We start from the raw sequence: 286602 nt of genomic DNA, 5'->3' as shown, positions 1-286602 counted from the left end.
TCCTGAATTCAAACTCTGGCTTTATTACTCAATCCTACCAGGTATACAACTTTTCTAAACTTCTCTCACCTCAACTGCAAAATGGGGGGACGCTAATGCCAAGCTTGCAGGGAAGTAAGTGAAGAAATACTTCCCTAACCATCCTATAGCCAAAGACCCACCTGGATCAGTCCCAGAACCAAAGTCCTTTGTAAATGCACAGCGGGAAGAAAAAGACTCAATAATGGTTTCATTCAGAAAGCCTTTAGCCCTCCATAGGGACTCATTACCTTGTAGCTATTGCAATATTTGTATATACTTTTAAGCTATATCTTTAAATAACTAATCCAAGTCATATCTAATTGAAATGCTACTGAAATCAACCTACTTCTATACACACACACACACACCACTTTAAAATCCCTTAGAGGTGCTCGCTTCGGCAGCACATACACTAAAATTGGAACGATACAGAGAAGATTAGCATGGCCCCTGCGCAAGGATGACACGCAAATTCGTGAAGCGTTCCATATTTTAAATAAATAAATAAATAAATAAATAAATAAATAAATAAAAATAAAAATCCCTAAGAGCCCTTGCTGGTTTGGCTCAGTGGATAGAGCATTGGCCTGCGGACTGAAGGGTTCCAGGTTCGGCTCCGGTCAAGGGCACATGCCCAGGTTGCGTTGTAGGCTCGATCCCCAGTAGGGGGCATGCAGGAGGTAGCCTACCAATGATTCTCTCTCATCATTGATGTTTCTCTCTCCCTCTCCCTTCCTCTCTGAAATCAACCAAAAAAATAAAAAGCTCTAAGGTCTGTTTTCTCCTCATCTGGACATAAACAGAAGGAGATATAACGGAAGCCCCATCTTAGCAACCTCAAGCTGCTACATTTCCTTAAAATTTCAGATTGATACGTTCATATTTGTAAATCTGAGTAAACAAGCCCCAGGACCCAGGCGCTCCCGGCAATGAAGTTTAAGAGGCCTGCCTCCTGGCCTGATTTCAGTAGAAGTACAGCCTCAGGGCTGGGAAGGAGGGCTAGGAATTTGACACCTAGCTTTTCCACGGGTCCCACTCATGGGAATTTGTGTCCAATCTGACCCAGACTTCCTGCTTCTTCCTTGATCCAAGACTTTTCCTGTACCATCATCATTCACGCCCCACCCGGCAGCAGAGTGGTCTTCCTAAAGCTAACAGACCATGCCAACTTTCCTGTTCCAGTTCAAACTTCCAACCATTCCCAGTGCATTGATGAGGTCCAAACTCTCAGGATGGCCACCACGAGATCCTGCGGGACACTGCCCCGCCTACCCCTCTCAGCTCACCTCCTCCCGCCTCACATCTCTCCCTATGCTCCCACTACACGGCTTCTCTGTCATTCCGGCCTCAGGGCACCTGCCCCTGCTGTTCCTCCTGCCTAGAGCGCCTCCTTAGCTAAAAGAGCCTCCCCCGGAACTCTCTTACACTGCCCTGTGCTCTCTGTCTTTATCGCACTGACTGGCATGGGAAATGAGCTCGTTGGCACCTACGCTCCCAGGATCAGGAAGAGCAGCTGGTGAACAGTGGGTCCTCCCTGCTCTCTGCATGCCCTCCCCCCCCCCCCCCCCCCCCGCCCCGGTTTCCAGCCCTGCTCTACCCCGCGGATTCCAGCACAGCATCTGTCCCCCTTGTCTTGGCAACCCATTTGGATTCCATCGTCTTGCTTTCTGACCTCAGCTCTTGGGACTCTTGACTCCATTTGACTCTCGGTTCGGCAGATTCCTTGGATTGCTCGAGAAACACTTCCCCTACCATCCCGGCCCCCGCCCGCTTCTCAGTGGAGAGAGCTTTCAGTCTGCTGTCCCAGTCTACACTGGCTCTCGGGACCACGGATGGCTTCCCGTGGAGAGGACCGTTTTGACCACTGGACCTCGAAGCAGCCAAAGCAAAAACAGAAAGCAGGCCGCTCCCAGGGAGGCGAGAGCCTTCGGAGGGATTTTCACGTGCCGGGCAGCCAAACCCACCGGCTTCTCCAGGGAACCGGCCTTCCCCGTGGCTGCCGCCGCCTGACCAGAGACGTTGTCTGGCCGGGGAAGAGCAGAGCGCTTGCATCTCACCCCGCAGCTGGCCAGCCGAGGCACGGGGAGCGCCAGTGACAAAAACCACGGCCGGACTGTCGTTCACTGAGCTCCACAATCAGTGCGAGGTGTCGGGTGCTGCATGACCCCACTTCATTGTCACAAGAAAATTAAGGAAGATGACTATCCCCACTTGACAGATGAGAAAACCAAGGCTCGGAGACAGGTGGAATAATTTACTCATGGTCATATAACAAAGGGGTGGGAGAGCTTGAGTTTCTGGCTCCAACGCTCGTGATCACAATCCTTACCCTCTTCAAGCATCCTCAAACTACGGCCCGCGGGCCACATGCGGCCCGCCGAGGACATTTATCCAGCCCGCCGGGTGCCGCTACCTGTCCTGCTTAGCAGCCGACTCGTCCCGGGCCCGCAGTGCGCATAGGAATTTGTTCATAGTTGTTTTTTTTTTTTAACTATAGTCCGGCCCGCCAACGGTCTGAGGGACAGTGAACTGGCCCCCTGTTTAAAAAGTTTGAGGACCCCTGCATCTACATACTCAAGCATGGGTCTCTACACACACACACACACACACACACACACACACACACACACACACTGCACCGCCCCACACCAAAGTATATACTCGTCAAGAGCTAGGATTTCTTTCCCATTCAACATCCACAAGGACTGCTCATGTGGACGGTCAGCACATTTTTGTGCATGCATTCCTAACCCCACTGCATTAGTGTTATGCTTTATATCTACCATAACGAATCGATTACTATAAACATCCATTGCCCTAACACAGGACTGTGGCTTTCCTATTCCCTACTACGGGCCATTTGGACTATTTCCAATGTTTATTTTAATTTGCAGCACCGTGATTTGCTCTTGCTAGAACATGGAATGGGAGTGAGAAGTAGAAGATGAACCCAAAGAAGGAAAAATAACATTTCGCCTCTTTCAGGAGACTCTTCAGGATGACCCCAGTTAAGTAATATGCGAACTACACACAAGAGAGACACAGCTCAGAGGCTATGATAATAGAATTTCCAGGCCTATTTTCGTAAACTTAAATACCATCATTTCACCAGGAAAGCCCGGGTGTTTAGCATATTGTAAAATACAGAGCACCCTCCTATCTAGGCAAGATCCAATTTTTTTTCAAGAGTATCCGTCTATAAGCAGAAGTGTCAAAACTCTATCATTTAGAAGACAAAATATGTGGCTATTTTTTGTCAAACTGAGTTGGGTTAATAATGTATCAGAAGCATTTATAATAATAAAAGCATAATATGCAAATTGGCCAAACGGCCAAAGAGCGAAACGACCGTCCGGATGACCACACTATGACACCCACAGGCACCAGCCCAGCCAAGGCGGGTGCGATGCGATTGGTGAGGGGTCCCACCATCGCCGCATGATCACCCCACAGAGGGAGGACCAGGCCACCAGCTGGCAGGGTGATCAATCGGGGGGCTCCACGATCGTGGCAAGGAGGGAGGCCCAGGCCACCGGTTGGTGGGGAGATCAATTGGGGGGCTCCACGATCGTGGCAAGGAGGGAGGCCCAGGCCACCGGCTGGTGGGGAGATCAATTGGGGGGGCTCCACGATCGCCCCAAAGAGCGTGGCCCAGGCCACACACCGTCAGGCTGCAGCAGGTGGGTGGGCTTCCAGGCTGCAAGAGGGCACAGGCCGGGCTGAGGGAACCCCCCCCCCAAGTGCACGAATTTCATGCACCGGGCCTCTAGTATATATACACTGAGTGGCCAGATTATTATGATCTCTGAACGCATAATAATCTGGCCACTCAGTATATATTAGAGGCCTGGTGCATGAATTCGTGCATGGGTGGGGTCCGGCCAGCCTGGCCAGGGGGACGGGACATGGGCAGTTGGCCAGCCTGCCTGCTGGTCGAACTCCTGGTCAAAGGGACAATTTGCATATTAGCCTTTTATTATATAGGATATACACTGAGTGGCCAGATTATTATGCATTCAGAGATCATAATAATCTGGCCACTCAGTGTATAATAGTATTACATGTAGTGCTTTAGGTCTGGGGTTTCTAGCTCAGGTTTTTAAGTCTCGTTTCCTGAGTACCCAAGTGCCTCTGTTGAACAGCCCTCAGGTACCCTCTAGTGGATGAGATGAAGAACAGTTGGTGCCAGAGGTACCATTTGTCGTCTGTTTATGTCTCACATGTCTTAAAAGTAATTGTAACTCGCACTTCTAGGTTTACGTGAAGAATGTAACATATTTGCAATTATTCCTCATGCAGTCATTCCTTATTGATGTATTAATGGCAGATTTTAGATGTATTCATATCAATAGGTTTTGAGTCTGACAGTGTATTTTAAATAACTGCTACTGGAAATTTCCCTTTTCTCAGTCTCTTTTGAAACATGAATTTAAAAAATGAATATAATGGTTTTAATCATCTTAAATAGGTCATTAAATATCTTGTTAAAGGACCCAGAGGTAGGTGAAAGAAAATGTTTAATTTTCAACCAAATGCAAAGAGTTAAAAAATATGTACGTATTTAATCTGGTAATAATTTCTGCCTTAAAAACTACAATCCTTCGTTTGCCCACCCCCTATTATCATGTTCAATTATAGACTCTGAGAAATAAAAACCATTTTCCTAGCAATGTCCTCAAACACACCTCATGAGCTCCCACATGCCCACACTTATCCAATCTCTCCTAAACACAGCCCACCCACCTACCCACCAGGTTCTCTCCAAAACCCCCTGGTGTTTGCTTATATCCAAAAGGCAAGACCTGGTTAGATAGGTTCTTGCCTAGCTTTCATTTTGCACTGAGCCCTGCAAATTATCTAGTTCCCAGAGCTGAAGCTTAGAGCGCCCCCTGGGGGTTTGAGCTCCAGATTCTCAGAAGATGAAACCCACAAAGGTGAGCAGTGTCTGTCAGAGCTTAAACCTGGTCAGCCCCTTGAGACCGTCCTGTCACTACTGGTGTTACTGTTCCTCCAAAAAAACCTTCAAGCTCTTTGTAGAATTAGTTTCTCTCGCTGAAAAGTATAAAGGTCATTCTCACCAGACTCTAAACTTCTACTTGCCGAGTCTGTCTAATCCCTCTCCTCTCTCTCCTTTTCCTTTCCTTCCCACTCTCTTTTCCTTTCTACACACACACCACCACCACCACCACCACCACCACCACCACCACCACCAGTGTCCAGTATTGTAAGTACACCCCCAATTATAGCTGCATTCTTGGGGAGCTGACAAAATCAGGTTTCTAAATCAGGAGAATGAAGACCAGACCCCGGTCTAGATGAACTCATTAAAATAAAGACTATCCCCTGGGGCTCTGTCTGGGAGCTGGGCAAACTCCCCTGGTGACACCCTCTCTGTCTCACTTTCGCCTTCTTCAAAGTGAAACAAGAACCTAATCTCCAGGATGTAATAATAAGCTAACATTTATTGAACACTTTACACCAGGGAATGCTCTCTGTGCTTTCTTTTTATGTATTATCTCACTGAAACTTCACAACAATGCTCTAAAGTAGGTGCTATTCTTCTCCCCATTTTACAGATGAAAAGAATGAGGTTTAGAGAGCTTAAATAAATGGTCCAGAGTGATACTAGATGAATGCTCAGCTTCTTGCAAGAAAGGGGCATGAAACTGGTATGAAGTGATTCTATTGATACATCCTATCTAATAAAAGAGTAATATGCAAATTAACCATCACTCCATCACACCCACAAGCCACACCCACCAGCCAATCAGGAGTGAATATGCAAATAAACCCAACCAAGATGGCTACGGCCACAGAGAGCAGGAGGGAGGCTTGGGTTTCCCCGGCAATGGAGGAAGCCAAGCTTTCCGCCTGCCCTTGCTGGCCTAGGCCTCCACTCAAGGCTACAAAGTTTCAATGATAGAAGATACATAAACCCAAACAGAAATGGTGGCAGCCATGGAGCTGGAAAGAGCAGGAGGCTAGGGTTGCCCCCGGTGATGGAAGAAGCCAAGCTTTCCGCACACCCTGGCCAGCCCAGGCCTCCGCTTAAGGCTACAAAGTTTCAATTATAGAAGATACATAAATCCCCCAAAAAATGGCTGCCACCACATAGCAAGCAGAAGGCTTGGCTCCACTCCAGGCTACAAAGTTTCAATTGTATAAGATAAGTAAACCCCAGATACCAGGGCCTCCGCTTGGGTCGCCGGGGGGTGTGGCCGGCCTGCAAACCACCACAGGCCCCTCGCCCAGGCCACCCCACGCCCCAAGGGAACCCCCACCCTGATTCGGGACACCCTTCAGGGCAAACCAGCTGGCTCCCACCCATGCACCAGGCCTCTATCCTATCTAATAAAAGAGTAATATGCAAACTGACCATCAATCCAACACACAAGGTGGCTGCCCCCATGTGGTCAAAGATGCTGCCCCCATGTGGACACAAGATGGCCACCACAAGATGGCCAGCAGGGGAGGGCATTTGGGAAAAACCAGGCCTGCAAGGGAGGGCAGTTGTGGGCAATCAGGCCAGCAGGGGAGAGCAGTTGGGAGGAACCAGGCTTGCAAGGGAGGGCAGTTGTAGGCGATCAAGCCTGCAGGGGAGGGCAGTTAGGGGTGACCCGGCCGGCAGAGGAGGGAAGTTGGGGGTGACTGGGTCTGCAGGGAAGGGCAGTTGGGGGGAACTCAGGCCTGTGGGGAGAGCAGTTAGGGGGTATGAGGCCTGCAAGGAGAGGGCAGTTAGGGGTGACCAGGCCTGCAGGGGAGGGCAGTTAGGGGCAAACAGGCTGGCAGGGGAGCAGTTAGGCATCAATCAGGCTGGCAGGGGAGTGGTTAGGGGGTGATCAGGCTGGCAGGCAGAAGCAGTTAGGGGCAATCAGGAAGGCAGGCAGGTGAGCAGTTGGGAGCCAGCAGTCCTGGATTGTGAGAGGGATGTCCGACTGCCCATTTAGGCCCGATCCCACCAGGATCGGGCCTAAATGGGCAGTCGGACATCCCTCGAGGGGTCCCAGATTGGAGAGGGTGCAGGCTGGGCTGAGGGACACACCCCCCCGTGCACGAATTTCATACACCGGACCTCTAGTCTATATATATAAAAGCCTAAGCAACCGGACGACTGGATGACCGGACAACTGGTCGGTAGCTATGACGCGCACTGACCACCAGGGGGCAGACACTCAACACAGGAGCTGCCCCCGGGTGGTGAGTGCACTCCCACGGCGGGAGCACCACTCAGCGGACAGACGGGCTCCAGATGCCGGGCTGACGGCTGGCGAGCCCAGCTGCAGCAGCACGAGCCTCTCCTGCGAACACTTCCCCTGTGTGTCAGAGTAGCTGGAGTGGCGGGTGCAGAGGGGCGGGATAAGTGGGAGTGGCGCAATGCCTAGCCTGGGCTCAGACTCCTCCCTGGCCACCTGCCGCTTCACGCACTATTTTGTGCTGTGTGGGATTGACACGGACAGCAGGCTGGAGCCCGATGAGCTGGCGGGTAAGGCCAGGCTGCAGTGGCGCTGAGGCCCACTGATCCCGGTAGGTCAGGCTGAGGGACCCCCACGGTGCACGAATCTGTGCACCAGGCCTCTAGTTTAATAATAACGGGCTGTGTAGCCTGCACCTAAAGATGGGCTCACCCCAGGCTTTTGAGCTGGGATGCATGTACTTCCTGGAGTGATCAGAATGCCACTGGCTATCGACGCTGTCGGTAAACATGGTGCATCGTCCAAGAGTATCAGTTTTCCCTGCTAGTGTTTGGGGGGAAATGTTATTTTATGGTCAGACCAACGGAAATATTAAGGAGCGTGATGCAAATGTTTTGTGTGCTTCAGATAAAATTCAAAAAGAGAAAATAAAACTAAAAGCACCCCCCTGGAGAAAGGTTGCATCTCTGAATCCTCTAGGGCAGTGGTCGGCAAACTCATTAGTCAACAGAGCGGCAAACCGCGGCTCTAGGGTGATGCTTCTCACACGTTAGAGTTCCTGTGCATCAGGAACTCTAACCCAAGGGTGTGAGTCCTGTGTAGTCCCACTCACACTCAGTTTAATGCTCTGCTGCCACTGTCTTGAAGCTCTTACTAATTTTTAAACTAGATTCGGTGTATCAGGAGTGAGTCTGAGGTTCTGCTGGTCCAAAGACCACATTTTGAGTGGCAAGACCCAGACTTTCTGTGTATTCCACAGCTTGTAATACTTAACAGGGAAAGTTTGAGAAGCAATGGGGAGGGGGGGACAGTGAATCAGAGTTATCAAAATCATAGTAGATAAAAGCATGGATCTTTACTGCCACTTGCTCTGTAAAGCCCCATCAATTACCTATCCTCCTCATGGCTCAGTTTTCCCATCTGCAAAATGGAAATGATAACAGTCACCTCAGAGGTTAGTTGTGAGGATGAAACATTTCTGAAGCACCTTACACTCAGAGGGTTCAATAAGGATTACTGTCTTGCCCTAGCCGGCTTGGCTCAGTGTGGATAGAGCGTCAGCCTGTGGACTGAAGGGTCCCAGGTTCGATTCCGACCAAGGGCACATGCCTGGGTTGCGGGCTCCATCCCCAGTAGGGGGTGTGCAGGAGGCAGCCGATCCATGATTCTCTCTCATCATGGATGTTTCTATCTCTCCTTCTCCCTTCCTCTCTGAAATCAATAAAGAAATAAATATTTAAAAAAAAAAAAGATTACTGTCTTAATGCTTTGCATGGAGCTAAGCTTAAGACCACGATGGAGAAGAAAGCATGTAACACAGAAAAGAGGGGTCTCACTCATTTATGGATAATAAAGAACATTATAAACTGATGAACAAAAATAGATACAGGGGCAGAGAAGCATCAAACAGACTGTCAAACGACAGCGAGGAAGCTGGGGAGGGTTGGGGGGCTGAGGGGAGATAAGAGATCAAGTGAAGGATTTGTATGCATGCATATAAGCATAACCAATGGACGCAAGACACTGGGAGGGGGGTGAGGGCATGAGCCAGGGGGTAGGAGAGGCTGGGGGAAGGTCAATTGGAAAAAAAAAAAAAAAAAAAAAAAGGAGACATATGTACTACTATTTGTAATACTTTAAACAGAAAAGAAAAATAAAATTTTTTAAAAATCAAAAAAAAAGAAAAGAGGGGTGGTGAAGGCCTGGGCTGGGGGGCGAGATGGGCTAAGCGAGGTCAATGGGGGGAAAGGGGACATATGTAATATTTTCAACAATAAAGAATTCTTTAAAAAAAGAAAGAAAGAAAGAAAGAAACCATGCAGGATGTCTTTCTTCGTAGCAACAACCTCTCTCCCACTTTCCAGTCTCCTTGCACCCAGGAGAAGGCAATTCTGGTAAAGAAATATTGCAGGACCTGCTTATTTGGAAACCTACTTTGTTGACAACATGAGAAATACTATCAGTAACAAGAGCTATAAATACTGTATGCGTTTGCGAGGGCTGCCATGAAGTTCCGCAGAGCGGGCGGCTTAAACAACAGATTTGTTTCCTCACGGTTCTGGAAGCAAGAAGCTCAAGCTTAAGGTGTTGTCACAGTTGCTTTCTTCCCAGGCCTCTCTCCTTGCCTTGTAGGCGGTCCATGATCTCCCCGTGTCCTCACGTGGTCTCTCCGTGACTGTCTGCATTCCAATGTTCTCTTCTTATAAAGACAGCAGTCATATGGGATTTGGACCCGCCCACATGACCTTATTTTACCTTAATCATCTTTTTCAAGGGTCTGTCCCCAAATACAGTCACATTCTGAGGGGTTGGGACTTCAACATATGAATTGCAGGGGGACACAGTTCAGCCCATAACGAATACGGAGGGCAAAAGCAAACAGAAATAACATGTGTACGGGGGTCCGTATGCAACCCATTCTTGATTTCAGCATTTGATGCAATGTATCCTTTGTTCTCAGGGGAATGTTATCCATTGAGGAGGAGGAATTCCTCCATGGCAGGAAGGCAGCCTGTGTCAGGGGCTTTGAATCTCTGCTCTGCTACTGACCGCTGAGAACTGGGGCAAGGAACTTCATGTTGCTGGGCCTTAGCAATCTTACATATAAAATAAGGGCAGTGCCCTGGCTGGTTTGGCTTAGAGGATAGAACGTCCGCCTGTGAACCAAAGGGTCCCGGTTCCATTCCCGTCAAGCACACGGACCTTGATTGCAGGCTCCTCCCAGGCCCAGGAGGCAACCGATTGATGTGTTTCTCTCACATGGATGTCTCTCTCTGTCTTTCCCCCTCTCTTCCACTCTCCCTAAAAAACCAATGGAAAATGTCCTCGGGTGAGGATTTAAAAAACCAGACTGCTGGTGAGGAGCTGGCTGGTGAGCTGAGGCTCGGTCCATCTCAAGCGAAGGCTGGGCCACCCTGCAGCCTTCACAGTTATTGAGAAGCCGTGTCCCTCCCCCACCCCCCATCCTGGAGCAGCCTGGCGGATGTGGCTCCATGGGGGCCAAAATGAGAACTGCGGGTGGTCTGACTGTGAGCCCCCTTAAGAGTGCAGCCCTGGGGGACATACAGTCCATCCCCAAAGGACCCCCACTTCTGCCTTCAGGAGATTCCACTCTCACCACCGGGTTACTCCGGGAGCAGAGAACTGGGGGACGGCCGCCACCCACAGGACCAGCTCCCGCCGCACTCGGTGACTCTCACGCAGCCAGACCACAGCAATAGGACCAAGTGCCCCTGAACTTCTTGCCGGAAGACACATGTCGGGGCTCCTGGGTTCCAGGACGCCGCCTGGAGGAAAGGAAGAGGAAGCCCTGGGCACAGGTCGATGGGCCTGGTGAACTCCCGGCTCTCACCAGCAGGGGGCGCCTCGAACTGTGCGGTCTGGAGCTGAGACCACGGTGCCCCGTAAGAGGGCCACTTAGCACACTCACTGACACACTGTAACCAACTTTTAAAAAACGGTCATTACCCCAGGAAAGGTAATTACATAATCTGCCACCAGCACTATTTTGTTTTCACAAAAGGGAAAGAAGCGAAGGAGTTTCTCCCTGCTAACGAAAGAATGGGACTCTAGTGGAGAATATAATGCTTCTTTAACCTTCAAGGAGGGAGTAGAAGACAGGAAAGGTCCTGGGGGAACCTCCCTCTACTTGCTCACCTACTCTCCCACCCTTGCGCCTTACATGTCAGTCGCCTACTGTACCTATAACCATAGCAACCCAGCCGGTGAGAAAATGTGGGAACGCCTACTCATTCCCCTAGATTCAGGTAAGCGTTCACCTTGTCTGTGAAGCCAGCCCAGTCCTCCCTGCGGCCTCAGTGGAGACCTCCTCACAACTGCCCCCGTGCACGCCCGGTGCACGCCCTGTGCACGCCCGGTGCACGCCCGGTGCACGCCCTGTGCACGCCTGCATCAGAACACTCGTTGCGCGGCCGAAGGACTCGGTTTACTCGTTTGTCTCTATCACAACCCCATGACCCCCTGGGGCCCATTTACACCCCCGCAGCGTGGATTCGTGCTTGGCACATAGGAGCTGCTCCGCGCCTTTCTGCTCATGAAGGATGGAAATGGAAGGGCTGAGGGCAGGAGACTGCACTGACCTGGCGTGGGCGGGGGTGGGAGGCAGGGCGGCCCAGGAATGGAGTTGAGCCAGAGTGGCCTAAGGCACGCTGGCAGCACAGCCGGGAGGAGATGAAAATCCTATCCTTGGCCAGGAAAGCTATGCCCGGCATGCAGGCTCTCAGAGCGCGTCAGGGGGGTCAGAAATGGAGACAAGTCCTGAGGAGAGACACAGAGATCAGAGGTGGAGGGACGGATGGGGGGAGGCGGAGCTGAAATCCAGATGCGTGTGCAGGCCTGGAAACAGGTCGGGACAAGAGGTGAGACTTGGTGAGAGGGGGCTCAAGTCCTATTTTTAAATGGTGACGATCGTGTAGTGGAGGGGAAGGGGGGTTGCAGGCCTGCACCGCTTAGACAGGGAAAGACATCTGTGCAGAATTCCTCTTCCTTGGCTCAGGGAGGTGGGAGAGGGATCAGTCCAGAATGGATGCCTCGTAATCACACGTTTAACCTTTCAAATGCTAAATTACAGACGTCATCTCATTTAAAGGCAATACGGAGTGAGAGCCAAGCAGACTGAGGTTCAGATCCCAGGTCTTCCACTTATTAGCTCTGTGAATTTAGATGAATCGCCTCAGGTCTCCAAGCTTCAATATGTCCTGTAAATGAAGGCTATGAAAACCTTCCTCAAAGGAGTCATCAATAAAATGTAAAATAATGTATGCAAATTGCTTAGTGCAAGGCCTGACACAAGTGGACATTGAATATTAATTCCATCCTTGGTCTGGTCCTCGCTTTGCAGTGTCAGCCAAGGGAATGTTCTCCTATGTTTCTTTCTGAGTCCATCTAAACTGCACCCAATCTTAATGATGACCTATTTATTTTTAATGGGTGTGAGTACTCAAGACATCGCATAGCCCTAACCGGTTTGGCTCAGTGGATAGAGCGTCGGCCTATGGACTGAAAGGCCCGGGGTTCGATTCCGGTCAAGGGCATGTACCTTGGTTGCAGGCACATCCCCAGTAGGAGGTGTGCAGGAGGCAGCTGATCAACGTTTCTCTCTCATCGATGTTTCTACCTCTCTATCCCTCTCCCTTCCTCTCTGTAAAAAATCAATAAAATATATATTTTTTAAAAAAGACATCGCACAATCCAAAATCAGTACAGATGTCCTCTTTGGGGGGGGGGGGGGGCGGTGTCTAAGAAGACCATGTGAGTACTTCCTAGCTTTCAAGCTCCAGTCTTCTTCTTCTTCTTCTTCTTTTTTTTTTTTTTTTCTTTTTCTCATCTGTTACCTGGTGGATGCAATCTGTACCATTTTATTTTCTTGTTCTTTCACCGTTGAGTGATGAGGCCATAATCGCTGCTGCAGGAGCATTTACTCAGCCGCGCGATTTCACCAGCCTTTCACCCTCAAATATACTCTTTGTTCCCCACCTGAAAATTGGGCTGTCTTTCATGAACAGAGATGACACGGTGACACCCTTCACCGTCAATGGGCTGTGTTCGTTTCCTTACAATAACAATAGGTTGTGAGCTAGCCACAAACTGTTTCACTCGGGATCTCAGCCTCATTAATAAGAAGCATGATTGGAGGATTGAAGCAGTAGGTTGGAAGTTTGTGCAATTACAATTCCAACCGTAGCCATAAAACCGTCACATTTCAAAGGATGGATGGGTGGGCACAGAGACTGAAATTTCAAATAAGAAGCCTCAAGGATGGCTCTGTTGATAGGATAACCATCTTACAAAGAGGATGGAGGAAGCGAGCGGTCTCCTCTATGTTCTGTCGTTAATCTACCTCTCAGCACGTCACCTGTAATGTGTCACTTCTCTATAGTAATAATGAGATTCTGTGCACACCCTGGAGAGTGCAAGGTGCAGAAGTCAGTTTTCTATTTAGCATCAAACGTAAGGGCAAAACACCCATTTTACCTGTTTTACTGTAGAGAGAGAGTTTTAGATACCCAATAGCTTTCTTTGTGCCTTACAGCTGGCCCCGGAAAATTTACTCAGACAGTGAAACGGTCAGCAGAACCAAAGGAATTCTAGTCTACAGATGCTTCGTTCCCAAACGAAGGTGGGGCTACATGAATGTTGCCACTTGTTAGACAAGTCACTTAACCTCTATGAACCCCAGTTTTCTCAATAATTCAATATTATACATTCTTTCCATGCACACGTAGAACAGTTACAAAGACTAACCCCAACCTAGATCACAGAAAAGGCTCAACAAACATAAAATAGTTTATAACACTCATACTGCGTTAACTATCTAAAATACAATAACATTAAAAAGGCTTTAGCCCTAGTTGGTTTGGCTCAGTGGATAGAGCATCAGCCTGAAGACTGAAGAGTCCTGGGTTTGATTCTAGTCAAGGGCACATGCCCAGGTTGTGGGCTCCCAGTAGGAGGCATACAGAAGGCAGCCAATCAATGATTCTCTCTCATCGTTGATGTTTCTATCTCCCTCTCCCTTTCCCTGCCTCTCTGAAATCAATAAAAATATGTTTAATAAATAAACAAAAAGTCTTTAGCAAAAACATAACCAAATACCCCATCATACTGTATTCTAATATAACTAGAAAATGTAAAATACTTTTATAAATAAATGCTTGATCAATTAAGAAATATGATAAACATTAAATATTTAGGACAAAATTACAACAAAAAATTATATATAAAAAAAACTAATGCAGTTTTTTAAGGGAAATTTATAACCTTAAGTGCATATATTAGAAAATAAGAAAGATTAGCTGAAACCGGTTTGGCTCAGTGGATAGAGCGTCGGTCTGCGGACTGAAAGGTCCCAGGTTCGATTCCGGTCAAGGGCATGTACCTTGGTTGCGGGCACATCCCCAGTAGGAGGTGTGCAGAAGGCAGCTGATCGATGTTTCTCTCTCATCGATGTTTCTGGCTCTCTATCCCTCTCCCTCTCTGTAAAATATCAATAAAATATATTTAAAAAAAAAAAAAAAGAAAAGAAGAAAGATTAAAAATTAATTTATCAAGCAACTTAAGCAGTTAGGAAAAGAACCATGGTGGGGGGGGGGGGGGGAGAGGTGGAGAGGTGAAGACTAAAGACAGGCACAGATATTAAAAAAAGAAAAAGAAAAAAGCGAACAAGAAAGAATATCCACAACACCAAAAACTTAATAGAGGATTCTTTAGTGAGAGCTATTGAAATAAAAAGAGGGAAGAAATAAATAGACAATATTAAGAAAGAGGAGTGCAGAATTACAGTAAATTTAAAAATAACAAGAAAACATTATAATCAACTTTATGCCAAGATATTTGAAATGCAGGTGAAATAAGCAGGGTTTTTTAAAAAAAAAAAAAAAAAAAAAAAACAACTATAAATTACCAAAATTAAGTCAAGAAGAAACAGAAAACTTGAGTGGACATTATAATAAAGAAATTAATATTTTTAAAATATGTTTTATTGATTTTTTACAGAGAGGAAGGGAGAGGGATAGAGAGTTAGAAACATCGATGAGAGAGAAACATCGATCAGCTGCCTCCTGCACACTCCCTACTGGAGATGTGCCCGCAACCAAGGTACATGCCCTTGACCGGAATCGAACCTGGGACCCCTTAGTCCGCAGGCCGACGCTCTATCCACTGAGCCAAACTGGTCAGGGCAAAGAAATTAATTTAAAAATCTACCCATGATAAAACAATAAATTATTTTAAGTGGACAGATTGCTAAAAAATCAAAACATCTGACAATGCCAAGTTGTCAAGGATAAAGGGAAATGGAAATTTTTCAGAGTCAGATGATGGAAATGTAAAATTGGTACAACCACTGGGAGAGGAATTGGCAGTGTCTTCTCAATTGTGGATCTGTACATACCCTATGACACAGCAATTCTACTTCCAGGAATTTGCTCTAGAAAATTCTGGCACATGTCTACAAGAACAGATGTACAACACTGGTCGCTGCAGTAGCTTTTGAAATGGTGCAAAACAGAAAGTTATGTAAATTTCTATCCATAGGAGGCCAGATAAGTAATATATGTGCATGTATATGTATAGTGTACACAGAGAGGGAGACTCTAGTAGCTGAAATGAATGAACTTAGATACATGTTTCAACAAAGATAACTCTTAAAAACAAATCTTTGGCCCTAACTGGTTTGGCTCAGTGGATAGAGCATCGGCCTACGGACTGAAAGGTCCCAGGTTCGATTCCAGTCAAGGGCATGTACCTTGGTTGCAGGCACATCCCCAGTAGGAGGTGTGCAGGAGGCAGCTGATCGATGTTTCTCTCCCATCGATGTTTCTCACTCTCTATCCCTCTCCCTTCCTCTCTGTAAAAAAATCAATAAAATATATTTTAAAAAAAAAACAAAACAAATCTTTGAAAAAGCAAGTTGCAAAAGGATATTTTGTATGATATTTTGTAAAAGTTTTAACAACACAAAAAATAATATTATCCACAGTGGATTCAGAGAGCTAGATAACTATTGATACAGTAATTTTAAGACCTGTATGGGATGATTCAACCCAATTTAAAGACAGTGTGTTCTCTGGGGAAGGAGGAAAGGAAATGGCAAGGGAAAGTATTCAATTATGTCTGTAACATTTTATTTCTTTAAGGAAAAGTACATGTAAATGTGTCAAATCTGGGCAGTGTTCACAGATGTCTCTGTTAGTCTCTGTATTTCTTTTGGGTACTTAAGATGTTTGTGATGTTTAAAAATAGAGAGAAAATAGTACCTGCTCTGTCTTCTTCCATAAGCACTAAAGGATGTTATTTCCAATGTTCTGTAAACAACACAGCTTCATATGAATGGGGGCTGGTGTCCTCCTCTGCTGCCCTGGCAGTGATGTTTCCTGTGTGGTAGAGCCTGAGGCACAGGTAGGGAGCCACGCCCGAGCCCCTCGCACCTGCAGTTCAACAGGTCAATGTTAAGATCATTGTCAAGGTGGATGCTGGCTAGAGCCCAAGTGGCATGTCGAAATGGATCTAGCCAGGGGTGGGCAAACTTTTTGACTTGAGGGCCACAATGGGTTCTTAAACTGGACCGGAGGGCCGGAACAAAAGCATGGATGGAGTGTTTGTGTGAACTAATATAAATTCAAAGTAAAGGAGCGGAGGGGAGAGCAAGAGAACCCTCCGCTCTTTCGGCCGAACGGGCCGAATCCGGCCCGCGGGCCGTAGTTTGCCCACGGCTGATTCTAGCCAGAAGTGTGGAGAACCAGAATGGAGGGCGAAGAAAGGGAAGCAAAGGGAGAAAAAAATTTCCTGGGAAGATAAAAATGAGGGTCCAAGGATCACACCGGGCAAGAGGAAATGGTGTGAACAAATTCTGGAGGTAAAGGTTGAGGTCCACAGCAGGTTTTCACATGGGTTGGTAAGTCAGCTTTGGTGAAAAATGGAACAGACGGGGTAGGGTCGTTATTATTTCTGTGAGCGATGTTACCTGGCGGTTTTGTAGAATTGGTTCCACTCGTTCAGCTTCTTTGATGATGCTTCTTGCTCTTGAGCCTCGGGCCGGTTTTGCCCACAAGCCTGGTTTGCCTCTGCTCTTGTGTTGTGGAGTGAAAATGGCCATATTCACTGTTAGTGAAGAGCATGCTCTAGGGTTAAACAGACCAGAGTTTGAATCCTGTCTCTACAACTTAATTAGATGTGTGCTCTTGCAAGTTGTTTAACTTCTCTGAGCCTTTATACAGTTTTTAAATTTTCTTCTTCAATTACAGTTTACATTCAGTACAATTTTGTACTAGTTTCAGGTGTACAGCGTAGCGGTTAGACCGAGACTCCATATTCTCGTCTGTAAGGTGGGGCTAATGAAAATGGGCCTCCATCTTAGCTGATTAAGGAATCAATTAAACACTTAAAGTGTTGACCATTTTCTGTAAAATAAAAAATAAGGAAATAAGAATTAAGTCATGGTTCTACAAATATTGTCGGTCATCTAAAAGCAACAGTGTAGACCCAGCTGTTTTGGCTCAGTGGATATAGAGTGTTGGCCTGCGGACTTAAGGGTCCCTGGTTCGATTCTGGTCAAGGCACATGCCTGGGTTTTGGGCTCGGTCCCCAGTAGGGGGCGTGCAGGAGGCAGCTGATCTATGATTCTCTCTCATCATTGGTGTTTCTATCTTTCTCCCTCTCCCTTCCTCTCTGAAATCAATAAAAATATTTTTAAAAAATAAAAAAATAAAAGCAACAGTGTATTTCAGCAAATGCAGGCTTTTTTATTCCAGAATCTTAGGAGAGATCGTACTGATTACCCAATTATCAAAAGGCAGTCGATCCTTTCCAGGGCCAGTCCCTTTGTAAACATGCGGGGTTTCCAGGTAGCGGGGGCCCAAGTCCTCGCAGACAGTCGCACAGATTCCTCAGCCCTGTCAAACCAGTCTGATCAGGCCACAAGGCTCCAAGCAACCTCCTTGAGCCCTGATACAATAAGGGAACCAGGAAAGTTAGTTCTAACATTTGATTAAAAAAAAAAAAAAAAGACAAAGGGGAATTAAGAGAAAATGTATTCTGGATCTAGATATGATGGTTACAAAACATTAAGAATGTACTAAATGTCAGTATTGGTAAACTTATGTGTATTGGACAACAATAAAGACAGAGAAAGAGAGAGGATGATACACAGCTAACCCCAGAGGTCCACAGACAAAGCCACCAGGCACACAATTAGACTATGATTCCAGGAAAGAAACAGGAGAGAAGTGGTCACTGTATGAATGGACAGAGATGCATAAAAGATGTAAACATGCCATTTTTCATAACAGATAAACGTATTCCATTTCATACAGGTGACCTTTAGTTTATCAAGGTGAACTGAAACCCCAATCTGTCTGACCTCTAAGAAACAGCTGTTGTTTATTGGGTCATCGTAAATCTGAATCCAGCTGTTTATGGGAGTAAATAAAACGTGACAGGTTCCATTGGTGCTACTCTTGGTGTGGTCATGGCAGTTCAGTTCCTCATCTATCAAAGGTGTCTGGTATAGGATTTTGCATTTCTTAAGAATGGCATAAAACTTTCCACCTGTTCTTTTCTTTTCCCAAAATTAAAGTGAGGCGTTGGTTACTGGGGGCTTCCTCTGTTTAAAGAGGAGATAAGAATCTGCTCATTGGCCGAAACCGGTTTGGCTCAGTGGATAGAGCGTCAGCCTGCAGACTGAAGGGTCCCAGGTTCGATTCTGGTCAAGGACATGTACCTTGGTTGCGGGCACATCCCCAGTAGGGGGTGTGCAGGAGGCAGCTGATCAATGTTTCTAACTCTCTATCTCTCTCCCTTCCTCTCTGTAAAAAAATCAATAAAACATATTAAAAAAAAAAAAAAAAGAAGAAGCTGCTCATTGGAAGGCTTCTGACGTGAGGTCTTTTGCTGGCACGTGCAGGATGACCACCAATAAGTCTCTCCTTGCCTGTGTGAGCATGCTACTGCTCCAACGCTAACTGGAGTCTATTTCTTTCCCTGTTGAATCGGAGCTGGTTTTCTTTGGCCAAGGCAAGTGACAGAAGTGACATTCCAGGGCTTCTGAGCCCAGGCCTTTGGAACACCCACAGCCTCTGCTTTCCCTGTCAGACCATAAAGACGACCAGGACACACTCCCGGAGACAGGACACCTGGGGAGGCCCTGCGGATGAGCTGCACGCGGAAGGAGGAAAACAGAGGCACCTCCGCTGAAGGTCATCCGTCACCGCGCCCCAGGCCTCCCAGCTCAGCCCACGCGCCCGCGGGAGGCAGCTGTGTGAGCGAACCCAGCCAACACCGCAGGAGGCAGCAGGCGCGCCCGTCAAACCAGGGAAGGTGAGAAGTAATAAATCCTTGTTGCTTAACGTTGCCACCCACGGTTGGGGATGGATGGTTAGGCAGCAACTGGCTTGGCGTGCCCAGGAATACAGGGGCCTCTGCCTGGAAAAGACCTGCTTTACCTTGTGTCCTGCCCTGGAACCTCCGTGGCTGCTCAGAGAAGTGCTGGGCAGATGGAAAAAGCCTGTGTCCTCTTGCTTCGTGGGGTTTACATGAATGCTGTAGAAAAAGCAAGGCCTTGAACAGAAAAGAAAAAGCAAGGCCTTTGGGATCCACGTTCCTGGATTTGAATACGTAGCTTTCCTTTCTAACGAATAGGACATAGTGCCTCTCTAAGCCTTTCTAACAACTAGAAATAATCTTAAATTTTTTACACAAGTTTCTTTTGTGGGGATGAAGTGAGACGTATTCCACAAACACTCATGGAGCTCTTCCGAGAGACTTGGCTCCACCCATTACGTTGTAAGCTCTTTGGGAACAAGCTCCGTGTCCTCTCACTTTTTCTCAAGACCCCAAACTGTATTTACTGACTGAATGAACGGTGACAGATCCTGGTGACGCAAAGAGGGACTTAGAAGAACTGATTTCTGAAAAGTTCAAAGTTAATGGTAAAGCCCTGACGGGTTTGGCTCAGTGGATAGAGCGTCGGCCTGCGGACTCAAGGGTCCCAGGTTCAATTCCGGTCAAGGGCATGTACCTTGGTTGCAGGCACATCTGCAGTAGGAGGTGTGCAGGAGGCAGCTGATCGATGTTTCTCTCTCATCGATGTTTCTGACTCTCTATCCCTCTCCCTTCCTCTCTGTAAAAAATCAATAAAAATAAAAAAGTTAATGGTAAAGAACATGTACAAAACTACAAAGTGGCATGTATACCAAATTTCCCCTTTTTAAATACAGTGGTTCGCTGATTCGTTCATTGGATTTGCTAACTCTTTCCACCTCGTTCACAAGAAGATTTACAGAAGCTTTTAAACAAAACAAATCTTCAAATATAAAAGGACAAAGTGTAGATGGGGAAGTTAAGGCAAGGGGAAAATAAAGGTCAGAACAATGATTTATTAACCTATAAAGTAGTTGCAACATTGATTGTTTTTAAGCTGGTACCTTCACTTCAGATCATTAATTGTCACTAGTGCCAAGATTTCTAGAAGCAATAAGATCTGTTGGATTCGCCACCTGTAGTTTTGCCATAAACCAATCCACTCAGATTTCACTGTGCATTTCAATCGGTAGGAAAGGACTCGGAAAAACCGCCCCTCCCCCCTTTGGGCTAAATTGGTTAGTTCATTCCAGGAATGTAACCACTGCGTTTACGGTGACCAGATGGGAAGCAGTGGGGACTAGTCGGTAAAAACCAAGCTTCACACTCCTGACTCTATTGCTTATATTGGGTCCTCAAACTTTTTAAACGGGGGGCCAGTTCACTGTCCCTCAGACCGTTGGAGGGCCGGACTATAGTTTAAAAAAAAAACTATGAACAAATTCCTATGCGCACTGTGGGCCCGGGACAAGTCGGCTGCTAAGCAGGACAGGCAGCGGCACCCGGCGGGCCGGATGAATGTCCTCGGCGGGCCGCATGTGGCCCACGGGCCGTAGTTTGAGGATGCCTGGCTTATAAGATGTGTGACCTTGAGCAGGTCTTTTTTCTAAGCCTCGTTTCCTTGTCGGTAAAACAGGTTTAAGTAATAGATAGTACTGGCAGCCTAGGGTTGGTGTGAGAATGCAATGAGATAATCTTCATAGCACAGAGGCACGTTTCAAAAAGGTTAGCTATTATCACCCCTGCAACGGGGAGAGGACAGGTTGTGGAAAGGAGTGGGTCTCTGGTTCCTGGGCAGCTGTAATTTTATTGTGAGTCTGAGTAGGTGGATATTACTTAGGACACCTGTATAGCAAGTGGAATGAAGGTAGCACGGTATTTTGAAAATTATTAATTTGCTTTTATCTTTAGCTTGTCAGAGCACATGAGCCTCACCCTAGACTTCCTGATGCATCCTTCTGCCTAGGCCCTAGGGAGATTAAAAGTGTTACAGCGGAGCCCAGACAGCGTGGCTCAGTGGTCGAGCATCAACCAATGAACCAGGAGGTCACGGTTTGATTCCTGGTAGGGCATGTGCCCAGGTTGCAGGCTCCGTCCCCCGTGTGGGGGCGTGCAGGAGGCAGCCGATCAGATTCTCTCTTACCATGGATGTTTCTATCTCTCTCTCCCTCTCCCTTCCTCTCTGAAATTAATAATAAAATATTTTAAAGAAGAAGAAGAAGCACTGAACTCAGAGAGAGAACATGAGCCAAGTGTATCCGAGTCTCCCAAACAACAGTCCCTTGTTCCAGAGAAATCTGTGGATTTGAAAAGATTAGCAGGAGACCAGCTCAATGCATGTAATGGCATACACATTCCTGCTAAAAATGCAAAATGCTTTCTGGTTTCAGAGTGCAACAGGATTAAGGCCATATCCATTAGACTTTGCTTGTGGGAAGTCTAAAGCTGGCTTTAGGTTCTCAAGCTAACTTTTCTTCTTCATTAGGCGGTGAGATTTTCACAGCTGAGTTTCAGGGCACACACGCTGACCAGCTTTTGTGGGGATGGGCTGACCATTCCTGCTGTATTTCAAATTCACTGAAGGACCCCTTCATTCTGGAGCAGTCAAAAACGTCAACTTGAGCCCTAACCGGTTTGGCTCAGTGGATAGAGCGTCGGCCTGCGGACTGAAAGGTCCCAGGTTCAATTCCGGTCAAGGGCATGTACCTTGGTTGCGGGCACATCCCCAGTAGGGGGTGTGCAGGAGGCAGCTGATCAATGTTTCTCTCTCATCGATGTTTCTAACTCTCTATCCCTCTCCCTTACTCTCTGTAAAAATCAATAAAATATATTAAAAACAAAACAAACAAAAAAAAACACGTCAACTTGTGACTATTTATCCATGACCCATTATCCTGTCATCCATCGTATGAATGGAGAATGAGGTCTGAATACCAGCAAGGCAGCAGAGTCTTCTGGGATATGGATGAGGGAGAGAAAACTCGTGAAATCGGTCTGTTTGTTATGGTGGGTGGAAACCCCTGGAGTTGGGGGGCAGGTCAAGGTGATTGTGACAGACCTTTTCTCTCCTGCTAATAGCCCCAGGTTTTACTTGGAGAGGAGCACCCCTCCCCCACTATCAGCCACGTGGTTTGGGTGGGAATGAGCTCAGCCCCAATTGTAGGGTGGAGTGAAATTGGCTTAAGCCGCCCTAAGGCCCCTTGCTCTCCATGGGCTTTCCAGAATGGGCACACAATGCATCGAAGCTAACTAGGCACAAGGAGATGCTGGGACATCTGGGGAACGACATTTCCTTCCCTTCAATGCATCATCACAAGAGACTCTTCCCCTGAAGGGTGGTATAAGGACTAGAGAGGCCTGATGGGCTTGGTGGTCCTTTCAGTACTGAGACTGGAGGGCCCAGAGCTGCCAGAAACCTACCTTGTTGAGGATCAAGCCCACCCAGCAGAGGGCGGAGAAAAAATAGGGAGAGAAACAAGTCCTTAGCGAAGTCACTGGAGCTACGAGGTCCAAACACACCTGAAGTCAGATACCACTGTCCTTCCAGTTAAGCCAGTCAACTCCCTTTGTTGCTTAAATGAATGTTATGTGACTTGAAACATAAGGAGTTCTAACTAATCACTGACCATTTTACAAGGGTTGTGAACAGTCCTGAAAAATGCCCAAGATAGAAATGGCTAAAATGGTATGTTATGTATGTTATGTATACTTTGCCATGATTCTCTTAAATGCAACAACATCTGTAAATAAAAAAAGATGGCGAAACTTATGAATCTGTAGCCTCTGGGTGTCCCTAAGTTTCCTGGCGAGGTCACCTAATTGTGCAGGACCTACCTTTGCCATAGTCCACCTTGATGGTAGCAGCTTTTATTGTTTTATTATTTACTGGAGGCCCGATGCACGAACCTCATGCAAGGGGCTCGGCCCTCGCAGCCCCCGCTTCGTTGGGAAGGTTGTTCGGCTGTCCGGTCTCATTAGCATATTACACTTCTATTATTACAGATGGACCATCTTGAGCCATGGTAAAAAAAAATGAGAGCTGACTCTCAATTGGGTGCTTATTCCGTACTGGCCCTGAGCCAGTAATTTATGTGTGTCATCTGATTTTCTTTTAGTAGTTACTACTGCTATCATTGTGCCTATTTTATAGATGGAAGAACTGAGGGTTAGAAGAGTTAAGAATTTGCCCATGTTACTGGAGAGACAAAGAGACTTCGGTTCTTGTCTTCTTTTTTTTTTTTTTTTAATATATTTTTTTATCGATATTTTTACAGAGAGGAAGGGAGAGGGATAGAGAGCTAGAAACATCGATGAGAGTGAAACATCGATCAGCTGCCTCCTGCACACCCCCCACTGGGGATGTGCCCGCAACCAAGGTACATGCCCTTGACCGGATTCGAACCCGGGACCCTTCAGTCCGCAGGCCGACGCTCTATCCACCGAGCCAAACCGGTTTCGGCGGTTCTTGTCTTCTTGAACGAAAGATTTCAATCAAAAGACAAAAGTGCAGAAAAGCAAGCACAATTTACTGACCGCAGCAAAAATGTCCTTAGGAGAGTGAAACAAGGACAGGCAGAGAAGCAACGGGAGAGCCCAGATGGGGCTGCCTTCGCTCACTGGGAAGTCAGAGACTAGGGGGCCTTGGAGCAGGTTCGTGGGGTTAGCCCAGGAGGAGCTGCTGCTGCCCCATTTCTCCCCTGGTTGTAAGTCTCATGGGGTCCCTTAGAGGTTAGGGCAGTGGTCGGCAAACTTATTAGTCAACAGAGCCAAATATCAGCAGTACAACAATTGAAATTTCTTTGGAGAGTCACATTTTTTAAATTTAAACTTCTTCTAACGCCACTTCTTCAAAATAGACTCGCCCAGGCTGTGGTATTTTGTGGAAGAGCCACACTCAAGGGGCCAAAGAGCTGCATGTGGCTCTCGAGCCGCAGTTTGCCGACCACTGGGTTAGGGGATATGTACCTGTGGCGGGGAGGGGAGAGGGAAGGGAATGGCATGGGCATACTCCCTGGAGGGACAGCCCACTGGGACCTTCATTTTCAGGGGTTTTTAAGGCTGGGCGTTTAGGGGAGGGTTCAGGGGCAGATCAGCAGAAATTATATCAGCTTTATGCTAATGTGCCAAAATGAGATTTATCCTCTTAATTTGTCTGTCCTTGGGTGTGGTTGGCAAATGGCACTAATTGGATTTCTGTTATCTGTCTCCCTGAGTAGGGTGATTTAAGCTATTCACCCTCTGGTTGAGGAGGGAAGTACAAAACATTTTCTTTTAAGTGTCCTTGGTTTAGGGAAGATAGGATTTACTAGGTGGCTGCAAACTGCTGTTGAACTGTCTTAGTTTCCCTATTTCTGGGATTTTCTTAGCTTCTTATTATCCTACCAGAGGCCCGATGCACGAAAATTCATGCAAGAGTAGGCCTTCTTTCCCCCAGCTGCTGGCACCGGCTTCCCTCTGGCATCTGGGACCCAGGCTTCCCTCCTCCAGCTGCCAGCAGGCACCCGGGACCTGGCTGGCTTCCCTCCGGCCCTGGCTTTGTCAGGAAGGACATCCGGAAGACATCAGGTCTAATTAGCATATTACCCTTTTATTATTATGGCTAATACCCATGCTCACACAGGGAGTATCATTAACAGGGCTAGGACTTGAACTCTTTCAGGGCCACGTTAAAGGTAAGGCTCCTCCTAATAGTGTTAGTTATCAGTGGAAGAAAGCAGAGAGGCTGGTTCAAAGTCTCCGAGGCACTGAGAGCTCTAGCCAGCATTTCCTCCTCTCCAGGCAACAGAAGCAGAAAAGCAAACATTGGTTAGCAGCGCACATACTTCCGCATCCATTATAGGAAACTCCAGGATCATTTATTTTTAATTAGATATTTTCCAACAAGCTGTGCGTTGGGCAGGAAAAGAACTGAAACTTCTTATGCTTTTGTTACTTTTGGACTGTCCGTGTACATGCTCGATTGTGGTCAGTAGAGAAGATAGGGGTGGGGCAGGACAAGAGGGACAGGAACGGCTGAAGAGAAGCTTGAAGGATCCCCAGTGACTTGCTACGAGAATGGGTTCTGAGCAAGGTAGTGATTTGGACAGTTGCCCTGAGGACAAAGGTGACTGTGAGATGTAGCATGAATTGGGCTCTGAGGAAATACACTGGGAATGCCTCACATTCTAAATTGTAGCAGAGAATGGACAGAGCTTGCTCACCAGATCTCCAAGTCTGATAATGCATCATCAAAATGTCCAAGCTGGGATTGCTGCCCAAATGTCCAGCTCAGACAAAAGGGCAAGGAGGAACGGTTGGAATTGTGGCAAAAGCTGGGCTCAAGGGAATGTTAATAGCACCTAATGTTTGAGTGGTCATTGGTGTCCAGCATCATGCAAACTTTACTTACGTTATCTCATTTAATTTCCCTCTAAGGGGGTGGTGTAGATGAAGAAAGTGAAGCTTAGAAAGTCAGTTAACTCACCATGACCCCTGGTCTTTGATGTAGTCTCCCCAGGTAAGGAACTGAGCTCAGACTTTGGGACCCAGAAGAGCATCTTGGCTGTTGGTCTAGGGTTCAAAGCTTGAAACTCTATTCTGGTTTTCAGCTGATCAGGGTAAGTCAGACTCTGGAGGTCCTGATAATTGCAAAAGGAGAGTTGATTGTCTGAGTAGACATAGCTTTCATAATCTGTTCGGAAAGGCATTGCTGAGCATTTCCTGTTGTGGACGAAAGGGGCCACATGCTGACCTGACAAGCGCAGGGGAGGCCTGCATGGCGGTCTTGCAAACTCAGAGACCTACAGTAACCACAAGGGATGGTCTGAAATGAAACTTTCACTAAGAGCAGTTATGGTGGGTAGTCACCTCCTAGGCCGGTATCTTCACTGACAAGGTCAACCTTTACTTTACCTGAGCCTATCTGTCTTTTTGCATCTATAATAACATACCCTTTGAAATGTCTGGGTAACTTGTAATTTCCCTTTTTCTGGACCCCTTGGGGCACAACCTAATGTGCCTGGGTGCCAGGACAGATACCACAAATTCCTTCATTATCATGTTAATTGTTCCTGCACCCACCTAAGTATGTGTCTATCATTTTACTTTTTTTTTTTTAAATATATATTTTATTGATTTTTTTACAGAAAGGAAAGGGAGAGAGACAGAGAGCTAGAAACATCGATGAGAGAGAAACATTGGCCCTAACCGGTTTGGCTCAGTGGATAGAGCGTCGGCCTGTGGACTGAAGGGTCCCAGGTTCGATTCTGGTCAAGAACATGTACCTTGGTTGCGGGCACATCCCCAGTGGGGGGTGTGCAGGAGGCAGCTGAATCGATGTTTCTCTCTCATCGATGTTTCTAACTCTCTATCCCTCTCCCTTCCTCTCTGTAAAAAAATCAATAAAATATATATTAAAAAAAAAAAGAGAGAGAGAAACATCGACCAGCTGCCTCCTGCACACCTCCCACTGGGGATGTGCCCGCAACCAAGGTACATGCCCTTGACTGGAATCGAACCTGAAACCTTTCAGTTCGCAGGCCAACACTCTATCCACTAAGCCAAACCAGTCAGGGCTATCATTTTACTTTTTATCCAATCCCAGGGGTTTCCCCACTTTGCTTTATCCCACCTCCTTAATCTATCACCAATGGATTTCATGTAACCCACCTACATCCCTTTCCTTTGATTGCAATGTGTAAATACAGATGTAACCCGCCATTCTCCTGAACATTATCTCAATTCATTGAGGTTCTGCTTCCTGGCATATGTGGACAGTTTGGCTCAAATAAACTCACAAAAATTCTTTATAGGTTTCAGTGGTTTTTTTACATTAACACTATCATCACCAATGATCAGAAATGATCATGGCTTTGAAATTTTCCATCTCTTGCATCATATGTAGATAAATTGATTAATTCAACAAACATTTACTGATGTCCTACTATGTGCCAGGCATTGACCTAATTGAGAACAAAAGGATAAACAAAACACTTTCAATAACTGGAAAAAGATTTTTCTAATTACAACATATTATAGAAAATTTATGAAATACATATATAGTCATGTATGATGATACCATGAAGCCAACTGAGTGAAGGTACATGAAACCTCTCTGTACTCTTTTTGCAACTTCCTGTGAACCTTTATTTCAAAATAAAAAGTTTTGGGAAGAGAAGGGTCAAGGGGAGGGGATGGGAGATATCTGTATTACTACCAACAATAAAAAATATAGTTAAGCCCGGCTCAGTGGTTGAGCATTGACCTATGAACTAGGAGGTCTCAGTTAGATTCCTGGTCAGGGCACATGCTCGGTTTGTGGGCTCGATTCCCAGTGTGGGGCGTGCAGGAGGCAACTGACCAATGATTCTCTGTCATCATTGATGTTTCTATCTCTCTTTCCCTCTCCCTTCCTCTCTGAAATCAATACTGTTAACATAAAAACATTCAAACCTGTAAAAAATGTTTGTGACTTTATTTTGTGAGCCAAACTGTCTCATTAGGTTGTGTTCCAAAGGGGTTCAGAAGAAGGGAAGTTACAAGTTACCCAGACATTTCAAGGGTATGTTATTATAGATGCAAAAAGACAAATAGGTTCAGTTACGGTAAAGGTTGACCTTGTCAGTGAAGATACCGGCCTAGGAGGTGACCACCCACCATAGCTGCTCTTAGTGAAAGTTTCATTTCAGACCATCCCTTGTGGTTACTGTAGGTCTCTGAGTTTACAAGACTGCCATGCAGGCCTCCCCTGCGCTTGTCAGGTTAGCATGTGGCCCCTTTCGTCCACAATACAAACATATTTTTAAAAAATTAAATATATGTATAAACTTAAAAAGAAAAAAAAGAGAAAAAGTTGTGTTTTTTTTTTTTTTTTTAATGTGAAGGAAGCCTATTTATCTAGGTTGGTATTGTTACTTATAAAGATATTCAATATGTCATTACAAATGGAATTCTGCTGATGCTTAATTAAAATACAAAAAAAATTAATGGAAAAAAGATTAAGTCTAAAATAGACCTGAAATATTCCACTTTACCAGTTTGGAGTACAATGTAGGTCATATCTCTTAACAGTCAACTTATAAAGGACTTGGACATACAGGAAGACCCTTCTCTGAGGCTCACCCTCCCAGATGCCCATTCTCTGTGATGTCATGGGGCCTGCTCCATGTTGTTGCCGTGGAAACTCACGCTGCCTGGGCAGTCCCAGGAAATGCTGATTCAGTGCTGCCCTCACCACTTCCCTGGTAATTACTTGGAAAGCTTGACCAGGAAAAGGTTGTAGAACCCACCACTTGCTCAACCTAAAGTATTTGCTCCACACAAGGACTCAGCTTTCACCCGCAAGCTCTCCCATGCTAAAGGCAGACCCCACCACGCAGATGAGGCAGTCACGATAGTCCACAGCACTTCCCCCTACTCTCTCAACAGTCCTAAGGAAATCACTAAAATTTTAAAAAGCCATTTCTCCTCCTTCAAAGTCACAGGCTGGCCAAAGGCAAGCTCAGTGTGCATTACTGAGCAGAACACACAATCTCAATCTGGCATCAGCGTGCAGATTTAAGGTGAGCTGCATGGCTTTCTGGGGGACAAGTGGGTGAACATCTGCCTCACATATAAATAAATGAAGAGCTGATTGTGGCGAGTTTCCCAAAAGTCAGGGGTCAGCTCCTTAGGCAACTCTAGAAACTAAAACTTAATATTTCTTATAACTAATAGCTAGTCCCCAATATTCTATCTCCATCCGTAACATAAATGTACACAAATGTTCATATACTGGGTGTCCCCAAAAATGTATACATGCTTTAACAGCTCCATTTAATAGCTCCATTTTGAAAATGAAAATAGATTTTAATAAACACTGTCTTTATAAATATTCAAAGTTTATGTATACATTTTTGGGGGGACACCCTATATATTTCACTCTAATGCAACCACTAAATAAGATGTGAAATTCTACGTTAGATAACATATGTGAAAGGCCCATCTGCCAGAGTGAGGGAGTGTTGGGGCAGAAATATTGACCATGCTGTTAACTGTGACTGTTCTGTTCTGATTAGAGAAAGCGCATTCTGCCCCACTGAGAGTTTATGCCCCGGGACATGGGAGTTAACCTGGAATTCAGTTCATTCTCCTCCTCTGAGAACTGCCTATTATGGAGAACTGCCTATTATCATGGAAAGATTGACAACAATAGAGTCCCACCCTTTGCAACCTCCCAGCCCACATTGCCTATAACTTGTAACCATTATACTCATTCACATTCCTTTTGCCTACTTTCCCCCTGTAATCTTTGTCCTTCTGCCCAATATAAGCAGCTGGTTTTGGGGGAGTTGGTGAGGTGGAGAGCAGATTTTCAAGGATGACCTGCTGCTCTCCCGCACTGCTGGCATTATTGGAATGAACACTCATCTGTGATTCCACCACACCGTCTCTGCTTAATTGGCTCAAGTAGTGACAGGCAGCCCCGACCCGTTGGTTGGCCGGTTCCAGAAGGAGTACAGACTGGAGGAGAGGCTGGATGGAAAGATACGTCATAGACTGTGAGCATTAGAAGGCCTGGTAGCTGATCTCGGAAATGGCCCAAAGGAACCACTGCTCCCGGGAGCCACACCCTGTGGAGTCCCCTCCCACAGTGAATCTGGGCTGACCCTGCTGTTTGCTTCAATCAATGGAACGCAGCAGAAGTAAGCAACAGGGAGCCAGTGCAGAGCCTAAACCTTGAGAAAGTCTGACAGCTTCCGCATTGCTCCTGGAGGAGCCCTGAACCGTGAAGGGAAGTCTGGCTATTCTCTGGGAGAGACCAGGTGGGAGCAGAGAAGCCCTGAGACTGCGTGGAGAGGGAAAAAGGACCAGCCCCGCTGGCATGCCCGCTGAGCGCAGCCTCCCGCCATCCTCTCTAGGCCTGGCTTGTGCGTGAGCCATCTTGGACCTGCTGGATGAGTTGAGCCCCAGACGACCACAGTCACAGTCACAGGAGAATCACCAGCCGAACCTGGCCAATGGACCTGCTGGCTGAGTTGAGCCCCAGATGACCACAGTCACAGTCACAGGAGAATCACCAGCCGAACCTGGCCAACCCACTGATCAGGAGAGATTTAAACATTTTTGTTGGTGGTCGAAGCCCTTGGATTTTGTGATTGTTTAGAGAAGGCATCATAAAAATGGTCTAAGAGAGGTCACCCAGCCAAACAGCCTCGTTTGGCTTCTTCAGAGGCCGTTATCATCTTGTGATGGGGCCAGAAATACAATGCTGGTCGCTAGTTTTAGTTGAATATTCTTTATACTGAATGCTAAAGCAGGAAGAATGACTATTAACGGAGTTTTTAAAAATGAGCAAGGAGGGCAGTTCTGCTTAAAAAGAACCATTCACAGTTCCTTGGGTGCCTGGGATAGGAAATAAAAAATATACACCACTGTGCTAGACTCCCCACGGGGCTGGAAAGAAGGTGGGCCGGTGGGCTTGCTGCTGCGTCAAAGCCCTGGTCTGTGGAAAGGCGCTGGCTCGGCCTCCTTGAAGGCACGCGTGGACAGATGACAGTGCGGGGGATGGATGCGGAGTTGCCGTGCCACGCAGAATCCAGGGAGATCTCGCTTAGAGCCCCGTAGGGTCCAGACCATCAGCTCCAGTGCCCAGTCTGGCCTGCCAGAGTCTCCGTGGGCAGTGTGTCTGAGCCCCCTAGGTCAGTGGTCGGCAAACTGCGGCTCGTGAGCCATGGTTTGCCGCTCTGTTGACTAATGAGTTTGCCAACCACTGGGATAGGGACTTAATCACAAGTAACAACAGCCTGTAATTATTGGAATCGAGAGTCTAGGTCAGTGGTCGGCAAACTCATTAGTCAACAGAGCAGCAAACCGCGGCTTGCGAGCCGCATGTAGCTTGCGAGCTGCAGTTTGCCGACCACTGCCCTAGGTCCATGGTCGGCAAACTGCGGCTCGTGAGCCACATGCAGCTCTTTGGCCCCTTGAGTGTGGCTCTTCCACAAAATACCACGGCCTGGGTGAGTCTATTTTGAAGAAGTGGTGTTAGAAGAAGTTTAAGTTTAAAAAATTTGGCTCTCAAAAGAAATTTCAATCGTTGTACTGTTGATATTTGGCTCTGTTGACTATGAGTTTGCCGACCACTGCCCTAGGTGACAGTGTTGAACAGAAACTTCTGTGCACAACGCAGGTTTCGGCGGGGCCAGCAGGCAGCATCCAGGCGCAGGTGTAGCCAACTTCGGGCTCACGCAGTTCAGTCTGACTTTCAGCTCCAAAGTCTTGGAAGCCAAGCGGTAGTCAAGTTTAGTGTCAGATGAGAATTGTTTTTTTAGAGAAACAGCAGAAGCTTCATTTTAGAAAGGAAGAGGCAGGGTGGGGAAGAGGCGAAGAAAAAAAAAAAAGACCGTTTTCCTGGTCTTTAACGACCACTGTTGAGTTGGGTTCGAATCCAGCAGCACCATGGCAAGGGGCATGCTTTCATCCTTACACAGGAGTGGAAGGAGAGTGAGGGTTCTCACAGACAAAGGGGAATGCCCTACCATACAGGAGAGCTTGCCACCCAAGCCAGAGCTAGGGAGAGAAAGGAAAAGAATATTTCCCAGAGGAGGAAGGGGCTTTAAAATGTCTTTTAAAACTGTTTTTCTTGCCCTCTGAATTTTAAGCCCCGCATCAAGCAAAGCCTCAGTTACTCTGACCAAAACTGTAGGTCTGGATCGTAACTAAGTCATGTAAACGCTGAGTCTCCATCCTCTCCTAGTGACAACACCCATCTCACGGGATTATTGTGCAGATTAAATGAGAACACGTGCGAAGTGCTGGGCACGTAGTGAATGGCCAATCAATGGCGGCCGTACTTATTTCTACTTAGGCCTTTCCATTAGAATTAGACCAGCAGTACTTTTTTTTTTTTTTAAATATATTTTATTGATTTTTTACAGAGAGGAAGGGAGAGGGATAGAGAGTTAGAAACTTCGATGAGAGAGAAACATCGATCAGCTGCCTCCTGCACACCCCCCACTGGGGATGTGCCCACAACCAAGGTACATGCCCTTGACCGGAATCGAACCCGGGACCCTTCAGTCCGCAGGCCGATGCTCTATCCGCTGAGCCAAACCAATCAGGGCTAGACCAGCAGTACTTCATACTAGATTTTTCTTTAAGAAAGTATTCAACTTTACTTAGGGTTTATTTCTTTAATATTCTCTAAATTAGTAATTGCTTCATTAATGATGTCTGCGGAAAAGTTATTGAGGATGTGTGATTGGAGTTGGTTACCTGGGACTGGAAAAACAATCACGTTTGCCATGGTAGTCCTATACAAGTGCCATCATTCACCCTTTCTTCTGTTGCCTATATTTCAGGCGTAGCGTGCGGAAAGAAAGAGATCGCTTCCAAAGGACTGTGCAAAGCAAACGTTTAAAGATGTGTGTTGCCCTAGCCGATTTGGTTCAGTGGATAAGGCGTCAGCCTGCGGACGGAAGGGTCCCGGGTTCGATTCCAGTCAAGGGCACATGCCTGGGTTGAGGGCTTGATCCACAATAGGGGGTGTGCAGAAGGCAGCCAATCAATGACTCTCTCTCATCATTGATGTTTCTCTCTCTCCCTTCCTCTCTGAAATCAATAAAAATATGTTTAAAAAATAAAGATGTGTGTCTTTGGGTAGGGGTGGGGTGGGGGGAGTGCCCCTGGTGATTCTACTCTGGTGTCATAAATATTTACTTGAATGAATGGACTTTTAATCCACTAAATTCCACAGTGGAGAAACTCCAGGAGTTTTTGTTGCCAAGCTGTGCTTACTTGCCCTAGTTCCTAGTTAACTTTAGCATGCCCAGAGGGTACATGGCATAACACCTTTAGAGCTTCTAAGGACTCACCAGACTTCCTTTATGTCCTCATAGGTCCCTGGCTCTGTATGCGTTTGCCCTGCCCTTGCCCTGAGCCAGGGTACACACAGGTGTTTATGGGTAGCCACACTCTGTTCCCACAGCCAATTAAAGGGAAAGACCCCAAACCAATCCAGTCTCATCTTGAGAAGTAACAGAAACGAGGTTAGTTTTTGCTTGATTCATGGAGACTCATAGGCGAAGTTAGCCTAACTTTGAGTGGTTAGCCTCCTCTGAAGACCCTATAGAGCTCTTCGTACCCCTTTATCACAGGGGCAGTTCCACCTGCAATCTCCAGAGAATTGGCTGGACTCCAAACTAAAAATGCCACTTCCTTTTCTATGCATTTCTGCATTCTTTTCACACTGAACTTCCAGCTTTATTCTGACTCACAAGCCAGGATTTCTGCCTGAAAGGGTACACGTGACTCCTCCCTCTATTAGCAGGCTTGCAGCAAACGATGGCCAGCGGTGATTCACGGACGTGTGTACTTTCCCTGGGAACTTCACCAATGTTAGGAGCGGGAGAAACCTGAGAGAGACTGGATCATCTTCACATCAACTAAGTGAGGGCTGGGAGCTTCGAAATTGTGGAGTTAAGGTTCAAAAACATTCCTGGAATTCAAGCCAACTTTCAGTGAAGTTACTCTTAATGAGTATCCTAAATTTCAGTTCCCCAGCCCTTCCCAAATATTTTCAGGGAAAGTGCTGGAAACTATTTGAATTCCAGCTAGTCAACTAGGTAAGGTTTTGGAGAAGCAAGATCAGGGGTCTGGGTCTATTAGGCGTGTTCACATTGGGGTGTTGTGGCTTCGTTTACATCATCCAGCTGCTGAAATCTGAGACCCAAGGTTTATTGGCAGCTCCACGTCACCTTGTTCTGATCAAGTTGTCTATGCCTGGCAGTCCTTGGTTGTTTCAGGCACTATCAGTACTTTCTAGTGGAGCCAGACGCCTGATTGTATCACTGCTGAGACTTCACAATCCCACCCCCAACAATTCCACTGGGATGCGGTTTTAGGCCAGCCTCTAATTTCACTGGACTTAATATAAATATCCTTCAGTTCACGAGGTAGCACTGCTCAGCGCTAGGTCCCATAATAAAGGTTTCTGGACTCCCTGGTATATACTCTGGGATTAAGCTGACACCGTTTAAATTAAGACCAGATCCTCACACTGCCCCTGAGCTGAAGGTACTAAGGCCACAGGTGTCAAGCTGATAGCACTTAGAGTGAATGGAGCCAAGCCCTCTGTCCATTGGCCCAGAACTCGACGTCCTGGGTTCTGGGAGATGGCTGGGATGGATTCACTCTGCACTCTCATCCCTGTTGTCATTGCCACACCAGTCGCAGGTCTTCCATTACACCCATGGTCTCAGAGTGTGGTCCTTGGATCAGAGCATCCACATCACTTGGGAACTTGTCATGGAAATTCTCAGGTCCCACTCCAGATCTACTCAATCAGAAACTCTGGGCCCTAACTGCTCTGGCTCAGTGGATAGAGCGTCAGCCTGTGGACTTAAGGGTCCCCAGTTCAATTCTGGTCAAAGGCACATGCCTGGGTTTTGGGCTTGATCCCCAGTAGGGGGCGAGCAGGAGGCAGCCAATCGGTGATTCTCATCATTGATGTTTCTATCTCTCTCCCTCTCCCTTCCTCTTCAAAATCAATAATATATATATATATATATTTTTTAAACTGCTTTTTTTAAAAATATATTTTATTGATATTTTACAGAGAGGAAGGGAGAGGGATAGAGAGCTAGAAACATCGATGAGAGAGAAACATCGATCAGCTGCCTCCTGCACACCTCCCGCTGGGGATGTGCCCGCAACCAATGTACGTGCCCTTGACCGGAATCGAACCCAGGACCCCTCAGTCCGCAGGCCGACGCTCTATCCACTGAGCCAAACCGGTCTCGGCTATATTATTATTTTTTTAAACAAGCAAACAACAAAAAAATCTGGGAGTAGGGCCTAGCAATCTGCGTTTTTTTTAAATTATTTTTTTAAATATTTTTATTGATTTCAGAGAGGAAGGGAGATGGAGATAGAGATAGAAACATCAATGATGAGAGAGATTCACTGATCGGCTGCCTCCTGCACGGCCCCTACTGAAGATAGAGCCTGTAACCTGAGCATGTGCCCTTGACTGGAATCGAACCCAGGACCCTCCAGTCCGCAGGCCGGCGCTCTATCCACTGAGCCAAACCAGCTAGGGCGCAATCTGTGTTTTAACAAGCTCGTCCCATGACTCTGATGCACATTAAAGCTTGAGAATGACTGTGCTAGAGCATCATCTGCACAATGCTCCATCCTCCTTGCTCCTGCATCACTTCCCCACTGTTCTAATGCACCATTCCCAAATGCACCCCCTGCTCCCCAATGTGCCCTATGGAGCAGCTGCTCTGCGGTAAGCAAATATTTCCCTTTGTCCTCCACATCTTCCAGGAATGTTATCTGTACCTCGTGCATTAATTGAAACCTCTTCTAAAGCAGCCTTCAGGGGTGGCAGATCTGTATTCACATCTATTTACTTTTTTCTTTTTTTGTTAATCCTCACCCGAGGATATTTTTCCATTGATCTTTTAGAGAGAGAGGAAGAGAGAGGGAAAGACAGAGAGAAACATCAATGTGAGAGAAACATATTGATTGGTTGCACGTGCCCCAACCAGGGCCAGGGCCAGGGAGGAGCCTGCAACCAAGGTACATGCCCTTGACCGGAATCAAACCCGGGACCCTTTGGTGCTCGGGCCGACGCTCTATCCACTGAGCCAAACCAGCTAGGGCTATTTACTATTCACTCCTTGTCCTCACTTCTCTCCATCAGTATTTCTAGACCATTACTTCTTTCCCACCATCTTGTAAAAACTCCTTCTCCTTTGAGGCTCAACGCCTTGTGGTTAAACCACTCTTCCCCCTTCTCATTATTCAAATCTTTTGTACCAGCTCATCCAGAGTCACTTCAAAGTCCACAGTGATGGCTAGCACCTGAGCCTCTCAATTTCTTGACCACCTTATATCCAATGACCTCCTTTGTCCTCTACCATTGACTCCCACAGTCACATATAGAACCTGTGCACCCTGAGACTGCTTTACCTCCAAAATCATAAATACAAGCATCCCATTCCCGACTACAGATTCTTGCATTAGAGTTTTCTTGACTAGCTGTTCCCATATGATCCTTCTCCAACCTCTTTGAGATACCTAGTTCCAAAATGTACCCTTTCATTCTCTTCCTATAATCATCTCCTTGGTTCCTTGCCAGCTTTGATTGGATGGTCTATCATTTTAATTAGTTTTACAAATATCTTTCATTTACTTTGTTTTCTGACCTCTGGTTACTACTCTGGCAAAACCCAATCATGGTTGACATCAACCTTCAATAAATCAGGTATTGCATCAACTTTGTGACAGGTGCTTTTATAGGCACTGAAGATGCAAAATGGACAAGTCAGATCATGGCCACGGCTTTGTGGAGTTTAGATCCTGCTGGGGGATTGGTGGGGTTGGCAGAAAATAGGCACAGGTTATTTAAGACATGTCAGGTCATAGGATCTTTGAGGAAAAATAAGTGCTAGGAAAGGGGACCGAAAGTGATGGTGATAAGAGGGCAGGGAGAGGAGGGGGAGCTATTTTAGATGCAACGACCTAGGAAGGCATCACTGACTTTTGAGCAGAGACCTAAATGAGCTGAGAACCAAGACGTGAGAAGACACTCCAGAGAACAGCAGGTGCAAAGATCCTGGGGGGGGGGGGGGGGAGGGTGTGCTTTGAGGAGGAGAAAGGTGACAATCTGACTAGAATGCACAGATAGAAGATGAGGTTGGGAAGATATCCAGAGGCCACGTCATGAAGGTCTTATAGCCCCAAATGAGAAGTTGGGATTTTTTTTTAAATATATTTTATTGATATTTTACAGAGAGGAAGGGAGAGGGATAGAGGGTTAGAAACATCGATGAGAGAGAAACATCGATCAGCTGCCTCCTGCACACCTCCTACTGGATACACACCTCCTACTGGGGATGTGCCCGCAACCAAGGTACATGCCCTTGACCAGAATCGAACCTGGGACCTTTCAGTCCACAGGCTGACGCTCTATCCACTGAGCCAAACCGGTTTCAGCATTGGGATTTTGTTTATTCCAAAGAAGCCATTGAAGAATTTTAAGCACCTGATTGAAATGGTCTGATTTTCTTTAAAAGAAATAAAAAAACCCTCACTGGGTACTGCATAGAAATTAAACTGTGGGGAATATATAGAGGGAGCTGGGACACAGTGAGGAGAATTCTGCTGTGATGCAACTGGGAGATGAAGGTGTTCCTCTAGGGCAGTGGTCTCCCTAGAGCAGTGGTCGGCAAACTGCGGCTCGCGAGCCGCGGTTTGCCGCTCTGTTGACTAATGAGTTTGCCGACCACTGGACTAGACTAAATGTTACCGTGTAGTTGGAAGCTGTGAGGATTAGGCAATTGTGGCATATTGTGTGCAAAGAGGTAAAGGGTAGTATATGACAGTGGTCGGCAAACTCATTAGTCAACAGAGCGGCAGTTTGCCGACCACTGGTCTAGGGAGTAACCATACACTTTCTCTGTACTTTTCTCTGAAAGTGTGGTCCCTGAACCAGCATCATCCACATTACCTAGAAATTTCTAATGCAAATTTCCAGGCCCCACTCCACTCATCTACCTACATTTATTAAACTTCTGACTTCTTACATCTCCCTTCATTCTCAGAAAATAACTCTCACCTCCTACTTCACAGGAAAAAAAAAAATCTGCCATGCAGGAATTCCTTCAGTTTCTGGCTGCCATATCTATAAAAGTCTTTCCTTCCATCTGCTCATGCCATCTCCCTCTATCTGCGCTTGCCATTCATGCATGCTTGAGTCTCTGCCAGCATGTTAAAAAATTAGTAACTTCCCTCGCCTCTACCTCCAGCCATCACTCTGTCTGTCCCAAAGGCAAACATCTTGGAAGAGCTGTCTACATCTACTCTCTCTCACCCAACTCCCATATTAGGCTCACACCCATTCTGATTGTTTGTGACCAACCCATACTACAGTAGTTGTTAAATGTTTTTAGTATAACCCATCTCAACTGAAATCAACAGATTTCCCAGACTCCATCTTGACGGTTCAGAATCATTGAACACCGTCGGCTATTTGAAACCACCTCCTCTTTTGATTTTTGTGATGACACACTTTCCTGGTTGTGTTCCTGCACGTCTCAGTTTCCTATACTGACTTTCCCCATTGACATAACCTTTAAATGTTGCTGTTGTCCCGGGTCATCTTCCCCTTACTTTCATCCTGTATAATAAAAGCCTAATATGCAAATTGTCTCCTAGGTCGGTCGTTCAACCGGGAGTTCAACCGCTCGCTATGTTGTGTGCTGACCACCAGGGGGTGGCGCGGAACATGGCGGATGTCAGCGATGCAGCACTGGCAGCGGGTGGTAGTGGAGGTGCTGCCGGTCCTGATGGGCCCCGACAAGAGGAGGACTGCAGCAGGATGGTGGAGCAGGTGAGCGGGTGGTACCAGGACAAGGCAGGTGCGAGCGGGGGACCCAATTGCCCTGCTGATCACCCCACAGATGGCAACCAACAGTGGCGGTGGAGAGTGGGGCTGCCGCCTGGCTCCCAAGCACTGAGGGAGCCGGGCAGAGGAGCCGGTCCCGACCGATCGCCCCGCAGGCAAGATGGTGGAGCAGGTGAGGGGGTGGCACCAGGCCAAGGTGGGGTGCCAGGCGGGGCGGTGGGGCTGCAAGGCTGGGGGCATGAGCTGGGGCCTGATCTCCACAGGTTACCCTAAGGGACCCCACCAGTGCACAAATTTGTGCACCGGGACTCTAGTATCTCAATAAAATCTCACTTATTCTCCCCTCATGACTTCAATTGCTATATATATGGGAACGAATCCCATATTAAATGTTTAACCAAGATCTCTCCTTTGAACTCCAGACCTAACTCTGATATCTCCTTAGTACATCACTGGGAAGTCTCATAAAGTCTACAAATGTAACATGTATAAAATTGAACTTTCCATCTGCTAGCTCCCCACCTTCAGAGACAGTTCTACCATCACTGAGATGTACAAATCAGAAACCTAGGAGTCATAGCGACTCCTCCTCCTCCCTCACTACCCCCTCATCTTCCATCAGTTACCACATTCTATTTATTGTCCCTCTAACATATATGGTTTATGAAATCCATTCAATTCCCTCCATATCTTTGCAAGTCTCTGGTTCAAGCCACCATCACTGGTAACAGTGGCCTCTTGTATTCCTGCATCCATATTTGCCTCCTTCCAATCTATTTTCTATAAAGCAGCCAAAATGATCTTTTAAAAATGCAAATCTGATTAAACTGATATATCCTGTTTCACTCCCATGGGGTTCAAAATGAGGTCACATTCCTCTTAATGTTCAAATCAGATGACTTGGAGCCTTCTACTTGTCTCCCTCGTGTGATAACTTCAAATTCCAAAGGTTCAGATTGTCTTAATAAATGAAACTGGAAACTCTCCTCATTCTGGTTTTGACTGCTGTGACTATCTGTAAAACATCAGACTCCACTGGTCCTCTGTTTTTTGAGTAGTCCTTATCTTTTATTTTTTTTAAATATATTTTTATTGATTTCAGAGAGGAAGGGAGAGGGAGAGATAGAAACATCAATGAAGAGAATCGTTGATTGGCTGCCTCATGCACATCCCCCACTGGGGATCAAGCCTACAACATGGGCATGTGCCCTTGATTGGAATTGAACTCGGGACTCTTCAGTCTACAGGCTGATGCTCTATCCACTGAGCCAAACCAGGTAGGACAGAGCTGTGATAATTCTAACTGTAAAATTGAGACCTTGAAATATAATTATGTTTCCCCTACTTTCTGGTAAAATCACATCTAAGCCACCCAAAGCAGGTAAGAAGCTGACCCTTGTTTAAAGATACTCAGAGGTGCAAATCAAACCCACAATGAGATACCAGATACAAAGGCCATATATTTTTTAAAAATATTTTTTTATTGATTTCAGAGAGGAAGGGAGAGAGAGATAGAAATATCAATGATGAGAATCATTGATTGGCTGCTTCCTGCACACCCCACACTGGGAATCAAGCCCTCAACCCAGGCATCTGCCCTGACCGGAATCAAACTGTTATCTCCTGGTTCATAGGTTGACACTCAACCACTGAGCCATGCCGGCCGGACTGAAGGCCACATATTATATGATCCCATCTACATAAAGTATAGGCAAGTCCATAGAGACAGAAATTAGATTAGTGGTAGCCAGGGGTTGAGAAAAGTGATAAATGGCGAGTGACTATTAATGGGTACATATTAATTTTGGGGGTGATAAAAATGTGCTAAAATTGACAATAGTAATTGATGATTGCATTATTTTGTGAATATACTAAAACCACTGAATTGTCCACTTTAAAAGGGTGAATTTTATAGTATGTAAATTATATTTCAATGAAGTTATTATACAACAAATTGAACTGTTAAATTTTACTTTTTAAAATAATTTACTTTTTATTGAATTAGCTATATATATAAAAGCCTAAGCAACCGTTAGGACTGGTATATTTAATGACCGGTCAACTGGTCGCTATGATGCTCACTGACCACCAGGGGGCAGACGCTCAATGCAGGAGCTTCCCCCAGGTGGTCGGTGCACTCCCACAGCCAACCTCCCACGGCTGGCCAACCTCCTGCGGTCCCTCCCCCCAGCCCGCTGCCTCCCCCCCCAAATTGGCCCCAATTGCCGGCCAGGCTGAGGGACCCCACCCGTGCATGAATTCATGCACCGGGCCTCTAGTTTTACAATAAGCTTATATCACTCTTGCAATTTCAAAAAACAAAGGTGTTAAAACTATATTTATGATTTGTAATTTTTTCCCTATGGAAAAAGTGGCACAAATGTATTTCTTGCTACATTATCACCTCTACTTGGTCTCTGCCCGCACTGTCCTAAAGAACTGGCCTCTATCTACTTGCAGTGGATGTTTGCACGGCGTTCACGACAGAAGTGTGTGTTACCCGGTCGAACTCCAAAGAATGCCAAGGAACATAATCTTGCAGGATGACAGGGCTGCCAGAGGCATGTGGTTTAGGTAAGCAGAGTCTAGAGAAAAGGTTGCTCGTTCCTTCCCTCACTGTCCTCTGGAAGCAATGGTCTTCCTGGAGTGTATATGACCAGCGTGTCCAATAGCCTCCTCTCTTTTTTCTCTTCTGGCCTCCTGAAGAGGAAAATACAAAATAAAAAGTAGTAGCATAAAACATGATTACTATACTACTGTCACTTTTGATTACTTAAAATTTTTTTCTACCTAGTTTTTTTTCTTTTCTTTTCTTGCTCCAATAGTTTCCAAATATATATATTAGTATATATGTTTAAGTCCTTTTATCCTGGGCTTCTGAGAATGTGGTCCCCAGACTGGCAGCATCAAGGTTACTAGATGACTTGTAAGGAATGTAAATTATTTGCCTGCCTAGGTCCATACAATCCCATGCGCTGGGGTTAAGGCCCAGGCAGCAGTACCTTAAGAAGCCTTCCAGGTCCTTCTGAAGTGCACTCAAGTTTCAGCCCCGGGCTCTGATTCCTGCTCCCTTCTCTTAGCCATCAGCTTATTAAGTATAATGTACATTAGTAGGAGCTGCAGATTTGCTGAGTCACTTTCCCTTCCCCTAACCTTCCATTCGCCACTCTGCTTGGCTTCTTCCCTCAGCACATTTCTCTCAAAAGTTTGGAATCCGATTGCTCCTTCCTGAATCGCCAACTCCAGTCTGCTGTCCTTTTCCACCTACTTGGCGACTGTCAACATGTTCTCCTTCAGAGATCCCCACAGCATGTCCTCGGCTGAAAGAGGGTACTATGAAAAGAGGAATTTACAAAAAATATATATTTTATTGATTTTTTACAGAGAGGAAGGAAGAGGGATAGTCAGAAACATCTATCAGCTGCCTCCTGCACACCCCCCACTGGGGATGTGCCCACAACCAAGGTACATGCCCTTGACCGGAATCGAACCTGGGACCCCTCAGTCTGCAGGCCGAGGCTCTATCCACTGAGCCAAACCAGTTAGGGCAAGAGGAGTTTTTGTTTGAACACTTATGGTACTTATTTTGGTGAAAATAAGTGCACTACTTCTATGGAGCCTCAGAGAATCAAACACAAACTTGAATGGGCAAAGGGGAGTTTGCTTTTTAAAACGTGTGTGGTGGAATCCAGGAATCTTCATTCTCCCAAGTGCCCCAAGTGATTTTGAAGGTGGTGAGCCTTGCCCCTGAAATCTATCCTACAAGAGAAAATAAGTAACACAGGACATACATCTTTCTGTAACCTTTTTCGTGTCTTTAACATAGCGGTTTAGTGCTTTGGAGACCTTTAAATCAAGTTCTTAGAGTCTAGAGATGTTGGAGAAACCAAGATGGCGGCACAGGTGAACACCTAAACTGCTGCCTCGCACAACAATTTCAAAACTACAACTAAAAGACAAAACGGACATCATCCAGAACCACAGGAAGGCTGGCTGAGTGGAAATTCTATAACTAGAAGGAAAGAGAAAAGCACACTGAGACTCAGAGGAGCTGCAGGAGGCAGAGGTACCGAGATGCGTGCACGCGGAGAGGACTGGCAACTGAGTGCGCGGCTGGCTTTCTCAAGGGGGAGGGAGGCAAAAGCTCCCGACTGCGCTGAACTCCAGTTCCGGGCGAGACTCTGGGGACCCAGACTCATACGGGGTGAAACTGGACTGTCAGGAAAGAGAAAAGCACACTGAGACTCAGAGGAACTGCGGAAGGCAGGGGTACCGAGGTGCGTGCATGGAGAGGGTGGGCAACTGAGTATGCAGCTGGCTTTCTCAAGGGGGAGGGAGACAAAAGCTCCCGACTGCACTGAACTCCAGTTCCAGGCGAGACTCTGGGGGCCCAGACTCATTTGGGGAGAAACTGGACTGTCTGGCAGTGGGCGGAACTCGAGGGTGGCTTTCTCTCAGAGGTGCTTGCAGCGATTACCATGGGACACTGAGACACAGGGGCCTATTAGGGCAGGGCTGACGGGAAACCAATGCTGTCTGCTCCACCCTGAGACTCCGCCCCATCCAAGCTGAGCACAGAGGCTTTTGCAGGTCTTGTCTCATAAGGGTGTCTCCAGCACAGAAGTTCTCCCAGCGTAGACACAACTGATCCTCACAGCCAATTGGCCTGGAGGTCAATTCCTCCCAGTGATATCAACAACAATCAAGGCTTAACTACAACAAGACTGTGCACACAGCCCACAAAGGGGTGCACCAAGAGTGTCCACCTCAGGTAACTGGGGGAGGCTGAGCCATTGGGCCCTATAGGACACCTAGCACACAAAGCCACTCTATCAACTCAGGGAAGCAGCCAAAATGTGGAGACAAAGAAACAGATCACAAATGAAAGAAATGGAGGAAAGCAAACGACTGGATATAGAGTTCAAAACCATGGTTATAAGGTTTTTCAAATAAATTTAGCGAGATCCTTGAGGATATGAAAAAGGACCAACTAGAAATTAAGCATACACTGACTGAAATAAAAAATATTATACAGAGATCTAACAGCAGACTACAGGATCGCAAGAATCAAGACAAAGATTTGAATTACAAAGAAGCAAAAAACACTCAACCAGAAAAGCAAAAAGCAAAAAGAATCCAAAAATATGAAGATAGGGTAAGGAGCCTCTGGGACAACTTCAAGCATACCAACATCAGAATTATGGGGGTGCCAGAAGAAGAGAGAGAGCAAGATATTGAAAATCTATTTGAAGAAATAATGACTGAAAACTTCCCCCACCTGGTGAAAGAAATAGCCTTACAAGTCCAGGAAGCGCACAGAACCCCAAACAAAAGGAATCCAAAGAGGACCACACCAAGACACATCATAATTAAAATGCCAAGAGCAAAAGAAAAAGAGAGAATATTAAAAGCAGCAAGAGAGTCCTAACCGGTTTGGCTCAGTGGATAGAGCGTCGGCCTGCAGACTGAAGGGTCCCAGGTTCGATTCCAGTCAAGGGCATGTACCTTGGTTGCGGGCACATCCCCAGTAGGGGGTGTGCAGGAGGCAGCTGATTGATGTTTTTCTCTCATCGATGTTTCTAACTCTCTATCCCTCTCCCTTCCTCTCTGTAAAAAATTAATAAAATATATTAAAAAAAATAAAATAAAAGCAGCAAGAGAAAAACAGTTATCTACAAGGGAGCACCCATACGACTGTCAGCTGATTTCTCAACAGAAACTATACAGGCCAGATGGGAGTGGCAAGAAATATTCAAAGTAGCCCTAACCGGTTTGGCTCAGTGGATAGAGCGTTGGCCTTTGGACTGAAGGGTCCCAGGTTCGATTCTAGTCAAGGGCATGTACCTTGGTTGCGGGCACATCCCCAGTAGGGGGTGTGCAGGAGGCAGCTGATCAATGTTTCTCTCTCATCGATGTTTCTACCTCTCTATCCCTCTCCCTTCCTCTCAGTCAAAAAATCAATAAAATATATTAAAAAAAAAGAAATATGCAAAGTGATGAATAGCAAGAACCTACAACCAAGATTACTCTACCCAGCAAAGCTATCATTCAGAATTGAAGGGCAGATAAAGAGATTCACAGGTAATAAAATGCTAAAGGAGTTCATCACCACCAAACCAGTATTATATGAAATACTGAAAGGTATTCTTTAAGAAGAGGAAGAAGAAAAAGGTAAAGATAAAAATTATGAACAACAAATACATATCTATCAACAAGTGAACCTAAAAATCAAGTGAATAAAAAAATCTGATGAACAGAATAAACTGGTGAATATAATAGAATCAGGGGCATAGGAAAGGAGTGGACTGACAATTCTTGGGGGGAAAGGGGTGTGGGGGGTGTGGGAAGAGACTGGACAAAAATCGTACACCTATGGATGAGGACAGTGGGGGGGCGGGTAAGGGCAGAGGGTGGGGTGGGAACCGGGTGGAGGGGAGCTATGGGGGAAAAAAGAGGAACAATTGTAATAATCTGAACAATAAAGATTTATTAAATTAAAAAAAAAAAGATGTTAACACCTGAAGCATTAATCAGTAATGTAGGGAGAGTTGCTGTTAGGTGTGCAGGTTACTCTTGAAATAATACACATCTTGACTAGGTGTAGAAACAATCCTGAATAAGCTAATTGCTTTTATACTTACACTAGTGGCCCAGTGCACGAAATTCGTGCATGGAGGAAGGATTCCCTCAGCTCAGCCTGCACCCTCTCCAATCAGGGACCCCTTCAGGGATGTCCAACTGCCGGTTTAGGCCCAATCCTTGTGCTGGTGCCCAGGACTGTGGGGTGGGTGGCTTGTCCCTCTCCTGGGCCAGAGGCGCAGGCGCAGCTGCTGGCACCTGGGACCCTAGAGCGGATGGCTTGTCCCTCTCCCAGGCTGCAGCCTGGCTGGCCCCCATTCCTCTATCCCCAGTGTTGAGCGTGTGAGCCATTATGGCGTGATGGCATGAAAGCGTGATGACTATTTGCATATTAGCTCTTTATTATATAGGATTCTCCTAGTATGTAACTTTGAGATACATATAGTTTTATTTCTTCTAAAATTTGTGGAGCAGTTGTCACTTTGAAAGAAATTCTTTTTCTCAGAAGATTATTGTTCACAGTGGGTTGTATGTGTTATTGGGAGAAGGAAATGTATATACTACATATTGCCTGGAAAAGACCATGATTATGCATCAGTTGCCAAGACGCAAGATGCTTTTCTGTTTATAGTTGTGTTGAGTTCTTTCTCTTAAAAACTTTCTAAAAACTTTTTTTGCCAGTGTCATATCAATAATTTTACTGGTAAAGTGCTGAAACAAATGACTACATTTTTGGTCTCCTAAAATAGAGTTGCCCAACCTTATCATTATGGCATTTTTATTTGGACTATTCTGTGTTTCCCTGTGCATTGCAAGATGTTTAGAAGCATCCTTCACTTCTACCCGCTAGATGTCACAGCAACCTCCCTCCCCAAGTTGTGATAACTTAAAAATACCTCCAGACATTGCCAGATGTCTTTGGGGAGGGGGGTGGGCAAAATAGCCATAGACTGAGAACCACTGAAATAGAAGCATCAAGTTAGGAGAACATACAATTCACATAAGTAAGCATATGGAATATTTTAATGCCTCTGGTCAAACTATTTTTGCTTTTATGTTGAAAATAGTGCATAGCTTCCAAGAGTGTTCAATAAGAAACAACAGTATTTTGTGAAATATGAAAAAACTGTTTTGGACGTATTGTACTTCTACAAAATATGAAAAGTATTTCTAAGCATAATATTAAAATTAAGAAAAATTAGACATAAAAAATGCAAACGGAGTCCTGGCCAGATTGCTCAATTGGTTAGAGCATCGTCTTGATATACCAAGGTTGTGGGTTTGATTCCCAGTCAAGGAACATAGTACAAGGATCAAACAATGAATGCATAAATAAGTGGAACAACAAATTGATGTCTCCTCTCTCAAATCAATCAATAAAAAAATTTAAAAAAAGAAAATGCAAGTGGAAAAGAATGCTACCTCAGCTGATAAGCACAATGTAACAGGGGAAAGAGGCAGTATGGACCAATAGTAATAATACCACACCAATATGTTAATATAGGCAATATTTATTACTTTTATAGGCAATACTTATTGACAAAACATTTGTGCCAACCAAAGCATATTATTGCTTCTGATGATACAGAGGTGAAAACAATTGCTTTCTTCCCTTGAAAAGATCAGAGTCTAATGGTGGCTTATGAACACATAAATAATTAAGACATTTATCATTTAAAAAAAATGTACTGGAAAAATTAGGATCGAAATGTCTACTGCTGAGTTGTAAAACAACTGAAAAATAAGAGCCTTAGCTATTTAAACAGCATAGTTCACACCTAGGCTAGGTTTCTATCAATCTGATGCACTAAGGCAGTTACTGTAACTCAGAGAAAGGTTCCCTTCTTTTGCTACAATAAACTCAGTATTGGCTTATTGGGTGATTCAAGTTGAAGCAGCTCAACTATTTTGCCAAAATGATCAGGATAAGTTGTTCAGTTACTCACTTCACTTGACTGTGGAGACTTCAGATTGCTGTTGTCTAATGAATTAAACAAGTGAATGCCAGCTTGAGAGATTTGTGGTATTAAATATATTAATAATGGATATAACTTTAATACCAAGGGTTTTGGAGAAGTGTTTTCTGTTTATAGACATATTCTGTGCTTCCACTGGGCTTCTGGGAAAACTGTAATTTTTCCATTTCTTCAGTGATATAATGACCCTAAGAACTACATGGCTTTAGATTAGAAAAAGGTAAAAAAAACACAAAAAACACCCCAACACCCTGGCTGATGTGGTTTAAAATGGTTAGAGCATTGGCCCATGCACCAAAGGCTCTCGGGTTTGGTTTCAGGTCAAGGGCATCTTCCATTCATGGCCTGGTCAGGGACGAGTGCGAGAGGCAACCAATTGATCTGCCTCTCTCACATCTATGTTTCTCTCTCTTTCTCCCCCAGACCCTTCCACTCTCTCTCTAAAAAAAAAAAAATCAATGGAAAATATCCTCAGGTGAGGATTAACATCAACAATAAAGGTAAAAAAAAAAGTAAGTACTAGAAATTTACACAAACATAGCTTTAGTCCTATTTTTGTCCTGTAGGAAATAGACAAATTTGGTTTGCTGGGACCATGGCATTGAGCTGGGCAGGACACTGCTTTACCTTAAGTTTATTGGTCTTCCTGGACTTGCTGATCTGAACAAACAACTACAACAATGTCAGAAAAACCAAAGAAATGGGATCAGGATGCCATATTGTAGGAAGTGAAAGCAGGACAGATATGTAGATTCATCAAATATTTCTGGTTCAGTTGACTTCCTACTGGGTATCTGATTAGGATAGCATCTCTCAGTTTGATGGTATCGTGTGACTCTTCCTGGCCATTGAGGTGTGAGCACACAGGAGGCAAGTCTATCTGTCTGGAGTAGTATATGACATTCCAGATATTCCTGAGTTCTTTTTCCTTATGACATAGTAATCAGCAACACTTGCGATATGGTATCTCCATCATTCTGAATGTACTAAGTGACCACTATGAGCAGAATCCTCTGCTGAACCAGGATGGATATGTAGCACTTGTTTTAAGCCATTGGTAAACCTTTGTAAACAATGAGACAGTAGCCTAGTCTGATGTGGCTCAGTGGTTGAGCATTGACCCAGGAACCAGGAGGTTACCGGTTCGACTCCTGGTCAAGGGCACATGCCTAGATTGTGGGCTAGATTCTTAGTAGAGGCTGTACAGTAAGCAGCCTATCAATGATTCTCTCTCCCTCTCCAAAATCAATAGTAATAAAAAATATATAATATATACAGACAGTATTTTAGGTATTGCACATCATAGTGTCTCTGTCACAATTACTCAACTCTGCTCTCCTGTGGCACGAAAACAGTGGTAATCCTATATAATAAAAGCCTAATATGCTAAGTGTCCAGTCCTCTGTTCAACCAATCAAAGTGTAATATGCTAATGATATGCTGAGGCCGCTCAACCGCTCGCTATGATGTGCACTGACTACTAGGGGGCAGACAGTCGTTTGGTTGACCAGTTGCTATGATGTGCACTGACCACCAGGGAGTAGATGCTCCGACCGGTAGGTTAGCTTGCTGCTGGGGTCCAGCTGATTGGAATCGAGCGAGATGGGCTGGACACACCCTGGAGCCCTCCTGCGGTCCCTCCCCTCCCCGGTTGGCCAACCTCCCGCATCCCTCCCTGGCCCCGATCCTGCACTGGTGGGGTCCCTCGGCCTGGCCTGTGCCTTCTAGCAATCTGGGACCCCTTGGGGGATGTTGGAGAGCTGGTTTTGGCCCGATCCTGCAGGCCAGGCCAAGGGACCCCACTGGTGCACGAATTCGTGCACCGGACCTCTAGTATGTACATAAATTCATAAGGCTGTGTCCCCAAAAAACATTATTTACACAAACTGATGGTCACTTGGCCCAGGGACTATAGTTTGCAAATTCCTGTTTTAAGTCACAGAGTTTTCAAGATTGTTACTGCAGTACAACTTAATCTATCTTGATATACTGGGCTGTGAGATGGACCCCCCAAATGAGATTCTTGGTTATGTGTGTTAGCTATCCTGCTCCCTCTCAACAATCTACTTTCCCTTTTTTTTGAAAAGCCCAATCTAGCTGACCATGAAACTTTATGCTTTATAACTGCTACTGCATCGTAATGTGCCACGTAAAGGCAGGTCTTTCTTAACTTGAATCAATAGAGGTCTCCAAGTCCATGGTTCTCATATATTAGCATGCATCAGAGGCAACTGGCGGGCTTATTAACAAAGATTGCTGGGTTCCACCCCCAAGATTTTAATTCTGTAGGTTGTAGGTCTGGGGGAAAATCTGCCTAGAGTATTTCATGTCTGATCTGAAAGATACTGGTCAAGTTCTAAGGAATAAAGAAGTGGTTCTCCCCGCCCCCTCCAAAACAAAAATCAAAAATCAACCACACACCGAACTTTAGTGTGCATATAAATCAGCTGGGGATCTTGTTAAAATGCAGATTCTGTAAGTCTGGGGTGGGGCCTGAGATTGTGATAGTGATAGTGGTCAGCATGAGTACACTAAACGCTGCAAGGAGCTAAACAATTCTGATCTTTCCTAGCCTCTAGGCTTGCAGACAGTTCAGGTGCTTAAATCTTGAATAATCTTAGGTCAACTTTGACTTCTCTCACACTTAACATACAACTTGTTAGCAAACCCTATCCTTTCTACAGTCACAGTGTATAAAGCATCCAACAACCTGTCAGCACCTTTTCTGTTACATAATGACATGGACCACCACTATCTCTGGGCTATATTGTTTCAACAGCCTCCAAATTGGGCTCCCAGCTCTGGCTCTACCCTGCCTCTCACCTCTAATATACACTCTAAATTCGTTATATTGCAGCAAGAGGTTTTCTTTAAAACACGGGTTGATCATATTACTCCTCTCTTAAAACTATGCATGCAGTGACCCCCCATTTCACTCTGCAAAAGCTGAAGTCCTTACAGTGGCCTATCGGGCTTTCCAAGACTGGCCTTCTTTTATGTCTTTGACCTCATCTCCTACTCTTGTTGTAGTCACTGTTGCCTCCTTGCTGCTCCTTCAACCCACCACACACACACTGGTATCAGACCTGGCACTTGGTGTTCCCTCTGCCCGGAAAATTCTTCCTTCAAGATAACTGCTTGGCCTTCCTCACTTCCTTCAGTGTTAGCTCATGTGTCACTCTACTGTAAGGCTATTCCTAACCACCCTGTTTATTTTTTCTACCACTTCACTATCTCACATGTATTTACTTATCTTCTCCCCACATGGAATGTAAGCTCCATGAAGATATTTTTGTTTTGTTCCCAATCCCTAGCAGTGAAGCCTTCTTAACACATAGTTGTGTGAAAACACAGATTTGAATGAATGGATAACAGACTTTGCAGCTAACTGAAATGTCTTTTTTAAAAAAATTTATTGATTAAGGTATCACATATTTGTCCTCATCCCCCCATTCCCATCCCAAACCCCGCCCCACTCATGCCCCCACCCCCCTGTTGTCCGTGACCACTGGTTAGGCTTATATGCATAACTGAGATATCTTGAGGCTACAGGCTTGCCATGGTTTCTCTAGCTCCCTCAGCGTATGCTGTTGCCAGCCAGGTATTACTCATTTCAGTCTCCAAAGAACAATGATTTTGGTAGAATCCTGTTTAAATCTTTTTTTCTTTTTCATTTACTGTTGTCACACATTATGTTGCTTAATTTCCCACTGTTTATATTCCTTTTAATACATTTCCTTCCAGCACTAGGCTTAGTTTCTGTTCACTGTCCTCAACCACACCCACCCTGCTCCCGGGTTAATTACAAGACTGTAGTAATTCTCTTGGAGGGAAAAAAATTATTTCATTAAACATGCTCTTAAAAAGTTTCTGGTTCATAAAACAAGGGAAAAGGTCTACATCGTAATACTCAGACCTACTGGATAAATGTCATCTTAAGGCAGCTGAAAATTATTTTTAATGAGTCTGGAGTTTTAAGACTTTTAAAAAGCCACCCATGTTGCTCATTTCCAACGTGTTCTAGAAAATTCCTAGGTTACTGGGTGACTGTTTAGTAGGGAAAGTTGTGTTTTCTCAAGACCTTTATGGATGTCGGAGTTTGCTTGTTCTGCATACATAAGGAATTCTAGGAGCTGGTATTGCACCACCCACCCCACGCACCCCTTAGTCGCAGAAACCTTTGCCACCCCACCCCACCCCCACCAAATAAGGGATTTACACTCGACAGTAGCCGGCCGCAGATCCAGCTGCTTGACACCTATTGTCCCCGTTTGGACGTCCAGCGATTTCGCCTGAAGGACCCCAGCTTCGATTTCGTTCAAAACTCAGGGCACCGCTCCAGTAGCCTCCCGGGGCCGTCCGGACCGGCCGCTTTCCTGAGCCGGCACTTGGGCAAGGCTGGTAGGCGGCCCGGGAGGGCGGAGGGGAGGGAGCTTCTCCACAGGCGTTCGCGCTGGGCAGCCGGAGCAGCCGCGAAGGACCCCGCCCGCTGCCTCTCCCGCCCCCTCAGCCCCAGAGGGCTGGCTGGCTAAGTCCCGCCCGCTCCCGGCTCTCCGCCTCACTAGCAGCGGCACTTGGTGGAGCGGGGACGGGGCGAAGCGGCCTGCGTCCTCGGAGCGCACGACACAGCCCGGAACGCACCGCAACCCTTGCCCCCTCGGGATCTCCAGCGGCCTCCGCGCGCGCACGGTGAGCGCCACCCCGGACCGAGGCGCAGAAGGGGAAGAGGGCTGTTGCCCCGAGTGCTCTATACCTCCGGACCCGCTAGACCTTCGCCAGGAGCTTGATCCTCAAGTCTCCTCCCCATCCCTTCCCCCCGGTCATTGCCAGTGCCCTTCTCCACCCTTCTCAGCCTCTTAGCCCCGAGCTCTCTCCCCTCCCTTCCTCGGAAGGCGACAGTGCCTGCAGCCCTCCTCCGGGGAGACCGTTGCACCGGCCGTTGGCCCCGCCCCCAGCGCGAGCCCGGGTGCCCCGGGGCGGGTAAGGCCGAGCCGGCGGCCCGCGCGGGGCGGGGCGGGGGCGGCGCGAGGCCGGGCCGGGCGCCCCGCTGGCGGGTCGCGCGCGCGCCTGCCGTCCCTTCTGCCCTCGCGGCGCGCGCCGCCGCCCCGCCCCCACCGCTCGCGCAGGCTCCCGCCCGCTGCGCGTTTTGTCCCGCGTCTCGCCCCGTCCGCCGCCTGACTCGCCGCTCTGTCCTTCCTCCCGCTTTTTCTTCTCTCCCCTTACGGTCTAAAGATGCCCTCGGCCACCAGCCACAGCGGAAGCGGCAGCAAGTCGTCCGGACCGCCACCCCCATCGGGGTCCTCCGGGAGTGAGGCTGCAGCGGGGGCCGGGGCCGCCGCACCGGCTTCTCAGCACCCCGCAACCGGCACCGGCGCCGTCCAGACCGAGGCCATGAAACAGATTCTCGGGGTGATCGACAAGAAACTTCGGAACCTGGAGAAGAAAAAGGTGCTAAGAGTTGGCGGGGGAGGGAGGATTTGATGCTCCGACCCTGACTGCTATATCCTTCCCTCTTTCCGTCTCCGGCGTTTCCCCTCCACTCCCCCCCCCCCCCCCCCGCTCCCAGTTCACAGTCAATGGGAGCTTCGTGCCCAGAAAACGGGCTGGTAGGGGAGGTGCTTGTCACCTGACCCGTGGACTCTGGGTTACTGCCCCCCTGCTGCGGGCCAGGCCTTGGGGCCTTGGAGCCTTTGGGAGTGGAAAGTGTCAGGGTGGGGACCTGCCCTGTCGGCAGATTTAACTATGTGATGCCCTTTTCCCGGTTACGGAGGCCCGAATTCTTTGAGTAGGGCCAGCGGGGAGAAGCGAGATCCCGGTTTGGGGGCTCAGGACTCAGCAGACTGCCTCGTGGAGTCGGGGCGGCCTGCGTCCTCTAGTCGGGGGTTGTCCGCTCCGTTACTGTGTACCTGAGGCCTGTTGAGTGCCTCTTCCCCCGTGGGAGAGAGTGTATTTAGGATCTTAAACTAGAATTGCTTTTCATCAAACCCCTTGTGAGTGGGTCTTCCATCTGCTCCCCCGCCCCCATCTGATGGGCTCCCCTACGCTTCCTTCTTTGTTTCAATTGTGTAGGTGCCCCCTGAGCCTCCCGCTCAACTGGGTCCCAAGGACGTGGTCTGGAGCGGCGTTTTGACCCTCGGGGACCCTGATTAGGGGCGGGAGGGAGACTGCACCGCTTGGGATTCGTTGGGGGGTGGGTCTGGGTATCGAGGGGATCGTTAGGTCTCTGGGCACATGGAGAGCGCGGCTAACATGGCGGCGGCTGCGGGGAGAGGGAAGCGCTTTGCTGGAGCTGCATTGTGAGCACAAAGCGAAAGCAGAGGGGGAGGGAGAGACCGGGCAGCCGCCCGGCTGGCCTCGGTCGACCCCCTCCAAAAACAACAACAAAAACCAGAGCCACTCCTACAATATTTTGGATTCAATGTTTAGTCATTCTAGATCACACCATGAGGTTCATCTTCAAGTCAGCCTTTTGTTTTATGCTTTCAGCCCAGGACAGTGTATCAACTGTTTTAGAGGGACACACGTGTGTGTATGTGTGTATAGAGAGGGAAGGTTTAGGCAGAGGGAATGTAATTCAACCTTCGTACTATTGGAGGTGAGAAGGGAGAAACAAATACAGTACAAAAAATGGGGTAATTACGCCAGTGACTATTTTGCAAACTTTTGTCTTTTACCTTAAAAAGAAAAATAATAACTTTTATTTGATAACTTCTGCTTGTCTGTCTCTAGTAAAACACTGATTATAACGTTGAATTTTGAGGAAGTCATTTAAAAATGTTTATTTTGCTAGCCACCTAATAGTGTTACTTAAGATGACGAGGGTAGTAACTCTGGCTAAAATTTGGGCTGTGGGAAATAACTTGGAAGAAAACTGGTGATATGTAGGTCTTATTTTAATGGCTCATTTAATAATTCATTTTACTTTTAAAACTATTTTTAGATTTGATACTTCTGTTTCATCTGTATTGAGAATTTGGATTTCTTGGACGTTATTTTCAATTGAGAGATGCTCTCTAATTATGGATTTCTATCTTTTTTTCTGACCCTTTGTTTTGTTAAACAAGTGTGGTTTATTATAAATGATTGAAATAATTTATGAATAGCAACAAGATAACAAAAGTATTTTAATTGTAAACTAGCTACATTCAAATATGTAATAGAATAACCATAGCCAAGGCCAGTATTGGTCTGAGTCTGCCATCTGATTTAGTTTTTGGTATTCTATTTGAAATTGAGACTTAGGTATCTTTTAAAAACCCTTTAAAGCAATAAATAATTTTATTAATCTGGTTGATGTTTGAATATTTCATTTTCAGAATTCTAGGAAATCTTGTTTCCTTTTAGGAATCAAAAGATAAATATTGATGTAATATTTTAAGTATAGATGTTTATATTTTAATGACAAAAATAATTCTTCCAAGGTATTAATATAAAAATATAAAGGTGCAGATAAACAGCTAGCTTAGTTGTGAAGTGACTGTTAGAGACTAGTGTTCAAGTGTATTGGAAAAAAATAGAAATCTAGTTTATAAGCCTTAGGAGTGCCTGAACCATGACAGGCCACTCCTGCATAGGTTGATATTACTCTATGCTGTACATTGCCCACCTCTCTGCCTCTCCTCCCTAATTACAGAGGAAAAAGTAATGTAAATATTAGAGATATAGACTAGGCTAGTAAGTACTGAAAAATTCCCTTGAATGGGGATTTAACAAAGTATACAAAGTAACAAATGTATTTCATATCTTTTTTTTTCGGTCTTAAGTGTTTTGGGTGCTAGATTGCTGAAAGGTCAAATTACAGTTAAGTGAGGCTTTTTGATAACTCAGACTTTGAGCTACCTATTTGTTAAATTGGCAGTATTGATGTGACTTAATTACTATTAAAACTTGAAGTTTTACTTTTGAGAAACTCAAGACTTTTTATATCTAGATGATTTGGTGTATGAAAGGACTGAAAGTGATTCACTTTTGTAATAGGGAGTGAGCATTCCTGATACACCTAAAGTAGGATTTACTTTACAAATTGGTTTTGAACTTGTTTAGAAACTCTTAGGGGATAAAGTAAGATACTATGTTTAACTAGATTTCTTTTTACTTCAGTCTACTTAGCAACTGATACTTGAGCTGTATTTGTCTTCTGGACAAAAGGACTTTTTCCATGGGTTCTAAAATCAAATATCCTGACAGAAATGACTACCAGATATGTAGTATCACATTAAGACATAATTGCAATTTTTATTTCACTTTACTTAAAAAAAGAAAGTTATTTGTTAATTTTCTAGTAAGCCCAGTCATTAGAGGAAATGCAAGTATCTGTTTAGTGAGAACGCAGACTTAACATTGATGAAGTACCATCCTATTAATTGTAATGCAACTAAATGGCCTGGTAGTTTTTGAAATTTGGGCGTATAATAAAAATATGAGTGTTTAGCAGAGAGAAGAAATGCAGCTATAAATTAATCTAGTGTAAAACTCCATTTACAAATCATTTATCTGATTAAAGTATAAATAATAATGAATTTTGAGTGATTTCCTAGTTTTCATCAATTTATTGGTATAAAATTGGGCCGTAGACTGTGCAAATTGATTTTTTAATATAACTTTAATTTTTATTTTTTAAATATATTTTTATTGATTTCAGAGAGTAAGGGAGAAGGGAGATAGAAACATCGATGATGAGAGAGAATCATTGATCGGCTGCCTCCTGCACGCCCCCTACTGGGAATCGAGCCTGCAACCGGGGCATGTGCCCTTGACTGGAATGGAACCTGGGACTCTTCAGTCCTCAGGCCGAGACTATCCACTGAGTCAAACCAGCTAAAGTTGCAAGATGATACTTTGAAATCAAGTCTTAATTTTAACTGAAAAGAGACCTCATTTATATGGTGAGATGTAATCAGATTTGATGCAGAATAAAGGGTGTTTTAATAGATAATATTTACAATTATTATACACTTTGTAAACATAATAGGATTAATATACATTAGTGACTTTAGTAGATGAAAGATTAACCAGTGTTCTCTTGCAAAACAGCCTGACATCTTTGTGACCAATATGTGACCAGATGTGTTAGCTAAAGTGTGCTGATTTTCATACCACTCCCTGAAGTCTCCTTGATCTGTATATCTTTGCAGTTAAATAATAATCAGAAAAAGGATGCTTTTGTTGTTAGGATAACATTTCTTACCAGAGCATTGCAGTGTACCTCTACTTAGAATTTTCAGTGCAGCTGTTGCATAGAGTTTTTTTTTAAGTATTTGAAATAAAAACATTAAACATTTTGTAGGTAAAATCTTTTTTTGGGCTAACATCTGAAGTTTTTCTTGACAGTTAAAGTCTCTGATGTGTTCTTCATTGATTGCATAAACTATTCCTCTGCAATGGAGAGGACAAGATTACTTGGTTTTGCATTTATTTTGTCACAGAAAGAAAGCATTTATAATGCTTAATTTGTTCCTCTCTGCCTGCCTGTGTGTGCTGTTTGTGTGCCATAGGGAAGTATTCAAATTTGAATTTGAAAAGATGTGAATTCCCTCATGTGATAATAGGGGTACCTTTTTCTGGCATCAGGGTAGAATCCTAAATACTACAATGAGAATGGATTGTTTTAACCTAGCCACATTATTTTACTGTAGAATAATTCCTATGTGGCAAATATTTGTATAAAAATACATTTTGTGTCACTTAGATTAAGCAATTTGTCATAATTTTATGTAGCTTAAATTATAGTTAGAATTCGATAAAGATTAATGTTTCATCTTTTAAAAAATTAGTTAATACTTGAGAAAGGTTAAACTAAAACAAATGGCCATTATTTTATTACTATACTGTTAAAGAATTTAAGACTTTTTTAAGAAGTTAAAGCCATCTTACAATTTAATCCAATTCATTTACAGGAGAGGAAATTGAGATACTCATGTGAAATGACCTGGCTTGGAATGGGTGAATCTTAAGGTGTTTTTTTTTTTTTTTTAAATGTCTTTTTATTGATTTCAGAGAGGAAGGGAGAGAGATAGAAACATAATTGATGAGAGAGAACCATGGATCAGCCGCCTCCTGCACGCCCCCTAGTGGGGATCGAACCTGCCACCCAGGCATGTGCCCTTGACTGGAATCGAACCCGGGACCCTTCTTCAGTCCGCAGGCCGATGCTCTATCCACTGAGCCACACCGGCCAGGGCTTAAGGTGTCTTGTAATGTTTTATGGGGGTAATTAGAATTTGTAATGCTCTGCACTATAAGTGTAATTTCTTGTAAGTTTAAGTTGATCTTGTAGAACCAAGTAAAGTAAAGCCTTTTACTTCAAATCCTTCAATTTTATAATTCTTTGGTTTTAAAAGCTGAAAGTAAAAGAAAAAGCTTCTCATTTCTTCATTTTTAGACCTTTATTAACATCTCATTGTTAAATTAGTGTTTGTAGGCTGTCTAGATAATGGGGTCCTCAGACTAGCAGTAAAGGTTAACGTCCTGTATTGTTGGGACATTGTGTAATGAAATGAACTTTTAAGTTGAACTCTGAAGTTTCTCTTTATGCATAGGTAAGCCCCAAATGTACATTTGCCCGTCTCTACTCAAGCTTGGTATGTTGTAGAGCAGAAAATTTGGGAAAAGCCTTACCAGTAAAAAGAAGTAGGAGGTATGTCAACTTTCCTATCTTAATTCTTATATCCCAAGCTTCTGGATAATTTTTAGTAAATGGTTCCTTTTTTTGGAGTAAATGAGTAGTATGTATGTTGTAGAGAAGAATGCGAGGAGTAGCTGAAGAGTTTAGCTCAAGTTGGAATTGTGAATTGCTTGGCTTCTACATATTTCTTTATTTTTAACACTGGCTATACCAGTGTTTTTGGTGGATAGAATATAAGTGTAATAACATAGATGAGCCCGGCCCACAGGGCTCAGTGGTTGAGCCTTGACCTATGAACCAGGGCATATTCTTGGGTTGCAGGCTTGTTCCCCAGTAGGGGGCAAGTAGGAGGCAGCTATCAGTGATTCTCTCTCATCATTGATGTTTCTATCTCTCCCTCTCCCTCTCTGAAATCAATAAAAATATATTTCAAAAGAAACATAGATGAAAGAGACTTTATTGGGCAGAATTCAGAATTTCATATTTCCCGAGGAAAGGGGCAGGTGTGCTTCTTGACCATGCTCAGCTACATTAGTCTGTTTCCTTTAACTTCCTGTGCTACCTATTGTCTGTATACTTATTTGACATTTTTATGTTGCATTATGTTCTTCAAAATAGGTAAAAGCAGAGACTATTATAGCATAGTGTACCACATGGCATATGCTAAATATTTGCTAGTTTGATGAAATCATCATGTAGAAATATTTGTAGCTTCACCAGCAAAACCCTGTTAAAATGTATTAATTCATGAGGGGGAAATGCTTTTTGTATAGAGCTATTTATTGTGGTTTCTCTATCTCCCCTTCCCCATGCCCCCCATCTTCACTCTTAAGTCTTTATTGTTGAACTTGTGTGTGTGTGTTTTTTAATATATTTTATTGATTTCAGAGAGGAAGGGAGAAGGAAAGAGATAGAAACATCAATGATGAGAGAATCATTGATCAGCTGCTTCCTGCAAGCCCCCTACTGGGGTTTAAGCCCCCAACTTGGGCATATGCCCTTGACCGGAATTGAACCCGGGACCCTTCAGTTCGCAGGCCAATGCTCTTATCCACTGAGCCAAACCAGCTAGGGCAACGTGGGATTTTTTTTTTTTTTTTTTTTAAAGTGAGTAGAGTTAATGAGTAGGCAAGCAGAGTACACTAATTTTAAAATTTAGGTAGTGTGCCTGGCCTGTGTGGCTGAGCATTGACCAGAAGGTCATGGTTCCATTCCTAGTCAGGGTACAAGCACGGATTATGAGTTCATTCCCCCAGTGGGGTCATGCAGGAGGCAGCCAGCCGATCAATGATTCTCTCTCATCATCGATGTTTACATCTCTCTCCCTTCCTTTCTGAAATCTATATATATATATATATATATGTATATATATATATATATATATTTTAAATCTAGGTAGTGTAAGCAAGATTTGTGAATAATCTTAGAAAGGAGGAAATTGCCAATTATTGGTATCGAACAATTAGAAATTATTAGAAATTTTTGCTTGCCCCATAATGCTGTTATCCAAACAGAAATAACTGAAATATACTTTATTCATTGGGAAAAAACCTTTTGGTATTAATTTTAAATAAATTGCAATTCACACATTTTTACATTGAGAGTAAATCATTTGGTTGTTAGACTTATTCTAATGAGTAGTTGGATTAAAGCAACTAATTGAAAAGATTACATAACCCTAAAGATTGTATAACCCTTGAGATTATAAACGATTATTTGTTTTTCAAATGCACAAGCTTTAGACTTTACACACACACACACACACACACACACACACAATTCTAGTGGCCCGGTGCACGGATTCGTCACTTAGAAAGGAAATTAATTAGAAGAAATATTTTAATATCGCTGTTCACCCTTTCTCTATAATAGAAGTGTCAGAGGTGAAAGAAAATTAGTAAAAAGTATATGAAAATAATATATAAATTGATTAATAAATAATATACAACAACAAAGACAAGATATTAAAAACAAAAACATGATATAAAAACTGATAAAAACAATGACTGATAAATTGATTAAACTTATTCTAATATCTTCTTATATACCACATTAAGAGTAAACACTTTCAGAGTGCTTGACTAATTTCCCTTGTGATGAAATATTTACAACTTTAATGTCACACACTCTTTGAATTTGAGAGAAAGCAACATATAACTGACCATGTCCGAAAACGGATTCAGGTAAGAATATTCTTACTCTTTCTAGAGTTTGTCCTTGTGATCTACTAATAGTCATCGCAAATGCTGGCATCATGGGAAACTCTTCGGATTTCAATGGGAGGCCAGAGTGAGATGCCAATAGTTGGTCTTCAGACATGTTCTGTTGATGATGCTTTCTTTCAGCTTCAGAATGTCAACAAAAACAACCAAATTCACAATCGACAATGACAGATCACGACAATGACAGATGTGTGGTTGGCGCCAGCAAAAGCTTTATATGTATTGTGCATGCACAAGTCAACATTTATTTTTAAGTTGCTAGTGTGCGTTATATGTTGCCAGCCCGTCAGTCACTTAGCCTTTTATGTATATGCTAGAGGCCCCATGCTCAACATTCAGGGAAGGGGGGAGTGGGCCTAAGCTAGCAGTTGGACATCCCCCGAGCGGTCCTTAGTGCTGCTGCAGAGGCAGGAGAAGCTCTCGCCACCGCTGCTCTGCTCCCAGCTGTGAGCCTGGCTTCTGGCTGAGCGACGCTCCCCCTGTGGGAGCACACTGACCACCAGGGGGCAGCTCCTGCATTGAGCGTCTGCTCCTGGTGATCAGTGCGCGTCATAGCGACCAGTCTTTCTGCTGTTCGGTTGATTTGCATATTAGCCTTTATTATATAGGATAGGTATTCTCACCTGAGGATATTTTTCCCATTGATTTTTTTTTCTTTTTTAAGAGAGAGTGGAGGGGAAGTGGGGAGAGAGCAGTGTGAGAGAGACATAGTGACCCTTTTAGTCTATGGCCCCGATGCTCTAAACTACTGAGCCAAACCAGCCAGGGTATGCTTTAGACTTTTTAAATATAATTCAGAGTAGATGATGCTGAGACTCTTTAACATTGTTTTTCTGCTAGGGTCAGCTGCTTCCATTCATTCACACTTAACTGCATAATTACAGCCATGGACAAGGAATAAGGGTTTTTACAGGATTATTTTATATCATTTTTTCCTTTTTAGTAGGGCAAAAAAGTCTTGTCAGATTAAACTCCTTGTTACTTACCAGCTTGAAAAATTACCTTACTGTTGGACCTTAGGTAGCTTCTAACTTAGCATCCTTTTACTCTTTTTAGTGTTCAGAAATCCTGCTGTCTGGATTCAGCTTCTGCATTTTATCAGTTTTCTAGGGCCTGTGGAATGCTCATTTCTCAATGAAAGTCTTTCAGTTTTGGACACATTCTTTTTTTTTTTTTTAAGTTCAAAGAGAGGAAGGGAGAGGGCGGGGGAGAGAGAAAGAGAGAGAGAGAGAGAGAGAGAGAAAGAAAGAAAGAAAGGGAAACATTAATGATGAGAATCATCCATTGGCTGCCTCCTGCACAACCCCTGATGAGGTTAGAGCCCGAAACCCAGGCATTTGCCTTGCCCGGGAATCCAACCATGACCTTCTGGTTCATGGGTTGACCTGCTGAGCTGTACAAGTTCTTAATGTTTGAGGTACACCACCACTGTTTAATATATATACTTTGTTTGCTGGAACAACTTAGAATTCTGCTACATGATAAGACTTCAGCATTTAAAGATAGCTGGTATGGATCTCCTACGGATTGTATTATATGCTCTCTCTATGGTTCTTTTAAAAATTGAGGAAACATTTGTTTCCTGACTTCTAATGAATTTTACTAGCAACTAATTTAAAAATATATTTTATTGATTTTTTTAGACAGGAAGGGAGAGGAGAGGGACAGGGATAGAGAGTTAAAAACATTGATGAGAGAGAAATATTGATTCAGCTGCCTCCTGCACACTCCCTGCTGGGGATGTGCCCGCAACCAAGGTACATGCCCTTGTCTGGAATCAAACCTGGGGCCCTTCAGTCAACAGGCCGACGCTCTATCCACTGAGCCAAACCAGTTAGGGCAGCAACTAATTTTTAAGTGAATTGGTGGAGAGTGGACAGGAGGCAGAGCCAGCTGCCTACCAATATGTGGACAAAGTAAAAACTAATGTTTCTAAGTGAAGAACAGGGAGTATAAGAAGTGGGGACTTGAAACAGTCTGCAGAAAGGCCATTGAATGTTACAGAAAGTTGAAAGGAAAAGAAATATTTATCTTTTGTGTTTGTATTTCTTCCTACAGGTTCTTTCAGTACTGTAGAAGTGATTTATTTGACTGAAGACAAAATTTAAAGTGTAGCTAGGTGCACCTGCTACTTTTGTTATTTTAGACTTCATTTTTAAGTATCTTTTGTATCCCAATTTGGAGATTTTCTCCTTAATTGAGAATAGGATTTACATATTTTCATGGATAGCCAAATTTTCAGAGTTGTCTCTTCCTAATCTTTCTTATTATGATGATTTACAGTTGTCTAGTTGAGTTTTTTTTTGGTCTCTCATCTCTGCTATTTCTTTTTATTTGTCAACTATTAAAAGTAATGAAGAAATGATAGATTGGGTCTGGGCATCACTTGTTGGGGTAATTATTTCTTAGTACCACATGATTAGATAGTGTTTTGACGTTTACCGGGTATAGTCACATCTCTATCAGATGGTTCCCTGCTTCACAGTCTCTGGGTAATCTGGGAAATGACCTGATCTTTGTCTTGCTCACATGTGATGGTATAAATGAATTTTTAATACACTCTGGATACTCAGTAGTTGAAAAAGGAACCCTAAGTTGAATTTTAAGATAGACTCTAAGAGGGCAGGTTTTGCTTATCAGTATTATGGTAGGCTTTCTGATGAAGTTATCTTTTTATGCTAGGAAAACAGCCCTTCTCCAGAAAAACATACTTAATATATATTTTATGTGGATGTTATGAGTAGTTAACCAATTGGTCTAACGCCAACTACTGGGATTCGAGTCCACAACCCAGGCATGTGCCCCAACTGGGAATTGAACTGTGACTTCCTGGTTCATGGGTTGACACTCAACCACAGAGCCACACCGGGTTTTAAATTATGCAATGCCCTGGCCGATTTGACTCGGTGTTTAGAGCATTGGCCCATGCACTGGCTTCATTCCTAGTCAGGGGCACGTACCTGGGTTGCAGTTTCGATCCCGGGCCCCAGTCGGGGTGCATGTGGGAGGCGACCAATCTCTCACATCATGTATCTCTCTCACATCGATGTTCCTTCCTCCCTCCCTTTCTAAGAAAATCAATGGAAAAAGTATCCTTGGGTGAGGATTGACAAAATAAAATAAATAAAAAAGTAAATTATGAAAAACTAAAAACATGTTACAGTAACATAAAATCACAATAAGTTGATGTATGAGCTTTAATAAAATCATAGATCTTTATTGGCTGCACAGAGGTCTTCTTACATACTTTTCTAACTGATGGTATTCCATGAAGATTTACATCGAACCTTGAGTTTCACATAGTAACTGCTTTTCATTTCCTTTTTAACCTTGTTTCCAGTTACTGCTGTGTGAGAGATTGCTTTAAAACTTATCATTATATCATGCATCTGGATTCTGCCTTTCAGGGATTCAGACACAGTGGGGTTGGTATCTTCTCCATGATGGCTGGGTTCTCAACTGGGTAACTAAGTCTTGTTTACTCACACGTCTGATGCCTGGTCTAGGATGACTCTTAACACTAGCATTGTTGACCAGATTCTTATACAAGACCTCTCTTCACTTGGCTTCTTCATAGCATGGCAACCTCAGGGTTATTGAACTTAAATAATGGCTTGGGCTCCAAACATGAGTGTTTTAGTGACCAGCAAAGAGACACTGCTTTTATGACTCAGTCTTGGAAGTCATACGGGATCACTTTTATTGTACTGTGTTGTTTGAAGCCCACTCAATACAATGGCAGGAGAATTGGACTAGTTCTTAATGGGGAGGTGACAAAGTCACATTGTAGAAAAGTACAGACAGTCCTCGTGGTTACGTCGCCATCTCCCATTCATTTATATAAAAAAAAAAAGTTCTGTCATTTCGACATGTACATATGTGCTTTATGTTTTTTATTCTTTATTTACCATAAGTAAAGGTCAGGAATTGTTATCTTTCTTTTAAATTTTTTTTTACTGTTTCACTTCATTACTGCTGTGTATATGCTCCATGTGAGTGACTTAGGTGCCTATGTTAGGTGGGTTCCGACTTACGGCGAAAATCGCATTACGTCGCGCCGTAGGAACCTATCTCAGACGTAACCCGAGGACCTACTGTATGTGGGGCTGCAGACATGGTAGCCATCTTTGGAAAATGTAATCTGCCATAGACTTCTGGTTTCGATGAATATTAATGTTATTGTGTAGAAAATTGGAGCTTTTCTATCACAGGTTAGCCCAGGGGTGGGCAAACTTTTTGACTCGAGGGCCACAATGGGTTCTTAAACTGGACCGGAGGGCCGGAACAAAAGCATGGATGGAGTGTTTGTGTGAACTAATATAAATTCAAAGTAAAGGAGCGGAGGGGAGAGCAAGAGAACCCTCCGCTCTTTCGGCTCCGCGGGCCGGATAGAACAGCCGAACGGGCTGGATTCCGCCCGCGGGCTGTAGTTTGCCCACGGCTGGGTTAGCCTGTCCTACTATAGGTTAGTATAGATTCATATTTAAGGATTTTTATAGGTGAAAGTCCTCACACTATCCTGAAATGTATCAACCTTAACATATTTTATGTAGCATGAAATTAAACTTTTATAATACAAATTATATTCATTGCAGAATATCTTAAGTGTACAAAACAAAGGAAAAGGAAAGTAGTTCTACTTAAAATTCTATCATTCAGGTATCATTCTTAACATTTAAAGAAACTTCATATTTGTTTTTATATGTATACTAGAGGCCCGGTGCACAAATTCATGCATGGGTGGGGTCCCTTAGGGTGGCCCCAGCTTGTGCCCCCAGCCTTGCAGCCCCACAGCCCTGCCTGGCACCCCGCCTTAGCCTGGCATCGCTCCCTCACCTGCTCCACCATTCCGCCTGTGGGGCGATTGATCGGGGCCGGGTCCCCTGCCCAGCTTCCTCAGAGCTTGGGCACCGGGTGGCAACCCTGCCTCCTCCTGCTGCCACTGGTTGCTGTCTGTGGGGCGATTGGTGGGGTGATTGGGCCCCCGCTTGCACCTGCCTTGGCCTGGCGCCGCCTGCTCACTTGCTCCACCATCCCGCCGCAGTCCTCAGGGCCGGCAGTGCCTCCACTGCCTCCTCCTGCCAGCGCTGCATCGCCGATGCCTGCCATGTTCCGTGCCGCCCCCTGGTGGTCAGTGCACGTCATAGCAAGCGGTCGAACTCCCGGTTGTACAATTTGCATATTAGGCTTTTATTATATAGGATAAGTATTTTTTTTTTTTAGGAGTTTGATTTGACATCTATTTTGATTGGCATGTATGTTTTAAGTTCTTAAGACATCTGTATATATACTACAGGCCTGATGCACGAAATTCGTGCAAGGGGCATGGCCCTCGCAGTCTCGGCTTTGTCTGGAAGGTTGTCTGTAAGGTCGTTTGGCCGTCCAGTCTAATTAGCATATTACACTTTTATCATTATAGAAAAGGCTAAGTGATTGACCGACCCACCCACCTACCGACCAGCTGGTACATATGAGGTGCCCTGGCAATTTAAACATTGACTTGTGCCCTGACCAGTTTGGCTCAGTGGATAGAGCGTCGGCCTGTGGACTCAAGGGTCCCGGGTTCGATTCCGGTCAAGGGCATGTACCTTGGTTGCGGGCACATACCTGGTGGGGAGTGTGCAGGAGGCAGCTGATTGATGTTTCTCTCTCATCCATGTTTCTAACTCTCTATCCCTCTCCCCTCCTCTCTGTAAAATATCAATAAAATATATTAAAAAAGAGGCAGCCAATCAATGATTCTCATCATTACTGTTTCTATCTCTCTCTTCCTCTCTGAATTCAATAAAAAAAAATATATAATTAAAAATATTGACTTGCACATTCATGATGCATATAAAGCTCTTGCTGGCACCAATGACACACGTGTGTTTTTGATCTGTCAATCTGTCATTGTCGTTTCTGAATTTGGTTGTTTTTGTTGACATTCAACTTGAACCACATCGCAATTTATTCATTGACCCACTGCCCGACCAGCCAACCGGTACATATGATGTGCACTGGCAATTTAAAAATAAATGTTGGCCGAAACCGGTTTGGCTCAGTGGATAGAGCGTCGGCCTGCGGAATGAGAGGTCCCGGGTTCGATTCCGGTCAAGGGCATGTACCTTGGTTGCGGGCACATCCTCAGTGGGAGGTGTGCAGGAGGCAGCTGATCGATGTTTCTCTCACATCGATGTTTCTAGCTCTCTATCCCTCTCCCTTCCTCTCTGTGAAATATCAATAAAATATATATAAAAAAAAAATAAAAATAAATGTTGACTTGCGCATGCGCAATACATAGAAAACTCTTGCTGGTACTAATCGCACGTGTGTTTTAATTTTATAATACTATATTATATATACTATTTTGACATGTAATTTTTTGCAGTAACGTAATTACCACATGAATCTTCTAATTAATTTTTTAAAATGTGCAAGAATCTGTGCACTGGGCCACGAGTTCATGATAAAGTTAAACTTAGGTATATAAAACTCTACTTTATGAGGGATATGGAGTACACTCAGTGTGTATTCTAGATTCAGCAACCATTTCCATGAAAAATGCATAATACCATAAAAAGGGAAGATAATAAATGCCAGGTAACAGTAGTTTTCCTTTTCCCTAGTATTTTAGCTGTGTACTTATACTAAATTTCAGGGACTCGTCTGTGGGCATAGCTTATATTATCCATATACTTTTAAATAGAAGAATTCTGATTATAATACTGTTACATCATAAGTTGAAATTAAAAGCAAATCTTAACTCGTTTAGTTTTTTATTTCTGTAGACTACCCTTTTAAAAAAGAAAAAATATGATTCAGGGTCAGAGGAGAGGGAATAAGTAGAAATCTAGATGAAGGGGGAGAACTTTAAAAATGTTATTTAAATTATTTTGAATTGTTTTTAAAGTATTTTGAGGAAGCTGAGCATATATCTTTTGCACCTGGGGTTAGGCCTGTCAGATCAGTGTAAAAAAACTTGATTTTTCACCTAATAAACTTGATATTATACCTGTTTATCTGGAGGCTTATCGATTACGTGAAATAAAATAGTTCACAAAAGAATAAAATTGGAGACTTTCATCATCCTTTAATGTTTTGATGATCATCTTGGTTTTATTTACCTCCAGTAAAACTAACAAATTGTGGTAGGCTTTTTAATTTGGGGTAGAATGGTTATAGAAGTTGATTAATGTTTCTGGTACAAAGAAAATGGATCATTAGACATAAAACCCCATATTAGCATTGTTTTTAAACTTGTTTCTGTGCCTCTAAATGCATTTTATCAGAACCTTTCTTTGTATTTTGTTTCTTGGTTAATTTTATTATTGCTAAGAGTAAGAAACTACATGTTCATCATTTATTGTGATTATTTAAAAATTTAGATTTTTAAATAATCACAATAATTTAGATTTAATTATTAATTTAGATTTCTTATTTTCTCTTTTCACCAATAAAACAATAACTGAATTCTTGACTAGGCTGCATTACTTGAATATCTTTCCCTTGGGATTTTTTTCTAATGGTAGTAGCCTGGGAAACCTCCAGAGTTTTCATCTTAGCAAAAAAAAAAAAAAAAAAAAATATGACCAGAGGTTAATTTTCTGCTCCCACTCTCGCACATTTAATTCCATTTTTTTGAGAAAATGACTAAGGAAAGCTGCTAACTAGTGTACTGCCCACAGATGATATAACTTGAAGTATCTCATGTTTTCAAGGAAAATGGATGAGGCACATCAACAATAATATGTACATGGGTTTATTCAGGAAAACACCACTTTTATATTACTCATGTGAATTTTTTTATATCACTTATGTAAATTCTTTGGCAGGGGACGGAGGGACAAAAATTTTTAGCACTTTATAAAATATCTGATAGGCTCACTTGGGTATAAGTGGATCCTAACTGAATTGTGGCCCTCACCCATGTGGGTTGGAGGAACCGTGTGCCTGGGTCGTCTGATCTATATTTCTTTTTTTAGAAACCTAAAGAATAAACAATGTTGTATCATTGCCTTATGGTATAATATTTGATATCATTTAGCAGTGGCTGGAGTATTTCTATTCATTTTTAACTCACTAACTTATTTTATGTACTAATTCAAATGAATACATCAATAAAGTATATTTAGGGCAAGATTGGAAACAGGATTGTGTGGGTTTTGTTATTTTAAGCTAGTATATACTTCCAATATGGAATATAATTTTTTTTTTTAAATATAGGGCAAGCTTGATGATTACCAGGAGCGAATGAACAAAGGGGAACGGCTTAATCAAGATCAGCTGGTAAAAGATGCTACATTTTATTTAAGATTATAAGTCCAATATTTTTAACAAGAAAATTAATTTTGTGTTTGTGTTTCCATTAAAGTTGTGCTTTGTCTTTGTTATTTTAGGATGCCGTATCTAAGTACCAGGAAGTCACAAATAACTTGGAGTTTGCAAAAGAATTACAGAGGAGTTTCATGGCATTAAGTCAAGATGTAAGTAAAAGGTGGTATATGTGTATGAAATACTGAAAATATGGAAGGCAGAAAATTTTGTTGTTCTCTGTTTTTAGTCCTTGTCATTACCATTGATAAGCTCTGCAAGGTGCAAAGATTGGATCCAATTATATCTAAGATGCTTTCCAGTTCTGTAAAGTTAAACAGTGAAAGGTAGATGCCTTTTAAAAGGACTGACTTTCAGATATGACGAACGTGTAATAGTTACCCTAAGGTTTTCATTGGTTTAAAAAATATATAAGCATGGTAGGCATTTATTTTATGTATTCATTAATGTTTAATGACCATCTTACAAGTCCATTAAGTATCAGAAAATGAGCTTGTTTATATAGTTGGTAACTATTCTTCCCATTAAGGATCTTAAGGAATGTGGCAGACTGATATATTGCTCTTGATCCAACAAAATGGAGTGTTTCCCCCAAACATCTTTTGATATGATAAAAGCCTTTAGGAACAGGACAAAAATGAAATACAAAGTCAAATAATGTGTACAGAGTTGAGTCCAGAAAATTAATATCTTTCTGAGTTAGTGTTTACTTATTTGGACAAAGGCTAACAGTGTTAAAATATAAAGTCCTGAATTTGATGAAATGAATAAACAATTTATTATGTGACTAGAGGCCCAGTGCATGAAATTTGGGCACTTGGGTGGGGCTGGGGGGGTGTCCCTCAGCCCTCAGCCCGCCTGCACCCTCTCACAGTCCGGGAGCCCTCAGGAGAGGTCCAACTGCCGTCGCTGTGCTGTGAGCCTGGCTTCTGGCTGAGCGGTGCTCCCCCTGTGGGATCACACTGATGGCTAGGGGGCAGCTCCTGTGTTAAGCGTCTGCCCCAGTGGTCAGTGTGTGTCATAGCGACCGGTTGTTTTGCCGTTCAGTCGATTTGCATATTACCCTTTTATTATATAGGATAGGATGAGAGGCAGTTCGGTACAAAGATTATAAGTTCTGATTCTGGAACCAGACTGTCTGGTTTGAATACTGATCCTTCCATTTTTATTTAACAACTAGTAGCCTGGTACACGAAATTAGTGCACATTAAAAGGGGATTAATTAGAGGACATATTTTAATATTGCTATCTGTCCTTTATAATAGAAGTGTTAGAGATGAAAGAAAATAAGTAAAATGTATATGAAAATCTTCCTCCTGTCAGAGTCTGGGGCACACCACGGGACCCAGAGTCAAGTCCCTGCCCACTCACGTGTGCCTCAAAATTGTGTGAGACCCAGACCCAGCTGCGCGGCACCCCCCCCCCCCCCCTCCGCAATTGGGCTAGATCCAGACCTGGCTGGTCCCACCCTTGTCAAGCCCCACCGGGCGGGGGGCGCGGCCTGAGGTCCCCCAGCCTGGAGCCAGGGCAGGGGGCATGGCCTGAGGTCCCCCGTCAAGCCCTGCCGGGTGGGGGGCGCAGCCTGAGGTCCCCCGTCAAGCCCCAAGGGGGTGGGGGCGGCCACAGCCTCAGATTCCTGCTTATTGCTTGTTAAGGCTCGTTATGGGAACTCAGCCTCTGCTGTGGGTGCAGCCATCTTGTGTTACGGAAACCCCTCTTCCGCTGTGGGTGCCACCATCTTTGTGGCGGAGTAATGGCCAATTTGCATATTCCCGCTTTATTTTATAGGATAGGATTATTATATAGGATTGTATGACTTGGAATAGGTTACTTAATTTCTCTAATTCCTTGATTAGTCTGGATTTTTTAGAGAAACAGAACCAGTAGGATAAAGAGAGAAGGATGAGACAAGGGGGAGGAGAGGGGAAAGACTATCACTCTGCTTCTGTTTTCTAATCTATAAAATGGCAATAATAATACTACCTACCTCATCAGAAGGTTGTGTTTAGAATAGTATTTGACGCATAACTAATAAATTTCTTGCAAAACTAATATATTTCATGTACTTAATGTTACTTATTAAATTTGATTAAAGTTTGATGATAACTTTCAGAACTAAAGGAAATTTAATTTACATTCAAGTAGGGGTTTGTTCCCCTTAGCTGAGGTCAGAGCCTCAATCTTGACGAACCATGAACCCTGCCCAATTTCTTTTTCTGATATTATACAATTTAATAAATCTATTTCTGAAGCTACTATCACTGTGTAAATGAAAATACTTGTGTCTTCCTTTGCTTTTAATACTGGTGTTTTTAGCAACTTTTCACTAGGCCTTTAACTTTACTGGCCATCTTTAGGTTGTATTTGCCACAATTATTGAACACTTTTCTTGTTTGGCATTCAAGAGCTTTTTTAAACCTAGTCTAGCCTACTTGTTCTAATTTTCATATTCTTCCCTACTTGAACTTCTCATTTCATCTAATGTAACTTTCTTATGTTATTTATTTTTTTTGCTTCTTTGACTTCATTTCGTATTCCTCCCTGTCTTCCTATAATGTTTCCTGCCTCTGACTAGCTATAAAAACCTCTTTACCATAAAATACTCCCCAATACGATTGAAAGCTCATCCATCTTCAGAGTAGATACTTTTTCTCCTTGAAAGCTATCTTGTTCACCCTAGCTTAAGAGATCTCATTTTACCGTTCATATGTACTATTTTTCACCAATATTGCTAAGATACCATTTAATCTACTATCCTCTCTGCTGCCATTATAAATTTGACTTATTGCAACCTTCATTATTCCTTCCAGGTCTCCCCTATTTCTCCCTTTATTATATGTTTTCTATGTCCTTATTTTGGTTTTCTCTGTTTCAAGTTATCCAAGTGAGTCTCAAGAAAGGGGAGAGTGTGGGAAGGAAAACAATGTTGTGGCTCTTGGAAAGACGATTTTTCTTTGATCCCACACTGATGCTATACATGAGAAAAGAGAAATACTAGTATTTGAGTTTGATTGATGCTCTCCCTTCATCCTCGCCAGGAAAGAAAAAGAGTGTAGTGGAGAGAAAACAGTGGAAAAAAATACATATTTAGCTTTTATCGGTCTTTTTCTGCCATTTTCTTTCTCTCTGCTAGTATCTGATTACTCATAAAAACAAGTCAGTTTTAGTTACTATTTTCAAGTGTTGGAATGCCTTTACTAGCAGGGGATTGTTTGGGCTGAGGTAACAGTGGTGACTTTTTTTTTTTTTTTTTTTTTTTTTTTTTAAATATATTTTATTGATATTTTACAGAGAGGAAGGAAGAGGGATAGATAGTCAGAAACATCGATGAGAGAAACATCGATCAGCTGCCTCCTGCACACCTCCCACTGGGGATGTGCCCGCAACCAAGTTACATGCCCTTGACCGGAATCGAACCCGGGACCCTTCAGTCCGCAGGCTGACGCTCTATCCACTGAGCCAAACCGGTTTTGGCAACAGTGGTGACTTTTGACGTTTGTTTACGAATCAGTAATAGGTGCTTAGAACTTTGTTCATTTTTCCATAGAGAAGATATATATAGTTCAGATGTTTTAATGTGGTGGTTAGGGTTCTCTTTTAATTGGACTCAGGGCCTTAATTAAAAACTTTAATAATTCCTTTTGTTATGGGAAATTTCAAAACTAAAGAATATAATGAAACCCCATGTACCCATATCTATCTTATACACTTACCATTTCATGGGCAATCGTATTTGATAAAGTATACGCACACCTACTTCCCTACTCCCTGTTTGCTGGATTATTATGAAGCAAATTCCAAATATATAATTTTATTGGTAACATTTCAGTAGTGTAATACTTTTAGTAATATAAAAGATGTATTTTGAATTTCTAACAACTTCTTAAAGTAGATCATGTGTTAAACTCTCTTTGTAAGACGGGGTTACATTTAACTCGTTGACTGAAATATGTCTTATTTACATTGGACCTGAAATTGATTGAACTAAAAGGGTCTTTAAAACTTATTTTGATGTCATCTGTTTATATTCCTATGCAGATTCAGAAAACAATAAAGAAAACAGCACGACGGGAGCAGCTTATGAGAGAAGAAGCTGAACAAAAACGTTTAAAAACTGTACTTGAGCTGCAGTATGTTTTGGACAAATTGGGAGATGAAGAAGTGAGAACTGACCTGAAACAGGGTTTGAATGGCGTGCCAATACTGTCTGAAGAGGAATTGTCATTGTTGGATGAATTCTACAAGTTAGCAGACCCTGAACGGGACATGAGCTTGAGGTATAGCGGTATTTGATAAAAGCTTCTAAATGTTACTTTAAATTGACAATTGAAAGGTAATTAATTAGCTATTTATTATTATAAGGTTGAATGAGCAGTATGAACATGCCTCCATTCACCTGTGGGACTTGCTGGAAGGCAAAGAAAAATCTGTGTGTGGAACAACCTGTGAGTATCGCTGACACTTTATCTTCTATAATAATAAAAGTGTAATATGCTAATTAGACTGGACAGCCGAAGACCTTCCGGACGAGGCCAGGGCTGTGAGGGTCGAGCCCCTTGCACGAATTTCGTGCATCGGGCCTCTAGGGATTTTATAACCAAGAATCCTTTAAAATTAGTTTCCTACTTAAGAGTAGTGTTAATGTGTTAATTGAAGAAATTTTAGAACTATATAAATATATCCACTGTTTACTTTTTTCATTTTGTGTACTTGTGTGTGTGTGTGCGCGCGCACGCGCCTGTAAGTCAAAACACCAACAACCAACCAAAAATCTATAAAGATGGGAACCCTAACTTAACAAGGTTTTGTTTATAACTTACTCTGCTTGAGGTGGACAGATGAACACCAAATTGACTTTCCAGTTTTTGGTTATTAGTTGGGGACTGGTTTTTCCTTGTAGCTGAAATTTTGTGAAAAACATTTACTGCACCTCAGATGGTCATTGTCTTAGTCTGTCTTTAATTTTTCTTAGACTTTTGCTTATTTGGGGACATTCATTTTTTTTGTTTGTTTTAAAGAAGGTATTGATATCTAGTCCAGTTTTCTATATGTGAGCTCCTTAACTTGAAATATGCAATTATATTTTGATTTTTTTTTAAAGGACATTTAAGTTTCACTAAGCCAATTAGGAATTTTAGGTTTTTAACTACTTAGTAAATCAGGGTATAGCTCCTTATGTTGACTGTTTATGAAGTTGTTTAGCCATATAGATATTTGAACATATCAAGGTAAAACTATCCGTGTTTATACCTTGTTTTTAGCTATTGGATTGAAAAAAAATTAAATTGGATTGTAAGTTTTAATTGGCAAAACAGTATGATACAATTTGATGTGTATAGGAAATGTGTAAAATCATATATGAGGAGTCAAGGATTCTTTTATATCTTTTCATGTAAGAAAAAATGTTTTGGTTTGTTAACTTGTGTTATCTGTATTTCTTTGTAAAACATATTCTTGGCTTTTTTTTATTTCTGCTATAAGTATGTACTGAATTTACCACTTGAAGTTTGGAAACTGATGATATGTGCATAAGCTTGTTAGCTTAAAGTAGTTTTAGGTAAAGGTTGATCAAATTTTCATGAACATTATTGAGGAATGAAAAGGGTTAAGCACCTAACCTTGTAGATAGTTTTGGTGTTATTTTCTGCCCAGTCATGCTCCTGCATCTTAAGAATGTCACATCTTTATAGCTGAAAGAAAGCTACTAATGTATTCAATATTAGGGTGTTTTTTCTTTGTTTTATTTATTTTTTTGGTTAATCCTCACCCGAGGATATTTTTCCCTTGATTATTTTATTTTATTTTTTTCCATTGATTCTTTTAGAGAGAGTGGAAAAGGTGGGGGAGAGACAGAGAGAGAAACATTGAGTTGAAAGAGACACAACGTTTGCCTCCCGAACTTGCCCTGACCATGACTGGGGATTAAGCCTGCAACTGAAGTATATGCCCTTGACTGGAATCGAACCCAGGACTCTTCAGTCAGTGGGTTGATGCTCTATCCACTGAGCCAAACCAGCTAGGGCTGTTTTTTTGAGGAAATGCTTTTTTATTGAATTTCTTTTTTCTTTCTTTTTTTTTAAGAGAGAGTAAGGGAGAGAGGGGAAAAAAAAAATCAATGTAAGCCAGGGTTGAACCTGCAGCCTAGGTATGTGCCCTGACCAGGAATCAAACCTACAACCTTTGGTGTACAGGATGACACTCCAACCAACCGAATTGTCCAGTCAGGGCATTAGTGTTTTTATAAGCATTCAGTTTTCATGCATTTTTTTTTTTTTTAATAAATAGTTCTGAGTCATGAATCTTTGAAATGTAGAGAACGGAAAACATGAAGTGTTCATGTTGTTAATAATTTAATTGTTAATAGGATTAATTTTATTATAAAATTTGAGATAATATGGTCCCTGAAGCTTTATTTCTGTAGAGTGTGACCTATGAAGGAATAGCCTTACTCTACATTTGCTTTATAAGGCCAGGAAATTGAGATTTTAATTCTTGACACATACCTATGCCTGCTGTCCTGTCCTCCTTATATCCTAGTGTACCAAATTCTGACAATTTAGCCTTTTAAATATCTTGACTCTTCCTTCTTTCTCTTCTACTTTTCTGCCTCTTACCTAATGCAGTGTTCTAACTGAATCCACTCCTTATCCCTCATTAAAATCTTTTACTGGCTTTATTTTAATTCCATTTTATATACATCTATTTCAAGACCTTGCATCATAGGGCCCTTACCAGTCTCTCTAGACTCAAATTTTCTTATGCTTTTTCTTACTCCCTGTGCTTCAGCCACAGTGCATACTTGCTTTTTTTTTTTGTATTTGGCACGCTTCTTCTTTGTGTAGGGCTTTGTAAATGCTGTTGCTTCTGCCTTGAAACACTTCGCTACTACTCATCTTCCAGATCTCAGCTCTTGCAGCATCTATACCAGCAAAGCCTCTCGTGGTCTCTCTGAGTAGGTCCAGTCCATTCGACTTCTGTGTAGTACTTTTCACAGATGTAATTTGACTGTTTTTGTGAGTATTTGATAACTCCTCTCTATTGGACTGTAAAATTAGGGAGGGCAGATACGGCATCTTTTACATATCTTTTTCTAGCCCCAGTGCCTAGCATGTTGACTAAAATTAATTAGATGCTATATTTAATGAATAAATGACAATTATCAGCTCTTTAAAAAACTAACACATAAAATCCACGAAGTTTAATGCAAATAGGAGCTTTTGTTCCCTATCCTATAATAAATTTCTGTTCTTGATGGAATTTAATGTTTTTATATGTTTTAATAACAGTTGATGAGGTTTTTTTTTCTTACAATATTTTGTAGGATGTTGAATCTTCAAGTCAGGCAACCTCAAATAGTCTAACATTATAATATTCTAATTTTAGATAAAGCTCTAAAGGAAATTGTTGAGCGTGTTTTCCAGTCAAACTACTTTGATAGCACCCACAACCACCAGAACGGGCTATGTGAGGAAGAAGAGGCAGCCTCAGCACCCGCTGTTGAAGACCAGGTAGCTGAAGCTGGTGAGTACTGAGGTGGAATGAGATTTAGTTTACAGTCCTGGTTTTACTTTCCTTTGCCACCACCATAATCTGTATGCTGCTTTATAACATGAATTTTAAGAATAAAGGGAAGTTTTAACATAGTATCTCTTAGTTGGCATTATATCTGACCCAAAATTGAAACTGAGACTGAAGTAATTTAGAGACTGCAATAATTTATTCTGGAATAAATAGTAAAGAAAATTCTTTCTAAATATATTATTGTAAGAATGATAAAGTATAGAAACTTATTGTTAACTATAAGTTTATAAATAAATTTGGATTATGTGATGGTAAACTGTTAAAGATTCCTTATACTCTTTTGTATCTTAGAACCTGAGCCAGCCGAGGAATACACTGAGCCAAGTGAAGTTGAATCCACAGAGGTATGATTGTTATTTAATGCTGGTTTTCCCTTTCTGCCTTTCAAACAGAGGTCTCAAACATTTACTTTGCTTTGCAGTATGTAAATAGACAATTTATGGCCGAAACACAGTTCAGCAGTGGTGAAAAGGAGCAGGTAGATGATTGGGCAGTTGAAACAGTCGAGGTAAGAATTCTGTTACAAGATTGATTTTTTTTGTCTTTAATTAGTAATTTTTATGTCTCCTAAGAGCAAATTAAGATTGTTAGTCTTAGTACATTTATTGTAATAAACTCTTTACACACGACTGTTCAGTTTAACAGGTGATTTGTTTATCCCTGTGGAAGTTTAATAGAATCACTGATGCTATCCAGTTGCAAAAAATTATAACCATGTATAAGTTAAGGTTAATGTATTAAAGTATAGGATTTGTTATTAGGCTGCTCTATAAAAACCTGGGTTCCCACAGTGTTAACCTTTAGAAAAATCCTCCTCACAGGGGCTGTATTGGAATGTCATCTTAGACTCCTCCTCTCCTTCACCTTAAGACTGTTTGGTTACCAGGCTCTATGACCTCAATATTCCTTATAAAGGAAGGTTATGACTTGCCCAGGCTTAAAAAGTCAAACAGAAGAATATAAAAACATTTGTAATCCTCACCTGAGGATACGTTAATTGATTTTGTTTTTTAAGAGAGGGAGAGAGAGAAAGAAAAAGATAAAGACGTGAGAGAGAAATGTTAATCAGTTGCTTCTCATAAGTTCCCTGACGGGGAATCAAACCTGCAACCCTTTGGTACCCAAGCCACCTGGCCAGGGCAGAAAATACATTTGATGTAATAAAGTTTAGTGATTTTTCCCAGCAGAGCAGGGAATTATTAAAAATGATAGCCAGGAGAAATTATTAGAACTAGGAAAAGGACACAGAGGGAGAGTGAGCTTTGGCTTTTGTAGCAGTTTAAATGAAGTGATGGACCTTGACCTATAGTATTGGTTGAGAGGATGGAACGGTGGGAACTCAAAGCTTGATGATAATAATAGCTAACATTTCTTGAGTGCGGATTACACATTGAATACTGTGATAGGTATCTATGATAATAAAAGCGTAATATGCTAATTAGACCGGCTGTCATTCCGGAGGAAGCCCGGGCCAGAGAGAAGCCCGGGTCCCGGCTGCCAGAGGGAAGCTGGTGCCAGCAGCCAGGGGAAGGAAGGCCTCCTCTTTCCCGAATTTCGTGCACTGAGCCTCTAGTGTATTTAATATAGATACATAGATTTAGTTAATAGAGAAGGTTTAGCAGTTTAAGCAAAATACATTCTTATGGGAAATAAATAACTGGTAGTCTTTCTTTGAAAGCCATCTGTAAAGTAATTGTGAAATGCTACATGGTAATCCTGTGGAATGACAGCACTTTAGAATTCTAACATTGATCAGAATGTTAAATTTGACATAAATTGTGATCAGTTTGAATAACTACATTTAAAATCTATTCTGTTTACAGTATAGATAGCATATGTAGTTTGGGGATCTGCCATGATGGTAATGAATGGAGCGCTTTCATTCTACCAATCCACTCCTCTCCCCTTCTCCCACTTTAGGTGGTAAATTCACTCCAGCAGCAACCTCAGGCTGCGTCTCCTTCAGTACCAGAGCCCCACTCTTTGACACCCGTGGCTCAGGCAGATCCCCTTGTGAGAAGACAGCGAGTACAGGACCTTATGGCACAAATGCAGGGGCCTTATAATTTCATACAGGTATGTGCAATTTAATGAAACACTTAACAGAATGTCTAAGTGCTTACATTATTTGATTGACTTCCATTGTATTCTACCTTGTAGGATTCAATGCTGGATTTTGAAAATCAGACACTTGATCCTGCCATTGTATCTGCACAGCCTATGAATCCAACACAAAATATGGACATGCCCCAGCTGGTTTGTCCTCCAGGTTAGTAATGATATATTTTTATGTGAGAAATAAATATAGGGCCAATGCTTTCAGGTTTTGTAAAGTTAGTAAAATTATTTTTTTCCTTTTAATGCTTGCTTAACTTTTAGAACTACCTTTTAATTTGATAAGAAACATTTTTTCCTATAATGCAATGATAACTGTAGTTCTATAATTTTTATATTTTTAAAATCTATATATATATATATTATTGATTTCAGAGATGTAGGGGATGTGGGGGGGGTGAGAAAGAGAGAAACATCAATGATGAGAATCACTGATCAGCTGCCTCCTGCACATCCCCTACTGGGGATCAAGTGTACAACTCTGGCATGTGCCCTGACCAGGAATAGAATGGTGACCTGGTTCATAGGTTGATGCTCAACCACTGAGCCATGCGGGCTGGGTTTTTTTTTTAATTACATTTTATTGGTATATAAAAAGAGAAAAGCACATGCAAATGTACATTTTGACGAGTTTTCACCAACTGAACACACCAGCACTCAAAAATGGAACATTATCAGTACCCAGAAGCCTATTTTTGTCACCTTTCAGTCACTGGCTACCCTCTCCCCTGGCCCCATGGTAATTACTTCCTGACTTACAAACTATAGACCAGTTTTTCCTGTTTCTCTAATTTATGTAAATCAAATTTTGCTTGGGCTTTTTAAATGTCAAGATGAATCTAGGAATAAAAAATAATAGAGGTGTTTTTTTCTGAAGAATGTTTGTAGTTTTTTGGAGACTTTCTGAACATTTTATTACCTAAAAATGAGATTTAACAGTCAAGTGGGTAAGAGAATGCTTAAGAGGAAAGGTGAAGATCTAAAAAGACAGTTGAAGTTTCAGACTCACACTAATCTTACACCATTATTTGAAATAGCAGCACTAAGTAGAGTTGGTACCTTTATTGGGTTAAGTGGATCATTAGTGATTTTAAGTCTTGTTTTCTTCCCAGAAAATGTCAGCATTAAGGGCCCAAAAGTGCAACTATGCAAGTAACACATTTAATGTATAATTTTAAATGTTATATAAAAAGCATTGCTGAGTAAAAGCATGTTTAATGACAGTTAATCTGGTAAGGTAGTTGGGATTTTTCCCAAGGAAAGGGAGCTCATCTTGGTCACATCTCTACCAAGAGTTAGAAAAACGATCAAGGTTAGGCGGTTGGCTGCTAGAAATGAATCAGAGTTATTGGCATTCATTTTCTGAGCTCCACTGGAGGAAGAAAATAGTTTTCTAAGCTGGTAAGTTGTGCTAAAGCATTCATGTAACTCAGGTAAGGAAATGCTGAGTCCATTAGATCAGCGGTCGCCAACTGTTCGGACCCTACTGCTGCATTAGATTCTCCATGGGAACAGGCAATCTTAAGTGACTAACCAAAGATCCTGTATTTTTTATTTAATTAATGTATTTGAAGATGCTTCATTGATTTTTTTTTTTTTTTTTTTTTTTTAAGAGAGGAAGGGAGGGAGGGAGAAACATCAATAGGCTGCCTCCTGCACGTCCCCTACCGGGGATGGAGCCCACAACCCGGGCATGTGCCCTTGATCGGAATCCAACCCGGGACCCTTCAGTCCACAGGCCGACACTCTATCCACTGAGCCAAATCAGCTAGGGTTGCTCTCTACCTCTTTGTTAATACTTTATCACTAACATCTTTACCTTTGTAAAACAGAATGAAAGCCTTGTGAGAGTTGATTAATAATGATTACCAGTAAACACAATACTCACTTGAAAGCTAAAATTCAAAGTATCTTCATGATTGTCAACAGTTTATTTAGAATTTGGCTATAGAATTTTGCCTTTTGCTACAAAGTAAAAGGTATTTAGACATCTTTGAAAAAATTTAATTTTGTATAACGATATTTTTTTGGTCAATTTTTCAGTTCATTCTGAATCTAGACTTGCTCAACCTAATCAAGTTCCCGTACAACCAGAAGCTACACAGGTAAGAGTGATACAAATATTTTTGCAGGTTTGTTTTTAGCCAGTTCTTCAGTCACTTTCTTAGTTAGCTTATGAAAATCAGGTATGAATTTGATGGGTGTCCAAATCTGGCATGTGTAGCTTTATTTCTGTGTCTACATTTATTTTTCTTGGTGATGTTTAAAATGTTTTTCTAATTCTTTTTTTTTTAATAATAGTTTATTATAATGAAAGAAGCAGCTTTTAGACATAATTCTAAAATTTAGTGCAGATATTACCATTTTAGAAGTATTTGTGGGGACCTTATAACTGGACTGGTGTTTAACTTTGAGCTTCAATAATGTATGTATTTTTTGTAGTTGTTAGGTTTTATAGTCTACCTAACAGGTACATCTATTTTTTTAGCTTTGCATGTATTAGAGTTGGCTTGTAACAGAAAGAAGCTTTGATTACTTTATTTCCGTGTAGGTTCCTTTGGTTTCATCCACAAGTGAAGGGTATACAGCATCTCAACCCTTGTACCAGCCTTCTCATGCTACAGAGCAACGACCACAAAAGGAACCAATTGATCAGATTCAGGCAAGTTCTGTTACCAGGTCATATAAACTTGATGAGGTGCTTATTCATGAATTGGGCTGAGGTAAATTACTGTTAATATAGTGACTCTTCATTTTGGACCTAATGCATGTACCTACAGTATATTTATTTCATGAAATAGTTAAGTTTGTTAATACACATATGGGCAGTAGCCTTGGCTAAGTCTAGTTTATCACTAAAGTGCATATATTCACTTTGTGTTTAGGCAACAATCTCTTTAAATGCAGACCAGACTTCAGCATCCTCATCCCTTCCTGCTGCCTCTCAGCCACAAGTGTTCCAGGCTGGGACAAGCAAACCTTTACATAGCAGTGGAATCAATGTAAATGCAGCTCCATTCCAATCCATGCAAACGGTAGGCAAATTAATTCAACCAACATTGAGTACCTAGTGTGTACTATTATCATGCTAGAGTTTCAACAAAAAGTCTTCATTTAACTTTGTGCTTGAGTCTGCATCTACCCTAACTGGAGGGTATATTTAATTGAACCTAAACTCTGATTTTCCTGCTTCCAGAGGTAGATTTGAGTCTTAGAGGAGTTATGTGATCATATCTTCTTGTTTTACAGTTGCACCCTTTTGATTTGATTAACAAAATTTTAAACATGCAGAAAAGTAGACCAAAATAACATCCATATATAAACATTGTCACCTAGATTTAGCAGTTGTCTACATTTTGCTGTATTTGCTTAATTGTTTACTGAAGTATATCAAAGTAAATTCAGGCAGTATGGTACTGCACCCTGGTTCTTCAGTAAACACCTCTAAATTGCAGTTTGTAGAAAATAATGATAATGGAAAATAATCAGTGGCATAGAGTTAAATCAGTGCTCATAGGAAAATTCATAGTGTTAAATACTTAAAATATTAACTTGTGATTGAAAATATCATAAAAATAAAATAACTGAAGTACATATTCAACTCATTTCAAGTTTATAGAATTAAATTGTGTAACTGATATTGTATCAGGGGTTTATGCCTTTTATACAGATTTGTCATTTATAATAGCATTTCCAAGGCTATTGATTATATGTCTTTAGATTTTTAAAATCCACACTCATAATGCTCTGCTTTAAGTGCTGTATGGCATATATTTTTTCCCACATTGAAGTGCATTAATTGAAGGGTGTGTGTGTGTGATGTTTGAGCCTTTTTTACATTTGAGGTAAAACCAGCATTGGAGTCTGCCATGTTAAAAGTGAGGAAATTAACATAACTGGATGAACTAATCATTTATTTACTTACAGGTGTTCAATATGAATGCCCCAGTTCCTCCTGTTAATGAACCAGAAACTTTAAAACAGCAGAATCAGTACCAGGCCAGTTATAACCAGAGCTTTTCCAGTCAGCCTCACCAAGTAGAGCAAACAGAACTTCAGCAAGAACAGCTTCAAACAGGTAGGAAACCCAGGGTCACTTCCTTGGCTGCTTGCTTTCCAATGCAGTTGTTGACAGTGTAGGACAGTTTAGACTTTAGAGTGGCCGCATCCAGGAATTTGTGTTTTAGCATTAGACCTTACCAATTTTGCATTTTTGATCCTGAGTTAAATTGAGTATGTATTTGCTATATATGAATAACGTGCAGTCTTATACCCATTTTCCTTTGGTAGGTGAGCTTTCATAGTATCCTTTTTATTATATGATTTTAGTGGAATTAAACTTGTTATTCAAATTATGATTAATTTTGCTTTTAATTGCTAATTTATTAAAGCCTGCTGGCATGATACTCAGCACTCAGTTATACAAAGTCAGGAAGCAGTAAGGAGTTGGTGGTGGCTGCATTTGGTTGATTGGTTGAAACAAAAGTCCTTGTTGGAAAGTATGTTTGTAATTTGGCCTGTTAGCATACCTGTCAGTAATAAAGTAGATAAAGATATTTTAGATTGTTAAATTTGTAACACATGAAATACCTTTTTAGGTCTTTGGTTATTTAATTCCTAGGAGTTTAATTGGGATCCCACAACAAACTATGGCAAACCCTGCAAAAACCATAGTAGTTGTTATTACTTTGAATTTATCAGACTGATTTAAGTAACTATGAACTTTTCTGATTAGATCTGGATTAACATGGTAGATTTTTCAGTAATAAATTCTTACATAGCCCTATAGTACTCAGCACTTACTAATCAGTAGGGAGGTTAAGTTAGTCATAATCTGATAGAAATTTGTCAGTTATGCTGTGTGTGCTCAGCTTCTAAATAACTGGGCTTCTTGCTCTCAGGCTCCTTTAATTATTTCATTGCCATGTACTAGTATTCATAAGTTGGTTTGGAGCAGGTAAATTTAGGACCTTTTGACATTGTGCTGACATGCTTGCTATTTTGCCATTTTTTCAAGATGGTGTGATGAAATTAAAAGTAATTACTACATATTGGTTAATTTTACCCCTTGTGCCAGTTGATTTCAAACTGTCTTGCTCTTACATTCTACTTGAGTTCACTACTAATTGATGGAAGCACTTGAGCTAGATAGATAACCTTTTGTTATTTTATTTTATTTATTTATTTTTTAAAATATATTTTATTGACTTTTTACAGAGAGGAAGGGAGAGGAATAGAGAGTTAGAAACATCGATGAGAGAGAAACATTCATCAGCTGCCTCTTGCACGCCCCCCCACTGGGGATGTGCCCGCAACCAAGGTACATGCCCCTGACCGGAATTGAACCTGGGACCCTTGAGTCCGCAGGCCGACGCTCTATCCACTGAGCCAAACCGGTTTTGGCTAACCTTTTGTTATTTTAAATGATATTATTTATAAAGATTAACTGCATACATTCACAGACATTTTCAATAAAAAAGCAAAATCACCCCATATATTTTGCTTATTTAAACTTAAACCTCTAGCCCAGTCTCCACACAGTAGCCCCGAGTGATGATTTTAAAATGTAAATCAGATGTCTTGCTCTTGTTCAAAACCTTTCAGTGACTTCCCATTTTATTTAGAAAAGCAATCCAAAGTCTTTGGTTTTTAAGGTCCTTTATGATCTGGTCCCTGCCTTGATCCTGTGTATATCCTATTTCCTTCCATAGCAGCCATAAGCACAGCAGGTTCTCTGCTCTCTCATGGCCTTTACACTCCTCCTTACTGTCTGAAACTTTCTTCCACTAATGTTTGCGTGGCTTTGTTTATTGGCTTTTTTTAGGTTTTTGCTCAGATAGCACCTTACAGAGACCTCCCTTCATTGCCCTGTCTAAATATATCACACTCACTTTGGTCACTCATTTATCCTGCTATGGTTTAGTCTTCATCACTTATTTCCTGATACTATATAGATGTTTTCACTTGTATGTGTATTTTATTCACTTATCTCCCATTATTAAAATGTCCATCTGGGCAAAGATTGTGCGTTAGTAACTGATACATCCCTGATGTCTAGGACATGCTTGGCATGTTGAGGGCACTCGGATAGTTGTTGAACAAATCAGTGTGTCCCATCATTCCAGAAGTTTTGTTTAATTTGAATTAAAGGAGAAAAGGAATTCTGGTATTTTTAAATAAAGATCACTCTTTAATTGTTTTGCTTTGAGTTTCTTACAGTGAGATTTGACCAACATTAATTCTTAGTGATAAAAAGTGAGTCGAAACGGTTCTTTTACCTACTTTCTACCCGCGTACAAATGAATCTTTTTAGATAGAAAATGTTACTTGTACTGGTGATATTTGCTTGTAATTTTAAATTTTGGGAATGCAGTAAAAGGTAATTAATCTAAAGATGATAATAATAGTGTATTTGTTCCATTACATAGTTGAAAAAGGAGTCATGATCCCTTCCTTCCTAGACATTTTCTAGCCTTTTAATCGAAAAATAGCATTCTAAGAGCTAAAATGTACTTGGGGTTTCTTTCTTTCTTTGTTTTTATTTTTTATTAATTTCTTTATTGATTAAGGTATCACATATTTGTCCTCATCCCCCCATTCCCATCCCAAACCCCTCCCCACACATGCCCCCACCCCCCTGTTGTCCGTGACCACTGGTTAGGCTTATATGCATGCATACAAGTCCTTTGGTTGATCTCTCCCCCTTACCCCCTTACCCCTCCTCTCCCCTACCTTCCCTCTGAGGTTTGACAGTCTGATTGATGCTTCCCTGTCTCCGGGTCTGTTTTTGTTCATCAGTTTATGTTGTTCATTATTTTCCCTAGATGAGTAAGATCATGTGATATTAGAAATACACTTAAAAGAACCGAAAATGAGACAAGCAATAATAATGGTTATGCTGAGAGGCAAATGAATCAGTCTTTAGTGAGTTTCTTTCTGGGCCAACAGTTCTTTTGAGTCCCAATTTCAATGTCAAACAGTTCCTTATGTGTACATGTCAGCAATGATATTTCAGTTCTGGATGGTGGACAAATGGTGGTAATGCAGGTCCGACCCTGTCTGGTTTGGTCCTGGGCAACCTGCAGCGACGCACAGCTGCTGACTGCTAGTATGGCAAGGCGTCGTCAGCGTCTTCCATCTCTGGACTGTTTCTCTTCTGTCTTCATGGCTGGAGCAGTCCTGTCAATTGGGGTTTCTTGAGTATATAAAATAGGTCAGGTAAAGATTTTCGAGAGTCACGCCACCTTTTCTTTCTGCCCAAGCATGGGAGATCTGGGCTGGCTAGAGGCTGCTGTTTTTGTTCCTGGGGTATAGGCAGGCCTTCCTGTGGTCTCTACTTTCCTCACCTCCCAAAGGTATAAGAAGCACCCCATTTTTTGCCTCCCCCACCCCATGAATTATGAAAACTTTCCTCACCTCCCAAAGGTATAAGAAGTACCCCATTTTTTGCCTCCCCCACCCCATGAATTATGAAAATTACGAACATTGGCATAATAGCAGAGATGTGCCTTGGTATTTAACATTTGAAGGTTTCTAGATCCCCCCCACTGAGGAGGACGGGTGCAGAGTAGTGGGCCTTCTAAGACCTTCCTTTCATTCTAGCTGGCTGCATGCCAGTGTATCATTTAACTGTCTTCAAAATTGGCTGCACTCAAAAGTGCTTGAAATGAATCAAGAAGTAAGGGGGGTTACAAGTTGAAGGCCTCTGCTGATTTATCTTTGTAATTGACTGAATATTGTAGCTTAGCTATGGAAACATTTTTTGTGTTTTCACTAAATTTGAGGGAGATTTAAAAGAATAAGAAAGCTTCAACTACTAAGGAACCTTATAATGAAAATAAGTGATTAAATGGTATAAAATGGTAATTTTACTGTTTCTGTATGTGAGATCTTTTGAATTTTTGGTCTTGTGCTAATAGGTGTTGCCTCTCAGAAGATGTTTAATATAGCTTTTCAAATCATTTGGAAGGATAGAATTGTGTGTTCTCACACAATGGTGTGCTTTCAGGGATAGAGAATTGTTGGAGATTTGTATTCTGTTGTAGGAGCAAGGCAGGGACTTATTAATGTGTAGTTTTCCCTATTAATATGAAAATTTATGTAAAGCCAGAATTAAACTTTGAGGAGGCTGTATAAGATTCTTCTTAAGCCAGAAAGCATGTGGGAGAACAAATTGTAATGAGCTGTGTATAGCGTGTGTGTGTATTTACATGTTTTTTCCCTCTCTTTTATTATAGTGGTTGGCACTTACCATGGTTCCCAGGACCAGCCCCATCAAGTGACTGGTAACCACCAGCAGCCTCCTCAGCAGAACACTGGATTTCCTCGTAGCAGTCAGCCCTATTACAATAGTCGTGGTGTGTCTCGTGGAGGCTCTCGTGGTGCTAGAGGCTTGATGAATGGATACAGGGGCCCTGCAAATGGATTCAGAGGTAAAAATTAACAACACCAAATTCATGCCCTTTCCTGATTTGTAAAATATATAGAAATAGTCATGTTTTTGGGAAAGATATGTATCTCTCTGCATTAGTCTCCTATATAATTTAAAAACTTTTACATATTTTGAGTCATTTAAATTGACATTGAGTTTTTTGTAAGTGTTAGGTCCATGCCAACTATTGTCCTATAAGGGATAATTGCTTTCTATATATTATCAGACCTTAGCGATATTTTTTTGGTTGCTTTTTTTTGCCTTTTCTTGTGTGTATGTGCATGGATGGGAGAAAATTTCATTTTCTAATTAATGCTCATAGAAATATGTAAACAAATTGGGTCAGGAGAGTAATTAGAAATTAATATGAATAACTATCATGGCTTATAATTTTTTAGTTCTTCCCTTGGTCAGTAGTAAGAAAGTAAACATTCCTTGTGAAGATAAGAAAATTATTCTCTTGTCCTAAATTTTAGGAGGATATGATGGTTACCGCCCTTCATTCTCTAACACTCCAAACAGTGGTTACACACAGTCTCAGTTCAGTGCTCCCCGGGACTACTCTGGCTATCAGCGGGTAGGTAAAGTTGTTTTAAAATACAAAATGACTGAAATATACCAATGAAAGTGATTGTAGTTTCTTTTTAAAATATATTTTTATTGCTTTCAGAGTGGAGAAGGGAGAGAGAAGCATTGATCGGCTGCCTCTTGCACATCCCCCACTGGGAATGTAGTCCACAACCTGGGCATGTGCCTTGACCGGGCACCGAAACCTCAATCTCTTGGTTCATAGGTTGATGCTTAACCACTGAACCATACTGTCTGGGCTGTAGTTTCTTAATGAACTTGATTAACTAATTTGGGCTGATTTTATACCTGTGTTGTTTTTTTAAAAATTATTTTTATTGAAATCCGAGAGGAAGGAGAGTGAGAGAGAGAAACATCAATGATGAGAGAGAATCATTGATTGGCTGCCTCCTGCACACCCCCTACTTGGGATTGAACCCACAACTCAGGCATGTGCCCTTGACCAGAATTGAACCCAGGACTCGTCAGTCCCTGGGCCGATGCTCTATCCACTGAGCCGAACCAGCTAGGGCTGATTTTATACCTTTTTACAAGATACTTCATTTTGGAGAAGGATGACTTTTGCTTTTCTTAGCACTCAGTGTAGGTACTCATGTAAGAACATCTGTTAAAAACAATGATTTTTAAGAGCAGGGAGAAAGAAAATATTTCATTGAACATTCTTAAGAATAGGAGTATAACAATTACAGAATAATAGTTACATTGAAATGTCTAAAAGAATAAGGAAGAGTTCTGTATTTTGCAAGTATTTGACTAAGAATCTAGAAGGCTAAGGCTTTAAAAATTACCTTCTCTTCACTACTAACTAGCATGTCTTTTAGGATGGATATCAGCAGAATTTCAAGCGAGGCTCTGGGCAGAATGGACCACGGGGAGCCCCACGAGGTAATATTTTGTGGTGGTGATCCTAGTTCCTAAGTGGAGCTTCTGTTCTGGCCTTGGAAGAGCTGTTCATAATCTGCATGTAGGTTACTTGTTAGGAATACATTTATCATTTCCAGACTTGTTGCAAGGGATTAAATGAAATGCTCTGTTTCTAAAATTTATCTTGAACCCAAATTTAATTTTTTGAATGACTTTCCCTGTTACTATACTGTCTCAAAAACAAGAACATTTTTCCTCCTCAGAAAAAAAAATGTTTTTCCAACTGCAAATTATTTTTCAGGTCCTAAAACCTGCTAAATGTTTTTAGGAAGTACTTACTGAAACATTTTGTAAGACATTTTTGGAATGAGATTGAACATTTATATAAATTTATTATTCCTCTTTTATTTTTGAAACATGCATATTATATTTTAGGGCCAGAGACCCTTTAATGGCCAGATAAGCCATAGTTACATTTAGAGAACCATTTAGAAGTCATAGAACTTAATTGAAATTTCAATGCCTTTTGGACCACTATTATATAAATACCCATTTATTTCTGACTTTTAAACAAAACCTCCAAATTCTTAACTAATTAAATATTTAAATATACAGCTTTTAAGAGTTTTTGGTTTTGTCTATTACTGTAGGAAAACTACTTCGTACTATTTGGGCAGGAAGTCAACCTATGTAACAGAAGTAGCATTTCATATGATCTGAAGTTCTAAATGGTTCTCTTATTTGAAGGATGTAAATTGAATAGGTTTCCTCTAGATATTGGCCATCACATGTATAAAATGTATATTTAGGAGGAATTATAAAGTACTTTGATTTTAATGCTAATAGAAACTGGCCAGCAAAAGGTGCATTTTTAAAAAATTAATGGATCACTGGGAAATTATTGACTTGAAATATCAAAGGATATTTGCATGTGAATGTGAGTTATGTTCATTTTCACCTTGTAGCATATTCTATGAAAGTTGAATTGACTGGTAGCTAAAAATTGTTTTAACAGCATGTAAAAAGTTATTTTATCTGTTACAAGTCATTATACAATTTTCAATGTTATGTAGTTTATTTTTAAAAGTTTAGGTAATAAGGTCTGTTTTTCATTCTGGTGCTTTTATTAATTTTGATAGTATGATGTTACTTACTACTGAAATGTAATAAGCTAGAGTGTACACTAGAATGTAAGCTCCATGAGAGCAGGTACCTTGTCTGTTTTCACTGCTGTATCTATTTCCAACGCCTGATGACAGTGCCTGGCACATAGTAGGCACTCAATAAATACTTGTTGAATGAATGAATGAATGAGTACTGGTGGAATACTCCATTAGCTCTACTCTTCTTTTAGCTAGAGAACATGAGCAAATTTGGGCATGACAACTTCCAGGACAGGTGAAACTTGAACACTGAAGAATTGACCTCTTAAACCTAATAATGTGGTCACAAGCTACCCACATGCTTCTTGACTTCAGATGAAAATCTGCTTGAAGGCAAAACAAATAGTATTTGAAAGAAAAACCAAATGCCATTTTTGTCTTCTAGGTCGTGGAGGGCCCCCAAGACCCAACAGAGGGATGCCGCAAATGAACACTCAGCAAGTGAATTAATCTGATTCACAGGATTATGTTTAATCGCCAAAAACACACTGGCCAGTGTACCATAATATGTTACCAGAAGAGTTATTATCTATTTGTTCTCCCTTTCAGAAAACTTATTGTAAAGGGACTGTTTTCATCCCATAAAGACAGGACTACAATTGTCAGCTTTATATTACCTGGATATGGAAGGAAACTATTTTTACTCTGCATGTTCTGTCCTAAGCGTCATCTTGAACCTTGCACTTGATACTCAGATTCCTCACCCTTGCTTAGGAGTAAAACATAATATACTTTACAGGGTGATAATATCTCCATAGTTAACCGAAGTGGCTTGGAAAAAGCAAGATTGACTTGTGACATTGGATAACGTCTACAAATCAACCCTAGCATTATTCAGTGGTAATTGACAAAAACATTTCCCTTGAAAGGAAGATGGAAGGAGTTTGGTTTGGCAGAAAAACTGCATTTCACAACTTTTCCAGTTAAATTGGAGCACTGAACGTTTAGATGCACATCAAATTACGCATGGGCCCTTAATCACACATATAAGGTTGGCTACCAGCTTTGACACAGTACTATTCATCCTTGGCCAAATGACTGTGGTTAAAAACACATGTAAATTGCTTCCTAACAGCTGACACTATAAGACAAAGCCAAAATGCAAAATTAGGCTTTGATTGGCACTTTTTGAAAAATATGCAACAAATATGGGATGTAATCTGGATCACCGCTTCTGTACTTAATGTGAAGTATTTAGATACCTTTTGAACACATAACATTTTCTTTGACAATGATTTTTGTAAGGATTGGTAATACCTATCATTCCTTATGATGCTCATTGTCTGTCACTAATCCTTGGATCTTGCTGTTGTGTCACCTGAAGTGGTACAGGTACTGATGAACATCTATAATGGATGATCCTAACACTCTTGGCCACATGTTTTCCTGCAGTCTGAAGGTTTTTAAAAGAGATCAAATGCCTGCTGCTACCACCCTTTTAAATTGCTATCTTTTGAAAAGCACCAGTATATGTTAGATTGATTTCCCTATTTTAGGGAAATGACAGTCAGTAGTTTCAGTTCTGATGGTATAAGCAAAACAAATAAAACATGTTTATAAAAGTTGCATCTTGAAACACTGGTGTTCAACAGCTAGCAGCTGTTCAATCATGCATTGTTAGTGTTTCAAATTTTGTGGTCATCTCCAGCAGCTATTTCTATAGTACTTAAATTTGTCTAACCCTAATTATCCTTTTCTCCTGGAGGGATTTATATTCAAAGTGGTGATTCCTTCCCTTAGATGCATAGGGAGAGTCACAGATTTTGATGGAGATTGACAGTTTAGTAATTTATGTACTATGCTGGAATATGTGCTAGCAGTTTGAGCACTTAGTTCTGTGTGCCTATGAACTCAATGCTGCTGGTCGTATCCCACTTTGACTTCAAGGAGAACTAAGCCCACCTATTAAGCAAAGGTTACTAAGTTAATGATATTTTCTGTGCAGAAGTTACATTTTTTAAGCCTTTAGCTAAGGAATTTTTTTTAGTAGGTGCTCAGCACAAAACTATTCTCAAACATTCATCATTAGACAACTGGAGTTTTTGCTGGTTTTAACCTAAAATGGATAGGCTGTTGAACATTCCACATGCAAAAGTTTTGTAGGGTGGTGGGAAGTGGGGGGGAATCTTCAATGTTTATTTTAAAATAAAGTAAGTTCTTGACTTTCCTCATGTGTGGTTGTGGTACATCATATTGGAGGGTTATCTGTTTACATTTGCAAATGAGTATTTATTTTGTTGGCACCTCCCCTTGTGTGCTTTAAATGACATCTGCCTGGGATGTACCACAACCATATGTTATGTGTATTTTAGAGGGATTATATAGAATATTCGTGGTTTATTGGGTAATCCCTAGATGTATGCTTACAGTCCTCTATAAAACTAAATTTGCTATCGGTGTAGAAAATAATTTCATGACATTTACAATCAAAATTGAAGTAAATAAGTTCTTTATACAGTGATCTCAATCAGTTCAGAGATGGGATGGGGAGAAACACTTTCTAGATTTCAAAATTCTATGCATTAGTGTAGATGTTGTGAATGTGTAAAGGTGTTTGTTTGATTATATGTTTTTTAAAGAATTGCTTTTTTGAAGTACTATGTATTTTTTTTTTTTTTGGCATTCTACCATTACAGTGTAAATGTAAAGCGTTTATGCTTCAATTCAGACTATATTTTTAAATATTTTTTTTATTGATTTTTTTTGGGGGGGGGAGGGGGAGAGAGGGAGAGGGATAGAAACATGGATGAGAGAGGAACATCATCGATTAGCTGCCTCTTGCACTGCCCACTGCCCCTATTGGGGATGGAGCCCGCAACCTCTTGGTTCCTGGGTTGATGCTCAACAGGTGAGCCACACCGGCTGGGGCCAGGCTATATTTTTTAAAGGAATACCTCAGTCTGAGGCAGAGAACTTTGTAAAAGGTTCCTTTAAGATCTAAGTCTTGGTTCTAAGTATTCTGTCTAATATATTAATATATTTGTCCTATCCGCAGAAAGGCTTTTGTTTGGTCAAAAGCATATATTAGCAGAGTTGCAAGGAAATGATTGTCACGTGTCACTGTAGCTTCTTGGTATAGCAAGACTCCATACATACAAATAATTTTTGTAAATGCACAAATACCAGTCATCTCACATGGATAATGTGGCTTTTGTTTTAAAGCTTTAAGGTAGAATGTCATGGATTGCCTTGGTTAGGGCAATTTAATTTTCAGATCCTAATATCCCTAAAGAATAGGGAAGAGTTTTTCCTGATCATTGTTATCTTGATACTAAAGTAAGTATCCTTTACATATTTTTAATCAGTTAGCTTGCATAGTTGTTTTGCCTCATATATGCAACATGGGAGACTTTCCTGCTTATAGGAGAAATGAGAATGTGTTTATTATCATCAGAAGGCTCATGAACGGAGGTGCTTTGTTGACAACCAATTCATAAAATGTAGAAGGTAGTTGAGTAGTCAGTCTTATAAATGTCTTAGGAAATTTGTATTATTTTATTTTCAATGATATATCTAATTAGGGGGAAATGATATACAGATAAGCACTGAGTTCAAACCCTTCATTTCATCTTTAAGCTCCTGAATTCCTAACTCACTGAGTTCTTGTTAAGCCTCTTAAGTTTTGTTGACTATATTTAAAAGAGTTGGTATTGCCCTTTGAACTTACCCCTTCTAAAGAGGTAATGGGGAAGGAAAATCCTCAGGAAACTGAAAGTAAATTGTTAAGGCTTATCACACCTTTTCCAATTTTGAATTCTACAAAAATACTGGAGAAGACTAGTGAATGTTTTAATTACATTAGATTAAATCATTAAAGTCTTATTCCTTATTGTCCTTGAGTGAAGTCTGCCTTAGTTGCATATACTATTCAGCAAACTTTAAGTAAAGATGTATTCCTTAACTTAGGAGGAGAGAAAAAAGCTTAAAGACATCTCTGGTAGCCTTGATTTCTAAGAGGACAGGACTACAGTATTTTAGTAGGTGCTCAGCACAAAACTATTCTCAAACATTCATCATTAGACAACTGGAGTTTTTGCTGGTTTTAACGTAAAATGGATAGGCTGTCAATACCTTTAACAGCTGCTCTGAAGCCTAATCCAGTCCCATGCAGAAGACTGGCTCTTTGAGTTTACATAGTGAAGGTTCACGTAATCCAGTGGTCGGGCGAGCCACATGCGGCTCTTTGGCCCCTTGAGTGTGGCTCTTCCACAAAATACCACGGCCTGGGCAAGTCTATTTTGAGGAAGTGGCGTTAGAAGAAGTTTAAGTTTAAAAAATTTGGCGCTCGCCGAAACTGGTTTGGCTCAGTGTATAGAGCGTCGGCCTGCGGACTGAAAGGTCCCCGGTTCGATTCCGGTCAAGGGCATGTACCTTGGTTGCGGGCACATCCCCAGTGGGAGGTGTGCAGGAGGCAGCTGATCGATATTTCTCTCATCGATGTTTCTAACTCTATTCCTCTCCCTTCCTCTCTGTGAAATATCAGTAAAATATAGTTTAAAAAAAAAAATTTGGCGCTCAAGAGAAATTTCAATCGTTGCACTGTTGATATTTGGCTCTGTTGACTAACGAGTTTGCCGACCACCGACCTAATCTATTAATAAGCCAATTTTTAGTATTGTGTTACTTGTAAGTACTAGTTTTCTTTGAGTCCTGTGTTTATATTAGGGAGCCAATGAACTAAATCTTCATTGAGAAAATTTGGGTAGCCTTTGCCAGGCATGCCAAGCACTGAGCATTCAGTGGTGACAAAAATCACTGGTTCCTTCTTTCACTGAACCGTCTAAAGATACTGATGTGGCATTAAAGTGTAGCAAACGCCACGATGGAGTAACAGCTTTTAAGGCCATGTCTGATAGGATGTGACCCAGTCAAAACGATCAGGAAAGACTTCATTGAAAGGGATGTTGAACTAAGACTTGAAGAATGAGGCAAAGAAGGTAAGAGGAAAGCATGTACAAAGGTCCAATCTCCAGTGACTGAGAATGCTCTCTGGCTCAAGTGAATACAGACTTAGTAGAGTGAGAGGCGGAAGAAGCACACACAAACCACTGGAGATGTCTTTATAGTTACATGCCATGTTTTATTTTGTAAGAGTAGATGGGGACTATTGAAGATTTTTGAGCTGTGTGTACAGGGGGAAGGATGGTGGGCCTCCTAATAAATGCCATTTTAAAGAACATTCAGTGCAGTGTTGAGAAGAAAATGTCAAGAGATGCCTGTTAAAGTAACGTATGAAATACGAAGTGTGGAGGGTGGTGAATGGATTCTATGTATTTCCTATCTGTATACTTTGCTGAGTTCTCCGGGCCTTGGTTATCAGACTTATCTATATCTAATATTTTTTCCTTAGATGACCTCATTTAATCTCATGATTTTGACACAATTAGCATTTTAGTGTGAAATATTTCTAGGTCCCAAACTCTTGAGGCAATTCATACTGTCTTCATTTGAATGTGGTGAGTATGCCAACTTGATCTCTTGATTAGCCCACATTCTTCCAGTTACTCAGAACAGACACATCTGGGACATCGTCTTGAATTTCCTTTCATACCCTATACCTAGCCCTTACGCAAATCCACATGGTTCTACCTTGAAAATATATCCTGAGTCATATAGCACTTGTGACTATCACCAATACCAATTTAGAAGTTAACTACAGTAGCTTATAATGGTTCTCCCTGCTTCTATTGCTATAATTTTTGCATAGTGGGCCAGAGTGAGCCTTTTAAGAGAATAGATTTTATCACTTGCCTGTATCCCAAACTGCAGTCCTTTCCCATCACACCTGGAGTTAAGTCTAAATCAGTGGCCCACATGCCCTTCATTACCTGGCCTGATCTATCATTTTTTTTTTGCTCATTACTCTGGCCACACTGCCTGCTTTGCCAAGATTGTCACTAAGTTTGGGTCTTTGCTTCATGTCCACCTCTAAAGCAGTTCCCTTAATCACTGGATATTTTAGCTTTACTACCATTTAAAACCTACCTGAAGCTTAACGAAGGACAGGAACGTGGTGGTTACTATCCCTTGTGCCTGGATGGTGACTGTTGAGTAAAGAAACTATCAGCTTTACAAGTGTCTTACTTTGGGGAAAGTTTCAGGGAGCTAGGGAAATGAGCCCGATTTCAGACTTGAGGTGTCCGAAAAGAAGTGTCAAGCAGTTGAATTTGTTAAGTTCAACGACCTAGCGAGCCCAAAGAATGTATGGGTGACCTTGTGACCATGTGCTTAGGCGAGTTACCCGGGGACAGTAAAAGCTGAACCCGGGAGCTGGTTTTCAGAAGAGCGCCAGCATTGGGTGGCCGTGGGCCTAGGGAACCTGCGAAGTACGGCGGCCGAAATGGGTGTAAAACAATTCCATACTACGAGGTCATAGACTGGGTGTGTTGCTTAGGTGAGATGAATGAAATAGGTCTGCTGATCGAGTTTCCTCATCTTGTCACAGTAAAACAGTAAGGTTCTTAAATAAGAGGGTCGGTAAAATTACGCAGATTCCTGAAACCAGGAACGTCTCGCATAATCGGGCTAATATTGAAAACCCTGGACTACTTACCAAGTGGTGTCCCGGACCTATCCGGCACCCGAGCTACCCGGCACAGGGAAGGGCCGAGGGTGCAGGCATCTGCGTGCTTATTTTGTCCTTGGCAGCTAGATATCTTCATTTCTATATGAAGAGGGGCAAATTACATGCTGCACCATAGCAGCCACCCGCAGAAGTAAAAGCCGCGGTCGCGACAAAGATGGTAGCTCCGCCTCCCGGGTCTTGACGTCATCACGCAGAGACAGGGCTGAGAAAGGCCCCCTCGGGCACGCGCCGCCTCCCAGCGCGGGCGAGGCGGGGCGGGGCGGGGCGCGTAGCGGAGCCGGGCGAACGCAGGAGGCGGCGTCCGGCGTCCGCTGGGGGCAGTTCCTGCGCCATCCTAGGAAGCTGCTCAGAAGCACGTCCTACTCCACGTGCTTCCGCTTCGCTGCTATTTGGAATTCGCCTAACTCGGGACTCAGGTACTTCTCCCGGGGTGGCGGGCTTGGGTGCCGAGGTCGGTGTCCTGGGGCCGGAGGAGACCGGCTCGAAGACGAAGGCTCTGCACCCATGCTTGTGCCCGGCCCACGCCGGCTGCCGCCCCGCCGGGCGCTCCTGGATGACAGGAGCCTCTTCCCCAATAGGCAGCCACTCGAGCGCTCTCGGGGGGTGCCTGGCTCGATTTCCACCCTCTGGGGACCTCTAGCTGGAGGAGTCGAGGTGGTGGGGTGGGTGACAGCACTTTGGCCTTCCGCGGACTTGCCCGCAGTACCTGAAGCCCGGACAGGCGGACCTGGTTGCCGCGCTGGGCGTTGAACTGAGGCAATCTGAGTCCAGATCCTCCCACACTCTTAGCTGCTTGACGGCGCTCATTCCTTTTATACTCCGTATTCAGCAGTCACATTCAGGACTTCGTTTTGTTTACTAGTACACCTTGAAGGGTGCCTGGCATATGGATGCTATGTGTATTTGTTAGACGACAGATGAGTGAATGAAAAATAATCACCCTTTTTCCTCCTACGAGGCCTTCCTCATCCATTAAGCCTTTCATGGCAACAGTAATCTAGGACTTGAATCAGAAGTCAAGACTTTGGTACTATTCTGGGCCTGCCAGGTAACTAGAGCAAAAAGCAGTCCCAATAACTATTATTGATGGATTATAATGGGTCTTTCTGTGGCCCGCAACACAGCCGTCAAGATGGGCAGGTTAGAAAAAACTGGAGTGACCAGGCTTCCCAGTCAGGCAGACTTGAGTGAGTCCTGTCTCCATAGCTTTTCTTCCTTGGGATACTTGCTCCTTTCCTTATAAAATGGCAACCACTGACTGTGACGTAGTGTTTATAGTAAAATAGAAATACTAAATTCTATATTTGGATTGGGGAATTACAAGAACAGTAAAGGCATGGTTAAGGTTCAGTTAATGAGCTTTACATTTAGAATGTAGCAGACACTGGAGTTTCTAAGTAACTAATTTAAAATTTCATGTTATAAATGTAATTAACATATCCGATGTTTCTTTGGTGTATTTATTATGGTAATGATGTGATATTTTATTATATGTAATTACAATAACTTTTGAGGTCTGCCTGGCGTGTGAATTTTAAAAAGCAAAATTCCCCCCCCCCCAAAAAAAAAAGAACAAAATAAGAATCAGCAATCTCAAATCTAGAAATAACTACTTTATATTTTGGTGTTTTCTTCCAGTCTTTTTTTCCCCCCTCTCTTTTTAAAAAATAATACTTTTATTTGTTGATTTCAGAGAGGAAAGGAGAGGGGGAGAGAGACAGAAACATGAATGATGAGAATCATTGATCGGTTGCCTCCTGCATGCCTCCCACTGGTCAAACCTTCAGCAGCAACCCTGGACCTGTGCCCTGACTGGGAGTCCAACCGTGACCTCCTGGTTCAACCACTGAACTATGCTGGCCAGGCATTTTCCCCCCTCTATGTATTAGTATATGCATAAAAAACCTGGTATTATACTTAATCCTGCCATGTTATTCTCTCATGAGCATCTATATCCATATTTGTAGATAATTTTAATGATTTTGAAAAAGTTTTATTGAAAACTGCTTTATTATATCCCATAGATATACCATTATATAGTACTAGAGGCCTGATGCACGAAATTTGTGCACTGGAGTGGGGGATCCCTCAGCCCGGCCTGCGCCCTCTCACAGTCTGGGACCCCTCGCTCCTTACTGCCCACCTGCTCGCTGCTCCTTACCGCTCGGCTCGCTGCTCCTTACCGCTCGGCTCGCTGCTCCTTACCGCTCGGCTCGCTGCTCCTTACCGCTCGGCTCGCTGCTCCTTACCGCTCGGCTCGCTGTGGAGGCAGCGGGAGAGGCTCCTGCCACCACCGCTGTGCTCACCATCCGTGAGCCCGGCTGAGCGGCGTTCCCCCTGTGGGAGTGTACTGCCCACCAAAAGGCAGCTCCTGTGTTGGTCAGTGCACATCATAGCGACTGGTCGTTCTGGTCGTTCTGCCGTAATGGTCGCTTAGGCTTTTATTATATAGTATAGTCGCTATTTTTTTGAACATTCTTTCTGATTTTTTAAAATGCTCCTCCATATACTTGTGAATTACAGCTTTCCTGTTGACTTCTCATGTTGAGGGAACATTTTCTTCACCCCCCAAGCCTCAGTTTCCTAATTTTAAAAATGAGGGTGATGTCTTCCCTGGAGAGCTGTGTGAGGGTTAAGGTGTTACCTGTAAATGTGCCTAGTACAGTCCCTGGCCTCGCAGCAGCTAATGTTCCTCACCCAGAACCTGGTGCTCATGTCTGTGCTTCCTTCCTTTCTGTTTTAGCGATAGTATTCACCATGCATCGGAAGAAAGTAGATAACCGAATCCGGATTCTCATAGAGAATGGGGTAGCCGAGCGGCAGAGGTCTCTCTTTGTTGTGGTTGGAGATCGAGGAAAAGATCAGGTAAGGCCTGGGACAGGCTTCTGACTTACTGTGTGCAGTCCCAAAGAGTCAGCATGTTACAGGCCCTCCTGGGTTTTAGCACACAATGACATTAAGGTCCCTTGACTGGTTTTCTTTTTTAATGCTTTCTTTAAAAAATTATTTTTACTGATTTCAGAGAGGAAGGTGGAGGGATAGAGATAGAAACATCAATGATGAAAGACAATCATTGATTGGCTGCTTCCTGCACACCTCCTACTGGGGATTGAGCCCGCAACCCGGGCTTGTGACCTGACCGAAAATCGAACCGTGACCTCCTGGTTCATAGGTTGATGCTCAACCACTGAGCCAGACCGGTCCAGCTTGATTGGTTTTCTTTTTTAGTATATTTTTTTATTGATTTTAGAGAGCAAGGGAGAGGGAGAGAGAGAGAAACATCAATGATAGGGAATCATTGATCGGCTGCCTCCTGCACGCCCCCAACTGGGGATCGAGCCTGCAACCCAGGCATGTGCCTTTAACCGCAATCGAACCCAGGACCCTTCCATCCGCAGGCCAGTGCTCTGTCCACTGAGCCAAACCGGCTAGGGGCTTGACTGGTTTTAAGTAAAATGCCAACTGGGAAATCTTCCTTTATTTATTTGTAAGTGATAAATACTCTGTAGTTAGAATTTTTAGCAGACAGGTTAACAACTTTAGATGCCTTGAGTGTTGGGCTGAGCACAAGGTTAAGGGTGTGTGGCTTCTAGTCCCATCTGGAGCCCTACTTGCCTTGTGACTTTGGGCACTTCCCTGGCCCTCAGTTTAGTTTCCACATCTGTCAAATGAGGTCTTGGGCCTGGCAGCCTCTAAGGTCTCTTTTGGTTCTGAGATTCTGTGACTTTTTCCTTTGGCAGGTGGTCATACTCCATCACATGTTGTCCAAAGCAACCGTGAAGGCTCGGCCTTCGGTGCTGTGGTGTTACAAGAAAGAGCTGGGGTTTAGCAGGTAAGCTCGGCCCTTTGAGTGCCCCATGCTACTTACATTTCCTGCTCCTTAGTTAAGTGCCAGGAAATTCTTTCTTTTCTTTTTGAGCCTTTTAATTGTTTTTATTACTCAAAAAAGCTTCATTTTTAAAATTTATTTAGCTTTCTGACTCTGTGCTTGTGCCTTCAACACTTTCACAGCGATTTTCTGCTCCTCAATAAGGAAGGCTTGAACCTGTCACGGCCACATTTAGCACACGTGGATCTGCCGTAGGCCCTGCTGACGTGTTTTTTTCGTTTTAGACAACCTCATTAGAACCTTAGGTCTCACAGCATGAACTCCGTGAAGTTGGCCTGGCACACACCATATGCAGATGTTGGTGCTTTCCCAACCTTCTTGGTGTAAAGTAAACAATTGTGTTACCAGGGGTTCAGGACAGCCTAGTTTTGTTAGAGGCTGTATTGTAGGACAGCCTCCAACAGTACGTCAAATTCTGGACCATGGTGAATACCAGAATTCACCGTCCTTGGAGAGCAGGAAGTGATTTCTTGAGTTTCTCTGGGATTGTTAGTGGGGGTGCTGTCTCTGAGGACATTTCCAACTAGAGAAAATACTAGTGCTGGTGTCTTCCTTCGTTGCTGACAATAAGTTTCAAATCATTTTCATGCTCTTTAAGTCCCCAGCGCAGATCCTTGCTTTCTGCACGTGATTTTTCTTCCTACTTTCCTAAGCCCATTTAATGCAAGCTCCCTTAATTGCCTTTCCTTACCTCAAATTTTCGCTCTCCCTCTTCCTTCCCTTTTGTCTCTGAGGCTGTCCCTCATCCCATGTTTAAAGCAAACCCTTTGGTCTACTCTGGATCTCTTCTCAAACTGCTCTCAGGACCTGCACTTTATTTCCTCTCCCGATACTCTATACCCCTTTGAAACTTTCTCCTTTTTCCTGTTAAACATGCTCAGCTTTCTCCATTATTTAAAAAAAAAAAAAAGGCTACATACCCAGCCTTATCCCTCAGTTTAGCATTTTTTCTCATTCTTATTGCCAAATATCTTGAAACAGAAGCCTTTTGCACTTCCTGGCCACCCTCATGATCAAATTGTGCTCTTGGATATCATTGATGACTTGATGCCCAATGCGATAACGTTTCTTCCTCTTTTTCCTTCTTTTCAGAGCTCTTCCTTCACTAGTTTACTGCTGTATTTGACATTGTGCTGGCTAATCTTATTTCTTTGAACCTGTGAACTTAAGACTTGGGGCTGTAAGTAGCAGACCTTCAGCACAAACACACTTAGGCACAAAGGGAGTGTATTGGAGAATAGGGGACAGCTCAGGTCCCTCAGGGGATGAGACGTCAGCTCTGCTTTGGGCTGTAGAGCCACGATGCTCCCAGTCTTTGCTCATCCTCTCATCTCTGCATGTCTGCTCTGTTTTTTCCCACTTTAGCTCAGCTTTCTGTTTCCTTTCTTTTAAAAAAAAATGTTTTTATTGATTTCAGAGAGAGAGAGGAAGGGAGAGGGAGAGAGAGAAACATTGATGGGCTGCCTCCTGCATGCCCCCTACTAGGAATCAAGCCTGAAACCTGGGCCTGTGCCCTGACTGGGAATTGAACCTGCAAACCTCTTGGTGCATGGGACAGTGCTCAACCAACTGAGCCACACTGTCCAGGGCAGCTTTCTGTTTTCTGTTGTCCCTATTGCAGACACAGACTTGAGTTTTATATGTAGAAATCAGTCTTTCTCCCTAATTCTTGTGGAAAGACCCCTCTCCCCCCAGCCACTGAGCCGGGGAGGTGGGTCGGTTACCCAGCAGAAACGACAGCTCTGTGTGTGGAGGAGTCCGGGGTGCAGAATGCTGTCACTTGGCAGATAACCTCAGAAATGCCCTCCTTTTCTTCCTCAGACCACCTTCCTGCGCTCTTCTCTTCCCTTTGATCGGATTTTCTCCTCTGCTGAGCCCAGCTGGCATGTGTGGTTCTGTCCTTGGGCCTCTTCCTTTATTCCCAAATGCGTTTGGCTCTGATGCTGACTCTGAAGTCGTATCTCCAGCTCTGGCTGCTCTCTGCTGTGGTGGGACTTCCTGCCTTCGCACCTGCTCCTCCTCTGCTCCGGGGCCACTGCTGCCTCTGTCATCACCTAGCGAGTGCTCCCACCTCTCAGGGCTGCTCCTTCCTGGAGCTTTTCCCCGGTCCCGCAGCCCCGCCTCTTCAGCACTTGTCTCCTCTTGCAGTGCCTGTCACCCTGGCAGTGTTGTCTTAGGTTAGAACTGCTTGGGGACTCAATCCCCCAGTGTGGGAAGGAAGTGATGGATTCCTTTAGGAAAGCTGAGTGAACGAGCCTGCCGTCACCACGCCTTTCCCAGGTGTTCTGGGGAGGGCGCCCTCTAGCTGAAGCAGTGGCTTGAGACTGAGGTAACGAGGCCACTGAGGTTGGATTCAAGCTCTGGCTCTGGCCAGAAGAGGTTTAGGTCCTCTCATCACCCTTCTTTTAAAGTGACAGAGCAGGACGGCAGAGTTCACACAGGCTTGCCTCTGTCTCCCTCCGAAGCCCAGCTTCTAAACCACTCTGCCAGTGCCGCTCTGGTTTTCTTCACCTTTCAGGGGAGGGGATCAGCCCCACAATTTCCAGGTTCCCTCCCGGCTCTGAGGGTCTAAGCAGGTGATCATTCGCTCCCAATTCTCTAGCCCCTCTGGTTAACTGGCTCTCGTGGGATGGGGGGGTGATTGCAGTCACCGGAAGAAAAGAATGCGTCAGCTACAGAAGAAAATAAAGAATGGGACACTGAACATAAAGCAAGATGACCCCTTTGAACTCTTTGTCGCCGCCACAAACATTCGCTACTGCTACTACAATGAGACCCACAAGATCCTGGGCAATACCTTCGGCATGTGTGTTCTCCAGGTGGGTGACATCCTCCGGCCTGGCCTGGAGTCAGCATGGGGGGGTGCTGGGCTGCCTGGTTCCCCAGGAGAGCAGTGGGCAGCAAGAGAAGATTCACACGAACCCTCCTCTCCCAAGTATTATCAGCGGAACACTTGGCCACTTTCAGACAAACGATAATTCATCCCGTATTAAGAGAACAGTTTCTACTTAAAGTGGCACTTGTCTAGTGATACCAACGCTGGCAGTGATGTTCTGTCACAACGGAGTCTAACAGGCTAGAGCTGATAAAGAAAGCACTGTGACCTTCAAGTGACCCCAGGACCCCAGGTCTTGATTGGAAATAACTGAAAACTTTGGTGACAAGGTGGCCTTGTTTTAACCAAATGTGTACAGACCTGTGCGCTCATGTCCTGTCCAGAGTGCCTGACTGGCATAACCCCCACCAACACTCTCCTGCCCCTTCAAGTCCTTAAACTCCCCTCACTATCCCCTCACTCCCCCCCCCAGCCCCCCCCCCCCCCCCCCCCCCACACACACAGAACTACCCGGTGAATTTCTTCACTGGTATGTATTATTTTGTCTGGCAAGTTAATAGACTGTTTTACATTTGTCTTTGTTTTGAGCTCTCATGGTCTTTGTTTTATTCTTTGATTCACGCACAAAAAAAGACATTTAAGCACAAATCCCCACACTTTGGTATGTATTTATTTACATGTACTATTATGATTACATACATTGTAAAGCAAACCTTACAAAATATAAATTAAGAAAATCATGACTAGAAGTTCTAATCCCCCCCCTCTGCCTTCCAGTGGGTTGTGCCACCCACTGCTGGCTTGCATCCCACCGTGGAGGCAGGAAAAAGCATTCTGCCTCATACTCTCTTGATTACTGACCCATAGTGAGTGTTGTTAAGCTTACCACTGTTACACTGTTACTAGTGGCTCCTTTAAGCAATGGCTCCCCCATGTGGTGCAGTTGAGTTTTGTCAGTTACAGTTTCCATCTATAAACATATCAGAAAATGAATGTGAGATGTTTTTGAAATTCAAGTTTGAATCAGTGAAGACTGGAGGATGGCTGTCCAAAATGTATGTTATCAGAGATTATTAGAAACACTTTTGACATGTAAAACCAGGTACCCCTATTCTCCAGGGCTGGGCTTTCTGTGGTAGCCCTCAGTAAGGGTAAGGGTGTTTGTGTGTGTGTGACCGGTGAGTTGGGTGAGGGGTGTGGTCTTGAGCTTGTACTCTGAAGCCCTCCTTTTACTTCAGCACCTGGCCCTTGGGTAAGCTTCCATGTAGGTACTCTGCATGGCCAGCCCTTTCTAAAATCTCTTCCAGGATTTTGAAGCTTTAACTCCAAACCTGCTGGCCAGGACTGTAGAAACAGTGGAAGGTGGTGGGCTGGTGGTTATCCTCCTACGGACCATGAATTCACTCAAGCAGTTATACACGATGACCATGGTAAGTGTCTGTTTTGTAACTTAATTGTGGAGGGCTCAAATCAATTGTTTTTACTGTAGACCACTTTGAAAGATTCCTATTGAGCAACTCCAGTGAGTGGTCAGCACTGGGCTGGGAGCTCTCGGACTGCAGCTAATGAGAAAGTCACTGCAGCAAAATCTCAGCGGCCCTGAGTGTGCCTAGGAATCTCTGAATTTTGCATTTGCTGCTGGGCATTTGCAAATTCTATTCCAGTGAGATTCAGAGGCAATGCAGCCGTCATAGAGTTAAATTTCTAAAATAGTAATCGCAGAGACTTGTGCCAGGGCCTAAATCTGTGTATTGCAAAAAAGGGGCCTGTGCACAGAGTTCTTCACTGGCCCTTATCCTAACGGAGAATGAAGGACCATTTTCTCTCCCACGCTAACAAGAACTTTGACTCTGGGAGGGGTACTTTACTCCCAAAGCACAGGACATGGTCAGGAGGGGGGATACGTCTCATCGGATGCCACGTGGTGTTCCGAGCAGCAGGTTTGGAGTCCTGTCCACTGCCCAGCTGTTCGGAAATGGTGTAGGATTGGCCTCAGGGTTTTGTGAGCTGCATCCATCCGGTGAAATGGCCTTTGCTCAAATCTTAGTACCTGCTTCCTGTCACCACTCCTCCTCCCTTACTTGTCACTATCGCCCCTCTGGCCTCCTTGGAAGTCCTCAGACATGCCCAGCACACTCTCACTCCTGGCCTTCGCACTTGCTGTTCCCAGGCGAGTGTCTGCATGGCCCACTTCCTCACTTCCTTCAGCTCCCTGCTCGAGTATCACCTCCTCAGTGTGGTCTCTTCTCACAGCCTGTTGAGAATAGGGGGTTTTGTCAGTCACTCCTTTAACCTGCATTCTTTCTCTTTAAAGCAGTGGTTGGCAAACTCAGTCAACAGAGTGACAAACCGCGGCTCGCGAGCCGAAGTTTGCCGACCACTGCTTTAAAGCATTTTACAGCTCCTGTGCTAGTCTTTAAACTGCATAAGAGCAGGGCCTTCGTTTTCTCCCTGGAAGAGGGCCTGGTCTTTAGTAAGCACTCATTAAATATTTGTGCATGAACAAGTGACTCTGTGCCCATAGCAGTTGGTTTGTTCTTCCTCCCTCTCTCACTTGGCTGCCTGCTTATCACCTCAGAGGCCCTTCCCTTACTACCCCATTAAGTAGTCTCCCCCGCCCCCTTCTGCTATCATTGCACCCTGCTTGCTCATTTGCAGCGTTTGCCAAATCTTGTATCTGTTTGCTCACTTGTCTCCCTCTAATCACGGGGCTGTAAGCTCCAGGAGAACAGAGGTCATGCTTTCTAAACACCAGCGTGTGCCCAGCATGTCTGCCATGGCTGGCGTTGTTGGTATGTATATTTTTTTAGTGAACGAATGGATACATTTTTTGATGCTGGATAAAATGTGGACAAAGTCGGAGATGAGGTGAGGGGCATTTTGTTGGAATAAGGAGCATGGCGCTTGGTGTCTGATCCCAGTTCCAGCAGAGAGCGTTTGGCCAGTTCAGCGCAGCGGGTTATGGAGAAGTGGGTTTGGTTTCCAGCAGCATCGCTGGCGCCTCCTTTCTCCCAGGGCTGCTCCATGGAACTTCTTCCCCTGTGGACCCTGCGCCTCGGCCCTCTGTGGATGCCTTTGTTAAAGATCTTCTCTTCTAGGACGTGCATTCCAGATACAGGACTGAGGCTCATCAGGACGTGGTGGGAAGATTTAATGAGAGGTAGGTCAGTGGCATATTTCTCAGGCCTTTATTGTGGGGAGCCAGCGTGGGAGGGATGTTTTATCTTGGACCCAACTGAGAGTTGGGCTTCTGTCTTAGGGGTGGTAGTACCGGAGCCCATATGGTGAGACCTTGGACAGCAGCAGCTGTGAAACTAACAGAAAGCAGTGCAAGCGAGTGGGAAGCTGGGCCAGGAGGCCTGGATTCTGTCTCGCTCCCGGCCCTCACCCAGTCCCTCTCCCGCTCCCTCTCCGGCTCTCAGCTAACTCATCTGTCAAAGGGGTGATTTGTCTGGGTCACTGTTTCCTGAAATGCGTTTTGCAGAACACTAGTGTTTTCATTTTTTTAAAAAATTTTTATTGATTTCAGAGAGGAAGGGAGAGGGAGAGAGTGTTAGAAACATCAATGATGAAAGAGAATCATTGATTGGCTGCCTTCTGCACGCCCCCAACTGGGGATCGAGCCCGCAACCGGGGCATGTGCCCTTGACCAGAATCGAGTCCGGGACAGGCTGAGGCTCTATCCACTGAGCCAAACCGGCCAGGTGAACACTAGTGTTTTAAGGGGGACCTTCTGACAAAAGGGTTTTGTGGCCCAGTATGTCTGGGGAATGCTGGCACTGCTTCTCCTTTACGAAGAGTCACGTTAGCCTGTTGTAGCCTCGGGAAGTCCTGCAGCAGCAGGGGCCTGTGGAACGGATGCTTCCCCACGTTTATTTGGCCACAGGGCCCTTTTTCGGGGAACACCAGTTAGCAGCCCGTGAAGCACCTTGAGAAGCGGTGGCCCCGAGCAGTAGTTCTCAGCCGCAGCCGTTTGGGCCGGGGATTTGGCAATGCCTGGAGCCATTTCGATTATCACGTCTTGCGGGAGGGGTGTAGTAGAGGGTGCTACTGGTATCTAGTGGGTAGAGGCCAGGGATCTGCTAAACAGCTTAAAAGCCACAGGGCAACGAAGAACGATCTGGTCTAAAATGTCAGTGGTGCTGAGGGTGCGCAATCCTGGCCTTGAGCCCTGGGGCCTCTCTGAGACTAACTCCCAGGAGCAGGACAGGAAGTCACGCTGTGCTCCCCGAAGCCTGTGAACGCAGCGCGTGAGGCCTTCTTGCATCTGTGGGAGAGTTTCAAGTTCATAGCCAAACACATGTTTTCCTACATGCAAGAATGTTTTTTTTTTTTTTTTTAAATATATTTTATTGATTTTTTACAGAGAAGAAAGGAGAGGGATAGAGAGTTAGAAACATCGATGAGAGAGAAACATCGATCAGCTGCCTCCTGCACACCCCCTACTGGGGATGTGCCCGCAACCAAGTTACGTGCCCTTGACCGGAATCGAACCCGGGACCTTTCAGTCCGCAGGCCGACGCTCTATCCACTGAGCCAAACCGGTTTCGGCAAGAATGTTTATGTTCTGTTTCTTAAGGGAGCTTTCCTATCTTCCCTTTCCTTTATTTTTTCTTCCTGTGGCAGCAGGTAAATCCATTTGTGCATGTTTCTCTGTGTGAGTGGTGAGCACATAGGGGGTGGGTTTGGAGGTCCCCATTTTTTTTTTTTTTTTTTTGCCCCCGCCACCCGCCCCTGGAGGTCCCCATTTAAGGGAGCCCTGAGACACCATAGTGCTAAAGGGTAAGGGGGATGTGGGAAGGGCCAAATGGCACAGGGAACAGTGGCAGCTGTGCACAGAGGAATGCTTGTAAGCAGTCTCTCGAGAGTTCTCGGCTTTCTCTGCTGCATGAAGCCTGTTCAGGCCCTGGCTGGTGTTGCTCAGTGGGTTGGGCCGAAGGGTTGTCAGTTGATCCCAGCCGGGTACATGGCCAGGTTGCAGGCTCAATCCCCGGGGGCATGCAGGGGCAGCTGATGGATGTTTATCTCTCTCCCTCTCCAAAAACCAATTAGGAAAAAAAAAAGAAGTCTGTTCAGGTGCCCTGGAGTGGAGCTGTCCTCCCATTGCTCTCCGACTGGGCTTTGACTTTCTCTGGCTTCCCAGAGACGTGGGGCCAACGATGAGCCACACTTTGCTGTGCAGACGTTGTCCTCACCCCCACACCTCACGGTGGCGGTTCTGCTCCTCAGGTTTATTCTTTCTCTGGCCTCCTGTAAGAAGTGTCTCGTCATTGATGACCAGCTCAACATCCTGCCCATCTCCTCCCACGCGGCCAGCATTGAGGCCCTCCCGCCCCAGGCCCCGGTGAGTAGGCCTGGGTCCAAGGATCTGGGGAGGCTGCCTTGCCTGTGGACCTCTCCCGTGGCAGTGGCAAACCTTCTCTCCTCTGCTAGGATGAGAGTCTCGGTCCTTCTGATCTGGAGCTGAAGGAGCTGAAGGAGAGCTTGCAGGACACGCAGCCTGTGGGCGTGTTGGTGGACTGCTGCAGGACCCTAGACCAGGTGAGTGGCATTCAGACGTCCCCTGTCCCAGAATACATAGCACAGAGGGGTAACTGTAACGTGCAGAAAGCAACACGCCACGTCAAAGCTTGGATCCTCCCCGGGGAAGGCGTTTTCTCTTGCTCAGACTCAGCAGGGCTGTTCTGTCTTGTTTGGGTTCACAACAGAAGTCCAGGATTACTTTGCCCCCGTACCCCAAGAACAGTTCAGGCCTGTGAGAACTGCCCCCTTTTATTTGGCCTTGGCATCAGCCTGATTCTCCAGGGGATGGGGGTAGATGGCTGGAACTCAGCCTTTCTCAGAGCTCACCTAATGCATGTCTTTCCACAGGCCAAAGCTGTCCTGAAATTCATCGAGGGGATCTCTGAAAAGACCCTGAGGAGTACCGTTGCACTCACGGCTGCCCGAGGAAGGGGAAAATCTGCAGCCCTGGGTTTGGCTATTGCTGGGGCAGTGGCTTTTGGGTAAGGGGGCCCGAGTCCCCATCGTTAGGAACTCTGGGCTCCGGGGGAGCAGTGTGTGGATTAGGTAGGGCTCAGCGGGCTGGGAGGCTGTTCTGGGGCTGAGCAGGCTCCTGGTGATTTCTCTGGGGGTTGGGTTGCTGTCTAGAAACAGCAGCACATTCCCCGACTCTTAGAGGTGCGAACACACATGTGCAGGCAGACACAGACACACTCCAGGGCCTCTGTGGTCACTTCAAAGTTGAGCAAATACAAAAGCAAAGTAATGCTGGTGAGAAACTAAAATTCCCAGGATATGAGAATGTGTATGATCAGCTTTGCTGACTGAGAAAAGTACAAGTTTGACGTTTTAATAATTTTGATCAATAGAAGATCTTGTTTGCTTCTGAGGAGCTGCCTTGCATGTGATGTTACTTCTGTCTTTTGCCCTGAGTGGGAGATTCATGCAGCGGCCAGCAGAGTACCTGCTTCCGACTTCACAGACATAAGCAGTGGACCTAGGAGACGGTGTTCTCCGATATGCACCATCTTCCGTGGTGCTCCCAGTAGCTCTGAGCATTGTATAGATGGAGGAACGTCCCAGTGACTGCTCAGATCCTGAGCAAGTCAGAGCCAGCAGCCCTGGGCTGAACTCAGCTCCGAGTCCTTTGTTCCTCTTGCTGCTCCCAGGGTACCAGCCGGCCCCTTAGTTGTGAGCACCTGTACAGCCACAGGACACCCTTAGGTGTGCTGCGGCCTCGGCCTGAGTGCCGGTGCAGCTCTCTGGCCTCACAGTTTGCAACGCTCTCAGCACAGCTAGTGGTCAATGTGGTGGCACAGGACCGGGAGCAGAGTGCCGGCTCTGCACTCTGAGGGGTGGTCCCCACAGCGCCCCTTAGTGCGTTTTCACATGTCGGTAGCTAATTGCAGGACATGCTGCCTTCAAGATGTTAGTGCTTTCCTTCATTTGGGAGGAAAAAATACCTGTCTGGAGTTGCTTTACTTATCCTCCTGATTCTCACCGCCACCCCCCCCCACCACTCCCCAACCCAAATAATCATTGTTTGGTTATTACCTGTGTGACTTGGGCAAACAAAAATGTGTTCTTTTTTTCTTAAGTTCCCTAAACAGTTCTTAGATTTCTTAATTATTTAAATGTCTTCTTCTTTTGTTCAATAGGTACTCCAATATCTTTGTTACCTCCCCAAGCCCTGATAACCTCCACACTCTGTTTGAGTTTGTATTTAAAGGATTTGATGCACTACAATATCAGGTAGGAAGTCAGGATAAGAGTTACTTTTGGTTGAGTGCTGAGTTTAAATCCAGGGGAAGTCTTTAGAATGCTTGCTTGCTTTCTTACTATTCCATTTCTAAAGCTTGTTTCTGACGCTTGTCACTGGTTTCCCTGTTCCCCATCAGGAGCATCTGGATTATGAGATTATTCAATCTTTAAATCCCGAATTCAACAAAGCAGTGATCAGAGTGAATGTATTCCGAGAACACAGGCAGACCGTTCAGGTGAGGCTCGCTCCCCAACTCTTCTGTGTGGGGGAGTGTCCTGCTGGTGTTCAGTGGCTCCAAGGTGTTTTCTGGCATAGTCACTTTATGTCCTGTGTAATCGCATGTCTTCTAGACGGTTGTTGTTTTAGGGTAAACCTGTTCCAGATTTTCAGCCTCTTCTAAAGAAAAACATTCAAACAAACTAACATATGTATGTAGCCAGATTGGAAAGTTGCAGTTTTGACCCATGAAAATTGAGTAAGTGGGATTGAGAGTATGCTAATCTGCTAAAAGAAGTACAGTTGTTCTGACAACAGTTCTAATTGTGCTTAGTTACAGCAGTTTTTGAAATGGTGCATCAGTAATGAATACTAACCTCACCATTTCAAAGAAAAAGAACTGCAAAAATGGACTCTGAGTCTTAGTGAGTGGCCTGTTTTCCCTTTTAAACTGTTTCACTGAAAGCTGTATAAATCTCCAGGGCTTTGCAAGCCTGAATGGTCGGCACTTGTCTGAAGGCCGCAGTTTTGTTAAATTGTAGAGAAGCATCAGTGTGACTGGCTTGCAGAAGGGATGGAGGCCCACAGGCCCCTGGTGGAGGAGGTTCTTTGGTTATCGCTGGGGCTGGGTGGGTGGGAAGCGGGCAGGCAAACTTGGCAGTGTATGCCCTTGACCTTTCTGCCTGTTAGGGAGCTATGCCTGTGAAGGAGGCATGCATTTTTTTTTAAAAAATATATTTTACTGATTTTAGAGAGGAAGGGAGAGGGAGATAGAAACATCAATGATGAGAGAGAATCATTGATTGGCTGCCTCTTGCACACCCCCTACTGGGAATCAAGCCCGCAACCCAGGCATGTGCCCTTGGCCGGAATTGAACCTGGGACCCTTCAGTCCGCAGGCCAACGCTCTATCCACTGAGCCAAACCAGCTAGGCTGGCATGCCTTTTTATCAGAGTCCAGATTATAAATGATGTTAAGTGTTTCTGCCTTTTACCTAAGGACCTTAATTTTTTCTTAGAAGGTCTCTTTCTAGAATCCTCATTCTGTACATTTCTTCCCATTTTGCCTGATTCAGCTGAGAGGAGGAAAGACTGATGTTGGGGTGGAGAACAGGCTGCAGGCAATGAAAATGCAGAGACCTGTTAAAACTGAAGAAAAATACACAAACCAAAGAAGGAAAACCTTTCCCTGAAATGCCCTGGCTCAGCCCTTGCTGGTCCTTGGATTTTTAATCAAAGACCCTCTTGCGTTACCAGAGACCTTTGTCTCCAGACTGGAGTTTAAACACAGAATTGGTGACTTGATTTTATGAGGCTCCATTTCCATCCCTTTGAGGCCTTCTCCTTTGTGCTAGAAATTGGAAAAACAAACAAACAAAACAAAACCAAAAAACAAAAAACCAACCCACGGAGAATATTAGATTAAAGTCTGCTATGCCTCCTCTGGGGGACTGCTTTCTGCCTTTAAGAATCCAAGACATGGGGCCCTGTTGGGGATGTGTATCCTGCTATTAGAAATGAGTGGGGTCACTGCCTCCCTGACCCATCAACTTCGAGCAAAGCAGTTACGGAATGTTACTTGTAATGAAATACCTCAGACGTACAGAAAAACAGAGACCAACGTAACACTCAGATGCCTGGCAATCAGGCTTAAGAAATGTTGACGTTTTCCTGTTTGCTGAGTTTGTTTCATGTTTTAAAAGCCATTTATATTTTTGTTTTAAGATCTAAAACATCACAGACATAGTTGACATCCCTCTTGTACCCCTCCCCCTCCCATTCCCTTCTGTCTCGCCCCATAGTAACTCTATTCTGAGATTGGTGTGTTTCCTTTCAATTCATGTGTTTATACTTTACTACATAATTATGTATCCATAAATGGTAACATGCTATACTTGTCCTTTTTCAGCTTGCCTTTTTTTACTCAACATTTGTTTTTAAGATTTGTCTAGATCGAAGCTTGTAGATCTGGTTGATGTTAAGCACTGTGTGTATACACTGCAGTTTATTTATGTTTCTACAAGTGGAATTGTTGGGTTTTAAGGGATATGTAGCTTTCCAGCTTTCTTGGGTTTTGCCAAATTCTTCTTTACCAGGCTTGTTAAGAAAATATTTTTTTTATTGATTTCAGAGAGGAAGGGAAGGCAGAGAGAGAAACATCAATGATGAGAGAGAATCATTGATCGGTTGCCTCCTGCACACCCCCCACCGGGGATCGAGCCTGCAACCTGGGCATGTGCCCTTGATGGGAATTGAACCTGGGACCCTTTAGTCCGCAGGCCTCTCTATCCACTGAGCCAAACCAGCTAGGGCCGTGGTCGGCAAACTGTCACATGAGGCTCTTTGGCCCCTTGAGTGTGGCTCTTCCACAAAATACGGCCTGGGCGAGTCTATTTTGAAGAAGTGGCGTTAGAAGAAGTTTAAAAAATTTGGCTCTCAAAAGAAATTTCAATCGTTGTACTGTTGATATTTGGCTTTGTTGACTAATGAGTTTGCCGACCACTGGGCTAGGGCACCAAGATTTTTTTTTTAGTTTTTGTTTCCCCAAGTCCTCACAAACACTGGGTGTTTACAGCTGCTTAAGTTTACCTGTGCGTGTGGAATGGGATCTCCTGTTGTCTTCAGCATTGCCCTGATCACCAGTGCTGCTGAGTGCCTTTGTTTATGCTAATTGGTTATGCAGGTTTCTCTCCTTATGCCATTTTGTAAACTAAAAATAGCAGGAAACCCTGATGAGACTGAAGGAAGGAGTTGAAGCTTATGGCAAGTTTGTGGCATTAGGTGGCCAAGCTAATAATATAAATAAACGTGTGAAGGTGTGTGTGTGTGTGAAGACGGGATAAGTCTTAGAAGTATCCTGCTAGTGCAAGGAGACAGGGCCTTTATGATGATGATATCAGCCTGGTGCACGGTACCCAGCACACAGTGGGCGCTCGAGAAATCAACATCCTTCCATTGGCCACTGCTAGGGCCAAGCTGTGCCTCTAGCTCACTGACCAGAGAGAGGCTTTGGGGAAGCATGAGAAGACAGAAGAGACAGGAAAGGGAGGCGCCACCTACCACACGAGGCCAGGCACCGTGCAAGGACTTGTACAGATTTACCTGATTTTCCTCTCAAGCAGCCATCAGATAGGTATCTCCTCCATTTTGCAGGGGAGAATCGGGCTGTCTGTGAGTAAGTGGCCCGTCTAGGGCCACACAATTGGGCGTTGAACTGTTTGAACCCAGGTGTCTGATTCCAAGCCCAGTACATTTTTGCCTGGCCAAGGAAACGTGGGAAGGAGGAATGAAAGAAAGGAGTGGGAGGGGGAGGGAGGAAAGAGAGGTCTTCATGATGCCTCACCAGTGACCACCGCTGGGACACCAGGTGGCCAAGCTAATGACATAAATGTGTCTTTCCCCCAGTATATACATCCTGCAGACGCCGTGAAACTGGGCCAGGCTGAACTTGTTGTGATTGATGAAGCTGCTGCCATCCCTCTCCCACTAGTGAAAAGCCTCCTGGGCCCCTACCTTGTGTTCATGGCATCCACCATCAACGGGTAAGGCACCTTGGGGTGTAGCCATCGCTCTTGTTGTAGGTTCTTGCGTATTAGTGGCCTGTAACGAATGTGGCCGGGGTGGGTAAGTCTGTTCCCAAGGTCAGAGTCTTTGGGGCGGCCTCAGTCTCCTAGGACTCTTACAAATGGGAGCTGACCTCTCAGTAATCAGCAGTAGCTCACCTCTGGCCCGACATGAAAGGGGCCGCACAAGTCTGAAGAACTCGGGTGCGAGTGTCTCCTCCTGTCTGTAGGCCTGATCAAGTTTTTAGGAGTACATGGATGGCAATACCAATGCCTTATACCTTAGAGTTATATCAAAACGTGCTATTAAAGTCACCACAATTAGCATAAGCCAGTGGGCTTCTCATGGCTCAGGAGATTTTTTTAAAATGTTGAAATACTTAGTTCATGTTTGCTATAGAAAATTTAGGGAAAACAGGTAGGCAAAAAGAAAAATACCAGTGATGCGGTCATCTGGCGTCTGTTAGAATTTTGGTGTACATTTTCTGTGCATTTATTTTACCTTTTCATTTGAACAAGAACATAAACATAGTTTACGTGTTGTTTTTAATTTGCTTTTTTCCATAACTATGGAATTTTCCAGGTCAGTAAATACATAACTTTAACATTGGAAATATTTTGATATGTTAGTCACATCTTGCAAAGATAATTCTATTATAGATTATTGTGACTGCTTTACTTACACTGAAAATATTTAAGTAAAGTGGACTTTACTTTTTTTGATAACAGCTTTGTTGAGATATAATTTATATACCACACAATTTACCCATTTAAAGTGTGTAATTCAGTTGTTTTTTAGTGTATTCACAGAGTTGTGCAATCATTATCAGTCAGTATTAGAATATTTTCATTAGCCCAAAAAGAAACCCCATGCCCTATAGCTGTCAACCTCCAACCCTCCCTCCCCCTTCCCCAGCCCTAGGGAACCACGAATCTACCTTTTGTCTCTGTAGATTTGCCTGTTCTGGACATGGCTTATAAATGGCACCATACAATCTGTGGTCTTTGTGACTGGCTTCTTTCACTTAGCGTAATGCTTTAAGGTTCATCCGTGTGGTTTGTATCAGTATTTCATTCCTTTTTATGGCCAAATCATATTCCATTGTGTGTTTATAAACATTTTGTTTTTCCATTCATCTGTTGATGGACACTTGGGCTGTTTCTGTCTTTTGGCTGTGAGGAATAATGCTGCTCTGAACGTCGGTGTGCAGGTTTTTGTGTGGACATGTTTTCAGTTTTCCTGAGCACCTACCTCAGGGGTGGAGTTACTGAGTAAAATGGTAACTTTCTGTTTAACCATTTGAGGAACTGCCAGACTGTTTTCCAAAGCAGCTGTACCATTTTACACTCTCACCAGCAGTGTATGAAGGTTCCAATTTTTCCATATCCTCGCCAGCATCTGTTATACGTCTTTTTTATTATAGCCATCTTAGTGAGTGCGAAGAGGCGTCTCATAGGGTCTTCAGCGCATTTCCTGTGGCTGGTGATGTGGGGCATCTTAGGCGCTTATTAGCCATTTGGATCTCTTTGAAGAAATAGCTATTCAGGTCCTCTTCTCACTTCTAATTGGACTGTGTTTTTTAGTTGAGTTGTAAGCGTTTCTTATACTAGTATATTCTAGACCAGGGGTGGGCAAACTTTTTGACTCGAGGGCCACAATGGGTTCTTAAACTGGACTGGAGGGCCGGAACAAAAGCATGGATGGAGTGTTTGTGTGAACTAATATAAATTCAAAGTAAAGGAGCGGAGGGGAGAGCAAGAGAACCCTCCGCTCTTTCGGCTCCACGGGCCTGATAGAACAGCCGAACGGGCCAGATCTGGCCCGCAGGCTGTAGTTTGCCCATGGCTGTTCTAGACACAAGATAAATGATTTACAGAATTTTTCTCTCATTCTGTGGTTGTTTTTTTGGTCACTTTCTTTATAATGTCCTTTGAAGCACAAAAGTTTTTAGTTGTGTTTATTCTTGTTTTTGTTTTTAAACAAGTAAATGGAATTCTTGTAAGGAAGTTTTGCTGTGTGGAGTGGAGAGTGTGAATAAAATACTTCACAATTCCAATTTTTTATCATTCTTTAAAAGTGGTATTTGAGTAAGAGGAAGTAGGTGTATATACACAGTACTAAGCATTATAATAATGAGTACTACAGAATGTAATAATAAGAAAGAAAGCCTGCTGAGCAGTCTGTCCTCTGGTCACTTGTGCTTGAGACCAAAGACAAGGAGGAAATAGGACTGAAAAGTGCTGGTCACGTGATCAGATTATAGATGATTTCCCTCCCCACCCCCAATTTTTTCCAAGTTGTTTTATGTCACCTTTTCAGTAAAAGTAGTAATTAGAAGAATTACTTGGGTGGTGGGTTTAATCTTGATTTTTCCAAACTGGATGTTCTCTGTTCGTTCCTTCAAGCTGTTGCTTCTAACAGCAGCTCTGAGTAATTGACCATTTAACGGTCCTTTGGTTTCATTATGCTGAAGGCTTTACTCCATAGCTTTTCAGTCCTTATTTAGTCCATAGCGCTGTCCTGTGTGGTGTGTGGAATAGTCCCCTTGTGAGGACGAGGCTATCAGAGGTTGAGTTCTCTGCCCAGAGTACTAAGTAGACGTGCTAGGACTGGAGCCCAGGTGGCTCCGGGCGAGCCACTGTGCCCCTGTCTCCTTGGGTGCTCTGTGCTGTCCAGGAAGTTCAGAGGTGAGCAGGGCCGTCCTTGGGGAGCAGGAGTCTGCTGTTTCCGCAGGATGAGGAAAGGGGTTCTTGTTCCCCCCTAGAGAAGGGATTTGGGACTTGTGCCTGATGGCCTTTGCTTTTGCTCCTAGCTACGAGGGCACTGGTCGGTCACTGTCCCTCAAGCTAATCCAGCAGCTCCGTCAGCAGAGTGCCCAGAGCCAGATCAGCACCACGGCTGAGAACAAGACCACGACCACGGCCAGGCTGGCCTCAGGTACCTGCAGCTCGAATGCCCTGCAGCGCACAGCAGGTCCTTTTCACTCTCGCTGGGCCCTTCCCCTCATGATGTCATGGGTGGTCCCAAACCCTCCCACCATCAGGCTCACTCTCCAAGGCTGGAGTCGCTTTTCTCCATGGCATGGCCAGCCAGTGACCGATGGGAGCCTGACGGGCCTTCTGGTGGCTGGGCCCTTGTTTGTCCCCATCTCGGGGCGTGGCTGCATTGACTTAGGGAGAGCCTTTGGGACTGTGTATGGCAAGCTGCACACCCGCCAGAAAAGCATAAAACCACTCAGTTCACATTCTCCAGCCATATTTACGTGGGCACGCTGTGACAAAGATAAAGTAGAACATTTGCCCGCTCTTTTAGACAAAGCGTATGTAATAATTGTTTCTCACTGTGTGTGTGTTTCTCGGGGAGCAGCGCGAACGCTGCATGAGGTTTCCCTGCAGGAGTCGATCCGATACGCCCCTGGGGATGCGGTGGAGAAGTGGCTGAACGACCTGCTGTGCCTGGACTGCCTCAACATCACTCGGATCGTGTCTGGCTGCCCCTTGCCAGAGGCCTGCGAGCTGTATCCTCCCGGGGCCCTTTGCCCTGCGAAGGGGCGGGGGCGGTGAGAGAACTACACAGGTTTCGGCCCTTTGTTTCATGGCTGCTGCTCTAGGGAACACTCAGTTTCCCGCTTTCCTTCCCAAATGTGTTTCTGCTCAGGACACGGGGTTCCTCTTCCCAGGTGACCCTTGGAAGTGGGCTGTCCGGTTTGGGGCTCTCTCTGCTTTGTTTTGATTGCTTAACTCCAGTCCCAGCTACTATGTTAACAGAGACACCCTCTTCTGCTACCACAAGGCCTCCGAAGTTTTCCTGCAGCGGCTGATGGCCCTCTACGTGGCTTCTCACTACAAGGTAGCTGCAGCCAGCCCTTGGGTGAACTTCCGTCCCGACCGTCCCCTCTTACCTGACTTTTCACATCTTCTCTTACCCAGTGGAGTGGCTTAGGTGACCATTCCACCGGACTTAACTGTCCGGAGCTTGGCAAGGGCCAGTGACCTTGCTGGAGGGTTGCATCGCCCACTGTTGTTGAACTGGAGACGTGGAAAGCATTGCCCATTTTAAGAAGGGGTATTTCTGTTTCTTGACTGTCTGCTAAGCTGACAGGCTCAGATGACATAGCACTTGGAACCTGCTGGTGCTGTTAGACCTGAGATCCGTCTTGTATAACTCTGGGCTATTTTTAAGGAGCAGTGAGTGGGAAGTTGGGATATTTGAATGTCATATAAACTAAAGGGCACATTGGAAAGGATGTTTTTTGAGTGTGTAGGTAGCATTTCTATGAACCCCCTTTAATGGAAGGCTGAAGAGGTGGTGTTAGAAGTGGTGACAGGCTCTCTCAGGAGGAAGTTCCCTTCCCAGCTGAGAAACTGACAGTGCCAACGAAGCCGTTCTTCGCCCCCCTGCAGCCTCCGCACTCGTGGGAGGTGACAGCAAACACTGGAGACTGAGTCCCACTCGGGTCATTTCCAAGGGTCTCGGGCTGGCTGCCCAAGACACTCGGAGGGCACTGTGCCGGGTTTGGCCGGTCACTGGCTCGGGGAAGGTCGTTGATCCCGAGTAAAGGACACGCAGAGGAGCGGTTCTCCCTGACCTGTGTTTTGCCCACAGAACTCCCCCAACGATCTCCAGATGCTCTCTGATGCGCCTGCTCACCATCTCTTCTGCCTCTTGCCTCCCGTGCCCCCCACCCAGAACGCCCTTCCCGAGGTGCTTGCCGTCATCCAGGTACAGAAACGGAGGTGTCCTGGGAGCAGTGAATCTGGGAACCACTTAGGTGTCGAGGGTTAGTGGCTCAGTAACCGCGGTGGAAGCTGTTGATTGGTGGGTGTATCGAGGCAGGCGATGAGGGTGCATCGAGGCAGGCGATGAGGGTGCATCGAAAGCAAGCACCACGGACAGAACCCAAGGCCCTGCGGTTCCTGGGCGGGTGAAAGTCAGCATTGGCTCCTCCTAGGACAGAACTTGTTTGTTTTCCTCCTTCGTTACGAAAGCAGTACGTGGCACTTACAAAATTAGAAGACTGATCGGGGAAAATGGTGTTTTTAATGCCTGGCATGTGTTTATGCGTTTCCATATTGTTTTTCCTGTTCATAAACATGGGATCATAGTGCTTGGTAATCTGCCTTTTTTTTTTCTTGCAGCGTGTCAGATATTTATAATTGGTATACTTGTTAAAGGCTGCATTGTATTTCATTATATGCACGTACCATGTCGTGTTTGACCATCCTCCTGCCGGTACTTGAGTCCCGGTGAATTTGCACTCTCCTGTGCAGAGCTGCGTGAGCTGTGTTTTAGTGGGTGTGTGCACACGCACACCAGGGAGAACTCTGTCTAGTTAGTGACAGTGTCAGGCACCCACGGGTATAGTGATGGAGCTTCCATTGGAAATGGATGAGTCAGTTACAGGGTCAAGCCTGACCTGGAGTGGAAACAGCTGGCCTCGTTAGAGACTGGTGGACGTTGATGCTGTTCTGAGCGTGGGCTGTGGACCGGGGCCGGCCTTCCTGTCTGCACTGCCCTGCTTTCCCCGCAGGTGTGCCTGGAGGGAGAGATTTCTCGCCAGTCCATCTTGAATAGCCTGTCTCGAGGCAAGAAGGCTTCGGGAGACCTGATTCCGTGGACAGTGTCAGAACAGGTGAGGCGCTCCCCCTGGCCTGTCAGTGTGAGCGAAGCCGGCCCTGTCGGAGGGTGTGTTGTGTCGCTAAGTTGCTGGCTTGTGTCTCCCACACAGTTCCAAGATCCAGACTTCGGTGGCCTTTCTGGTGGAAGGGTGGTTCGCATTGCTGTTCACCCGGATTATCAAGGGGTAACCATCCTCCATCCTCAGCAGCTGTGCTGCGGGCTTGGTAGGGCAGGCGTACATGGCTGTGTGAATGGGAACTTGGTTGAGGAGCACGCAGTTCAGGCTCTCCTCTGCTGTGGAGTGTGTCGGCCGGGGGCCAGGGGCCAGGGGCCAGGGGCCAGGGGCCAGGGGCCAGGGGCCAGGGACCAGGGGCCAGGGGCCAGGGGCCAGGGGCCAGGGGCGGACAGACAGGATGATTGTATGTGCTCGCTCTTAAATCCCCATTGAGGCGTTAGCTGGAGAGACATAAGGTTTGGGCTTGCTGATCTGTGGACCAGAAATCCCAGCCAGCCTTCCTCACACTCAGATGGCTAATGGGCTGTTCTTGATGGGCTAGACCCGTGGTCGGCAAACTGCGGCTCGCGAGCCACATGCAGCTCTTTGGCCCCTTGAGTGTGGCTCTTCCACAAAATACCACGGCCTGGGCGAGTCTATTTTGAAGAAGTGGCGTTAGAAGAAGTTTAAGTTTAAAAAATTTGGCTCTCAAAAGAAATTTCAATCGATGAGTTTGCTGACCACTGGGCTAGACCAGCGGTCGCCAACTGGTGGTCTGTAGACCACCGGTGGTCCGTGAGGTCCAAAAGGTTGGCGAGCGCTGGACTAGAACGTCTCTTCCTTGGCCGTTTCCCCCGTGCTTGCTCACAGATGGGCTACGGCAGCCGAGCTCTGCAGCTGCTGCAGATGTACTACGAAGGCAGATTCCCTTGTCTGGAGGAGAAGGTCATTGAGACGGCGCAAGAAATTCACACCGTCAGCAGCGAGGTAAGCAGCTCTGGGCTGAACTGGTTCCTGGAGGACCTTCCCTGGGTCTGCAGGGGCATCACCGAGGCTGGTGGCCTGGGCCCTGTGCGTAGTGGCAGGTACAGAGAGCTTTGGAGAAGTCGCTGCTTGCTTGAGACAAACAGTTGAGATCTTCAGATCAGCATCATTAGCATCAGCTGGAAACTTGTTAAAAATGCAAATTCTAGAGTCAGACGCTAGGGCGAGGCCCAGTAACGTGGTCTTAACAAGCTCCCAGGTGATGCTGATCAGGTTCAGCTTCAAACCATCCCTCCCCAGTCTCAGTCCTAGGCCCGGCCTCGGAGTCTGTCCTTCTTGGGGAGCGTGTTTAACACGGAACTGGGAGGCTTTCTGCACACGCGTTTGAATGTCACAGTGTGCCCCTTGGGGGTGTGGGGAAGGGGTTATATTTATGGTCAGGCTCAGAGGTTTGTCACTTCCCAGTGACAGGCCTGGACCTTCAGCCCCCACCTCCGGGACCTTTCCCTGTCTGTCTGGGAACCTGCTGGCGTGACTAGACCGTGTGGTTCTTCTGCCTGCTGAGCAGTTCATGCTTACAGGGGTCGGTGTGCTCAGGAATGAGCCCTGGACTCACTGGTGCTCCTGTATTTTGAGAACCTTGGGAATGAACCAGGCAGCCTGTCCTGCTGTTCCTGCTCAGTAGGCCCGGAGTGCAGTGCTCAGGGAGGTCACTGACCTTGCTTCCCCTGCCGGTGGGCTGTTCCCCTGCTTCCAGGCCGTCAGCTTGTTGGAAGAGGTCGTCACTCCCCGGAAGGACCTGCCTCCCTTGCTGCTCAAACTGAATGAGAGGCCTGTTGAGCGCCTGGATTACCTGGGTGTGTCCTATGGCTTGACCCCCAGGCTCCTCAAGTAAGGGTTTGCCTGTGTCATTCCCGCCCCCCCCCACCCCCCCCCCGCCCCCCCCCCCCCCGCCCCCGTCCTTGGTATCTGAGAATGAGAGTTCTGTGGGCTGTGCGCCTGGGTGTTTGTCTGACGTGCGTCGACTCCCTGCCCTCCTGGCCCTTCCCAGCTTCGTCTGTCAGCTGCTCCCAGCTTGGTCTGTCAGCAGTGACTGCTCTCTTGGCATCTTTGCAGGTTCTGGAAGCGAGCGGGGTTCGTTCCGGTGTATCTGAGACAGACCCCGGTGAGTGGGCGCCTAGCAGAGTGGGGTGTGGGTTTGTGGTTACAGTGGGGACAGGTCTGTCCTTGCAGAGCCCTGTGCCCCGCTGTGTGCCGAGCAGGTGCCCCGCCTTGAGGGCCAGAGCAGCCGTCCTCCCTGACGGGCACTGCGCTGCTCCCTCCGGTGATGGGGCTCTGCTTGACAGTGACATTGCCGAGGCCCTCGTGCACTTGCTCAGCGAGCTCTGGAAGCCTGTAACCTGGGGCCTTCCTGGAATTTCTTTAAAAAGACAAAAGTAGTTTTAGGGGGGAAGGGTTCAGAAGGCAGAGCCATAGAGGGTTATATGGAAGCGGGGAGTGTGTGACTCTACCCAGCCAGGGCCCTGACAAGGTAACTTTTTCTTTGAATATTTCTGATGGGTGGTTGGTTGAATCTGAAGGTGATATGGAGGGCCGTCGGTGCTTTTTTCAGTGAGTAAGGAATGACAGCTGTGAAGGTAGGGGCTGAGGTGGAGAGAAGAGGGTGAGTGCTTGGAGTCCTCAGTGTTTAGAGGCATGAGGAGCAGCCGGGGAGACTGAAGGAGCCATCTTGGTCCTGGGGAGAAAGTCGGGGTTTGGTGTCACAGGCCCAGGGTAACCAGTGCCTCAAGAAGGGGAGTCATTTGCTCGTCAGAGAACAATTAAGATGAAAATCACTTGGCTGTTGGACCTCCCAGCTTCAGTGATCCGACAGAGCAGCTTCACTGGAGTGAGGGCTCCGTGTGACTGGAGAGAATGGGAGGTGAGGGGGCAGACTGAGCAGATGCGTCACACGCACAGCAAAAGGGAGCAGAGAGGGAAACGGGTAGGCGGGTCCGTCAGATGGGAGCTTCTGGAACATGTTGGTGTGCTGCAGGGGACGATCCTGCAGGAATCACGCAAATAATTATAATGGACAGGGGAGGGTCTGGTTGCAGGAATGCAGGCCTTGAGGTGGGGTAGGACCGGGAGGGAGGGGGGAGCGGTGGCCACCTCATCCTTCCCAAGGGGGAAGGCAGGAAGTGTCGGTGCAGAAGGTGTTGGCTGCTGGTTGATGTGGGGCGGGAAGGAGGAAGTTCTTTTCTGATTGCCTCAGTTTTCCCAGTGAGAGGAGGTCATCGGCAAAGAGGAAGGGGTGCTGGGGGCTTGATTTTGTAGAGTGCAAAGCCAGTATGCCAGCGTAGTGCCCATTTGAGAGGTTGAGCTGGGATATACGCTTGGAGTCGACTGCAGGGATCATTGAGCTCAGTGTGGCCTCAGTGTGGTCTTGAGCTGTGTGCTGCCATTTGCGACGGGATGCTGGTGTTTTGTTACACGAATGTTGAGATCCGTTAGACATTTTTATGGTCTGGGCTTTGTTGTTCTGTAGTAAATGGAACAATCTGTGGTCACCGTTTTAGCGCCTAACGAAGCCTGCTCTTGCAAACTGGTTGCCAGCGTGGAAACTCAGGGTCTCACATACAAAGTTTTTGCTGTAAGGCACTGAAACACGGTTATTGGGTCATGTGGAGTTTAAGCTGTGATAGCTGCGTTCATAATCTACCTGATGTGAGCAGGTGGCTCACTTCCGTGGTCCAGGGCAGAGGTCGTGCTCTGGAGACCTGAGCAGCTCTGCTCCGTTGCCAGGGCGTCTGCTGGGTAGTGTGGGAAATGATGCCACGTGAGAATGGAAGCGAGGGCACTTCTCCTGGCTGGGGAAGAGGAAAAAGGCCCGTGGGAGCACCATGCCTTTCCCTCCGAGTTCTTACCCCATAACAGTGACGACTGTTCAGAGGGGTTCTTGGTGCCAGTTAGGAATTTGTATTTTCCAAAGAATGACCTGACGGGAGAACACTCGTGCGTCATGCTGAAGACGCTGGCTGAGGAGAGCGAGGCTGAGCAGGGGGCCTGGCTGGCAGCCTTTTGGAAAGGTGCGTCCGAGTGGAAGGGAGACGGCGGGGTGATGGGGGGCTTCTGGACCTCTCACTGTGTGGTTGCACCCCACAGATTTCCGCAGGCGCTTCCTAGCTCTGCTGTCCTACCAGTTCAGCACCTTCGCTCCTCCCCTGGCTCTGAACATCATTCAGAACAGGAACATCGGCAAGCCCTCGCCGCCAGGTGAGCTGGGCAGGACGGCGCAGGGCTAGTCGTGGGCTGTGTGGAAGGAGGTGGCTGTGGTGGTCCCAGGGAGGGAGGGCCTGGGAATGGAGGCAGCGGCTCTAGCCTGCATCTGCTGCCCACTCCTGCTCAGCAGCCCTCTTCTGCCTTGGGCACCGTCACCCATGATAGCTGTCTACATAACAGGACTTGGGGGTGTGATCTGACTTCAGAGATGTCAGATAAGGCTATTCAGCTAGAGAGTCATGGAACCTGACTTAAATCCTGTGCACCAGGGAACTCGCTCGGTGCTGAGGCTGTGTCCTCACTTGTGGAGCTGTGAAGGATAAGCTGCCGGCCTTCTGTGGCCTGCACAGGGAGGTGTGCTAGGGCTGACAAATTCTGCTGGAATATGTAAAATACCAGGAAATAGGAGGATCACATTAACGCTGTGGGCTTTTTGGTCTGTTGCTAACTCTGTGTGTGCACGTTGTTTTGCCAATTCTGTTTTTGAAAAACCTGCTTCTCGAGCTGGGCACACTCTGTGAGGCGGGGTCCTGGGAAGTGACAAGTGGGAATGGGTGTTAGAGCCTCTCACCCTGGGGCCCCGAGCTTCCCTTGACCTGCTGTGTTGGCGTGGAGCTCTGCGTAAAGGCCCACGTCAGTGGTCCCCTCCCTGCGTGGCCCAGGGAAGGGTCAGGCTGCCTGGGGCGGTCGGTATGGTACATCGGGGGGCAGGCGCTCCCAGGAGGCTGGCCTTCCGATCTGCTCTGGCTGAAGGCCAGTGGAGAAGCAGCGTTAGGGTGCCCCGGGGACTGCCCTGACCCACCTGGCTCTCGCACCTGCAGCCCTGCGCCGGGAGGAGCTGGAGGCGCTCTTCCTGCCCTATGACCTGAAGAGGCTGGAGATGTATTCACGGAACATGGTGGACTATCACCTCATCATGGACATGATCCCGGCCATCTCCCGGATGTATTTCCTGAACCAGCTGGGGGACCTGGCCCTGTCCGCTGCCCAGTCGGTAGGTTACCTGCTGCTGTGTGCTGGTCTGGAGCAGTTTACGTGCGGGGTGTCCAGTTGAATGGTTTGACGTAATTTTGTGCATTTAACTCCTGGAGGTTCTGATAGGGGCTGGGTGGTGGTCTCATGTCCCTGTGGTACAGGCGGGGACACTGGGGCTCTGAGGTTGAGTCCTGAGCCCGGCCATGCAGTTAGCAAGGAGGAGCTGCATTCGAGCCCACATCCTCTGCCCTGTTGCCTTCGCTCGCTTTCTACCTCAACAGAGGCCGGGAGCACCCACACTTCTCAGCGTGGCTGTGAAGCAGCTGTTTTCAGGATAAGTCAGTTTGGGGATTTTAGGAAGAGGGAGCACTTCTAAGCAGTTTCAGTAACAGAATGAAAGAGAAGATTCCAGAATCACCGTGGCGGTTGATCACTGTGGTCAAGAGAGAGCAGCCCTGTCTCAGTGCTTTGATGGGCCAGGGCCTGCCCCGCGACCACTCCAGGACTCTCCATCCTCCAGGCTCTCCTCCTGGGGCTCGGCCTGCAGCACAAGTCCGTGGACCAGCTGGAAAAGGAGATCGAGCTGCCCGCCGGCCAGTTGATGGGACTTTTCAACCGGATCATCCGCAAAGTTGTGAAGGTACCCTTGACCGAGGGCGGGGTTTTGGTCCATTTGGAATAATGTAACTACCCGCTCCCTGCCCCAAGATGAATAGGTTTTAACATTTGGCCATATTTGCTGCAGACCATCTCTCACAGGCGCGTGCGCACATGCACACACATACCCACCCACCCACACACCCTGGAGAACCGGGGCTGCAGCCCTATCTGCAGTGCTCTCTCCAGAGGGACCACTGCTAGGAACTGGGATCTGCAGCCTGTGTTTTTATACGCTTACCATGAACGCACGCACTCCTCAGCTATGTCGAGCTTGTGCTCAGGACGGGGTTCCTGCTGTTGCTGCTTCATCTCTGCTTTCTGGCCGTTGTCTTTGCAGCTATTTAACGAGGTGCAGGAGAAGGCCATTGAGGAGCAGATGGTGGCCGTGAAGGACGTGGTCATGGAGCCCACGATGAAGACCCTGAGCGATGACCTGGTATGCCGCCGCCGAAGGCCTCGCGAGTGCTGAGGGGGAGCCCCGTCCCCTTTAGGGAGAGTCCGCGGTGCTGACCGCGCCTGGTGGTGTTGATCTTAGGTGTGGGCGACTTTCCCACCCCGCGTGTCCCTGCCCTGGATGTGCCGAGCACACAGGCCTGCTCTGCCTCCCACTGAGGGATGTGTGTGTGCACGCAGTCCAGCTGCTGCTGTGAGCTCGTTGGCCCTTGTAGGCTTTCCAGATGCACCCTGTGCATTCATGTACATTTAGTAGGGGCTGCCTCCTGCGTGGAAGAGTAGGAGGTGTCTGCTCATAGGGGTGATATTCTGCGATTTGTCCCCTGCTTGACTCTGACCTGCTCTGTCTCTGGGCCCTTGCCCGCAGGATGAAGCAGCAAAGGAATTCCAGGAGAAACACAAGAAGGAAGTGGGGAAGCTGAAGGACATGGACCTCTCTCAGTAAGGCCCCTCTGCTGCCCGGGGGCAGTGAGGGCTACGCTTTGGCTTCTGGCGCCTGGAGAACCTGCCTGCAGGTCTCCTGTTCCTCATCCGGGCCCCGGAGCCCTGGAAGCTGTGTTTCATGGGGTCACCTTTAGCAGCACTAAGCTAAAACCTCCTCCTCCACCGTTTGCTGTGCCTCTCTGGCCTCAGTCCTGTAGTTGCTGGGTCATTGCTGATGGTGGCTGTTGGACATGGGAGATGGGGAGGTCCCTGGGCAGGGTTCAGGCTCTGCTGTCAGCTGTGCAATATCAAAACCTCAAGTTGCTGGACTGCTAGATTGCCCAGAGGTGGGCGAGGCGGGGCGAGGCGGGGAGAGGCACAGTCCCAGGGTTGGCGGCACGTTTGGAGGTGGGAGTGCGCAAGAAGGTAGTGGGGTGACAGGAGGCTTCTTTGGTGGGCAGTTAATCGGAGTCGGGGAGAGGTTGGGTGCTGCCTCCGGTGCAGGACTGTCCTGTCGCGGCCCCGACGGTGGGCCGCTGACCTCTGCCCCTGCAGTGCCTGTCCTGTGGGCCTGGCTCAGGTCTCGGGCCTCCCGCGTGCTGGCCTCCCTGCTGCTCAGTGCTGATGCAGTTTGGCCTGGCTTAGGGGCAGGATGTGTCTGATAGGAATGTTGTCACTATCCTGTTTTAAGCATTCCCCCTTCCTTTTGAGCCGGCTCTGATATTTTTTTCTATTTTTTAGATACATAATCCGTGGGGATGATGAGGAGTGGAATGAGGTCTTAAACAAGGCTGGGCAGAATGCTTCGATCGTCAGCCTGAAAAGGTGGGGCCTCCCGTTGGCAGACACGTTCTGGCTTCTGTGCGTCTCTAGTAACGTTCATTAGGAGAGAGGCTGGAACACACTGAGAGAAACGTCACGGTTCTTTCCTCTGCGGTGGCGGCTTTGGTAGCACCTGCTACAGGCCAGGCAGCGCCGTCTCCTGGCCTGGGCCTCAGCATCCCTCGTGTTCCCGACGGCAGGGGAGCTGGAGGGGACAGTCGCAGAGCTGCCAGGGACTGAGCACTTCCCGTGGGCTTCGTGCAGCGTCCCGTCCCCCGCAGAACAACACGGGTGGATGTTTATTACCACCGCTGCTGTGAAGATGAAGCAGCCAAGGCCGGGAGGTGTCACGTAACTTCCCAGGAGGCCCACAGTAAGGGGCGGGGCCAGGCTTGGCCACTGCGGAGCCTGTGGTTACACCTGCTGCGCTCTCCTCTCAGCCAGCAGGCCTCAAGGTTTGGGGTCTTAAAGTCCCTTTATAACAAGTTATTGAGGGATCCCAAAGGGCTTGTGGGTTATCTATTCGTATTTCCGATATTAGAAATTTTAATTACTGAGACATCTAAAAAAATCAGTTCATCTAGAATTAATGGTCCAATACTGGACTCATGTTTTTTGGTGGTTTTAAGGTGGCATGACTTTCCATTCGCATTTATCTGGCGATCCTGCAGTCGTTTGTGCTATCATGTAGCCTCTGGAAAGCGGAACAGCTGTGAGAGCATGGGAGTGAAAAGGGCACGTAATGAATTAGCATTATATGAACATGGTTTGGACCTGGGCACCCCCTGGCGGGGTCTTGGGCACCTAGATGTCCCTGGACCATTCTTGGGAAACCTCTGTTCCACGTGGCGTCTTGGCCAGGGTTATGTTTGTGGATGACCACGGTTTCTGGCTGGAACCTTCGTTGGAGTTTCCCGTGGGAGAGAACGCGTCCTCCCTGCCCGGGGCCTCTAGAGATGAGGCTCCCACCGCTGTTTGGGGTGGGTGTGGGGTGAGTTCGTGCCATTGCCACAGTTACCGGCAGGGTCCCCTGAAGTTTATTTGGAAACGTGGAAGGGGGAAATCCTGTGGCTCTGGGAGCCGTGGATCCCAGGAGTTAGATGCTTTCTCTGCGTCTGTGTGCATCGCGGGCCTCGAGGGAGCCGGTCGGTGAGGGCTCAGTCCCACGTGCTCGGAGGTGGCACAGAAGCCCGCACAGCGCGTCCTGGCCTCCGGTTTGGACAGCGTGGCGGATGCAGCAGGGCCCACAATGGCTGTGGCCTCAGTGTGGCCTTGACTGGCACCGATGGCCAGGCGTGTGCGTGGCCCGGGGAAGGCTGGTTCACGCTTACGGAGCGTGGCCGCTCCTGCTGTTGGCAGGGCTGTCCCTGCCGCTGAGGAGCCCGGGCGGCAGCTCCGTGCTTGAGGGCTCTGAGTCCATGCAGACTGGTGCTTTTGGAGGTAACAGCTCTGACCTCCACCACTGCATGTTCTTAGAGGCCTTGCTTTTCTCCCCTTCCCTCCTGAGTGGTCACTTTATTCAGGTGATGTCATTGGCCCTGGGGGGAACTGTTCGTCCTTCCCGCAGAGGGAGGTACTTGCACCCAGAGCAGAATGCCCGGGAGAGCCTCTAACCTAAGGGGCAGGGAGGGGCGACTCTGGGCTGATCTGTCTATGCGGAACCCACTCGCCGCCGGAATGTGTACCCCGAGTCAGTGCTCCTCCAGCTTTCTTCCCGTTTAGGAAAAATAAAATAATAGCGCCCCAGCAGCACATGGTGTAGGGTTTGCCTGGAGTCTCACGCTGTGTTAGGCTCGCTGGGACAACGAGTCTGGTTTCCAGGGCGATCCTGAGTGGTGAGGGGTGGCAGGGAACCTTCCTGGCGATGCCTTGGATTTTTCTTGGGGTCTTGGGAGAGGGGAGCGTACAAGACTCTGAAGAGAACTCAGACTTCTGATACTAAGATGTGGATTTCTGCCCTGGCCGGGTGCTCAGTTAGTTGGAGCGTCATCCATACACCTAATGCAGTTCGATTCCCAATCAGGGCACATACCTAGCTTGTGGGTTCAATCCCTGGTCAGGGAATGTACCAAGAGGCAACTGATTGATGTTTCTCTCTCACATTGATGTTTCTCTCCCTAAAATTTAAAAAAAAAAAAAAAAGGTGGATTTGTTTGTTCCCCGACAAGAACTCAGTGGGGCGGGAGCTGGGTTGCTGTGCTGTCCCCGGGCCTGGCACGCTGCCGGGCGTGCGGACAGGCCTGCAGAGGACGCCTGTGTCTGACTGGGTGTCTCACGCTGTTTCAGGTGATGGGACCCTTTTCGGACCCAGCAAAGCCGTCTGACAGATGTGAGGTCTGTGCACCTTTCGATCTTTCCCTTACTGCTGTTCTTTTCCCTCCAGTGACAAGAAACGGAAGTTGGAAGGGAAACAAGAACCCAAGCAGAACAAAAAGTTGAAGAACAGAGATACGAAGCACAAAAGAGACATGAAACTGAAGCGGAAGAAATAGGGGAGAGAAGCGTGGCCTCAGCAGCTGACTCGGAAGGAGACACCCTGACTTTCTGAACCGACTCTGGCTGGACCGGGCCGCGGCCCCCGTGAAAGGCAGTGCGAGCCCGTCAGCCCCGGAAGCCGGCCTGGAACTCCCGTACGCGTGAGCGTGGCTGAAAGAACTCACTGCTGAGCCGTCTGCTCGGACCTCGCGGGGGCCACCCTCTGGCCCTGCCGGCTCTGTCTCCTCCCCAGCCTGGCCTTCCTTTCCCATAAGCTCATGTTTTGTGTTGGGTCCAGCTTTCCCCCTTCCCACGGGTGTGGAATCCACGCTGGCTCTTGTCCCTCCTCGGGTGCTGAGTGCGCTGTGGGTGATGCCCGGGAGGCTGCCGCACAGCGCGGGGCCTCGTCGTGGACTTGTCCCGGCCCCTGGCCTGGGCAGCGGCAGCCCTGCAGGTGGACGTGGGGTGTCCTCCACCCTTCACTCCTGGCTCTCGCAGGCGGCCGCCCAGTGCCCAAAGCAGCCCGCCCTCCTGACTCAGGAAGGATATGGCTTTCGAGTCCCCAACCTTACTGCTTCATCCATTTGGGGGGAAACGTTGGGAAAGACCCCTTCCCCAGCAAGGGTGGGAGGGACAGAGGGTCTATTTTTAATAAATAACATCTAGAAAGACGGCCTGCCGCCCGTGGGTACTCACTGGCTCCACGCAGGGGGAAGGTGCGTCTTGCCCTGTTGGTTCTGGTGGGTCTTGGCTGCCAGGGAGGCTGTGGAGGGTGTTGGAACTGAGGCCGAGGTTGGGCAGGGCGGCCAGGGCTCACATCCCAGGAGCCCGTGGACAGGTGGCTGCCCTGGCCACGCTCGTGGGGTCACTCTGAGGGCCTTGGTGTGTGCCTGGGGCCCAGCTGGCTGTGCCCTTCCTCCCAGCTCCTGTCAGGTGGTTTGGTCCCTTCCCTTGGTCGGGACAAATTATGTGGTGGCTTCACACATACTTTGGTATGTTCGATGGTGTCTACTTTCCGGTCCCAAGTCTGGTACTGTGTTACTGAAATGACCCCGAGGGGCCTCTGTAGTGTTGGTCCTTATCCATGTCGCCCAGGCAGTCAGCTCAGTGGTGCTGTGGTCTGATCCCCTTCCTCCCGCCATGCGCGCCAGGCGATGGCAGCCTGTGGTCTGATCCCCTTTCTCCCACCACGCGTGCCAGGCCACGGCAGCCTGTGGTCTGATCCCCTTCCTCCCGCCATGCGCGCCAGGCGATGGCAGCCTGTGGTCTGATCCCCTTCCTCCCGCCATGCGCGCCAGGCGATGGCAGCCTGTGGTCTGATCCCCTTTCTCCCACCACGCGTGCCAGGCCACGGCAGCCTGTGGTCTGATCCCCTTCCTCCCGCCACGCGCGCCAGGCGATGGCAGCCTGTGGTCTGATCCCCTTCCTCCCGCCATGCGCGCCAGGCGATGGCAGCCTGTGGTCTGATCCCCTTCCTCCCGCCACGCGTGCCAGGCGATGGCAGCCTGTGGTCTGATCCCCTTGGTCCCGCCACGCGCGCCAGGCCACGGCAGCCTGTGGTCTGATCCCCTTCCTCCCGCCACGCGTGCCAGGCGATGGCAGCCTGTGGTCTGATCCCCTTGGTCCCGCCACGCGCGCCAGGCCACGGCAGCCTGTGGTCTGATCCCCTTCGTCCCGCCACGCGCGCCAGGCCACGGCAGCCTGTGTGGTTCCCTGGCCGCATCTGTTCTTATTTTTACCTGAGAAATGCATGTGCCTTGGTTACTAATGTTCCTTGTTTTTTCGTAAATTTAGGACTGGCTTTTGTGAGTCAAAATAGATTCTTTCCTCAGCCCTGACACGTAACCGGGTCCTAGATGGCTAACGCACGGACGGGGAAGTGAAGGGGAGCCTCTGGATCCCAGAGGATTAGACACACACCCCGGGACTCCCGGCCACAGGGGAAGAGCATGCTGTCCCCTGGCCTGTCTCCATAGGTGAGGGGCCTTTTGTCTCCTGGCTCTGCAGCTTCCTGCCTGAAGACCCCCGTGAAGTCTGCAGGAGAGTTTGCTGAGAGAGGAGAGATGAAAAGAATTTCTGATCCATTTTTCTCAGAGTGCCTGAGCCTGCCTTTCAGAGAGGATCTTGGGAGAGCGGCCAAAAGCACAGTCAGAATCCCAGATGGGCTGAGCAGGGCGTGTCCTCAGACTCCCCAGCCACGTGACCCACGTCCCCAGGTGTGCTCTGCTGGCCCAGGTGCAGGGAGGCGCTCTGAAGCCGACCTCCTGCCTTTGACACTGTCACTGCCCTGACCCTTTCTGTGACCTCTCCCTGCTGTCTCGTCCACATCTGTAAAACGGGAGTGGCCATGACAGCACTCGCTCGGGGCCGTGGTGAGGGAAGAGCCGAGAACAGTGCCTGGCAGACAGCAGGTGCTCGCCACGTCTGAGTTCTGTGGCCCGGAGCATGGGGAGCTGAAGTTACCACCAGTGCTGGCGACTGAGTAGGACCGACTTTGTCCTACACCCACCACCTGAGCTAGAAGAGGAGCCCCTGGGGAGCAAGGAGTGTGCATTCAGTCAGACCGTCCGGCTGCGCGTCCTCTAGCAGCGTCGCTTCTCAGATGGCCTTCCCTTTTGCACACAGAAAGCAAGCGGACGTTTCGCCTGCTGTGCACAGTCCTGGTCCTTTTATTTGCAAAGTGAGTGTTCCTAAACAGGTCTCTGCACTTCATGGCTGTGATCTTGGGTTCTCCTCCAAAACCTGAGAGCACGCCTCCCCCAGGTCTCGCCATCTGGCCCCCAGACAGTGACATCTGTAAGGCTTGCTGTCTCAGGAACTCTCACTGGTGAAATGAGTTCGGCGAGGCCGGCTATGAATGCTGTCACCAGGACGGGAAGGGGCTGAAGATGCCCCAACAAAGGAGATTCCTAAATGGTCTCCATCCCCGAGCCGAGCCGGGAGGGGCCGGTGCTGGCCTGCTTCAGTGTCTCCACTGCTCATCTGGCCCTGCAGTCCCCAGCGACCAGGAAACGACACAAAGGGGGCTGTGAGGCTGGGGGAGGGGAGGAAATAAGTGACTGTCACCTTGGAAAAATGTGGACTCATTATCTGAGGCCATTACACCAGCCGCCAGCCCTGGGCCAGCCTCGGGCCTGGAGGCGGGGGTGGGGCTGGCATCCCCTCGGGCCCTCAGACCAGAGAGAAGGGGGTATGCTTATTCTATAAACAATTGGTTAGAGTTACAATGTATGGATTCTGCAGGAAACAGGGAGGCTTGAGGCTTTCTGGTGCCCGAGGGGGCTCTGAGAGGAGAATGCTCAGACAGAAAGGAAAAGGGAGGCATGGGGGCAGGAAAGCAGGGCGGGCCCAGGTGGAGGAAGGCGGTCTCAGTGTTGGCCTTGGGGGCCCTGGTTGGACTGGGGCCCCTGTCTTGGGAGAGGAGGCCCAGGCTCCGGCGGCGTAAGTGCAAGCTTATTGCCTGTGGGACGGCTGCAGTAGGACGAATCCCTCCGTAGAGAGACATTCAGCCTCTGGTTTCCCAGAGCTCCTGTGGGGGAGAATCCACTTTGCCGAGCCTGCTTGGCCGAGAGCCTGCAGCTGCTGGAGGGGACCTGGCCCCACGCTCCGGAGCAGTGGCCCCGGGATAAGGGGAGGTGACCACCTCCATTTCCATTAGAGCCTCCTAGTCCCTTGGGAGAAGGTCTGATTTTTCCCTAATTGCTGTTTTAAGTGCTCTCATAAGTGTGTGTTCCTGCTACATGAAGGCTCAAAGGGGTCCTACCCCTCATAACATCACCTTTGCTTTAACCTGCCCTTCCGTCCAAAAGAGAAAAGGAACTGCTGAGCCCATCCAGGCCCAGCCTCCTGGGTCTTGGCCGAGGCTGGGTAACTGCCTGAGGGCGTCCTGTAGGGTGGGGGGACCCCTGAAGGACAGCCCCTGCAGACGGGGAGGGCTGGGCCAGGGGCAACCTCCCTCACAGGGCCTCTGCCAGGAGGGTGGTGTCGTGAGCGCACCTCCTCCCTCTGTCCCCCAGAGGGCGCCATGTGTCCATGCAGATCCCTCTCCCCACCACTGCCAGGACCCAGGCTGGGCCTCTAGCTGTCCCACCTGGGCCCCTCCCAGCAAAGCTGGGAAAGGGGCCTTTCCTGGTAGAGACCCCAGGAGGTCTTCATGTTGTCCCCCCATTCCCACAGCCACTGGGTCAGTATTCCCAGTGACCTGAGCCATTTACTTTCCTCTATAGGCAGGAACCCCTGGACTTGGCACCTAAAACAAACTGGGTCCAGAAAACCCTTGGGCCCGAGTCACCGACTCACTGTCCTCCCTCCATTACCAGGTGGCTCAGCGAGCTCGGGCTTAGCAGGTTCTGGAGGCAGTGGCCACCAAGGGACAGGTGCCTACATCCGACCAGACCAGGATGGAGAAGGCCTGCCCCCGCCTCACTGGGCCCACAGGTTTGGACTATGCAAGAGTTTACAAACTATTAGGATGACCCCAACAACAGCTCCCGCACTGGGGTAGGGGAGGGGGTCTGGGCTCGGGAGATCAGAAAAACCCCTAAACCCTAGTAGGTGTCTTATTCCTGTCCTCAGGCCCTGGTCCCTCCAGGCAGACACCTTTTCTGTCCAGTCAGTGGCACGTAAGTGCTTAACAAATGGGAACCATTTTATATCAGCTACCTCATTTGACAAAAGAGGAAAACTAAGGCCTAGCAAAGGAAGTACAGTAAAACCTCGATATAACGGACAGATTCAGGTGAGGGGGTGTCCCTTAAAGCTGAAAGTCCGTTACATAATAGCGTAGGTTTTCTGATCAGGTATGTTAAAAACTGACACATTAGTTTATCTGTTTTTACTACGTAGACATGTTTGTATAATTATAATCATGTATGAAAAGTAGTTTCACAGAAGAGTTTCCTATATGTATTCCTGTAATTTTAAATTCATACTGACTAGGTCTAGTCAGTGTGTGCTTTCACCACGAGTAAACAAGTGCACCGGCTGGGGCGTGGCTTAGTGCACGTGGGCACGTTGGCCGGCTCGCGTTAAAACTGCCAGAAGTCAGCCACGGACGACAGAACCAGGTACTGTAAGCGCTGAGGTGTAATCACATGCTAGTCATTTGCTGGACATTGTTTATACGCGGTGACTCTTGGATTTAAATATGTAGACTCTAGCTGTAGATACGTAATATTTGTGTCCGTGAGATCACTAGTGTTTTTTTGTTTTTTCCAGCATATGGCTTATTCGCTAAAATTTGTTAAAAGTAACAGTGGATAACAAAAAAGTAACCCTGTTAATTTAATTGTAAGCAAATCTTGGTTAAAAGCATTTTAAAATTAACAGGAAGTTCCTTTTCACATATGACACACGGATGAGAAATTTCCTCCTTTAAATGGAGGTCCATAAAATCGAGGGTTTACTGTACTTGCTTCATGCCGTGGAGTGGGCAAGGGTGGGACCCAGCCTCAGGTCCTGGGTGAGGCTAGTGGGGGGCCACCGCATAGCTTTCGGTGGGTTTTTCTTCCTGAGAGACAAGAACCCGAGTGACCAGGGAACCGGCTCTGGGCTCTTGTCCTGCTCCTACGGGGCTTCTCCCAGTTCTGAACTCGGAGCAGCTCTACCAGGAGCGACGAGGCCAAGGTCATTGTTCACGGGAGTTTATTGTTAATAAAACCATAGTACATTTACAATAAGTGACATTAATGTACACAGTATCATACAATATTATAGCAATAAAATACGCCTCTTCCTTTGTACATCCAGCTGAAGCAGCTAGTCGAAAATATTTCCCAGGATTGCAAGCCCCGGCGGCTTCCAAGGCGACTGTAGCGACACCGCCTGAAGTACCCAGGACTTTTGGTGAATAAATAGTTTCTAAGGTGCGGCCGGACAGCTCAGGAAGGCTACACCCAAGTAGGCTGTCCAGAGCGCCCCCAGTGTCTGGTCCATAAATATGACGAGTGTCCAGGCCTGATGCTGCCCTCCGCCCAGCAGAGCCCGGAGCCTGCAGTGTCGGCAGGTAGGAGAGGGGAAGCCCTTTCCCCCAGCCCTCCCCTTCTCCCTGGTCCTGCAGTGCCCCGTCCCTTAGCTTCCCGAGACCTGGGGCTCCCAGTGAGAAGTGTGTGCCCTGCTCCCCGTCCAAATTAAAGGACGGTTCACTTGAGAGGTCTGACCCGAGGGCACCCTTAGGGCTCTGCTTCCTGAGCCCACAGAGGCAGCCCGACCCTAGGCCTGGGGTATCAGGCCCTAAACCCAGCAGCAGCAACGGCTCCGTCGGAAAGCTTGGAAGGCATCAGCTGGGGAACTGCCTTCTACCACTAACTGAGGAGGTTGGCGGTCCCCAAAAGAGGCCCTCTGTAGGCCCAGAAACCAAAGAAAACGGAACTCAAAGTGACCCTCTGTGCAGGCCCCCCAGGCCTCCGGGAGGCCCATAGCCAGCCTTTCAAAGGCACGACCTTGAGGAAGAAGTTCAGAGACTGGACATCGAGGAAAAGTATTGGCTTTGGAATGAGATGGCCTGGGGCCCAGAGTGTATATTCTATACATTCATAGGAGGCCAGGAGCCCGGGGCCAGTCTGAGCTCACTGAGGTCCGGGGAGCATCCTGGACGCTGCTCAGAGCAGCGGTGAATCAGGATCAGCCACCCACCGCGTGGGGAGAAGGGGTGCACAAGGAAGGGGCTCTCCAGGTGCAAAATGGCCACCTTCTGGCCACAGCTGCCCTTTGCCCATTACTGGTTGAGCGAACAGCTCTGGGACCAAGGGGTTAAGGGTGCGGCTGCCTGGTGACAGGTGGCTCAGGGCACATCTAACTACCCAAGGGCAGACAGACACCAGAGGAAGTCTGGGGAAGGAGAAACTGAGCCCTATGTGCCTGGCTCCAAGAGGTCCTAGAACCAGCCCCGCCCAGTGGGGCCCTGGGGCCGGTACATCTAGGCTCTGGCTACACTGTGGTCCAGATGCTCCAGGAGCACTCGCTCCCAGCCTTGCCCGCCCCAGCTGGGTGTGCGGACCGCACCCGCCTCACACCCGGGAGGTGATGTAGACGGAGTGCACGCGCTCGGCCAGGGTGCTCTGCAGGTCCTGCAGCGGGTCCAGGCCCTGCACCTTGCTGCTGCGGCCGTAGATGAGCTGCCGGAAGGAGTCCTGCTCGAGCAGGGCCTTCATGTGCTTCAGGAAGAAGCCCTCACAGAACAGGGCCAGTTCCGGGGCGTTGTGGATCTGTGGGGACAGGGAGGAGGGGTGAGACCCACAGCCTAGCACACCCCTCCCGCCAGATGTTACCTACGGGCCAAGGCCTGGGGGAGGCATGCCCTGTCTCTGCAGCTTGAGGTGACCCCCCTTATCGGAATTCCTTCCCTAAGCACCTCCTTCAGGTTGGACTGGCTGGGTTCCAATCCCAGCTGCACCACCAGGAACGTCTCTGGTCTACTGCTTGTGTCCCATGGGGATGGTGTGTTGAATGGCCTCATCCCCCTTGGATTGGAAGCTCCTACTAAGGCCAGGGACTGTCCACTGCCGGGTGGACATGAGGGGTCACGAGGTAGATGCTCAGTAACTTTTAACTCGGCAGATACCGAGGGACTGCTCTGGGCGCCAGGTTCCGAGGTCACATCCCTGCAACCCGCTCTCAGAGCTGATGCTCTAGTCTGGGGGATCGGAGAAGCCGGGGTAACGGCACAGGGTCAGCGCCGGGAGGAAACGGATGGGTACAGCTGCCTCGTGAGGAGCGTGGGAAGGACCTCGCAGAGGAGAGCGCTGGAGTAGGAACAAGCTGAGGAGAGACAGGTGGCGTGGGGTGAGGGGGCATCGGAAGAGATGTGGGCAGGGCCCCAGGGGCCTCGTAAAGCTTGGTGAGGGGTAGGATTTTATTTAGCCTGGAGGCAGAGTTTAAGGAGAGGAGTGACAGGCTTGTGCACTGTGGGTGAGCGCCAGGAAGTGCGGAGGGGAGGCCAGCACAGCAGTCAGAGGTGATGGTGGAAACAGTGGAGGGAGAGGCTGCTGATGTTTTGCAGGGAGAGGGCCTAGCTGTGGGAGTTTTTCTTTAAAAAATCAGGTGTAATTCCTGCGTCTGAGCAGGTGGTCATGCCATTTGCTGAGATGGGGAAGATTACAGAGACAAGAAAACCAAGGCCCTGTGGACTGGGTCTGCCTCGGGCCCCACACCTGGGAGCCATGTTGGTCTCCCACGCTGCACGTGGCCCCACCGGACAGCAGTGACCTCAGGTTAGAGGGAGTCGCCCTCCCTCAGCTCCTTGCACTGCCCAGGCGCCTGGGTGGAGCGGAGGACGTGCCGGAGGTCCTCACCTTGGCGTACTTGTAGGTGTTGACGGCGCTCTCCACGCTGAGGGTCTGGGAGCACAGGATCTCGCAGTGCCTCTGCAGGGCATCCAGCTGGAACAGGCTGGCAGCCGACAGCAGCTGTGGGGGGCAGAGCACCTTGGGCACGTGGGGCCAGGCCTGTGGCCCAGGCATCACAGAACAGAAAGGCGCTGCGTCCTCCCAACCTCCGGGGCCCGCCCACACCAGCAGGACACGTCCCAGCGCCTTGGTTAATGTCTGTTCTAAGCCAACTGAGTATTTGCTGGGACACCCGGTGGCACAGGATGGACAGATGCTGGCTGGGATTTCTGACCTCAGGAGGTCTGCAACACGAAGCTAACGCTTTGTCCACATGGCCTTCTAGCCCGGTGCCCCGGCAGCAGCAGGCCCGTTTTCTGAGGGGGAGGCCCAGCCATCTTCTAATCCTCCAGGGCCTACCACCCCCACTGGGAGTCCCTTCCTAACCCCCAGGTGTGGCCAGGAGGTCAGGCTCCCTGGGTGCACAATTCCCCAGCCTCTCAGAAGGGCCCTTCCTGTCACACAAAGAAAAAGGACCAGCAGAGAAGCAGGAGGGCCTCAGAGGCCACCTCCCTCCCCTCCTCTCTCCAAAGGCTGGCGGTGTGCTTGAGACCTGGCAGGTATCCTGACAGGTGGGCACTGGGCCCCGTGCCCGACCGAGTCGGCCAGAGCCTCACCTCCAGGATGTCGGCGGTGGGGATGTGCATGGATTCCGTCCCTCCATGGTACAGATACTGCATCATCATCTGCAGCGAGAAAGGCTGTGTGAACGCCGAGTGGATCCGAGAGCCAGTCCAGCTGCTCCCTGAGGACCCCAGCCAGGCCCCGTCCGCAGATCCTCCAAATCCAAATAAGCTGAGACTCACAGAGTCCTCCCAGTGCACCAGGTACCATGCTGATCACTCTCCTTTTTTTTTTTTTTTTTAAATTCTATTTTTTTAAATATATTTTATTGATATTTTACAGAGAGGAAGGGAGAGGGATAGAGAGCTAGAAACATCGATGAGAGAGAAACATCGATCAGCTGCCTCCTGCACACACCCCACTGGGGATGTGCCCGCAACCAAGGTACATGCCCTTGACCGGAATCGAACCCGGGACCCTTCAGTCCACAGGCCGACGCTCTATCCACTGAGCCAAACCGGTTTCGGCGGATCACCCTCCTTTTACTGAAATTCTAAACACGGGGCTGGGAGGGAGGGAGGTGGGCTCTGAGGGGACGGCAGTCCAGCCAGCTACCCTCAGAAGCCGCCTCGGCTCCCCTGTCTGTGCCGTCTCCCCGTGGAGGTAGAGCCAGATCTGCGCCCCCCTGCAGTTGCTCCCTTGGAAAGAACGCACAGAGCCTCCGGAGTCGGGCCCGAGGGCACCTGGCTGGTGGGACTCAGGGGACACCAAAGGCAGTGGGCCAGGAGGGGGGCTCCATTCAGTTCTGCTGAGGCCTGAGTGACAGCTCTGTCCTCACGCTGCAGCCTGGGGAGGTTCCCAGTTGGAAGGAGGGCAGTGTCCCTGGCTGGCTGGAGGAACAGCTCCAGCAGGGAACTGGCAAGTGTGTGCGTAAACAGCTCCAGCGGCACAGTCGGGCTCTGTTCTGACGGGCCCCAGGCTGGGAGAGGCACCACAGGGTCTAGGGAAGGAGCCCAGCCTCTGGGGCGAGGAGCAGGGAGGGGGCCTGGCCAGCCTCGTGTCAGCCCAGGGCAGGCCCGGGAGGCACGAGTCCCTCCCCACTGAGGAGTGGGGCTCCCAAGTATGGAGTGCCTGCCCCTCACCATCTGGGCACCAGCCAGACAGGTTGACTATCAGGGCAAAACCAAAGGCCCAGGGCTGGGGATGGAGCAGGTGGGCAGGAGAGATCTCCCAGGATTCTTTGCTAAAAGACGGCCTCAGGGCAGCCCCTCAGCAAGAGGGGCCCTGGGGTGTGGGCTGGAAGCTGCAGGCTGCAGCGGCTAGCTCCTGGCCTGGAAGGCGGCCGCCTGCTGCATGTGGAGAGATGGTGTTGGCAAGGCCCAGCCATCTGTGGTGCCTGGAGGGCACGAGAATGCAAAATCCACAGAAGCCAGATCAGAGTTGCTCCCTCGGTGCCTTGCTAAGGGCTGGTGGCCGCAGGCAGAGGTGGATGAATTTTGCACAGCCTGGCACTCCCCAGGGAGGAGTGGGTCACCTCCTCCCAAAGCAGGCAGTCTTCGGGGTGCTCTGGGAAGGGCCCCGCAGGATCCGCTGCTCCCCCACCCCACCTGTCCCACTACTTCACGCCCTGCCTCTTGGAGCCCAGGGGTCCTGTTTCCTGCCGTCTCCCCAGCACCCGAATGACTAGTGAGAGCACGAGGGAGATGAGCCATTTCAGACGGGGCTTCTGGGAGACTGGCCTCTCCCTTTAGGTCGCGAGCCTGTGCTGTGCAGGGCCAGGACCCCCCACACTCACTGCTTCTGGGCCCCAGTCTAGAGACCTGCAGTCGCCACTTTCCAGAAAGGAGCTCTCAGCTGGGGTTCGGCTGAGGTCTCAGCCTGTCTCCTGACCTCGCCTGGCAGCCAGCTGTGCAGCTTCCATTATGCAACCTCTGCTGTTCTCCACCACAGGATGGACTCCCGATGCCCTTCTCTGCTCGGCCGGCACGGCTTGGGGGACCGACGCAGCTGACACTGTGAGTCCCCACGTGTGTGACCACCACCCACCTGGAGGGCGGGGTGCCACCCGTGGTTCTGCGTTGCCAGCAGGCGGTTGGGCCCTCTCCCTGCTGGGGGAGCTCGCCGAGGCCCCAGGGCTCGCACACGAGGCGCGCCTGTTCTCACACGTGTCAGTGTGCCCAGACCCCTCGCCCAGGGGCTCAAGCTACAACCCCACCATGGAACAGCTGCCGTGGCCTGGACGCTCCGGCCTGGCCCCTGGCGCAGCAGGACACGGGCTGCGGTGGAAGGCTGTGACTGACTCGTGGCTGTCCCCAAAGCGTGCAGCATCGAGACCCACCCACCTGGAAGATGTGGTACTTCATGTCGCTGATCTCGATGGTTTTGCTGCTGTCGCCATCTTGTTCTGATTTATTGGTCATCAGCGTCTTGAACCTGGAGCAAGGGGACGAAACAGGCGGACGTGACTTCCTCTGTCACTATGGGCGATGGCACCATCCATCACCTGCCCGGTCCCCGGGAGACAGAGCGATTTAACAATTGCTGCCGTGCTCCCGGAATAATTCTCAGTGAGTGACACTTTACATCACCCGGCTGACAGCTGGGCCCAGCCCTGTTCTGTCCCCATAGGAGTGACCATGACACCTGTGGCCAGGAAACGGACTTTTCGATACAGAATATTTGTTTTCTAATAAAGACGATGACCTCGGTGCTCTCGGCCCCATGTCCCCTGTGGGCGGGCGGAGGGGGCTCTGGGATGCACGTGGGTCACCCGGGGGCCGGACCCACCTGTTGGAAGCTGTCACCAGCAGGACTTTATGTGCATAGAACAGCTTGCCCTCCACGAGGAAGGTCACATCCGACATCTCCTTGTTGTTCAGAAAGTGAGGATCTGTGCCGAGAGGGAAGAGAGAAGGGAAATGACCGAGGAGCCCACCTCCGGGGTGCGAGGGGGGTTCAAAGGGAAGAACAGAAACAGGCCAGGCCCTGGCAGCTGGGAAAGGAGAACAAAGGTGAGAGGGAGGGAGGTGAGGCAGGTCCGTGAGGCAGGGGCTGGCAGGTGGCGGCGGCCTCACCTAGCCGGGCCGGCAGGGTCTTCCGGATCTCTGGGATGCTGGGGATGGGGCTGCTGCCGTAGCAGTGCGTGAAGATGGCGGCCAGCTGCTGGATGACGGAGTCGTTCTGTGGGGAGGCAGAGAGCCCGTTAGCCCGCCTGTCGTGGCGTGTACGTCAGGCTGATTTCAAAAGCTCGGGATTCGAGCACCGCTGTCTTTTGTTCCTTCTGGGTCTGCCTTGGCACAATGATGCCTGTTCCTTCACCACTGCTTCCCCAAATGGCTTTTCTGGCCCGGCTCCAGCCCAAACACGTGGCCCCTGCCCTCTGCAGCCAGGCAGCACGAGTGCGTGTGGGGCAGGTGTGCACCTGTGTGCGTGGGGGTGACCCCGTGTCTGCCTGCCTGTGGTCAGTATGCGTGTCTGTGTGTTTGCCCTGTGGTCGGGCTCAGGGCTGCGGGCTCTGGAATGCAGGCCTCCCGAGCTTGGGGTGGGCCCTGCCCGGCGACGCTCACCTTGCTGGTCTTGAGGATGTTGAACATGAGCTGCAAGCCCTCGGTGACCAGCTCCTCGTTGTACTCCTCCTCCCTGAGGGAGCCGAAGTCCCGCAGGAGGCTCTGCACCACGGAGTACCGCGACTGGGAGAAGGAGGTCCTCAGGGACTCGATCCAGACATGCAGCTTCCAGGGGACGCCTGGGCCGGGCGAGGGGCCGGCAGTCATTCCCTGCGAGCACTCCCGCACAGACCCCCGAGCCCGCCCCACACTGGCCCCCTTTCCTGACAGGCTGTCGGGATGAGCGAGAGCACCCCACCCGCGCCCGCACCCCATCCTGCATGCTGAGCACCCTCTCAGCGCAGCCGTGGAAGGAAAGCGCCTGTTCTCCCTGACAGGCGCCCTGAGGGGTCAGAGGGGATCCAGGTCCTCGTCGGACGAGGGGGAGGAATGGCTGCGGCCCAAAGGCAGGGCGCCCGGCTCTGAACGTCTACAGCTCAGCCTCGCGCCACATTGGCCCCACTGCCCGTGGGCCCCGGAGGTCCTGGGGAGGACACATTCATGAAAGCAAGACATACTGCCCCACGCCTGCCTAGAGCCTGAGGTGACCCTGCCCCATCACATGGCTTCACCAGCGCCCAGGGCACGGCTGTGAGTGCGCATCCCATCAGGCGTGTCGGTGGGACCGCAGCAGGTGAAGCTGCTTTGTGAAGGTCCTGACCAAACTAGTACTGTTCCCGGTAACTAGAGAGAACTGCGGGTCAGAAAGGGACTGATGGCATTTCTGGACCCGCTGTCAGTGGCATGAGCATCCTCGGTTGACTGACTGCAGGGGGAGTGATACACCCATTTTACAGTGAAGAACCCTGGCGAGTAGCTGGGAGAAGGCAGCGTGGCCTCCTGCTCTCCGTCCTGCACTGGGGTGTGTGTGTGTGTGTGTGTGTGTGTGTGTGTGTCTCTCTCTCTCTCTCTCTCTCGCTCTCTCTCTCTCCGTGACAGGAACAACACGCCATCTTGTGCCAGGTGCTCACGGTGAGCGGCACCAGGCTGTGCTTCCTGCACGGGGTCACCTGAGATGAGCATCTTCAGCGATGGCCAGGGTGGCACGGCTGTGGCCTGCCCAGGTGTGTGTGACCAGCCTCCCCGGAGGAGCAGCCCATAGCCTGGCAAACCCGGGAATGGAGGAGGCTGGCGAGGTGCAGGAGCGCGTCTAGTTGGCCAGAAATGTTGACCCCTGGCCCTATGACGCTCACAGGGCTGCACCTCCCAGGGCCATGACCAGCGCCATGGAGGGCCGAGGGCTTGAGCCAAGACGAGTCCCTGCAGAGGAACCGCCTGGGGCCCAGGGCTTCTCCCGTCCTGGCCGCCCACACCGGGCCTGGCCCGCAGGCCTGCTGAAGAGCAGAACGTGTGTGTATGCACGCACGCCCCGGGCCTCACCCAGTGCCCTCAGCTCCATGGTGATGTCCACGTAGCCGTGCTCTGCGCTGTAGTACATGGCCTCCTGCAGGGCCTTCGTGCGGGTCCGGCTCAGCCGCACAGGCCCCTCGCCGCCGCTGCCCTGGCTGGACGCGTCGCTTTCCTCCACGCCCTCGGCCAGGATCTCCTCCAGGGACAGCACGTCCGCTTTGGCCTGCTGCGGCTGTGTCAGGAGCTTCCGCAGGACGTTCCTGTGGGCAAGGGACCAAGGGGATGATGCCTGAGGTCCCGCCACGGACTGTCCACTGAGTGCCCCACGGCCTGGAGGGCCTTCTCTGGGACACCCGCGGCACAAAGCACTCATGATTTGCCCACCCAAGCAGGTGGGGCCGGGGGGCGGGGTGGAGAGGGGTCCCAGTGCCTCTCGGCCCCAGCAACCGAGCGAGGCAGGGAGGCCGCGGGGACCCCTCCCTCCTGCCATCCTGGCACTGCTGAGGAGTCCTGGGCTCTGGGGCCCGGCAGGCCTGCTGTCCTGGCTGTGTGGCCTCAACCAGGTTGTTCCACCTCTCTGAGCCCTGACTGCTTGTCTGCAGAACAAGGCGTCGAGCACCTTTTCCAGGAGTTCACCTGGGGCCAGTGACAGCCTCAAGGCAGAGCCTGACCCACAGCAGCCTGAGACAGCGTCCAGCCTTACACAGTGTCCGCAGCACAGCCGCGCACATGGACTCCCTCCCATGAACAAGAACGTGAAGACGAATGTCATACAGAATTCGTTCACGTACGAACGTGTAGAACGTCACACTTGACGGAGCACGTCCCCCTACACTTGGCCCTGCAGCCTGTGAGGTCCCGTGAACACTCATTTGGGGGAGATGCACACATGGGAGGCCACAGTGGGCGGAAGTGGAGACCCTGACCCCTGGCTCCAGCCCCCGGGCTCGTCCTGTCACATCCTGTCACATCCTGCGGCTCAGGCCTGGGGCGGCTGGGGCAGGGCAAAGGTCCCTGGGGGCTCACTTCCTCCTCACACCCTTCCCCACTCTGTGATGGAGGCCAGGCTGTGCCAGGCAGCCCAGCTCACGGCCCAGAGACCTCTTGCAGGACCAGGGTCACTCCAGAGAGTGAGGCAGGTGAGGAGGCTGCGATGGGGAAGTACAGGCGCCGGGTGGGTAGAGAGGCCATGGTGTGCAAGCTGGTAGCTGAGGGCGAGGTTGGTTTAGGGGGTGAGTGTGGGGGCAGGGCCAGCAGGTGCAGAGGGAAAGCCTTCTGGGCGGGGGGGGGGGGGGGGCGGGGGGAGCGGGGGGTGGACCGCAGTGAAGGCACAGTCTGGCTTTGAGAACAGTGTTTGGAACGGGAAGCAGGTGTCCACCTGCCCTCTGCCTTCTAACAATCTCCTTCCTGTCTCCCTCTGCTCCCCAGGAGCTGCCTAATGGCTCTGCTCTCAGCCTGCCACCGCCCGTCACACCCCTGGGCAGGCGCGGCCCCCACGAGCCCGGCCACCATCTGCCCTGGGCAGGACGTGACTTCCCAGAGCCCCGGAGCCTCTGCGTGGCTGAGCCATCTGCTGGGTGGAAGCGTCGGGAGCTGCTCGGCTCCAAACCTCCACCGAGCATGGAAGGGCCGAGGCCCAGAGGCGGGCCTGCCCTGGGCGTCCGGAGCCTCAGGCTCCAGTCCCAGGTCTGCCAGGGACCCTCCAGCTTCTGGGCCCCTGTGCCGGGTCCTCTTTCTGGTCTGGAGAGATCTCCAGCCAAGCCCTGCTGCTCCCCACTGGGGAATCCTGGCTCCGGAGACCTGGTTTGTGCCCTCACATCACGGGTACCTGTGGCCGTGGGCCGCCGAGTGGCTGAAGCAGTTCATGTCCTCGTGGAGGGAGGAGGCCATGCCGTTGGCCTCGAGCATGCTGAGGAGGGGGTCAGCGCCGCGGCTCAGCAACAGGCTGACCAGCTCGTAGTTCCCTAAGAGACAAGGCGGACTGAGCACGTGCCCACCACGCACTGCACTGCACTGCGCCGGGCCTGCCGGGCACCGAGCGTGGCCATGCAGCCAGAGGGCCCAGAGGAGGGGTTTCGAGGCTCACCCCAGGGGTCCACGTGCGTGGGTGACAGTGGGGAGGGGCAGCGGGGACCCTGCTGGGCAGGGCAGGGCAGCATGTACCTACCAGCCGCAGAGGCGAGCTGCAGTGGCGTCTCCGCGTAGCTGTCCTCGCCGCTGTTCACCGCCGAGCCCTCCACGTGGGCGCCGGCATCCAGCAGCAACTGTCGGGGCACAGGGAGGACACGTAAGTGTGGGGGGCTGGAGGGAAGGTGCCTCAGGAGGCTGTGGGGTCGGACTCCACCCAGCTCACCCAGCAGCCAAGGAACCAGAATGGCAGGACTCCAGGTTCCGCTCAGGGCTACGAGTTTCTAGAATCTTCGCCTTCACCCTGTGGCCTTGGACCACGCCCCTGAGCTGTGGGGACCTCGGAGCTGTGCCTGCAGTGACCCTCCAAGAACTCATGCAGATGAGCAGCATAGAAAGCATTGCCTCCCCTCCCCAGTCTACTGAGGGAAACGGAGGCTCTGGGAGGCAGCAGAGATGGTGGGAAGGCCTGGGTGTTAGAGTCCGAAAGAGCCGAGTGCTAGTGCAGGCAACTCAACTCTGGGCCTCAGTCTTCCTCATCTGGAAAATGGGAGGGGGCCGCTCGCAGCACTGCTGGGGATTAAGTGAAATGGGGCGCCCCTCTCTGCAGAGGCTCAGTAACCGGTGGATCTCAGAGTTCTCATCAGAGGTTCGGTGAGCTACCAGAGGCAGGGAATTGGTGGGGCTCGGCACCGCCTTGCTGTCGAGGACACCAGGAGGCCTGCCCAGGGGCCGGGGGCAGGGTTAACAGATACCAGGCAGTTCCAGCTGAGCTGGGCCAGCTTTGCCTTGGGCAGGGGTGGCGTCTGCACGACTCCACCAGGTGACTCTGAGCTCCGTCTCACCTTTCCTGACTGGCTGGCTGCTCTGGAGGGAGCTACCTCCCCCTTCCCTGCCCCCCCCCCCCCCCCCCCCCCCCCCCCCGCCGCCAGGTTTCTTGAGACCAAACCCTCCTCAGAGCCTGTGCTCGGCAGTCTGGGGAAACCCAGCCTGCTTCTCACCTGGAGACCAGGTGGGGGTCCGGGCTGACCTCAGCCTCCACTGCAGTGTGTACAGAGCAGGGGTGCCGTCAGCAGGGACCACTGTCAGCGAGAAACCGGTCAGCACCAGTGCCAGAGCCCGTGCACCAAGGTGGCGGAAGTGGGGCACTGCCCATTGGGGCGAAACTGGGCACCAGACCAGGCAGCCTGGGCTAGGCTGGAACTGTGCTCAGGTGCTTAGGAGGCAGCAACCGAAAAGCAGGCAGGATGTGGCAGCCAGCCTGGTACCCACCAGCTCCTGAGTCCCCCCCTACAGGCCAGGCTGTGAGGGCGATGGCGAACAGGCTGGACGTGGCCCCTGCCCTCAGAGGACTCACACTCTAGTGGACAGCGAGGTGTTACATGAACTCCCGGGAAGGAGTTGAATCCTGGAGGCCCCAGGGCCTGAGGAACAAAGGAGTCTGGGACTTGAGTGGCAATGTGGCTGGTGCCCCGGCTGGGTTCGACGCTGCTCTGCCCACAGCTTCCCCTTCTAGGCCTGAATCCACACCTGTCACAGCTGCTGGGCCAAGGTGGCCAACAACGTGGCTCGGCTCGACAGGTGAGCCGTGCCAGTCGGAGTCTTGCCTCAGGAAAGTGGCACTCTGGGCTGTTAATGGGCAGAGGCAGACCTGGGAGGGCGCTGTGACACAGAGGCAGCTCTGTGGCGGTTCGTGAGGGAGGAGAAAAAGCGAGGGGTTGGAACGATGGTGGAGAGAGAACAGCACGTGTGCACAGATTCCAACACGCCCTGAGACTCACCCGGAGACACGAGATGCCAGGCAGGCCCGGACTACCTGGACCTGGGCCTTGTTGCTGCCCCCCACACGAAGCCCCCCTCCTCAAGACAAACCAGGTGGGGCTCTGCCTGCTGACCAGGTACTTAAGCAGCACCCCTGGTACCCCCAGCTCCGAGGCAACGGCTCACTGCTTGAGGCTGCGGCTATGCTTGGGCCCAGCCTGCGGCACTGCACACCTGGCAGGAGCTCACCTGGACCACAGAGATGTGTCCGTGCAGCACAGCGAACGTCAGCGCGGTCCAGTGCCGGCTGTCGGGGTGGATGGAGGGGTGCCTGGGAGAGTTGCTAGGAACCTGGGAAAAGACCACGATCCGTCAGTGTTTCCTGGGTGAGTGACATCCCGGGCAGGTCACACAGGCACCCGAGTGAGCGAAGGGGGTACCCTGCGGGGATGGTAACTAGGAATTAACTCGGGTGCTCTCCACATTCCATTGGTAATGCCTGCCTGGAGCACCCTGTGGACAAGGCTCCAAAGGATGCTCAATTAGTGATGTCTGCCCTGGGCAGAGGGAGCACTTGATGCCTCAGAGGAAGGCAGAGCCAGAGCTCTTGGGGATGGGGATGAGGTTGCTAAAAGGTAAAAGGTGCTAGCAGGATCGTGGCCATTCTCTCCACTCAGCTCCCCCACTTAGCACCCTCCTCTCAGAAAGCCCAATTCTTTGCTAACTGTGATCTCCATGCACCTTGGATTTCCATCCTGGGACACCTCTACCCAGTTGTTCAAAACTCTGCACCAGCATGCAGCATGGCTGATGGAGACCCTGCGGTGCTCTCTTGCTGGGTTAGGGGCCTGGGTGCAGCTCTGGGGCTTACGCACCTGGATGTCCAAGTTTGCTCCAGCATCGATCAACATCTGGACCATTGCTTCGTCCCCAGCAGCACAGGCGTACATCAGCGGCGTCATACCCTACGGGAACCAAAGGCAGAAGCGAAACTATCAGGAAGGAAGCAGAAGAGGGGGACATAGTCCACAGGCCTCTGCCCCAGAACCACAGATCCAAGGGTCCTGCTTCCCCCGCTACTCATCCGAGTGATCCTGTGCCCGGTGCCGGCCTCCCGGGGGCCTGCGGGCACATGGCACCTGGAGCGCGAGGAGGGGCATTTCCATGAGCACTGAGGACCCCAGATGCTGACGAGCACAGGCCGTGGGGCCGGACGCAGGTGCGAGGCCACCTCTGCCATGGGGAGCTGTAAACTTTGTCTGCAAGTTACCCGTACCCCTCTGTGCCTCAGTTTATCTTCTTTAAAATTTAATTTTTTAAAATACGTTTTTATTGGTTTTTAGAGAGAAAGGAAAGGAGAGGGGGAGAGAGAAACATCGGTTGCCTCCTGCACTCCTCCCACTGGCATGGAGCCAGCAACCCGAGCATGTGCCCTGACTGGGAATCGAACCGTGACCTCTTGGTGCATGGTCCAGTGCTCAACCAGCTGAGCCACACCGGCTGGCAGTTTCTGCATCTTGAGAATGGGAAGAGCATTCCTCACAGGGTTGTTGCAGAGCGTGTGAATTGCTCTGTACAGATTGCTTACTGCAGGCTGGGGCTGCCTTGCCTGAGCTAAGTCATTAACAGCACTGTCACTGCTGCTGCATTCAACTGCCACCGCCCCGCCCACCCAGGCCCTGTGCACGCCAATCACCGTGTGAGTGGTTTACATGCATTTTCTCATTTAATCGCCGTGACACCCCAACTAGGGGGCTCTGTTATTATCCCCATTTTACAGGTGAGGGGCAGAGAGGGGGGTTAACGTGCCCACAGCCTCCCACGAGGGACACAGAGCGGAGACGAAAGCCAGGCCCCTGGGCCGTGAAGCTCACCCTCGGCAGCGTCTCCTGGAAGGTGGAGATGCTTTCCTGTAGCACCCCGCGCACCTGAGACGTTCAGAGGTCTCCCGAAAGCTGAGGCCCAGGCCCTCCTGGCCGGGAACCCTTCTCCGGGGCCAGTAACAGCAGAGGCCGCGGTGGAAAGAGTTATTCCTCAGCTGGATCCTGGCAAGCACTTGCCTGGAGCCCGCACTGTTATTTATTAGGTTATTTGTGTGTAGACAACATCTCCTTGCCTCATAAATCCTTGCCTCGTGCCCAGAGATACAGAAATGGCCTGAGATTAATCACGGGCAAGAGGGCTGTTTACCCACAGATCACTGTATAAATACCAAGGCCGAGGGACACACCGGACCGGGCCTTCGGAGAAAGCCAACTCAGAAATTTGGCTTTTATTCCCGTCCCCCCCCCCGCCCCGCCCCGGACACACACACACGCCTGGCTTTTCTCCTCCACACATCTGTACACGATTTGGAGTTTAAAGCAGGCTCGGAGCCCTGTGAGGAGAAACTCCCTTTTCTACTTCAGGAACGTAAAGCGGCTAAACCGAAAGAGGCTGATTAATAGACCCCACGGGTCATCATCGTCGCCCCCATGTGGACAACAAAACCCAGAACGACTGCTTACTGAGCACGGACCATGTCCAGAGGCCAAGGCGCACCGTAACCCCTAACCCATGGGGCAGGCGCCGTTATCCCCGTGGCGGAGGGGCGGGAATGGAGGCTCCGAGGGGAGCTTGTCCCAAGGCCACGCTGTGACGTGGCGCCCAAGCCCAGGTGTGTCTGAAGCCACAGGCTGGGCCTCGAGAGGAAGCCCCCCCCCTCCCCCCGTCCCCCCAAGCTGCCTGCACAGAGGAGCTCTCCGAACGCACCTGGTCGTCCATGGTGTTGACCCCGTCCGGGCCCAGGGCCGCGATCGCCTGGTGGATGAGGTCCGTCCTCCCGCAGTTGAGCATGCGGAAGCCCAGGTCCTGGCTGAACTTTTCGGTAGCCGCTCGGGCATCCAGCCTCCGGAAGGAACTGAAGCAGCACTCGGGTCTGCGCAGGAGAGACGGACGTGTGTGAGCGTGACCGTGTGTGGACGCTCTGCTGGGACACCGCCTCGCAAGGAGCTGCGACACAGCTGTGCCCGGCGGATGTGCGGCAGGCGGACGGGATGGGTGGGAAGGACCGGGACTTGCCGGCGGAGCAGCAGTGACTGGCCTGGGGGTGCTCAGTGACACGAGCACACACACTTCTGCTGGTCTACGGCCGTGTCACAGACGTGCTCGGAGCTCCGGGGAGCGGTCCATGGCCAGGAAACAGTGCCCTTTAGAAGGATCTACCGGGGCTGCCCGAGGAGCCTGGCTGGGCCGGGGCCACGGAGAGGCCTCACTGGGCCCCTAGTGTGGTGTGGTGGCCAAGTCCCGATTCTTAGCATTACACTTCCCCTCGAGGCTTCTTGGTGAGGCCAGAAGGACTGAAATGGGAGCGAGCTGCCAGAGCCCCACTACAATCGAGCCCCCCAACCACGGGAACTCCCAGGAAACCCAGCGTCTCCCCAGGGCCCCGTGGGCTCCCAGGGGCGGCTCGGCCTGCAGCCGTGTGAGGCCACAGTGCCGAGACTTTAACTTCCAGAAGGAGATCGGGCATTCGCCAGGAAGACAGAGGCCATAACTAGGGTCTGGGCCGGTCAAAAACAGCAACAAAAGCTGCAAGGCTCTCCCGGGCCAAGCGTGGCCACACGGACCTCCCCGGGCCCTGGAGACCCACCCAAGAGAGGCACAGCGGGAAGGGGATGAGGAGCCCGCGCTGGGGCCACCTGGACCTGCGTTCAAATCGGGGCACAGCCAGCTGGCTGACTGGGTGTTTCGGGGCAAATCATCTCAGTTTCCCTCCCGGTAGTGTGAGCGTTACAATGGCCCTTTCTTCTCTACAGCTGTCCTCAGACCCAGTAATGCACACAGAAAGGAAGGCTCCGCGCAGTGCCTGCACTAGGAAGTGCTCAAGAAAATGGCCATTGCGGAAGAGAGGAGAGGACCCGCTTCCGCCACCCCCGAACATCCCAGAGAGCCAGATGGCGGGAGCTCGCCTGCCCGAACCCCAGGTGCGCGGGGCACCAGGCCCACGGCTGCAGGAGAGGCACCAGGGAGCAGCCAAGGCCAGAGCGACAGCTGACAGGCCCAGTGTCTGCGCTGCCCCTCCCACCTCCAGGGGACAAGGGAGGGGGTGGCCGGGGTTGGTGGCCAGGGAGCGGGGGCCCCCTGCCCGCTCCCCCCGAGCCCATACTTGAGCTGCCGCGGCTCGCAGTCCAGGCCGGGCAGCAGCAGCCGGGCCGCCTGCCGGATGTCGCTGCTGTCCACGGTGAGGCTGCGCCGGTGCTCTGCGTAGGTGATGGCCACGCGCATCCACTCCATCAGAGGCGGCAGCAGCATGAAGGGCCTGCGAGGCAGCAGAGAGAGAGAGTCAGGCCCAGGCTCCTGCCTTTCACTAGGGCACACCAGACCATGGGCACTCAGAGTTCCGAAGCCCACCGACCCGTCCCTACCTCCTCCTGAGCACGAACCAGCTCACCTCTGCCCGTCCAGGTACCACTGATCCTCCCAGGCTCAGCTCCAGAAACCTCCCCAGATCCCTGTCTCCAAAGAAAGCAGTCCCCTCCTGCTCCAAGATCCCTCAGAACTCTCCTCCGACAGCCAGTGTGCCGCTTCCTGACTGGACGCTCCCGCTCGGGGAAGAGCCTCCCTCATCTCTGCTTCCTCCAAGCCATGCCAAGCACGGGGCCTGCACACACAGGTCCTCAGGAAACATGTGCTGAAGGACCAGCGTATGGCTGAGCACCAGGATCTCAGTCTAATGCACCCAGGTTCTCAGTTGGGGGCCCAGCCCCGTTTCTGCCCAGAAAAGAATGGCATGTAATTTCCAAGAGCGCGGTGCTCACGCATCGGAGAGGGAAGCCAGGGATCCCCGGGGAACGTGTAGATTCTAAAAGGACCAACAATCCATTTGTGAATTACCTGTTGGATTACAAGTGCCCATTTGAATCCCCCCCAAATAGTTCTTCCGTGATAATGCTGCCAGGCAAGCTCACCGGCACCCTTGTATGTATCGGTCCTTTTTATCCACGGGGATGGTTTCACGGAAACCACCAGCACCGGGGAATGAAGTGTAAGTAAGAGGAGAGTTGGTGGATCTGCCACCCACCCTTCCCTATGGTGGCCATCAGCCAAGACAAAGCCCCAGGTGCAGCCGCTCAGGTGGCATCTCCCAGCCGCACTCGGGGAAATCCAAGAGGGAACTTGGGAAGTCATGAAGTCTCGTCAGATGGCGCCGCGATTCCTTCTGTTTCGGGCCCCTCAGAGCTTGGCACATGAAAAGAACTCAGCATCGATAGCCTCGGTGGCAGACACTGGGGACGGGCTCATGTGGCCTCTAGTTCCCCACCCGCGGACAAGCTCTGTGTCCTCCTCGGAGTCACTCCTGGAGGCTCAGCCTCGAGCCTGCTCCTTGAGCCATTCCAGTAATTCTGTTGGTGCCCAATTCCCTGCGTTAAATCTCTTCCTGCTCAAAACACCTAGGGTGGTTTCTGCTTCCTGAACTGAACATGGATGAATATTCCCAACGTGCCGAACCCCCCGGGTCAAGGTGGTTCCTCTGCCTCAGGGTGGGGGCTGGTGGCCGCCTGCCCACAAACAAAGCCACCAGCCCCGAAACTGACCTCTTCAGGCCTTTCTCCTTGGCCTCCCCGCCCCCGGGCCTGTGGTCCATGGGAAAGTAAAATGACAAGCAATTCATGGACTTTCTCGGTAATGTGCTACCTTTGGCCTGTGGGTTCCTGGTCACTACTTCCTTTCCAGTAATTTTAAGCCCACTGGGCACGCTGAGAAGCGCTGGCCTGCTTTACTGGACATTCTGGAAAATCCCCATAAAAACTCCCTGGGCCGCAGCTGCGCCCTAACTCCAGGGTGAAAGGGCCCCGGAGGAGCAAGGCTGGGAAGGGCTGATGTTTGCATCGTCCCCAGCGTCTCTCCGCTGTGCTCCCTCCCAAAGAAAAAGGCTGTGTCCCTGTCTGCCTTCCCCTCGGCTGTGCCAGAGTGCAGGTGTCTGCAGAGCCAGGGCCCGAGAGCAGTCTGGCACCTCGGAGCAGCCGCTCCCGGAGCTTCCGTCTCAGGGTCCCCCTCTCTCTCACAAACGATTGGGGCCCCTCAAGAGCTTTTGTTTGTGCATGTTAGTCTATTGATAACTACTGTACCAGAAATTAAAACTGAGAAAATGTTACAACATCTGAATACACAAGCTCAGATCCCAGCAGACGTCAGTGAGAAGTAACTGTAACAGCGTGTCACACGCCTCCAGGAAACTCTCCTGGGCCCTCGTAAGACATTGGGCGTAAAAGGCAAGTAACAAGTTATAATGCAAATAATCTTGGCCCTGTGAGCTCCCAGAAAGTCTCTGACACCCCAGGGCTCCCCGGCCCCATTGGGGACTGCTGCCAGATCCCTGAGACAGGCTGCCCTGGCCTGGCAGGAGCAGTGGGTGTGGGGCTGGACTCAGGCCTTGTGGGCATGCGGTCTGGCCAGTCCTGGAATGGCGCACGAGCATGGCACACACACTCCTGGCCGGGATCTGAGAGTCCTACACGCCTTCTCTGCCGCATCCTCACTGGGAAAAAGTTCCAGTGCCCAGCGAACTGGCTCGGCAGATCATCACTCTCCTTGGCCTCTTTTTCTATTAAAGAAGGGTGTTTTTCACCCACGGATATGTTCATTGATTTTTAGAGAGGAAGAAAGGGATGGGGGGAGAAACCGATGTGAGAGAGAAGCTTCGATCAGTTGCCGCCTGTATACGCCCCAACCGGGGATCGAACCTGTAACCTAGGTGTGTGCCCTGATCAGGAATGGAACCCACACCTTTTGGTTTTCAGGAGGACAGTGTTTCTATTTTCCGTTGTAGAACGCTTCTGCTGTTACTTCACAGACTGTCCAGTGACCAAGAGCATGGGATCTGCAGGGAGACTCCTGGGGGAATCCAGTGCACGGCCACTGAATTAAACTGACCCTGTGCAGGTTCCCTCACCCTCTCAGCCTCAGTTCCCCATCTGCAAAACGGGTACAGCTCCTAGGACCGCCTCACAAGAAACACGTCTATGAGGTGTTCAGTAGAGCGTTTGGCACACGCTCAGTTCTCGGTAAAGATTAACTATTATTGCTATTTTAGAGTCTAGTGATAGACAAAGTACATAACAGTAACAACAAAAAAAGGTTATGGGAATCTGGTCCTACTGAGTGCCTCAGCTCCAGCCTCTTCAGGCCCAGCCAATTCTGTCCCTGCAGGCCCCCAGCAAGTATAAACAGCGAAAGCCTGCAAGCGAGCTGCCCACCACCCACACCATCCACCTCAGAACGGGGAGAAAACAAACGTGACCGCGATGTGGACTGTGATCTGGAAACCACTGCTGGTGGTGCAGGCGCGTGGCCTTGGCCACCAAGAACCCCGTACCGGGGAAGGACCCACCTCGGGCTGAGGGTCCTGAGCTTGTGAGGTGCTGGTGGGGTGGGCGTGGCAGGACTGCGTGGGGCCTGCACCTCCTGTGTGCACCAAGAGCTGCTGTCGACCTAACCTACAAGCCCCACGCGTTCATGCAAACACATCTGCTCAGTCCCGGCTATGACAAACAGAGCCACTTAAAAGGGGATCGACTGGGAGCGTTTGTGTTTGTGCATAAAAAGGCAGCTATTGCCATGGGGGTGGGAATCCAGGAAGTACTCAGATGAAGAAGAATCTTCGACATGCAGAGGGTGAGAGGAGGAAACAGAGACCCAGCCTTGAAGGTCACAAGCCAGTTCGCCCAAGGTCACAGAGCAGGCTCAGCAGCAACAGGGAGACCAGACCCTCATGTCACGACTTGGTTTCTCTTCATCTCTCTTTAAATTAATCGTTTCGATGAGCCTGAGTCTCTCAAGCCAATGGCCTCGTAAGGCCCTTCAACAGGCCCAGGTCTGCAAAAGCCATTTTCCCTCTTAAAAAAATGGAAAGAGAATAAACTTCTTAAGGCCTTGGTTTTAAGAGGTCCCTGCAGCCTGGAAAAAAAAAATAAACCCTGCCCCACTCAGCAAGCATATGATTTATTGGGATTACAGTCCTATAAGCGGTGTCTTAACAACACAGAACAGGAAACGCCTCCGATTTCCAGCTCAAAGGAGGCTCTGTTCTTTGGGGAGGTGGGCAGGGGCCTGGGGGAAAGAGTCAGGTTGGCAGATGGGCCACGCAAGCCCCAGGCATAAGGCCCCGTGCCTCTATCCCCCACCCACAGGCTGAGTCTGGGCCAGCAGCTATGTGCCCTCTGTGCCCGCCCACCAGGACGTGCGTAGGATACTCGGGCAGGCCCTGGATGTGCCCACTGGCTGGGCAGGGCCTCGAGACCTGGCGGAGCTCAGCCCTGAGAAAACTGGGCTGTGGTTTCTTAACTCCCACCTTTGGCTGGGAGCACAGAGGGCTCTGGGGTGCGGGCGGGCCTGGCTCCCAGGCCAGGAGGGTTTGGGGAGGTCCAGGATGCCTAAGGCTGGCTCCCTGACAAGGTTTCCCCATCACCATCTAAGCCCAGCCCGAGCTATGAGCACACTTAGAATCGCACAGGGACCAGCAAGGCGGCTGCAGATGAAGATCAAGGGAGGGGGTGGCCAGGATGTCTCCTGAAATTCTTCCGATGACTTGGCCCCACCTTCAGTGGGAGCCACTGCAAGCCCTGGGGGTGACTGCCCACTGCAATCACCTTCTCACGGATCTAGCTGCTCCCACGCCCCTCCCTGCCGTGCTCTCTGGGCCGGGGCTGGGTGGCGGAGCCTGCAACGATGCCACACTGTCCCCAATCAAATGATGGCACAGGCAGAGGCTTCTCTGGGAAGATCAGGGTCCAGAGAGCCACCGCGGCCTAACACCGAGCCGAAACATGGGCAGAGAACGAAACCAACGTTGTCCCACTGAAGTCAGGCTGTACGCCCAGAACAAAGGAAGTGATTCTAGTCCAGTTCACATCTTGGACTGATTATTTTTCTAGAGTTGGTCAAACCAGAATGGTTTGGCTCAGCTGGCGTCAGAGCTGGGCAGGCATCTTCCTACTGACCCCCAGGCCTATCTCCTCCAGCAGCCGCTGCCTCAGAGCCTGGAGCTACCCCCCCCCCCCCCGCCCCCGGCACAATCCCCGTTTGGGGACAGGTGACTTCTCTTAGAGCCGGAGCTTAGGGCTTTCTGTGGGGAGAATACACTTTTCTTATTAAAGCTCATCTGGTACAGATTAGAGGCAGTAGATAAACCTCACTTGTCCACATACGCACATGGATATAAATTTAGAATACAGCCAAGCCGGGACCAGCTGCCTGCGACTTCCCTGCCTGTTCCCAGGGACTGCCCTTCAGGCCCCAGTGGAGCCTCGAAGTGAGCACTGGAACGGGAGGCCGCGTGTGTGACCATCGGGACATCCTGGACGGGCCCCTGGGCACCCAGGAATAACAGACCAACACTAACCACTGCTGTTCACAGAGCATTTGCTGAGTCCCTAGCTCCGTTTTCAGCCTTGTATACCTCTGGGCTCATTTACTCCTCCTGTCCACTGTGTGGAGCAGGTGCTGTTACTGTCCCGGTCTGACACATGGGGAAACTGAGGCCGGAGAGGCATAGCCAGCGGCCCGAGGTCATGCCGAGCTGGGATGTGATCCCAGGCGGAGCGCCCGGCCCTCAACAGTACACTCCACTGCTGCTCAGCCGCGCTGATCGGCCTGCCCTCCACGCCTGGACCTGCCCCTTCGCCTTCCACTTAGGCAGTGGTCCTCAATCTTCCTAATGCCGCAACCCTTTAATACAGTTCCTCCTGTTGTGGGGACCCCCAACCATAAAATTATTTTTGTTGTAATTTTGCTACTGTTATGAATCGTAATGGAATTTTGCTACTGTTATGAATCGTAAAGTAAATATCTGTGTTTTCCGATGGTCTTAGGCGACCCCTGTGAAAGGGGTCGCGACCCACAGGTTGAGAACCGCTGCTGTAGAGCCTAAGACCATCGGAAAACACGGATATTTACACGAACATAATTTTATGGCTGGGGGCCACCACAACAGGAGGAACTGTAGTAAAGGGTCGCGGCATTAGGAAGGTTGAGGACCACTGCCTTAGGGGTGAGGAGCATCAGGCACAGTGATTATATAATTTGTCATCCAAATGGGCCCCTTTGCAAGGGGAAAGGAGGCTATTACCAACACCACCAGGACAGCAGTCGTAATGAGAGCCGTCTCAGGCAAACGGGACATCTGGTCACCCTGGTGTGAGGGCACCGGAGTGTCAGGCAGTGGGAGGCCGGCCCTGCCCACCCACCCTGGAGTAGGTCTCCACTCTCCCTCCAGCTAAGGGCATGCTTCCCAGCCCTCAGCACAGCAGCCCACGTTCGAAATCCTTGCCCTAACCGGTTTGGCTCAGTGGATGGAGCGTCCGCCTGTGGACTGAAGGGTCCCAGGTTCGATTCCAGTCAAGGGCATGTACCTTGGTTGCAGGCACATGCCCAGTAGGAGGTGTGCAGGAGGCAGCTGATCGATGTTTCTCTCTCATCGATGTTTCTGACTCTCTATCCCTCTCCCTTCCTCTCTGTAAAAAATCAATAAAATATATTAAATAAAAAATCCAATCTCCGAGTGTATAAAGGTGCAGCACAGGTCTCCCTCCCGGGGCAGTGCCCACGGCTGCCCCCCTTTCCCGGTGGGGGGGTCTGCTCTTACTCCAGATGCTCTGCAGGGCTCCAGAGTTCTGAGTCAGGCCCCTGAGCTCGTGAAATGGGGAACCGCTCTGTCTTCCGTTCTTGGAGGCTTGAGTTGGCCTGGGTGCTGGCAAGTGGTTCTCTTTAGGAAAAACCAGACAAAAAGACGAGCATTTCCTGGGAGAACTTCCTGCCGGGGCACGGCCTCCTGGGGCAGCGTGGCTGGCTGTGGCGAGGCCGTCTCTGGGAGGCACGGCAGCGGGGATGCTGCGATCGAGCCTCGCAGGGAGGGAAAGGGCAGATGTGGTTCTGCACCTGTCCCTGTGCCCTTGGGCCCCGGTGGAGGGGACACAGCCATGGTTTGGTAACTGGGCCTGACTCCAGGGTGGCATCTCATGTGGGCGGGATGGTAGAGATTCCAGTGGAGACGGCACACAGGCCGCTGCCCCTCCCCCCTTTCTCAAGCTCCCCCATCCTTTCTCACACGGCGGGGAGGGCCCTGGGAGCTGTGAGGTCCGGGGCCCCTGACCCACTTCTCAGGCCAAAGTTCCCAGCACAGCAGCTGGGCGGGCGAGCAGCTGGTCCAGCAGGCTGGGTATCGCTGCTGCCCACACACCTGGAATGCCGTGGTGTGAAAGCAGGCCTCTCTCCTCTCTGCTGGGGTGCGGCTCCCCCCGCCTGCCGGCCACACCTCACCTACGGGGTCACCGCTGCCATGTGCAGGAGACCGGCCTCCTGCCGCCTGCCCAGCGTCTGTGGTGGCTGGCAGAGACCACACACTCTCGCACCATATGGAAGCCAGACAGAAGAAGGCCTCCGACTGTTCAAACGCACGCCCTCCCAAGGGCGCTGTCCCCAGCACCCGCCTCTGCCAACAAGGCAGGCGTGCAAGGCCCGACCCTCTGGCTTAGCTGCTTCATTTACCCCCAGACACCTGCTGTGCCACAGGCTGAGCGTTTTGTTTAGGGTTTCCGGATCGCAATTCCTGTTTGGATTCACTGAGTGCAATCACACAGCACCCACCTTCCCCCCGTCCCACAGTCCAAGGCAGAAAGATGACCTAGTCACACTGTCAGGTAAAGAGTCTTCAGAAACTTCTAGAAGGAGGCAGGGGCATGGGGCTCCGGAGGCCTATCAGAAATGCACAGTGAAAAGGGGAAATTCCTGATGGCAACGAGTGGCTTTGACCCAACCAACCAGAGAAGGAGGAGAAGACGGTGCAGGCTCCCAGGCCCCGACCCTGCTTTCTGCACCCACATCCCGGCCGCGGCCTCAGGCAGGACCCCGGCAGGGGCTTCTGGGCAGCAGCGCCCCCTGCTGGGACGTGTGGAGGGCCTGGATGTGCCAAGTAAGCATGAGGCCATTGCGCACACAGGACCCTCTCACGCATCCACCCCGCGAGGCGGGAATTGTCATTAGTCTGCATTTTACAAACGTGGAAACTGAGGCTGCGAGAGGCTTGGAGACATGTCCGAGGTCACAGAGCTCGCCCATGGTGATCTGTCTGACTCTTTAAAAAAAAAAGATTCTTGGGTCTTTCATGAGACCACACTGCCCCGCCCAAAATGCTGAGCCTGCGCGGTGGACAGAAGGCTCACCTCAGTGGGTCCACTCCGCCCAAACTCCAGCTTCTGCACCCACAGCCACATCAGCCCCGATGTCAGCAGGAACGGGAGGCTGGGCTGGGCCCCGAAGTCAGAGGGTGCACCTGGACCCCTGAAGAGCCTTCTTCCCCCAAATCTCAAATATTCAAGTAGCAAGCGGGGCACGGACGGCTGTCAGAGGCGGCTGGTCTAGTGGGAGGAGGAACAGCTAAGAGCTGCCCGTCAGGCAAGCAGGAGCGGGCCAGAGGCAGCCCAGCCTGACCCGGTGCCGCCGGAGCTCTCCTGCCCCAGCCTCATGTCCGGAAAGCCAACGGCTCAGCCTCCGAAGGGCCCTTCCTTAAGAAAGGAAGTTCAGTTCTCTGCAGTGGGATTTTCCAGCAATACTGCAGACAAAGGGCATTGTTGCTGCCGGGTTATAAAAACACTCCAAACGAATGAGGCCCTGGGGCCTGGCAGTTCCCCCTGTGAGGACCGGTGGGCCCCACAATGGGACAGGAAGTCATATGCAGAGGGCAGCTTCCCAGGGCACTTGTCAGTGGCTGGGCCAGGATCCTGTCCCGTCTCCAGCCCGATGCCTGGCATGGCCACTTCCTTTGTCTGCCCCAATCCCTGGCCTGTTCCTTTTTGGATGCTGGACAGATAGAGACCCACCCTCAGGCTGGCCTCCCAGGACCAGTGGACTCAAGTCTGTTGGAGAAGAGGCTCGGAGTAGCTGAGATCGAGCTGCACCAGCCATGCCGGGTAGAGGAGGTGCTGACCGAGAGACCCGGCTTCCAGCATCTTGCCTCTTGCTCCTGGGAGGTGTGCGGGTATGTCACCTTGGATCGTGTGAATTCACTGTGCTGTTATAATCGGGCCTCCCTGCCTGCACTCAGATCTGCCTCTTCCTTGCTGTGCCCTTGGGTTCCCTGCTGACCCTTCCTCAAGGCCTCGGTCTGCTCACCTGTGAGTGACAGCAATGGCTCCCTCCAAGAGCTAATGTGAGGATCTGCTAGACAGCTGTGCATCTGAAGTGCTTTATAAACTGCAAAGCTTTGTCTGGATGCTTCTATCCCAGGCAAAAATAAACCAGAGCACATCACTCCCAAGCTTAACACTGAGCAAGGACTGCCCACCACATGAAGGTCTATGGACAAACCAACTAGCGAGGGGCCTGGGGCCCAGGACACCAGTCACTTCAGAAAGTGCTCCACTCACTCCTTGGTCTCTGAACCAATAGGTGGATGAAATCCAGTTTTCAGTTCTTTGAAATCCTTGGGTGGTGCATTATGATAAATCTAAAGTCTGTACATGTGTTTGTCCAAAATAGTCCTCATTGCATTCGTCCTCTGTGACATCTGGTCTACCTCGTCTTCTGGCTGGGCTACTGCCAGGGCTGAGTTAAGAGGGAATTAAGGCAGGGACTGAAGAAGGCATATATGAGAGGGAGGGAAAACCTGCCTTTGAGGGGTTGTGATATTTAAAGTCACCACTGCTTTTGCATTACTTATGCATTAAACAAAATTTAGTTATTCTAGTGCTTCCATAGGTTTGTGGAAACTAATTACACCAACAATCGCAGCTGCCATGTGTGAAGAGTTTACTCTGTGTGCTACGTCCTTTAAATACATGACCTCATTTGATCCCACAAAAACCTTTGGAAGTAGGTCAAGCCACTTTCCATTTAAAAAGCTGGGGAAACCGAGGCCTCAGAAGTTAAAGAACTTCCCCAAAGTACATAACCCCATAGAGACCCTGTATTATGGTCATTGACTCCAAAGCGTCCAATATTTAGGCTCTACAGCCTATCTCACTAACTGAACAAAATATTTTACTGCCCTACTATGTGCTAGGGACTGTTCTACGTGCTGAGGACACAGCGGGAACAAGGCCAACCCATGATACTGACATTCTAGAGCAGGGGTGGGCAAACTTTTTGACTCGAGGGCCACAATGGGTTCTTAAACTGGACCGGAGGGCCGGAACAAAAGCATGGATGGAGTGTTTGTGTGAACTAATATAAATTCAAAGTAAAGGAGCGGAGGGGAGAGCAAGAGAACCGGATAGAACAGCCGGATCCGGGCCGCGGGCCGTAGTTTGCCCACGGCTGTTCTAGAGACAAGTAAGTAAAGCAAATACATAAGCAAGGTGATTTCAGGAGGAGGAAGGTGCTCTGAGGGTGATGGAGAATGACTGGCAGCGGGAGGGACAGCTTCCTGGGTGCACTGCAGACCACAAACAAGTCACTCCAGGGTTTACTGGGTGGGCCTGTCTGGGGACCACATGCAAACAAGTCCTTAATTCACCCAACAGCTATTCTTCTTTCTTTTACTGCCATTTTGGGCAAACAGATGGAAATTTAATGCAAAAAAGGAGACGAGGAAAAGAGCTTAACGTAGCAAATCTTCTTGAAATGGCATTTAAGGGAGCCACAGGCAGTAGAATAAAGCCACCAGTGCCATCATGTCTATTATCTGTAAGAAAACACTTTCGCAAGCTGAGCAAAAGCTTAACAAGCCCCCTTCTTCAGACTGAGCACATGGCCTATCGGGGCGCCTCCTAGTTATGTGAAGTGCTCATGGGGGACCCCCCTCCCCTGCATCTAGAAAGAAACAAAGGGGCGCCTCTCTCCACGCTGTGTACCTCACTTGTGTCGGGGGCATTTCCCCAGGACGGGGGACTCCCCCAGGGAAGGAGGCACTGCTCAGATCTCCACCTCACACAGGAGGAAACAGGCTCAGAGGTAAGGAGTCTTGCTCCGATCACAGCCAGGGCGCCTCTGAGGATGCTCGAAGCCCCCCAAGAAGCATTTACCTAGATAAACAATTATTAGTGATGACTTTAAAAAACAACAACCCACACCTAATTTTTGTGTTTTTAAAATGTAGATCCATTTGTCATGAAATATGCACTTTGAAACAAGCAAAGTCCTTCTGGGACTTTCACTGCTCATGCCAGCCTGCCTGTGGCTGTCTCCTAGGCCCAGTTACAGTCCCAGCCGGTCCCGATGCCACCCCCTGCTCCAGCCTTCCCGAACATCCTCCTGAATACGATGACGGCGAAGATGATGACAGCTGACATACTGTGCGCCGGGCGCTTACGAGTCTAAGTGCTTCACGTGCATTAACTCAATGAACCCCACAATGCCCCGGAGGCGGCACTATTATTCTCATGCTACGAGGAATAGGCCGAGGCACGGAAGCCAGACGACACGCCCATCTACTATTCAGCAGCGGAGCCGGACTGGATCGGGCCGGCGGCAGGGTCTGAGGGCCGACCTGGGATATTACCGTGCAACCAGCCTCCTCTGCCAGCGTCTGCTGGTCTGTGCTCATTTGTTCCCTTCTCTCTTGTCTTTTGCCTCCCTCGTTAGGCTGCAGACCCCATCACATAAGCCACTGTTCATGACCCTTACACCCCTTCCCCGCGGATCCACAGACGTGTGGGAGAAACGCGAGTTAGTAAGTGAAGCGCTTAAGATGCTGTCTGTCTCTATTTGTGCTCTGTGATGCTAGCCCTAATTAGCAGCGGCGTTTGTAAGTCATTGCATTATTAATTATTATTGTTAGTAGCAGTGGTTAAATAAGTAATATCGATAGCGGTATTAGCAATTGTATTAGTAGCAGTATTCCCAGCCCAGAGAACACTTGAGACCACATTTTAAGAAATGTCATACTACATCAGAGAAGAAAGACTACTGGGGACATCAATGAGAGAGGTGTCCTGTCTTCAGGCTGACATGGCCCCACGTGCGTCCGCACTCACGCCCCTCACTGGGCCCCCTGTGCAGCACACAACCTGTGTATCTGTTCAGAGCGGCACTGCCCAGGCCTCCCTGCCCAGGCCTCCCTGCCCTAGGCCTCCCTGCCCAGGCCTCCTTACCCAGGCCTCCATGCCCAGGCCTCCCTGCACCAGGCCTCCCTGCCCAGGCCTCCCTGCTCTAGGTCTCCCTGCCCAGGCCTCCCTATCCTAGGCCTCCTTACCCAGGCCTCCTTACCCAGGCCTCCCTGCCCAGGCCTCCCTGCCCTAGGCCTCCCTGCCCAGGCCTCCTTACCCAGGCCTCCCTGCCCAGGCCTCCCTGCCCCAGGCCTCCCTGCCCCAGGCCTCCCTGCCCTAGGCCTCCCTGCCCAGGCCTCCTTACCCAGGCCTCCTTACCCAGGCCTCCCTGCCCAGGCCTCCTTACCCAGGCCTCCTTACCCAGGCCTCCCTGCCCAGGCCTCCTTACCCAGGCCTCCCTGCCCAGGCCTCCTTGCCCAGGCCTCCCTGCCCAGGCCTCCCTGCCCTAGGCCTCCCTGCCCAGGCCTCCTTACCCAGGCCTCCCTGCCCAGGCCTCCCTGCCCAGGCCTCCTTACCCAGGCCTCCCTGCCCTAGGCCTCCCTGCCCAGGCCTCCTTACCCAGGCCTCCCTGCCCAGGCCTCCCTGCCCTAGGCCTCCCTGCCCAGGCCTCCTTACCCAGGCCTCCCTGCCCAGGCCTCCCTGCCCTAGGCCTCCCTGCCCAGGCCTCCTTACCCAGGCCTCCTTACCCAGGCCTCCCTGCCCAGGCCTCCTTACCCAGGCCTCCCTGCCCAGGCCTCCCTGCCCAGGCCTCCCTGCCCTAGGCCTCCCTGCCCAGGCCTCCCTGCCCAGGCATCCCTGCCCAGGCCTCCTTACCCAGGCCTCCCTGCCCAGGCCTCCTTACCCAGGCCTCCATGCCCTAGGCCTCCCTGCCCAGGCCTCCTTACCCAGGCCTCCCTGCCCAGGCCTCCCTGCCCAGGCCTCCTTACCCAGGCCTCCCTGCCCAGGCCTCCTTACCCAGGCCTCCCTGCCCAGGCCTCCCTGCCCAGGCCTCCTTACCCAGGCCTCCCTGCCCAGGCCTCCCTGCCCTAGGCCTCCCTGCCCAGGCCTCCTTACCCAGGCCTCCCTGCCCAGGCCTCCCTGCCCAGGCCTCCTTACCCAGGCCTCCCTGCCCAGGCCTCCTTACCCAGGCCTCCCTGCCCAGGCCTCCCTGCCCAGGCCTCCTTACCCAGGCCTCCCTGCCCAGGCCTCCCTGCCCTAGGCCTCCCTGCCCAGGCCTCCTTACCCAGGCCTCCCTGCCCAGGCCTCCCTGCCCAGGCCTCCCTGCCCTAGGCCTCCCTGCCCAGGCCTCCTTACCCAGGCCTCCTTACCCAGGCCTCCCTGCCCAGGCCTCCCTGCCCAGGCCTCCTTACCCAGGCCTCCCTGCCCAGGCCTCCCTGCTCTACGTCTCCCTGCCCCAGGGCTCCCTGCCTCAGGCCAGGAAAGGGCTGGAATGCCATAGAGAAAACACTAGACTGGCAGCTAGCAGGCCTGGATCCTGGGGCTCTTCAACTACTAGGCTCCTGGAGATCGGGTCACCTGCCAGAGCCGTAAGGTCTTGTCTGTAAAATGAGTGGATGGAGCAAAAAACATGCCTAAAACCCCTAACAGTGACATCACTTTTGTCAAAAGAGGTGGCAGCTACCGCTGATGAGAGCCAGTTACCACCCACTGTCCTCAGTGCTTTTCCTCAGAGCACCGGCTCACGTGCTTCTCACCACCACCTTTCCCGGGAGGTGTGAACACCCCATTTTGGAAAAGAGGCAACTGAATTTCTCAAGAGTCCGGGAAGTGGGCGCTAGAGCCGGCAGACCTGAGACCAAGGCCAAAGCCCACATTCACTGACCCCGGTACATCAGCCCAGGGCAAACCATCCCCCTGCCTCCTGGGCCAGGCATTCCCATCTGCATCCCAGCCCACCCGGTGCCACCCGGCCCACCATGGGTGCAGCCCAAGGAAGATCCTACCGCTCATTGTTCAGGGCCATTCTCGGGGGGTCCAGGTTGGGGTTCTCCATGGACTCCATCTGTGGGCACCGCAGGAAGTAGTAGAGCGTGTGGAGGGCGTCAGGGGACCAGGTGATGGGCTGGGGTGGCTGGCGGGCCTGCCGAGCGGGGCTGGAGCCAGGACACAGGGGGCGGCGGCCCTGCATGTGGTGCATGGCTCGGGATACCAGGTCACCTGCGGGGGGGCGGGCAGGAGGGAGCAGAGGAAAGAGAAAACAAAGTCTGAGTTCCCAGCCCACATTCTCCCAAGCATGCTTGCAGCTAAAGCCTTCTAATTACCGTCTGCGCTGGGCGGAGGTGGAAGCTGTCACCTAGACACGCCATGGCTTGGTTTCCCTTTCACTTTCGGTCTTGCCTACACAGCTGAACGAAACACCTGGCGGGCCCGCCCTCCAGAGTGCAGGCGAATGTGGTTTCTTTTTCCACATCCCCACTCTCTCCACCACCCCACGGGCCTCGCCCCAGCTCTTTGACCACGGGAATCCCTCTGGGCCTCCTCTCCCAGCCGCCCACAACCAGTGCCAGACGCAGGGGATGCCCCTGTGCGGTCTTGTGCAAAGGCCCAGGTACTTCAGTAAGGACGCTGCCTCAATCCCCATCGCATCAAGCAGAAGCACCACCACCATCACCCGCCGAGCACTCGCTATGTGCTAAGCATTCACTTCCCTAGAAATAGGATTTGATGTGATGCTTAACATGCTGGGGGCCACATTATCCCCATTTTACAGATGAAAAAATGGAGGCTCGTCCGGTAAACAAACACTCACTGACCCCACACATCTGCCTGCTCACAGGGAGGCCGCGGTCCACCCAGCGGTTGTTCACTAGCCAAGGTCAGGTGGCTGGGCAATGGTCTGCATTTGAAACCAGGCTGTTTGACTCCACAGTCTGTGAGCTGAGCCAGGGCCTGGGCTGTGGGGTCTCAGGGCCCCACGTCCTGTGCTGTGTTTCTGCCCGAGTCAAGTCTTTTCAATATCCCCCCAGCCCGGGCAGGAAGCTCCCATCATTGTGTGCGGCCACAATGCTGAGAAAGGATGGGTGAAGCAGCCCCAGGCACCTGCGGGCCCCTCGGTTCTGGGACAAGTGGCGCCCGTCCATCCTCCTCAGGCCTGGGAACGCAAGGGCCTCTCCTGGGGGCCAGCTTCCTCCCATCTGGACACGGCTGACCCCGAGGGGGGAGAAATATGCAGGTTTTAATTTGGCAGGTAAAGGGTCATTCAATGTATGGCAGAACCAAGTCATTCATTTATCCAATTTATCTTCACTCTACAGCTTCTGAGAGTTTGGTACTTCGTTCCACGGTGTCCCCGACATCCTGCCCAGGATCTACTGCATAACAGGTGCTCGGCCAACACTTAGAGAATGAAGAAATAGCCTTGCATCTTTGTTTCATTTTAACATACAATGTCGGGGGGCTTGATTTGAGCTCATTAGCTGCCCAGTTCTCCCATGACAGCCACAGCGATGGTGTGTGGCTTCTATCTGAGCAGGGACAGTGGCACCCCTGGAATTGGAGATCTCCACTGGGAAAGAGCATGTCCCCGACCCCAAGGTCCTCACTCCTCTCCACACGCCTGACTGTTCGTCCCTGCAGCTGTGGCTCGGCTCCCTGGGTGCCTCCTGGCAAACCCCATCCTCTGGCCAAGAGGGTGGAGGGCAGCAAGTTACTGACAAAAGGCTCCCATCCTCAAGACTCTGATTTAATGGGTCTAGGGCAAGATCTGGGCATCTGGACTTTGTAAAAGTCCCCCTGGCGAATCTACTGCCCAGAGGGTCTGAGAATCACCAGGTAAGTAAGTGGGTGAGAGCATAGATCGCAGCATCAGCTCAGGGCTCTGCTACTTCCCATCTTATACACGTTACTGATCAGAGCTTTGGTTTCCTCATCTGTAAAATGGGAATCATCACAGCTAACCTCTAAATTGTGCGGATCCCAATAAATAAATAGGTGGAAAGCACGCCACATCCTGCTCGGCACAGAGTAAGTACTTGACAAAGGTTTAATACAACACCATTGTGATTACTGGCCTATTCCTCTCATCCCTCGATTCTGCAGGCCGTTCCTGTGGTTTTCTTCCTTCCAGGACCTCTGTCTGCAGTCAAGCGCTGCCCCACATTTCCCAGGACAGGCGGCCGGGTCCTGAAATGCCAGCTCCCAGCCCTGCCCTCGGGCTCCTGGGTGGCAGAAACCGGCACCGACACCCCCCACCCCGCAGCCGCCTCAGCACAGCTCGTTGTACCAGCTGAGTCGGCTGCAGTGAGCTGAAACCTGGCTCCCGCCTCCCCGGGCCCAAATGCCCGCACTTCTGGCAGGACCACAGGGCCCAGAGGAGGGGAAGGCACGGAGCCTGTGGTCTGCCTCCAAGAGAAATCTTGTGGAGATATCATTTCCAAGGCAGACAAGGTGGAAGTCGTCATCATTAATTACATTTCTGATTGTTCTCTTGTAACTGGTGGAGAACCCTCTGGCAACACAATTCCAGCCAGAATGCAGGCCAAAAAAAAAAAAAAAATCCAGAAAGAAATGGGAGCGCCTCAGAAGGGCTCCCTAACTCCGGGGTCGGCAAACTGCGGCTCGCGAGCCACATGCGGCTCTTTGGCCCCTTGAGTGTGGCTCTTCCACAAAATACCATGGCCTGGGCAAGTCTATTTTGAAGAAGTGGCGTTAGAAGAAGTTTAAGTTTAAAAAATTTGGCTCTCCAAAGAAATTTCAACCGTTGTACTGTTGATATTTGGCTCTGTTGACGAATGAGTTTGCCGACCACTGCCCTAACTGGAACAGGGAGGCCCTCGGGAGGTTCGGGAAGGCCATGGAGACAGCAGAATGGCAACAGGAGGTGGGTCCCTGGACTTCTTGGCTCCAAGCCCAGCGACATGCCATCAGTCTCTCTCAACCACCAGACAATCCCGATCAGGCATCTAAAGACGCACACTGCTCTGCACCCCTCATTATGGCCAACGAAAGCCGCTCGCTTTGGCTGTACTCCCAGAGGGTTCCTACCGGCCACCTTAGATTTTCTCGGCTTCGCGATAGACACGAAAAGAGAGAAAATCTCCTTCAGTCTTTACAACCACCCTTAAGGGAGGTATTTCTGTTTTACAGACGAGGAAACAGGCTCACAGAAGTGCAATGATTTGTCCCAGTTGCACAGCGAGCCAGTGAACCAGCCAGGCCTTGAACCGGGGGCCTTGTGCTCCAACCACTTGCCCTTGGCTGCTGTGCCATTGCCGTCTGACGTGCGGTCTGCAAACGGCCACAGGTCTGCAAACTGTTACTGGGTCACGACAAGTTAATTTCAGAAATTTCAGACATTTCAAAACAACAACAACTCCATAGCAATGTCTATCTAATCTAACAATAAATAAAAAAATTGGCTTGCGTTTTGCATGTCTTTTAGTTTACTTTTCTGGACATTTATTTTTATTGTGTTTTATTACAGTTTCAGTCTGCCGCGTGGGGGCAGGGTGGATAAAACCCCCGGCTAGTATGAGAAGCCTTGGCCCAGATTGGATACTGGGAGCTGCTTCTGGAAAATTCTTGTACTTGAGAATCACTTGCTCCTAAGCCTGATGAAACCTCGGTCTGAAGCCCAGAAACACCCACCGGGCATGAAAAGCCCACTCTCGCTGCTCACCAGAGAGCCTCGATCGGGGGTGCCACAGGTTTCACTCCGGTCTGCCCACCCTCATTATGTGCCATCCCATAAAACCAATAAAGCCAGCAGAGTCTGGATCAGCAGACTCCTCCATCTGGCTGCCTTTAAAAAGAGGGGTTTTGTTTTGTTTCTGTCTTATTCCCCCGCATGGACATTTTCATGGGTAGAGAGGGACAGAGGAACACACAGGTGCCCAAGTTCCCGTGCATCTGGACCTGATGCAAGAAAGAAGCCTTGACCTACCTGGCAGGCTGGGCTTGGCAAAGGGCAGGGAGCTGATGCCTGTTAAACCTGGGGTAAGGTTTTAGGTACAAGGTGCTCGGTGCCAAGTATCACTAACCTCATTAAGTCCTTTAGTCTCGGAGAGAAAAATTGCAGTATCTGCCTCCACCTTGTCTCCTCCCTCCTTCACAGTGGGATGAGCAAAAACCCTGGTTTCAGAGCAAGGGGGTGCGGGCAACGGGGTGCACGACACACACTGTTCGGGTGTCGGTGAAAAGAGGCTACGGGGCTGCTTCTTCCCTTTGCCCTGAGGAGTGGCTGGGCCAGGATGTGGACCGCTCCTAATGCATGTGCACGTGCGCACACACGCACACACACACACACACACACACACACACACACACACACCCCTGGCATCTGGTACTGCTCCAATCACGGGGCTGCAGGACAGCAGGGGATAAAGCAGAGTCTCTATTCTCATGAAGCTGACAGGTCAGATGAAGCTGACAGGTCGTGGCCTCAGGACACAGGGAGGGAGAAGTATTTACATGGGAATAGATGATAAACGTCAAGGGGCGATCAAGGCTTTGAAAAAACCAAAGCCGTAAGAGGAAAGACAGAGGAATGAGAGTGGGTGCTCACCCATGCGGGGTGCTCAGGGAAGGCCTAATAAGGTGCCATTTGGGCAGAGACTTGCAGGGTATTTAGGGGGAAAGGTCACAGGCACAGGGAACAGCGAGTGCAAAGGCCCTGGGGTGCGATGTACGTGGCCACGAGGCTGGGGTGGCTGGAGCCCGGTCATCTAGATAAAGCCAGATCAAATATTCCATCGTGGGCTGCAGCGAGGATATTAGATTTCACTGAGTGAGCCGGAAGCCATAGTGGGCACGGAGGGGATGCTGAGCAGATGGGTAACATAATCCAATCTGTGTTTTCAACGGCCCCGGTTGGGGCTGAGTTGGTAGCGGCGGAGGGGGTGAAAGGGGAAAACTACGATCTGAGAGAGTTTTAGAAGGCAGGACCAATAGGACTCTGTCTCCCTTCTCCTGAGGGAAATTTCTGAGTGCCCCCCTGGCCTGGCTGTGGACGGCAATGGACAGAGGCCGCATGGGGAAGGACAAAGGCTCAGGGCCCAGCCTCGACGTCAGCTGCCCGAATGCCGGTGGCAGGGCCGCGAGCCACGTCCAGGGAGCCCACCGTCCCACGTGAAAGAGCTCTGCTAACAGCAGGCGCATCAGGAGTCGAGCCCACACCCTGATTCCTTTGGCTGCCTGACTTGGGGAATCACTTTTCTCCTCTGAGCCTCAGTTTCCTCACCGGGACACACCTTGCTGAGCCGCTCTGAGGAGTCCATGAGATCATGTGGTGCCTTGCACACAGTAGGTACTCAGTATTCAAGATGCAAAATAAAACCAAGATGCCTTCCGATGGTCTGAAGGCTGAGTGCATCCCTCACTGCTCTCGGGGCAGGAGAGTTTACCAAACACACCGAGCCCGCTCCCTGCACGTCCCTCGGGGTGGGGGGGCAGGGGACCCAGGTGGCCATCCTGCCGTCCCCCAGGAGACAGAGAGCGGACGTCTGGCTTTCCCTCCCAGTCCCAAGTACTGATCTGCTCTGTGACCTGGAACCAGGCACCTTTGTTTCCTGTCCTGGGAAGGGGAGGAAGAAAGAAGGGAGGAAGCTGCGTCCTCAAGCAATAGAAAGGTTTGTCGTTCCCTGTTCAGGGGCCAGAAAACTCCAAGAAATTATAAATAGAAAAGGCTGAGTGAAGCGCCATCTGTTCCAGCCTGCGTGCTCGGGCCCCTGGGTGTGTGGCTGCCGCCGGGTGGTCGTGGCCTCAGGACACAGCGAGGGAGAAGGAAGGACGAAGAATGTGCTGTTTGATTTCTCACATAACTGGGCAGTGACCTTGACTGCAGAGCCCTGAGGTCCTGGCGGGGCCAGGGCTGCTGCAGGGCTGGGGTGCCCTCCTTCTCCCAGAGCGGCTCTGTTTTTATTTTCCCTTTTCCACGTTGAGGTTTAAGGGGCGCTTTCCTTTAAAAACAATACTGGTGGTAAACTCACTACTTTGGGGGCAGGCAGGTAAAATAAATGAGTGAAACAGGCCAACTCTGGAGTAACGAGGTACGTGACCACATAGGGGACACATGTCCGCTTCGCTGCCCACAGCCCCTCCCCCGTCGCTGCCACGCAGGAGTGGAGCCCGGTGTTCCCAGATCATCTGTGTGCGACGAAGGCCACATGCCGCCAAGCCACACGGGACTGTGGGCCACCTGTGTGCGACCTCTGGCCCGGGAGGATCGAGCTTCCAGGGAAGACAGAGGAGGCCAGAACCCAGAAGCCAGCCTCATCCTCGCCTTCTCCCCAACAGCCAGCTAGAGGGGGTGCCACACGTACTCAGCTCGGAGATGCTCCCCACGCAGGTGGCCAGGAGGGACTGCTCCAGGGTCCGGAGCTCCAGCTGCGCGTAGGCATCGGCGCGCTCGTCCTGGCCCAGGGACCCGCCGTTGTAGGGGCTGAAGTACGCCGGGAGGGAGAGGACACCTGTGGGGGAAACAAGACAGACAGGTCACCTCGGGGAAGCGAAGCTCTTGGCAGAGCGGCGTCAGTGGCAAATGTCAAGGCTCCACTTGGGGACGGCCGACTCTCACCGTGGACAGCGCTGCAGGGCCAGGGCGAGGAGTGGCCGGCTCGCAGGTGGCGCTGAGCCAAGTGGAGACGGGGAGCTGCACAAGGAATGGCCTACGGAGGCGGGTGGGCCACGCAAGAACCCATTCACTCCTTCACTTCCGCACTCACTGAACATTTACAGGGTGCCTCGCCCGGCCCCGCTGCGGTGCGACTTTCAGGGTGCTGGGGTGACCAGGAGGCCTGGCTCTGTCTTCCCGGAGCTCAGGGGATGGCTGTGTCAGGGTCAGCCTCCACCTGGCGGCCTAACGGGCAGCACGGCCCAGCCTCTCACCTCCTGGGCTGCCCCCCTTCCTTCTTCAAGCCACGAGAGGCCCTGGGAGAAACCACGGAGAAAGATGCTGCCGGCTCCCCTCCCAAAGTGTGGCTTCTTAGAAAGCACCAGACAAGCGAAATCAGCCTGGCTTAAAACTACATGTGGGTTCCTAAGAGCACGCGGTCACACACATTCCCAACGTTTAGTGACGGCTGTTCCTTTGATCAATGCCTCTTTGTCCACCCACCCTGATTTTTTTTTTTTTTAAGGAAAATACCCACAGGAATTTAATCAGTCAGTTTTGAGAAAATGTCTTCAAATTCCTTGAGATAATTGGAGGCCCCCGGGATGTGGCCAGATGTGCGTTAGAATTCCCTATCCTAAACCCACAGAAACGCATGACGACGGCCGCGGGGCGTGCAGGAGAGCAGTGGAGACAGGGCCGCGGAGCTGGGCTCTGTCACTAAACCCGGCGGCGTGATCGCCGGCAAGTTACCTCATTTCTCTGCGCCTCCGACCCCTCCTGTGTTAACTAGGGACGAGGAACGTGCGCAGCTGGCAGGGTGGCCCTGAAGGGGAACTGAGTTGCTGCGTGTGGACACTGGGACAGCGTGTGGCTCAGAGATGCAGGCTTTGCTCACTCTCTCATTTTCCTTTCAACCGGGTAGGCACTGCTGTCTCCATGTTACACACCGGGAGACTGACGTCCAGAGAATTGAATAACTTGTCAACTAAGTAGCAGAGCTGGGATTCGAACCTGGGTCTGACCGACTCTAGGTCATGCACACTCAGCCCCAGATCCAAGGAGCACACCTCCCAGCTCTCCTACGGCCGCCCCGACTCGGTGGCCTGTGCATGTGGCAACACCGCTGTGTTATTACTGCCCGTTTCACCCGCAGAAACCCCCGTGCTGAGCCCCGTGTGTTTCTTTCCTGGGTCAAACGCAACATGGCAGGCCTCCCCCTCACCCAGATCCTGGCCACTCTTCGGTTCAGCCGCCGGTCAGCCCTGCCCTCCCAGCCTGCCCTTCCCTTGACCCGGCTCCCTGCCCTCCTTGCTGCCTCACTGCAGCTAGGCACTGCCCATCTCCCTTTGCCCCTTTGGATGGCAGCGGTCCCTCCCATCACATCCGGCTCACTGACTTGGCAAAGCACCTCCTCAGAGCTGTTTCCCGTGGGCGGTGGAGGGGGGCATGACTGGGTTCCCCCTGCCCTACTCCAAAGCAGAAACTCTCCCGGGCAGCTGAGTGCCCGTTAGGAAAAGCTGGGAGCATTCAAACAAGCGAACCAGGGAGAACATCACGCACACGCACACCCTGAGCTAACCCCACGGACAGCCCGGACACAGGAGGGCTCCCACACAGCTCTGTCCCGGGCGGGCGGGCGGGCTCCTCCGCTCCTCTCTGTTATTAATCTCCAGAAACCACACAGGGGACATGTGGATCACATTTGCAGGGTTTACAGCAAAGGGATAGGAAATTCAGCTGATTTGTCAAAGGATTCCCAGAGAGAAATGTTATGTCAATGGATCTAGTAACAGGAGCTGGCAGCTCCATTAATAATAGTTCCCATGTTCCCAGTCATCACCCACCCACGGGGATTCTCACTTAATACTGTGGCAACAGTAATTATGAACCGATTATTAATAATAATAATTGATAACATCACCACTTAGGCATAGTACCTTTTGCTCTTAAGAGGCTTCAAAGCACTTCCTCAAAGTGCTTTATTCCTCGAGTAACTTATTCCTCCAGCGAGGTTGGTAGGGCAGTCATCATGGTTGACAGTCTTGTCCTCAATAATGTTAACTGCTATTGAGGGCTGACTCTATGCCAGGCACTGTGATAAATTACTTGCATGATCACATAGAATCCCCCAAGACTTTGTGAGGTACCCATCCTACCCATCTTACAGAGGAGAAATCCAAGGTCCCCCAAAGTTAAGTGACTTGCCCGAAGTTATTGAGAGTCAGAAACTGACCTGGGGCTAAAATGTCAATCTCTTGATTTCTGAAATAAAACGACATGCTACTCTTTGGCCTCCATGTCCTTTAGTTAAACTGCACTAGAATATTTGCAAAGAGAGGGGTTCTGGCCCTAACCGGTTTGGCTCAGTGGATAGAGCGTCGCCCTGTGGACTCAAGGGTCCCAGGTTTGATTCCGGTCAGGGGCATGTACCTTGGTTGTGGGCACATACCCAGTAGCGAGTGTGCAGGAGGCAGCTGATGGATGTCTCTCTCTTATCGATGTTTCTAACTCTCTATCCCTCTCCCTTCCTCTCTGTAAAAAATCAATAAAATATATTTAAAAAAAAAAAACCGAGGGGTTCTGTTTGGGCCTTGGTTTGATAAATTTGAAGACCCAGAAATATGACTTTCCTTCTAATGGGTCCCCAGGCATCTCCGGCCAAGGTCCCTGGAGATCTCCCCTGAAACTTGAGAGAGAGAAGGCTGTCTTCCTACTGCCTCTGTTCTTTCTACAAGCAGTTCCACAGCTTGTCTTCAAACCCGCTCCGTAAGAAAGCGTGTTTTTTTGTTTTGTTTTGTTTTTTACGTCAATTGGAATTCTTTTCTCTCCCATATAAGCCTGCTCCTCAGAAGTTCTCACTGGAGATGGAAGATATTTGCTTTAAATTTTCTTAACACCTTGAGGCCTTCTTTGCCCCCCACAAATTTCCAGCTGTGTGATACGGACCCAGGGCAAAGTCATTGTAAAAAGAGATTGCAAGAAAAAAGAAAAGGAAAAGAAAGAAAGGAAGGGCCTTTTTTTTCTATTTAGTAAAACCCCTAGGAAAAAAAAAACAACTGCTTATTTTAGTCATGATGAAAAAGAAAGCATGCTGGAATGTTTCCCTCGACCCCTTTATTAGTCAAAACGGACACCCCCAACCAAGCCCCGCTGGGCTGTGTAAGTTACAGAGAACCCCACACGCATCCCAGGTCAGGACAGTGAGATGGAGTCCCAAGTGTGGGCAGCGAGCACGCCCAGCCACCCTCTGCCTCCTCCCCAAACCCAGCCTTTCCGTGGAAACAGCGTGCCGCCCCAGTGTGCCCCGACTGCGCCCAACGCCTCTCCATTTCCCACTGTGGACACAGAACCATCCTCTTCTGTCACTCCGTTTTCTTCAGCCTGGCTGCCCAACCCTTGAATCTGGGAACCTATTATCTCATTCCCCAAAGCGCTGCCTCCTCCACGGCCCATGCCTCTCCGAGCGCAGCCAGCGAGTGCAGCGCCACATCCGCCCAGCTGTCCAATGACAGACCCGTGAGTCATCACCCGTATCAACTCCCTCCCTGCTCCCACGCACCCAATCAACCAAGTCTTGCTCTTTACTCCCTTACAGTTCCACCAAGTACCTGTCCCTGCTGTGCCCCAGCCCCGTCTGCCCCCCTGGCTGCTGTGGCGGCCTCCCCGCCTGACTCCTGCCTCGCCCGCCCCTGCCATCCTTTCCTCCCTCCGGTCACCTGCCCCTGGAGCTCGCCCTCTTCCAGGCCTTCCCCACTGCTCAGAGGAAGAAGCTCAAACTCCTTTCCACAGTTAAGCATAGATGCCACTCTCATTTCTTTCTCTGAAATTTAGAAATGAAAATAATTCTGCCAGTAAACGGGGAAATCCCCAGCACCGCCCAGGTAGCCAGTAAGCGGGGAAACCTGTGCACACCTGACGGCGTTTCTCGGAGCTGCTTTCCCAGCCTTGGCCCCTGGGCTCGGCTCCAGCTCTGGGCTTGGAAAATCAACAATCCGGGCGATTCTCCACCAGCGCCCAGAGGGGGCGCCAGTGAGTTAGATGGGGACCCGCTGTGCAGAACCCTGGGAACCCCGCCTTCTTGCTGGTGGTTGCCAACCAGGAATTCAACCTGGGTTTCAGCTTGTAGAGGCGCTGGCTTCTCCAAGCCAGCACCCAGCCAGAGGCAGATGGACTGCACACGGGGCTGACAAACCGGACTTCGAGTGCAAAGGTTTTCCGAAGCAGGGCTTAGCCCGAAAGCCCTAGCAACGGACAGGCGTGCTTCCTTCTCTCCTCTGTTCAGCATGGGGGCTGCCTCGATGGCTTCTCAAGCCTTCTGCCGCATGGGGACCCCACTCTCCCCCTGGCTCCTCTGTGTGCTCTAGCTCTAACGTCTACCCCTCCACCCCGCCCCCCCTTCATCCCATCATTTTCCTTCTGAGGTGTCAACAACAGGAACCAATAGGCCAGATCTCGTTATTACCTTTTCCTATGGTTTAATTTCCCCCCAGCTATAACACGCCCCGCCCCCCCCCCCCCCCCCCGCCACTCGCACACAATTTTAAATGTAAAGAAAATATTTTTTTTTGTGAAAACTGGATCGATTTATAGTTCAGCTTTCCTGAGCAGCCATCAAAAGCCATCAAGACTGTAACATAACTGTCCCTTCAACTCAACATACCATCACCGGCTCTGTTCTCTTTGGGCCACTGTGACTACTGTGGGCCCAGCTACCTGTGCAAACCTGCACGGCTAGCAACCTCTCCCACCTCTGTCCCCCCCCCCCCCCCGGCGCCCCGCAACCCCCACCGGACACCCCCCTCCCCCCAGCTCAGGGAACCTCATTTGTGAGGACAGCAAAGGCCACCGCCAGCCTCCTGCTTCCTTAGGATGCAACCGGGATGCAGAGGATTACCCCTTTATGGCCCTGGTGAGGAAACTTGGGGGCGTCTCCTGCCAGTTTTCTTAGGAGCTGGAAGCCTGGGCGGGGTTCAACCCATAAGCTTCGGAAAATAAAAATTATACTGCCCCACTGAACGGCTTTCAAGTAGCCCACACAATCCAACTCTTAATTTTTTTTTAAAAAAAAGCGTTTCCAGTCTCTGATCTGGAATTTTATATATAGTACGTTTAATGCTCAGCTGTACGTTAGTCATACAAAGTGCTGAAAACTTAAAGCACAGATATTATTCAGAGAGACCCAAGTGAAAGAGAAGGGCTGTTGATTCTCAAACAACCTCACTGAATGGAATTTCTCCTGAGATTCTAAATCCAGAGAAGTTGGGGTGTGTGTGTGTTGCGGGGAGGGTGTTGAGACAAGGGGGAGATGAAGGAAATAAGAAAAGCCTGGAAGTGGAATGAAATATGCCTGACTGGTGAGCTGTCAATCATCCACGTAAAAATGATTCATCAAGAATCATCGAGCACAGCCGGCGTGGCTCAGTGGTTGAGCGTCGACCTATGAACCAGGAGGTCAGGGTTCAATTTCCGGTCAGGGCACTTGCCCGGGTTGTGGGCTCGATGCCCAGTGTGGGGCGTGCAGGAGGAGCCCATCAATGATTCTCTGTTCTCATTGGTGTTTTTATCTCTCTCTCCCTCTCCATTCCTCTCTGAAATCAATAAAAATACATTAAAAATTATAATAATAGAGCATGGGACCACCCTACTGTGAGACCCAAGAGTTCAAGTGAGGAGAAAATGTTGGGAGGAAGGGAGAAGGGTGGGGTGGGATCTAAATTGAGATTGGGAAGCAGGTTTTAAGTGCGGGTTCATAATGAATGGAGAGGGGTTAGCACACACTCAGTAGTATTCTATGCCAGGAATGAAGGAACTGGCATTTGAGTGGCCACAAAGACCACAGCAGTGGTTTTATTACTATTACTATTAGCTGGTAGCTGGTATATTGCTGCCCTATTTACCAACGAGGGACGCTGAGGTTTAGATGGGCTAAGGCACAAAGCTAGCAAAGGACACACCCTGTCCGACACTGGGGTCCACAATGGTAATCTCTGCACCACACTGCCCCTCCCATGGGGCTTCCCCTATTTGAGCCCAGGGACAGAACACTTCCTTCACCCCTACCCCCACCCCCACCCCGAGTCCAATGAGCGCTGCACTTCCCCCTTCTTGAAGGCCAGGAAGTGGGAAGCAAACACAATCGAGCTCTGGGTGACACCTCACCCTGGCGGCGATCAGAAAGACCGTGCGCCAAAGGTGGTCTTCAGTTAAGTCAGGCCCCGGGGCCGAGCGCTCACCAGGAAACAGGAAGTAGCAATGCACATCTATGACGGCCAGGGAGCCCAGGGCGGTTGCAAAGGCAACATGCTCACAGCCAGCACCCCAGTTCTCTTTAAAAAGGCGGGAGAAGGCAAGCCTCACCACGTACCCTGGGCTGGGCTTCACCTCCCTTTGAGTCCTTGGCCATCTCGGGCCTGATGGGGGTGGACCTGCTTGGGGAGCTGGTCTCGGGGCTGCCTCTTTCCCCTCCACTGGCAGCCCCTCTGACCTCTGACCTCAAGGCTGGCTCTCCTAATTCTCAAGGGGCTCCAAGCAAGGTAAGGATTTAGAGGGCGGATGGAGGCCATGAAACACTGTATAGCAGCCCAACAAAGTGTGTGTGTGCGTGGGGGGGTGGGGGGGGTGACTCCTGAATCCCCACTACAAATGCTGGGTCCGTGGCATTTGGTGATTTGTTTAACGAAAGTACATGTCAGTCAAGGGTGAGTACGGGGCCTGCAGAAGAACAAACTAGTAGGGATCACAGATTGCCGCTTATTTTTCTGAAGAAAGAAATATGAATAAAACACAGTGTGCTCACTGCCATTTCTCCCTGCGAGAGAGTAAAATGAAGCCAGAGTAACCAAGCAGGTCAATGTCAGGAAATTACACCTGCAGGTGAACACTGGAAAAGCCAGCCACGGTCACAACACTGGGCAGCGAGGAGCAGGAGGCACACGGCACACTACTGAGCGCTTTCCCGCGGGAAAAGATCTCCAAGGGGCTTAGAACAGATTCTGGTGGCCTCTTTCCAAAGTACTGCTGTAACACATCGGGAATATGAGCGACCCAGGAAGCGAGCGTCGTTGAACTGCTGCCTCTTAAAAGAAGAAAAATCCACCATGTGACTATGGTCCTTTGTCAAATGTCATCCTCAACTTGCAGGGGGTGTGTGTGTGCGCGCGCACACAGTGATTCCTGTGAGCCAAGGGCAACCTTGAACCACTATGGTACAAAGGCAACACATTCCAAACACACACACACACACACACACACACACACACACACACTCACACACACACACTCTCACACACTTACACACACAGAGTAAATGGAAGATGTAAGCATGGAGATAGATGGGGAGTTAAAGTCATCATCCTAAAATATTGGGCTTTTCCCCACCAATGCACAGCCACAAGGTAAGAGTGCTTCCCTCGGTGCCAGCATTAGAAAAAGGTTTTGAACTACTATGCTTCCTAACCTTTGTAAGTGAGTGAGCTATATTGGTGTAGTAAAAGTGATTATGGTAAGGGAAATGGGGGGATAGGAATGATGTATTTAGAGGAAGAAGAGAGTGATAGGATGTTTCTTCAGAGCAAAGGAATGTCCACAATTTCTAGTAAGGCAGGTAATTAGTTACTGGAAATTAAATTTTTATATATATAAAAAAGGGAATGTTAAAAAAACCCACACAACAACCCACTATAATCTACTTACTTGTAAAGAGCCCAGAATGGGAATTCATGGAACATAAAAGATAGCTATTTCTCATGGGAGAATTTTAGATGAGCTTTCCCCTCCATTATTCTTCATCCTGTTTTCTACTGATTAAATAATGATTTATGAAAGTCAAGTTCTTATGCTGTCCACCTTAAACTTCTACAGTGCTATATGTCAACTATGTCTCAATACAAATGAAAAATGTGTTTTAATAAAAGTAAAAGCATTGTTACAACTACTGCAGGCTCATGGAAGCAAATAAAAAGCAAATAAGGAAAATCTGATTGTTTTATAGAAATACTACTAAAAAATAAGATAAGGGACAAGGGTAATTCTTTGGCAGAAACCCGGGCAGAAACCATTCTACCTTGCTAACCAGGAGGTGAGATTTTTGTCCCATGCCTCATGCGAAGAACTGGCCCTTCTGAGAGGCAGCCCTTCACCTGGCAGGTGGGGCTGACTCAGGGTGGCTCGGGGCTGCATCAGCAGTGGGACTTCCCGTGGCACCTTGCCAACTCTGGGCCCAGCTGTGTGCTCACTGCACCGAGACCGTGTGATCATGACGCAGCCACGCGGCCACCTGCACCTCCGACCCCTGCAGTGGCCGCTGCGTCTGCCACGTGCTGGGATCCGAGAACAGGTAGGGCGGGGGAAATTCTCACGCCGCACGGCCGGAATCACCATCCACAGAAAAGGAGCCTCCCACAGCCAACACTGGAGCGGGAGCACAGGGGGGCCAGGAGGTGGGAGAGGAAGCCGAGCTCGTGCTGGGCGTGACTCCTGAGCTGCACCCCAGGCTTGGGAGCAGGGCTGCTGGCAAGAAAAAACTAAGTAGTGGGCAAACTGCCAGCCCAGAGGGCAGGAGGGGGGTCCATGAGCCCAGGCACCCACAAGGAGCACAAGGAACTCCTTGGGGTTTTTTATTTAAAAAAGATACGAGTGTCACACGGTCTAGGGCAGATGGCCTAGGTGTCTATTAACAGAACATGAACGCATTAGCCGGAACGGCACAGTGCTGGGGCCCTTCTAGCAAAGAGAACCTGTGCCTGACGCCTTCGGTTTCCACCTCAAAGGGCTCTGACCATCAGATTCTCCAGATGATTTAACAGCATCAGTCAGAGGGGTGAGGGTTCAACATGAAGCTTTGCCTCTTACAAGTTGTGAGACCTTGGATGAGTTTCTTACCCTCGCTGAGCCAAAATTTGCTCATCTGTGTCTTTGTGCCTAATAATAGCTCCTGATTGAGAGGACTGAGGATTAAAAGTAAGCATTTGGCAAAATATCCGACACACAGAAAGCATGGAGTAAGTGGAACTGTCCTTTAAATGGCCGTGCTGAGTCCTGGGGCCAGTGGCTGTGGGATAAAGCCATTGGTACCCTATAAAGTTACTTATCAGCATCAGGAGGGACAGATGGACCCAAGGCCAAGCTACCCTCTTGTTTTCCTAAAGGCCACTGTGGTCTATGCTGGTAAAGAATCATGCTGGCCCTGGCTGGTTTGGCTCAGTGGACAGAGTGTCAGCCTGTAGACTGAAGGGTCCTGGGATCGATTCCAGTCAGGGGCGCATGCCCAGGGTTGCAGGCTTGGTCCCCAGTTGGGGGCATGCAGGAGGTGGTCGATGGGTGGTTCTCTCTCATCATTGAAGTTTCTCTCTCTCTCTCCCTCTCCGTTCCTCTCTGAAATCAGTTAAAAACAACAACAACAGCCATGCTTTACTCAGCACAGATGGGTCATTCATCCATTTACTCACTCATTTACTCAATGGCTGTTAATTTGGATGACCTAATAATGTACCAGAAGTGGCTGTGCTCTGGGGGCATGAACGTGATGTCTGCAATCTCGTGACAGACAGCACACCAGCCAACTCAACATTGCACGGACTACGAGAGGGTCAGTACAAAGGGAAGGGTCTCTGAGCCAGACCACCTGGGCTCAGTGGCCAAGGAAGGTTCCTGCAGGGACTGAGAGGAGAAGCTCTGAGTGATGGGTGGAGCCTGACAGGCTTCCCGGGAGGGACCAGGATGGACGGTGCCAGTCACAGCATCTAAGGGGCTGGGACTCTGTTCTGGGGGCAATGAGGACCCACCGCAGGGGCTTAAGCAGCTGAGAGACAGGGTCGTGCATACATTTAGACAGAGGAGCCAGGCAGCCGTGTGGGAAGGGAGTGGGGGGTAGGCTACAGAGCCCACTGAGGCGGTCACACCTCCCTCTTTGCTGTGGATCTCACAGTCCCAAACCCACCCAGGCCGCCGCGTGGCTCTCATTTCAATAACGCTGCTCATTCCTTTTCGCTTAGCACGAAGCACTTACACATCAAAGACAGACGTAGCAGATTATGTGTTTTGGAACGAAAACTCATTAAGAGATCATTCTTAAGCCTAAATAAGTGGAAGCCATGTTTGACCACCTTTAAAATTGGGTCAACTTGCCCTAACTGGTTTGGCTCAGTGGATAGAGCGTCGGCCTGCGGACTCAAGGGTCCCAGGTTCGATTCCGGTCAAGGGCATGCATGTACCTTGGTTGCGGGCACATCCCCAGTAGGGGCTGTGCAGGAGGCAGCTGATCGATGTTTCTCTCCCATTGATGTTTCTAGCTCTCTATCCCTCTTCCTTCCTCTCTGTAAAAAATCAATAAAATATTAAAAAAAAATAAAATAAAATAAAAAATAAAATTGGGTCAACTTGAAGCAGTCAGCAGATTTCCATCTATCGGGCTCCAAGAGGGAACTCACCCGGAAGAGGGGGACGGGGGGCGGGTGTACAACTTGTGCCTCGAGTTCTGGGCCAGAATACACACCCCAGCACTGAGTGCACTGAGGACACCGGGGCCCAGAGGTGGTATCACCCCCTTCGTAACTCACACGGCACACACTGACGCGTACCCGCCTGCCACACAGAGGGGGGCAGTTAGCAAACCCGATACACAGAGAACACATCCTCCAAGGCCTGGGACCCTCTGTGTCAAGGTTGACTGATGGCGTCAAACTCGCAACACGTCTCTGAGTAGGCTACGGGAATTTTCTCACTGCAGTTCCCATCATTCATTCCCTTCGCCAAGGGTTCGTCGCACGTTCATTAGTTACCTGGAGCGCGGAGCCAGGGATGTAGAGGTAAGGCCCAGGAGCCTGCTCCAGAGGGGAGGAGAACATGCACAGAATTAAAACGCAACCTTGACCAACGCTGGAGGAGGAGCCTGCAGAAGGTGCTAGGAGTTTGGAAGGAGTCTGAAGAGAGGGCGTGCTTCATGGGCAAGGGAGGGAAAATAACAGGATGTGTCAGAACGCCCCGCTTCCTCTGAGAACCCCGATGGGACCTTACAGATTACGAGATGCCAGCGGTCCCCCGGTCATCTCATGGCTGAGCGACATCACCCAGCACGGGGGGGAGTTGAAGGGGAGAAGGAGGCTCACTGACAGAAAGGAGGTGCCCGCAGTACACTCGTTCCCAGGATGGGGACAGTCCGAACCTCGCTGCGTCACTCCCAGGATCTTGAAGGACGCCATGACCTTTCTCTGCTAAGATCCAGGAAACGTCACTGGAGGCTTGAAACGGTGCTGACGCACTCAGTGGCCTACCCAGGGCCATCGCCTCTCCTACCTGCCTGACAGCTCGCATCCTGCCCGGAAAGCTTATGTGACGTGAACCGCCTTCCCCAGGCTCCCTCACCGTGGTGCAGCCCCGTTATGGGCAATGGGATGAGAGGGTAGGTTACAGAGCCCACCCTCTCATCCCACCCCTCAAAGCAAGCCCTAAGCATCACGTGGGAGGTGAGGAACCCCATCTTCCACCTGGGGCCTGTTAGAGAGGTGACCTTGACAAGGAAGGCCCTGTAACAGCAGTGTCCTGTCTCATCCTTAACTTGAAAACCAGGTCTCCCCAGAATGGAATTAGAGCTACAGGAAGATGTGGGGGTTTCCTCACAGGTGTCTGGATTACAGCCTCTCCATCACAGGCCTCGGGGAGCGGGGCTGGCTGTGGGCCAGGCAACTCCCATTACTGCCGCCTTGCCCTGGCCTTGCCCACAGGCCAGGCCCAGAGAAGTCCTTCCCGCCCAGGCAAAAGCCAGGCCCCTCCAGGCTTCCCACAACCAAACCGGGAAGGTCTCTGGCTCAGTCTCCACGGGCCCCGGGGGAGGCTTCTCCTTTGCCTCCGTCTGCCTGCAGAGCTGGATGTGACCCTGTGTGCTTACACGGCAACTCCGGGCTTTGGCCGGATCCCCTCGCTGTTTGTTTTACAAACTCCTACTTATAGTCTCAAATTAGGCTCATTAAAGAGCCAGCTCCCCATAGGGCTGTAAATGTCACACGGACAAGCAGAGAGTGAGTTTACGAGGCTGGCGTGTGATCTGCCCACCGAGACCGCGTTGCGACCCAGTGGAAACACTGAATCAGCCTGTTGGGGCAGAGCCCCTGCCCGGGCCCCCTCCCCGATCGAAGGCCGCGGGCAGCAGGCCAGACGAGAGCAGACAGGGGATGTCCTTCCAAGACAGCTGGGCTGCATCTTCCTTGGATCTGAGCTGCACATGACAGAGGGGAAGGCTCGCTGCCACCGCGAAATCCTCCGCTCCCTCATCCTTTTCTCACTTCTTTATTTGAAGCACCCAGTTCTATTTACATTCACCCCTCAATCATCACTGTATGCAGAGGCTGCTGCCAGTGCAACCTCCCCCTACACACACACACACACTCACACGCACACTCACACACACACTCACATGCATACACTCACACACGCACACACACACACACACTCACACACACACAAACACACACATACTCACGCACACTCATACACACTCACACACTCACGCACACTCACACACACAAACACACACACACTCATGCACACACACACACTCACACACACTCTCACACACACACACTCACACACACACTCATACACACACACACGCACACTCACACACACAACACACACACACACACTCACACAAACACACACTCACACACACTCTCATGCCTTGGGCAGATTAACCTTATTTTCCAGGGGGTGTTTCTGCCTGGGTGGCCTCTGTCTGGGTCTAGCTCTCAGAACCGTCACTTCTGCTGTGCAGGGATGCCCCTGTGGGGGGTCGTGCCTGGCAGGTGGAGGCTGGGTGAGCGCGGTGCACAAAAAAGTGGTCTCTCACTCCCCAGCATGTCTCATTACCCGAATCACTGACCAGTCAGCATGCCCCAAATTACACCCAGGCGGAAGCAATATGTCACCTCGGAGATCTGACCGTCCACCCCTCGAGTTGCCTGGCAGATGGTGAAGGTGAGAAAGAATCAAAACCTTTTAACCTTCTTGGCTAAGGTTCAGAAGCTAACGTCTCCATCCTAGGGCTTTATTCAAATGCACACAGATAACCTCCCCTACCCTGCCCCCAAGGACACGAGCAGAACACACCACACCGTGTATTAATGCAGCCAAGGCTGGAAGGACTGCAGAACCCACACAGCCTCCAATCGCACTCTGCACCCACGGCCCATCTTTAATCCGCTGCCCTGTGTTATCTATATTAACCCCTTCCCCCCCCCCTCCCCGGTACACACGGCACCTCTGATCGGGGCTCCGACCCTCCGCACACCACCTGACGTGGCTATCTGAGGGCACAGTCCCATTGAGCATGCACTCACTTCCCCGTAAGAGGGCCCATGTGTGGCTCCGACTGCTAGAAAGTTCTTATTTAATTCAATGCCGTCATGTTGCAGCTTCTACCCCCCATCCTGTGTCCATACCAGTAAGCCTACCCCACCGTCCCTCCGTGGGGGCCCCACCTCCGTCACAGGTTCCTCACTGGTCCTGGCTCCACCCCTTAAACCTGGAGCCTGGGCCTCACGCACAGCCCTGGACTGTGTGGTGTATATGTCTATCCCGACTGCTTTGGAAGTAAAGAGGATGGTCCCCCCGCCCCCAGCTTTCTGAATTCTGAAAGGCTCATGATTGCAGCTGCAACCCTGGTGTCTCCCCCATCTTTGTCCCTCCTCTTTCTGCCCAGTGACGGGTCCCCACCTTCTCCCCAGTGGCTCCTCTGACCGCAGTGCAGCGATGGTGAGCATCAGCGGGCTCCTCCATTACTTGCTGTGTGGCCTCGGCCACGGGACACCTTCTCTCAGCCTCAGTCTATAGGCGGAGCTCTATAAATGGGGATAACACCTACTCCAGAGAGCAAGAGTGACGCTCAACGGAGACAACACAGATGTGAGCTCAGGGCAGCGCCGGGCACAGAGGGTGCTCCTGTCTGTGCCATGTCCCCATAGGCTCACTGTGGTCAAACACCTGGCCTCCGCTCCTCTCCCGGGTACCCGGGCTCCAAGAGGGAACGGTCAGTGCTACCGACAACCTCTCCCTAGATCAGGGGTGGGCAAACTTTTTGACTCGAGGGCCACAATGGGTTCTTAAACTGGACCGGAGGGCCGGAACAAAAGCATGGATGGAGTGTTTGTGTGAACTAATATAAATTCAAAGTAAAGGAGCGGAGGGGAGAGCAAGAGAACCGGATAGAACAGCCGGATCCGGCCCGCGGGCCGTAGTTTGCCCAAGGCTGCCCTAGATGATCAGCTTATGAAGAGCAGAAGCTCTAACTGTCATCTTATCTCTCCAGTTCCGTGAACTCGGTAGATGCTTAGTAAGTAGGAAAAACCATGTTCAGAAAACACACGTCTTTGAGCTTTAAGCCTTTGTAAAAACTGGACACTCTCAATATTAAAGCAAACCAAAATCATGGCTTTGGCTTCAGATGGCATTACAAGAAAAAAAAAAACACACAACAAAAAACAAACGTATGTGGGACACAGTCTCCTTCAACCGCACGGGGAATTAGGAGACGGCGGCTGGGAGGGCAGACGTCCCAGGGCCGAGGCCAGCCGGGCGCTGGCTGCTCTGACGCAGACATTAGAGCAGAACAGAGAGAGGGAAGGCGTGTCCGTCTGGCCGCCCAGCCCAGCCCAGCCCAGCCCTCCCCGGCGCGGTCCTGGTCCTGGTCCTGGTCCTGGTCCTGGTCCAGAGGATAGAGCGCGGAAGTGTGGCCTGCAGGGTCCCAGGAAGACTGTAAACAACAGCTCGGACTCCATCCTGGGTTTGCAGACCGCAGAGCCCACCCTGCTGGCCCCCAGTGCTCCTCCTCCCTTGCCTTGAAAAGAAAGAGAGGGCGACAGAGAAGAGGAGGCGAGTGGGAGAAGGAAACGGAGAAGAAAGTGTCCGTCTGAAAAATAAACACATGTGCTACACGAGTGCTTTGAGCTCAGAAGCCCCGTGACATTTCCATTAACCACAAGATTTAGAAGAAGCCACCGCCGATTTGATTTTTATTTCAAGTAAACACTGGAAATGGCTTGGCAGGTCCCTGGGTCCTCCACCCGGGAGCCCAGTCTCTGGAAGGGGCGGTTTTAATGGAGGGGCTGCCCCATGGTAATGGTAAGCGAAACCAACCGCCTCCTTAGTGAGCAGGCGAGAGGAGGACTCGGAGAAGGAGCCTGGGGTCAGAGCAAAGTGTCCCCAGGACTCTGGGAGGTGATGGTGTCCTATTTTACCGGAAGAACGCTGGCACCGCGGAGGTGAGCAGCTTGCCCGAGATCACACAGCTGGTAAGCAGCGGAGCCACACCCTTCCCTGCTCCGCGGTAGGGAACCCGGGCCCAGCATGTATAGGTCAATGTTGGTGTGCTTTTACATTGAGATGTATGTAAGTCACATGTCATAAAGCTCACCCTTTGAAAATGTACGGTTCAGAGGTGTTTAGTGTATTCACAGAATTGTGAAACCATAACCACTATTTAATTCCAGAATATTTTCTTCACCCCCCCCCCAAAGAAACCCTGTACCCAATAGTCACACCCCATTCTCCATATTTACCCCCCAGCCCTGACACATACACACACACACACACACACACACACACACACACACACACAGCTTTTACATTTCCCTGTGACGACCATTCTGATCAGAGAAAGGAGAAGGTGGGCCTGTGAACCTGGGGACACCATAGTCCACTCCTGCATTCGGAGCTCACAAGGTCTCAGACCACACCAAGGGCAGCACAGATCAGTGAAGGAGAGTCCGAGGGCCACACTGAGGTTTCAATGCCGGGCCAGCCACTCACCAGGGCTGCCAGACAAGTCCTGGGCCTTTCTGCAGTAAAATGGGCCACCAATACCTATAGTGCCTTAGAGGGTGCTGTGAGGGCCCAGTGAGAGCCTAGGACAGTGCCTGGAACACAGGACAGGCTAAGAATGGTCCCTGGAGCCGCAGGGTGGACAGGGAAGGTCTAGTGCATGGATGATGGGGAAGCCTGTCCCCTCAGGACCCCTGGATGATAACTCCCTCCCTAAAGCATCTGTGGCCATTTATTGGACTGTTTACACCACCACCCCCGCTGCGTGGTGTCCACCTAAAGCTGTTGATTTGACTGCCTCTTCTAGCCCCTTCCCTCCTATTTTTATCACAGAACTTTAGTATATATTTGGCTCTTCTTTCCCTAGTTTCTGAAAATTTTCTTGCAAAAGGAATGTCCTGGATACCCTAGCAGCAATGAGCATGTCTCAGGCCCAGGTCTGGTTTCCAACATCATTCTCCCATAAATGGACCCAGAGCCCCTTGGAGAAATGGCAGATTCCAGAGATGGGGCAGGAATATACAAGATGAGCATGCTGTGGTGCCCAAAAGTGAGAGAGTGTTAAAAAAAAAACAACAACCAAAAACAACAACAACACACACAAAAAAACAACCCCAAACGATGGGGCATGGCAAAGGATGCAGAGGTCAACTTAAAGAGCTCTCAACGGCCCAAGCTGGAGCAATTTGAGCCATAAAATAAATAGCAAGTACTGGATTATAACCCAAAGTATAAAATAAATGTCCCTGTGTCCATGTGATGAATGATGATGAACTGATTGAATAACCAATCAAATCTTTCATACAAAATAATCCCAACTAATTTACGTAGATGCATCCCCCTTCAGGGAGGTGAGCATAACTTCCTTTCCCTGACGTTTGGGATGTGCAAAGTGACTTCATCCATAGGAGTTCAGTAAGGAAGGGAAGGGCCAGAAGGGGGTGGGAGGTGGGGGAGAGTTATCTTTCCGGTAAAGAAGCCGGGCAAACGTGACCTTGGCCAGGTGAGAAGGGCACCTGACCTCTGTGGATTTCCTCTCCGAAACCCATAATCCCAACATAAGCTCGAGAAACTCCCCAGACAAACCCAAACTGAAGTCGATCCTACCACACACTCAGCAAGTACTCTGCCAACACATCAAGCTCACCAAGAACAATGGAGGCGTGAGAAGCTGTCACAGCCAAGAGAAACCTAAGGAGATACGACAGCTAAACGTTCCATAGGATCCTGGGCAGACAGACAGACATAGGTGAGAACTAAGGAAATCCTAACGAAGTGTGAATGCTAGTTCAATATCAGTTAAAGAGTTGTGACAAATGTAAGATGATGATAGGGAAATCTGGGCATGGGGTCTTTGGGAACTTGCTGTCAAATTCTTGCCACTTTTCTGTAGATCCAAAACTATTCTAAAATAAAAAGGCTGATTAAGTATTATTACATATGGATAAGTAAGTCCTTAAAAGAAAAAAGAATGTCCCAGCAATATCACGTGGACTTCCCTAATTCCCTTCATCCCCCATGGAAATCTGCAGACACTTCCCTGACACAGCACTTGTAACACTTGATGGCGTCGTATCTACTCATTTACACAGCCACTCAAAATAGAAAACTTCTGTTGAGCCCTTCCTGGGGGGTCAGGCACTGTGCCGGGTCTAAAAGACGCAATGGCCAAGAAAACAGGTGAGCTGGGGCCCACGAGGAGGGGAGACCCTGTGGAGCTGACTTCCTCCTTCCTCGGCTAGGGAGGCAGCTGATACCTGCTGGGGGAAGAGTAATCCACCCCATTTGCTTCACGCATTTAAAGGCCACCTCTGAGTAGCCGTTAGGCATTTAACAAGGCTGACAGCCTTTAGGACACTGGCCTTGGTTCATTAGAATTTTTTCCCAAAATCTTTCTTTTTCCTTTCTCCAGATTACAAAGGTAAATTATAATCCACCCCCCGCCTAGCTCATTTAAAAAATTGTTTTTCAATTACAGTTGACATTCCATATATTAGTTTCAGGTGTACGGCACAGACATTTCATATAACTTACAGAGTGGTTCCCGTCCCCCCCCCCCCCCGCCCCAGCTAAGTCTAGTACCCACCTGGTACCATACAGTTATTACAATATTATTGACTGTATTCCCCGCGCTGCACTTCACAACCCCAGGACTGTTTTTATAACTGGCAATTTGTACTTCCTAACCCCCTCCCCCTTTTCGCTCAGCCCCCAGCCCTCTTCCCATCTGGCAACCATCAGTCTGTTCTCCATATGATTATTATTCTAAAACCAGAAAGGGAAAATGAATAAAAAAACATTTCCTACAATCTCACCTCCAAAGATAACTATTATTAATACAGTATATATTTTCTTCAATAGTCTTTTTTTGTGTGCATATATTTAACATGTCGGGTTTTTTTTTTTTTTTACAGATAGGATCATAATAACATTATTTTCCACCTAACCACTGGATCCTACATTTTGTGGATGTTTTTTCAGGTCAGTATGTTTGGCTAACCATGTATTGGAAGATGTGTGGAGTATTCTACTTCCCAAATTGGAACTGTGCCCGATTTGAAGCCAGCCCTGCCTTTCAGATGTCCAGTGATGTGGCAGGCCCAGGGCACCTGAGGCAGAGCCAGGCGGGGCTGCAGGTTCTTCCTCAGCTTTCTATTCGCCCCAGTAAGGGATTTCCCCTTCCCCAAGCCCCTCCCCCCTGCGGTGGCGGGGCGGGGGCAGGTGAGAGCCTCCCCTGGGGGAGGTGCCCAGAGCGGCCCTGAGTCAGGCGGTGGAGAGCTTCCGGAGTGAAATCACGCCGAGGAGCTATTTGTGGAGCTCTGACTCAGGGAGGCAGGCGGGAAGAGACGGGGGCTCCATCTCAGGGGGAAACCAGTAATAGCTGCTAACGAGAACCTCTGGGTTGTCCCCTCCCTGGCCTACCTAGAGCAGACGCTGTCACCAGAAGGTCAGAACCACTGTAAATTACCCAGGGCTTCCCCATCAGGTTCCTTTCACTGATAACAAGACTAAGTACTAACTCCGGAGTGAGGCCTGTGAACACCCAGGGAGGCACTGGGCTGGTTCCCCCACGGGGAGGGGAGATGCAATTTCCTCCGGCCGAGTGCCAGCGCCATGGGAACACTTGCAGGGCCAGCTCTGGCTCTGCCTCCCAGAAAACAAGGCCAAGGTGCTTTGCACATAATCGTTTCCTAACGCAGTGCTAAGTGCAGTGCTAAGCGCTGGGGCCCTTCAGGTGACGGACTGCCTGAGGAGGCCCCAGGTTACAGGGTAATGTTACCTGCTCCTGCCAGCCTCAGAGAGCTCTGGGAATCCTCGCTGTGCCCTGGGAGTGCCCGTTTAGTCCTCCTGAAGCTCTTATCCAGAGCTTGCTGTTTATTTATTTGCCTCGATGTTCCCTGCCCAGCACTCTCCTCCATGGCAAACTCCTTCTGGCAGGGGTGTTACCTAAGCAATGGCAGGCACATAGCAGATGCTCAATCAATGTCTTCTGGGGAAAGAAATGATTGCTATCACCTAGCTGTTGGACTGTGATCCTGGGTAGGTTATGCAACCTCTAGACCTCAGTTTCTCCATCTGTAAAATGGAGATGGTTTCTTCTCTCTAGTGGTTATGGCAACAGCTGAAAGGTCAAATGCACATAAAGCCCTGAGCGCAATGCCTGACACATGGCAAGAGTTCAATAAACCAATTAACGGACTCTCTGTTGTCATCATCAGAGGTGAGAAAGATGCTGGGCCCTTCCGTAGTTAATGAATTAGCCTTTATTCAACCAGCCCCACAGGAAGGAGATGACAGAGCGGAAGATGAAAAGGACCTGGGGCCTGTGAGCCCACCTGCCTAGAAGGATTTGCCTATCAGAGTCATCCAGGACCCGGTCTGAGAGGGGATGGACCGGTTTGCGGTTTTGCCTATAAGCCACAAACCACGGGTCCTGCTGTCAGCACTCCTAGGGAGCAGCGACAAGCAATCCATCACTAATTGCCATTTTGCAAAGCTTTTCCTGATCCAGGCTATTCAGTCCAGCACGAATTAGCTGCAGGAGGTCAGCTGTTAGGTAAGGGAACAGTCTTTGCACCCCAGGTAACAGACAAAGCCAGGAGGGCAGAGGGAAGCCTGTCCCTCCGCATCGCAAACCCTCCCGGAGCAGAGCCCTGAACGGAGAGCTGTGTGGCCAGAGCAAAAAGAGCACCTGGTTTCTGCCGCCCAGGCCTATGGGCAGGCCAGCCTCCAGAGGGGAAAGAAGTGACCACGGTGCAATGAAGAGAAGCGAGGAGGTCCCCAGTGGGGAGTCCCTGGAGATGCTCATTGTTGGCAGAGGGAGATTAAAAATGGGAAAAGAGACAGAGGGCAGAGAAAAGGGGGAGGGGGGAAGGGATATAAAGAATCAAAATAGAGTTATTTCCCTTGAAAGAACAGGTCATTTGGAACAGTCTCTTCACCTGAAATGGAAAAAAACTCATTTTGAAATTACCGAGAACATATGGAAATTTTCTCCTTGCTCTGCTCTTGATCTAGAAGTCTGGCGAATGCACGCTTGTCTTCTACCTCTGGCCTGTGCGAAGGGCAGAAAGAGCAGGACTTGGCGAAATGGACTTTTTTATGAAAAAACATTCTTCCTGATAAACATTCTTCCTGATTTGGGCTGGTTCGTCCCTCCGCTGGGTTTCACAGAGCTCATTTCTGGGGCTGGAGAGGGGCCTTGTCCGCCTACATTTCCCTGAGGGCAGCGTCCTTCAAGGATCCTTTTCTGTCTTCGGGATGGAGTAAGCAGCAGATTATAGGTATCGGGCAGCAGGGAGGACCCCATTCTCTTTTGATCTTTCCCCTGCACCCGTCCCCTTAATTTACTGATTTATTCCGGGAGGCCTCAGGGCCCAAGGCCAGGCCTTGGTCTCCAGGGGAAGAGGCAGTGATTGAGATGCGGATACATCAGGCCTGTTGGCAGGGCTGGGAGGCAGCAGGGAGGGTAAAGAGACAAAGAGCCGAGGAGGGGGAGAGGAACGAATTCCCCTGGGCTGCAAGCGCCTCTCCGTGATGGATTAGCACCTTCCTCTGCCTTAATCACTCTGGACAGCCTCTGCCTCTCGGGCTGTCAGAGACGGCCGGGAAGCCCTCCCCCTCGGGGATGCGGACTCTCCCTGCCGTGGAAATGTTTTGGCAGCGATTATCTGTGATCCTCAAGTTTATGAGAAAGTTGAATGTAAACACCAAGACTTAAATCATTTAAATTGTAGGAGGGAAGCAAGCTGTTTAGTGTTAACTTATGGAGTCATGGCCAAGAGCAGGGGGCTTTGGGGACAGATCAGCTACCTCTGAATCATTCTGGGCCAGTTACTGAATCTGCGTGTGTGTGTGTGTGTGTGTGGGGGGGGGGGGGCGGGGAGCGGTGGGGGGGGGGCAGGGGTTCCCATCTGTAAACTAGAGTCCACATCACCCCCTCTACAGGGCTGCTAACGAAGATTACATGGGCTGACGAATATGGAGTAACCACTCAGTATTGGCTGTTTTATACTGATTACCATGACGACACCCTCCTGATATCGCTGGGCATTCTGATTTTCTGTTTTCTTGTTATCTCTATAAATTCCTTTGCCGAATTATTTATGAGTGTTCTCATGATCATAACATGCCCTTTGAATGATCATTTATGTAAATCTGTACTTGCCCCGTTCAGGCTGGCTTAAATGGGGACATTTCTCCCCACCCCCCGTTCCCGCTCTCACCCCCCAAGAAGACCCAGCCTGCACAGTGGAGAAGCCAGGGCGTCCTCTTAGAGGCTGTTCGGGATCTCTGGTTCCTGCCCTAAGCTGCAGCTGTCCACGGGGAAAGGATGTGACAACTGCAAAAGCCGAAGAAGACCCAGTGAAACCAGGTCCCAGCCAAAGGGATAAAATCCTGGAAACACCGCCGTCCCCAGCCAGGCCAGCTCCAGCTCCCCTGCATGTCTGTCGCTCTCATCTTATGTGGAGAGAGAGTCTGCCTTTGACCTTCTGAGCCCTCCTGGCTTTCTCAAGGCGACTGGCAGGGAGCCGGGGCATCCCCGGGGTCAGGGCACCTGAGAAGCAGGGTCAGGATGGGACAGAGCAGGCCACTCCTCCCAGAAATGCCCGGTCCTCCCCCAGGAAGTCGATTTCCATCTTCCTATCTTCCTATCCATCTCCTGTGGTCCCTGATACTACCTGGTGCAAGAGACCATTACTGCTCATGGGCTTCCTGCAATAGCCTAGCTCAGCGGTTGGCAAACTGCGGCTCGTGAGCCACATGTGGCTCGCGAGCCGCGGTTTGCCGCTCTGTTGACTAATGAGTTTGCCGACCACTGGCCTAGCGGGTCCCCCGGCTCCTTTCTTTGTGCTCTATTCCCAACAGAACAAAGAGAAGGATCCTGTAAAACCTGGAGGCCAATCCTGATTATGCCACTTCCCTATGCAAAGCCCTCCTCTGCCCACACCCTGTGTAAACCCCCCCGCCCCCCCCCACGGCACTACACTCTGAGAAGGTCTTTAAATGGGCCTCAAAGCCCCATGCCACTCCCCACAGCCCCACATCTCTGGCCACACCCCCTGGAGCCTTGCAGTTCTCAAACATGCTAGGCACGATGTGGCCACAGGACCTTGCCACTTCTTCCTTTTCCTGAAGTGCTCCTTCCTGGGTCCCTGCACACCTAGCTCCCTCCTTCAGGGCTTTTCACAAATGTCACTTTCCAGTGAGGTCTTCCCTGACCGGTATCTGCCCACTCCCAAGCTCTCCCCCGTCACATCCCTTGCATTATTTTTCTCCCATGGCATCAACTCACCATCAACACCACTACGCATTCTACTACATTATTTTATTTTCTTCCTTCCCTCAATATTTTGTAGTCTCCAGGAGGCAGGCTTTTGCTTGCTTTATTCATCGCTATAGCCTTAGCATCTGGAACAATGCCTGGGATGTAGTAGTTGCTCAATAAGTATTTGTTGAATGGTTCAAGAATTACCATATGACCCTATTCATATTCATCCGTGCAATCGTATACATAGTAATCCAGTACCTGCCATATGCCAAGCACTTAACAGATACAATCCCCTTCAGCCTACAACAGCCTGGGAGGGGAAGTCCGAGCCCCACTTTATCAATGAGCAGAGGCAGGGAAGCCACACGGCTGGACGACTGCTGTGTCTGGTCTCATTACTCATCACATCCTATTGTGATCCTTGGCGTCTGTTTTCCCTGCTGGACTGGAAGCTCCAGGGCTGTGTCTGGCCCCTTTATCACCATGTCCCTGGAGCTCAGGACAGTGCTGGTCCCCAGGAGGCGCTCCCAGAGCAGCTACGGAATAAAGGCATCTGATGAGGAGTTGGGGGGACTGGCTACCTCACCCTGTACCCAGCTCCTGGTTGCTTTCCCACCCACAGAGCTTTTTAGAAGCGTGTCTAGCAGTTTAACCTGAGGCGGAGCCGACCAGGAATTCACTCTCAGGTCTCTACCTCTGTCCTATCTCACCCACTCTCACCCTGGGCTTCCTGCCAGCAAAGAACAGCCACCCAAACAGATTGCAAGACAGGCCTTTTCCTGTAGCGCTGACCTGTGCAGGGTACAAGGTAAGTGACTCTGTCAAGGGGCAGGGGCGGGGGGGAGGGCGCGCCGGGGAGCAACGGCCTCTGTGGCTCTCCTCTCTAACCCCTCCCCACCTCACCCCACCTCTGGGCAAGGATCACTGCTGGCCAAAGGGCAGGAAGGCATTCTAGTCTGAACTGACCATTTCCCCAGAGAAACACGTCCATCTCCATGGAGGCAGAGAGAGACCATCCTGGATAAAGAGGCAAGAGCCTGGTGGACGAGTTAGCACTTAGGCAGTTTCTGATCTCAGTTGCACCATTTCCTCACCACAAAAGACAGTTAATGGAAGCGGAAGACTTGCTAATTCATAAGAAAATCCTCAGAATCTCAATTGCTACTCATTACAGACTTCCCCCCCCCCCCGCCCCCTCTGGCTTCTGAGAACAGCGGAGAAGGAGAAGGTTGTCTGTGTGGCTCCCACCCCCTCACTTAAAGCTTAGAGCCAAGTGAGCTCTCAAAAAACGCCCTCCCCCCAGTTTCCGACGCACTTCCATCTGATGAACCCACTTCATCTGCTGGCCTCGGAGCCAAGCTGCTGACAGGAACTGCTCCAAGCGGGACGCCAGGACTCAGGGAACCCGCACATCCACCTGGCCGAGGCACAGGGGGTGACCTCACCACCGGGAGGGGCCCCAAGCGCGGGCTGCACTCCCTTCACTGCCCCATCCCCAGAGGGGCCCCCTGTCAGCACCAGGTAATCAGAGACCGGGAAGGGTTCATAACGGTACAGTAACAGAGCACGGAGAGAGGCGTTTTCGGTTGCTCATCTCCTGCGCCCAGGCCTGCTCATCAACGCTGGGGTGACACCTTCAGAGAGGCCAAGGTCACAGGGCTGGGGGCCGAGAGGGAGGGAGCTGCTGAGAAGAAAAGGCTTTGCAGCCAGAGTTGCCTTTTCTCTGCAGGAGTTCCAGGTAAAAGGACTCCAGAGCCAGACGGTGTGAGTTCTAGTCTCTGCTCCGCCAGGAACTGTGGGCCTTTGGGTGAATTACTTCACCTCTCTTTGCCTCAGTTTCCTCGTCTTTATAATGGGAATAATGGTTAGAAGCCTCCTTCCCGGGGGGGGGGGGGCGGAGAGAGGGGTGTTGTGAGGAGCGAATTAATTTCTCTGTTGTGAATCTAACAGGGGAGTCCTGGCCAAGTAGCTCAGTTGGTTAGAGCGTCATCCCGATGTGCCAGGGTTGCGGGTTCAATCCCCTCCAGGGCACATACAAGAAGCAACAGTGAATGCATGAATGGGTAGAGTAACAAATCAATGTCTCCCGTCTCCCTGCACCCACCCTCTTCCTCTCTAAAATAAAAACGAAAGAAAGCCTAACGGGAGAAACAGAGAGTGTTATCAAACATTCCATGTGCATTCCCAGGGCAGGAGGGTGGGGAGAGGCGGCGGCCGTTACCAGGGACAGTCCAAGGGAGTCTCCATCATCCTCTGAATTCCACCCAGAGGACACCCCTGCTGTCCAAGTACCAGGGAAGGCCTGAAGAAACGGGGTTCGGGGGTGGGATGGGGGGCGGGGGATGGGGGGTTCTGGAAGGACATAACGAAGCACAGAGGTGTCTTTCTGGGAGGCCAGTCTTGAGACGGGAAAAAAGCCAGCAGGCTTGTCTTGTATCCCCACGACCAGAGCACGAATGTGGATCCTTATTATTATTTTTAAAAGATCCCGCCAATCTTGTATTCTTCCTTAGAGAGACTGTAACTCTGGCTATCTTTATTCTAATATGTAAACATTCTAAGAGCCAAGGCCGAGTTTGAGTCAGAAACCAGCCATGCCCCCCTGTCAAAGGCCACAGTGAGAAGCTAAACCCTTCTTTGGTGTCCTGTGAAGAATCCACAGGTGAAAAAAAAACAATCCCTGGTGGATCTCGCCTCCCAGCGCTTTGTTTGCTTGGACAAACGAGAGCATCACTGTGTACCTTAGCCCGGCTCTGGAATCCCCGGCTACATACAACTTTGCACGGCCTTTTAGAAACGAAACCAGGACTCACTCAGGCGTGTGACGCTGCCTTCTCCTTAGGACTGCACGTCTGTGAGGTGTCTCTGTGTCATGGTGAGTCAGAGCTTGCCACGCCCTCCTGACCTCAGGCATTTACGGAGCCAAGGGGACACCATTTCCCATCCCCAGGAATTCCCAGGCTGCTGTGACCCTGGGAACCGTGTTGTCTGGTCTTTACACGAGACGCTGACTTCCGGGGCTCAGTGCACAGTATCTGACACACGGTAGTGATGGTGGCGATGACGATGGGGAGGACTCGGCAAACACCTGCTTGCCACGCGCCACTCCGCCCAGAGTTCAGTGGTGGGAGCCGTCGCTGGGCCACAGCGGCTCTTTTTGGGAAGAGCAGTGGCAGGAGGGGTGGGAACACTGGGACAGCTCTACTGTGCTGGTGACCGCATTAACTCTGAGGGGTGAGAGGGGCTGTGTCCTGGGGGAGCAGAGGGCTATGGACACGTGGGGAAATGACCCGCTGGGGTCAGAGGCTGGGGAGGCTGCCATCTCAGCACCAAACGAATGGGAATAGCGGGTGAGGTACAACCCCCTTCAAGTCCTGCCTGCCAAGGACTTGCCTCACGACCTCAGGCACATCACCTAACACTGCTCAACCCCATTCCGCTCATCCATAACCCCCCTCCTCCCCTCCCGGTCCCCCCTTCTCCCCTCCCCTCTAACAACACAAATCACTAACATCTACGAGCACCGACTACATCTGTCACCCTTGCGCAATGCTTCCCATTCACAGTACCTCATTTAATTCCCAAGAATAACCCCAGGAGACAGATCCCAGCCTTATCTCCACGGCACGGATTATTATCTGTGAAATGGGAACAGAGACATCTGCTCCTATCAGGCTCCTATGGAGATCCAATCGGATCACTGATGGAATGTGCTTGGCACAGACTCGGCCTTTGACAGGTGGAAACGTGAGCCCTCCGACAGCCCCGAGGTCAAGCATCAAGTCCGGCCCCCAGGAAGCCCCAAGCTGCCCTGAGCAGGGCTCTCTCAGCCAGGACACACCCAGCCCCAGGTACAGGTGCAGTGACTCAGCAGAGCACATCCGCTGTTTTATACAAACCCTGGAAAACCCCTCGGGAATGTGCCCGAGATCCTTCTGTACCCTAGGAGGGGAGTGGACGTGTCTGGAGGAAGGATGGAATCAGACCTTTGGCTCTGAGGGTAGCACTGCAAATGGCTCCCCTACCTGTTTCTTCCCTTGCCTGCCCTCCACCAGGCCCTGCCCAGCCCTGGAGACACCAAGGGAAGCCAGACTGACTTCCGGTTTAGCCGCCGGCCGGGGTACCTGAGGCCAGGCCAGGCCTGCCCGGGGAACCAGTTGCTGACCTCCGGAGATGTCACTGTTGACCAAAAGAGGTGTTTTCTCTCTCTCTCTCTCTTTTTTAAAAAATCCCTTGTGGTTGTTAAATGAATAAATAGCTCTAAAACACCCAGGAGATAAGAGGACCACCTGTCAGGACCCCCCTGACCTCTGAAAGCTCAGCGTGAGACAGGGAAGCTGGCCTTGGCTGGCTGGTGGTGGGAAGAGCGGATAAACAGTGGTTTTACCAGCAATACAAAGAGACGGACAACCCTGCACATTGTTAGCATGTGACCAGAAGCATATACAGCTGGGCCCCCAGCACAAAGTGCAGGATAATAAAGCATTCAGGAAACAGAGGCATCCGTGGCCTTCATTATAACCGAATGAGCACTTACTTTGTGCCTCTATTAAGCCTTTCATTCAGATCATCTCATTTAATTGCATCCACTCCCCAGCATCGTGGGCTAAGAGCTGGTTTAGAGTCCAGCTGGGTTTGTCTCAATAGTCACCCCCCCTCAGCCTCCCCACCTCCACCTGCCTGGCCGGATGACCTTGGGCATGCTGTTTAACCTCGTTAGGGTTCAATGTCCTCAGCTGTAAGACTGGGATCCTAGGACCTGCCTTATCAGAATGCTGTGAATACTAGATAAATCCACACATCAGTCAATGTTATCTACTGTTGTTATCACTGTCAACAGCCTTCATCCGAGATAAAAACGGAAACTTCCCAAAGTCAGACCCGACTCAGACTCATCCAGTTTCCTCTCTGCACGGGTGCCCGGGCCACCGGTTCCAGAGCTGATGCGCTTTCCCATACACCGTTCCATTCCCAAAAGTCACTCTCCTCGCAGAACGCTTCCAAGGGACAGAGAGGCTCCTCGAGCAGATTTCTTTCTGAAAGTTAAACTGTGCTTGGCTTTATTTGTAGGAAACTGGTTAAAGCAGTGGCTGGCAAACTGCGGCTCGCGAGCCACATGCGGCTCTTTGGCCCCTTGAGTTTTTAGCAAAGGCCAGCTTAGGAGTACCCTTATTAAGTTAATAACAATGTACCTACCTATATAGTGTAAGTTTAAAAAACTTGGCTCTGCTGACTAATGAGTTTGCCGACCCCTGGGTTAAAGGATCCGGGAGCCAGGTATGGCCGAGGAGCGCAGGACCCCCCAGCTCCCCTGCAAGGCTGTCCCCAAAAGAGTCTGCCGGCCACTGTGCCGCTCTGGGCTGTAACGCAAGCCGGGAGGAATCTCACCCTGCGGTGCCGCAGGCACAGAACACACGGCCTCCCACAGAGGAGACGGGCCTTCCTCGTGCCAGAACCACACACCTCTGTGGTGTGTGGACTGGTCTCCGCTGTCAGTTCCTGGCCACGTGCATCCCTCAGCAGGCCTCCTGCACAAGTGCCAGGGAAGGACAGACCCGAGACTTCTTGCCCCCCCTGCCCCAACACCCCGAGGTGGTGTCCTCAATGCTCCCAGAGTACCTCCTGCCTGAGGCTGCCTCTGTCCCACCCACACCCTCAGGATCCAGCCTTGGGGTGGCAGATTCCCCGCCAGACACAGTGGAAGCCGGAGCAGTCAGTCTTAGGGCCCGCAGCCCAGCACCGTCTCAGGGACTGGCACAAGCTCCAGGAGGATTTGAGGGGTGTGGGCGGGAGGCCCTGGACCAGTCAGGAGTCCGAGAACCTTAGCAGCAGGCACCACCTGGTTCTCTACCCCGTCTCCCTTCCTCAAAGAAGAGAGTTCTGTTCAAACGGAGACTCTCCAGCCAAACAAAAGAGCGAGAAACCAGTCGGGCAATTATGTGGGTTTCTTAAACAAGTTCAACAGGAGTGGCCAAGGTTGGGCAGGCTCCTGTCCAACTTGGGACAAAAGGGCTTCTTGTTTGTTTTGGAAAAGGCGAATCTCGTCTCCCGAAACCTTGTTCCCCGTATTTGCGCGCCCAGCCATCCCCCGCCCCGCTTTGCGCCCTACTGCCCCAGAAGGCCACACGTGTTTTGTTAGGAGGTTTTACGAAGCCCACATCTGTGTTACACGAATGAGTTTCTTTGTACTGAGCCTCGGAGTGCTCAACAAATGACTTTTTGCCAGAAGCTCGGTTTCTTAAAAAGCCGGGCCAAGGTCTCCTGTGTGACTCAGCCCGGCCTGCTGGCTGGTGGAGCTGTGGCAGCCACTGTCTCGGGCCGCCCCACAGGCTTCTCCCAGCATCACAACCTCCGCCCCCTCGCCAGTTCTGCGGGAGATGAACCCTAGAGACCCATCCACAGAGGACTCCAGGTCCATCCGGCCAGAGAGCAGGCTGAGAAATCGCAGCCAATGCCTCTCCCCAGCACTCGGAGCAACGCCGAGACGCCTCTGCTCAGCACTGTACACGCCTCATTTCGTCAGGCCTCCCCACAAGTCCACGGGAAAAGCTCTTCTTGGCACTGTTTTGTACTTGAAGAAATAGGTTCAGAGGCGTAGGGGAGGAAGAGAAACTTAAATGTGAGCAAGGTGAAAGGCATGTAGTATGTGCTGGGTGCTCGCACGAGCACAGGGAGACAGAAGAGATGCACGGCGAGGGGGGGACTTTAGGGGTGGGGGCGGGGTCCTGGCTCAGCTTAGGATCCCACTGTGGGGAAACCCAAATCCACATACAAGGGACACTGAGGAGGAATGGACCATTTTCTCAAAGGGTTAACTGCAAGCTTCCTGCGAAAAAACAAACTTCCTCACTACCTTTAATTATGACTGCATTTCCTTTCCACATCCCTAGAAACCAGGACAGCTGTGACCCAAAGGAGGAATTGTTAAAAAGAATGTGGCAATTCGGAGGTGGTTCCACCTCCGGAGGGACCTGCAGGCACGCTCAGGCCTCTGTGTGCTCACAACACCCCCCTCAGCTCGCTTAGGACGCAAAACAAGTGAATCCGTTCACAGGCATGGTTTTGATCAACGGATGCAATGCACATCTTTTTAAAGAGAGACACAGTGAATCTGGGGCTATTACAACAGCAAAATCCATGGATGTACTCATGGTCTGATATCTATGTAAAAGATGTTAAAAAATGATGATGCTTTCCATAAATATAAAGATAGGTGCAGGTGGCCAGGACTCGTACGCCTGCGGATGTGGGCCATGGACAGGAGTCGGGACCAGCGGGACCACTGAGGAGTCAGGGACGGAAGCTCAGCCTCAGACCTGCAAGGGCCGTGCCTGCAGGGACACGTCTCGGAGTCCGGCCCCCGAACTGCAGCCGTGGGCACTGTAGGCTAACACAGGTGCCCAGGAGCGACTGGGAGAGTTGGCAAGAAGTGGTGAGATACCAGCTTTACACCAAAATCTCCCTAGTTGGGTGAAAACTTAATATCCTGTGATATACAACAGGGCCGTGCGGCTGAGGCCCACACACTGGCTCGAGGGCAGGCCCCCTGGGCAGGCCACACCATGACCTTCTGAAAAGGGAAGGCCATTTGCGCTTGAACACCTAACTCAGAGTCTGTCCCCGTTGGGGAAATACTTTGTAAGTGCCGGTCACGGCACACCATCTGCAGAAAGCCATTCACAGCCCTACTAGCAGGAGCTGGCGGGGGCTGGTAAGGTGAGACCTCGCTGGGGTCAGAGCCAGAGCGCTCTCAGTGGCCGGATGACTTCCCAGAGGACTCAGGGATAATCTGAGCTGGCCCTGGGAGAGGACCCGGGAAGCTCAGGCAGAGAGAGGCAGGAGTAAGGGCTCCGGGCCGGAGCAAAGGCAGGAAGGAGCAAACTGCCCTGGAACAGAGAGAGGAGGGATTGTGGGGACTGGGGAGCCGGGCGAGGTCCATGGAGGCAGCGGGTGCCAGGAGCCCACATTTCATCTACTGGCAATAAGGGGACACTGACCGTTTCAGTGCGAAGACCACCCGCCTGGTCTCCATCAGGAGCCTTAAGAGTCCGTTAGCACCACCAGGCTGTGGGGTCCACAGGGGTCAGGGGGTTGCTCCCAGACCCCAGGAAAATGCCCAGCACGTGGTGCACGTGCAGTCAATACCTCCTCAGTAAAGCAATGGTAAATGTGAATCCAGAATCCCCTTCTTCCTGGCCCAAAGAGGCAAGGGTTTCCTGTAAGAAAGGGGGCTTGATAGACTCAAATGACAGGGTCGTGGCCAACTGAAACGATTTCTCAAATGACGCCCAGGGTCAGCTCTCTGCTCCAGCGGGAGGACACTTAGCTCTGGGAGAGGAGGAGCAATGTGGAAAGCGAGCAGTCGGGGGCAAAGACACTTCACCCTTCCAGTCTCCACACCGGTGCTTCCTGAACCCCAGAAACCTTGACTGAGATTCCCCCTCTAAGAGGGACAGCACCAACCCCAGCGTCTTCCTGGAACCCAAAGAGCAGGGGCCTCCCTGAATAAAACGCCAGCTGCCACGATTGCGTTCTGACCATGTGCCCATCACCCTCCACTCATTTAACCCTCGGGATAATGGGGAGAGGTAGCAGCCACCATCCCCATATCGCAGATGAGAAAAGAGGTTCAGAGAGGTTAGGTAACTGGCTCAAAGTCACACAGCTGATTAGGGGCAGAAGAGGACTCATGCCTGACATCAAAGGGCATGCTCTTAATCTCTATGCTTCCGCCCTTCCGAACCTCGGACGATACACCAAGGAGGAAGGTGCCCACGGCGTGGGCAAGTGGAAGCTGGTGGGTTAAGAGATGAACGTTCCACCCTGGCTTAGGAGCAGGGGCGGGCCTGGCTGTGGCAGAGAAGGTAGAGCAGCCTCTCGGAGACCAGGAGAATGGCTCCACCCTTCTTCTATGACAACCAAAACCAAAATAGAGGCGGTGTTGGTGGGCGTGGGCTCCGTGCTCTGACTTCAGAGGGCTTCACTCCCGAGTGAATCATGCCTGCTGGGTGAAGGGCGAGGTGTCTGCTCAGACAGCTGAGTGTTCTGCTGTGCCTGTGAGAACCCCCGGGGGAGATGCACAGAGAAGTACAGCCGGAAACACACACACCTCATGCCGCATCCTCCCAAGCACCAAGGGCCTGCTGGGGGGACGGGCTCTGATCAGGGACCCTGTCCTCCTTCCCCTCACGCTCACAGTGGACCAGGTGTCCACACCCCCACCCAGCGGGATGTCAGGTGATCTGTGGGCAGCCACATTCCCTCTCTGAGCTGGAAGAGACGCATGATCATTCTAACCGAAAGGGGAAAAGGAGAATTCTTTACTTACTTTAACTCGTATTATATGCATCTTTGTACGACTTCCCCCCCCACCCCCCTGGGACCCAGTGCAATGCAAATAGGTAAATAGGTTCTTCCAATCGGAGCACCACACAGATGTAAGGTATACGCCAGCGGAACTTTAACACTCCCGTTTGGTTTATTCCTGGAGGTGGCCACACCTCTCCGCTTGCTGGGGCTGACTTCCCTTCAGGTCACAGGGGTCCTCAAACTTTTTAAACAGGGCGCCAGTTCACTGTCCCTCAGACCGTTGGAGGGCCGGACTATAGTTTAAAAAAAAACTATGAACAAATTCCTATGCGCACTGTGGGCCCGGGACGAGTCGGCTGCTAAGCAGGACAGGCAGCGGCACCCGGCGGGCCGGATAAATGTCCTCAGTGGGCCGCATGTGGCCCGCGGGCCGTAGTTTGAGGACCCCTGCTTCAGGAGTAGGCACTTCATGGGGTCTGGGAAGCTCCTAATGACCACGCCTCAGTCACAGCGGGAGAGCACCCTTGGGATGGCATGGCCCCAGCCCTGCTGGACCACTGACCCTTCCTGAAGGACGTGGACCCAGGACCCAGGGGTGACTGGATTCCTAACCTCTGCACTTAGGGCATCCCCTGCCTCCAACCACAATATACCCCTGCTCACAAAGAAGCGCATGGACGAGAAGAAAGCAGAGGAGAGAGGAGGAGGCAGGGAGAGAGGCTGTGTGTGTGTGTGTTTATCCTTCCGGTCCTTCATCCCAGCACCAGCCCAAGGCTTAGCTCTCCTGCCCTTGGGCTCCATCTGTTTCTAATAATCCTCCTTTTTTATTCCCACCTTATCCTCAGATATACTTTTACAATTTGCAACCAGAAGAGTCCTCCTTAACCTAGTGCCTGGGCCAGAGGAGGCTTGGGGGGGCCTCCTGGGGACCATAGGGCCCCGGACCCCTGGACCCCTCCTGCCTCACTCCAGGCAGCTGTTACCTGCCCATGCCCAGCTCAGGACCTGGATCCACCCTCCATCCACAAGAAGAGCTCCTTCCACAGCTGCCACCAGGGCAAAAACCTCCCCCCAGTGCTGGCCCTGAGCTCCCTCCTCCACAGCCAATGGCCATCCCCACCCTAGGGAGGCCCCAGCCCCAGTTATCTCTTCAGCATTCTTCCCAGATGACAACAAGCCTCCCGGCTGCTAAACCAAATGCCCGCCCGGCCTTCCAGGCCTGGGAGCACCAGGCCCGGTCTCCCATTTCATCACCTGCACCTGGTGGCCCTGGGCCAGGTGGCGTCAGAGGCCTCACTTCACCGCCTTCTTCAGGGGATCTGGGAGCAGCGCTCGTGATCCGCCACGTCCCTGGCCCTGCCCCTCGCAGAGAAGCTGCCCCCACTGATTCCAGGGGAGCTGCCGAGGAAGCAAAACGCCCTGGGTTATCTTGCTCCTTCCTGCCTGGGAACACTGCCCCTCCCCTGGAAGGGATCAGCCGCTTCCACCACTCCCCCAGGGAAGGCTCCTGCTTTGGTTTTAGGGCACTTGAGACAAAACTGCTTTGTCTCGCCATCGCCCCCTCGGCCTTCAAACTACCGCACTACCTCCTCCCATCCTCCCCTGGAGAAGCTCGCCCGTTCTTGCTCAAGTGTTTTATTAAATTCGCGTTCTTAAGGGCAGATCTTAAGGGCACTGGCGGGTGGACTTGGATTTTCCCACGCGGTACAGTGACAGCAGCACCCGCAGCTTAACAAGCTGCACCTTAAATGACTGGAGAATCATCTGGACACTTCAGAAGTGCCGGGTACCCAGCTGACGGTTTCATGAACCCCCACAACCACCCACAGAGAAGGTACTATTCTGTTTTTCACCTTTCAGAGGAGTGCGCTGAGGCTCAGAAAGTGAGGCAACCTGCCCAAGTCCCATGGCTGGTGACTGCCAGAGCCTGGAATCGGACCCCCACCCCCCAAGCTGAACCCTCCTCATGACCACAAGCGCCCAGGCCCCCATTCCTTCTGCTCCCAGAATGAGGGGCGGCATCTACTAAACCACCTACTTTCCCACGTTCATCTACAGTGGTTACTATGAGAGCCACTAGCCACACGTGGCATCAAGCACCTGAAATAAGGCCAGCGATTATCAGAAGCTAAATTTGTACTTTAATTTTAATTAAATTTCATTTAAATAGCCACAAGCGGCCAGGGGCTACCCTACTAGACCACACAGGTATCAAATCATATTTTGTATAATGTACTTCTATACATAACATCCTGTTCAACTTTCAGGCAAGCAGGGCAAGTAAAATTAACCCCATTTACAGACAAGAAAACTGAAGCTCAGAGATTTACTCAAGTCGAAGGGGATTAAACACTCCCACACTATTCCCATTACATGACTTTTATCCCAACTTGACCTCTGACCTAGGGGCCAGGAGAGATGTTCCTGACTGAGCCCCATTCTGGCTCCATGGTTACCTTGACACATCACTGTCCCACCACTCCCTCCCTATCCTGGGAAGAGGGACAGATGCATGTGGTGGAGGGTTCCAGGAAGTTTGGGGCATAGTCTCCTCAGACCAAAAGGACAGGACAATCAGGGTTCAAGATCCTCTAAGCTGCTGTGTGGTTCCATGTTGCTTTTCTTTCTTTTTTTTTTTTTAAGCTTTTTTTTTAAAAAAATATATTTTTTATTGATTTCAGAGAAAAAGTGAGAGGGCAAGAGAGATAGAAACATCAATGATGAGATAGAATCACTGATTGCCTGCCTCCTGCACAACCCCCACTGGGGATCGAGCCCACAACCCTGGCACGTGTCCTTGACTGGAATCAAACCCGGGACCCTTCAGTCTGCAGGCTGACACTCTAGACACTGAGCCAAACCAGCGAGGGCCCAAGTTGCTTTTCTAAAAATGAGGAAAGTGAGACAGAAATTAGACACATTCTTTTTCTGAGACAAGCCATAATGGGGGAGGGGGGAAGATTGTCCTTGAGGACAATCCAATGCCTCCTTAAATGAATCCCAACTCCTGGTCATTTCCTACAGGATCAGCCTAATCCTCAGGACGTCACTATTCAGCCAAAAATGGTATAATCCACTGGGTGGGCATTAAGTCCCTGCCAACCACCCTGGCGATAACCCAACACTCATTCCAATTCCCATCCCTTCGTGAAATCCAATCGACGTGATTCCACTAGCTGGGATGCCCACACTGCAGTCAGTTTAAAATCTCGGGGTGAGGGTGGGGTGGGTACGGGGACATCTACAGCAGAAATAAATCACCCGGGGAACAGTCCAATGGAAAACGCGAATTTAATAAAACACAGACAGAAAATAAACCACTTGCCCAGCCACTGGTGGTCAGTGCACTGTTATTTTTCCCCCCCTCTGGTCCCCGGTGAATGCCCCCCCAGTTCTGGGAAAGGCTCCCTTTCGCCTTCCGAGTGAGGCATGAAGGAATACTGCAGTATTTCAGCCTTGGGTTGCTCGTGGAGAAACAAGCCCGTTTTTGTCATATAATTTTCTGCACCTCCGCTGTAATAACACATCATTTGTGGATCTATGCTAAAGCAAACACCATATGGTGGCTGTGTAAAAAGCTGTCCGGGGTTCTGACCTTCGAGATGTGAGGGGTTTGTTTGGGAAAAGGAGGCTGGGTGGGGAGGGAGTCGAGTCGGTAATGGGACACGGTGTCGGCAACCTGTACGGGGTGACATTTGGGGGCTCATTGGAGGAAAACTGAACCCGGTGTCAGGTTCCAAGCACTCATGGCAAAGTCGCCAACGATTCCTTCTTCTCTCTCCCAAGTGAAAAATGTTTCTCGAGGTCTGTTTTCCCAGTCTTACCACCATCACACACACTCAGAGGGGATGACACGGGGGAGCCACGGGCTAGCCAAAAGGGAAATCACATCCTGGTGAGCTCTCCGTTCCTCAAACTGTCACAGCTGTGGGCCTGCAAGAACGACACAGAACTTGCTCTGCCTGCCACCCAAGATCTCTTGGATTGCTTTGAATCGCTCCCACACCACGGCTCCCCCAAATACAGGGGCGACTCATAGTAACCAAATGCCTTCTCAGTAGCTTGGCTGCCTACCCACAAACTTATTGAAGAAATTTAAAAAGTCTAAATACCAAACAAGACGTCATTATTCCTCACTCATGAAATGATCCCCGAGAGTGAGTACGAAGAGCAGCAGGGCCTGGTCCCGTAAGCTGGTCTGGGTTTTTGGGGAGGAAGGGGGTCTTAAGACTGACCCCTCAATTCTGACTGGTCCATTCGGACCTGAGTAAGCCGAGTCCATTCCGAACACACTCGGGGGATGGCTATTCAGAACAGAACCCCCCAAAAAACAAATCTGAGAGCCACGAGTGGCCCAGGAGGACCTGGCTCTTTGGCCTCGGAGGAGAAGCACATGATGGGAGCACTCAGAACGGGTGCTTGTGAAAAGCATCAGAGCACCCGAGTGTCCAGAGGCCCCTGGGACCCAGGAGAAGAAGAACAGCTCCGAGACTAGGAGGGGCCACAGGCCACAGCCCAGGAAGGAGCAGGCTTGTGGTCCACACGCCCAGAAGGATCAGGGAACCCCCGGAACTTTCTGTAAGCGTCTGTGCTAACACAGCGGTCACCAGTCATGTTTGGCTACGGGCACTTGAAATATGGTTCATGTTCCTGAGGAACTGAAATTTTAATTTTATGTAATATCAATTAAGATGCAAATTTAAATGGCCACCGGAGGCCTGTAGCTACTGTGTCAGCACAGTCGTAAGATCAATCCTCACTCAAACCACTGTTTAGGAAAAGCCCCCGAACTGTCTCCAGCAAAACTATCTGCTAGTTACTTTTTTCCTTTCCATCCACAGCCACGGGACCCTGGGTCAAGCTCACATCTAACACCAGGACACCCGGCCTCAGAACCCAGGAGGCTGGCAAGCAGCTGCCTTCTAGCCTAGACGGACCTTGTCCCCAGAGGGGACACCCTCTATCTGAGGGTTGTTAGCAACCCTGTGAAGCCAAGTCCCTCCGAAGCGCATCCCGACCAATCGTGGGCCCCGCTGCCTCCCTCGTCCTAGTGAGCCCCAGTACCCCTGGGAGGTGAGGCGGGAACGGAGGCAGCATCCAGGCTCCTTTGGGGGCCTTCAGGCGACTGCTCCAATGACCGCAGGAGCTCTACTGTCAGGGCTCCCCTTACAAACCCAACCTGCCCGGCCGGTGTGGCTCAGTCGTTGAGCATCAACCAGGAGGTCACGGTTCAGTTCCTGGTCAAGGCACATGCCAGGGTTGTGGGCTTGATCCCCAGTAGGGGGCATGCAGGAGGCAGCCAATCACTGATATTTCTATCTCTCTCTCCCTCTCCCTTCCTCTCTGAAATCGATAAAAATATATTTAAAAACAACAAGCAAACAAAACCCCCCAACCTGCTCTGTCCCATAAAAATCTTAATTCTTCATCTAAAGATGAAGTCCCACGGCATACTATACGGATGGCCATGCCGTTCTGTAAGCTTTACGGCACTCGTTCCAGCATCTACTGATCACTGCTGTAACCACCGCCACCCCCCCCCCCCGTCCCCCCGCCCCCTTCCTTCCCAGAAACAAGCAGACTTCTCTCTGGGCACGTACAAATTCAGCCTTTTGTTTGGACATTCAAGGATCTGTAGGGTATCTCTGTCTGTCTGCCTGTCTGCCTGTCTGTCTCCCACTCTCTTTTAGCAGGTGGGCTCTAGCCTGGAGCCTTACAAAATGGTGACATTCAAATGCTCAGCAATATAACCATTGGGTGGCTTTTCAGAACTGGCTGGGTCACAGGGTCGTGTTCACCGCTGACCTCCGAAGCGCAGCACCCCAGAGAATGAGCATGGGTCCATGATTCCCAGAGGGCTTCCCCAAAGTGAACTTAGAGAGAGAGAGAGAGAGAGAGAGAGAGAGAGAGAGAGAGAGAGATCTCTGCTAAAGATAAGGCTGGGGAGCTACTGCTTGCTCGGTGCCCCTGCCCAGGTGCAGAGTGGACAGAATTACACCCACCATCGGGCGCTTTGAGGCGTCCCCATGAAACCCCCAGAGGCCCCCCCATGAAGCCCCCAGGGAGCCCATGAGGATTGTGGTCAGGTGGAACGGGGAGAAGCGAGCCCAATACAAAATGAGGGTTTTCTGAATTCAATAATCAGAAAACGATACAGGTCCTAGACGATACAGTGCCTGGACCTGCAGGGCGGTGTACTGCCTGCTGAATAATACATTCGCCAGGTCTCCCCTGCTGATCACGGTGTAATTCAATGCGGGGTCGCCGAACAGGACACCCCATGCACACCACAGTTCTAGGGCCCTGAGGAGGCAGCAGGATCCCCAGATCAGATTCCCCCCCAGAACGCCATCCAGAAACACCCCTTCGCATGTCCGGGGATAAATCTGGACAGATAACAAGGCAGTAAGTGTTTCTAAAGGGACATCTGGCCCAGCATGGTCTCCTGGGAAGAGTTCCATCCTAGTGACTTATTCCATGGGTTTTCTTAAACGTTCTCACCCCTCATCTTACGGATTTAAAAACAGATGCCCGCAGAGACCGAGTGGCCTGCTCAAGGCCACACGAAAGCTGAGGGGAGACCGAGGCTCCCGCTGTCTGCTCCAGGAGTCCGTCCACCCTACCGAGCCCACAGTCACATTTCCTCCAAATGCCTTTTCCGGCTGAGCTTACAGTGCGCTTACGTTCAAATGATGCTTCATAAGGCAGCGCACTTCTTCTGTCTCAATCACTCTCACCTAGGCTCCATGACCTAAGAGATTTTCTAGAGAAAAGATGTAATTTAATGTGGGAGATGATATACTGCTGGAATGGCCGACACACCAGCTGCGTACACAGAATAATCACTGTGGACACTGAAAATCCGGGGTTGCCTGAGAGATACAGATACAGATACTTCTTGGCTGCACAAAACTATTTACCTGAGGATGCTAGTGAGTGGCCCGTTTTTCTCATGCATTTGAAAAAAGAATTTGACTTAAAGAAAAATCCTCCCCACTCCCTGGTATTTTGGGGTTTACATCAGTTGCATTATGTAAAAAAATGTCCTTTTTTTTTTCTTTCTTTCTGGGAAACCAGGTTGATGATAAAAAAGACCACAAAGGAAGGTAAGGATTGCTGACAAACAATGATTAGATTCCGTCTTACAGATTAATAGAGAGGGTGGGAGGGTCAGATACAGAATCAAAACCCCGGGAGAGAAGAGGCCTCAAGAAAACCTGATGCCTACTTAGCTGTAATGAGTTAATCCACTCAGACCTCATGCCTAATGGGCATTATGATAAATTTATAGCTGTCATCGCTGTCACTCTTTTCAAATGCCATCACACAGGCGCCTCTGCGCCTCCCCCCCCCCCCGCCCCCCCGCACAGCCGTTTTCACAGATCGGTGAATAAGCTGCATTCTTCGGGCTTTTAACAAACACCTCACAGTGCTGTCTGTACCACCCCCCGAATTAAATCGGACTTGTTGCAACACAGCTGCAGTTCCTGGCTGCCAGCATTTCTGGAGGACAGCAGGGCTTCCGACGTGGCAGGGTGGGCTGCTGGCTTTCACAGGGCCCTTCCAGCCCCCAAAGGCCAGCACACCACCCCTGGTACGGTGAGCCCGACACCCAACGAGGAAACAAGACAGACTCCCATCTTCCCTGAAAAAGCGTGAAGGCGATCGTTCTCGTGACCATTCTCTCACTGAGAAGTAAACAGGTCCGCTGCATGGCACTCAGTAGGCCTTCAATAAACGGCGGCATTACTGAGGGCCAAGCGCTGTGCGTGGACTCTCCCTCTCGGGGGTGCAAAGGCACTTCTAGCAAGTCCTCTTTCATCACCACTCGTGCAATCTGGTGTGGTTGTATGTGTGTGTGTGTGTGGGGGGGTATGTGTTTTTAATGTATTTTCATTGATTTCAGAGAGGAAGGGAGAAGGCGAGAGAGATAGAAACATAAATGATGAGAGAGAATCACTGATCAGCTGCCTCCTGCCATACCCCCTACTGGGGATGGAGCCTGCAACTGGTCATGTGCCCTTGACCGGAATCAAACTCGGGACCTTTCAGTCCGCAGGCTGATGCTCTAGCCACTGAGCCAAACCAGCTAGGGCACGGTTTTGGAAGCTATTATGCTGTGAGTGATGTAAAGGGCTTGTACTCCCAGGATCTCCGATCTGGGTGCTTCCCTGCAGTGGAGGAACCCGAGGCTCGGAAATAAAGGAACCTGCCCAAGGTCACAGGTCACACACTGCTGTGTGGGAGGCACGATGCAGACCTCAGCTGGCCTAACTTTGTTCCCTCTTCTCTTTGTTTTCATGGGGCTCCGACCCAGTGACACAGACAAGAAAGCAGGGCCTGAGACACGGTGCTCTTGCAACAAAGCAAACAGAGACGCACAGTGAGGCTGTGGGCACCTTCCACTTTTACCTCCAGCGGCTAGGAAACCCAGCCCAGCCCCTCCCCACAGCCTCTCCCCCGTGCATTTTTCTTCTCCGCCAGCCTTGATGAGATACAAGGCCCCCGGCAGGGACTGCTTCTTCCTCTCAGCTTTGTTTGGTGTATTGTCCCAGCAAGGCTCACAGAAAGGGCTCTTATTAATGGTGACAATAACGCAACAGTGTTTTCTCAAGAGCCTCTGAGAGGTCTTGCCAGACCAATGCCATGCTACTTCCTGCCGCCTCTCGCTGGCGGTGTTCACCTGTGAGCCCTCAGCGGCCCGGGGCACTGGTACCAAGCACTGCCCTCCACATCGTGTTGCCCAAACTCCATCTCACGGGGTTTGCAAAGGCCCTGAGAACTGGACAGAGCAGGGCCCAAATGCAGCACGTCAGAACGTCAGCAGAGAACTCACAAGGGAGCCACGGGAGGCAAAACCAGGCCCCGGGGATGACGGGCCCAGGTGGGTTTGGACGGAGCTCAGCAGCAGCCCAGGGTGAGAGCTAAGCGCCAGCCTTCAGCGGAGTGTGTTGGTCACTTTCTCCACCTCTTTCAGTTTGTGTCCTGAATCTGATCAAAGACATCAAATAGAAACTCACAGCCTCTCCCTGAAGAGGCCCAGTGGTGGGTGTCGTGCACTGGCCCCTCTTCCGTGCCCCCTGGGACACTGATCTGCTTGAGGTGTGCCCAGGGCTATTGTCCTGGGCGGATGGGGCACCTCCGCTGGCCTGGCACTGCAGGACGAGACCTGAAGGCCCCCGACCAGAGCCCTCCCGCCTCATCCTCAGAATGCGGGGCTTGCCTTGGCTCTCCTCTAAATACTCAGCCTAAAGATGTCACAACAACCGAAACCAGTTTGGCTCAGTGGATAGAGCGTCGGCCTGCGGACTGAAGGGTCCCGGGTTCGATTCCGGTCAAGGGCACATACCTTGGTTGTGGGCACATCCCCAGTAGGGGGTGTGCAGGAGGCAGCTGATCGATGTTTCTCACTCATCGATGTTTCTAACTCTCTGTCCCTCTCCCTTCCTCTCTGTAAAAAAATCCATAAAATATATTAAAAAAAAAAAAAAAGATGTCACAACCCCTCTGCCCTTCGTCGTCCGTGGCCACCGAAAGCAGGGATTTTATCCAGCCAGAAGGGCCGGGAACGAGGAGATGCAGAGCCAGTTTTTCCACGGATCAACGCGGGACCTCACCAACTCCCCTTAAATCCTTTGACTCGGTTGCTTGACCTAAGAACAAAGGCAAGGGCGAGCTGGCCTGTTCTTCCTGAGGGAGGCTCGGGGATAGAAGCAGAACAGGAGCAAGGCAACAGGTTTCAGAGGCAGGCCTTCCACAGCCGTGGAACCTGAGCGGCGCAAATCGGCCCCACGCTCGCTCCACTCCCCACTGTGGCTGCGAGGGAAGACGGGTGGGGGAGGGCTGTGCCAGCATTGCTACAGTCTGAAGTCACCAGTGGGTCCCCTGGTGTCTCGGGGACACCATGGCAGCTCTCAGTCCAAGCAGTGTCGCTCTTAAACCCCAGAAGGGTCCCTTTTGCCAGGAACTCCAAGCTGACCTACCAGCAAAAGGGAGATGCCCTCTGAGCGAGGAGGAGAAAATACTGATTGAGAAGCGCCAAGGGGCCGGGATCTAGCCCCACCTCTACCACCCATTCCTCATGGGACTGTGAAGAAGCGATGGCTCCTGCCCGGGCCTCAGTTTCCTCCTGTGGGAGCTGAGTAGCTGGTCAGGGTCCCTTCTGGCTGACACTGTGTGCCTCTATGGAGCAGGAAAACAGCAGTGTGTCTTGTTATTTCTGAGCAAAAGCCCCAATTGTTCTCTCTGGCATGAACTCCTCTCTCTAAAAACCACCGCCTCTCCCCTCCCTCCCTGCCACCCCCTTCCTCTGAGGTCCACAAGACTGTTACAGAACATTCATTTATTTTTCTTCCGTGCTTGGGCTGAAAACTCTGATGACTAAGCCATTGAATTTTAATATGCTACTGTGCTCTTTGGAGGAGCTCTTCATTTCCCAGCCCCCCCTCCCCCTGCGCCCCCACCCCCGAGTCCTCTGTGGACATGTGGTAGTCGTTAGGAACAGTTTGATGGAGTTTAGGTTTGCAGAGTACAGGAGAGGCGGGGAGGGCTGGAAGCGAGGCATGATAAATGGACACAACAGTGCAGAGAGCTACTCAAAAAATAAACATAAAGCTCCTTTTGAGTGAGCCCACTAAAATCAAATTCCAAAAAGCGTTTCCCTCCCCCTTTTTTGGGAGGGGGGGGGGTCGGGTGGAGGTAGGAAAGGGAAGTTCTCTCCATGTAAATGAACACTGTTCTGAGAAAGAAACAATTCTCTTTATTGGCAGCGAGCAGACGCACACCCCGGGCGCTGCCAGCACATGTCATGAATGCTAAGTCCTCCAACGCTGGGGGGCGGGGGGCAGCGGCCCTTGGCAGAGCCAGCTAGCCCGGCAGAATTCCACGGAGAAACCTGGCTCACCGCAGCCGAAGGGGACAGACTCAGCTGGCCAGGGACACCCCATTTGGGCTCAGTCTTGCTGACTTGCCGTCCAAGGGGACTTCCACAAATTCTCTTTCCTGGACCACAAGCTCAGGCTCTTGCCCACCCCTCATGGCATTACTTCCTGTCCCCCAGCCCACATTCCCATCCGTATCAACTTGGAAAGCCTGGACCTGAACTCTGAACACGAACTGGGTAGCCCTGACACCAGAGGTCCCTGTGAATGTGCGTAGGCAACAGTAATGATGTTGTGGTTATTGAAACAACCACACCACCTTTATTTAGAGAGGCATACCACAGCAGGAAGGGGTAAAATGACATGAGATACGGGTTATGCTTTCCCATACTTCAGCCACAACCAGGGCAAAGCCATCGGTGAGGGGCAAAAATCACGCTGTTGACTCGGGCGATGGGGAGCTGGAGTCCTTCACACAACTCCTTATACTTGTCTGTGCGTTTGGAAATATTCGTAAGAAAGAGAAAGACAACCTTAAACACGATCCCAGACTCCAGCGGTAAGATTTCCCTTGAGTTCTTCCCCAGTGTGGGAGCTGTTTAGGGGAACTAAACAGGAGTGTTCGGGGCTGTTTGCATGGGCCTGTTACACAAGCGCTTGGCCAACCAGTTGCTACCAAAGAAGGAAGCATCAGTTCTTATGCTTTCCAGGAGGCCACGGAGACTTCCCTTTCAACTCGCCTTCCACGCTGGGGTTTTATGGGGGGTATCTCCTCAAGGATCTCGTAGGCACAATCTTCCAATGACGCAGCGTAAGGCAGCTAAGGAAGTGATAGTCACTTCTTGCCCAATGTACAATTGTAGACCCAGATCAATGCCCAACACATCCACCCATTCTTTTTTTCTTTTTTTTTTTTAGTTAGCTGACTTTTCTTCCTGCTCAAGTAAACACCTTCAGGTGACCACAGCCAAGAAACACGCTCCCCAGAACTCCTAGAATGAGAATCCCGAGGGCCATCACTTTGAGAACCGGCCCTTTCCTCCTCGAGGGTGCTATGGGCAGCCAGAGAGAGGAACGCGTTCCCCGGGAATCCACTGTAGCATCTTGGAATCAGGAGGCTTGGGTTTGAATCCTGCTGGGCCACGAGCCAACACCTCAGGCAGCTCACTGAAACTTGTGGCCCCTCTACTGCCTCATTTGTAGGACGGGGGCAGGGTCGAGAGTCTTGAAAGGCATCAGAAGGCTGAGCCAAGGGTGGGCGAGTAGCCTGCATGCGTTTCCTAGAATTGCTGTGACAAAATACCACAAACTGGGTGGCTTTAGGCAACAGTAATGGATTATCTTCCACTTTGGAGCCTAGAAGTCTGAGATCAGGTGTCAGCAGGGCCATACTTCCTCTGTGGTGCCGGGTGGAATCCCTCCTGGCTTCGTCCTCCCTTCTGGTGGTGGCCCCCAATCCTTGGCGCACCCCCCTCCCCCGGGCTTATAGATGAGCATTGCTCCCTCTCTGCCCCCCTTGTCACATGGCGTTCTCCCTGTGTGTCTCTGACTCTGTGTTCAAATTTCCGTCTGTTTATAAGGATGCCAGTCATGTTGCATGAGGGGCCCACCCTATCTACGAGGACCTAAGCCATACTTAACTAACCACATCTGCAAGGACCCTCTTTCCAAATAAGGTCACATGCGGAGGTACTCGGGCTTGGAATTTCATTATGTCTTTTTGGGGACTCATTTCAGGCCCGACGCTGGCCTCGCAGGCTTATCGGAGCAGTAGCTGTCCTCCGTGTCACCTGTCAGTCCACGGCTGAGGGGAGGAAGCTCTGCGACCAGGCACGTTCAGTGGTTCATGTGCCGGAGAATCGCCCATTGTGTTAGGAGCAGCCTCTTCTCTTTCTGTGGTTGTTGCTAAAAGGGGGTTTGGTTTTATGAAACATGCTGTGGTTTTCATCAGGAAGTGCCCCTAGCTGCAGCCCAGAGGATGGGAGGGTTGCTGCATGCCAGTTAAAGGGAGAGAGATTCTTGGCTTTGTCATGAAGGGCAGATGCGCTGAGGGCCATAGCGGATTTGATCTGTCCCCATGGTTTTATGTCTGTAAATGTTCCCTGGGTCACCTCTCTGCAACAGGCCCTGAGTCTGGGTGGTGGGAGAAATGAGGAGGAAGTAGGGGAACTGAGTCACTGTTGCCCTGTGATCTATCCCAGAGGTTGGCCAACTTTTTTGGTAAAGGGTCAGAGAGCAAACATTTTATGCTTTGGGGGCCATCACAACAGTGGGGGTCTCTGTCACAATGACCCAACTCTGCTACGGCATCGTGAAAGGGTAAACCAATGGGCGAGGTGGTACTCCAAGGACACTTCATGGATGGACACTGAAATTTGAACTTCACAGAAATTCTATGCGCCCTAAAACACCATCTGTCTTTTGCTTGTTCTTAAACCATTTCAAACTGTACAGACCAGGGGTCCTCAAACTTTTTAAACAGGGGGCCAGTTCACTGTCCCTCAGACCGTTGGAGGGCCGGACTATAGTTTAAAAAAAAAAACTATGAACAAATTCCTATGCGCACTGAGGGCCCAGGACGAGTCGGCTGCTAAGCAGGACAGGCAGCGGCACCCGGCGGGCCGGATAAATGTCCTCGGCGGGCCGCTTGTGGCCCGCGGGCTGTAGTTTGAGGACGCCTGGTACAGACCGTTCTCAGAGGGCAGGTTTAGTCCCGTGGGCTCCAGCTTGATCTACACACTGTCAAACAGCACAGAGACTGTGTTCTTCCCAGCACGCCGTGGCCGTCCCATCACCAAGACAACTTTACACTCCCCAGCACATCTTCATAGGCTCAAGGGACCTGATCCTGTTAATAGGCACCCTTGACATTATCCCCATTTTACAGATGAGAAAACCAAGACTCCTGGAAGTCAAATGCCTGGTTTGCAAGTGTCAAAGTCAGACCAAAACTTACATCTTCTGACTCCTTGTCTAGTACCCCAGCGAATACTCCACATCAGCCGAACATGCTCTGAGACAGCTCCTTCCCCATGGATGTCCGTGGGGGCCCACGACTCCCGGAGTCAGCTTGTCATCCTCCGGAACACTTTTCCAGGAATTCTGCCACAACTGGGGTGTTGGTGCAGAGCTGAGCTCTCTCTGGAACCCCAGTTTCCTAACTAAGACTCGGTGCAACGCCGACCTAAGAGGAGGATGGACAGCGAGCAGCTTCCCGCGGCTTCTGCTGCATCCACACCCAGCGAGGAGCACTGTGGCCTAATGACCCCCTGAAGCATCTCATCGGCGGCTCCTTTGGAAGAAAAGAGTTTTCCTTGTCTGTGTATGCCGGGAGTTGACAACCAGATGCTGGGGGCCAGGCACACAAGTAAATGAGTGAAGTTGGGGGATGCGGGCCTACAGCAAAGTGGAGAAGATATTTGCTTATCTGAAGGGGACAGATGCTACTTGGCTTCCTCCAACTGTTGCCAGATTTGGAAATCTCCGGGTTTTTGAGTGACAGCATAAGAATTCTCCCCTCCAAAGAATGTTGGGTCAAAAGATACCCACAGGCCACCAGGTGCAGCCCTTGCCCCGAGGACTGTCCCTCGACTACAGGCAGCTTGTGCTACTTTGTAGTACAAACACAGAGTTGATTCTCTTTCCTCAATCAATGTCATTACTGGAACCAGAGGTAGGTGGGTTTTCAGGGAGGACACAGGAAGAAACAAGCAACCGCATGACCTGAGCAAAGCAATACAGGAAGAAAGAAAAAGAAAAAAAAAACACAAACGCTCCGTGTTTGAGAGTAGATGAACACTGAATTATTCAAGACAGGTTCAGCCCAGGGCAGAAATAAAAAAGAAGTCCTTGCCAGTGTCCTGATTCAGACTAAATTGAACTTGACGATACCCTGTCACAAGACACCTTTGATGGAAATGAAGATGGTAATCGGCGATGCCATCCTGATGGTGATTGATAGTGCTCCCTCTTCCAATCGCACCCGTGCCCTTGACGTCCAGAAAGGCGCCCGGCTCGGGTCCAACTTCTGGCCTCCGGATCCAGAGGAAGGAGGTCCAGGCTTGGTGGGTACCCTCCGCCCGGCCCACCCTCCGGAAATGCTTGTAACTGGCCTTTTGCACCATGACCCAGGACCTGCCCTTGGTGGTAGAACCATGTCGTCGTCCTCGTCCTCATCTCTCTGAGAGCCGATGTGCGAAACCTCAGCAGAGGCTCCGACTGGCTGAAGCGGCACGGGGTGCAGCGCCCAGCAGGGCTCCGTCTGCTGAGTGAGCACATGGAAATCAAGACCGATGGGGCATCTATGAGCCAGGTGCTTTATCTCCTTTGCTATGTGTAATAAAGCATGGAGCTAGCGAGTGTTATTACTCCTGTTGTACCGATTCAAAACACACACACAATAGCTCTAGGAGTTTAAGTAACTGTCTCAAGGTGACAAGTCAGTGAGAAGTCAAGCTAGTATTTAAACCCAGGCCTGCCCTAGCCGGTTTGGCTCAGTGGATAGAACATTGGCCTGTGGACTGAAGGGTCTTGGGTTCGATTCCAGTCAAGGGCACATGCTCAGGTTGCGGGGCTATATTCCCAGTAGGGGGAGTGCAGGAGGCAGCCAATCAATGATTCTCTCTCATCATTGATGTTTCTCTCTCTCTCCCTTTCTCTCTGAAATCAATAAAAAATATATATATTTCAAAAAATAATAATAAACCCAGGCCTGACCCCAAGTCTGTTCTCTCACTGGGCTGTGAGGAACACCTGCCACCCAGCCCCAAAGACACACCTCCACGGGTCCCTGATCCTGCACGGCAAGCGCATCCTTCATGGAAAGGAAGGGCACCGCTAGCAGGGCCAGTGCGGAAACAGAAAAGATGATGGGAATGGATTGATTCAACTTCTCCTCGGGTCTGTCACAGACTGAACAAGGTCCCAGGGCTGCCTCGGGAGCTTCCTGTCACCTGGGGAGCTTGACCTGCTCGCTCTGTGGCTGGCTGAGCCGGACCCGGAGCTGGGAAGTAGTCTTACTTCCGAAGAAGCATTAGGAGTTCATGCTCTGGAGTGATTAAGACCCAGGGGCCTCACACTTCCTGCGGACTTGATACACTTTATTTAACCTTGCCAAGCCTCAGTTTCCTCATCTGTAACTGAAGATAATAAAGCACCCACACTTTACTGGGCTGCTGGGAGGATTAAATAAGATAATGAATGTAAGGCGCTTAGCACAGTGCTTGGCACACGATCAGAATTCGGTATGGAACTGGCAGTAGTTTATTTGCTTGTTGGAACCTTTTATTTTAAAATAACTCCATTTACTGGAAGCTATAAAAATTATACAGAAGGGTCCTGTGTACCCTTCACCCAATTTCCCTAGATGATTATATCTTAGAGAATTATAGTACAAGATCAACACTAGGAAACTGACATTGGAATAAGGTGTACGTATCGTTCTATGCCATTTTATCACTAGTGGATAGGGTTTATTTTTATAATCACAACATTTTATAACTTACAACAATCATGAGAGGCACAGGCCTGCGGTTAGTTCCAGACTGTCTGGGTTCTAAAGCTGGTTTGGACATCTGCTAGCTGTGTGACCTTCCGCAAGTTACCTAACTGCTCTGTGCCCTAGTCCCCTTATCTGTAAAAGGGGAACAACAATAATAGCATTTCTTTGACAGGGTTCTTAGGAGGATTAAATAAGTTAATATATGTAAAATGCCAGTACCAGGCAGGTACTTATGTAAACACCCCAAGATTTTCAGCAATTATGACTGCTCACTATTTTTACTGTCCCTGGGCCCTGGGCAGGGAGGGGGCGAGTACTTTCGGCCTGGCTTCTGTCTGTCACAGGGCTCAGACCTCTCTTTCCCTGATGAACGGTCATGATGCTTTGCAGAAGTGAGCCAAGGACACGCCAGGGGTCTGCTTTTGTTGTTTTGTTCTGGAATGAAGCCATGTTGCAGTTCGGAAGGAACACTCAGGCAGTCTAGGCCTGAGCGTGTGTTTGGAGGCCTGAGGTCTCTGTTGGGGACCTCGGCTGACTCTGGATTCACTGCTTTGGGAAGTCAACAGGCGAGGGACATGGGAGGGGCAGAGCTGGCCGGCTCTGCTGGCCTCTCCACCCCATCAAGGCCAGCACTTGCTCCCAGATAACGCTATCCCCGAGAGCTCACACCTTCTCGGAAAGACTCCGTCCATCTGAACGGTGGTCCCCGAGGTGGGCTTCAGAGCTGAGTGACACTAGCAGATCTTGGAGGAGATGGAGGAAACAAGACCCACTCCTGACAACAAGCTGGCGGGAGGAGAGAACTGAGGGTGGCCACACGGTCCGGCTTCAAGGTCCAAGTTCCTAAGAACATACACCCCCTTATGCACCAGTATTGGCACAAGGATGTAGAAAAGAGGAAGGAAATCACACACATTCAGCTGCATGGAGGGCATCACCCCCAAACAGGCCGTTGCTACGGGAGAAGGGATGACTCTCATCAGCTCCCAGCTCCCATTGATTAAGCTCCTACTGTGTGCCGGGAGCACGCTGTGCTCAAACCAACTGATAATGCGGCACCTTCCCCCCTCCTTACAGTAAGAGAACAGAAGGTCAGCGAGGCCAAGGTCACAGCTAGTCAGCCAGAGCCAGGATTCCAACGGGGCTCGTGCACTTCCACGTGGGAGTTCTGAGCCCCCTCCCCATGACCACAGCTCCTCCTAGCCTGGCTGTCACGGTGCCCTTTACCAGTGCTCTGACCCTCGTGGCGGGTCTGGTCCTTGTTACTGCCCTTTTAGTACGCTCTTCTGCATCCCTGCACCAGGCAGTGGGTTTACATTGAACAAGCAAGCACAGCACACTGCACCTCAGCTAGGTAACATCAGAAAAGAAAAAGGTGTTATTTATTTTTTTGGCCAAGTAGTTCTCGTTGAGGTCCAAGGGCAGAACCCCACTGCAGTCCCGGGACCCTGGTGGACTTGCGGGCCAGCCGCGCTGGCTCCGCCTGGCACAACACCATGCACGCGTGCCTGGGCCATCCCCGTGTGCTCCTGCTCTGGAAGCACTTCCTGCCTTTCCGCGTCCAGCCTGCTTTCGAGCTCAGCACAGGCTGCCCGTCATTCCAGACTGGTGGGCGATGATGTCAGTGCGGAGGACTGGACCAGCAGCCCCTACTGTCTGATCCTGCCTGGGGCCCCAGGCCCAGCACTGCTGAGCCTCGTGGAGGGGACAGAGCAGTGACTCACCTGCGCTCCACGCTGGCCAAGCCCCATCAAGATCCCTCATTCCACTCCCTGGGCCTGAGCGTCCATCCGTGAGGCAAACAAACCATGCGGGCCTACCCACACCCGACCCTGACTCCCTTAGCTCAAAACCCAACAGGAAAAGTCAGATTCCATCATTTGGAATCTTTCTGGCCTGGATCCAGGGCAGCATTCCTGACTCAAGGCCTGAGTCGGAGCAGGGCTGCGGCTCACAGGCTGAGGCTCTGCTGGGGGTGGGGGGTGGGGTGGGGAGGAGTCTGAGATGCAGGCATCGTCCTTCTCACCTTCTTGGAATTAGGGCTATAGATTCTGACAAAAGAAAAGTTGGTAAACACCCCTCCCATCCCTGCTTCAAAAACTACACCTTAGACTTTCTCGGTCAAGGGGCAACTGTGGGGATGACGGCATGCCAGAAGCTTCCCCTGAACACTGGGCAACTTTTCCTTTTATTCTGCCCTGACAGAGGCTAAAGGAGCACCCGGACCTTTCATTTCCTGCCTAGCAATAGTCACAGATGACACAGGCACCAACTGTGGCCATGTGTTTTTATTATTTTTATTTTTATTGATTTTAGAGAGAGGGAAGGGGGAAGGGGGAGGAAGGGGGAGGGGGAGAGAGAGAGAGATCGACTGTCTCCCATACATGCCCCAACTGTGATTGAACACACAACCTGAGTATGTGCCCTGACTGGGAATGGAACCCATAACCCTTGGTGCATGGACAATGCTCCAACCAACTGAGCCACACCGGCTAGTGCAACAGCCCAGTCCACCAGAAGTCACTTCCTCTTACGTGGATTCCAACTCTGGGTTTCCCTTTCTGTCTCATTTTCTGTCGGCTTTTACTAGCCTGTATGACCAGTTTTCCCTGGGCTAGTGGGTCTGCTTAAAGGTAGTTGTTAAGTATGCACCACATGAAGCTCAGGAATAATAATACATCCTGCCATGCTTTCATGTCACGAACACCAAAACTTTCGACTCAGAACTGCCTGTGAGATCGGCTACATAAACTACTCCTATCGGGTCACCTGGACATAGCCTCAGCATCTTCACAGGTGGGCAAGGCCATGGCCAGAGAAGATGACTGAATGTCCTGCTGGAGGTGACACAGGGGACCCCTGCTGAGTGGTGGAGAGAGGAGACACTCAACCTTCCAAGTAAGGCCGCTGTCAATCACTGAACAGAGACCTTTCCACATTCAGTGTAGCTCCTCATTGGGATTCCAGGAAATACAAATGGCATTTGCGCACGACCAACGTGGGAGGGCTTTGAACTGACCACTCAGGGTCAAAGCCTTTGTTTCTTAGGGAGGGAGCTTCTGAATGATGCCAAAGGCCCTCAAATAAGAAAAATGACATGTTCAACTAGAAAATATTTGACATTAATGAGAGCCATGTCAAAATTCCTGACTCAGCCTGACTAATAATTCCCAAGACCACATTGTTGAAGGGTCCCGACCAATTGGAAAGTTTTAAAAAGCATTTAAAGTAGACCGCCTTCCTGCTCCCCAAAACTTAATTAGTTATTCTTGGCTGCAAATAAAACTGATGCTGGTACTTACTTAAAGCTATACTTTATAATCCAGTTACTATTCTTAAGGGAAAATATTAATGTCCAAAATCCGTCTTGGTTGTATAGACCATGTGGAAAAAATATAGGGCAACAAGAAAGATTCTTCCACACACACACTCTCTCCCACCCACCCCCATGTCCCTCCCCCACACAAGCCTGTCATTTCATCTCTCCACTTTATTGGCATGCACATCTGGATTATATAAATTTCAAGTATGGCTTTCAATATTAGTACTGCTTAGGGTTACAAACTTGACAGATCTCGAATGCCAGGATGTCAAATCAAATTAGCCTGATCGGCCGCAGGAGGGAAGGGGCAAGAAGGATGTACAATTGGAGGCCTGCAATAATAAACAACAGCCTGCAGCGGGGCCATCGTTCCTTGTTTGGTTGACACAGAGGTTTCAGAAGTGACCTAATGAACTCTCAGATCCAGGATAGTGCTGACCTGCAGATCTACATTTCCACCCTTTACCAGAACAGTCAGAGGAAGTGAGCAGAGAGGCTCATGGGGGTGTGATAATTCACCCTGATTTTCACGGGATCCTGAGATTCTCAAATGATTCTTGTCAAAGCGATGCCACTGCAAGGCAGTTTTGTGAGTGCTGTCCCCAGTGACACAAACTAGATGAAAAACAGGTTTCAGGATAAATCTATCACCCTGGATCTTTTAGACTGCTCTAACTTTAGCCCGAGAGCTGTAACCACTGGGTGAGGGCTGGCTCAGGAGATGTCCAGTTGGCTGAGGATGTGTTTAAAGTCTCAAATGAAACTACCTGGGTGCACAACCCTTATTGATCCAGGGTCTCATAAAGAGCATCTCTGAAATACTAAATTTGACCTTGGTTACTCAAACGCAAGTCTGACCCCCATGGAGGCACCTTCTAGCATGGCATGGCCCTGGTATTTCAAGAGAACAGTGAGTTGGTGGGACATGGAGTATTTTATGATTGAATCTAAAAGTGATTGTTACCTAGCTCCTAGGGATTGGTTGATAGTTAAGCCCTCTATTTAATAATCATCGCCCCAACTCACAGATAAGGAAACGAAGGCAGGCCAACATGCTGGCTTCCGTCTGATGCACCGAGGGAATGGCTGAGTGTCACCAGCCCCTGTGGACAGACAATGGACCAAATCTTGTCCTCTCTATGACTTCTCGCAGTACCCTTAGCAGCTGAGCTTGTTGGGAACACAGCTTACCGCCTGCCAGGTCTCCCACATGTCCAGTACCCTGGTGGGAGTGGACACTTCACAGGCGCCTTCATGAGCACTCAATCACTGTGCACGCCCAGCCGTGTGCTGGCATTTCCAAGCAGGAGAAATCAATGCCAACTTGGAAACACATTGGAGACGTGCTCGAAGTCAGGCCACCACCACAAGCAGGCTGGGAAGATGCACAATGATCCCGGCTGCTAGGGACATGCAGTGGACTCCAAAGACCACAGTTAACCTCCGGGGTGGTCTAATGCCTGACAAGGACTTGTGAAAAGTACGTACAAAACTGCAGCTCTATGGGTACGGCCGTGGGAGGTGGGAGAAGATGTGCCTGTGTTTTCTCCCTCGTGTTCTGACAGTCAGTAGGGAAGACTAAACAGAAACCAGGCATCATCCTGCTGCTTCAACACGCAACTTGACAAATGCACCAGCCACCTCCTTACAGTGGTAGAATGAGCATGACGGGGCACTGTTTCACCCATCAGCATTGCCTTTGCCAAAAGCTCACTGCCACTATATTCTCCACATATGTTAAGAATCTGCCAAAACCGGTTTGGCTCAGTGGATAGAGCGTCGGCCTGCGGACTGAAGGGTCCCGGGTTCGATTCCGGTCAAGGGCATGTACCTTGGTTGTGGGCACATCTCCAGTAGGAGGTGTGCAGGAGGCAGCTGATCGATGTTTCTCTCTCGTCGATGTTTCTAACTCTCTATCCCTCTCCCTTCCTCTCTGTAAAATATCAATAAAATATATTTAAAAAAAAAAAAGAATCTAATATATATACACACACACACACACACACACACACACACACACACACACATATATATATATATATATACATATATATACACACATATACATATATATATATATATATTGAGGTGTCCCCCTCAGCCAGGCCTGCACCCTCTTGCAGTCTGGAAGCCCTCAGGGGATGTCCGACTGATGGCTTGGGCCTAAGCCATCAGTCGGACATCCTTAGCACTGCCGTGAGCACAGCTCAGGGCTTCTGGCTGAGCGGCGCTCCCCATGTAGGAGCGTACTGACCACCAGGGGGCAGCTCCTGTATTGAGCATCTGCCCCCCTGGTGGTCAGTGCACATCATAGCGACCAGTCATTCCGCCGTTTGGTCAATTTGCATATTAGCTTTATATTATATAGGATATATATATATATATATATATATATATATATAATCCTCACCGGAGATTATTTTTCCATTGATTTTTAGAGAGAGTGGAAAAGAGAAGGAAAGACAGAGAGAAATATTAATGTGAGAGAAACACATGGATTGGTTGCCTCCTGCATGCGCCCAGACCAGGGCAGGGGAGGAGCCTGCAACCGAGGTACGTGCCCTTGACCAGAACTGGACCTGGAACCCTTTGGTCCACAATCTGATGCTCTACCCACTGAACCAAACCGGCTAGGGCAGGAATCTAATATTTTATTCCATTTTACAGGTGGGGCAATGAGGCCAGAGAAGTCAGTGGTCCAGAGACAGAGGCAAAGCCAGGATTTGAACTCAGGTCTATTTTGTGCCGCAGCCTCAGCCTCCCCCACCTATCAATCCAACAAGGACTTAGGAATCCGTACTTAGTACTGTGGAGGTGACACGGGTCAGGTGGAGATTCTGCTCTCAAGAAGAAAGAAGAAAGGCCTAAGACATAGGGATCCAAACCACAGATGGCACTGGCAAACACTTATAAAGAAAATGCCATCTATATCCAGTCGCTATTTTATTTTTTTAATGTTTTTATAGATTTTTAGAGAGAGAGGAAGGGAGAGAGATAGAAACATTGATGAGAGAGAAACATCATTGGTGGGCTGCCTCCTGCACGCCCCCTAATGGGGTTCAAGCCCACAACCCAAGCATGTGCCCTGACCGGGAATTGAACCAGTGACCTCTTTTTTTTTTTTTTTTTAAATATATTTTATTGATTTTTTACAGAGAGGAAGGAAGAAGGATAGATAGTCAGAAACATCGATGAGAGAGAAACATCGATCAGCTGCCTCCTACACACCTCCTACTGGGGATGTGCCCGCAACTAAGTTACATGCCCTTGACCGGAATCGAACCCAGGACCCTTCAGTCCGCAGGCCGACGCTCTATCCACTGAGCCAAACCGGTTTTGGCCCAGTGACCTCTTGTTTCATGGGTTGAAGCTCAACCACTGAGTCACATTGGAGATCGCTATTTTTAAATGTTTTCCTAAATAAAGTCATTTAGCCCTCAAGAGGACCCGATGGGGCAGGTACTCTTGTGCCCATTGTACAGATGACAATGCTGAGTGACAAACTGGTTAGGACCTTACTTGAGGTCACACAAGCAGGAAGTGTGGAGCTGGGGTGAGTCCCAGGCATGTGAAGGCTTGACCACTATACTACACAGTACCACAAAGGAAGGAGAGGGGTGCGTCTGGGACCAAGATAAGGAGGACAGGCCAAGTCCTTGGGCTGTGGCTCTGCTGCCTGCCTGCTGGGCCAGGGTGCTGCCACCATACACGATGGAGAGGACAGCACCCCACAGTTGTCACTGTGCCTGTTCACAATGGCCTTCTCAGAATCGGCAGCTACCCAACGTGTCCACCAGCTCTTCACTTGGCCTTCTGTCTCCTGCAATTCCTGGTCACTCTCGGGTAGGTTGCTTAAAGTCTCTGAGCCTGGCTGTCCTCATTTATACAACAGGGTGGTTGTGAGGATTAGAGTAATGACATCAAGTACCCCCCCTTAGTATCTGGCCGGGTAGAAGGTGCTTACATTGTCCATTGTATTGGAGGGCTTAATGTAGTCTTGTCTGTAGGGTTGAGGGATCATGGTCTGTGGGCAGTCCCATTAGACATGCCTATTAGGTTAGTAATAGGGCCCTGAGGTAAAAAGGCTTAGGCTAGCTATCCTGCCCCTCCCCACAGACCTGAGTGGGGAAAACATCTCTGCCACAGATTCTCTATCCGGGCTCTGACACCCATTGGGAGCACACCTAGCAAGCGTTCCTTAAACCTTCTCACTCAGTGGACCCTAGTTCCACCCAGCTGGCTCTCAAATCCCATCTGTCCCTTGGGGTGGAGGCCACTCCACTCTTGGAAGATGGCACCCAGCTCTGCTCTGGCTTGAAACCACCTCAAGTTCCCCTTTTTAGCATAGCTGCCCACACCCAGGCCTTGGATCTGCTCTTGGATCCAGGGTGTGGCTCGAATACGTACATACATCATGCTTTCCAACCACGTAGAAAAGCCTCTATACTTCCCCGGCCCTCTGTCCAGACAATCCTGTGGCGATCACCAATGCTTTGCCAACCAGGCTTTCAAATTCTAGCCCAGCCTTCCGTGACTGCCTGCCAGGCAAGACACTGAGCTCCCAAACCCAAGGAATGTGCTTCCTTAAGAAAAACAGATGATTCCCAAGAGCCATTTGCCACAATGAAGGTGCACAGCCTAATTCCAACAGATCAGCAGCTTATTCACCTGAAGTTGCTATTCAAAGGCACCAAGTTACATGGCAGGGTTGGGACAAATTGCACAGTCAGCCTTCTAGTTCTCCAGAACTGTGTGTTTCTATTCCAGTCTAAACGTAACACTGTTATATAGGTACTCAAAAAGTTATCCTAAATCAATTATCCGGACAATGTACAAATATTTTGCTATCGTTGAAGCTTGTGGCAGTATTGATATAACAGAAAGTTGTAACCAAAATTCCCAGCAACAGGTGATGAATTACATCAATCCGTTTGTTATACAGAACATCCAACATAATGGAATATATTATAAGGCATTAAAAACAAATATGGAGAAAAGCTATATGTATTAACTTGGAAAGCTATTTATAATATATTAAGAGAAAAGCAGGTTATGAAACAGTATGAAAGATCATGTTTTTGTAAAGCAAGTATCTATTAGGCACATTAACATCTTAAAAATACCATCGCCCAAAGATGAGAAATTATAGTTGACTTCAGTATGCTTCTATTTGATGATCCATATTTTATTATTATTATTATTATTGTTAATCCTCACCCGAGGATATTTTTTCCACTGATTTTTAGAGAGTGGAAGGAGGGAGGGGGGAGAGAGAGAAACTTCGATGTGAGAGAGATACAGAGACACCTGGATTGGTTGCCTCCTGCATGTGCCCCAACCAGGGCCAGTTTCGAACCTGCAACCCAGATATGAACCTCCTAACCTTTGGTGTGTGGGCTGACACTCTAACCACTGAGCCACTGGCTAGAGCAATTGTCTACATTGGAGAAATTTGTGGTATAATAAAAGTTATTTTAAGAGTTTTATTTTGATTTAAAAAGTAGCTTATGTCCATTCAGCAAGCATAAAAATATATACTAAGAAAAAAAAATACCATCCCATAAATTCAAGGTTCAAAGTTTCAGATTAACCAAAGGCAACCAGTGGGAACTTAGGGCCTGGGTCAAGATGGGAAATCATCTTTAAATGCCCACCAGCCTAGAGGGTATCATCCAAGGTGGCCCTGGAGGACACTATTTTTTAAACGTGGTCTTTCAACACCAAAACATTTCCCCGAGAATAAGGAGAAGCTACTAATAGGAAACTTAGTCCCAGGGGCCCAACACGCACGTTTGGTTCCTTACTCTGAGCAACATGCTTCAAGCTGGGTTTCTTGTCTCCTAGCAAGGACCCCTCCAGAGCCAAAGAAAGGGGGAACTCTTCACCAGCCGGTTTTATGGGAGTTGCTGAGTTCTCTTCCTTCCTGGCAAATCTAAAGGAGGGCTTCCCTACCTGGATTGTAATGTCTTGGTACAGAGCTTCTCAAACTGTGCTGTGCACGCAGTCCCTGGGGTCCTTTCACAACGCAGACGCCGATTCAGGCGGTCTGGGGTGGGGCCTGAGAACCTGCATTTCTACCAAGCTCCCAGCTGATGCTGCAGCTGGTCTAGAGGCCACATGCGGAGCAGAAGGGCCCTGTCCACGATTCTGGGATAGAAGCACTGAACTGAGCCCAGGGATGCTGACCTTCAATGAGACAATGGGCCAAGGCCATGATGCAGGAGGACAGGAGGGCAGCCATGGCCTGGCTTCTGGAAAACGCTTACCTCCTCAGGCCACTCGTGACCGATGAGCTAATGATCCAAATGGAACCCTAAAGGACCTAGATGACTTAACAGTCCTATCAGGATGAGCCATTTACTGCACTTTCCAGAGGGATCAGCCCCCAGGTTCAGGCTGCCTTATGGGAACTCTTTGTATAACCAGACACACCCTTGGGTGCCTGAAAAAGGAAGGCAGCAGCAAAGATTTCGTCCAGAAGCGGAACATTTATAATGCCAGTAAATCCACCTACAAACAGGGATCCGGGATGGCTTCTAGGAAGCTGACACTAGAAGGAAGGTGTGAGTGTGAACGACAAAGGTGAGAGGCCACGCGTAGGGTGGATTAGAGAAGGATGAGCTGGAATCGGGGAATGGGCGGCCGGAACAGGAAAGGTGGGGGAGCAGAGAACAATAAAACTGGTGCGAGGTGGACCGGAGAAGCACTGCTGTGCAGCCAGAAACCTGTCCCTGAGGGCCCTGAACAATGGCAGCAGGCGTGGTGCCTGCACACAGGCCTCTTGATACTGTCTGGCCCGGGAGGGGCGTTAATGAGGCTGGGTGGCGAGGCCACTCCATTTTTCATCACTGACACTCCGACCGGCAGTCCTCAGCCCAGGACTCCGGCCAGTTAATCAGACTCCAGCTCTGCTGTGTATAAACACCTTCCATTCTCAATCAGCAAGGGAGGCAGGTGCTGCCGATCTGGTCACGGTCAGTCGGACAATCTGATAAAGCCTTCCTGGGGTTGAGGTGGCCCGAGAACAGAACCGGCATAATGAGACCAGGCGGAGGGGCTGTCAGGCAGCCCAGGCGGAAATAACAGGGCCTCTGCCAATCAAAGGGAAACCCAGCGGAGGTGCCGGCTGGGGAGGGGGCAGCTGCTGCAGGAGTGGGCGGCGGGGGTGGGGGGAGAGGGGCGGCTTCCCCGAGGCTGGCTGGTGACTCCGGCAGGGCTGCGCAGCTCATTATTCCGGCCCCAGAGCTAGGCGGGCGTATCGATCACTCTCGGGGTCCCCCGGGGGTTCCTCATTATGCAGCAGGACCCGGCATGTGCTCTGCTCCGGCGGTGACCAAGGAACATGGCAACGCATCCTTGCCAATAGACACACGTCGGCCTTCCCTCCTCCCCCCTCCTCTAATTATCTTGCAGGCCTCTTAACCAGGAAGGCACAGAAACGGACACAAATAATAAAAAGGCCACAAAGGTTTGTACTGTATAAAGCCATCTAGGAGGCCGGAGCAGGATGGATGCCTGAGACAGCGGAGGGGGGGAGGCGGCGCTCCTCTCTCTGCCTTTTGGTCCTGCTACACTCACGCCATCCCACATGGGCACAGACCGCTAGATTTTCTCAGGGGTTCCAGGCTTTTCAGGAGCTGGGCAGAGTTGACCAGCCCCCGCCCAGCCCTAGACGCCAGCAGCCGGCCAGCTGGCCTCTCACTGCTTTTCAGGAACATAGACCCAGGACACAGTGAGTCAGTGACTCTTCCGATCCTTTTATTCCACTGTTTCCTCCTTAAGCCTCACATTGTCCCCATGCCCTCCACCCCCACTGCAGCTTCTATTTGGGATGACTCAAGGGCCTCTGTCCTTGGCCCCCGTGTACCTGGGGGAGGGGAGGGGCTCAGCCTTTTGGCACATCCTCCCAAATAAAGTCAACTCCATAGCCAATAGTAGTGAAGGTTTCTTGGGGGTAAATCACAGGCATTTCCATTGCACCTTCATAGAAGACAATACTCTCCCTTTGCATCCCTATGTCCGCCCCCCACGATCCTTTCCCAGGGCCACTGGGTCTCCCACTCCAGTGTTTGGTTCTCACCATCCAGCACCATTTTCAGACTGCCTCTTCCCTTCCCTCACTCCCAGTAAAGCAACAGCCATTTAACTACTGTCCTCAACATGTCCCCTTAGAGGCTTAAAAACATCTTCCCAGGCATCACGCTACATGAAAGAAGGAAGTCCCAAATACTGCAGGATTCCATGCAATGATAGTCTCAGTGACGGAGAGCAGATCAGTGGTTGCCGGGAGGTAGTGGGGGAGACGCGGGGGGAGGCTGTGACTGAATATGAAGCATTGCAGGAGGGAGCTTTGGGGGGGATTTTGTTCTACATGTTGATTGTGGCGGTGATTACACAAGTGTATACATGTGTTACACCTCACGGAACTGTATATCCCCCAGAGCCATCTGTACCATATGATAATTTAAAAAATATATGCACCAACAGAACTGGTCTCCTCCTGGGATGGAGGTGGGGAAATTCTGCAATTATGAATGATCGACTGATCCTAGTCACCAAAGAGAAATACTTCTTCAAAGCTTTACCACAACACACACAGCCTTTCTGCCCAAACAAGGGCCTCTCCGTGCCTTATTCGCCTTTCGGGACCCCCATCCATCATATGCACTGTGACTGGTACCCAGAGATCCTCCCAGCAGGCTGTGCCCCCTCCCCCCACTGTCTCCCGCAATCAGAGTAACATTCTGGCCAGGCCTTTCTCTCTCATGCACTGGCCTTCTTCCTCTCTTCAAATACACCAGCTTGTGCCCGTCTCTAGGCCTCTCCACCGGCTCTTCCCCACCTGCCTTCCGTTCCCTCAGGTCGTAGCTCAGACGTCTCCTCCTCGGAGAGGTCTTTCCTGAGCCCTCAATACACAGCTGCTCAAACCCCTCCTCACTCTGTGTTTCCATGATTGTTGTGTTTTTCCTTTTAGTTTTTCTTTTTCTAAACCGTCTCACTAGCACTCGTCTGTCCTCCCTGTGAAAGAGTGACAGCATGCATGTTCCACACTCAGAGGACCATCTTGCTCACTGTCTTGTCCACGTCACCTAGAATATGCCCTAAAGTGCCCCACACGGAGCCAACAGGCCACGAAGAAGGCAGAGCTGGAACAAAACGGGGAAACGAGGGTGGGGGCAAGGGCAGAGGTAGACTCACAAATCTGTGAATTCTCTTTTGCCATTTTCCAAAAGCTTTGCAAATATTTCAACTAATTTCCCCCAACGTTTGATGATTAAATTTTTCAAACATACAGCAAGGTTGAAAGCATTTGAAGTCAACAGTTGTGAACACATCTAGATTAGAGTCTATCATTTTGCTATACTTACTTGTATTATCACTGATCTATCCTTCTGTCTGTCCCTCTATCCATCCTTCAACCCACTGACGTTTTCGGCACCAATTTCTACTCAACCATCTAAAAACACTCCATTGCATCAACAAAGGAAATGAACAAGAGATGAGGGCACTCTTCGGAGCTGCCCCAAGTGCAAGAATAATCAAAGATCTCCAATAGCTGGGTCCCTGGAAGCCACGCGCCTCTTCCAAGTTCTGATCGCTCGGTCGGGTCTGAAAGAAGCAAACAGAAGGGCAGAGCACCCGGCGTGCCATTTTCTCACTGCGCCATTCATCTTCTCAGTCATGTGTTCAGCCCAGGGGGAGGGTGAGGTGGGAGGCTGATTAGGGCTCACAGGTCCGCAGGGGGATGACAATGAAGGATGACCTTCAGCCACATTTCCAAGGCCACTGCCCTAGAAGCCAGGCTTCCGTGTTGCTGCGAAATCACTCCCCAGGTGCACGAGGAAGGTGGAGGGAGGGCTGGAGCAGCACATACTTGGAAATGCTCCCTTTATCGCCCTGACATGAAGCACGGTTTTCCTCTGGACACTCCTGCATCTGGTCATAACATCAGCAGTGACCTTCACCGTCCCTCTGGGGTTATTCATCACATACCCCATCCCTACCCCTGCCTTCAGATGGGAACCCAGCAACATGGCCATTTTTACTGGGGTCACGTGGGCTGAATGAGATCTGCTTGTCCAATTCCGACATCGGCACAGCCTGGAAAACTGGCTCTGCCCTTGAAGAAAGTGGGTCGATGGCATAAATCTATGGTCAGTCGCGTTCTGATGAGGATGGAAAGAGCTAACCAATCACAACACTGTATTCCGGGTCCAGGGTACTTGCTTGTCAGTTGAAAGTCCTGTAACACCTTTCTCATCTTCCGTTAATCCCGGGGTCCCCACTCTATCTGGTTCCACATTCAGAATCTGATGAAAGGTCATGACCTTTCATGATCTTCTCCCCAGGAAAAATTAAGTGCACATCAACATTAACACTCTGCAACTGAGTTTAGGGGTTCACCATGGCATACCCACAATGCCTCTAAATCCCAACATCCATGGTTAATGCTGATGTCAGGCTGACTATGCTGGGCTCTGTGCCTGCATTGTCTTATTCAATCTCATGGCAACCCCTTTATCATTGTCATTATGATCTCATTCTCCAAGGTAAATGCAAGGCTGAGAAAGGCAGAGCAACTTTCCTCCTAGAGCTATACAACTTGGAAGCAGCCGAGTTGGAATCTATTGAGGCCTGATTTCAGGACCTCAAGGACACTCAGGGCCTTTTTGAGATCCCACAAACCAACTCTGCTCAGGCCATAACGGGAAGCTTCCCTGACCCCAAGCTGTCCCCTCCACACAAATGACTTTATCAACTGATGACACAGTCCTTCCCGGTAGGCTGGCCGGAGGGGCATGGGCCAGGAGCACAAGGCCATGGGGCCTGAACAAGGGGGTACAGGGGGCAGGTAACTAAAACTGTGAGAGGGTGTACTGATCCCCAAAGCAAAGACTATCCCATAAAGAACCAGCTCCACAGCAGATGTCAAATTGAACCCAGGGGGCCAACTCAGGCCAGAAGTGTGTTGCTTGGCCACATAGCTTTGCTTATTTTTTTTTTTTTTTAAGTTTAAATTTGAATAGCTTTTAGGCAGGGCCTGCAGCTGACTGTAGACCCCACTATGCCCTATAGTCTTACCTCCAACATCTTCATTGAAACGAATGAACAGAGATGAATGGCCTTATCTCTGAAGACATTTGAGCGGGACTCCTAAATCACAGCAAATCAGTTGTATCGACCCCACAATGGACTTTTTTTAAAAAATATATATATTTTATTAATTTTTTTACAGAGAGGAAGGGAGAGGGATAGAGAGTTAGAAATATCAATGAGAAAGAAACATCAATCAGCTGCCTCCTGCACACTCCCTACTTGGTATGTGCCCGCAACCAAGGTACATGCCCTTGACCGGAGATGAACCAGGGACCCTTGAGTCCGCAGGCCGACGCTCTATCCACTGAGCCAAACCGGTTAGGGCCCCACAATGGACTTTTGATACTGGCCCCCCAAATGCTCCTCCTACTGCCTTAAACATTACAAACTCCAAAGCCCCCACCCCAGACTTTCTCGCAATACCAGTATCCACGCTTGCTCACCAGCTAACGCTTCGCTAAGCATGCCAATAAGAGCCAGCAAACAAGCAGGTGAATGTTCGCTCACTCCATTTCTGTTCTCCTCAAGTCAGATAATGTGTGAATAAAAACACTAGGGCACTGAAAAGTTTTTAGTCTAAAACTTCTCCTACTCAAAAATAGAATTAAAAAATGGATTCATTACAACGGCGGTTAAAAAATACCTGGTCTACAAACACAAAACAGAACGGAACTTAGTCTTCTGCTGTAGCTCATATTATTCCCTTGTCACTATGAGTTAAAATAGTTATGCAAGTTAATAGCTTTTTACCAAAACATAGCCATAGAAAGAGGCCATTTTCTATCAAAAAAAAGCACATATAATAAGATCACACTTACATTTTAAAGGCTCATACTACATAGACATATAAAGACAGGAAGGATACACAATGAGATACACCACCTCACACCCGTCATGAGGGCTACCATCCATAAATCAGAAAATAACAGCTATTGGAGAGGATGTAGGGAAACTGAAACCCTCGTGCACTGCTGGGGAGCAGCCTGGTACTGCTGCTATGGAAAACAGTATGGAGGTTCCTCAAAATACTAATGACAAAACTAGCATGTGGTCTGGCAATCCCATTGCTGGGTATAGATCTAAAATAACGGAAAGCCGCGTCTGGAAGACAGGATTTGCACATCCACGTTCACAGCAGCATTATTCACAAAGGCAGAGCTGCTGAAGGAACCCAATGTCCACTGACGGATGGCTGGACATGGTATATACATACAATGGAATATGATTCAGCCTTAAAGAGGAAGGCGATCCTATCACACGCTACAGCATGGATGACCCTTGAGGACATTATGTTAAGTAAAATAAACCAGTCACAAAAAGACACATACTAGATGAGTCCACTTATATGAGGAACCTAAAGGAGTCACAGTTACAGAAATGGAAGGTAGAGTGGTTACCGGGGGCTGAGGGAAGGGGAAAGTTGTTGAATGGGTATACAGTTTCAGATGTGCAAGATAAAAGTTCTGCAGACCTATTTCCCAACAATATGAATATATTTAACATTATTGACCTGTACACTAAGAAAATGGTTAAGAAGGTATATTTTATGTGTTTACCACAGTTAAAAAAATATTTTAAAATGGCCCTGGCCAGGTAGCTCAGTTGGTTAGAGTTGTCCCAATATGCCAAGGTTGCAGGTTCAACCCCTGGTCAGGGCACATACAAGAATCATTCAATGAATGCATAATTAAGTGGAACAATCTCTCTCTCAAATCAATAAAATAAAAACATATTTTAAAAAGGAAAGACAAATATTTTAAAAATTACAAGGTCGAGTGAATACTGCTGAAGTTCGGGTGTTTCTCGTGAGTTGGATCATGGAATACACATGCTCTCTCTGTGTGGCTCCAATATTTTTTACAATGACTGAACACTATCCGACAAAAGCCAGTACAGACAACCCTTAAAAAAACCCAAAAACGAATGTATAGCTTAACAGGGTTCTGAGGATATGGTATGGGATTAGACATTAATAGGAACTGCCTGGGTGAGATGCTACACTTTGCTTAGGGCAGCTGGCAAAGAGGCTCCATCTAAGGTCTCTGGCCAGAGTGCTGGCATGAAAGTTATGCCTATTTGAGAGAGAGAGAGAGAGAGAGAGAGAGAGAGAGAGAGAGAGAGAGAGATCCAAATATACTCACATAAGGGGGCATACATGTAAGTAGCCAGGAAGGACTGTAAGACTGAATGAAGCATTTTCTTAGCCCTCTTTTCTTTTTTTGCATTGGAAAATTAAACATATACATGATTCTATTCTAATCTTCGTTTTGGTTCTATCTTGAACAACGCTTGTGAATGTTCCATTGTTTGTATCCAGAGAGCCCCTGTGAGTTCCACACGCTGTATTGGACCATGAGGTGCTTATGCATGCGTCCTCCTCTTGAGTTTTTGCATTTCCGAAATCAGAATGCAGCTTGTACCGTATGGATACTCTAAATACAGACCTCTGACTCCCCTGCCCCAAAGCTATTTCTAAGTGACTGAAGAAAAACAGCACTTTATTAAACGAAACCACTGAAGAAATATCACCCTAAGTACACTATTTGGAAATCCAGTGGTACCTGGAGTAACATTTAAAAAAATTTAAAAGCAATGCGCATAATGTGTTAGGAAAAAAATATAACAAGCCCATCAAACCTGTCATTATAGAGATATTATTATTTGGAAAAAGGCTGGATTTTTAAAAAATTGATTTAGAGAGAGATGTTGAGCACAATATAGTGAAGGGGTATTTAGATACGGACAAAATCATAAAATAATTTGGAAATCATAAAACGATGAAAGTAGAGAAACAACTGGACGAGGGCACGTATCTGCAGAGTGGGATTGGATTTGGGCTACCCTCCCTTGCTCAGTCCCAGCTGAGGTCAGTAATTTGTGTTTTGCAGATGGCAGCTGGAGTTCAGGGTTACACTGTGGCCAGGGAGCAGAGCTGATATCAAATTCCTCCCTGACCTCGGCAGCCCACGTAACCCCAGGAAAACCCTCTCTGAGCTTTACAGGGACGGTGCTTCTGTGTAACAGGTGATCGCAGTCGGAGAAAGCGGAGATTTAAAGCAGCTCATTACCTGCACGCGGCCGTTAGGAGAATCATCGATACACCATCCAGGACAGGTGGCTTTCAGAAAGGCTTCAGAGGAAAACAGTGCAACAAAAGGAAAGTGTGTGCCAGAGAGGCCAGAATAACTGCGACTCGAACGCAGATGGGTGAGCATCTCCGGGAATGCCACAGCCAGGACTAACAGCTGAGATGACCAGCTTAAGCTATTTCCCATGTTCACTCTCTGAAGTGCTATAAATGGAAACAGTTCTACATTTCCCCCCAATAAAGTGTTTGTCTTCTTTCTTCTAAGACGCAGGAGACTAACATGCGTTTAAGACCAACTGAGGAAAACAGCATCTTGCAGCCACCGTGCAATCCCGGAACCTTCCTCTGCCGAATGGAAAGGGGCCGTGGTTCCCAGCTCCCCGGCCCCCCGCACAGGAGACCAGGTTCTCCCATCATGTGTGCATGTCAATGAGCTTAGATCCAGGTCAATGCCACAGTGATCCCCAAGGAAATGGACTAAGTGTTCCTAACAGCCAGCTAACTTGGGGGTCCTGAGGACAGTAGGGTCTTTGTCTAATTGGATCAGAATCTGCTTTGATGTCTTCATACCAAGTGGACCAGCCTCTGCTTCCCAACTGGCCTCTCACATTGGGGTGAAGGGGCATCTGTACACCACCACCCACCCCACCTCCCGGCCTGGAAGGAGCAGTGGGGAGACCCCTTTGTCACAGGCACACATGGGCTGTCAAACGGCAGCTGGACTCTGGGAGGTCCCGGGCTGGGATGGAGATGACTCCCTGCTCCCTGAGGGCGGCACACAGAACTGAAAACCTCCAATTGATCTTGATTGTGTTTATTTCTTTAAATTGTCTTTTCACATGACTTTACACAAATGGGCTTTCAGTGGGGCAAAATGGTCCGCAAAGAAACATCCCTACTTGCAGCTAAAGCAAGGTTGGGGTTTTGTTTCTCTTAAGGTCTTTCAAGTGACTTACACAAGCAACACAAAGGCACCGCTCCAATGAATGCACGAGGAACCTGAGCTCAATGGATTTATAACATGTCTACAACATAGGCCATGCATGCTAATTTGCTGAGTCTCAAGCCCAGCCCACATATTTTCTAGATCTCATGATCTGGGGAGGGTTGGAGGCAAATCTAAACAGGCCTTACCTCAGGTACTTCATTCTGCCTGGAACGCTGGTCTCCAGGCCTCGGGCTCATCAGCAGGGCTGCATTCCTTCTGTTTATCTCACAGCCCCGCTCCCGCCGCAGCATTCTACGAGAGGACTGGGAGCAATTTAGCCAGGACTTCCTTGGAAATAGGAAGAAATGGTCTGGAAATGACAATAAGGAGAGCAAGGGAGAATCCTGACCTATATCCAGGCCCCGTGTACATAGGGTGGGGAGGAAGTAGGCAGCCACTATTAGAGAAGGTGGGGGGAGGGGGAGCAGGGGGAGACACAGGGATGGCCTCCGCACACAGGCAGGTTTCAATTACAGCGAGATGGCAAAGAAAATGTTAAAAACACACAACAGCCTGGGCTTCTGCACAACTCTGACTTAGTCCAAGATCTAGAGAAACTTACTACCACTCAATAGTTTTAAGAAGACTTTCAATAAGTTAGGCTTTTATTCATAGAGGCCTGGTGCACAAAATCCGTGCAAGAAGAGGCCTTCCTTCCCCCGGCTGCAGCCCCGGCTTCGTCCGGAAGAACATCCGGTCTAATTAGCATATTACGCTTTTATTATTATAGATACGATTTAGCTTTACCACGTGCAGAAAACACCTTTTAGCAGTACAGCGGTCCTCCTTATCCATGGGCTCGCTTTCCGTGGTTTCAGTTACCTGTGGTCAACCGCGGTCCACCGAAACGATTACATGGAAAATTCCAGAAATAAACAATTCGTAAGTTTTAAACTGCATGCTGTTCTGAGCAGCATAATAAAAGCTCACGTCACCCCGATTCGTCCTGCCCGGGAGGTGAATCATCCGTTTTTCCAGCGTTTGCGCACACACAGGATAGCCACCGCTACTGGCCTGCCAGGCATTTAGCAGCTGTCTCAGTGATCGGAGCCACTGTGGTGGCTTCCCAGTACCTGTGTTCACGTAACACTTTTTTTACTTAAGAATGCCACATTCAGCCCTGACTGGTCTGGCTCAGTGGATAGAGCGTCGGCCTGCGGACTGAAGGGTCCCGGGTTCGATTTCGGTTAAGGGCATGTACTTGGGTTGCAGGCACATCCCCAGTGGGAGGTGTGCAGGAGGCAGCTGATCGATGTTTCTCTCTCATCGATGTTTCTAACTATCTATCCTCTCCCTTTCCTCTCTGTAAGAAATCAATAAAATATATTTTAAAAAAAAAGAATGCCACATTCACATAACTTTTATTACAGTGTATTGGTAAATGGCTCTATGGTATTACTCGTCAATCTCTCCCTGTGCCTAATTTATAAGTTATACTTGATCACAGGTATGTATGTATGCATAGGAAAAATCAGTACATATAGGGTTCGGGACTACGGGTGGTTTCAGGCATCCACTGGGGGTCTGGAATGTATCCCTATGAGTAAGAGGGACACCGTACTTCACCAAGGTGGGGACAAGGGTAGGGGTGGGGGTTAGTCCTGGCACTTTACGTACATATTCATGTTACAGCCTCACTTGTTAACCTGGGACCTGGCACATGGCAGGTGCTCCGTAAATTTAGGAATGAATTTGCTAAGAGCCCTTGCCTCTCTGAAGCCTTTGTACCTTGTCTGTGCTCTCTACAGTCTTTCCCACTACATGCTTTTGAACACCTTTGCTGATGGGTCACCAGATAAGTCGTGTTTCCGTGTCCGAACACTGCCGACTGGTCACCAGATATAACTCGTGTCTGTGCTTGGATCATGTAAGTTTCAATGTCAAGAATGGCAGCCACACTCCGGTTAACATTTTATAATATGATTTAGAGTAGAGTGCCTTAAAATGAAAACATAACCACACTGGAGAATTCTCAAGGTGAGTGTAAGCAGACGGCCTGTCCATTTGTTTCCATCTCCCTCAGACTCGGAGAGGCTAAGGGACCTGCCCAAGATCACACGTGGTGTGTACGAACCGGAGCCAGAACCCAAATACATCACAAAACGTATGTCCACATTTCATTGCCACATGAATGACCAGACTCAACCACTCATAGCGTACCCTTCACATCAAACTCAGATCTTAATTTCTACCTTGAACACGCAGAAAATTACAGAAGAAAATTTGGTGGGGATGGGAATCTCATTTCTCCCTTCCTTTAAACCAATTACTTTTAAAAGCCATTTTACTTTCTGGTCTTCCCATAAAAAAGTGTTTGGCTTGGGTACATCAAAGCAAAGAGGTTAGCATTTCCTGCATACAACCAGGCCTGCATAAATGTTTCAATTAATAAAGAATCCTGTTCTAATTCTATTCTCGGTACTTCCTCACCGTCTTTCAAGTTCCGGCCCTCGAAGAGTTGGAGTGATTGAAGATGCAGCTCCTTGGGAGCGCTTCGGGGCCGTCTGCATTAATCCTGCGCTCCGTGCAATGTAGAAAACATTAAGGAAAACTGTCTGAAGTGAAAATATGTACTTAATTCCCACTACAGGGGATGGATCTCTTTAGCAGATGTTTTTCTGGAACGGCTGGTGATTGTAAAATAGGAAGAACTAAAAGAATCAAAGTCAAGGCTGGTAAAGAGAACGGACTGAGCAGGGGCCTGTGCTGGGAGGCAGGAATGGCATAGCAATTAAATTTCCAGACTACTGCTTATGAAAAATAAGCCGTCCTCGGATCGTTGCTAGGGCACGGCTATCCACGGTGGTCATGGACCACAGAAAATGAACCAAGTTGAGATATATATATATATATAAAATAATCATTTAAGCAAGACATTCCTGTGATGTTCGAGCCAAGATCTCGGAGGGGATCGGGTTCCCTTGTTTGGAACGACTGTATAGTCCTCCTGGAAAACAATGAAGGTGGTTGTTTGCAAAGCCCAAGGCAGCAGCAGCCCTGCAGGTCTTGCTGCATCAGGGACCTGCCAGCCCCCTACTCCCAAGGGGACCACATTCTAGGCCAGTAATGAGCCCTGCCTGAAGCCTTCAGGGGGAAGGCGCCTTTCCTTTGTAACCGGCTTTTCTTTTCCTAGGCTCAAACGCACAGCAACTACACTTGGGGCCCTGGTGCCAAGGCACATGTTGAGCCTGCTCATCTGGGGCCCCCATCCTGCCCTGCCCTGCTCTTTACATTGTAAGTTAGGGGACGGGCGATCTGGGAGGCAGCAGAGTCTGCCCAGGCTGGCATCCTGGCTCCACCACTTCCTAGCTCTAAGAAGTGGGGGGGCCCGCTCCTTAACCTCTCTGTGCTCCAGTTCCGCCTCTCTAAAATGGGAATAATAGTACTACCTCCTTCACGGGACCACTGGGATGACTAAATGAGACAGGAATAAAACAGGTGCCCTATGCCGTCTATTCATTGGGGGTGGGGGTTGTGAAGGGAAAGGAGGCATGTGCCCTCCAGGGAAGAAAGCGGTTTCTTTTATGGCTTTAAAAAATACGTTGTTTTCTTTTGGAGGAGCTACTGACACAGCCCGCCGAATCTAACGGCCGCGCTAGCTCAGCATGAATGCCCTTGCATTAAGAATCATGTCACACTCCTGTCTCACAAGTTGTGGAAACCCAAATCAGTCAGCATTCAGCTCTGGGGGGTGGGAGACATGAGGAAGGCCTTTCAGTTTCGGAAGCCACGATCAGAATGAAATGCTCTCGCATTTACATTTTGGAATTCCATTACAAAACCCCGCCATTGAGCTGGTTAGGCTGGCGGCTCCACCCCACAAAGAGTGATAAAAGACCATCTTGGCAGCCGTTCGCGTGCTATAAATCACTGGCTATCGGACGGAGGGGAACTCATTAATATAAACGAGGAGCCTGAGAGGCACCATTAGCATGCTATTAATTTGTTTGACGATCTACAGCAGGGCGAGAGCGAACATCGCCAGGCTGAGCAATCCGGCATGGCATGCATAGGAAACGATCTGATCCCGTTCATTTCTGTCCTGGGCTTGCCACACGTAACTGGGCATCGTCAGAGCTTGTTCATCTCCTCCTAGCTTCTTCATCCTTTCAGAGAAGGAAGTTGGGGGTGGGGGATGCGCTCAAACTCGTGGTACTCAATCAAGATACCCAATGAGAAGAGCTTTTATGTTGCAACAGCCCCATCAAGGATTGTCAATGTTCCTACCCTTTTGTTTCTCTTTGTCTGCTATTTCTTGTTCCTCCTTCAATGAATGTGAATGAGACCCTCTTTTCCAGTTGGGCTAACTTTTCTTATACACACCTCCATCCGTTTACTGGGGAGAAGGGTGTTCCCTTTTATCCCCGTGAGGAGATACGACTGCCCTCGATCTTTGCCCTTCACAGGGGGCGTGAGGGAAGGAGAGAGGATGAAGAACTTTATCTACGTCTCTGTGATCTCAAGTCTTTCGGTCCATCTCTGTTCTGATTTCTATCTGATGCCCGTTTCTGTCTGGTTCGTCTTCTGGCCTCCAAAGCTGTCACAGAGGAGCGGCTCCAGCCCTGAAGGCTCTGGCAGTGGCTTGGGTCACCTGGGTCACTGTGGTCAAGCAGGACATGAGGCAGAGGCGGCTGCCCACATGCTCCTAAAGACGCCTCCTTTCCTGTGGCTACTGCTGCTCGAAGGACACCCCCCCACCCCAGTCATGCCCGCAAATGAATGAAACACATGCACCAATGTGTTTTCATGCAATGGGATTACAGATATGGGCCTGTGGGCCTGAAATGGATCTTCCACTGCTCATCTTGACGACGTCGAGACTTTTTTAAAAAAACACCTAAATCCACAAGTGGGTACTTTTCCCGCCCATCAAAAAGCTAGCATAAATAATGAGCTAAAGGGAGCTAGTCCAATTACATCCACCAGCAAAGCATGAAGGCCCGGCTTCAATGCTGCAAGGAGCAGGAATGGGCTGACGAGCGCCTCTGTTCCCTCGAACATGCTCGGTTCAGCATCACCCACGTCCTGCGATCCGGGAGGACGCCACCTCTGAGCACTCGGAACCCCTCAGCTTCTCCTCACTACAGGACACATAGCACGAGAAAACATTCCAACATGCCACATGCTCAGGATACAAACTCTGGCAAATATCAGAAAGTTAAGAAAATGAAAATCATGTGTTTCCAACCCTTGAAATAATCACTAGTAACACACATAGATATATTTCCACACACGCATGACATATGTGTATTTTCACAGAACTGGGCCGTGGCTTATAGAATTTCCTGTCCTCGCCCTCTTGACACCATGACAATATTTAGTAAGCATTTCCTTATGCCATTGTATTTCCTTCAAAAATGTACCCTTTGCCTCGCAGGTGTGGCTCGGTGGTTGAGTGTTGACCCATGACCCAGGAGGTCACAGTTCAATTCCCGGTCAGGGCACATGCCCAGGTTTCAGGCTCAGTCCCCCATGGGGGGCGTGCAGGAGGCAGCCCATCAATGATTCTCTCTCATCACTGATGTTTCTCTCTCTCTCTCCCTCTCCCTTCCTCTCTCTGAAACCAACAAAAACATTAAAAAATGTGCCCTTTAATGGCTGCATCAATGTCACCATACCCAAGTGCTATGATTTATATAACCACTCTCGGATCATATGTAGACAGCATTTTAATCTCTCCCTAGCTTCTTTACTGAAATTAAACTCTTACCCTCTTATCTCAAATCCATGACCAGGTTCAAATCCACGGAAGGGCATTTCGCTGGGGAAACTTGAGAGCAGGAATTCTTGCATGAAAATCTCTGCTAGGAGAAGGCCCTTTGGCTCCCAAGGCCTGAAATCAAGGGTTGGTCCGGGCTGGCTACTTCTGTCACCAACTTGTGTCAGTCAGTGGGGCTGTGGCCCTTGAATGATTCAGTGTTCTTGGCCTTGAAAATACATCAGGGCAGCAGGCCAATCAAGATGCTCCCTGTGGCTACCCAATGCTGTGGAGCTGCCAGGCCTCAGAAACGGGACCTCTTGAACCCTGTACCCAAAGCCCCAGTCAGAGGGAAGCTGGGACATTCCTGGCAGATGGGTTTATTACCCAGAAGGCACTGCAGATTCACCAGGGGGTTCTGGGCTTCTGGGGGTCGGGGGTCGGTAGCTGTCAAGGCCCCTGTTGTCAATGGAACCACATCTGTATTTCTGTATCTCATGGTGTTGGTGCTTTTGTGGGAGGGCCAGGTTAAGATCAGCACCTGATAAGACACCTCCAACCCTATTTCCTGTCTCTGGCAGACTTGTTTCCCATGAGTTTCATTCCCAGCATTCCTGTCCTCAGGCCTCTGAAGGCAGAGGCCACAGGGCACGTTCTCAGGTGGGAATCAAACAGGCCACACAGTTGGCATCTCCCATTCCCCACTGTCCCACTTAGGAAGATGGCAGGGGTCAGCTCACCTCACTGTCAGGAGGGAGGGCTACAGGAAGGCACAGGAAGAGGTGTAAGGGTCACCTGCTGGGCTGAGCAGTTTCTCGGAGCAGCACCCAACCGCAGGCCAGCCAGTCACCAACCCCCGGGCTGGGCTGTCACGCTGGGCAGCCCCATCTGACAGCTTACAAAGGTTTCCTTTCTAACACCACCTTCCGTTTGTATTAACCAGTCAAGTACGTGTCACTTTACACTGTGATAAAGGATCAGAAACAGCCTCCTCGAATCTAAGGCGATCGTAATCGCCCTGGCTGGTTGGTGCACCACAGGGTCAAGGGTTTGCTTCCTGGTCAGGGGCACATACCTCGGATGCAGGTTCAATCCTGGACCCTGGTCAGGGCACGTGCAGGAAGGAAAGCAACCAGCTGATGCATCTCTCTCTTACATCGATGTTTCTCTCTGTCTCTCTCCCCCTTTTGCCCCCTTCCACTCTCTCTCTTAAAAAAAAAAAATCAATGGAAAATAGCCTCAAGTGATGATTAACAACAGCAACAAAAACAAGGCAATCTTTTTTTTTTTTTAATATATTTTATTGGTTTTTTCACAGAGAGGAAGGAAGAGGGATAGAGAGCTAGAAACATCGATGAGAGAGAAACATCGATCAGCTGCCTCCTGCACACCTCCCACTGGGGATGTGCCCGAAACCAAGGTACATGCCCTTGACCGGAATCGAACCCGGGACCCTTCAGTCCACAGGCCGACGCTCTATCCACTGAGCCAAACCGGTTTCGGCAAAACAAGGCAATCTTAATCAACTGCCAGGAATACAAGGGTGGCACAGGGTGGCAGCGTCCTGTCTAAGGAAGAACAGATCAAATGGTTTTCTTTTTGAACTGCCCACTCTAAAGCACACTCTTTACCCTTTGCAGTGGGCTTACGCTTTAACTGCTCGTAACTTACATGGACACCAACATAAACACTTGGAAGGAAAACAAAATACTGGTAGTAAATACTTCCATGAAACCAACTATGTACCTGCACTGTTGCAATCCCTTCGTATGAAAGAATTGCTTTAACCTTCCTAACAACCCATGAGATAGGCATGATTCCCATTTACAGACGAGAAAGCAGACACAGAGAGTTCAAGGAACTAGCTTGGCCATGGACACACAGCTAGGACGTGCTGGGGTCAGGATCTGAACCCAGGCAGTGCAACCGCAGAGGGCTCTTAACCAACCACCAGGCGGCAGTGGCTCTGCCGATTGGCACTGGGGCTGCCATTCTCTTTCTTCTAGGGCAGTGGTCGGCAAACGGCGGCTCGCGAGCCACATGCGGCTCTTTGGCCCCTTGAGTGTGGCTCTTCCACAAAATACCACGGCCTGGGCGAGTCTATTTTGAAGAAGTGGCGTTAGAAGAAGTTTAAGTTTAAAAAATTTGGCTCTCAAAAGAAATTTCGATCGCTGTACTGTTGATATTTGGCTCTGTTGACTAATGAGTTCGCCGACCACTGTTCTAGGGCATAGGCCCCCGAGGGAATGTGGGATGGGACCACCAGCCCATACGCTCTGTCAGCCTGAGTTCCCAGGTGCCTCTCACAGCGGACTTTATGGGTCACTGAAGGGATTTTCAGGAGAAATTTTGGCCATGTGTGCCGACATCAGAGCCTAACAGCTGAGTAAGGTTAAGGCTCTTCGGAACAATGTCTGGCACAGCACTGAGCACGGACACCTGGCCTCCACACTGGAAGACACACCTCAGGCTAAAGAAAATGTGGGCTCTGCATGAAGACACCACATACGTGCACAGCTCCATCTAGAAGAGGCTCTTGCATGCCCTGGCTGAAAATCAGGGGTCTCCACACTCAACTTGGCAGCACGCACCCGAGAGACCATGGTGGCCTCTCCGCTCCTTCTTGGCAGTGCTCTCCTGAAGCGTGCGACGGGGGAAGCCTTTATGGAACGGGCTTGCTCCCACGTGCACACGTTCTCAGTCACACACGGCATGTTTCCTCTTCTGACAATGGCATACTGTGAGCTTTGGATCGTGTGGGTCTGTCCCTGAGACTCATTCACCGTGTGTTCACCACTCTCGTTTCTAAGGGGCCATAAGCATGGGTTATAAGCACCGTGTGCATACATGTGATGCTTGTCAATGAAATAAGGCACAGAAGGGACTGAAAGCAGGAAGGACTCCAGATAAGCACCATGCGTGTGTGTGTGCATGTGCGAGTGCGCGCGTGTGATGCTTGTCAATGAACTGAGATAAGGCATAGAAGGGGCTGAGAGCAGGAAGGACTCCAGATAAGCACCATGTGTGTGCGTGTGTGTGCATGTGCATGTGCGTGCATGTGTGTGTGTGTGATGCTTGTTGATGAACTGAGGTAAGGCACAGAAGGGGCTGAGTGCAGGAAGGACTCCAGATAAGCACCATGCGTGAGCATGTGCTTGTGTGTGTGCGTGTGTGTATGTGATGCTTGTCAATGAACTGAGGTAAGGCCTAGAAGGGGCTGAGAGCAGGAAGGACTCTAGATAAGCACCATGCGTGTGCGTGTGTGTGCGTGTGTGTGCATGTGCGTGCATGTGTGTGTGTGATGCTTGTCAATGAACTGAGATAAGGCCTAGAAGGGGCTGAGAGCAGGAAGGACTCCAGATAAGCACCATGTGTGTGCGTGTGTGTGCGTGTGTGTGCATGTGCGTGCATGTGTATGTGTGATGCTTATCGATGAACTGAGGTAAGGCACAGAAGGGGCTGAGAGCAGGAAGGACTCCAGATAAGCACCATGTGTGTGCATGTGCATGTGCGTGCATGTGTATGTGTGATGCTTGTCGATGAACTGAGGTAAGGCATAGAAGGGGCTGAGAGCAGGAAGGACTCCAGATAAGCACCATGTGTGCGTGTGTGTGCATGTGCATGTGCGTGCATGTGTGTGTGTGATGCTTGTCGATGAACTGAGGTAAGGCACAGAAGGGGCTGAGTGCAGGAAGGACTCTAGTAGTGCCTGCAAACACTGCTCATCCGTATACTGATGACTTCCAAGTCCAACTTCCTATTTACAACTTTGTTTGGGTATCTCACAGATACCCCAATCCCAGCAGGTCCCAGGCCTGCTCCTCTCCCTGTGTGCACACAGGTGTGATGTTCTGGGAAGGAGGGCAGGTCCCCCGGGGTTCCTCTCCTCAGTGTAGGTCCTGTGGGAGGATACAGTCAGACTTACAACGACACAGTCCTGAGGGACACCACGTGGAGAAGTCATTTCTGTCCCCCAGGGGCTCCGTGCGCAGCTGACCCCTTGCACTGCCCTGGGTTTCTGACCTTCTTTGTCTTGTGAGAAGACACTGTTCCTTAGCCCCCTGCCTGTCAGCTGGCTCCAGGAGCCTGGACTGCACCCCCGTGGGTGCTGGCAGGCCTCACACACACCCTGGCCTGTCAGGCCCCGGAAGGGCTGCCTCGCCCCTCAGAGCCGCAACCTGCGAGGTGACGCTGGGCAGGAGCACAGCACTTCATGCGACAGACCCAGGAAGGCACAGCGCAAGTGCTTCTAAATTTACCTGCCGCCAAGCGGTCTAAAAATACTGCCGGAGACGCTTAATCCCGCAAGCAGCAGGGTGACGTGGACAAGGCTTCGCCTCGGCCGTCCTCAGCTCCAAACCCATCCAAATCCCCTTCTTCTAAAAGCAAACCCTGTGCCCGCCGTGCAGGTGCCGCTTCGAGCCAATCCCTCCGCCTCTCCCTGAAGCTGGACCGAGAACCTTACCTGGGCAGCAATTCTAAAGCTGAATTTTAAGGGAGAGGGAGAACACACACATGCCTTTCAGGGATAGTAGCTGAGGTTGCTCTCCAGGGCTGAGGACAAGAGAAAAGGCTAAGAAGGTGTCCATTCTTAATGCGAGGCAATTATTTAAACCCAGCCGGGTTCCTAGCGTGCTGCCTCAGGGGAATCACACCATTTCGAGTAAAGGAAGCAGCAAGCACCAAGAGGGAGCAGTCAGCTACGACTGGGTGGCAGGATGTTTAACCGCCAAGTCATTCAGAGAAAGGGACTAAAAATGACCCCGGGCATCAGCAGGTGGTTCTGCCTGGAAAGCATCTTCGCATCGACTGAGCCCACTGAGGCACACAGACCCGTTGCCTGTTTGGTTCAATCCCGGGGTCCCAGGAAAACCCACGTTCCCCACTCATTCTCAGAGGCTCACTAAGAAGTGGGAAACGCTGCACGGGTCCTGAAGCTGCAGGTTCACATCTGCAAAAGTGGGTGCGTTCTCTCCACGGTGGATAGGGGGGAGGGTAACCACCATTAGGGGTTGCCTCGAGGATCATGGGAGATGGACCACAGACATTCCACAGGCTGAACAAGCATCTGCTGCCTCAGAACCCAGGTTCTGGCTTTTGTCTTCCTCATTCCTAGATCCAAAAGACCACTCTAAAAGGTCCCCCGTACCACACGGCTGTGCAGGCCTCAGCGTTCCCTTTTCCCTTGTCTTCTCCCAACCAACCTATGGAAACTAAGCCTCCTCAGAGATGCTCCTTTACCTCAGACTGTGCTCACAGCACAGCTCACGTGTTCTGAGCACTTGCTATGCGCCATAGCTGTGCAAGGGTGTTTCATGACTTGGAACACGGTCTCCTCTCCACAATCCGATGTCATAGCTTCTGTTTATCCTCCTTTACAGGAGGAAACCGCCCTGCCAGTGACAGAGCTGGGCCTCAAACACAACCCTAAGTGATTCTAAAACCCATGTTCTTAACAAATATATATATATATATATATACACATATATCTTTCTCTTAGCAAATGAGACTCACTAAAATCCAATCAATATTCTTTTTTAAAAATATATATATATTTTATTGATTTTTTTTACAGAGAGGAAGGAAGAGAGATAGTTAGAATCATCGATGAGAGAGAAACATCGATCAGCTGCCTCCTGCACACCTCCTACTGGGGATGTGCCCGCAACCAAGGTACATGCCCTTGCCTGGAATCGAACCTGGGACCTTTCAGTCCGCAGGCCGATGCTCTAGCCGCTGAGCCAAACCGGTTAAGGCCCAATAGATATTCTTGATTTGGAAATGGGCCAAGGACCGGAAGGGTTAACAATAGCTCACTGTCAGTGGAGCGCTGTACACGGGAGCCCAGGCGCTTTTTCTCGCGGAAGGGGCTCCAAGCCTTCTGCGGAATGAGGTCAGCAGCTGGAGAGCGGCTGGCAGAGGGAAGAGCAGAAAGAGGAAGACCAGACACCCCAAACGCACACGGCGGAGGGCTGGCTCGCAGATGGAGCATCTGATTGGCTGGCTCCGGAGCACCCCAGCTGTCTCCTGGGTAGGATGTGGTCTGACCACATTCTTTCAAGTGTCTGGTCGCTCCTTGCAGGCCACCTGGCTCAGAAGGCGAGCCAGCACCTGCGTCACTATCAGCCTCATCAGAGGAGCCAACCTCCTGGCTAAGAAGCTCCCTGGTGAAGTCCAGGCCCTACCTTCCCTGTAAACAAGCTAGTCATTGTAACCAAGGGCATCTGACAGGCGATGTCTAGAGAAGGCAGACACCCTTAAACACCCCGGGAGGTAGTAGTCAGCGCCACACGCGCGCACACACAGACGATAGTATCAGCCGTGCCGCGTCAGTGGGGGCGATGCCACTGTGAGCACTCGCCTGCCTCAGTTTCCTCATCTGTGACACAGGGTCAGCAGGAGGACTTTGCAACTCTGGTAAATGAGGTAACATGTGTGCAGCACTCAGAACAGTGCCTGGCATACAGGTCATTAAGGCAAGTGTGGGGCCCTTCTGAGTGGGGGCTCCAGGAGACAGTCCCTGCCCTTAGAGACTGAGGGAGATGGGGGATTTACAAGGCATAACAGCCCCGTAATGGTCCCCATGATTCTCATTTTGCCACGTCCCAGCCCATCTCTCTCCAAATGACTTCTCCAGAAAGGCTGCCACGTATTATCTTACCCTTCTTTGAAAAAAACAAAAAATGAAGACTGGAAAAATCCCTGCCAAAGGAGTTCAAAATTCCACATTAAAAGGCGGCCTGCACTGGAGCGAGCCTGTCTTCTCCATAGTCTGCATTTGCAGGAGGCCCCGTGAGCGGCAGACACTCTATCTGTGGGCCTGGCATTTGGAAACCTAAGTGGGACCAGATCCCAGATCCAGAAGCCCCATTACCCCGGAGCGAGCGTCCTGACTGAAATTAGTGGTCCGAGGGGCCGGATTTCACCGGATAAACACACCCAGTGCAGGCCGACTGGCTTCTGCGAGTGGAGAGAAATCAGTATCTGAAATGACCTGTGTCCAGAGTGTTCCTGACCTGGAGCTCGGAGGGGTCTGAGGTCTGGCTCTCTGAGGTTCACAAACCCTTCTCTGGGAAACGCTGAAACAATGGAAAGCTGTACTTGGGCAGCCATAAAGCTTTGGGGAATACAGCCCCAAATATTCACGAGGGGAATGGAAACAATTAGGCTGATTCCAGGGACGAGCTCTGGGTTCCTGTTTTCCTCTCTCGTCCCGATCCAGCTCCCTTCTCCATTTCTTCTCCCCTTCCCCGAGTCACAGCTCACCCACAGCCTCGCAGCCACAGCAGAGAGGACAGGGCACATGCCCGCTGGCCACGGCCCTGAGGCTTTTTTTCCACGGTGAGTGCAGTCCAGTTCTTAAGGGCACAGGTCTTCCCTTTCATATTAGCAATAACAAAAGCTGCCATCCCGCCCGGCAGGATCTCAGTGCCTCCGATATACAGCCGGAATTCCAAACACCTGCACTGCAGCCCCTTTAAAAATCCCACCTGAGATGGCGTAGGATTTTTCCCAACAGTTTATACAGCAATTTCTAACCAACCAGTGTGAAGCTGCTACTTAAACATCTGCAGTTAAAGTTTTATGGAAAAAATGTTTTGCTTTGACCAACACTTGACGTGACCAGAACCAACTTTGGGACCAAGTGACCAGATTTGTTAGAACAGGGCTAACCGTGGTGATGTCACTTGGCTTTCCCCACCCAGCGGGATGGAAATTACTGCTCCAGGCCCTGAAGGGCGCTCCCGGGGCAGGGAGTCGGGAGGGAGAGCCACATGGGCGACACCTCAGCCGAGGGCAGCCAACACGAGGCTGTGTTCTGTGGTCAGCCCCCTGGACTCTGGCTATCCCAGTCACAGGGGTATCTGAAAAGTTGCAAAAGGTTTCGTTGTATCCTTTTAACTGGAGACCCTCTAGACCAGGGGTCCTCAAACTTTTTAAACGGGGGGCCAGTTCACTGTCCCTCAGACCGTTGGAGGGCCGGACTATAGTTTAAAAAAAAAAAAAACTATGAACAAATTCCTATGCGCACTGCAGGCCTGGGACGAGTCGGCTGCTAAGCAGGACAGGCAGCGGCACCCGGCGGGCCGGATAAATGTCCTCGGCGGGCCGCATGTGGCCCGCGGGCCGTAGTTTGAGGACGCCTGCGAGTCTAGACAGATAAGAACTCCTTAGTGTAGGTAAGCACTCACTTTCTAGAAATGATTTCATTTTAAACTCAGCTCCAGGTCCAGCCCAGCCAGTGGCCTGGGCCTTCTGATCCTTTTGGAGGCAAAGACACACTTTGGATCCTCTCCGACTTTCTGCTCACTTGCTCCCCCTAAACCCACAGGCGTAAGTCAGGGACCTGGAGCAAACATGTGTCTGCCACAAATGTTTCATCATCAACTACTATTGCACCAGGCGGAGGCGGGTGGAAAGAGCAAGGCCGGGTGCTGCTGAAACCCAACTTCACAGATTACCCGTGAGCCTCTGAATAGAGCTATTTAAATACGCTGTGCACTTGAACGAGATAAAACTTCAACAGTAAAAACTGCACACAAAGTTTCCAAGACTAAAGAAGGCTCGGCTGGGCTTATCCCAGTTGACAACATTAAGGTCTTCATGTGCCTCAGGCAGTGGAGACCCAGGGTGTGTGAGCCGTCCAGGAGGGCGGTCGCCAACCGGTGGTCCGCGGAGCACTCGTGGTCCGTGAGGTCCGAAAGGTTGGCGACCGCTGGTTTAGGACACAATTCCCAGCCTCCATACACTAATGACCTCAGTGGGGAAGCCCCGAAAGGCACCCGGGGAAAGAACTTAAAGATCTGGGAATAACCCTCCGTCCCCATCAGTATCAGCTCTAGAATCATCATGCAGGAGAGAGGTCAAGGGCTCCACAGGCAGCCAACTGCAGAACCAACAGGGCGATTCCAGTCAGAAGTGCGTGGGAGAAGCCTTGGTATTTCACAGTGCGGGTTCTCAGATGTTTAATAAAAACACTCCTGGTCTTGGTTAGGTTACACATGTCACCGACGACACCTCTTCATGCTGAGTGACTTGGTTTAGGCAATCCTTGCCCTCTGACCCGGCCACCCTTTGCTCAGAGTATCATCATGGTCGTTCTGCCCTGGAGATGATAACTTTCCTTTTTTTTTTTAATTTAAGATTTTAAAATTGATTTGAGAGAGAGGGGAAAAAAGAGCGAAACATCCATGTGAGAGTGGAACATCGATCAGCTGCCTCTTGCACGCCCCAACCTGGGAATTGAACCCCCAACCTAGGTATGTTTGGTCGAGGAGGTGACATCTACTTGCCATTTCCACACTAGGTCTCGCGATTAAAAACAGGTGCCAGTGTGACAAAGCTACCCTCCCCGCAGTGAGTGCTTTCTCAAGTCTATTTCTGCCTCTTCAGGAAATGCGAAACCTCGGCCTGGCTGTGGGATCCGGCCAGACCACTGGGTCAGCCTCCAGAGCTTATTCAATAGCACGGCCCCGCCGCCAAAGCCTTCTGAGGCTTGGCATGTAGGAAGGGCTCCCCATGGGGACTGCTGGCTGTCCCTGTCACAGATCAGAATTTCCAGCTCTGCCCCTCTTCAGCTCCCCACCCCCTTCTGCCAAGAAGGCACACGGAGGCGCAAAGACAAAAGCAGGAGTCAGGAGGCCCACTCAAGTCCGGGCTTGGCCTCTGCCGACGTCACCCCTCCCAGCTCATACCACACATCTGAAAAGGGCACTACGTGGGCCACAGGTAGAGGCCCTTCTGGCTCCAACCTCAGATTCAAGGTCCATTTTCGGAGCTTCGGTACCATGTGCTTAACCCCTGGCACAGAGCAAGTCTCCTATCAATGTTTACAGGAGGAGAGGAAGACCACGGCTCCAGCCGGAGGAAGGTCTGAACCTGGTGGAGAATCCAAGGTCCCCAAGGCAGGCTGGGAGTTTGTGTACCTTCCAGTGTGTTCTTCCCCCACTGAGATCCTCTGATCACAGGAGGAAATCAATGGGTCCAAAGTCTGCTGTTTACCGGGGAGGTGACCTTAGGCAAGCTGAACTCTCAGTGCCCTAGTTTCCTCCTTTATAAGATGCAGATAAGTAGAGGACTCACAGCTAGGGTTGGTGGAATAATTACAGATGCCTGTAAAGAACTTAGAACAATGCATGACACACAGTAAGGGCTCAAAAGTTAGCTATTACTACTCTTCCTACTAAGTCTAGTCTTTGACATATACAACTCAGAAGGGAGGGGATTCCATTGCTCCTCAGATGATGGGTAAGGGGTGCTGAGTGACTAATAATGAATGAATGAATGAGATCAAACCAAACTTCCTTCCTTCCAGGTCTTCCTCCTCTCTCTACACTAGCTGATTGATGGGTTAGAATGGTTTCCTCCTCCAAAGCTAGATTTTACATGGAGGTAAAGGCACCTGTATGGTGGTGAGTATTCTGCACTGCACTTGACGTAGGAAAATACTGATTTCTAAGCTGATTGGGAAAACCTAAGTATGTATTTGTTAAACCATACAGCACCCATTTAAACACGACACGAAGAGATACAGTCAAAAATAGATAAAATGGAACACACAAAAAAATGTTTAAATAGTCTAAAGGCAGGAATGGGGAAAGAGAGGAATAAAAAAGGAGGGCGGGGATAAGCAGAAACCAAACATCAAATAGTAGACCCTATTTCTAAATGTATCAATAATTATATTAAATGTAAATAATCTAATGACACGAGTTAAGAGAGATTATGAGGCAAAATAAAAAAAAACAAAAATACAACGAAGTGCTGCTTACCAGAAAAACTCACTTGGTATACTATAGGGCAGTGGTTGGCAAACTCATTAGTCAACAGAGCCAAATATCAACAGGACAACGACTGAAATTTCTTTTGAGAGCCAAATTTTTTAAACTTAAACTTCTTCTAACGCCCCTTCTTCAAAATAGACTCACCCAGGCTGTGGTATTTTGTGGAAGAGCCACACTCAAGGGGCCAAAGAGCCGCATGTGGCTCGTAGAGCCGCAGTTTGCTGACCACGGCTGTAGGACATAAGCCAGTCAAAATTAAATGTACGAAAAAACAGATTGTGCAAACATGTGTCCAAAGAAAGCTGAAGTGGCGACAAAGGATTGCAGATAAAGTAGGCTTCAGAGCAAAGGCAGGTTATCTACAATAATAAAAGCGTACAGCCAAACGACCTTCTGGACATCCTTCCGGATGACCTTCCAGACGAAGTTGGGGTTGCGAGGGCCGAGCCCCTTGCACGAATTTCGTGCATCGGGCCTCTAGTTAGGGATAAAGAGGGACATTACACAGCTGGCTTTTAAATAAAGCACCAGAGAAGATGATGTTGCTAGTGGGTGATGAGTGGGAAGATTCTCTCCGCCCCCCACCCCCAAGGACCCCATCGCCCACAGCGGCCGGAGAGGTGCTGCCTGGCTCTCACTGCCAGCCCCAGGTACATTCAGTTTCATCTTCACTCCCAGTTCCCTTCCAATCTCAGTCAGCTTTGAGAGAGAGCAATCCCAAAGTGACAAGAGTCAGCGGCCTTGCTGAAAAAGCCATCCGTAACCCAGGAGTATACCCCTGTTCCTTGGGGTACATTCTCAATGAACTCTATAGCATCATACTATCCATGGGGCTCTACACCCTGTGGTTAAAAATCCGGGGCAAAAAATTCCCTTACTTCCATTCCTCCTGCTCTCCTAGATATATTTCTCCCAAGAGAAACTATATAGAAAAACAACAACCACGAAACTCTAAAAACCAAGTGATCTTGCCCAGGAGAAAGTGTTCTGGATTGTGTTTTCTGCTTCTACGCCCTTGGCTGAGTCTGGGTTAAACAAGCCACCAGTGGAGTATGTGCATGGCTAAGATGCACTCCGTCTGCCGGCTGGCCTCCCAGACCCAACGCCTCACCGTCTGTTTAACACCTCCCACCCCCACGCTGCTGGCGCTCTCCAATGTGTCATCTTGCACAGTGTGTGAAAATATTGAGATCACGGTGGTCTGAGCAGCCCTTGGACAACTCCGGTTCCGCCCAGTCCTAGAGTAAGGATCTGACTGCTGCCTGGGTCGCAGACAACAGCTCGGAGTCAGAGAAGTCAGACAGATGGAAGTGACAGTGGGTCGCATGGGCTGGCAGGAGGCCCACCCCGTGCCCTCCTTCTGGACAGGCCTTGGCCTCGGCAGGCAGGCAACCTTCCTTCTTTCCAGGCTGCAGCTTCAGGAGTGATGAAGTCTGCTATCAGGGGAGAACTCGTTTTCTGACTGTGAGAAATCCTGCAATGACAGTCTCCACCCAGACACTGGGGTGAGGGAGGCGGGCTTTGGTTTTGCCGTGTGCTTGCGGGGTGGCTTGGGGCAGGTGGCTTCCCCTCTCCAAGCCTCTGTTGCTCCCTCTGCCCTCCTCCTGGTGGGGTGATGATGAAATGAAACAATGCATGCCAAGTCCTCGGCACAGGGTCACTGCTGAATAAACAGTTCCTAGGATGATTGCCACAGGATCATGCATTGCTCCAGGGCAGAAACCGCCCCTTTTGTGTCCTCCATGGTGCCTACAAGATGCCGGCCACAGAGCGGGGGGTTCAAGAAACCCTTGTTGGCTAAACATTCCCACTCTTTGGATCTAGTCAGCTGTAGGCACTGAATAACACCCCTGCTTGTCTGGATTAGTTCTGAAATAAACAGCAAATTGGCCACCAAGCCATCCAAGATCCTGAAAGCATGTGGTCTCTGATCGGGTCACACCGTCCAGTTGCATCTGCAGCGGATTGAAAACAAGGATCTGTGAGATGAACTTGTCTGATGTTTGACAACACGCGGCTTGGAGCAATTGGTCTAAAACTTGAAGCAGGTCAAGGTGCCATTGAGTTGGAGACAGATGGGAAGAAAAGAGAAGTGGCACTTCAATTCATCTGGCATAATTTAAGGTATTACATTTCTGACTTAATGATAGAAATGAGCCCAGTCCCCAGCTATTTAGGACCTACTAGTAAACGACTCTCTCCCTATAATCTGAATAGTTAAGAGGCCTTCAAAAGAAGCGCTTTTTGTCCAGAGAAGAAAGGTTACCTCAGAACAAATATACACTGAAATCAGCGACTATCATAAATAATAATTGCTTTAACAGCTGCGACAAAAAGATACTTATGAGCTTCTTGTTCTCATTAATGGTCGGTTGAAACTCTCTTCAAATAAAAAAGTTACTCTTGCTCAGCCTAATGTGGCAGATGTGTTTCTCTCTAAGACTGGCTTTTCCATTCTCCTTTTCCCTCTGAACCTCCCAGTTCACCCCAGGCCCAGCATCTTGTCTGCACAGCAGCCATCCTTTCCTCTTCTATCTGCAGCCCAGTGAGGGTTCTCAGACCATGAATGCTCCCTAGTCCTCCCTCCCAGCGTGGGTAGCAGCTGCTGGCCTCCTGCGACCCATCGATTCAATGGTGGGCACCTGACCTAAGGTGGGCCAATCAGAGCCCAGGAGACTCGCCTCGGGACTTGTGTTTGAGCCCTCCCGGAAGCTGACCTGCTTCCTTTGCTATTAGGCTTGAAAGCTGGGGCTGCTGCAGGCAGTTTATAATCACAAGAGAAAGGCTGCTGGAGAAGGTGGCCAACCCAGGTGCAGAACCCCGAGGAGGGAGTAAACAAGAGAAAACAGGGTCCCAAAGACACCCCTAAGCCCTGAAGCCAACCTTCCCTCAGGACTTCTAAATAAGCCCCTTTGTATGGGAGTGGGGTGGGGGTGGGGGGGCAATGGTAAGATATGTACACATATAATACCTTAATAAAAAAAAAATAAATAAAAATAAATAAGTAAGCCCCTTTGCTTTAATCAACTTGAAATGTGTCTGCAACCTGAAAAGTGACTTGATACAGAACTTTTTAAAATATATATGTTTTTATTGATTTCAGAGAGAGGAAGGGAGAGGGAGTGAGAGACAGTAACGCCAATGATGAGGGAGAATCACTGATCGGCTGCCTCCTGCACACTCCACTCTGGGGATCAAGCCTGCAACCTGGGCATGTGTCCTGGCCGGGAATCAAATGGTGACCTTAAGTTGACACTCAACCACTGAGCCACACCAGCCGGGCCAAAGGGTGGTTTTTAAGGATGATAGAAGGTAAAGTTCGTAAAGTGTTTAGCAATGTACCTGGTATATAGTAAAGACCCAATTGTGTTAGCTATCATGGCTGTGAGATCAAACGAGAAAGAATGTAAAGTCCTGTGTAAAAACCACAAAGCACTGTGCCCATAGTAGAGAGTATCATTGTCACCAGCTCTCACTCCTAAACTGGCCATGATAATAATGTCCAAGTGTGTGGTCAAGACAATAAACTCAATGAAATTAATTCAACCAATAAATTATACCTGACCAGGAAGAGAGAGAGAGAGAGAGAGAGAGAGATGGAGAGAGAGAGAGAGTTAGTTGTCAGCGGGTACAGGCGCATAAACCCCATAACTATCATTTCATCAACGGTTTAGCGCACTCCCCAAGAAATATATCGGGCTGCTCACGCAAAACGCTATCCACAGCGACTTCTCCGAGGTCCCCGGGAGGCCTGGCGCGGTTCCCAAGCTACGAACAGCCAGGCCCCTTCTGAACTTTTCCAGAGCAACATCTGCAAAAGTGCAAGTTCAGATCCCTTCCTGACTTTCCAATTTCTTTTAACAACTTCACAGGCAGGATGAAAATGTGCTGCTTTATGAATGAGAAGTTTCAGTTGCTGGGCTTGGCAGCAGAGATTTCCAAGAAACCCAGCCGTGAGGGGTGCTGCCTTACCCCGGACCCCTCCCCGTTTCCACTCACACATCCCATAAAACGAGGGGGTGCTGCGTTTCCACAGCAGCTCACAGCCACGGGACGGCCGGGAAAAACCAGAGAGAGACCCTCCAGTGGGAGGAAAGCACCTCCCCCCTGCGCCCCCCAGACTGGAGGGACATGGGTGCTTTTTCAGTTTGGAAGCTTTAGAAAACACACAGAACAAGCCTCAGAAGTGCTCCCTGCAAACACACAAAAGGGTCGCTTCCAATAACCCGAGTGTGGCTTCATGTGGAAAAAATTAAAGCTTGAAAATCGGGTCCATAAAACGTAAGGAGTCTTGGAAAAACAACCCCATTGCATCTCGCAGTCCTCGTTCGGGAAAATAGATAGATTGTTCTCGGACTCTCTTTTCTAACTGCGGCCTGTATACCAGCGTGTGTGTTTTGGACCTTTTCCCACCCTACCATGATTTCCTGTCTAAGTCTGGGTCCCATGGTAACTGGAGAAATTTGGCGTGCCGGCCCCATACGCAACGACTGGCCGCGAGAGGGATGCCAAGCGGGTATCTTCTTCCATAACAAACGTCTCTCTCTCTCTCTCCTGGCTCGGTGGCAGGGCTACACTCTTGCTCATAAACTCTTACGAATAAAACCTTCAGTTTACAAGTGGATCTCCCACCAGCCTCTCTCACCCATCTCCCAGGGACACGAAAGCCTTGTACCAGACCCATGTAGTATTGAAAATTCCACGGCACAGGGTAGAGGGGCTGAAAGGTTGCTGGGCTAAAAATCAATGGTCTTGCCATTAGCAGCGAGGGAAGGTAGGGGAGGGTGGGGGTAAGGGGGAGAGATCAACCAAAGGACTTGTATGCATGCACATAAGCCTAACCAATGGACACAGACAACAGGGGGGTGAGGGCATAAGTGGGGAGGAGGTGGGGGGGCGCAATGGGGCGATAAGGACACATATGTAATACCTTAATAAAGAAAAAAAAATTTTTAGAAAGTGTCAAGTAGTTGAGTCAATACAAAATCTCACTTACGGGGTGTACAGAGGTTATTATCCTTGGGGATGTGTCCCAAGGTCACACTGATGGGCGTCTCATGTTTTCGATGTCTGGGGCCTAATTTCTGTTTATCTTTCAGATCTCAACCCAAAGGACACCACCCCCAGGCCTGTGACAACCCCAGGCCTGTGCCCCGATCTGGTTTAGGGGCCCTGGGCTTCCAAGGTTAGCCCATAAAAGGCTGCAGTACAAATGCTTTTTTAATTCTTGCTCCCCGGCTTCTCCCTGAAGGGCAGAGACTGTAACTTTTCACCTGTATGCTGACACAACACTTGACCTCGAGTGGGTGTTCTGGCAATGGGTGCAGCATGGCCTGTGGGCAGACCTAGCCCTAGACCTAGACCACATCGCAGTGCAGGGGACTGGCCTTCGTGACCTCACTCTGCCTCCCGTTTCTCCACCGACACCCACCAGGTACAAGTTCTACCTTCTCGGACACGAGAAAAACCATTCAGATTAAGGTCAAAGGGACACGTCATTCAAGTATGCCCCCCATACAAATTGCCCACCCCGCAACTCGATACTCATGCTCCCCCCACCTTGACCTAAGGCAGTGGTCGGCTAACTCATTAGTCAACAGAGCCAAATATCAACAGTACAACGACTGAAATTTCTTTTGAGAGCCAAATTTTTTAAACTTAAACTTCTTCTAACCCCCCTTCTTCAAAATAGACTCGCCCAGGCCGTGGTATTTTGTGGAAAAGCCACACTCAAGGGGCCAAAGAGCCGCATGTGGCTCGCGAGCCGCCGTTTGCCGACCACAGACCTAAGGGATTCAATGATAATTGTAGCATTTTAGGCAACCACAGAGGAGGACTGGTTTTTGTTGTTGTTTTGCTTGTGTTTGTTTTTAGGAAGTGGAAGAGGTGGCTACTCCCCTGCTTCTGAAACCTGGCACTTCGGCAAATCCCAGGTCCAGGGCACCTCCCCTCCGCCCCCGCCCGGGGAGCAGGCCCAGAGCAGCCAGCTCTGCAGCGAGGCCTCTGTTGGTTTTGCTAATAGAGCAAACAGACCCTCTTTGAAAGAGAAGCGAGGGCAGCGGCACTCTGCCTTCCTGCCCATTTCCTCTGCCTTATTAAGCAAGAAGAACTGGTTTCAGTAAGAAGCCCTGAAAGCCACGGATGGAACAATCGCAGAAGTGTGTGCGGTGGGTCCCAGGGCACGGGGGGCACGGGGCACACAGGAACCCCGGTCAGCGCCAGGGAAAAGGTCTGCGTCTCCAGGTGAGAAGCAGGCGAAGGCTCTGAAGTCAAACACGACAATGATAGACAACAAACAGCTTTACCCGATTCCGTGCTAACTGTTCTCCAAGTAGTTTACACGTGCGGTCTCGTTTCTCTTAACGCAGCAACACGAGGATTGCAATGTTACATTTAAAAATAAAGAAACGGATGCTCAGACAGGGTTGATAATGTACCCACCCCTAGAAGTTAAAAAAACTAAGGGATGATGACAAAAGTCAGAATCAGGGAAGGGCCGTGAGGGCCTGTGCTGGGATGGGAGCGTGGTGGATCTTGATCTTGACCTGGGTAGGTTACACAGGTGCGTGCCTGGTAAACCTTCATCAAGCCGAATGACATTTAAGATCCTGCACTTCACTCGCGGCAATTTAAAATCAGGATGAACAAGTCCTGCCTCTACCTCCAATCACACAGTGGAGGGTCCCCACATTGAAACCAGGTCTCCATCACTTCAAAACCTGTGCTCTCGCCCTGGCTGGTTTAGCTCAGTGGATAGAGCGTCGGCCTGCAGACTGAAGGGTCCCAGGATCGATTCTGGTCAAGGGCACGTGCCCGGGTTGCGGGTTCGGTCCCCAGTGGGGGGCGTGCAGGAGGCAGCCGACCAATGATTCTCTCTCATCACTGATGTGTCTATCTCTCTCCCCCTCTCCCTTCCTCTCTGAAATCAATAAAAATATATTAAAAAACAAAAACAAAAAAGCCTGTGTTCCTACCTCCTCTCCTGTGTGAAATTCAGAGGAGTGCGGAGGTCATGAGGATGGTTTGCACCCCGATGCCGGGACCTGGAAGCACACGGATGGTGTCTCTAATGCCCTCCAGGCTTCCCCTTTCCGTCAGGGGCGGGAGCTCTGCAGGTAAAGCAAAGCCACAGGCCAAGGCCACGCTCGCTGCTGCAGGGGCGGGCGGGGGGGTGGTGGCAGCGAAGGCAGAGCGGTCTAAGCTCAGACCAAGGCAAACACCACCAGGTCCAACCCACACGGTGCCTTCCCTGGGAAAGCCAGGCCCCTGGCGAACACGAAGGTTCCTAACTCAGTTCTAATGAAAGCCTTGAGAGCTGGCACGGCGAGGGCACAGACAACCCCGCCTTTGTTCTTCTCTTTTTGACACACACAGGAGCGTGTGCCCAAGCCCTGCGCCGACCTAAGAAACAAGGCACCTTCGACGTCCCTGCTGTCCCGAGGGCCCCGGGTGGAGGCCACTTGCCGGAGGCCCAAGAGCACGAGCTGGGGGTGTTTTGCACAGATGACAGGGAAGCGCAACGGCGTCGCTGGTGGCCTCTGGCATGATCCAGGGGGTTCCCGGAATGCTAATAATAACAATAAACTGATCAATACACCTACGGAGAACCAGCCGGACTTTAATTCAGGTGCACACGATCACATGTGGCTTCACCTCCAAAACGTAAGCTAGGACCTCAACAGCCTCTACCTCTTAACCACATCCTCCTCTCACCCCCAGCTCATCCCTTCCCCTCTCCCCACACAACACAGCCAGCGCCGCGTTTCCCAGCCCCTCACTTTCTCCTCCACACAGGGCTTACTGTGCCTGTGAGATGTCCTTCGGGACATTTTTCAAATTTAACCTCATAAAAACTGTATCCTGTTGAATGCAATCTCCTGAGACTGATTTACCTCCCTCCCCACCCCCCCCCCACCCCCACTTAAGGATATTGCTAAGGTGCATGCAACTCCGGTTTTCCTCCCCTTCATTCATTGCCAGCTGAGCCCGTGCACCTTGTGAGCAGCTCTGCTTACATGTCTGCATTTCGCTTTGACACCACCGCAAGGCAGGTGTTGCTGTCATCCCCCCTCTACAGAACAAAGGACAAAACAAGACGAACAGGCCGAGGGGCTTGCCCAGTATCACACTTTAAAAAGTCAGCGTAGCCGGGGTGAACCCAGATGTGTCGCCAAAGCCCCTGATCTTCCGGCTGTAATACTGGGTGTGCTCACCTCACTTATGAGTGGGCTCCCTCATCCTACCACCAGGAGGGTCCCCAAAGACTCCCCCCACCCCCACTCCAAAGAGTCGTCACTTCATCATCACCATAATGGCCAACATACCGGCACTTAAATACCAGGCACTGTTTCAAGCATTCTAGAAGATGTGCCTCGAGATGTTTCAGCAACCAGGCAGGCCTGGAAATGACCGATTTAAGCATTTCCCGCCCGCGCTGGCTTGGCTCAGTGGGTCGAGTGTCGGCCTGCGGACTGAAGGGTCCCGGGTTCGATTCGGGTCAAAGGCACATGCCTGGGTTGCGGGCTCAATCTCCAGTAGGGGCGTGCAGGAGGCAGCCGATCAATGATTCTCTCCCATCATTGATGTTTCTATCTCTCTCTCCCTCTCCCGTCTTCTCTGAAATCAATAAAAATAAAAAGAATTTTCTGCATTTTAAGGAGGAGGAGGAGATGTGTGGGCTCATGTAACCGGTATGTATGTATGCACACCCATGTGCGTATACACACACACACACACACACACACACACACACACGCACATTCTTTGGAGGGGCGAGGGGCCATGCTGAACATGGTGGAGAGCACAGCATGCCTAGCCAACAAAGCAACTCTTTGCGAAGAAGCGTCCGAGTTGCCCATTAACCAGGAGTGATCTGTCAGCGCCAGGGAAGCCGCACAAAGGACACGGTTTTGCCCGCCTGGGAGGTCCCGCAGAGGGGCCCACGGTACACAAGTGACCACACACAGCGCAATATCCTGGCTCCACACGCTTCCTTGTCTCGGAGGCCGGTACCTCCCGCAGTAGACCCACCTGCAGAAGGAAAGTAGGGACCTCACGGTTTCTCCATGGCCCCGGCCGTCCCCTGACTTAAGCCCATCTCTGGTAGCAGCTGTGATGAAAATAGTCGGATTCCCTACAAATGGCTCCAAGCTATTTGGCTTTCATTGCAAGGGGCAGATTTAGCACATTCTGGGTGTGGGCAAAAGAGTGGCAATTACATAACTGCATGGGCCTTTCACACCACAAACTAATCCTATAGAAACAATCCAGCTCTGATTACACTGTTGGGCTGGGTGGTGCCGGTGACACAGCCCAGACCAGCAGGAGGGAAGCGGGCTGGTGGTTACCTTGTAAGGTACTAAAATGACAACTGCATAGATTCACGCTCTTCACCCCCATCATCCCTGGAAAGGAAAAAACGAAGGGAAGGAGGGGAAAGACCAATGTGGAGGCCCACGGTACACAATTTAACTTAGACATTCACACGAAAGAGCGAAGATCTTCTGAATCACTTCTTTTGATTGACACATAACACATCCTCAGGTAGAAAATGCAAATAACACATGAAGGATGTGAAAGGACCAATACCATTGCCTGGACGCAGGGATGATGAGTGTGGCACCCACATTTTCTATCTGGGGGTTGCTATATGCCAAGCCCTGAGCTAACTGCCTTCCCCACCTCCCCCCTGCCCTCATCCTCTCATTTAATTTCATAGCTACCATGCTGGGCAAGTTCCCCACTTTACAGATGGAAAAATTACGGCACAGAAAGGTTAAATAATTACCTGTACAGTCTAGGGAAGTGAGTAGTGGAGACAGGGTTTGACGTCAGGTTCCCAGTATGAGCAAACATCTCTCCGACCCGCTACCCATCCGAGAGGCCCCTCTTGGTCCTTCTCTTCTCAGGGGACACTCTTTTCAAAGCCACCCTCTGCCAGGATCCCACTGAGGGCTCTTTTGGGCTCATTTCTCAAAGTGAAGGATGTGAAAGGACCACAGGGCATGGGAAGCACTGAAAACCTTAACCTCTTGGGCAAAATTCCAATTCCAAGGAGCCACCAATTCGGGCAGTGGCTCTGCTGGTGGCAGCTGTCCAAGTGGATGCTGACAGGACAGCTTCAGGCCAGACTCCTCTGAAAAGAGCTCACCTCCGATGGTGGCAGGAACCGGCAGCTCCTGCACGAACGTGAGCTCACGAGTGCTCCCAGATCACTGAAACCAACATCCTCTGGCTCAGGGGTCCTCAAACTTTTTAAACAGGGGGCCAGTTCACTGTCCCTCAGACCGTTGGAGGGCCAGACTATAGTTTAAAAAAAAAACTATGAACAAATTCCTATGTGCACTGCGGGCCCGGGATGAGTCGGCTGCTAAGCAGGACAGGCAGCGGCACCCGGCGGGCCGGATAAATGTCCTCAGCGGGCCGCATGTGGCCCGCGGGCCGTAGTTTGAGGACGCCTGCCTGGCTTATCAAGGGCCAATCAACAGCCAGGAGGCAAGAAGAACCTTGGAGGGGAAAAAGCAGGACTCAAGTCCAAGTCCTACTCAGTAGCAGTGACAGTAGCCACAGCCCTCCCGGAAGCCCGATTCATCTTCCTGTAAATACCTGGCAGCAACCGTGCCTGCCTCTGGAGGATACTGTATGTATGGCTCAAGTGAGAAAAAGCATAGAAAACTTTGTAACACATGTAAGCTCTTACTATGTGGCCAGCACCCTGCAAAGTATTTTTATACATATTTGGTCATTGTGCTTAATCCTCACAAAATCCCTCCGAGGTGTTTCCAAATCACCATTTCCCTGATGAAAAAACAGCTCCAGAGAGGCTGTGACTTGCCCGAGGCTGTGCAGCTTGGAAACCATAAATCTTGAACCCGTGTTAAGGGTCCAGAGGTTAGAGCCACAAGAACCAACGGCCTTGTCTCCACTTCCATGAATCTTTTTGTTGCTGCCAACAGAGGCCTTTGAGCGAGCCTGGAGAATGGCTGAGTTGTGGAGACCTGTGACAACCCCAGAGGCTGGCCCCGTGACCGCCCGCTGACCCCCTCTAGGGCGTGCGACCCACGGAGCTGTCAGTGCGGATGGAGAAGTCCTGCGACTGTACCGTCCAGTGCGGGAGGCACCGGCCTCACATGATGAGTAAGTACTAGAAATGTGACTTGTGTGACGAAGGAAATGATTTTTTAACCTTACTGAGTTTTATTAAATGAACATGGAAAGAGCCTCACATGGCTAGAGGAGGCAGGATTGGACACAGCAGCCCCCCGCACACATGGCAGGTCAGGTCTCCTGGGCACCACACGGTGAAGGCTGCAAGAAAACCCGTGCTTCCCAGGACGGGCCTTAGTGTGAAGGAATCAAATTATAAATTCTCCTCGCCCCAGAGCAAGCATCATTGCTGTGATCTTGGAACCTTCGCCGCTGGAAGAGAGAAATGGCCCGTTCTAACACAAATGGCCTCGCCTCATTTTTTCTTTTTCTTTTTCAAAGACAAAATTAAATGTGTAGAGAGCCCCCAATTCCTTGGAGACGGTTGTCACTTTTTCTGGTGACAAACTCCCTTGGCGTATGAGGACATAAGGGCTCAAGTCTGGTGGAGGGGAGAAGCCAGGAGAGCAAACAAGAAGAGGCCCAGCGCTCTCTAAGGTGTCATAAATCGGGAGGAAATAGACTCCAGGAGCTAACAGCTTCCAAACGCTCTTCCTCTGGAACTATTTTAAGCAGCCAACACAGTCTCTCGGAGGTTATTTCATTCACACCCACAGGAGAGAAGCTTCCAGGATTATCTTTAAAACACGCAGAGAAACAAATACCCACGCCTCCGCAGCCCGCAGGCCGGCCAGGTTGGCCGCCCCACTGGGCGATGTTACTATTTTAAGGCACCTAAATGGCTCAGTTGTTCAGAAGCAGTGAGGGACGGGCTTGCTTCAGCTCCTCTCACCCATTCATTTCTCCGCTCAGGAAGTCGCTGCATACACTTCATCCCCACCCAGGCCACTCGGGAGGACAGGAGCCGGGGAGGACAGAGGCGGCGGGGCGAATGAGGACTCTTGGAGCCCAACAGATCTCGGCTTGAATCCTGCTGTCATTTACTAGTGATGTCCCCTGGACGTCTCTGAGCCTCAGTTTCTGCAGCTATAAAATGGGAGTAAAAGAGTCCACGTGCCGCACAGGGAGTGTGCCTGGTGCTTTGTAAAGGCTCATGGTAGGTATGCGCTGGCCCTCAGAGTCAGAACTCAGATGTCTTGGTTTCTCCGGCTGCGGGGGGGGGGGGGGGGGGGTGGGGAAGGGGACACAGCACGCTGGAGATTAGGGAATCTGGAGTCGGGCTGCCTGGGTCCGATTACAGTCTCTGCCTCTTATTAGCTGCGTGACCTTGAGCCTGTTCACCTCTCCATGCCACAGTTTCCTCTTAAAGATGGAGTTAATAGTACCGTATTTACCAGGAGGGTAAGTACATTATATAGTGCCACTGCCGTTCTAGATCTTTCTCTGCTCTTTCCAGGCAAACCTAACGAATCAGGTTTCTCTTGTGTTTCTTCCGTGATCCCTCCAGGTGAGCGAGCCAGAGCAGCACAGCTGTGAGGGGGGGACAGTCACCCCCCTCCCCCGTGGGGCAGAGGTGAGTGCTCCTGAACAATGACTCCTCCACCACTAGTAACAGCCAATGTCTGAGCACCCTGCGCCCAGACGCCCCCAAGAACTCAACCCACATGGTCTGGGCCCCATTCCAGACCATTCATATCAGAATTTCTGGAGGCAAGGGCTTAAGACACACGCACACATACAAACAACTTTTTTTTTTTTTAACTCTCTGTGTAGAGAGTTCATGTGAATCCAGGGTTAAGCGTCACTGAAACAACTCTGTGAGACAGGAACCAGGTCAGCCCATTAAACCGGAAAAGAAAACGTGGTTCAGAGACTAAGCAGCTGGCAGTCAGGCCGTGGTAACCCTCCCACGTCCCACCCCTGAGGCACCCTGTGTCACCGTTCCCCTCCTGAGCAGCCAAGGCCAAGCCAGCAGCAAGCACTTGGATACTCCCAACGCCTTTCCGAGACTGCCCCAGGCCCCTGTGCCTTCTCCCAGCACCCACCAAGGCTCTCCTGGCTAAGTTTCTAACCTAGACTTGACCTCCAGGCATCCGAAGCCGCCTGAAAGAGGCGTCTCGCCTTCCCAGAACTGAAGGACACACGCACCAAGTCCCAGGGGTCCACAGAACAACTGGACCCAATTAAACAGACCCCAGGCTAATGACAGGAAACCACAGATTTGATGACCTCCATTAGAGGCTGCTGGCTAGAAAGCAATATTCCGAGTCTCTGAAGGCCATCAACCAAAGAATTATAAGGCTGAAAATTAAATCTCTCCTGCCACAGGCCCTACCCAGGCCTGCCGGACCATGCCTACCCGCGGGTAGGACCACGGAGGGCAGTGCTTCAATCCATCGTATGATTAAGTGCGTTCAAGGAGCCCTTTCCTCCCAGCCGAGGAGACCTGGAGGCCGACCTCCTTCTTGACAACTCTCTCTCTATTAACACATTGCGGAAGGATCACGAGAATTCTCACTGCATATGACACAGTGTTTTACAACGTATCATACTTTAAAAAGATATTAGCTTGTAAGAACATATAATAACTTCAAAATGCGATGGGTATTTAATCTTAAAGTGTGCCTTTAACACTTATGTAAAATGTTTTTTGTACTCATTCAATAGAAACTTACCTGGCCACTGGGTAAAGCTAGCAATAACACTACTGGTCCGCAATGTGTGAAGTCTGAGACAAGCCACCAACTTCGCACTCGGGCCTCTGGCTCAGTCCTGTGTCTTCCTTACATGGCTGTTCCCCTTTCAGTCAACGGCCATTCGTTCTTTTAGTTGCTGAGACCATGACCCTTGGTGTCATATGAGTTCCTCTCTCATCCCTCAAGCGGTTGACACCCTGGTCCAAGCCTCTGTGCTTTCTCACCTGGATGATTGCAAAGCCTCCTGAGCCGTCACCTTGCTGCCACTCAATATTACAGTCCAGCCCTAGCCAGTTTGGCTCAGTGGATAGAGCGTCGGCCTGCGGACTGAAGGGTCCCGGGTTCGATTCCGGTCAAGGGCATGTACCTTGGTTGCAGGCACATCTCCAGTAGGAGGTGTGCAGGAGGCAGCTGATTGATGTTTCTCTCTCATCGATGTTTCTAACTCTCTATCCCTCTCCCTTCCTCTCTGTAAAAAAATCAATAAAGTATATTTTAAAAAAAAAATTACAGTCCATTTCCACCACAGCAGAGAGGGTGAGCTTGCTACAGTGCAACTCGGATCAAGCCACCTTTGTGCTGAAGGCCCTCCGGCCGCTCCCAGCAGAACTCAGGATTAAAGCCAAGGAACCGCATGATGGTCAACGAGGCCCCACCTGGCAAGTCACCCCTCCGTTCCCTCTGCAATTGCATCTCCTACTACACTCCCTGCACCCCACGCTCTCCCCACCTGCCACCCTGGCATTCCTGAACCCACCAGGCCTGGCTGTTCCCTCCGCCCCACTCTGTCTCCCCGGCCGGGCTGGCCTCTGTGAGTCCTCCCGCGTGCCTTGCTCTTCCTCATTACCCATCGGCCTCGCCCTCCTCGCCTTCGCGTCTCTTTCATTCACTGTTCTATCACCAAGACCTGGAAGAGTGCCCGGTGCACAGCCAGTCCTCAGTAAGGATTTGCTGAATGGGCAAGTAGATGTACCCCGAACTAAACTCGGGGCTTCTCCCCTGTTCATCTCCAGAACCTCCCGCTGTCACCACCATCCATCTCCTGAGATCCACGTGGTGGGAAACACAGTGGCCTTTCCTGGGATACGTCACAGGCATCCACTGGGCAGGCGGGGCTGCTGGGAGGCCTCTTCAGAGGCAGCTCCCCCGACCCCGGGGACCCTCGCACCTGCTACCGAGTTGGGTCCCAGCACAGCTCTGGCCTGCCCGCCCATCCTGGGAGGACTGTATCCAGAACAGCTGCGAGCAGCTTCCTTCCAAACGGTGTCCCCCGTGCAGCCTGACTTACTCAGCAGCCAAGACTCGTTTAAAGCGGCAGCACCAGGCCCCTGGTTTGCACAGAAGCCACTGTTTGGGGCTGTCTGTCCTGTCTTCTCCAGGCCACTTTCTTAATTCTCAACATGGGGACTCCCTGGGAGGGTGGGTGCACCGTGGGGAAGCGGGCTGCCGAGCCACCCCCTTTACCGAGCCTGCCCTGGGGACCTCCCCAGCCCCGCTCTAACTTGGTGACTGTGAAGTGACGAGGGCTCAGGGCCCATCCACCTCAAGCTCCACGTCTCAGGCTTCAGAGTCCCTGGCAGCCGGTCCCCTCGCTCTCTCGGCTTCCCTCCTCTTTGAAAAAGTGGCGCTGCCAACTGCAACAAGCAGCGTTTAAAAACACCCCGCTGGGCTCCACAGCCCTGCCTTCTGCATGCCTCACAATGCCTGTCTCTGTCCCACACGGCATAAAGAAGGGTGGAGCATATTTAATTTTTTTTGAGCTGCTCCCCTGCTATAAATACCCGAGTCTGGGTAGGCGGGCTTCAAACACCGGCGGGATGAAGTCACCTCGAAGCCAATCGCACCGCAGCGCAGGCCTGCAGGGCCTGGGCGCAGCTGTCGAGCGCCCAAGTGTTAGGTCGGCCAAAAGTAGACAGAACTCATCCTTTTGACGAAGGGCGGGGAGGGGGGGGACTCTAAGTACAATAATCACAGTTAATCCCAATATAAAAAGGATGGTGTTTAGTCCTACGACCCAGCCAGGTCTTCGGAGAACATGTCCAGCTCCATCTGGGGTGTTTCTTTCCCAAGGATACTAATTACAGGGCTCGGCTTCAGGGAAATGATTTCACAGTGTCCATGTGGGGTCTCGAAACATTAGAGACAGAAGGGCCCTTGGAGAATCTGGTCCAACCTCTTCACACCACAGAGAAAGGAGCAGAGAGCCAAGGAGATGCTGTTATTCACTCTGGGTCATGGAGGGGCCAAGCTCCGACCCAGAACTTTTGGATCCAAATTCTTCGCTCTCTGAACCGACTGTCCCAGATGCTTGTGCACACCCACTCGGTGTGGGGGGTGAGCCTCGGCTTGTGTTTATTAACAACTCTAACAGCAAATACTGATTTTCATATTTTAAAAGATAGAGACTTGAGTTTTTTATTTTATTTTTTTAAAGTTTTCCACAAAAAGTTGGCCTCGGTTTTAGGGATGATTTTCATGCACTGAAAGCCCCATTTAGACTCTTCGTGGTCCCATTTAAATTCCCCCACCGCTAACCTTGTATCTGTGGTATTTCCAAGTTCAGCTTTCTTGTTTAATTTTTCCATCCTGGGCCTGACCCCGCCCCTCAACCTCGGCTCACTTTGAGAAAGCAAACAATGGGCCCCAAATTATGAACCACAAATGACTACAGATGTATTTTTGCAAAATGTTCAAGATGTCCCTTTTTCAAGGGACAAGAAAATTCCTTTGTAACAGTAGGGTCAGGAAAAGGACTAACACCCAGGGTATGAGCTAAGCCAGTGACAATCTCTCACATTTTATTCCCGTCGGTGGAATTCTGCTGGGTCCTAAGAAGTCCAATCCAGGTGGCGCGTGCTCCCAGGTGGGTCCATGATCGGGAACATTGAGCATGACTGTTATCAGTCCCCTGGAAACACCTTCGCCGAGAATTAGAAAGTGACTCATCCTCTCTGAGGACTGAGCAGCTATTTTCCAAAACTCAACACTGGAACCTGAACGTATCAAGTCGGACTCATACACAAAGAAGGTTCTGGGGCCCTCTTACTGCATCCTGCTTTATGTCCCTTTCCACCTCCATGTTCGAGACTCCTGGCTTTGGCAAAAGTCCATCCAATGTCCTCATTTAATGAGTTTGTCAGCCCTGAGCTTCGTCCCGTTTTGGGGCTGCATTGGCCTGAAATGCTAACGTTCGGGGCCATGAAGAAAAGCCAAAGTCGGCAGACGCAGCAAAGCGGATCGAAGCCTCGCTCTCCGTGCCCTCCCTACCCGAGTCTGCTCGCTTAGAGCCTTCTGTCATTTACTGGCGTTGCCAGGACAGCGGGCCGGGGCATTTTTGAGGTCAAGCTTTCAATCAACAAGAGGGGTGATGGGAGGTCTGGGACTGTGGTTAAGATGAGCTGGGGAGCAGACACACTAAATTTCTGAATTATAAAAATAAGTTTTGGAAAACTCTCTTCCTGCACTCTGGCAGGCTTCGCAACATCTGGATGAAAGATGTGGGAAAGTTTTCCTTTCGACTGTCTTATCTGCCCTGCTCCTCTGCCTCGTGAGGCCTGGACCTTCCAGCCCAACGGGGTAACTTGCTGTTTTCCAAAACACACACTTTGGCTCCAGGTCTTTGCTCACACGGCTTCCCGCTTTCTGGAAGCCTCCCTGCTCTCTGCGCCACCTCCCTTCCCTGTCACAGCTCCGCCGGCCCCCATCCCACTGCTCACGTGCCACCTCCTCCCCGAAGCAGCCCTGACTCGCTCCCACCCACCCCGGGCTCCTGCCTCCCTTCCGAACTCTCCAGGCTCCGAAAGCTTCAAGGTCCCCATGGACGGGATGGACATTCTATCTACCATACAGAGGGGCTTGGGAAGAGGAAATGAAATAGCTGATGAAAAGCAGCCGTGATGGGCAGCGGCACATTGGCAGTGCAGGTTGTCGGCACTGCCCCTGGCATCTGAACGCAGGGACCACACACTTCCTTGTTAAGGACCCATGCATGTGCTGTGCTTTCCCTACTGGACTCTCAACTCCTTGGCGGGCAGGATCCGTGCTGGTCCTCCTCCAGACGGTCTCCACGGCCTCGCATGCCGCCGGCGCTCGGTAAGTGGTTGATTAATGTGGCCAGCGTGGCATTTCCCAGGCTCACGTGGGCCGTGTTTCTCAAGCTTCTCCTCCCAGTTCGGCATGCAGCTCCAAATATACCGCCAAAGTTGCAAAACCAGGCAGGCCTTTTTTTAAAACAAGCAAGACGACCACAGAGTGTGTTTACATGACAGGCCAGCAAAACACAAAACACCTGCCGTCCTGTGGCTCCGGACTTGGCAGCTGCTACAAGCGGGGTCCGATATCCACCCCTGCTCCCTGGGGCCTGGGGCTTCGGGTTTGCACTGTCGCTATCATCCTGGCGGGGCGGGCACAGGCTCGGAGGGCGGGGCCTGATCTCAGGGCCCACTGCCAGCTGCTTCCTTGTGAGGGCAACCGAGCCATAAAGGAGCAGGGTGCTTTTTCCAGAGTCCGTAACTTCCTCCTATTCGTCACCAAGGAAAGCCTTGTGACGAATACTCGTCACCCGGGGATTTGGGTCATGGTCCTTCCCTGCACTGGAGACGCCCACTTTGGCAAAAGCAGACATGACCAGTGCATCCAACACAAGTATGCAAAAATACAGCAATAATTCGAATTAATATTTTGTGTGCCAGGCACAGTGCAAGGCCCCTATAGAGACTCGTTAAATTCTCACAATCATCCTATGAGTTGGGTATTCTTTCTAGTCCTACTACAGGGCAGTGTTTTTCAAGCAGGGGTGATTTTGCCCCCCAGGACATGTGTGACAATGTCTGGAGACATGTTTGATGGTCAAGACAGGCAGAAGAGGGAGGGGCCAGGATGCGGCTGAGCGCCCTACAGTGCACAGGACAGACCCACGGCAAAAAGGATCCAGTCCAAAATGTCTGCAGTGACCAGGCTGAGAAATTCCGCTACCGAGGAAGCAACTCCCGCACAGACGTTAAACCACCTGCCCAGGGTCACACGGCTCAGGAGTGCGGGTGCCGGGAATGACACTCTCACTGTGAGCTCTGAACTCTAAACCGGCAGCGGCGCTAACCTCCCCGGAGCACTTCGTATGCACCAAGCACATCCGTCCTGACCCCTCATTTCATGGTGGAAAAATGGAGTGACTTGCACTTTGGGACCTAACAGACTTCAAAGCCGAAGCATTTCAGCGGATCCCGTCTCTCCCCATCCTGCTGGCACCGGGGTTTCACCAGTGGCCTGACACTGTGGCGGACTCTGTAGTCCCCTTCATAAAGGCTTTTTTGCCAACTCCAGAGCCAGAGCTCCCGAGACCAGGGGTGTGTCCACCTTCCCGGAGCTGACTCGCCCCTCGGGGAGAAGATGACCACAGTGGAGTCTGCAGCCTCTCCATTCACTGAGCTATTTGATCACCCAGCCGCTGACACTCACAAGGCCCTCCCTGGGCAGCAGAGCTCCCTGCCCCCTCAGGAGCAACAATAATGGCTCCTCAAAATCAAGGCCACCTACAGGGCACACTCTGGGACGGCCGGCAAGCAACACGGAAACAGCAGCACAGCATCCTTCGGAGGAAGGCCCGTGCCTGGTCTTCACTGTGGTTGTGAAGATTCACTGGGCTGCTGGATTTAAAGGGCCCGGACACAGCCAGCCATTGACAAGATCTATAATAAATCCTGCTGTTGCTATGAGTTTGACCCTCACCACCATTGGAAGAAGGTCAAATGCTGTCCTGCTCTTCACCACCTTTGTTTTCATGATTCTTCACACACACACACACACACAAACACCCAAAAAACAAAAACCAACACAGGCCTGAGGCTTGAGCAATGTGGGACTTGGTTCTGGCCCGGCCATGACCGAGCTATGAAGTCAGGGCTCCCGGAGACCCTTCTGTGAGAGGGCATTCCATTCACTGGATTTTTGTGGGGACCCAGTGAGAGCAGAGATGATAAACAGTCCGAGGTGTTGCACAAAGACCGGACCTGTTATTATAGCTGTAGAAGTGTGGAAACAGAAGCCAAAGCATCCACCCACTGTCCAAACCTTATGAGGTAGATGCTGATGGGGAGGTGGGATAAGAACCAACCCAGGGATTAGCAGCAAAGTGCCTCTGGCTTGTTTCAGACCCTTGGGTGTTGTTGATGCACCCCGGCATGTCTCAGCAGTGGAGTGCCTTGGTTCTATTCTCAGATTGGAGGCAGGTGGGGAGGAACACAGACACGCCTCCTATGAGCCATAGTCAGCAGCAGAATTGCCCTCTGGGGCAGCTCTGCAGGCAAGGAGGGATTGGAATTGCTATTCTTAGGGCAGTGGTTGGCAAACTGCGGCTCGCGAGCCACATGCGGCTCTTTGGCCCCTTGAGTGTGGCTATTCCACAAAATACCACGGCCTGGGCAAGTCTATTTTGAAGAAGTGGCGTTAGAAGAAGTTTAAGTTTAAAAAATTTGGCTCTCCAAAGAAATTTCAATCGTTGTACTGTTGATATTTGGCTCTGTTGACTAATGAGTTTGCCGACCACTGTCTTAGGGGAACTGACTGCTTCTGATTTTCAACTCAACCCTCCTGTGGATTTGTCATCGGCCTATTAGACTTCTACTATGAAACCCCCACTTTGGGCATCTCACACTGAAGGAATCCCCCTCACCATTGACACTTACTCATCACAGCTGGCCTGGGGTACCCTGCTAGAAATTAGGATATCAAAAGGCTGAATGATGTCTATGTGGTTTGGGTACCCACCCCCCAAACTCTACCTCTGTTCATCAAGAACGTGACATTCCCTGCCAGGGTGGAAAACAGGGAAGGTTCTTCTAAGGGGTAGAGGGCTTTCAAATTAAATTTCTGGAATTAAACGTTTTGTATGGGATGCGCCATCAACGGCCTAACATTTATGGAGGATCCACTCTGCCCAACAGTGTGAGGCACAGGGAGGCACGAGGCCCGTGAGCTCAGTCTGATGAGAGGGACAGACAGACACAGCAGGAAATGGTTCCAGAATACGCTCTGGGTGCTGCGGAGATGCCAGGAGAGGTGGCTCTTCCAGGCAGGGGTGGAGTCAGGGAACCTCCCGAGAGGAAGCAGAACTCCACCTGTTCCTTGAACTGCATGAGACTGAGTTGCATTTCTCAGACATTTGGGGCCGGGGGGGGGGGGGGGGGGGCACGGGGAGATAAGTTTTCATTTCCAAAGCTTGCTCTGTTTCACTTTTACCCTCCTTCCCCCCATCCTTGGCTTCAATAAAATAGTCCGAGATGGGAAACTGCCCTCCTCCCTCAGACTACCCAGGTGTGGAAACTGATTAAACAGCAACCAGCAGCTCCCTTAACCCTTGGTCCTTCCGTTGATGATCTCAGTGGCGATCCATCCCATAAGCTCCTCGCTAACTGGGTCCTACAACTAGGAAGAGTTTTCATCCCTGCTAGAGATGCAGCCCTTTTATGTCTCGGCTGCAACCATTTGTAGGATTTGCCTCAGCTGATAACTGACTAGTTCAGGAACGTTCTTAGTCAGGATGTTTTGCCTAGAGGTACTGAGACAGCAGTAGTTTTGATATTTCGCCTATTGCTAATGAAACTTCAGAGAGGCCTTCCTTGGTTGGCATTAAATTAGCCCCAGTCACATTATCCTATTACCTTGGCCTTTTCTCTCTCTTTCTTTTTTTTAAGTAACACTTACTGATAAAAGAGCATATCCCTATTTGTTTATTTTGTCTTCTCCACTAGTTTGTAAGTTTCATGAGAGGAGAACCCTTTCTCTCTCTTCACCAACTTAATCCACAGCACTTTTAACAGTGGAGGGCACAGGGCCAGGGCTCCGTAAATGTTTGTTGAGTGAACTGTTGCTATTCATTGAGCATTTACTATGTGCTATGATCTTTAAATCTCTGATCTCACCTAATCCTCATGCAAACCTGAGTTAGGTGCTGTCATTATCTCCCATTTTACAGAAACAAAATTGAGGCTTAGAATGGTTAAGGCATTTGCCCCAGGTCACTCATATAAATGGCAGAGATGAGCTTCGAACCCTCACTGTGATTCCAAAATCTGCACTCTTTGCCCCTATGACAGAGCGCCCCTCATGCACATCCTGGTGACTGTTTTGGAATAAGACCGTTCTCACCAAAATCCTATCATTTAACCCGGAGCCTCAGAATTGAAGAGAACTTTCTCAAATGCCCTGCGAACTCACAAAAGCTTAGTAAGAAAAAATGGCCAAGAAGGGACCCAGAAGTGAGGCGAAGCATCAAACTCGCATACAGGGATGAGAGAGTGAGAGAATGAGAGGGGTTTCTGTATTCTGCCAACTCCACCTTTATAAACACAACTCTGTTCAGGTGGATTCTCCACCTCCCATAAGGAAGACACAAAGATATCATCACTTAATGACACTGTCCTGGGAACACGGACATCGATACCAAGGGAGCAAGTGACATATAATTCCCTGCTGCGCTATGAGATCATGTTTTATAAACACTACAGAACTTTTATTGCCCATCGCAGGCTGAGCAAAACCATATTTGCCCAGCACTCTGAGTAATGGACAGGCAGAGATGGGTTAGGGCCCTTAAAGTCCTGGTTGGAACACATTAAAAGTTTAAGAGCCCTATATAGCTGAGCCAAAGGCATGTGCCCATGCTATAGAATTAGCAGGCACAACAGCAATAAATACATAATTTCAAGGGAAGACCAGTAGGACTAGAAGATGAACCAGCCAGCCCTCTCCCTCCCAGGTGCAGCCATTTCCCACTTCATCTTCAGCTGTGTCAAAGGGAACCTTGCCAGCCTTGGGCTTATTTTTGTATAAAAAAAGGTTTGGATCTCTCCATGTCTTTCCTCAGCAGTTTATGCTTCCCCTCTGAAGTCAGCTTTCAGGCATAAGTAATTCATTGCTTTGCTACAAAACATTCATTTCACTTGGTCTATAGAGACTCAATAAATCAGCCTAGTTATTGTTGACGGAGGCCACCTCCAGGTTTTCATGTATAAAGAATGAGCATCCATGTTACTAAGTGGAAGTGAATCGTCACCCCGCCTGCAAGGGAGTTCCCTGGGGACCAGGGAGTGCACAGAGGGACATGCTTGCTCGGGCCGTCCAGGGAGCTGTGCTGTCTGGACCAGCATCATTTAAGAAGGATTGCTTAGGGTGGGGGAGAGGGGTAGGGAGGAGGTCAAATCGAGAAAATCCCAAGGACTGGTGACACTAGATAAGAAACGGCCCTTTCGTGGAAGACACCCATGTTTTAGCCATTTCTGGTCACTCTGCATTTTCAGGGGACCCTAGAGAGGCAACTGCCCTTGCTAGCCTCGATCTGTCGTTAGAAACGCTGAGAAGTTCCTGGAGCTGCAGGGCGCCAGCCGGTTGGTGAAGGGCATGCGTTTGTTTTCTTTTGTTTGTTGGGCACCTATCAGTCCACTTCGTCCTAGTTTGGTTTATGGGGTTAGGGCCTCAGTCTTTTCTCTCCGAGGAGTCTTTACTTCTTTGACTTTAGCCTGGGCCTCCCCTCAGCCAGAAGTTCAGAACTCTTCCCCTGGGCTATGACAACTGATGGAAATCCCCCTGCCCGCCACACTTCCTCTCCGGGAGGTGTTCCCTGTGTTGATGCCACAAACCTGGAGGGCAAAGCACAATTATCAGCTGTGATATCATCAACTGAGATTCTGGACTGACCTCAACTCTGACCTAAGAGGAGGAAAATTAAAAGGCAAACACTCTTCCACTCCAGGCATCTCTGGCCGTGCAGGAATTAAAAACAAAACCAATGAAAGTCAAAGTCAGTCATGCTAACACCTACAGACTGTCCTGCAATGAGGCCTAAGAAGTCGACTGCTCTCCTTGGAATTGGGGCTAATAAAAACAAAGCTGTTCCCTTTTCTCTAGTGGCTAAAAGCTTGAACTCTGGAGCCTGCCTGGGTTCACATTCTAGCTCTGTCACTTAACATCTGTGTAATCTTGGGCAAATTACTTCACTGCTGGGTACCTTAGTTTCCCTATCTGTAGAATGGGTATAATACTAAAGGTACTCACCTAATAGGGTTACTAGGATTACCTGAGTTAACGTATAAAGTGCTAAGAATAGAGACGGAAACATTAAGTGCTAATTTTAAATTTTAGCTATTATGCTCATGTTAAACCATGTTTAAATGTAACTCCCTGTATGCCTTTTCCAGTACCCACCGGTCCTTTTCCACTGAATGCTCATTTGCCACTGAAAGCTGCCCCCCAAATGGCCTCCCAATAAGATTGCTAGGATGACTAGCCATAGTACCATTCTAAATAATTTATGGTTTGCTGACTCCTGAAATAGGAGTCTGGTAGGCAGTTTGCTGTGGAGCGTGTCACACCCTAACCTTGCTAGGGAGAAGGTCAAGTGCTTCCCTTCCACCCCTTGCAGGAAGCCATGTCATCATCCTTCAGAGAAACTCAACTACCCAATGGTTTCTTTCCCGTCTTGACACCAAACAGTTGCCCCTCCCCCATCACTTTTCCCCATAACGTGCTCTACTGGGTCATCTGGGTTAATGTTTCCTACAGAAAAACCTTTAAGATTGTGCATTTAGTACCATACAGGGCTTTAATCAATTGCTCACTTGGGTGGTGACAGCTTGGAAAGTCAGGCCCTGCGAGCCAGTGGGTGGTTCCCTTCCTGGGAAGAGGATCCAGGAATCCCCGGATTCCATCACCCTGGGCGCACACAGGGTTAAGAACCCACCACTACGCTGGGCATCCTTCAACCCAGCAAAGCCCCGGAAGGCAGCACCGATCCGGGGCTGCCTGCTCCCTTCCTCCCACCCCACTTACCCAAGGCTCAGGTCTTAAGAGTTCGGACCCTCTGGCTGCTACCAACAGGCTGCAGAGACCCAGAGGGCAGAACCAGCTGTCGGGAAAGACGCCACCTATAGGTCCCCTCCAGCAAGGCAAAGAGCGCCGGGCAGTAAGCGTCACTTCAAGAGGGGTTCAGAAATGGCTTGGTCAGGAGGCTCAACTCGCGAACGGCTCCCAGAAAGGGACACTGACACGCGGCACAGGGTGGCGATCCACCCTCCAAAAGTCTGTCGCCAGAAGCACAATCTCGGGCAAGAGGCGTTTAATGAACTCGTCCATCCACAGATCAAACGCTTTCTCTCAGGCCCTGGCACGCCCACCAGCTTCCTCCTAAAATATTCACCCCTGGGTCTCTCCCACCCTGGCCCTCGGCGGGGCCGGCGCACTTACCATTGGCGTTCTTGCCGCAGATGAGGTGCTCGTAGGGCTGTAGGACGCCCCAGAGCTCCGCGTCGTTGTTGATGACCATCTCCAGGGCCTCGGCGGACACCTCCCCGCCCCCGGCCCCTCCCCCGTCGGGGCTCTGGCTGGCCAGCACCCGGGCCCTGATCTCCTCCACCAGGTTCTCCATGCACGCCGTGAGCGAGATGGCCGCGTACTCGTGGATGCGCACGGAGATGCGCGTGTCCACCATCCAGCGGAAGAAACGGCCCACGGAGAAGGTGAGGCCGCAGCGCGCCGACTTGCCCCGGCGCAGCCCGTCGCCCGCGCTCATGCTGTACAGGGACAGCGCCTTGACGGCGGCCAGCGCGCAGCTCTCGGCCAGCGCCCAGCTGTGCACCAGGCGCACCGCGCTCTGCACCTCGAAGCGGGTGCACTTGGCGTGCAGCACGCTCAGGCGCTGCGCCTCGCGGGCCACCCGGATGAGCGCCCGGCGGAGGAGCCCGGCCAGGCGCCTCACCGCCTCGGCCGAGAAGAGGGGCAGCCGCCGGCCGCCGGCGCCTTTGCGAAGCACCCGGGCCACGTCTCCCTCGGTCCAGGGAAACTCCTCCAGCTCGGGGAGGCGCGGGCAGCGCGAGAAGAGGTCGGCCACTTCGGGGTCCTCGGGCAGCACCGTGTTCACCGTGTCCCAGCTGTTGTGGCGGCTGTTCATGGAGCCCGAATAGCACCACCAGGCCGCCCCGCGGTGCTGCTGCGCCGAAGAGTTGAGCGCCTGCGAGTTGGACTTGGAGGACGAGAGGCTGAGGGAGCGGCACGAGTCCCCGGCCCCATACCCGGAGTCCAAGGTCAAGTCCTCCAGCGTCTTCAGAGTGGAGCTGTACGTCCCGGCCATGGGGAGCTTGCCGGGGGCGGCCTCGCCGAGCGGGGGGCGCTCACAACTCCATGCTCTCTTCTCTAAGTGGCAGAAACAAGCTCTAGACTCTCCGGGGCGCCCTCCTTCTCGACGCTGCGGGACTCGGAGGCCGCATCGCCCGCCCGCCCGCCCGGCGGCTGCGGGGAGGTGGGCGAGATTCGCCGGGGCCGGGGCCCCACGCGCCCGGCGTCGGGACGCAACGCTGTCACAGGAATGGCCTCCTCCGCTGCTCCTCAGCACTCCCCCTTGTTCACCTCAACTTCCCGCAAGCGGAGCGTCTGTCCCCGCAGACAAGGAACCCCGAGAGAACAGGGCGGCGGCGGCAGAAGGAGGCGGCTCTCCCCGCCGCACGAGTCCGGGACCAGCCGGCGAGGAAGCGCCGGGCAAACTTCTGCGGGGCGAGGGCCGCCTCACAGCTGGGTACCTCGCAGCCGCCGACATGCAAATAACTCGGGGCGGCCCACCAATCACCGGCCGCTACGGGCAGGGGCTGAACCAATGATCTCTTAGAGGGGCGGTCACTATGTAGATTTCACTCCGCGGCGAGTGAAAACCCTTGTAGGCGGAGGCGGGGCCGGAGGCCGAGAGTCGGGTGCAGCGGCTGGGATGGAGGTGGAGGAGGGGGAAGAGAGAAAGAGAGCGAGAGGGCGTGCGGGAGGTGGGATGAGGGAAGGAGTCCCAACGTTAATCTCGGGAGCTGACGATTTAAAGAAACATTGAAAAGAAAAGCCACTGTGCGCTGCCCGCCTTCCTACCGCCCAGGGATGGCGTTCGCAGCTCTTTTTTCAAGTCCTCAGCAGCCGAACCCCGGCGCCAGCGTTTGGAGTGTGGGTCTGGGGTGGGGTTGGGAGACCGGAGAATGGGGGAGGGGGCCCAACCCAGACGCTCCACTTCTCTTCCAGACTTTCTTCCAAGCCCCTCCCGTTTTCTGAGACGAAACTCCAGTTGCGTTTGGGAGGAGGTGGGGCGCCCCTGCTTGCTCCGCCTCCCCAATCCGTCAGGTTCTTTGCGGGGCTATCTAGGCTCGATCCAGAACAGAATTTCTCCTAAACTTGGAACCTGATAAATGGACGGGCTGCAGGAGGTCTGTGATCCAACCACCCTCACTTGAAATTACACACGCAGTTTTCCGAGTATTGCTCCGGGGAGAGGGTCCTAACTGATCAAATTCTCAGGAGTCCGTGCCTTCCCTGCTACATCTATCTGTACCATAGTGCTTGCTGTCGGGTGCGAATGTCGAGTACGTGTGTGTGTAGGGTTATTACAGGAGGAATGAGAAGGTGAGACATGTCCCTAGCACTGACCTGAGTTCGAACACCCGGCTGAATGCACCACCTCTAAAGGGTGCGCCCAAGGGCGAGCCGTATGTCCCCTCAGGGCTTGGTTTTCTCGGGGTGGAGGAAGGGGGGGGTGGAGGGGGGCAGGGTGAGTGCTGACTTCCCAGCAGCGCTGTTGTAAACCTGTCTCAGGGCGTGTGCAGAGGCGGTCAGTCAGCGCTCTATTGGTTCTAGCAGATTCACGCCCAGTCCACTCCGTCCTGCTGCTGCACAGTAACTATCCACATACACGTGCACGGACGTGCATATGCCCCATCCAGTGGAACCGCAAAAGGAGATTGTGCACGCGTTTCCCCCAAGTCAACCTTTGTGCTCCTGAATGGCTCCTTTGTGCTGTATCTTGCACAGTTCTGACCTTGGGCCGTGAGTTGGATACGAACTAGAAATGTCTGGTTTGTCTCCTTCTTAAATTAATGGCCCCTTCCCTGTGAAACTCCCCCCCCCCCCTTTTTGGGGCAGTTCTGGCTTAATTTTTCTTCTGCGAGTATTTATTTATGCAATATCGCCCCCTAGTGGTTGGAACTGGGAATGGAGTCAAGGATGGAAGTACTGTAATGGGAGACAAGTTGGCAGGGGCCAAATGAACAGAGGACACAAGATGTGAATATATCTTGTAGAATTGAGATAAGAAGTCAAAGGAGGTAACTGGGTTCAAAGTGTGAAGACAAATTTGATGCAATTTAAAACTTATTAGGGAAAATATAATATTAAGGCAAATGTTGCCCTCTAGTGGATATTTAGGGGAAATAAATTCCCTCATGTTTGATCTTCCCAACCCCTCCACACACCCCCACCCCTCCCCCCCACCCCAGCTATTTTTTCCTTTTTCTTTTTAATATATTTTATTGATTTTTTTACAGAGAGGAAGGGAGAGGGAGAGAAAGCTAGAAACATCGATGAGAGAGAAACATCAATCAGCTGCCTCCTGCACACCCCCTACTAGGGATGTGCCCACAACCAAGGTAAGTGCCCTTGACTGGAATCGAACCTGGGACCCTTGAGTCCGCAGGCCGACGCTATATCCACTGAGCCAAACCGGTTAGGGCTATTTTTTTCCTTTTTTGTTGTGCTGCCCCCTGAAAGTAGGGAAGTTATTAAATGAAAAGGTTATCTGGGAAACAGCCGAATTTCAGGATCCTGTGGATACTAAACTGCACCTCAAGGATTTGTTCAGAAAAATTTAGCTGTGGGAAATGTTACTGAGCAAACAACTGAGTTTCATTAATAAATTATAAGGAAAAAAGAGATGATAGTAAAAGACATATCGACCAATCACAACATGGGGAATTTATTTGGAATTTGATTTTTATTTTTAAAAAAACCAATAAACATTTGACCTCATGAAACAATTGGAAATAGAGGTACACTGCCTAGTTTTTCACTATTACAAATCATTGATCCTTTGTTGATGTGGTAATGGTAGTGAGGTTATATTTATTAAGTGTTCTTATCTTTGAGAGGCACATCCTGAAATGTGTTTTGTAATATCCTCCATTAAAAAAAGGAGGGGCCCTGACCGGTTTGGCTCAATGGATAGAGCGTCGGCCAGCGGACTGAAGGGTCCCGGGTTCGATTCCGGTCAATGGCATGTACCTGGGTTGCAGGCACATCCCCAGTGGGAGGTGTGCAGGAGGCAGCTGATCGATGTTTCTCTCTCATCGATGTTTCTAACTATCCTCTCCCTTTCCTCTCTGTAAGAAATCAATAAAATATATTTTAAAAAAATAAAAAATAAAATAAAAGGAGGGAAAAAAATCTATATGAAAAGGTTTGGTAAAAGGGCTGGAAGGTTATGAAAGATGAGTAAGATTGTAATCTCTTGTCTTTCACATATTCCCCAAAGTGGTCTATAGTCTACTCGAGAACTGGAGGTACAAGTAAACCCAGAGTGTGTCTGTGATTGTGTGTTGTGTAATGGAGGAGAAAGAAAAGGAAGAGAGAGAGAGAGAGTGTGTTAGTGGACAAGATACACTGAGTCATCTTAGAAATGAACCAACGGATTGATTTCACTTAATCTTTTGGGAAGTTGGCAAGTAGGTAAAGTAATAAAACTTTGAAGCAAGAAAAAAAGAACATGGCTTCTTATACATATGCGTGTGCGATTAAGGCAATCTTCTATTAATGTGTTTCATCTTAAGAATGCAAATGATATTAAAAGAAAAGGAAGTGTCACCCTAATTCAGGCCTGGCCCAAACATAACTTTGGGAGAAAAACAACTGTCACGTAGTAGAAAAAGAACATGATGAAACCATAGCAAATATTGGGAGAATTCCCAGAGGAGTGAGCAATGAAAAAACAGGTCTGGGATTGCCCATGAAAAAGTTATATAAGGGAACATGCTTGGAATAAAATTTAGAAATGTTACCTTGTGCATTTCTGTTTCTGGAGATTAGGGGGCAAAATACCCGAGAATGTATCTTCAAAGTGAAGGGGTTATAATCCCATTTATTTAAGTACAGACAGAACACTGTTTTGAGAAAGGTAGATCATGGCCTTGACTTTGGAGAGGGGTCGGGTTTTAATTTAGTTAGTGGATCATTTGGGGCACATTCTCTCGACAACATTTATGGAACACCTCCTGGGTCTGGAACTGTGCTAGTTACCAGGGAGGTGCACTGGACAAGCTCCCCGCCATAAAAAAATGCCTGGCCAGCATGCAGAGACAGACACATGAGACCAGCTATTTTGCAAAACATACTTTGTAGAGCTGCTCAATAACCACAGATCGAGGGCCCGTGCCAACTCTTTGACTCACCACACAGGTTGACGAATCTAGAGAAGAATGGTACAAACACAACGAATGCATAAATAAGTGGAACAACAAGTGGATGTTTCTCTCTCCCTTCCTCTCTCTCTCTCTTTCTCTAAAATAAATAAATGAACAGATAAATAAATAAATAAAATAAAGTGGTTTAAAAAAACAAAAAAGAATGGTGCAAACACGCGGAGGGGACTGTTCTGTACAATGCAAAGGTGCTGGAGGGTAAACAAACATGCCATGATTAGGAGACCACTCAGTTGCTGAAAAAGGAACTGATGGTGTGAAAACCGTGACGTCATCTTTTCATTCCATGCAACCGAGGTTAGCCCACGGCTGACACCGGTACTGTTTCCTGGACCTACCTAAACAGGCACACAGATCATTTGAAACAGAGAGCTCTGGGATGACTAAGGGGGGAAAATTACACTTCCTCAGAGCATGCTCTGCAGAACACTTAGTCTCATGAGATGGTCTGTGAAGAAAAGATTTGGTGGTTAAGTTTGGGAAATTTTGTGTTCTGTTTCTCCCTGTGGCATCTTCGTGATGCACAATCTTTTATTTAATACTATATCCCAGGCTTAACTGGGCAGAGAACTCTCCCCACCCCCAATTGCTATGAAGTTATCAGGACTTTTTATTGAACTTGAAGTAGAAAACACAACAGCCATCTTTTATGTGTCTGCTCGGTCAGTGGTGGTAGGGCAGGAGCCTTGGAAGAAATCCAGATAAATTCCAGAACAGGGCAAAGTTCACCATCTGACCCCTTCACAAAGTGAGAAGTGAGGGTGGGTGGTGGGGAGGTGGTCAGGTCTCTCTAAGGGGGGAAGCGGGGAGAGTTGGCATCACTGATTTATTAGTTGGTATTATAGACAAAGCCATCCGGAGCCTGGGGTTTAAGGGCAAGAATTTTAAGGGATGGGCTGGAACTTCAAACTCCAGAGCTGAATTAAAAATGACAGGACAGGAAACCCAGGGACTATTGCCAAATCCCCACATCTGGATGATCTATAGCCCCGTTGTCAATGAACTGCACTTGTGCGCCTTTATCCTGGTATAGAGAATTTCTAGAGTCAGGCATGGCGTTCAGCTCTGCAATATTTACCAAACGTTCATCTTTTGAGACTCACCTAGCATTCTTATTACACCTCTTTCCTTGGAGGTCCTGATTCAGTAGCCGGAGGAGTGATCCGGTGAAAGTATTGTAAACAAGCATTTTTCTTATCAGGCGAGCTTGGGAACTAAGGCATTTGCCTCTTAAACCTGAAAGTGCCAGGGGACTGGTTTAAAAAAAAATACTGATTCTCGATCCCACCTGCAGAGATCCTAATCCAATGGGACTAGAGACCAGGAGTCTTCATTTCTAACCGGTGGGTGTCAGGCTATTTAAATGCGGGGAGTCCAGGAAACTTGCTCTACAATTTGCCAGTCCAGGAAGTTCCAGTGTTTCCAGCAGGTGGCGCTCTCGTTCATTGTGCTAAAAACTTGCACCAAAAAAAGGTCTAATTTCTTTACTCATGAGCTGGATTTTTAGAAAAGCTCTAAATCTCCCAAGTGGATACTAGGACCATATAGCTTATGACTGTTGATGAATTCCTTTCAAAATCTAAAGATGTCCCTTAAGCAGGGATGCGCAGTAAGTATTAGGAATGAGTCTAGACAGTCCCACCCCGGGGACGGCTGGGTTGCAGGTGGGACCAGAGAAAGAAAAGGATCCCCAGAGTTCAGCAGTGTCTCTTTAGCCTTCTAAATGCTGGACTCATTTGAAGACAACTAAGGCTACGGTGGGAATATGTCTTAATTTAGCACCAAAGGGTTAAAAATGGAACCCTATTTTAGTCCTTTTCAACAAC

At 49.5% G+C, this 286602-nt stretch overlaps 3 protein-coding genes and 1 long non-coding RNA gene across 5 annotated transcripts; 2 read left to right on the top strand and 2 right to left on the bottom strand.

Annotated features, from left to right (window-relative positions):
- Positions 1-51754: 51754 nt before the first annotated feature.
- CAPRIN1 (cell cycle associated protein 1) lies at positions 51755-92965 on the top strand. Of its 2 annotated transcripts, XM_080688022.1 has the most exons (19): positions 51785-51923; positions 52467-52682; positions 68286-68348; positions 68459-68545; positions 72432-72670; positions 72756-72838; positions 75777-75914; positions 76266-76318; positions 76396-76482; positions 77895-78050; positions 78135-78243; positions 80133-80194; positions 80641-80751; positions 80975-81124; positions 82017-82167; positions 86327-86521; positions 86997-87097; positions 87930-87993; positions 89521-92965. In XM_080688022.1, the coding sequence occupies exons 2-19, from the start codon at positions 52467-52469 to the stop codon at positions 89583-89585; spliced, it is 2130 nt and encodes a 709-aa protein (XP_080544148.1). In that variant the 5' UTR covers positions 51785-51923; the 3' UTR covers positions 89586-92965. The 2 variants fall into 2 exon arrangements, with proteins under 2 accessions (XP_080544147.1, XP_080544148.1); XM_080688021.1 differs by lacking the exon at positions 80975-81124 and having other exon boundaries at positions 51755-51923.
- On the bottom strand, positions 84264-95906 carry LOC308257897. Its single transcript, XR_013961649.1, has 3 exons — positions 95689-95906; positions 86341-86503; positions 84264-85268 (listed from the first exon to the last, which is right to left on the bottom strand). It is a non-coding gene; the product is annotated as an uncharacterized lncRNA (long non-coding RNA).
- Positions 95907-95969: 63 nt separating this feature from the next.
- On the top strand, positions 95970-129836 carry NAT10 (N-acetyltransferase 10). Its single transcript, XM_080688018.1, has 29 exons — positions 95970-96137; positions 98465-98586; positions 99462-99553; positions 102258-102429; positions 103754-103876; positions 105545-105606; positions 107676-107790; positions 107880-107987; positions 108318-108451; positions 109607-109700; positions 109847-109945; positions 113332-113468; positions 116303-116427; positions 116857-117007; positions 117243-117339; positions 118096-118212; positions 119021-119122; positions 119219-119293; positions 119975-120091; positions 120846-120979; positions 121205-121253; positions 123060-123156; positions 123233-123343; positions 124171-124343; positions 124845-124964; positions 125322-125420; positions 125805-125878; positions 126602-126685; positions 129066-129836. The coding sequence occupies exons 2-29, from the start codon at positions 98479-98481 to the stop codon at positions 129172-129174; spliced, it is 3078 nt and encodes a 1025-aa protein (XP_080544144.1). The 5' UTR covers positions 95970-96137; positions 98465-98478; the 3' UTR covers positions 129175-129836.
- A 4952-nt stretch (positions 129837-134788) lies between these two features.
- ABTB2 (ankyrin repeat and BTB domain containing 2) lies at positions 134789-281029 on the bottom strand. Its single transcript, XM_080688102.1, has 17 exons — positions 279750-281029; positions 171229-171375; positions 164914-165127; positions 151096-151248; positions 149700-149865; positions 147824-147913; positions 147198-147299; positions 145228-145324; positions 144889-145024; positions 143091-143320; positions 141672-141850; positions 141180-141285; positions 140893-140995; positions 140448-140538; positions 138159-138227; positions 137449-137562; positions 134789-136362 (listed from the first exon to the last, which is right to left on the bottom strand). Exons 1-17 carry the CDS (start codon positions 280630-280632, stop codon positions 136165-136167), a joined length of 3078 nt encoding a protein of 1025 aa, XP_080544228.1. The 5' UTR covers positions 280633-281029; the 3' UTR covers positions 134789-136164.
- Between the last annotated feature and the right edge of the window lie 5573 nt (positions 281030-286602).

Source organism: Plecotus auritus, assembly GCF_963455305.1.
Source record: "Plecotus auritus genome assembly, chromosome: 9".
Lineage (NCBI taxonomy): Eukaryota > Metazoa > Chordata > Mammalia > Chiroptera > Vespertilionidae > Plecotus > Plecotus auritus.
Note: the sequence above shows the minus strand (reverse complement) of the source record. Positions and strands in the feature narration are given on the sequence as shown.

Excerpts from the sequence above, each read along its gene's own strand:
- CAPRIN1 (XM_080688022.1), top strand. The coding sequence starts at position 52,467 with ATGCCCTCGGCCACCAGCCACAGCGGAAGCGGCAGCAAGTCGTCCGGA. Across the intron at positions 80,195-80,640 it reads TACAACCAGAAGCTACACAG|GTTCCTTTGGTTTCATCCAC; the intron begins GTAAGAGTGATA and ends ATTTCCGTGTAG. Across the intron at positions 86,522-86,996 it reads CCCTGCAAATGGATTCAGAG|GAGGATATGATGGTTACCGC; the intron begins GTAAAAATTAAC and ends CCTAAATTTTAG.
- ABTB2 (XM_080688102.1), bottom strand. The coding sequence starts at position 280,632 with ATGGCCGGGACGTACAGCTCCACTCTGAAGACGCTGGAGGACTTGACC. Across the intron at positions 171,376-279,749 it reads CTGCGGCAAGAACGCCAATG|GTGTCCTCTCCCTCCCGGCG; the intron begins GTAAGTGCGCCG and ends TTTCCCCCACAG. Across the intron at positions 141,851-143,090 it reads CATGGAGCTGAGGGCACTGG|GCGTCCCCTGGAAGCTGCAT; the intron begins GTGAGGCCCGGG and ends CGCCCGGCCCAG.
- NAT10 (XM_080688018.1), top strand. The coding sequence starts at position 98,479 with ATGCATCGGAAGAAAGTAGATAACCGAATCCGGATTCTCATAGAGAAT. Across the intron at positions 119,294-119,974 it reads TTCACCCGGATTATCAAGGG|ATGGGCTACGGCAGCCGAGC; the intron begins GTAACCATCCTC and ends GCTTGCTCACAG. Across the intron at positions 124,344-124,844 it reads CCCTGTCCGCTGCCCAGTCG|GCTCTCCTCCTGGGGCTCGG; the intron begins GTAGGTTACCTG and ends TCCATCCTCCAG.